The sequence below is a fragment of the Triplophysa dalaica genome, chromosome 10 (genome assembly GCF_015846415.1).
Source record: "Triplophysa dalaica isolate WHDGS20190420 chromosome 10, ASM1584641v1, whole genome shotgun sequence".
NCBI classification, from domain to species: Eukaryota; Metazoa; Chordata; class Actinopteri; order Cypriniformes; family Nemacheilidae; genus Triplophysa; species Triplophysa dalaica.
In genome coordinates this window covers 19,514,017-19,758,153 of record NC_079551.1, presented here as the reverse complement: position 1 = coordinate 19,758,153, position 244,137 = coordinate 19,514,017, and the positions used below count along the sequence as shown (strand labels likewise).

General features: G+C 37.1%; 7 protein-coding genes and 1 long non-coding RNA gene across 13 annotated transcripts; 4 read left to right on the top strand and 4 right to left on the bottom strand.

The window, feature by feature from the left end:
• The first annotated feature begins 7,852 nt into the window (after positions 1-7,852).
• slc6a6b (solute carrier family 6 member 6b) lies at positions 7,853-30,156 on the top strand. The gene is made up of 14 exons (XM_056759085.1): positions 7,853-8,023; positions 14,148-14,377; positions 14,760-14,894; positions 17,143-17,377; positions 18,251-18,383; positions 19,554-19,688; positions 20,072-20,175; positions 20,286-20,410; positions 21,744-21,856; positions 23,128-23,265; positions 23,981-24,083; positions 25,669-25,769; positions 26,474-26,644; positions 27,633-30,156. Exons 2-14 carry the CDS (start codon positions 14,149-14,151, stop codon positions 27,786-27,788), a joined length of 1,878 nt encoding a protein of 625 aa, XP_056615063.1. The 5' UTR covers positions 7,853-8,023; position 14,148; the 3' UTR covers positions 27,789-30,156.
• A 3,367-nt stretch (positions 30,157-33,523) lies between these two features.
• grip2b (glutamate receptor interacting protein 2b) lies at positions 33,524-129,367 on the bottom strand. Of its 6 annotated transcripts, none has more exons than XM_056759071.1 (24): positions 129,155-129,367; positions 65,118-65,198; positions 64,403-64,538; positions 63,279-63,424; positions 61,959-62,045; positions 61,756-61,831; positions 59,521-59,666; positions 59,095-59,242; positions 58,727-58,896; positions 53,034-53,174; positions 52,389-52,544; positions 51,807-51,996; positions 49,048-49,193; positions 48,828-48,908; positions 47,275-47,338; positions 46,591-46,736; positions 44,472-44,616; positions 44,065-44,204; positions 43,278-43,460; positions 42,741-42,894; positions 42,100-42,217; positions 40,869-41,096; positions 38,622-38,768; positions 33,524-38,366 (listed from the first exon to the last, which is right to left on the bottom strand). In XM_056759071.1, exons 1-24 carry the CDS (start codon positions 129,288-129,290, stop codon positions 38,169-38,171), a joined length of 3,363 nt encoding a protein of 1,120 aa, XP_056615049.1. In that variant the 5' UTR covers positions 129,291-129,367; the 3' UTR covers positions 33,524-38,168. The 6 variants fall into 6 exon arrangements, 5 of the variants coding, with proteins under 5 accessions (XP_056615049.1, XP_056615050.1, XP_056615051.1 ...); XM_056759072.1 differs by having other exon boundaries at positions 64,403-64,535; XM_056759073.1 differs by lacking the exon at positions 129,155-129,367 and adding an exon at positions 80,049-80,169.
• Positions 129,368-168,525: 39,158 nt separating this feature from the next.
• On the bottom strand, positions 168,526-174,025 carry sec13 (SEC13 homolog, nuclear pore and COPII coat complex component). Its single transcript, XM_056759089.1, has 9 exons — positions 173,889-174,025; positions 172,777-172,821; positions 172,474-172,589; positions 171,887-172,038; positions 171,614-171,747; positions 171,052-171,185; positions 169,972-170,092; positions 169,731-169,877; positions 168,526-168,974 (listed from the first exon to the last, which is right to left on the bottom strand). Exons 1-9 carry the CDS (start codon positions 173,889-173,891, stop codon positions 168,864-168,866), a joined length of 963 nt encoding a protein of 320 aa, XP_056615067.1. The 5' UTR covers positions 173,892-174,025; the 3' UTR covers positions 168,526-168,863.
• Positions 174,026-174,162: 137 nt separating this feature from the next.
• On the top strand, positions 174,163-183,336 carry cand2 (cullin-associated and neddylation-dissociated 2 (putative)). Its single transcript, XM_056759070.1, has 15 exons — positions 174,163-174,345; positions 174,925-175,068; positions 175,279-175,433; positions 175,639-175,762; positions 175,851-176,107; positions 176,246-176,351; positions 176,452-176,597; positions 176,677-176,963; positions 177,113-177,254; positions 178,426-179,925; positions 180,789-180,884; positions 181,105-181,274; positions 181,398-181,562; positions 181,694-181,801; positions 183,079-183,336. Exons 1-15 carry the CDS (start codon positions 174,278-174,280, stop codon positions 183,301-183,303), a joined length of 3,693 nt encoding a protein of 1,230 aa, XP_056615048.1. The 5' UTR covers positions 174,163-174,277; the 3' UTR covers positions 183,304-183,336.
• Positions 183,337-183,431: 95 nt separating this feature from the next.
• Positions 183,432-186,257, bottom strand: rpl32 (ribosomal protein L32). The gene is made up of 4 exons (XM_056759100.1): positions 186,140-186,257; positions 185,366-185,466; positions 184,037-184,218; positions 183,432-183,604 (listed from the first exon to the last, which is right to left on the bottom strand). Exons 2-4 carry the CDS (start codon positions 185,459-185,461, stop codon positions 183,475-183,477), a joined length of 408 nt encoding a protein of 135 aa, XP_056615078.1. The 5' UTR covers positions 185,462-185,466; positions 186,140-186,257; the 3' UTR covers positions 183,432-183,474.
• Positions 186,258-187,645: 1,388 nt separating this feature from the next.
• ssuh2.1 (ssu-2 homolog, tandem duplicate 1) lies at positions 187,646-193,486 on the top strand. Its single transcript, XM_056759088.1, has 12 exons — positions 187,646-187,693; positions 189,475-189,570; positions 189,943-190,027; positions 190,550-190,679; positions 190,800-190,860; positions 190,953-191,077; positions 191,596-191,658; positions 191,782-191,861; positions 191,942-192,034; positions 192,238-192,343; positions 192,563-192,670; positions 192,969-193,486. Exons 1-12 carry the CDS (start codon positions 187,672-187,674, stop codon positions 193,101-193,103), a joined length of 1,104 nt encoding a protein of 367 aa, XP_056615066.1. The 5' UTR covers positions 187,646-187,671; the 3' UTR covers positions 193,104-193,486.
• Positions 188,725-191,625, bottom strand: LOC130430125 (uncharacterized). Its single transcript, XR_008907734.1, has 3 exons — positions 191,352-191,625; positions 190,927-191,097; positions 188,725-188,960 (listed from the first exon to the last, which is right to left on the bottom strand). It is a non-coding gene; the product is annotated as an uncharacterized LOC130430125 (long non-coding RNA).
• A 1,111-nt stretch (positions 193,487-194,597) lies between the features above and the next one.
• si:dkey-49n23.1 (semaphorin-3D) lies at positions 194,598-242,789 on the top strand. The gene is made up of 18 exons (XM_056759083.1): positions 194,598-194,744; positions 210,016-210,210; positions 227,027-227,187; positions 228,764-228,826; positions 229,166-229,285; positions 229,697-229,790; positions 230,375-230,503; positions 231,783-231,925; positions 232,428-232,542; positions 232,706-232,775; positions 233,181-233,325; positions 234,863-235,085; positions 236,348-236,436; positions 237,314-237,355; positions 237,855-238,012; positions 238,831-238,895; positions 239,183-239,310; positions 239,698-242,789. Exons 2-18 carry the CDS (start codon positions 210,075-210,077, stop codon positions 240,106-240,108), a joined length of 2,292 nt encoding a protein of 763 aa, XP_056615061.1. The 5' UTR covers positions 194,598-194,744; positions 210,016-210,074; the 3' UTR covers positions 240,109-242,789.
• The last annotated feature ends 1,348 nt before the right edge of the window (positions 242,790-244,137 follow it).

Here is a 244,137-nt window from a genome sequence, read left to right as displayed (position 1 = left end):
CTGAAACACATTTGAAAATCTATACATCACTTTGGTGTTAACATGGTTGAGGAACGTGAAGTTGTTGAAAGGTGTTGGTGTCCTATAAGAACGACTGAGGTTTGCTCGCTGTGAGACCACTGCAGTGATACAGTAACGTGATTGTCTGTGTACAGTAGCGGAAAGCGAGAAATCCTTAACTGGATTTATCAGCCAAATATAGCACTCTCCCAGACTACGACAGTCTGTGAACTTTGAACTTTTAGTTAATTTCGAAGCACTAGCAGGGAGATAAAAATCAGCTGGTTTCCGGTACAATGTCAAACATCACAGTGCCACGTGAATGGAAGATTTTAAATGCAGCTTAACGTTAAATTGGAGTCAATCATTAATAGAGTAAGCTAACATGTGAATTGTGGATTGTGTATGTGATTTGATTTCTGTTTGATTTCTTGCGTCGAACCCGTCAAACTAAAACAATCGATAGCGGTTATTAAGAAATCTTTCTCATAATTCTTTGCAGTTTTACGCAATAGTTTCTTGGTTAAATTAAACAAAACGGTCATTTTAAACATGGTGCATTCAAGTCATGTTGATTGGATTGTATTTGCGAGACGAATGCACATGAATGTCACATAGTCGTAATGACAAATCTTTAAAACCAGAGTTTACGAGTTGGATGCGCGTCAGCAATTCAAAAAAGTCGAAATTCAAAACATTTGACTTTTTAAATGATTAAATACTGTGTCGTTAAAGTTGATAAGCACTTTTTAATACATTTCATCGGTTAGATATTTGCAAAACCCAGTGACAAACATAAATGGTGACTTATAATAATGATTTATGGCGAAGAATAAATTGTCAATGTCTTAGAAGGACAGCAGTGATATGTAATAAGATTACAGTGGGTTCATAAATTAATAAAAACATTAAAAAGCAAAAGACACATGATGCACATACTTCATTGTTCATTTTTTTATACGCAGTTGACAACTTTGCTGTATTTTTGCATAATTCATTAAAATTAGCTAAACTGCTGTTTTGCATTGACGAAAAAATGACGTTAGCAGCTAGCAACACATTATTGGTTGACTTTCTGTGATGGACTTTTGCTGGAAGTTGGTGGACCTTGTTGGAGACCTCTGGCCCACAGAAAGAGTCAAAATCCTTACGCACATCTTTCAAAGTCTTTTGTTAAGCATGGATAGTGTTGTTGTTGGTTAAAGAAATGGCTTGGGCAGATAATGACGTGACCATCATGATCCACAACAGAATTATGACAACGTTAGAAATGTCTCCAGTAGCCCGAGGCAATCCTTCACAAACAACGACATGGAAAGAACATGGAAAGATAGGTCAGCTAATACCACCGTTAAGACGCAAGACAGGGAAATGACTTAGGTGCTACACATTACATCCGATTCTAAAATCTAAACAAAGATACAGCCATAGAGGCACCACAAGAACACCTTGACGGAAGAAGCTAGCATGCTTGTTAAGTCACATGCCTTATTTGACTGCTAAATAATGTTCTCTGACTTGAGACTTGTTTATCATTTGCTTGCTCTTTTTTGACCCTAGTATGTTTGGGTGTGCTCGATTTAATCATACTGACAAAATACTGTAAAATTATTCCTACAGCAACGATAACAATGGTCACACAAATTGGATAACCTGCCAAAAACATGGTTACCACAATTCGTACTGTAAAAACTGTATTGATATGATATTTATTCATATTTTAAGAGTTTAATCTTTGGATCGAGGACAAGGTTTTTTTAAGTACCAAAATCTGATGATTAAGATGATTAATTCACATTATGTACTTGAGTTTCTGATGATTCAGACGTGCCCTATTTGAAGTACCTTCCACTGAGACCAACCGGAACAGAGAACAGATAGTCTGATACTGTTAGCATGTGAGCAGCAAAGAGGATTACATCCAAAAGCCTCAGAGCCCAGGCTTGCTGTACACCACGGCCCAGGGTCAAGGACTCTGTCAACTTATTCATTTGCATGTGGACTGGAAACAGTGTATGTTGCACGGCTCTGTATTATCTAGAAACCAAGTGTATGTGACTAGTGTATATCATTTATGTATGTGACTAGTGTATATCAAAGCACTCCTCTATGATCATGTACAAACAGTAAATCTGTTTTACCCATGACAGTAGCTACAGGGACAATTAAACCTAAAATAACTCCTCATGTTAGTCTGAACCTTTCGACTTTCTTTCATTCGTAGCAAAAGAAAACAGCGTGTTAAAGTTGAGCTCCAAAAATGACAAAAAGATGATGTAAATGTATAATCACATGTCTTCTAATGCCATACAATACAGATTTGCCCTCTGCCAAGTTCGGATAATCAATATCTCTTCTAGGTATTCTAGGTATCACAATTGACTGTGACATCACAAATTCAAATATGTTGAAATGCTTGCTAAGCTAGCATAGAATCAAATGAAGTTCCTATCTCTTCCTTGCTATCAGGTTTACGATCTAGCACAATGAGTACACGATGACAAATTATTCTTGAGCGAACTATTACAGGTGTACAGACCAAGGGTCAGCAAACTACACTCTTAAAAATAAAGGGGCCTCAAAGGGATGCCATTTGGGGCTTTCGGACCGCAGGAACGTTTACGTTGTTCTGGAACGACTTGACAGAAGTACCCGCCTGTTGCTGTTATCACACCGCAGGAACCCGACAGAATATTAGTTCGGGAGAACCTCTTTGGAGGAACAATTCAGCTCCTTCTCTGAGCCAGGGTCTAAACCAGCAGGATAGGAACCACCCGTGACTTAAGCAAACTGATTGGCCGAACTTCTGTTGCTTGGTGGTTTGTCGTTGTTCAACAGACGCGCTTAAATGACTGTCGGCCGGCTTAGGTCAATAAATATTTCCTTTTGTTAGACCCAATGCGATCGGAGAAATGGCCTGAGGGAAAACTTGGTTCACGAACATCAGCACTTTGTTCTGAACTAATCCGGTCCGAAAGCGACTATTGAAGAACCATTTTTGGTTCCACAAAGAACATTTCAATTCAATTCAATTCAATTCAAGTTTATTTATATAGCGCTTTTCACAATGTGTATTGTTTCAAAGCAGCTTTACAGGGGCAAACAGGAAAAACAGAAAAGTTAAAACACAGCACAGTGCATGGTATTTATACAACGAGTAAGTTCATTCTAATAAATAACATCTAATTTCTAAATAAATAAATGAATGAATGCAGTCTCCCGGTGAGCAGGCCAACACTGCCCTGCTGTGGCGAGGAACCCAAACTCCAATGATTGATTAATGGAGAAAAAAACCTCGGGAGAAACCAGGCTCAACCGGGAGGGCCAGATCCCCTCTGACGTGTCATAGCTGCACTCAGACTGGTGACATGTGATTTTAGTTTAGCATTTAATACCAAATATTGTAACTTCAGCATTAATAAGACAAATAGTCCGTCTTTGCTCTTGGTTGGGGATGTAGTGGTCTGAGCTGGGATGGTCCGATGGTCATATTTCTCTTGGCAGATGGTGGAATTGCCTTAGATGGAGCTGGGATGGTCAGTCAGTCTGCAGCTGTATCTGGTGTAATCTCAAATTGGGGATGGGCATCTGTCGGTCGTCTGGACATGGTGGAACTTCTTCCTACCTCGGGATGGGCATCTGTCGGTCGTCTGGACATGGTGGAACTTCTTCCTACCTCGGGATGGGCATCCCGAGGCAGAGGCGGAAAGAGAATAAAGAGAATAATTAGCGTAGCTGCTGTTCATTAACTATGCATTAAGTGAAAGCTTGGCTTTCAATTTCAAAGTCAAAGTCTTTTTAAGAACCCCTCCTTTCTTTCCTTTCGATAATCTGAAGAACCTTTTTCGGACGTTAAAGGTTCTTTATGGAATCATTAAGAAAAGGTTCATCTATGGCATCGTGAAGCATCTTTATTCTTGTGTAGTCATCCAAGGTTATCGGTAAAATAGTGATTCAATTTACGAAATACAAGGATGTCATGCTTTGTGGACATTCACTCAAGTCAAGCATTTCTCTGGTAAATAAAGGATTTGTCAGATGGATGACGGGTCAAGGATGTGGCAGTGATATGAGTCACATACACTAAATGGCGCACAGTCTTTAAAAAACGGAACGCTCTGACATGTGCCTTCAGCAAAACACAGTTATACTGTAGATCTGAGCCAACATCCGTATTTCTAGTGTGATTTCAGGTCACATAGACTTCCTCTTTTGGGTTTCGCTTTTAACCGATGACATCCATCTGTCAGTAAAGCCATTTAAAAATGGGCACGGCTATCCTGTATCTATGCTGACTGTATGTTTATTTAAGAGTCCACCTTCAAATCGATTTCATGCGAATCATTGCGTTGAACCTTTTGTAAAAATTTACAACATGTTGCACAGAAATCCGTTCTGCTCGTGAGTTGGGATCTTTCAATGTTACCATCTAAGGCCAAGTAAGACACCCCGAGACTTCCACAGACGGTGTAAAATGATTCTTCGTTGTCACACTTTTTGTTTGTTGCTGAATTCAAAATTGTTGTAGATATAGATAGCATAACTATTATCAGTCACAATAATGCGGTTAGACTTTAAACAATGCAACACGGAGTTTGAGACGTACTAGTATCAGAGTTTGAAACATTTCAATTACATAGATATGACTTGTGTTGCAAACAGACACTGTTGAGATCGTACAAGGAAACAAGTGTGTGCAACTGTTTTTTCTTCTATCACATGATGATTCAATCTTAATACAAAGGAACTGGAAAGGAAATGAAACTTTTTTTCGAAAAGGAAACGTTCACTTTGTTTTTGCTGCATTTCTTTTCTTTCTGTTCAAATAAATAGGAGACAGCTTGTTAATTTGGCGTGAAAGAATATTAACGTTCAAAAGATTCCTGATATCAAAAAAGGTAGAAAGCCCCTCGGCAAACCTATAAAATGACTTGTAAACAAGACTGGTGGCAGACTTTGACTTCCCCTTTTTAACTTCCTCTCTAGCTGCAAGTGGAAAAGTACTGACGGGCTAGTCATATTGACAAGCGTCAAAGTTTTGAGACACGATCCTCTTTCCGCATTTCGACTTGTTTGCTGTTATGATGTTCTTGAAGGAAATCTTGAATTTGGATTTATTCAGACACGAAATGTGATTTTATAAGATCTATATGACTCAGATATGTTTAGTTTGTCTCGGATCACATGGAATCTGATGTTTGCAAACTTGATGCAAACCACATTTAGATGTTTTGTCCTCAGAGCGGATATTTAAATAGTTTCTTAACCACTGTGGATGTGGTGCTGGTGTAACATTATACAACGCTGGTAATATTTCATTGGCTGTGTCCAATATTATACAATCAGATTTAAAAACTGGATTTGTGCGCAATGTGTCAACCATGATTTGTCTGGATTCAATATAATTCCCTGACTAATATACTGTTGATTTACTGCACTGTGGACAAAATCGTAAGAATACATCATTGCAACATGAATTAATTGTAAGCAGATGATTGACAGCCGTTGTACATTATGCTTTTGTTCAACAGTCAGAACCATACTGTAGCTGTAGCAGGGTTGTAAAAAAAGTGATCTTGTGATCAGATGGGAGAAGTAACAAACAACTCACAACGAGTGGAAAGTTACAGAATCTTTACACAGGCCAAAAGCTGTTTTGATATGCGGCCAATACAATACAATGTGTTGCTGCGTGCATAGGGGATTTAAATAGAAACTGCAGAGGACCTTGACACACTTGTTGACTTCGTTCGATGAATGAATGGGGCGGGGGCGTCTTAATTCAGTCAAGCTGATGTATATATGGGCCATAACCACAAAAGCATAGCTGAAGATGCACACGTTTTAGATTCACTGAATATAACGCTCCTCGGCGTGACAAAGCACACAATTGTTTACAGTCAACATGGGTTTCTTGAATGGAATGTCCCCCCAAAAATCTGTTCTGAGAACAGTATTTAAATCTGTCCATGACTGAGAATTTAAGTGCTCGTCTTGTGCATTTATGTCTTTTTAATGATTAGAATGTAGGGTACAATTCCAAAGTTTAAGCATTTCTTAAGTTATTACTTGATGTGTTCGTCAGTTGATAAAAAACAATATGCAGAATATAAGGTAATAAAAGAATTTGAATATGGGAAAAGAAAAGCAAATGAAAAACTGCTTAATGCAAAAATGAAGCTTCAGTTCAGTACTGCATGTACAACAGGGACGGACAGAACAGAACAGAATGTTTTTTTAGGTTGTAAAGATGTAGAAATTAGTAACAGCATTGATCTAAACCTAGAACTAAGAAACACACGACATGTAATAGTTAACAGCTGCATACAGAAGCTAAACACAATAAGTGTACAGATTAATGTATGATTATTAATCTCAAAAGGGAAATTCACGGTATCTCGATATACTAAGATTTATGAGAGTACTAAGATGCAAGTATATGAAATGTATTAGTTGTTTATGTTTAACTTTAATACGTTTTTCAGTGGTTTACAGATACCAATGTCCCAGTCATGTCCCAGACAGCCAACATCATAGGGATAGTTCACCCAAAACTGAAAATTCGGTCATGAATTATTCACTTTCTAGTTGTTCCAAACCTTATACATTTTTTTGTTTGGCTGAACGCAGAGAAAGATATTTGGACTAATGCCTGTAACCAAACGGTTCTTGGACACCATTGACTACCATAGGAAAAAGGACAACGGTAGTCAAAAGTGTCCCAGAACTGTTTGCTTTCCTACATTCTTCAAAATATCTTCTTTTGTGTTCAACAAAAAATATATATAATGTATTTTTTCCTACTATGGTAGTCATTGGGCTCCAAGAACTGTTTGGTTACAGGCCTTAATCAAAATATCTTTCTCAGTGTTCATCAGAACAAATAAATTTGTACAGATATGAAACAACTCGAACTTGAGTAAATTAGAGTAAAGGGTGAACTGTCCCTTTAAAGCCTTAAGACAGACTGCAAAAGGCTTTAAAATGATTTGACTGGTAACCCTAAACTATGTATTTCATATACAGTATATTCAAATGGCAAAGATTAATTGATGCATTTGCATGCATAATTTACATGAAACATAATGCATGCGTATGTGCTATTTTATCATAACATCCACCTCACTGTTTTTGTTTGTGCTGTGTGTTTTGGGTAAAGTAAATTGTGTGTGCTAAATGTCCCCACTGATACGAAAACACCATGAATATCCTGCATGGAAAATTATATTTTGAATAACAGTTATTGTTTCATCTCTAAAGGACAGTTTCCCGGACAGGGATTAGTTTAAGCCAAACTATTGAACAGTCTAGAAATAAAAATCTGTTGAATGTTCATACTGTTTGCCTAGTTTATTGAGCAGACTTTGACAAGGGGCATTTGGTCACACCTATTATAAAATATCTTATTAAAGACATTTAAAGACTGAAAATATAATTCACAACCAACTAAAAAAACACATTGTGACAACCTAAACAGATTGAAATCTATGAACAACTTTGTCCTGAGAACACTGCATACTCTTGCCCAAATAAATGCCAGTATGGTTAATTGTGTCTACTTATTTACCTAAGAGCTAAGACTATATTTGAAATTCTCTTTTTAAAGAACTGAAGCTTAAAAGCCCCTGTAATGACTTTTGTTGACACATCCAACTTTCTCGTGTGACAACTAGCCTCGTCCTCCTTTACACTGTGCGCTGTCTGCCGGTGTAATACATTTGTTGTCCTGCGGCGGCGCTGTTGTGCACGGACGCACGGCACCAGTGATGCACTCTACAGGCGCGCTTTTCTGAACGCAGGAAGCTGGCGCTTTAAGAAGACGCGCTGCTGCCGCGGACGGGAGGCAGGCCGGTGTTTTTCCACTAGTGATGTCTAATGGTCACCCATGTTGAGAGACAAAGGTCAGAAAAAAAAGCTCATAAACTAAATTTACCACCAGCTCTGTTATTCAGCACTCGGTCGCCGCACAATACAGAAGGGAAACGATCTTTTCAAAGGAATTAAAGGAAATAAACCGTAAAAGGTAACAAATGTTTTCTTCTATTTACCCTTTTATGTTCAATTTAATGCAACGATGCCAGAGCTCTGAAAACATTATAGCCTTCTTCATTTCTTAACATTTTAAGATTTTTTTCTCGATTTTTACTAATCATGCATTATTTGAATCAGCTGTCCTGGTTACCTTAGGTGTTTGACAAGAAATCGAGGAAGAAGTTTAAAAGTTTGTTTTAGAGATTTTATCTCATGTTATGAAAACATCATATGTTGAAGTCTACATTCATTTATAGTAGTTTAACAACAGTAGACGCATTTGTTACTGTCAGTCTTATATATGCGCGTGCTTTCCGTTTATCCTATTTTAAGGACCATGATCTGACAGAGCCTTTATTCATGATCACACCATCAAGACTTGTGATTTATATAAACTGCTTCTTTTTCATAGTCTGGATAAATAGATTTCTCTCAATGCTGCCACTGAGTTTCCATTCACTCTCGAGGCAAATATAACTGACAGATGCTGACTGCAAAGCGTTAAGAATAGACATGCGCTTAGATGCAAACAGCTTTTAGAATAGACGGGTTACTTTTTTATGTGTTCAGCCTTTACCGTCGTGCACCTATTGCAACATTTTTGCCATCACCGTTGACATTTACTGCATGCAAAGCATTAGGTGTCTATGCAACTTTGTCATGGTGTTGGTAGAGCCAAACCGTAACGATGCAACTTCAACCTGTTGGATGCAGGACGCATTTGCGTTCCATTGACACAGCTCGAACGCACTACCTTGAGTCTCGGAAAAATACAGCAATACATCGCAAGCGTGAAATGAACGCGCATTTTGTTGAAACGGATGTTGGCACGGGTGTTTCAGGCGCAGATCACGAGGACGCGCTGGTTAAAAACAGCAAAAGCGAAACTACACTTGCGAGGAAGACGCCGGACCCATGTTTACACATAGAACGCATTAAAAGCGCATGCAGACGCGTCTTCTGTCAACAGACCTTTACGCGACATGTCCGTCTTAAACGATCGCAATTTTACTTCATCCCGTTACTTTAAATCCGGGTTCGTGACAGCTTTGCGCTTTATGCAATATATAGATCCAGTTGTGCCTTATTGGTGTGAAATTCCAATGCGTTACAAGCCAGAAACGCACGAAAATAATATGATAACCCTATGTTCGTCCCGTGCGTAAAGAGGTCTCCATGTATTGGCGTCAATTCAGGCAAAGCAAGTGCACTTCATCTAGTGATAAAGGTTGCGCGGATGTCAGTCAGCTCGCTGGCAAGTCATCTGTAGTGTAGAGCCCTACTTAAACAAACCCAATCCAGGAAACAGAGTTTAGGTTTCTGCGCACTTGCCATAGCACTCTGATAATAAGGGTAACAACCAATATGCATTGGTGACCGATGCAATTATCTTTGTGAAGGGAAAAACAAGGAAACAGTAACTCCATGTGGTATCTGTATCTTGGGCATAAAAGGGTGAGCCTATCAGCTATCCATGTTTGAACTTTCTTAAATTGATGTAATTAAAATAAGTCCGACATGATTTCACAAAGGCAGTACTGTTCAGTGTTTACCGCTGTCAACAGACTACCCAGAAATTAGTTTTACGCTGTAGACTTTGAACTCCAGCATTCTAGCAAGTTTATTGTATTGCCCCCGTTCAATAAAAAAAGCTTTTTTGGTATAATTCAACAAGTATTTAAACAAGTGTAGCCCTCATTTACCACCACCGCCCCACAATATACAATATACAAATCTACAGTCTATTCCAGCTTCCTTTTCTGAGCATGTATTCGGAAACAGAACTTAAGAAGTGTTTTGGTTCGGTTATTCTACTTGAACAAACACGACATTTGTAAGGTTGTAAGTACACGCGGGTAAAAGTTCTTAGTGGACCCTTCCACAGAGAGTTACAGTATGTGAGAAATCTGATCTCTGACGTTTGAGACGCTCTTGGAATACACCTACAGTACAACTTGTGCTGATTGATGTCATTTATAGCATTAACCTCTTAAGCATCGTTTTCAAACCAGATGAAACGCAACATCCAGGATGAGCAAAATTTACAGTTGCAAGAGTTTTTTTTATATGTCAATCTGTAATGTTGTTTGTCTACGATCTAACTTGCCATGCATAGCCAGAGACATGAGAGTGCTGCTTGGGGAGCAAAGAGGCTTTAAGTATTAAACACAATTTTATGTTGTTCACATAAAATATTGCTCAATTAAATGATCCAGAAGTTTTCACCTTACCTACCTTATCCTTTTTTACAATATTTTAAACTATGCACAGTTAACCCTAAATCCACTGCATTGGATTTCAGGCAAAAAAATTGCATCAGGGTGTATTATTAACCAGAGTTCAAGCCCAATTTTCTATAGGACCTTTGGTTTTTGTAAAATCATTTAGATTACTCTTTGGGAAATTATTATATGGCTTCCGAAAGACCATGCTATTCATCTGATCCTCTGGCCTAGACCCAACAGGTTCGCTATTATAGATACTACTACTATGCATGGCACAAAGTTCCTGGTTGGACCTTAAATAAATGCAAGTGTCTTGATATCCAATGATATATCGAAAAAGGTTTGGTCATTTGCATCATTTACAATTCCATTATCGCACAGATAAGTGCTTCAAACTTTACACGGGTATTGCAAAGACAGGGCAGAGCATTAATGCTAAATAAAAGCATTAATGCTCTAAGTTTACCCTTAATGCACCATGCCATATATCATGCACACTGCTGTCAACAACTGACATTAAAGTTCATGACTTCATTTCCGTGCATCATTGCAAAGTACTGTATGTACCCCTGATGCTAACATGGTTTTAAAATAAGGACATTTTATAATGGGCTGAGCACCTCGTGCAGACTCCATGCCTAAAACCTAACTGGATAATCAGGACTTGACATTTCTGAGATGGCAAAGTTGACGGTTCATTTGGGTGTGGAGGTCGCCGACCAATAAAACGAATGGATTCTTATTAGGAAATTCTTGGAGGCTTCTTGGAACGTATAGGATGCTCTGCTGGTCCACTGCACATTTGGGCCTGAAGGGGGGGCTAGTAATTCTGAACAAAACTTCAAGTTGCCACTTAGGAATAAAACAGACATAGTCAATGACGTAATGATGTCACTATTTTTGCTAAAAGGCCTTAAAATGCCAAACAGATTCTTTGTTCTGGCTCCTGAACCAAAAGCCTCCTCTAAAAGGCATAGAAATGGTCCTGCAGGCACAAGTCGGCATTGTTCCTTATCAACCCTCTGCTGCCTGCTTCAAAAGGCTGAGGAAAACAAGTTGGTCCCTGACTTACAATGCGCTTTTGTCACTTGCCACATTTAGTCCATGCACATTCCCTTGGCCTTGTCTTCGCTACGCTGCTCACCATTTGTCAGTCAGTCAAATATCGTACTCTGTGTACAAACAAGCTTAGAAAAAGTACACATCTGCGGGCTGCATCCTGCATCCTGCAACCCCAACAAACACCAACATTTCAAACGTTCTGATGTTTGTTGTTGAATGTAAAGTTATAACTTGGGAAGCTGAGATGTTTACACTACCAACAAACCCAAACCCATCCAACCCAACATTGGAATACGGGGTTGTTGGCAGTGGCTTTAGAAAGCTAAATGCTAAGCAGATAAACATTCCATGTACGTGGTGAATTAAATTATATTTCCAAAAGTCCTATGACTGAGCATTCCATGTCAATGCGTCTTGTGAAATCCAAAGCTATTAATGGCAGAAAGCATGATAACAGCCGACAAGTCATCAGATGTTCACGAGAGACGCCACAGAGGTTTGGATTGCCGTCCACATGCTCTCGTTTGTCGCGTCCGGGGCTCGGGTTGCCAAAAGAGGACGCCGTGCATGCAAAGAAAAATAGTTTCGGATAGATCTCAGATGCTTCTGAAGAGTGGAAATTTACCATCGCGGGGGTTATCCTCTGCTTCAGAGCCGTGACCAATCTGATGATTGGTTTTAATTGTCTTAGCCTGGGGGCGGGTTTTGGTGTCACCTCGGCTTACACTTAGCTTCGGAGAGATTAGGGCCATGCAGTCAGAGGTATGGTGTCTGCTGAGGAAACAACACAGACCAATTGAATTCAGCCATGAAAGAAATGTAAGTGAAAGTGAGGGCATGAATGAACTTTGTTGCTATGTTACAGAGCCTGTGTCCCTTATATCGATTTTGTAAATTTGTTCTTGCATAGGGTGTTTGTGTCAATTTAAAAAAGTGTGCAAACGTGGTTTTAACGTTGTAAAGATGTAACTTTGTCAGTGTATTTAGTTATCACTTAATGATTCTTTGAGTCTAGCGAAGCTGTCGAAAAACGATATAAATATTGCATTTTTTTGCGCTAGAAATTCTGTTGGCAAATAATTCACCCGTGGTCAAAAACATTGTGAGCAATTTCAATTAATTAAACAAGGTTGTTGCTAGATGGGTCGAGTTTTCAATAGCTCGCATGCTTACTTTGACTTCTTGCCAGGACCCTTTGTGTCACCGCTGTGTTTTGAATGGAATAGGAAAGTGAAGATATGGATGTTGCTCTAGTTTTGAAACATTGGGCTTCCTAAACTCCTAAAATATACAGATTGAATTTATCTCAAGGGGATTAGCGAAATTTGTCGACCTCTTTAGACCTTTAAGTTGGGGTCTTTAAACTGTTGTGTAACAGTCTGGGGTGAATCACCAGTGAATGTTTTTCTGGGGGTCGAGATCATGTTTTGATTCACGTTGCCAGGTTGGATGCTAAGGAAGCTTTTATCTGGTATTTTAGTAGTCAACACATCTCACCTTAAATGTTTCCGATAAAAATTGCCATACAAAACATTACAATTATTAACTAAAGACAAACAAAGAGGCGTTCCAATGTTGTACAAATGTTATCTGAAGAACTGCTATAGCTTATAGTTTCAGCCCTGGCATGCATCCACACTCATAAATTAATGTTTTAAAGACGTTTTTATTAAGGAATTACCCTTAAAATTAAGGAAAAGGGAAAATACGCGTATTTATAAAGTGTCAAATGCAATAGGAATTTTTTTCCCTCTTCTACCGTCTCCTTGAGAGCAGGGCAAAAAGCAGACTTGTTTTTGAGAAAGCAGCCTCACAGTGTGGCTATAGTTTGTTCAATCGTTGCCAAGCAGTTTAAGAGGGAGGGATGTTGGAGCCGACTTTGGTATCTTACTCTCTGGGATTTCATCTCGGGGCTCCATGGCGAGTCTGGCTCGTGCTTTGAAACAGAAGACGCCAGGCCTGACATAATTACTCCATCCTTGAACAGATCCCTGACAGCGTAAACACTGTTAGTTAAAGGGACATGGGCTGGATAAACACATGGGCGATTCAGGACGCTCAAAGCTCCAGATGAATAAATCAAGGTGTCGTTTTTGATCAAATGCCTTGTAATTCATGTACTTTGATTAAATTTGAATTTACTTAAAAGCAGCATGTAGTAGTCGTCTCTATATGGCAGGTGGTTGGAGGGAAGGGGTTGAAATGAAATAAGATTATTGACTTCAGTCGGAAAACATAGTTGTTTCAGAAGCGGAGGATGTTCTCACATGATTATTAATGAAAGTTAAACCTTTTTTCTTTGAATTAACTTTTATTAATCGTTCAGAATAAGGCCAGCAGCGTGTCCTTACAAGTACACTTTTATTTTAAGTAAACTTTTAAGTTGAAATGAACTCAAAATTGGCCCCGTTTACTCATTTACACACTTTGTTAGTGCAACTTACTAGTTTTATGGTCCGAAATTAACACAACACAACTCTTATTCGTTATTACGTTTCATCTCGGAAATACTTTACAATACACAATTTTGTAACTTCAAGTTCACACAGACTTTAAACTAGCAGAGTCCCCATGTGCATGTTGTTTTTTCATGCTTTCCTGTGTTAAAACCACACACAGTAACTTTAACTGCCGTAGAAATGAGGTTAACTTTCGGTTTGGATATTTCTCATGTCTGGAAAGCTGCCGTTCCAAATTAACAACTTATTTTTGTTATTAATGCTTTAGATGTTTAAAACGTTATACAGTCTTTTTGTTCTCTGCACTTTCAAGGCCTTCGGGTTTCAATGAAAAATCTAATTTTGCCTGTTTTGTCCCCTTCTGCTTAAGCATGGCCCAAAAAGAGAAACTCCAGTGTCTGAAGGATTTCCACAAAGATATTCTGAAACCGTCCCCCGGAAAGAGCCCAGGCACAAGGCCGGAGGACGAAGCGGAGGGAAAACACCCCCAAAGGGAAAAATGGGCGAGCAAGCTTGACTTTCTTTTGTCAGTCGCCGGGGGCTTTGTAGGTTTAGGCAACGTTTGGCGTTTCCCGTACCTCTGCTACAAGAATGGTGGAGGCGAGTATATTTCTTGATAAGATTAAACCTTTAGTTAAATATTGTTAGTTTCAGGGCCATGTGGTCTCGGACCCAACATTTTTTGAGGAGTGGGAGTGAGTTGGTTATTAAAATAAAGGGCTATACATGGTCAACCATATCAGAAAGGCCAGATATCCACCATAGTTAGTATGGCCTTAAAAGGAACCGTTAGATTTTGGCTTACATTTTCACCTATGCATAACTGTCATCCCCCTTATTCACCCACTTCACAACGTCAGGAAGTATTAAAAAAGCATGCAAGCCAGTATAAGTTAACTCAAAGAGTCAAACACTAATCCAGCAGTTAGTCAAATCTAATTATTGACGGAATTAAGAGAATCTTCTCTTTATCTTCAACTAGGTGCATTTCTCATCCCGTACTTCATCTTTCTGTTCGGTGGAGGTTTGCCTGTGTTTTTCCTGGAGGTGGCGCTGGGCCAGTACACTTCACAGGGAGGAATCACCTGCTGGGAGAAACTTTGTCCCATTTTCACAGGTAAGTTTCACGCAGATGTATTTCTTGGAAAAGAACAGAACTTTAAGCAGTTTAATCCCTGAACTGATTAAAGCATAAAAAACATAAAAAATAATTTGTGGTAAGAACGTGAATTTAGAGGCGTGTCAGATGCTACCAGCTGTCTGAAAGTTTTGAAATATGGGTTGTTAGATAAGCGATGCGTTTCTCCATTAATGTCTGTTTTGTTTATCAGTTTATAATATTAGCAGTCAGGGTTATGTTAGGTGAGAGGTTAAGACATTTTTATATGGTGTTACGCATACACGTCACCTATCAAAGGAAAACATAATTTTTTCATGGTTTTATGTTGCTCTAAGCTCAATCGCAGTATACTGCTAGCATAGATATGCATATGTAGATACAGTCGACGGCTTCATCACATCAATCCGTCCACCATCTTTGGAACGGTCAACATCTCAATTTTTGTCATTACTTACACTAACTGTGTATTCAGACCGCCGCCATTGTGAGCGTCAAAATAGCTGGAAGTCAATCATTTTCAATGTGAGCCCGTGGCGAGCAGCGGCCTATCTTGCCCGTTGAGGGCGTCAAAGAAAGTTGAAATCAATTTAACTTTATGGTAATGAGCAATGACGCGGTTCGGCGGGAATCAATCGGAACGTAGAATTCCCATGCTTGAGGGGATTCCAAAGAACACAGCCCTGTAAAACTTTGGTTTGGAGAGGTCGATTATTGCTGTGGCAGGTTTCCCAATCATATACAATTTGCGTACAGGGACATAAATAAAAAATTGATGCGTGGACCATGGTGTCTAAGATTGTTTGTGTTCCTGGCGAGTTGCTGATTATGTGCATTAACGTTATACAGTTTCTGTAAATAAGTGGGAATTTCAAACTAACTTTAGCGCCAGAGCATGCTAAACAGTGTTACTGCTGCAAAATATTATTTCGTTAGCAAACGTGTAACTACAATGTTCATTCCACCAATCAATTTCTTGTGGTCAGTGTTCATAAGATCATCAAGTTTGTTTGCTTTGCGGCCCCTATAAATATAAGATAAGATTTTGATCTACACCAGAGCGTCAGCGCACCCAAGACTCTTTCTACAGTGTTGTTGGCAGGGCGGGCAGAGCGATTTTCGATGCTCTCGACGGCGATGGCCTGAACGCACAGTAAGAAAGAAATAATGAGTTTTCCAAGGCGCCACAACATTGCACATCTCTGTAAAAGCAGCTGTTAGCTTTACCTTTGTTTTGTTATATTTTGCTAGTTAAGAAATGACATGGTTTGGGTCTACACAACAGAAAGTAATGTTTGACATTTATAAATGAGTTAACAAAATTTACGGTTGCAGACACACAGTCAACTTGCTCTCGAGTCTTCAAATACTTTTCCAGTATGGGGGATGACGTACATATAGTGACCCATAGAAACAGCTGCTAATGATGCATCTCAGCAAATATATAAATATAACGGTCAAAGTGAATACAGAAATACATGTGAAAACAGAAATACATACTTATTGGCACCAGACCTTTGGCAGCTGTGAATTAGTTTGTTGGCTATAAAAAGGAGTTCCTTATAAAGTACCTTGCACAATTGGGTATGTCTTCTTTGACAAATAGTACGGTGTAGTCTCTAAATTTAAGGGCTAGAAAATGAAAGGTTACTGTCTCAGGTAACGCCAAGAGCAAGTAATGAGCTATTATCATTTTGGGGTGCACAGCTTTGAAAGACATTAAATAACTCCTGACGTGCTTGAAAAAGTTTAAATTCCCCCAAAGAATCTCTTTAATCCCTTATATAATAAAAACAAAATCAAACTTCCCAAAAATATTGCATGACCACATATGTATTACTTATTTGAACAAGAATCTAGCAGAGTGCAAACTGCTAATTTACGCTTATCCTTGTGCTAGCGAATTAAATGACAACATAATCTGTTTGCTTTCCAGTTAACGTGGCCAGCATTGATTTACACAGTTTAGACACTTACGCCAATTTCTTACATCATTTTCCTTCAGCTCAGACATGTTTTTTCCATGATTAAGCTGCAAGGATGAGAAGATTGTGAAGTATCTCTGAGAAGTTTATCATTTATTTATCTGCTGTCACGGTACACTGGAGTCCACTGATTCATTGAGCGGAGATGTCATTGCAATACTTACAGTAGTGAAATCGCAATACAACCATATCGTGACTCAAGCATTGTGATAATATCGTAAGGTGGGGCCTCTGGTGATTCTCAATACCTTCTCTTTGCGCAGGTATCGGCTACGCATCCATTGTGATCGTTTCTCTGCTGAACGTCTACTACATTGTGATCCTGGCCTGGGGCTTGTACTACTTGTTCCAGTGCTTTCAACCAGAGCTCCCCTGGGCAAGCTGCAACAACAAATGGAACACGGAGAACTGCGTGGAGGATACCCTCCGCAAGAATAAGACACTCTGGGCGGCTGCAAATGCCACTAACTTCACCTCTCCCGTCACTGAGTTCTGGGAGTAAGTCCTTCATGTATATTTGTTGGGTACACAGTTGGGTTGTAAAAGGCTTGAAAAGTCCAGCATGCTCAAGGAGTACCACTGTCCTGCAAAGTTACAACCCTAATAAAACAAATCCCAAACCAGGCAAAATTTGGCATTAGCTGCTTGAAACTAGTCTTGGAGAGTGGTAGGTAAAAGATGCCCTCCATTTAAAGGTGCAGTTTTTGATTTACAAAGTCCACTCGTGTTGTGTTATAGATCTGCAATGAATCACTCAGTCCAAACACGACGGTGGCCACCATAAAACAAAAATAAGTCGTTCTCATGTTGACGCAGGGAAGAGATCATGCGGGCATTAGAAAGACTGTAGAAAGAGCGATGTCTTATTTATTACATCAAATAAAAGGTCTGTGGATTTGAAGGATAAAAGTCAGGCAGGAGCTAGGACCTGCGTTAATATTATAAAGTCTTTCCAGCAGAGACACGTTAGGACCGGCAGTACTAAGGCTTTAAGCAGAGACAATCATAGATAACTATGGAGATACTTTCCAGCAGACTCGTTGGAGAGAAATATTGTCTTAAAATCACCCCAGAGGAGCATGTAGGGTCTTAAAATCACCCCAGAGGAGCATTTAGGGCCGCTCTGCATGTAGATATAAACAGCTTATTCTAAGGTATTAGAAAGATAACAGTTCATTTTGTATGGTCTTTATAGACCCTTGAAGAAAATCTTCTATATTATATTGCATTTCTGTCAATTGATCCTCCTAAAAACCCTTTATTGTTCCTTTAAATTCATAGCAGAATCTGTTTAATGTCTAAAGTCTAAGTTTCTCCTCGTACCACCTCAAACTGTTAAGTTCCTCACCAAAAACCTTACCTCCACCACAGGCGAAATGTTCTCAGCATCTCTGATGGTATCGAGGACATGGGTCACGTAAAATGGGACCTGGCTCTTTGTCTTTTCGCTATGTGGGTCATCTGCTTCTTCTGTATTTGGAAAGGTGTGAAGTCCACTGGGAAGGTGAGCTTACAATACATTCACATGAGTCAATTAACTGAAGAACTATTAATATTTTTCTGTAAGTCTTTACTGGGTCATCTGAGTCACTGTTTAACTAGGTAGGGGGATTTGAAGACAACCTTACCTGCCGTTTTACCTTAGCGATAGATGGCTAAACTTCTTTCACGATAAAGATGGCAAAGTCAATCTGTAAACGCGCTGTCTTGACCTAATTACACATTTCCCTTGAGCATGCAGTTGTAAATCTTATCAGTGCTCCTGCCAAGACACTGTCACATCGTATTTCTTTATAGTAATTTGAACATAGCTTATTTTAAGCCTTTCCCCTTGGCTTGCAGCCATTTCAATTTGTGTGAAATATTCTCTTTAACCTGCTTATTTTGGGTTATGTCAATTAAAGATCTTTGAGATCACAATTCGTTACTCTGGCATTAACTTTGGGACTCTGCATATTTGTCATGCCACAATGCAGTTAGAAACCTGTTTACAGATAATAGATGTTTTGACGTTTTTTGCCACATCGTGGTAGAATTTATGACTAACCAAAAGTTACAAGATGGAAGGATATAAAAAAAAAACAATTACTGACCACAAAGCAAACCTACTAAATCCAATATCAAACCGTCAGTGCAGTTAAGCTTTAAATGGCATGTTAGCCTTGGAAACTGTTTTGACAGAATGTTGTTTCGGAATGTTTGTGACGATTACGGGGCCATTCAGACAGAATGTGCTTTAGACGCAGAGATGCAGCGCTCAGATATGTTTTTTTAAAAGCGCAGCCTATAACGCCTCCTCAGTCATTTTGCTGGCAAATAAAACAGTTGTCATGCCAACTTGCTACTGTAAACAGAATCTCCCAACTTTCCCCCGCCTCCAAATTCTTCTGATTGGTTCACTGCTTTTGGAACAGACATTGATAAGCAGAGCTTTTTTTTTTTTACTTGACATGGTGTCTTAAAAACGAGGCGCTCGTGTGTGTGAGACACTTCAAAAGATAACAATGGGAAAGAACGCATTGGAAGGAAAAATCCATTCTGTCTGAATGGCCCCTGCGTCTTTTAAAGACCAAGTGAAACATCACTGAGTGAATTGTCATAACACTTACATTGCTTACAGTATGTATTTTTTTCACACAACTTCGAATTTGAGCATTCCCTGTTTTGTTTTTAGGTTGTGTATGTCACTGCAACATTCCCATTTGTAATGTTAATCGTCTTACTGGTACGGGGTGTAACTCTTCCTGGGGCAGCCGAGGGCATCAAATTTTATCTGTACCCGAATGTCACTCGCCTTGCAGATCCAGAGGTAAGATCTTATGGATATGTGCATATGTGCAACTTGAACTTTAGGTGGACATGATGTAAAATCCGAGATGTATACAACAGTCAACATAAATATATGCAACTTGAACTTTAGATGTACATGATGTAAAACCCGAGATTTATACAACAGTCGACATAAATAAAAAATTGATGGACTCTTGATGGAATGCTTCACAAATCTAAACATGACATCCAGTAGTCGTAACAATTTATATTAGTTCTTGATGGTATATACAGCTCTGGAGGACTTGCAAGAGGTGGAACGCACACAAATATTTGAGTTTGTCTCGCCGGATAATCAACAAAACAGCTAGCATTTCCAATCATGCTTTTCAGTCAACAAACAGTTTGGCGTCTTGTGTCTAGGTTTGGATTGATGCGGGGACGCAGATTTTCTTCTCTTATGCCATCTGTCTTGGGGCCATGACATCGCTGGGAAGCTACAACAAGTACAAATACAACTGCTACAGGTGGGTTTCTACGTCCCGGGGTGGGAGGGGGTTTTAGTCCAGTGCAGGCAATGGGACCGTAGGGTTCCTTTTTGTTAATTAACGAACTCCATGACATATGTGTGACATAGGGACTGTTTGCTGCTTGGAGGCCTGAACAGCGCTACCAGCTTTGTGTCTGGCTTCGCAATATTTTCCGTCCTGGGCTTCATGGCACAAGAGCAAGGGGTGGACATAGCCGATGTGGCAGAGTCAGGTACGAGGGTCAAGCAGCAGTGATGGTGGGCACTGCTGCTGCAAATAACATCAAAATCCTGTAGTTGAAAACAACAGCAAACATCGGCAACAGTAAACAATTGGGAACCAAATAGAACGATTTACGTCCAGGACTTATTTGTCGCTAGATTGGTTTGGATTCGTCAGACAAACTGACGTTTTGGAGCCTCTGGAAAAAATCTACTAAATCTACTAATGCACAGGTCAACTGTGGATTGCGACAACTTTGCATTTAGAATTGAGGGCTGTCAAGCAGGATTACACAGGTGACATGGTTGAGCCAAATCAAGATGCCTCTTGTGCCACCATCATGATAAAGGCCTTTTGGAGATTTTGGATTTAATTCCTCAACAGCTCTTAACACAATTAGAGGTTGCTAAGTCGGTTCCTACCGGTTCCTTCTTCTACCCTATAAACTATGTTGGACGGTTTTCAAGATGTCTCTTCAGGCTTCAATCCTTAGAATTGTTTCACTTTCTCCTGTGGGAAAGTCTACTCGACAGTCGAGTGTGCTGACATGATGGCTTTCTTGATTTTCAGAGTCCTTAATACTGATCATGTTTTTCCCCTCCTCAATGGAGACTCTGGTCTAAGTTTGTCTTTGTGCTCAGGTGCACAAAACACATCTTTATCACAAACCTAAACTGTACTTGAACTGCCTTGCATTGAATCCTTAACAGGGATTCTTTCTGTATGAATTGGTTGGATTCATTTTTCATGCCAAGACGTATTAAGTAGCTTGTTGGAAAGTAGCTGGAGTTGAACAATGTGGTTGTGGATTCAGCAAACGGACTCTGTGGAAAATGCTTTTTATTGTCATCGAACTTTGATGCTGTTACCTCAGTCATCGGTTTGGATTGTTTGAATTGGTTTTACTATACATGTGCAGATTTCGTCCATTGTGTTTTTAACCTCTTGTACAGGTTATCTCCACAACGTCAAAATGTTGCAGTTATGGTAGCAAGGCATGGTGTTTGTTTGTTGTCTCCTATCCTGTTGAGTCATACAAGGGAATTAGCCTTTACTCTCATGCAACATGCAGTGTCAGTTTCTAGATTCCAAAGTAGCCAAAGCTACAGTAACATCATGAGGGTAATTTCCAAAGAAGGCTGATGAAACAGTCTCTGGACGAACCATTGGCAGACATTTTGCCTGGCTTGTTCGCTTTGTCATGTAGACTCTCGCTACGTTTTTCTTTCATGTCTTCTTTTGGTCTGTGCCAACGACGGAAGCATGCCACAGCGGCATAGATCAAAGTGTGCAAATGACTAGCCTTGCTAATTATGCGCTCTCCACTGTTCTTTACCCAACAGGTCCTGGCTTAGCCTTCATTGCCTACCCTAAAGCTGTGACTATGATGCCACTGCCTACGTTTTGGGCCATTCTCTTCTTCATTATGCTTCTGCTGTTGGGCCTCGACAGTCAGGTGAGTGTCCAATGAAAAACTGGTATGCTAAACGCTCAGAGTACCGATAATTTGGTTGCTCGCACCTCCATAACGTTACTTGATAGAATTCCATGAAGCCTTTGCAATAGTTGAATCTATCGCATCAGAAATTATATGTGTAACAACATGAAAATATGTAAATATGACTGTAATATAGTAAAATGTGAATAAAGGCTTAATGGAATTTTCACAAATGGTACGACGTCAATTTTTCAGCCCATTTATTAATTGAAATTTGCAATTTATAACACTAAGGGCATTTTCACACCTGACTTGTGTGGACTGTCCTTTGTCTGGTTTGTTTAGGCATCAATGAACAATGTCATCCCTGTTTTTGAACAAAGCAAACGATCTACAAGTCTGAGAAACAAGTTAACAAGTAACAAGTTAAAGTCCACATAGTAACAGTAACACAGAAATGGACGTCCAAACTTTGGCATCTGAAGTCCTGTACTATCACATTTCTCGGCTCCAGTGAAATGAAACACTCTGCTGAATCAGTTACCACCCACATCAAGCATGGTGTTTTGTGGTACAATAAGTTAAGCTACATTGAGATTCGCTCAGCTGTGCTGAATCACAAGGGGTTCCTATGTACTGTTCTGCTTACTGTACTGGGATAATGGATTTATTTCACCAAAGCTTGTTACTCTTTAAAGCTCTCTTACACTGAGGATGGATTGTCTTTTTCGGGGTCGACAATAGCTTCTTAGTTAAAAGAACAGTTCATCTGTCTTCATTTACTCATCCTCATGTCGTTTTAAACCTGTATGACTTTCTTGCTTCTGCAGAAAAAAAAAAAGATATCTTGTGGAATATTGGTAGCCAAACAACTAAGTCAATTAAACCACATTGACTTCCATTTTATGGACAAAACCTCTGAGAATTCAATGGATGCCACCGTTTTGTGTTTGCCAACATTCTCACATATTAACAATTTTTATGCCATCATACCACACCTTTTCTCTATTTGCTGTCTTTCTGAAACCTCAGAAATCCTAATTTCATAAGCACTTTTTAATACTTTTAATGTATATTTGCAAAACCCAGTGACAAACATCAAGGGTGACCAACAATAATGATATATGGAGAAATAAAAACCAGAAAAATTGAGGTACACGGTTTATGCAGGACAGCAGCGATATGTTCCAGTTTATGTGGAATTTACGTAAACGGATGATATTGATGTTTTAGCTTTTTCATTCCTGACTTTTTTTTTACCAAACTGACAACGTTTTTTCTTTCCCCAGTTTGTTGAAGTGGAAGGGCAGATCACATCCTTAGTGGATCTGTATCCATCCTTCCTACGGAAGGGTTATCGGCGTGAAATCTTTATAGCTATAGTCTGTTTTTTGAGCTTCCTGTTGGGACTAACCATGGTCACCCAGGTAAGTTCGATAGTCTATGACCTCGATGAATTTTTTTACATTTTATTAAACACAACACTAATTCAAGACTTTACCACATATCACCCACCTACTGGACTAGTTTGTGATTCTTGCTAAATGAGGAGAGTATCAAATACAGCTTAGTTAAACGCTGGCACCATATGTTTTCCTTTTAGGATTTTAGCAACATTGTCATTTGATATTGTGTGGCGCTCAACTAAACTCTCAGTTCCTGTAATGAAGCAGTGTGCCATAGTCATGCCAAAACCTGGGCCAGAGCACTCTCCCATAAGAAAAAGCTTTCCACTCTCTCTGCCTTATCTTTTCAACTTCCATGTCTTTTTATGGGCATCCTGACCTGCTTAGAACAGTGACAAATCCACAGAGGAATGGCATAGCTATACTAGGAGATCCGTCCGGGTCTGACAAAGCAAGATTTCTCTGGCCCCGTCCATTTTGAAGCCCTGGAACAGCGATAAACCGGGAATGCTATTTTGTGGTTCGAGCCACACAGCTTCCCAATTTTTCCGTGACCTAATGTCTTATGATGCCCCTGAATGCATTGTGCAACAAATCATTTTGACACCCAAATAAAAGCAGTTAACTGTTTAGGCAGGTTCTGATCATATCCGTCTTATTGTCCCCTTAGTTTCAGTAGTTATGTCTATTGAAAATACAGAACTGACTTTTCTTACTTGTGTGTGTTTTGTTTCAGGGTGGCATGTATGTGTTTCAACTCTTTGACTACTATGCAGCCAGTGGCGTGTGCCTTTTATGGGTTGCATTCTTTGAATGTATTGCTGTAGCCTGGGTTTATGGTAAGTCCAATGACAAGTGCACAGAAAATGTAACGTCTCTATATGTCATTGATTACTTTCCATAACCAGGGTACAAATTGGGGTCCTGTTGTATGATTTACAGCAAAAATGTATAAATTGTTATGTTCTATAGAGGAAAAGTATATCAGCAACTTCAAAATTAGCATAGAATGAAAAGTAGCTTATTTTAATGTTCGCAAAGGCCTAAACATGCACACACATCAACGGTAGTGATCGTGTTACTCCCAACAGCTTCCGACAATTAGAACTTTGTGAAAATATAAATAAAAAATGTAATTGTAGTGACAAGAATTTGTTCATCCCTGTTTAAAAACAATTTCTTATTTACTGTATATGAACATAATATTCGTCCTATTTATGATAAATGTACGATTATAGACAACTATAATACAAAGTTAAATTTACTTTAATTTAAGCTAGATCTGCAACACTGAAACTTTCAAACTAGAATTTCATTAATGTTTATTTAAATGAGATGATAAAAGATTCAGTGTATGACATTTAGCGACATCTAGTTGTGAGTTTGCGAAATGCAACCAATGGCTCACTCCCCTCTCCCTTTTGAAGCACTATGGTGGCTGACACATAAATAAAATGTCATCACGTTTTTGCTTCTTAGCTGAAAGAGATACGTACTTACGAAATGCGCTCTGAAGAGCATTTTGTCCGTTTAAGGCTACTGTTGAAAAAACATGGTGAATTCCCTGCATGGGGACCCGTGGTATATGTAGATAGAAATAGCTCATTCTATGGTCATAAAAAAATATTATGTAAGGTCTTTGTAGACCTCTGACATTGCATTTCTGTCAACGGAGCTTCCTAAAAATTACACAGGGAACCTTTAGGCACTCCCCTTCACTGATCTGTTTAAAAAACATTCAATTGAATTCATGCTTTGAGCTACAACCTAGTTAAGAGAAAACATACAGAAGCTCATTGTTCCCTACTGTCATGACCTTGATTCAAAAATTGAAATGGGTCGTGAACAGGTTTGTATAACCTGCATGCGGGTAGATTCTGTCTAAACAACATTCATCATGATGGGGGGTTTATCCACACGATACAGAATTTCTTGTAGAGATAACACATCATGAGAGAACAGGTTTAGTCATTTTATCTCACCATAACGGGCACACCCATTGATCATCCGATATTGCCCAAAAAATCTTGTGAGCTTTCCCAAATCACAAGATCCTGTCAACGGAGTCATTTATTAAGGCATTAGACTGTTACGATTCTCAATACAATACTTGAATTTATTATAATTTACTTAAATGTTCAAGCTATTACAAGTTGGGTGTTCTTTGCACAGTAAGCTACAATGCAAACCAATATTATTAGCAATATACCCATAGGTCAGGATTGCCAACATTTACAGTTACAAACAGAAAATACAAGTCAATATTCCAATCATCTCAAAAAACAAATTTTCTGTACTGACTTGTAAATTGAAACCAATGCACCAACAGTATAAGAGTCCATGTGCAATGCATGGTAATGTAATATTGCCTTTACTTTTCAGGCTTAAGTTTTATTGTACACGTAACATGTGCTCTCTGTACAGGGGCGGATAATTTCTATGATGCGATTGAAGATATGATTGGTTACAGACCAAATCCCTGGATGAAATGGAGTTGGACTGTGGTCACACCTCTTCTGTGTGTGGTAAGTCTTCTTATCAGAAGAGTCTTTGAAAAGAGGCTTAAAAGTCCTTTACTTATGTTTCCAATATTATTGGAATTGCACTGTTTCCGTCCCAAGGCTATAGAATCGTGAAATTAGGAAATATGGGAATGAGTGCACACTATAACGGCACACTACCTACAATTACACGTGCAAATCCTATACTGTAAAAGACTAGTTCGTTTTGTGTCTGTAAATGACATCCCTTCCCCCAAAAGCTGCTTTTCCGCTTTGGATTTGGTGTAAAAATCTGAGTCGCAGCTCGTCGTTATAGAGTCCCAGATGGGACGACCATCTGCCCGGCTGACAGAATAAATGTGAGGAGCTGAGGATTAGGTTCCATGTGATTTTTCTCCGAATGCCATAGGACTATTAGAAAATAAGGAAATCCTTTCCCTGTTACAGTCATATAGCCTTTCTTGAGCTAGATGAGTTTTTATCTTCCTCTAAATTAAACAGCTTTTTTGCCAAGGGTTAACGTATTATGTTGAAAACTTGGTGGATTCTTTGCAATCCATAGGTTTCCTTTTTAAGAATTTAGATACGTTAAGTTGTTAGGCGTAGAACAATGACCACACAATTTCAATAAATGTGGATTGAAGGTACTTTTGTGATTAAATGTTCTGTTGTTGAAGAACTTGGATTGAGTTGCACTCTGGTGACCTCTAGTCTGTCTTTTACCCTAGGGATGCTTTGTCTTCTCATTGGTCAGGTATGCACCTCTGAGGTACAACAAAGTCTATGAGTACCCGGACTGGTCCATTGGAGTGGGGTGGACCTTGGCACTTGCGTCCATGATCTGCATACCAATGGTGGTTGTGATCAAAATCATTCAATCAGATGGGCCCCTTATTGAGGTAAGGGATTATTTTGAAATGAATGGACATGCCCATTTGTGAGCTGTTTGCGATCTACATTACGTCTTAATGCATTTTTACATTTATGCATTTGACAGATGCTTTTATCCAAAACGACTTGCATTGCATTATACTATACAGTACATTTGTTTCGGAGTATGTGCAATCCCTGGGTTCGAACCCATGACATTGGGGTTGCTAGCGCCATGCTCTAACCACTGAGCTACAGGAATATTGAACTTTATGATGATGATAGGGAATGTTTTGCATAGGAAGCAACACACACTATCTAAATAACGAATCTAAATAAGTGCTTTTAGATTTAAAGGTGCAATCCATAACAAATCGGTTATTGAGCAAGTACATAAAAATCTGTGTTCAAATTGTGTCCTTACCACGAATCAAATTTATAATAATGATTTATAATCTTGTTATATTATCTGGCACAATTTTGTGGGAAATATAAATTTGACGTTATTTAACTTAAACAAATTACATATTTAAAGTATCTTTACATGAGCTGATGTTTTAAACCGAGATGATGATAGAGAGGCAAAAGCTACGAATTGCAGCTTTAATTTAAGTAATTTAGCGCTGCACAATTTATTGAAATGGTGTAAATGGTCATATCGGTGTCGGTAACATTTTCTGTTTTTAAATATATATTAGATTAGACATTTATTTTATTTCGATTTATTTCAGATTATTGCTAAAACATCTTCTAATTTCTGTTCAGTTTATTTTTCAAATAATATATCGGCAGATTTTTTTACTTAACAAATGTTGTAATAGTTTTACTGAAGTATAAACCTTGGTTCAAATGAATTGATATGGTTTGTCACATTATTTAGGAAGTCATCGCATATCACATTTTTTCTTCTATGTCAAGCAATCCTACAGTAATTGAAAGTTCTGCTAAACATTTTCAGTCAACATTCTCCAGTCCTCAATGATCAAGCTAATACTGAAAATTTACGTTTCCCTACAGAGGATCAAAGCTGTGGCGGCTCCCGCGAGGGGAGGGGCTAGTTCATGCCCCAAAGAATACCGGCCCAAAAGCAACGAGCTGGCGCAGCCCCTCGACCCCAACTGGAACGGAGGCTCGACGAAGCCCACCCACACCATCGTAGAAACTATGATGTGAACGCTCTCTGTGAGAGGATTCAAATTATCTGCTTTTCCATGATATATATATATATATAAAATCTGTAACTTTTGACATAGTCGTAGGACCAGGTTTACATTGCTACGCATCTGCACTAGGAGTCCTTGTTTTATTTTCTACAGAGGAAGTTACATGTTTTCTGTCTGTATTTTTTAATATTTTTACCGTAATACTATTATATTACTATTATTGTCGCTGTTATTAGAGAGAGAACTGATCACATACAACAGTATCGTAAAAGTAGAACCATAACTGTTCTATTTTTGTCACTTTTATCTTGTACATATCGAAATTGAAGTGAGCAGTGCTTGTTTTTAGAGTTGAATTATGGGAAGAAAACAAAGGGCTCCGTAAACAGAAGAAAAAAAACGCAAGTTAACGTGACTGATAACATTGGTCTACCCAGGTAAAAAATCTTTTTTATGGAGGTGTCTTTCAATGGTAGTGTTAGACCTTACACGTTACTGTAGATCTTTAATGTTATAAAGCTAAGTGTGTCCCAACAAACTGTTTAGACTGGGGATGGTGACTGGTGCTGGCCAAAAGAATCAGGACTTTTAGCCCTGCTGATGCACTAATACAAAGGACACTACTTTCTCCCCTTTGATGCACTTTTTAAGTACATTAAGTCTAACTAGTTTGGATGCGTTTGTTTCCGACGTCATAGGATTTGGATCTCGCGAATGACCTCACAAGTGCATATCACACTAATTCTAGGCAACGTCTCAGTCCCCATTTGACATAATCATGAGATGTTAAGAATAGCATTAGTAGATACCAGTAACAGAGACTTGCCTGCTATAATGACGTACCGTTCAGAAGATGCAAGACGGAGGGCTTGGCCCTGATTTACGTACATACAAATTGTGTACTATAAACTGTAAAAAAACATGTCTCCACTGCAGAAAAACAAAGCCAAAGTGTCCCACAAATGGCCACTGACATATTGCGCCAAATATGTTGATGAAGTCTGTGCAGAATATCGGTGTGATAAAGTCAATAATTCAAATTATAAATGAGGAAAAATGCATTTGAAGTAATTCTCTTTTTTAACTTGTGCTCACGTCCCATTCTACATAGAGAGGGTGTGGTTTAACATCTAATCTGTGGCCAGCCACCAGGGGGCGATCAAAGCGTTTAGCCATACTTTTCAGGATAAGTAACGCACACTTGGTTTGTGCATGTGGCTATTGAAACACACAAAATACACCCACAAAGTGCACATTCAATGCGTTAGATTGCACAAAAAAATGTGTGCGCTATATTTGGGATCTTCGTTAATCAGGGCCTTAACATAGCAATAAAAAAAGTAATGGTCTCCGTTTCAGCACTCACTATTAGTCAACCTTGTTCAGTTAAAATACAAAAGTACCAAATCACGAAATTTGCCGACACCGAACGCGTTCTTATTTTGAGGATGTTGGAATGTAAAGCTGCCTGATTTTAAAACCACATAGATTCAGGGCTAGTTCGTTTTATTTTTATCAACTCTAAGCTGTTTTTTTTTCAATCACATTTGCCTTTTGTATTAGAAAGTCACTGTATTTGACTGCTATGTTTAACAATTACCAATAGATCTCATGTATAACTGTTAATCATCAAAGAAGCTTGCTATAAACTGTAATGTGCAATAATTGTAGAACAACATGCATTGTTACTTTCTTCACCTGTCTTGGAAAAAGTTGGTACTCGGAAGTGTGGAATTCTGTATACATTTAAGGTTCATGGCAGTAACAATGAACAGGGGCCAATATAAGCTACCATGTGCGGTATGCTAAACTAACACCAAAAAAAACTCAATGCAGTTCTACTCACTATGATTTATATTATTTCAACTTTAAATTAGATCGTAAATGTTAAACGTATGGGTTAGCATTGATGCCAATATATGGTTTAAATCAATTTATTTCAATAATGTTTTCTTGGCCAAGTTAAACTAGAACTGCAGCCAATTGAAAAGGGAGGTAACTTATGGATGCTTCATTGAAGTGTTAAAGAAATGATTAAACTTCATTGTAAATGATGAAAGAGGCACAATTTCTTAGCAATACATAAATTAATGTTCAGGCTCAGGGTGCGTTCCAGTATGAACTCATCTTTTTTTTTTTTTTTAAGAGACATGATTTCCCACTATTGTATGTGTCTTTAAACCCTTCCATTTTTGAAATAGAGCTGAGGGGCAGTGTTTATAAATAAAAGATATAACCTTTATAAAGTAATGATTAGAAATGTTTTATTTTTTTATTTCTGAGGATATGAAAGAAAGCGAGTGTATTAATAAGATTTTACAGTACCTGAAAAAGAAAAAACTTTTTATCTCTTAATAAACATTTATCTTTTAAAAACCCTTCAGAGTTTGGTGAGCATTCATTTTTTTAATGCTAATTATTATCTTACAAGCAGGCTATTAAAGAATACAGGAGAAGTGTATCATTTTTACGACCAATACTTTTTAACAAGAGGCCAAGAAAGCGGCATTGGATTGTGCGAGCTTGTTTTACTCAATGTAAAACTATTGACGCCTGTTGAAAAACTATTGTTTTTGTATAAAATACTTTAGGGTAGCTGTAATTCTGATGGTCTTGTGGTTCGTTGTGGGAGGTTAGGGTTATGCCTTTTGGAACACAGTGTTTTTAAATGGCCTACATCCAAAAGTGCAAGTGATCGGTATTTATGGGTATAATATTTAAAGATCAAGCAATGGTAAAATATACAAGTGTGACTACATGATCATTAATAAACACGCCACGTTTTATTCTTTACTTGTGCTTATACTAAATGAGATTTTCCGTTCCAAATATGAGCGTTCGGAGGTAATTCTCTGGGATTTGTCATAATTGTCAGAAAAACTGGCACTTTGTTAGGACAATATCAAATCTCTATTAAATAAATGCTTACTATGATAAAGAAAAAAAATAATGATTAGAAACCAAAGATAAGGATTATAAAATAAAGTGTAGTTGTACTGCAAAAATGTCTTACAAGTATGTTTGTCTTGTTTTATAGTACAAGTATCTTAAAAAAAAACTCCGATAGCACATGTACTGGAGATCTAGAAAACATCAGCTGTAAAAACACGATAAACATCAAAGAAAGCGCAGTTTTACATACTTTCTAAATCATAAACAATTTGCAGACATCTTCTAGATGTGAATATGACATCTGACGGCAGATGTCTCAGAGACGTATTACAGATGAACTAACAATAAAAATATGTCTTGCATATGCTGTGTGTGCTGGGCATTAACTTCATAAGGAAAGTGACACGAAATTTAGTCTTGGTGTATGAAATAAAATAAAAGAATTAAGAAAAGCCCATTGTCAGATTTTTTTTGCTTTTCTTTTTTCCAGTATGGTTAATTGTTTGCAGATTTTGGCCATAATTAATTACAAAGACCAGACATTTTTTCCACAAGTTAAAATTCTTGCTCTAAAAAATGAAACTATTAACAAAACTTGAAAAACTTATTCACAACTCAGCGTTTGTGCTACAGTCAATAATGGTGACTGATATCTAAAAATACCTTAGTCAAAACCCTAGCAACAACTCAAAGCCCCTTAGCAACTGCATGAAAACGCCTTGGACACCACACAGTACATCCTTGCTCCTAAGTGGTGAGTTTTGCACAGAAAAGCACAAAAAAATCTAGTCTTACCACTGTTATCATTCAACTTTAGTCTTCAGGGAGTGCTGGACTTCAGTCTGAATACCCCTATGGCAAATTTAGAGGGACATAATGTTTAGCTTGGCAGTCTCGCATTTGGAGTGTAAACAGTTGAAGTGTTGTTTTTCCCTGATCTAAGCATCCTTCACCACAGTAAATACTGCATTATTCGCAGCTCCCCGTGACCTACAAAAAAATCTAAAATAAATGCAACACATAAATGAAAAGGAATGTGAACATTGAGGAACGAAACACACAGGTCAGTTTGTTCTGTACATAACATCACAAATTATCTCGAGACACAACAAACACCTTTAGGATTGTTCGGATAAAATCATTTGAATTCATCTCATGATTATCTTCATCCCGCTTAAAATTTCTCTGTTTTATCTGCTTTACAGGATTACAGTAGGATCCTGTGGCAATCCTGATAAAATGCAATAAAAAAATCTGACACAACGATGGCGCTTAAACTAAATTTGGTAAAATGCTACAGGATGCTTGAAGCAAACATTCACCACAACCTCCACCACAGTCAGACACAATGATGTTTAGATGATGTTTTATCTGTTTTAGATTAATTTTACATCCAGAACTAACAATAAATTCCGCAAAAAAAGAACGTGGAATTTATATGAAGAACACACCTTTTAAAATAGTTACAAATTATTATGGCATTGTGTTTAAAATAATACTAAACGTTTGTAATACATTACATAAAATCACTTCAACAGCAAAAAAAAATGCAGAATTTAGAATGTCTATGTGTGTACTTCTTGTTGAACAGACGCTCACAGATTCAGTCATGCTGGACTGAAGAGGTAACCATAGCAACAGCTTTAGTGGTTTCAGCTGGGTCCTGTATCAGATACGAACTGAAGGATTGAGTACTAGATATATGATGCATTATAAACTCTTGAGGGACCAAATATACTGTCATTTGTTTTTCCAAACAACGTATATTAAGATGTAAATTGATCCAAAACAATCATTTATGTTCTGAACATTTTATATAAATAATATATAAAGAAAGAAGAATGGAATTATGGGTCAAAGGTCATCGATTATTAAGGTTTGGGTGTCACCTCAGAGCTCAAAGGTTTAAAAAACAAGTCTGTGCTTTTTGTGTCATGCATGTGTTGAAGCACCATAGACAACCTACTCTAAAAACAAATGCAACACAACAGTTGGGTTTGGTTCTTTTGGACTCAACGCTGTGTGGAAAATAACCAGCATTTATAGATTCAGCATAAACCTAAAGTGAAGAGTGCTTGGCAACACGCCTGCAAAATACTGTTACCATTAAATCATCCAGAGTAACTGTGAACCCACGCAAAACAGAGAGCCTGTTGTTCAACCAAACAAGACCCAGTGTATTAATGTAAGTTACCTCTGTCGTACTTGGACATGATACAAGAAGACTGCAATGTACAACGTGACGTCCCCATTATATGACAAGTGGAAATTTGGTTTCTATGTTGGGATATGAATTGTTTTTAGTCACAATGTTTTATTTTCTGACAAGAGATGCATCCATGAGCAATATGAGGTTAGATGCTTTGTAAGAACACGGTGTCGATCAAACAGATTGTGTTTCATTTACATGTAACTGGGTTACACCTACCTGGGTTTAAAATTGCAGTCCTTGTTTAGCAACCTGCTAAAGCCATGATAATGTCAAATGTTGGATGTCTAATTCAACACTGTAAAGATTTTTTGGATATATAACCGTAAATTATTAAAGATGTTAATTTAAACATATTTTTGATTAACTTAATTTATGGATTTCAAACAATTTACACAGAAATTTGTTATTTTAATGTTTAATGAAGGTCAAATGTGTGAACTTCAATTTATATTAAATTCTTTAAACAGATATTGCCTAAATTGGGACATTAAATGTGACTACGACACAAGAAACAAATTCGTCTGCTTGTGTTTTCATTCTTTGAAAGCTAAACGGAATAATTTTTTTTATTACTGTAATAAATTAAGTTACTGTTTTCTCAGGTTCCCAACTTTGCTTCTAGGAAATTCATTTTACATTACATAGGAAAACAGGGATCACACAGTCAATGGCTCACGTTTTAACCTCTTTTATTCCGACGTTTTTAGAAAAATTGTATCATCAGCACATTCCCCTGTTGATAAGGAATGGGTTTCAACAGAATAGACTTACTCAGTTCATTTTCAAAAGTCCTGTCTTCATCATTGTGCTTCAAATATGCTGCGGAAACAGCAAGTTTAGAGTTCATACAAAAATACTGTACAGAGAATTGAGCTTCCATATTACACATTCAAAAATACACGTTAGTATCAATGCATACATTAATCAGGAATTCAAAATGCATAGGGATGAACACGTTTGGAGCTTTATATAGCTTCTATGTAAAATCCTTTGAATCCTGTATGTGGCCCCAATATTGCACATGTAAAAGAAACTCTGTCGTCTTTTCTTCCTGGAATAGTGTGTGTGACATTTTAAAACACCAACACTGAACAATATTATGGTTAAATCACTCTGAAACAAAAGGAAAACATGACAATTGCTGCTCTTTTAGAGTAGAAACAAAGTATAGGGGAACCAAAACAAGACTTCAGTGGCGTTCGGCCTGCAGTGCGGAAACGTTTAGACAAAACGTGCGTACAATGCGGACTCAAATAAGTATCAACCTTATTTTTTTCCATGGACAGCTTTGGTAGAGTTATATAACAAAAAGAGAAAGGTAGTGGTGTTAGGGGGTGGTTAAAAGAAAACTTGTATGGGCCTAGTAGTGAGCCTTGGGTAGACTCCTAATGCCATGGGCCTGAACAGAGGCTCTGATTGTTCTAATCAGAATTCAACAGCATCATCTAGAACAATGAGTGCTTTCGGCTTTACTGCAAATAGATTTTACTTGTGCTTTCCAAAAGTAAAGACAGCAGAGTGAGGGAAAAAAAATCAACTTATCAATGGGTTATTGTAGCATTTGTATGGATGACCACGTTTCATGAAGTAAGACAAATAAAATCTATTGCCGATCACTTGTGGTTATTCGGTGAACCAAGTTAAAGTTTCTTAAGTTTGGAATGTCTAAAAAGGCAAAAAGAGAGCTCATCAGCGGAGCTACTTGTGGATCGTTTGATAGCGAATATAAAGAAAATTCTCATTATCTGTACCAAGTACTGTGTGGATGATCTATTACAACTAGGGATTTTAATACGATCGTCCAACTGCTGCAAAAAAGTAGGAAATTTACATACTGTTAACTGAACAAAGTATTAAAAAAGTCGAACCCCTAACCAGTCACAGCTTTGCTTGAATGTCCGTTTATTAAAAAAGTTCAAACACATCCGATCTCACGCGTATCAAGACCACAATAAAGAAATTAAAGACACACAAGTTTACTTTAACAACTACAGATTAAGTGGTCTTTGGACATGGACTGATTCTCATACTCAAACTGAATATCCCAAAAATCTAAACGTCCTCAGTTTTCCTCATTAATTGTGTCAAGATTTTGCCAAAGACTAATGTAGGTAAATGTTTAGTGGAGGTTAATAGGCATCGGCCTTTTGTCTGCGGAGACGTGACCTTTGTAACAATTAAACTTTATTAGTCATTTGGCAGACGGCTAGAGTTACCGCAGGTGCCAAACACGAGTAAACGATGTGATGGCTTTTAAAGGGAGGTTGTGTCCAAAATAGGCCGTAACGGAAACATTTGTAATATTTGGCCATCGGTGACCGATGACAGCTCGGCTATTGTGAAAGTACACGTTGTGTTCTTGAGGTGTGGACATTTGTGAGGACTGGTGTGAACGCTCCATTGTGGTAAGTTGTTTAAAGATAAGTATGCGATGGAAGAATGTTGGGGTACGACGGTACTTGACGAGAGTAAGCTTTCCATAAATGCAACAGGACATATGTCGGACCTAGAGTTTACTGTTGCACAATTATATATTTTCTTATTATTTTACACCCAACTTGAAAATTTGCTGTTCTATTTCCGTCATTTAACACTTTTTACGCATTTTCAAAATATGTGAAAATTTCTTTACAATAAAACAGCAAATATTCCTGCAAAAGTGCAGTTTTTTAACAGTGATGCGAGAATTTAAAGTGTCAACAATGTAAGCACCACAACTTCTTGTTTCTCACAATTGCTAGGGGAAGTTATGCTTTAAATGATAGTGTCATGAGAAAATGCTTATGATACTGTCAACCAAGAACAAAACACAAGGGCCGGTTGCACCAGCTGGATGTGAAAAAGTTGGACGTAAATCTTACGTCGGGCTTAACTCTGTCCAGACTTGTGATAAATATGTACACCTGTTGCACCATTTAAAACTATGAGCAGGTGCAGCAACACTCAGCTTAGACGATGCGCATTAGAGTGTCATTCTTACGGCCTCCATTGATTAAAAATGTTAAAGAGGAACAATAATTAGATCAAAGAAATTAAAAATTACAGTAAAAACAAGAGAAAACGCTTAAGAAACAAACAAAAAATTAAGAACATGCTAATGAAATAAGTGAAAAAAGAAGACTGTCAGAAGATATTCAGTCAATGAAGCAGCGCTCCATTCCCATTTGTTTCATGCAACTGCGGTTATGATTCATTGATTAATTCAAAAAAATCAATGCTGCTAAAACAAAACTTTTATGCAAGTTATCGGCAGGGCATAATGGTTTTTAATGTGTTAAATTGGACCGAGAGTATGGAAACTGAAACCATTAAAAATGAATTCTTTTTTTTAGAGTATACAGTATGAAATAAGATATTTTAGTTAGTTTCTTTTAATAAGAATAGAGTTTTAATTCGTCCAGGAGAAAAACAACTTTAACTTCAGCTTATTATCTATGTTTATGCTCCTCCATTACTTATATCTCCATTATTTCACCCTATTCTATTATATTTCACAATAAATAACATCCCTTAAAATTATATCTTTGCGAAATGCACTTAAGATCGGCTGGTAAAACCGGCCCAAGATGCTTGTGCTGTTTTAGTTTCGTTTCAATTTTTATGAGGTTTGTTATGTGATTTTCTTTTCTTTGTGACATGAATTATTTGAAAAAATTCTGACTGTAGGAATTGGTTATCTTCGAAAGAACATTAAAATTAAATGGGCATAAATGTAATATATATATATATATATATATATATATTAAAAAACTATTACTATTAATGATAATACAAATAATAATAATTATACAAACAAAATATGCCAGGATGTATAACAGAGTTTCACCGATTGCAAATTTTGTCTAAATTAAGTTAAGTTATTAAATTAAATTATGTCTCTCAGTAAGGGTAGCTAGTTAGGACAAAACGCCTGCTTGAAGATATCTCTAAACATATGGTTTCTATTAACTGAAGAAAATAAATTTGGTAACAGAGTTGAATGAAGTTTGGCGAATATAGTAAACACCACAATTTGTGTTAAAATATATATTTTTAGGATTAATTGTTGTTCTCATAATACTGTAAAGGGGTTTAAAATGTGTTACCTTTAGGGTCTCAAAAATGTAAAGAAATCATATTTCTAATGGGTACTAATGGGAAGCTCATGCTATAAAATCATAACAGTGGTTTAAAATGTAGGAATGACCATTTCTGTGTTTAAAATAAAACGCTTTTGCTGTTAATTTTGTCAGATTTTCTCTAATATATCTAATAGTCCTCACAACAAATGACCTCTAATGTTCTTAAAGGAGTCATGGGACAGCCTTATGCGCTTATATAAAATAAGGAAGAGGAATTGTGTCGCATCACATGGTGTTGACACAAGACGCTGTGAAGTTATTGTTGGTGATATCAAAGGTTCTTTTTAGAGCAGTGGGAGGTCAACTTGTGCATTGTTGTAGTGGCCCTCGTGGCCTGAAGTGTTTATGTGTGACTGAGAAATTAGCATTTGTTTGTTTGTGGAGAGAGAAGGGTGTATGTGTGTATGTGATACAAACAAAAGTGGTAATATTTCTGTTTATAGTAGTGGAGTGTGTGTGGGGGACGCAATGAAAGCTTACTTTGAATTCAGGGTCTGTTATGTGAGTTCTCATTTGGTAAAAACGCTTCATTTTAAAAACACAAAACAGAAATATAGATTTCCAAAAAAATTAAAATAATTGTGATGAGGATCCACTGAAAAAGAAGAGAGTCTTTTTCTTTTTTTGTAAACATATGAGCACAATATGCATTATACAAATTACAAATAAAGCAAAATCAAACAGGGTTCCAGGGTTGCCAGGTCCACGGTATCCCACGGTATTGGGCTACTTTTACTTTCACGGTAAGATAAAGTGAGTCATGATTTTTTTTAATTAAAGTGCTTATTACTTATATTTAATACATGACAGTAACTGCAAAATATGTATTTTAGGTATGGGAGTGACATATTTTGAGTCACAGCGCAGTTTTGGCAACCCTGCTACTCTAACAACCTTTTCCTTGTAAACATTTAGACGATACAGTTTTGTCTTCTAAAAAGATGAGGCGAAGTTCTTGTACAGTATGCATTGTATTAGTCCAAGTCCTCTATTTTATTTAGCTTTTCTTTGTCTGTTAAAAAAAACTGGCTCAGATCCTCTCCAGCACTGTGCGTCAAAACGGTGGCTCTTTTTTTTGCTGACAATTCCTTTACATAATCTTTTGAATTCTGGATATTGATGTTCATTAGAATAGAAATTAAATCATTGATTTGTTTTATGGCTGTCACAGGTCCAGCGTGCTGGTCTGGTGCTCGCGTGAATGGCCTACAGGATTGAAATTGGGGTGGCAGTCATGGGGCTGGACGACACCCGGCTGTGCTAAAGGGTTTCGGCTGATCACCAGCTCGAGTTTGTCTCCGGCTTCTGTGATGAGTGGCACGGCCAAGCAGCAGTCGAAATCTCTTGTCCGGACGTGGTTCACCTGGTGGGAAAAATGTAACGGTAATATCAGATATTCAATTATTTTCTCACTCAACAGATGCATTTTCCAAGACGGGACAGATACAGTTGAATTCTTTTTAAGTCGCCGTGTCAAAGGCTTAATGACGCTGTCATACCTCTCTCTCTCTTTGAGTAAGTTTATATTTAACCGAGCGGGGCAGATCGTGTAGCTGAGTGAGGGGTATCAGAGGCGTGGGGGGTAGAAGGTTCGAGTGGCGATCTGAGAAGAGGGCACCTGTAAGATCCTGTCGTAGGGTCTGAGTCCAGCGCGGTCCGCCGGTCCCTCGGGTCTGATCATGTTCACGTAAACACCCTTTTCCAAGAAACCGTCTGACACGCTGAACCCGAAGTCGTCGATCTCCGGGTCTTTCATCACCGTCACCTGATCAGCAGAAAATCATTTGAGCCATTTAACCAGAAGCTTGTTTCTTATGATTTAGATGATGCTGATTTCTTTTTGGTTTATGTAGTCATTGACAAAGAGTACTGTAGTCAATCATTCAATCTAAAAGAGACAGAAGAGTTATAAAAAAAATGACATGAAATGACTAAATGTTTTCGGGTAAACTGTTCTTTCAAAAAATCATTTACTTATTCTTCAAAGCAAGTCCTGGGATATGTCAGTTTTCAAGGAAGAAGACCACAGATACGCTGACTGGACAGATCTCTGTCAGAACGGATTTGTCTTTGTGTAATACATGCGTATGTATTAATTCCAGGAACAAAACACATCTTGATGTGAGCATCAGGAACAATAACATGTAGACAGAAAACATGTCTCCCTGCCTTCCCCTCGGGGTCTTTATTGAGAATGATGTTCTCGCACCAGTTGGAATTTATATGATGATTAATTTATCAATCAATGATGTGTAGATCTAAAGCAGTAAAAAATAAAGAGAATAATAAGTATGCTTGGTTCTGCATTGCTGTAAAATAATTACTCTTTATTCTAGTTACATTTTTTCTAATAAAATTAATATTTTTAATTCAATAAATGATGTCATTTGCTTGTAATAAACTCAATTTTGAGTACCTAATGGTAAAATTTTTTTTTAAAGAATATTCTACATTTTAATTTTTAACACATTATAGTGTCATCGGTTTGATTTTACTCAATTTAAAGTCCCTGTGAACCTAAAGTTGCGATCATTTTGACTTACGTATTCTGACGCATTTCCGAGTACAACAGAATATCGACAGAGAAAAATAGTGGGCGTGGCTTGTGTTGATATAGGGAATGGGAATGGGAAGCGGTGACCTGACAAGAGCTAAGAGGATAGAGCTGGATAAAGGACGCGACAACTTTGTTTTTCCTACAACATTTCAAATGCTATTAGATTGTTAATGATAATCTTAAATCCTTAATTTTTATATTTTTATCAAGCCTTGTTGTGCAAGCACTGTTGAGCTTGTGCAGAGGCAGCAGCTTTTGCCAGAGGGGAACTGGAATCCCCTGGTTGGGCCTGGGTTCCCCTGAGGTTTTTTTTCTCGATGCGAGTTTTGGGTTCCTCACCACCGTTTGCATATTGTTTTGCACTATCTGCCTGGCCGGGGGGGCTGCTTTAGAAGTCTCATGTACAGCTGCTTTGTAACAATGAAAATTGTAAAAAGCGCTATATAAATAAAGTTGAGTTGAGTTGAGTTGTGTTATCCAATGCGATTCGATTGGATGTTTAAAAAACAGGCGTTGCGTTTTGAAATGAAACTAGCAGCAGACTGACATTTTAAGGGGGTGGAGTTAACGTCAAACTGATGTCATCGGAGATGGATGGCCACTAGAGGGCGGAAGTGCATTTTCAGATTTTGATGAAACATTATGAGGGAACATGAATTTTAAAAAGTGAATGACCCATGCTGAAAAGCTGTTTAACAAACTGCACTATTTCATGAAAAATTTTGAATTGTTATTTTTAATTTTACCCCGCCTTTAAGACATGACAAGAAAAGTATTGTCTTCTACAATTGCAAGATAAAGTAAATGTGTTGTTCTAAAGGGACTATTCTGTCATTATTAATTCGTCCTATTTCTCCAAAAATCTGTGTATGACTCTTTCTTCTGTGGAACACAAAAGAAGATATTTTGAGAAATGTCTCTGTGGTTTTGTGTCCATAGAATGGAAGTCAATGTAGGTCAATGTTGTTTCATTACTAACATTCTTCAAAATATCTTATTTTGTGTTCTGCAGAAGAAAGAAAGTCAAGCAGTTTTGAAATGTGTAAATTCTTCACTATCTGGTGAACTATCTCTCAAAGAATGTTTTCCTGGAAAATAAAGACACCAGATACCAGAGATTTCTGTAGCGTGATGCTTGTAACCCTATAACTGTACAGTATGTTCAAATCCCAGTCTTGCCAAGAAGTGTGTGTATCACAGTGAGCTGATCTTGATTCCTCAGACAAACACATACGTTGGAAAAATGTTCAGAATTTTTAATAGATACAATGTGTTGTGTTTTTGCTGATGTTTCGGATAACTGCCCACCTTGTGTAGTTCTAAAGGTGTGGGTGACAGGATGTCCTGAATCTCTTCTTTAATCCTCCGTGATTCCCAGGTCTTCTCCGACATGCGGAGGGTGCTCTTGTTTTTAGACTCATTGTGCAGGTGCGGAGCCTTACGTAGAGGGCTGAGGTGTGGCATGCCGCCAGTTTCGGCGTGAGACTTTCCGCCGTCCACGCCCAGACTCAGAGCACTACCGCTCATTATTGAAGCCTAGGGGTGGCAATGACAACCAATGATTCCACCTCTGTTACCCCCCCCCCCCGAAAAATGGGTTATTCAGTTAATTTGAATGTAAGTTAATTGGAGAGATATCTACTGTACGTATTCTGATAAATTGGTGTGGGCCATATTAGGAGATTACTACATTTCACTCAAACATGTCAATAGTTGAAAAAGATCGCCTTGTTTTTTCCCTTCTTTGAGTCTATGTGTAATGCTGAAACAAAATACATTTAAGCCCTGAAGCAAGTCATGACACTATGTTCCTCCAGCGAGTTCTGCGTAATACTCATTAAGTATTCATCACATCAAATAAAACTATTAACCGGAGGCCATGAAGCTCATCTTCGTTTTCCTTTAATGAGCTTCAGTCTGATTTAGATCCAAAGATCTGCTACCGGATATTTCAGCTGTGTGCCCTTGGTGTTCATCGAGAGTTCACTCTAGGCATTTCTGTTTCCTTAATGCAATAATTCAATCGAATTTAACTTGAATCAAGACACGCAGGTTCATTACAGATCTACAGTCATGAAATGACTCTCGGATTCCTTAAACAGTGTGTCATTTTTTGGGAGGATATATTGACAGAAATGCAATAAAATATAAATAACTATGTCTTCAGAGGTGTATAAAGACTTAACATGATGAAGCGTCAAGATTTTTTTAATCTTAGGACGAGATGTGTCTATAACAACATACACCGCGGGTCCGCTTGCATGGAATTCACCATTCTGTTTCTACAGTAGTCCTAAACAGACAAACTGCTCTACAGAGCGTGTTTCGTAAATACGGTATCATCTTCGGCAAAGAAGCAACAAACGTGACCACATCTTAGTCCTGTGTCAGCCACCGTAGAGCTCAAAGGGAGGGGTGAGTGAGCCGTTGGATGCAATTCATAACGTCACCACTAGATGCCGCTAAATGTCATACACTGGACCTTTAATTAGCAGTCAGTTTATGAGAAATGGGAGATTAATTTAGAATTTTTAAGAACCTCAATCTCTCGCAGGAGCTCGGACTGCCCGCAAGTTTCCAGGTCTTCTAGGGCCTGGCACCAAAAGCTGTCCTCCTGCTCCAACAGAAGACCATCGGCATGCGGCTGGCCACCGTATCTACGACACAAGCAGACATAAGAGGCCAGAGGCAGTTAATCTGGCAAAAATATCCGGCACTCTGGCACCAGCCTTGGCATGTTAAGAAGGCCCTCGAGGCCCGGCAGTGAGGCGAAGAGTCTTGCCAATGGAACAGTAGGGCCAAATCCATGATCTGAACAGATTACTTTCACAAAAAAAATAATTCTGTTATCATTCACTCAACTGCACCTTGTTTATAACTTTCAAACTTTATTTCTTCTGTGGAACACAAAAGAAGATGTTTTGAGAAATGTATCAGTGGTTTTGTGTTTATATAATTGAAGTCAATATTAACCAACGTTCTTCAAAATATCTTCTTTTGTGTTCTGCAGAAGAAAGAAAGTCCTAAAGGTTGAGTACACGATGACAGGTTTTTGGCTCACCAGTCACTTTTTCATGTAAAAATTTACTTCAAAACTATACAAAGCTCTATATATGTTTTCACTCAATTTGTATACATTTATTAACATAAGGTGACAGAAATCTTGTGTGTTGGTCTTACTCTGCAGCTTTGTCCCAGTCATCTTCACTAAAGCCCCCGTCACTAAAGGGGTAGTTTTTGCGGCGGGTGGGAGGAGGGGTGTTGTTCCTCTGTTTGGTGCTACGCCACTCATGGGGGTGCAACGCAATGCCAGCGGCCTGATGGATATAGCCACCTTTGAGGGGTTGGATGGGGTTAGATCATGTCAAGCGTAAACATTGGTTATAATTACAGCTGTTAATAGATGGACTTTGGTCATGATAGACGTATATTGAACTCTTTCACCACCCTTGACGAGTTATCTCGTCCATTAAAAAAAAATAAACTTCCCCGCCAAAGACGAGTATTTACGGCAATCAGTGTTTGCACTGTTGCACAGCAGGTGGCACTATTGCACACCTTTGGGAAAAAGTACAGAATCCCAGAACCTAGAACGTACACTCGCAAACTCACCCCAAGACGTTTTATACCAGTAAAAATGTTTTCCCTATTTTTAGACACAGTCATCATGAAGACTGTATAATACATAAACATTAGTCAAAAGCAAGTCAAGCCCACCTTGGCTGCTATAACCAGCGTCAATACCCGATCCATCCCATGATTCCATGGCCGAGTCCACGCTGGGGATGGTGGTGGAGTAAATCTCTGAGAGCTTATTGGTCTTCTGCGAGTCGGTCATCTCGTCCTCGTTATCACTGAGCTCATTCTCCAAGTCGCTATCTTTCTTCTTATCATCGGGTGCTGAAATGAAATGTTTTTTGTCATTCAAATAGTGAAGCCACTAAAAAGTGATCACATCAGATCTGATATAAAAGAACGCAATAACTGTTATTATTGATAATTATATATACAGTAAATCATATTACAGATCAAGAATATTATATTATAGATCATATATAGTAGGATGTAGTATTGCACCTGTTTACCATTTTGTGTCAAAATATTTGCAAGCAAATAAGACTGGATTGAAAAGCATAACATTTATTTCACATTTGGCCCCTTTAACAATGAATAAAAAAAAACTTGATAAAACAATTTTTTTAAATAAAAATATAAGGTCAAACTTTTAAGACCATTAAGCTTTTTTTTCTAATGACAATGAAGACATTTTCACCCAAAATTATCAATATCACAATTTGTCTTTTTTTACTTTTAATTCTCATCACTGTTATACATTTTTTATATAATAAAAATAAATACTGTATTTTCCATATGAAAAACCTAACTTCCGATCTCCATCAATTTTGGGATGAAATATGACCTGACCAGAATTGTAAAATTCTTCCATTAACCCCTAAATAAACTCAAAATGTTTTGGAAATAAACAAAACTGCTTATGACTTACAGCCGGTCTGTTTCTTGATTTTGAGGGTGACGGTTTCTCCTGCCATCTGCAGCAGATGTATGGCTTCACTAAGGGGTTTACCCTTCAGACTCACATTGTTGATGGCCAAAATTCGATCTCCAACATGAATGGCTCCAGTCCTACAAGAACATAAACCCCAATGACAAACGTGTGAATGTTTCTTCAGCTATTGGCGTTTTTGACGTTTCAAAATCTTCAATCTACAATTTTAACCAACACATTTAAAATCCAGCTTTGGACCAGAAAGGAAACAAAATGCTACATGAGGAGAGCACCCACACAACCAGAAAAAAAGATCTTAGAGAGAAAGTGCAGAATGTGCTTCGCTGGCTGCAGGGCAGCTGAAGGGGGTTCAAGAGTCGCCCTGTCTGACCTGGTGGGCTCACCTCTCAGCAAGACCCCTTTTGGTCAGGCCTGAGATGATGATGGGGTCAAAGGGCTCCTCCGTGCCGGAGATGGTAATGCCCAGCGGGCCGCCGTACCGTTTTAGCTCCACTGTGTAGATAATGGAGCCTGTTGACTCCTGCTCATCTGGAGGGGGATGAGGAGAAGAAAATGATGTCGGGTTAACATCATGTTGGATCATTCATAAAATAGTCCTCAAAGCGCTTTATTGCCCTATTTGTTATTCACCATAAACAGCTGTTTAAAAGTCACTTAGGCAGCAATTCAAAATCCATGAATGAGTCATGAAAGAGTGATCTGAAATCATACCGGGAATTACACGCTACCCCTAAAGGCATGACATGCACTTACAGCACTTCTATCAAATATATGTTTCAGACAAGGGACTCCTGCCATATAAGTTGTCAAGAAAATTAAGTTTCATATAAGATGGGTTATCATGTGCGTGACTTTGCGATCACGCTTAAGTCAGATATTAATTTGGCAGATGATAAAATGTGTGACAAATTCCCTTAAATCCTAACTGACTTATATAAAGAAGTGATATGGACAAGAGTATTACAGACACTTGAAAATGGTCCTGTGCTCACTCAGGACCTTTAACAAGCACCTAGCAACGCCCCTAGCAACCAGCTCAGAACACATTAACCACGGTGATGAGTATTCCAAAAACCTGCTTCAAAGATCTTTGAAGATACTTTGAAGAGCATTCAATCATACTTTCATTCAAATCAGAACACTATTGATATCCAATGAATAATTCAACAAAACTAACACAAGAGGTGTTTATTTGCTTATGAAGCCGGAAATAGGTCACCACTGAGACCCGTCTGCACACTTTTACTTCAAAGGAAGGATAAGACGCAACCACAGAGTTGTTTGGTATTTTGACAACATATGTGTCGCTCCGCACACCAACAAAACGCTTTACTAGCCTGTTATCCAAACATAACAACTCGGAGTAGATCTGTAAATCTACCTTGTTATGGTTAAAATACATTACCGGCTGTCTCTTGTCTTTATTATATAAGCTTTTGATCTAAATGTATGTGCTTACAAGCTCGAAATTGCTTTAGTAAACAAATATAAATTGTGCCTACATACAGATTTACAAACAAAAAACACATTTTGAAAAACAGAAAAAAATAAAATAAAGAATGAGAAGGCGGATAGAAAATGTATTACTAGCAATACTGCAGCAGGCTTCCTCATCTTTCCATACTTGACTAGATCATTACAGGTCTTGGTTAGTAGTTCTATACTGACACCTGGTGGTCATATGTAGAACTGAGTTATTTTTTGAATGTATGGAATGCATTGGTACCTGTCAAAATCATAAAAAAAAACCTCAAACAAAATAAGTCAAAAATGACTATTTAAGTAATACATTAATAAGAAATTTCTAAGTTTTGAATAAAGTTTGAACGTTATGAATTAGTTTGAGAATACTTTATGAATCTCAATACTAATGCAAAATACTTCATGCATTAATGAGAAACACAATGATTTTATTATATAAATAGCACATAAATCGGACAAGCACATAAATATAAAAAAGGCCTTTTTGTGTATAGGGCCAACACAATATCAGATTTTCACCACATGGGTATCACGACAAAAATAATAATATTATCATGACATCTATTAACGTGTTTTGAAAAAAAGCATATCAGTGATGCTGGAGAGAGAGAGAGAGAGAGAGAGAGAGAGAGAAAAGAGAGTTTGTTTCCATTGTGGCTATTAAGGCCAAACTTTAAACAGGAGCTAAACTATTAATGATAAGTGTAGAATTAGCACAATATCGATAATCATTGTTTTTAATAGATAGGCGGATCTGGGGAGGACTTAACCCACAAGATTTTCCTGAGCCCCCCCCCCAAATATATATCCCGCCGTCAATTAAAATAATTACAAAATTGATCAGAAACATGTAAAATGCATGACATGAACTATGATTTGATACGCACCCTCAGTCTTAATATCACGGTTATTGTAAATACTGGTATATTGTGACACCCCTAATTGCGTAGTTCGAAAAGAAATGTCATTTCTTTAAAGCTCAAGACTGCAAGTGAACTGTAGCTCTAGACGAACACACACCTGAGTTGTCTTCGTCCTTGCGTATCTTGAGTTTGACCAGATCCTCACTCTGCTGCAGGATTTGAACAGCGTCCTCCATTGAGCAGTTCTCCAGACGTATGTTATCTATTGCTAACAGCTTGTCTCCTGGCTCCAGAGTTCCTGTTCTGCAGAAAACAACCATGAAATGGGCTTCAGTCCCACAAATACACACAAAACAAGACTCTGGCTGCAAAGTGTGTTCTTGTTTTTACGCAAATGTTAAGAAATGTTTCTTAAACAGAAACGTGTGACGTCATGAAGGCAATTTAATGCTTTTTTTCCAAGGAAGGGCATGAGAGTGAGCAAACAATCTTGTACATAAATGTTTGGGCGATCAAATCCTTTAAAAATCTATTAATTCTAATAGAAAATCGAATAATACATTATGTCTGCTTGTCTCCCTCGACTGGCAACACACATATTTTTTTTACCTATTTCTAAAAACTGCAACTTGGAACAGCCTGAATAAATGTTAATGATGACATCATTTTTATTTTGGGGTGAACTGTCCCTTTAAAAAAAGGATTACCCCTCCATCTGTCCGGACCTCAGAGAATGTCAGTATCAGACGTATAAAATGCATTTGACATTGGTGTCCACGTGAATATTCATTTGCAGTATGTGCTGTGGTTGTATGACTATGCACACACATGTGTGTATTACCTGTGGGCCATGCTGCCTTTTTTAATGTCAGAGATGATAAGCGGCTCTCCGGGTTTCTTACTGGCTGTTGAAAGAGAGGAAAACACAACAACACAGCAAAATTTCAGTATGCCTGGCACAGACGCACGGTTTCAAAGCAAAACGGAAAACTCTTATCTGACTCCAGCACACGCATAAGGCAAACGTTCACAGAGAATACTCTCGCACAGATGGAATGATACATACTGTATAATGTACCAGATTTCAAGCACAAGTGTAAAAATGATCAGCATCTATCAGCATGTTGTGTTTTTCAAATGGAATAAAAATATCATCACAGGTGAAGTAACCCTAAAATATGGGAGTGTACCACAATGATGGGAAGACATGGTAATAATACCAAGGTACTTCGAGAAAGAAAGAGGTATTTATTTGATGTTTAAAAAATACTTATCATCAGGATACATGTCCAAACTCCTTTTTGTAAGTAACACCAAAAATGTTGCGAATGTGATATGCCGTTGCACAGCATTTTCACATTCAGCACAGGAGTCCTTTGACTATTGGATCGAGTTCATAGCACACATGGAACAAGCTCTTATTTATCTGATCGAGCCGCACACAAGTTTAATGGCCAGTGATGCTCTAGTGTTTATCAGAGGAACGTCAGGTGGAAAGAAGCCAGACAGGCACATCGAGTAAACAACTCCTCCGAAAGACTAGACGAGGGTTCTTTAATAACAGCTCCTCAGTAAAGAAGTCTCAGCATGTACTATACCTCTGGACACTGGCAGAGAGACATGTCGTATATCGAGTGGTCTGGACTGGAACATGTTCCATTTGGAAAACAATACACAGATATGACCATGTGACAAATAGAGCGGATGTCCAAACAGTTTGTGTGTTTACGGATAACGTCTCAGTATACGTTGACAGGTTTGAGAAGTTAAAAGAAGAGCAGTAACTAGGTCAGGGGGGCGTTTGCGAAAATCTTTAAAAAGATCACGAGACTGGCATGATCAAATGTTTTCCTCTAAGAAGATTTGTCTGGAGAGCACACAGGAAAGGGGGTGGGAAAGATACCGTACAGTACAATTTTAGAGAGAAGATTTCAAGACAGTCAGCATGTTTTCATTTACAAGATAAATTTGAAAAAATGTGTGAAAACGCTTGAATTTGTCATTTTGACGCATCGATGTACGATTTTAAAACAGGTCAGGTTGGTTTACGAATAACAATGTGAATTCCTAGTAGCTCGACGTAATGCAAATAATAATCATATTCTTAACATGGGACTAAAAGAAAAACAATAAGACATAACATCAGTTTACAGCTGTTCAGTTTGTGGTTAGTATTGAAAGACTTCACAGTATTCTGACATGTTAAATCTCAAACAGTGACTGAATATCTCTACGTCTTCACATACTATAATACTACTATATGTACAATGTGTATGTAAATTGTATTTTATACATAGTATTTTTGATATTTTCCCCTAAAAATATCTCTATATTTTATATTATATAATTTCATTTCATTTTATTTGTTAAAAACAAGGAGTTGTCAGATCTTACCACTGATAGTGAGGCCTAGCTCTACTCCTCTCTTCCTCTGGAGTTTAACATGGAAAGTTCCACTGCTGGGCACAACTGACTCTGTATCAACAAAAACAGCATCAATTATTAAAATTTGAGTACATATAATTCTTTAAATATTAGTGTTATATTAAATTCAAAGCAGCTGTGACCAATCAAAGTCAATGAGCAGAAAGTGAAACAAACGTGCCTAACTAACCTGCCACATCAAACTCGATCTCCAGTGAGACCTTATTGGCCAGAGCGGCATCTCGAAGAAGCTGATTGGCCTCCTCCAGCGTTCCATCTTCTGTAGGAATTCCATTGATGGATAAAACTCGATCACCGACCTGCAGAAGCCCACACCTGATGGACAAAATGAGGTTTAAAATGGCCAAAATCTTTATTGGTGTAAGCATTAAAGAAAAATTATTCCTACTGATATACATTACATATTACAAGATTATTTATTATAAGATTACTGTATTAGATTATATATTATATAACAGCATCATCACAATCCGATGCATACTGCACTCAGAAATAACACGCGTTTGATAAGAAAGCTCTGATCTGATTGGCTGGCACACTTTAGAAGGCAGAATGGGCTAGTTTAAACAAAAACTGTGTGATGTCACCAGGGTGTTTCATTAAGAATTTTTAACCAAAACATCCTGTAGTTAGACGCATACATACTATATATACACAAATGTACACATTACACAACCTCTTCCTGTCTGTGGGAAGTTCTTAGTGATTTTTTTGCTGGTTTTATATTTAAGATTATTTTAATACATTAAGAGGAAAACAAGCCAAAAAAATGACAACACACATCAAACGTAGCTTTCTCAAACAGCTCTATTTAATTCAATGTTAAAAACCATGTGTATGGAAGAGAAGAGGTGACATCACGCAGCATGACTTCAAGCCCAAACACTGCAAATGTCACACATCGCCACAGCAAAACACAACTCAACAAGCATTACATCACTCGCTTCATGGTGAAATCTCACGATGAGTCATGCAAGGCGCAACAAAATGGAGAAAGACACTTATACATTTACTTGTCTATGAAGTGGTTTGTGTATGGTCATTTCTCTGATTGTGTGTTGTTCTTTCACAGGCATTTCAATGCCTAGTTTCCCATGTGTAAATAGTGCAAATCATGTACAAATTTCTTTTGACAGCCGCAATCTCACATTTGCTGATGCAGTCTAAATGCCTGTCGAGTCTTGACCCAGATTCTGAGGTAAAATCAACTCGCATCCAACTTGATACTTGCCATGGGCTTCTCTCTTACACTGTAATCTGATTTTCGACATTTGGATGTGTTTTCAATTTGAGTTTGGTCATAACACTTATTTTAACAATTATTCACAGATACCGTAGGTGCCTTTTTATTTTCCAGCGTGAACTAAAAGTAAGGGAAGTGAACTAAAGGAAGGTTTATTACTGTGCGCATTCAGAGTGACTTAACCCATGACATTGGTGTTTTTTAGCGCTACGTTCTACTATGCCAACTGAGCAACAGAAACTCAATACCAAAAGCAAGAGAAACTGTGTTTTCATGCAAAAACCAAGACAAAAGTCCATGATCAGTTAAAAAATTATATTTTGTGTGTTGAGCTAATTTGTGTTAAGAAACTCAAAAAAGTTGGTTGCTGAGACGGTGGTATAGGATTTACCGTAAATTTTACCATGTTTCTCTGTGGTTAGTAGGTTGCTCTGGATGGTTGCTAGGGCTTTGCTAAAAGGATCATTCACTGTCACCTGGGTTGATGTCAAGACAAAGCTTGCAAAGCCTGTAACCTTTATAGGGGTTCACACTAAACGAGAATTAAGCGATTTGCGCAAGCAAATGACATTTAGAGTCAATGCAAAGGCGCGAATAGGCGATGCGAATGAAGCAAATAATTGCCGCGAACGCGTGTCAATCTCCTCTTCCCTGCAGTGTTGCAAACTCTTTTCAATGGAAAGTAGCTAAAGCCTGCCGACAAAAGTCGCTAAATTTCGCCAGATGACATCACACGCTAATTTGCATATCAGCGACGTTATCACGTAGTATTCGACAAGCTAAGTGCTTCAGGTCTGATCTTGTCTCTACTCTCTGAGCTATCGTATGTAGTATTATAATGAAACAATTCACCCAAATGGACAATAAATAGGTTCTTAAGTTTTTTATACTCAATTATTTTTGTGTTTCTGTTGGCAGACAACAAAAACTATGTAATTGTGAGTGAACTTAACCTTCTAAAACTATCATGTCACTATCAGTCATGGCATTTCATCAAGAGTGTGGAATGTGTTAGCTTTAGCCTAGCTCTTAGCGCTCCGCGCTTCCTCCGCCTTTATTTAAGATCTCGACGCCGCCGGCGAGCACTTCTGCCCGGCCGTGTGGGGTGCGTAGCATCGGTTGTTTTGGCGATCTCAGGAACGAGTTGAATGTTGCTGATATAACTTCCGGGAATGCGCAAACCGATATCCAAAAGCTCATGCCGGGTGTACGATGTGAATGCACAACAGTTCTGAATGAACAGGCCCGAGATGAGCAAGAAAAACACTATATAATTGCTAAAACTGGAGAGACGCTGAGCCTTGCGACGTTCACGCGTCGCCATCCTACCCCATCCAATGGAATGTGGTCGTTCGCGTTTGGTGTGAACCCGGCATTAGCCAAAAAAGTATCACGCCTATTGCTACCGCTCTGGCTTCATAGGAGACCAGAGGCTGTTTTTTTAATGCATGTCAATAGCAAAAAGAAGCTTCACTACACTGAATAAACCGATACAAAGATCTGATGATGATAAAAATGTTATATGATGATGTCACTGCTATTATATGATTGGCTGAGGTGCCTTTCATGATCCACATTAGCCATTACACTTTCTCCAATTGTAAATTTTACAGATCCTTCCATCCCTTCTAAAATAATACAATCTCTGGCTAAGACGTGCGTATGGTTTATAGTGTAAGACCTACCTTTCAGCTGAGCTGTCGGGCTCTATGAAGCGAATGAGAGGAGGGGCGGAGAGGGTCTCCGTTGCGAAAATCCCCCCTTGTAGCTGAACGCCAAACCCATTAAGGGGGTCTCCTCTCAGAGTGATCTCACTGGACTCTGTGTGGACGATCTGACCGCCAGGGCCCACAGAACTTGAGGCTAAAGACACAGCTGAACACACACGAGTCATAAATACACGGCAAAGAAACAGAAAACGATGACAAGTATGCCTCCTAAGGGGGTATTTTGAGGGAAAATTGTACACCCTCTCTATATGAAGTCAATCCTAAAATGACAACAACCTGTACTGTATTTTAAAATGTTTTTAAATGCTTGGCCTGCTATGTTCCCAAAATATCAAAATGTCCGGTGAGGACAAAATGATGATGTAATGTATGAGGTCATAATGAATTCAGTACTGTACAACTCTCTAATGATATCATAATGGCACCAAAACGTTTAACCGAGGTCATGATGTTGATATTCATGGCTCTCTTATGAGTTTATAATGACACTGAGATGTACAGCAACAGATGATGTCATACAGTAAAACAGTCACCTACAAGAGCTCTTGTGCTCTTTTTTCCTCTGTCTCCTCTTCAGCATGGAGTTCCTTGGGCTCATGGGAGGGGCGGCACGGGGCAGCGTGTTTGAACCCTGACTGGTCATGCCTGATGTGGTGGTGGTTGAGCTCGGAGAGAAGTTAGTGCAGACTACCGCTGAGAGACACAGAGAGAGATAGAAAGTGTAACCACATAATAAAAGGAACGCAGGAAGCTGAGGACTTAAATGTAGGTTAAAAGTCAATTTTCTGGTCCCCAGCTGAATTTGGGGGTATAGAATCAGCTGGGACCTACATGTCCGGGTTAAGTACAGATCTCCGTATTAATGCATCATTAGGTGTTCTTCAGTTCAAACATATTGTAGGGCATTGCGAGAAACTCAAAACGAAAATATCACGAGAATTTTTTTGTTTGGTGTCCGTAGATTGGAAGTCAATGGGGGTAAATGTTGTTTGGCTACTGACGTTCCTCAAAATATCTTCTTTTGTGTTCGGCAGGTGAAAGAAAGTCATACATGTTTGGAATGACAGTCCGAATTAATGAAGAAATGTTCGATCCCTTCAAATGCAGAGTATCTAAAAAGCATGTTTCTTGTTTGTCAAATCATCTTGGAAATGCATTTTACAGAATGATGCAGGTAGTTACATTTACAGTAATCCTGAGAGCTGGATGGGTTACTGGAGCCAGAGGTCCACGTTCCTGTTTTACATTGACCGGGATGTTGAGAATGGCAGTAGTTCACGCAGGGGTCCCAACAGTGAGGGTGGTCACTTTTCTGGACTTTCACTACACAAAAAACAAACAAACACACACAAGTGGAAATGACATCATCTCAGTTATAGATGTTATTCAAATGAAAAAGCATTGTACCACTAGGGTACCACTATTTGTACCTCTGGGGGAAAATGATGTAATTCTTCATAGCTTTGTTGACACATCATTAGTCTTAATTGATTTACTAAAAGTCATGTTAAATAATTCAGTCCCACAGTGAACACTAAAGTAACAAAACGGTTTCCAGCTAAAGGAAAATTTCACCCCAAAATAAAGATTCTGCTATTATTTGTGCATAGAATGAAAAATGTAAATGTATTTATAAATCTTGATTTGAAACCTAGCTCCATGCAAACTTGAGTGTAACAGATTTGACCTCACAGGGTTGATTTACTGTACGTTTGTAGCACGTACTGTAACAATGTGGCATGGTCTTCTCGATATTGCTCTCATTAACACTCATTTGAACACAGAAATACTTTATTAGGAGTGTCGAAGTTCTGCCGAAGACGTTTTTGAGTGATTGTATTTGTCTGTGGTGCTGTTTGGGGAAAGTAATGGTGCAGGCGAAACAAGGAGGAAGCTCATTAGAAAGCAGGCTAATAGAGTTCTCTGTGCTACAGGCAGGACGTATAATTGAGTGCTTCTGTGTGAATGCATGCTGCTTCTAATTTGCTTTGCAGATACACGGCATCTCCAAGTGCTCATCTTGAACTGAGGCCAGTAGCTCTGGAATAAGTTTGAAAAAAGACCCTGTATTCTAATATTACAGAATTAATGACACTTGAAAGTTTGTGCTTTAATGTTCATGTCAAACAATTAAAATAATGGTAAAATAAAGTCATTTGAGTAATTTAGGCGTTAAATTAAAAATTTCTACAAACTTTTACAGTACTTGTATTCTGTTCTTTGTCTAGATTATCTTCTTGCACATTTGACAAATTATTGTATTTTGTTTTGATTTGATGTACAGATTGCGCATTCATCATTCACTCCAACGTTCCACAGTTGTGTCACTTACTGTCGTCAATTTTAAATAAAATGTACGTTAAAGGTACAGTTTGTACGAATTAAGCAGTAAAATATCCAAAAACCACTAGACCAATGTTATATATATTTTTCAGCTGAGTACTTACAATATCTCAAATGTTTCCAACTGCTTTTAAATCCTGAGAAAATTGCCATTCTAAACAGTGGACCGCGGTTTAGTCGCCTGTCAATGGTGTCATATCCGCGCTACCCTTTGTTACCGCCTTTACTGACGTAGCAACCGTGTGACAATGTTGTAGACAGATGCGGAAGTAGTTTGTACCGTCGGTCCGTCCAGCATTATTGCAAATGATGAGGGTACGTTCAAAATAACTTTTACTATGATGCATTTGAACACTTAAAGCTGCGCAGTGTTATCACACCATCAAATTGGACAATTACTGTAAATTCTATGACTAACAATTTAGTTTTAAACCTTACATTACTCACGTCTAATTCATTATAATGAAACAAAATGATTTCATCAAACGCAACATTTATAAAACTTTCTTACTTTACCTTTTCCGCTAACATGATTTTTCGTTCCCGTCTGATTGATGTATCAGCGGTACCATCACGGTGAAGTTGAAGAAAACATATCCCATCATTCCACGCTTCTACACAGTGTCATCAAGCTATGCGATTGTTGTTGTTTTGATCGTGAGCCCTCTAGAGGCGATTTCTACAAACTGTACCTTTAAGTAACATTTTGCGCTACATGGGCGTATAAAAAGTAAAAGTCAAATTGTGTATTAATGCAGTCTCTTTCACATTCACTTTAATTTTCACAATACTCGATATTCATGATATTCTGTTATATTTTCATAACAATTAAGTTGATAATATTGAATGTTCATATATCGCTCAGCCCTAGAGACCATGTTGTAGAGACCATCAAATAATTTTTTTATATTATGAAATTACTTTTTCTAGCAAGCACTAATCTGATCGCCTTACTTTAAGCATCTTCACACCATAAAACATTTTAAGTCATTTCAACTTAAAATTCAAAATTTTGGAATGTGTCGAGTTGCTGTCACTTGTAAAATAAATACAAAAATGTTATATTAATATTATAATAAAAATAATAATTAGATAAATTATACAATCGTTTAATATTAGTAACTTTATACACAAAATAATTATTTATAATTATAAAAATGTTTAGCATTTTTGATGAGTTAAAGCAAATAAATAAATAAATAAAAATAGTAATTCCTAAGAAAACTGTAAAAATGTCAAATTATTAGTACAAGTATTTTTTTTAAGCACAAATACATTAACTAATAGTACACAGATATTTATCACAATACTTTACTTTACAGTTTCTATGTTTCTTGTTATTTTACTGTGTTTTTTATAAAAATATGTAGTTTATAGTTTTAGTAAGTTAACAAGTTGAAACTAGTTGCATCAGAACTACCAAACTGGTATCAAACAAACACAACATCACAGAAGCAAATAAAACACAATTGATAACCCTGATTGTCAATTTAACTTGTTTAGAATAAAATACAACAAAATAATCACAGCATTTGAATTGTACAGCAATTTTAACCATTCTTAACAATCAGAAAAAAGTGCAATGGTAGAAAAGTCTCCTTGTATACTTAGATTTGATTAATTAATTTGCATATCAAAATTAAATGATTTAAAACTTTTGACTAACATACACAGAACTTAATAAGAATCTCTGCCACTACTTTATATTAAAGCTTTAACAGTACGTTTGACTCTGCCTTTAAAATAGAGGCGATCCTTATTATGTCGTCAAACTCTGTAACCAAGTAATGTGACATTCAGCAACGTAGCTTTACCCTCCACTGTCTCTGCATAAGAGGATTTATAAGACTGTGAAGTGTGTGTGTGTTCGGTTACACTATTTCAGTTTTAATGAAACCTACGCTACTTCATTTAATCTTTGCCACTCAACAGCCATCATATCCTGTATACACAACATTACTGAATTAACATTACATTAGCATCATATTTGTATTTGTGTCAAACCGACAGAGACGAGATTTTACAGAAATGCCACTTTTCTGAAATATTTTCAGAAGCCAGGTTAAATACGACTATCTGTTCGTCTGAGAGCCAATGAGGCGTCTTCTAATATTTAAGAGCCAAATCCCTCATCCTGGTGGCTTATGCTAAGCTCATCTGCTATGTCTTGAGGAAACACAACTCTGTCTCTTGATGTGGGAATTGGGAACACCAGGAATGATGACCGTAACGGTGGACTTTGGCGATGGAAGCTTAATGTGAGTAAGGAGATTAAAATATTACTGTTTTAAGGCCACGTCATTTGTCCAAACTGCACAAAACCAGCAGGTGACTAGCGCTAAGGTTATTAGCGGCTTCTTTGTAATTTAACATTCCATTCCATTCCATTTTCTACCGCTTATCCGAACTACCTCGGGTCACGGGGAGCCTGCGCCTATCTCAGGAGTCATCGGGCATCAAGGCAGGATACACCCTGGATGGAGTGCCAACCCATCGCAGGGCACACACACTCACTCATTCACTCATTCACTCACACACTCACACCCTACGGACAATTTTTTAATTTAACATTGAATTGTTTAAAAATTATAGCTAATAGATTTCATTTTCGATATAAACAATGAATGATCTCAAGTATTGGGATTTTGGCGTCGAAAGTGGGATGTGGGATAATCTTGATGTCTGTGACTTCTAACCATGCTGTACCAACTTGTTGGAATTACGTCATACATACATAACAGGCAAAACTAGAGTTGCAGATTTCCTGTATGTCTTCTGCAGAATATTTAAAGAATGTTTGTTACCAAACTACATTGGCCCTATTGACTTCCATTGTATGAACACAAACTGGTAGAGACATTTCTCAAAATATCTTATTTTTTGTTCCACAGAAGAAGAAGTAATATACAAGATTTCACCAACATAAAGGTGAATAAATGATATATTTTTGGTTGAACTATCCCTTTAAGCTAACATAATAAAATGATGTGCAGTCGCCACTTAATGCTTTCACAAGTACTGGGCAAGAATTGGACTTGATTGAAATCAATGGAGGGTCATCTAAGGTCGTGGATGATTGCATGATGCATTTTCGTAGCAGACGTAGATGCAAATGAGAGCTTCAGCCACAATGGCTTCCATCTTTGCAGTAGCCAAATTGCCTCGTACATGCATGAATCTGTGCCATCACAAAATACGTTTATGTACTCAGCGATAACGTGCTATTGATTAGATTATCAAAGAACAGCTCGAAACCTCATGAAGACTATAATAGCAAGCACAAATTCAGGGATCGAAAGCAATGCAGTTTGCACCATTAGACATCTGTTCATCTCTCGGATTTGCATACAAACGGGTTGAAAATAACTAATCTAGGTCTGCGGCCGTTGTCTGTGGGTTTTCCGGGGGTGAGCGGGACCGTGATTACATCCGTCCTGCCTTCTAAAGCTTGTGAGGCAACATCAAGCACAACGAGAAGCTAATTAAATGAGATGACAGAGCGGTCTCGGGCATCCAGTGTTTCCCATCCTCATTTGTACAACGGTTGGGCGCTCCATAGAGGACACATGTGAAGTTTGTATCTCCATAATTAGCGGGAGATTATTATGACCTCCTTTTGAGCACACAGAAAAACAAAAAGACAAAAATACTGTGGCAGTACGATGATGTATGGTCGTGAATAATAACCTTAATCATAGACCATAGTATAATCAAGGTATTATAAAGCAATTCGAATCAATGTGGGAATCAATGTTCTTAGGGTTCCTATACCAACCATTAGCTCATCCCAAAATTAGACATACTAAAAGTAAAACAAATGTCAAATGAATGTAAAAATGTCTCTACCAAATTTAACAAAATTTGAGCACAAATAAATTGTGCTACTCGCTTGAAGTTGGACGCTTGAACATTTTGAGTTTACTCACTTCATTCTCGAGTGAAATTCGCATCAATAGCACGGGAAATTCATTTCACAACAGACGCGAATTCGCATCATGGGAGGGTCTTCTGTCAGGTGGCTTCAGTCTATATATATATATATATATATATAGATCGTAAAGAGCATTTTTTACAACTTACCAGATTGTATGACCTCCTCATTCACTTCCTTCAAAGTAAGATTTGTTTTATTCCTGTTTTGATAACAGTAAGATAAGATCTCCAGGTATCCTCATACAGATCGATGATTTTGTCCTCCATTGTTATTTCGGATTTCTGCCTCCGCTCGCTACGTCATTATCACGTAACTGATAGAGCAAGCTCCTGATAGGTTAAGGTGGCACACATTTTTGCAGAAGTTCAGATTTTTCAACTTGCGCGAATCATGCGCTAAGCACGTCAAATGACCGAAATGCTCAATTCGCTCCAGGATATTCGCGCCGCCTAATTCACGAAAATTGCGCCATAGGGTGTTCTATTGCATCTTTGCATTGACTTGACATGTAAATCATTCGCGCTTAACGCTTCATTCACTTTTGGTCGGAACACAACATAAGACTAATCCATGTCTGAAAAAACTCTGAGTCTCTCACCAGTGTCCTGGGGTTTTCCGGACAGGCGGGTTTGGTGAGCGGGCAGGATCTCTAGTTTGGTCTGATCAGAGGTGCTGGCCAGCAGCTGTGTCGCCTCCAGAACTGAACAGTGCTCTGTGCTGGTCCCATCTATAGACAGGATATGATCACCCACGTGTAACGCTCCTGACCTGAGGTGCACAGAGACAACTGCTAGAACTGTCATAAATGTGTGATATGTTAAAGACAACAAGACAAGTCAAAGCAACGTGTACCCGGTCTTTGCATGACAATAACTATTTCAAGCAAAGAATGGTCGTATGATATATCCAATAAACACAAAAAACATTTTGCTCATGTTTACTGAATAAGGTCTGTGGAGTATGTACCTGTCAACTACACTGCCCGCTTTTATCTTATCAATGATGATGGCCTGCTTGTTTCTGTGCAAGGCAGCGGTCAGAGTGATACCCAGACTCGCTCCGGGTGATTTGGCGATCTCCACTAGCAGAGGACCAGAAGCGTTTGTGACAGAGTCTGATAGGAAAGGGATAAGGAGAGAGGTTATAGTTACACTGTAGTTACTCGGTTCCCACTCTGCATCTGATAGACAGAATTTCGCTTTGTTATATTGACCTTTACCTTTTAATGGAAATGCATGTATTGTTACATGGAACTTTTATTTTGTAAAAGTAGTAGAAAGCAGTAAAATTACCTACCAGTCATTGCATTACCTACAGCACACAACATATCATAACTGAAGGACTTCGATTCTTAAGATTCACTTTACATTCTGGCACGGCTGCCAGACTCACCCATGATGGAGACATCATACTCGATCTGATACAGGGCTTCTTGGCCACACTGGGTCAGCACGGTGAGGGCGTCGCTGTGACTAGCATTGTGTAAGGACACACCATCCACACTCAGGATCCGATCGCCCACTTTTAGCGTCCCTTCCCTACACAAAACACATGCGAACATGAACAGTAAACACAAAGGATTTGGTAGGTAAACCTCTTCTTAACCTCTGCCATCCCCCTGGGCCCACCTGTGCGTCCAATATTTAATCATCAAATGTCCATGAGCACCAACTAGACATATTTGACCCTGGACTATAAAACTTTTTGGAAAACATGCTCGATTTTGACATCAAGATTTCAAAAGCTTGTGGCTTGAAAGGGCTTAAAGATAGATTTATAAATATATTTAAACGTTAGTTTTATGAGTGGATGCAGCAAAATTGCTAATGGCGGGAAACAGGTCTACAAACATCGCTCGCTTGCGCCCGCTCTTTAAGAATTACCCACTCAAGTTTGGTATCTATGTAAAGCTTAGAATTTCAGCTTTTAGGTTCATCTAGTCTCCACAACATAATTACAGCGGTAAGCCAATAGAGAGCGTTAAAACAAACAAAAAATATAACAGTAGAAAGTTTTATATTCAGATTTCAGATGATGGAAAAATCTAAATTTAAATAAAATTAACCCTAAACCCTCAAAGCGCCAAAGTCGTAGAATTGCAACAAGACGTCATATTAATAAAATAGGCTCTGGATCTTAATATGATGTAATATCTCATTTGTATCCCATTCAAATGAAAAAAAACAAATATACTCGTACAACTTAAGACTGGTTTTGTGGTCCAGGGTCACATATATGGTCTCTATTGAAAGCTTAGAACCTACCCTTCCCATCAATTTTGAATTTATGTTACATAAATGACCAAAATAAGGTTGGAATTCATCTTCCCAAACAATATTCAATAAAATACCTAGTAAAATATTTTGGAGCTTGAGATTAACTGGAAAAATGTTTAATCATTATGAAATGGCCAAATAATACGGAATATCTTGGTTTTTATTTTTTTAAATGTATTGCAATGCTCATTTTGTCACATTTTAAAATATTAGACATCTTTTACACATTTGTGTGGTATGCATAGTGGGTAACACCGCTAATGGCCACGCCCCCCCCCCCCCAATTGAGAACCACTTCTCTAAATATCTCATAGTTTTAAACAAACTGTTGCTCCTTTTTGTCTACATACAAAACCATAAAAATGTGCGCACAGCATGCAAAGAAGTCCACCATCTCTTGCAAAAGTATGGAAAAATCGATGAGGAAAATATTTCATTCTCAAAACATTTTTATTTTGTCTCAATACTTCTATTCTGTACTTCTCTCTCTCCTTCGCTTCCTCTCTCTCCTCTTTCTTTTACAAACTTGATGTCCCTATTTTTAAAGAAAATCCTTTTAATAACACTCCTGACACCACCCCTAACCCATGACAACACATATGTAGACAGTAAGTAGTCTTAAATGTGTTTTTCACATTACACAGGATTAACACTGTGTCTACACCGGACTTTACTCAAAGGACATTACAAACGCAGAACTTTACATTTTGTCCGGATGTGGCAAACTTTGTGTCGTGTTGCGTCCAGTGTAGACACGGATTTAGAGACACGTAATATGTACAATGCATATTGTACTTGACTTTACAGCATACATATCATCAAATAAATATTATTTATATAAACAAAGAAAATATATTTCTAATATTTATGGTCTCAGAGTCTTCCGACACTGCACAGATGATTAACACTGCATGTAAAGAAAGACTTGTATAAGATATTTTCCTCATGAAATATCCGAGGGCCTTCATGATCTCACATGTCAATCATAGCAGCAGGGGCATCTTTGCCTCCGACAACAAAGGAGTCTCAAGATCTTCCATCTCTAGAGAAGTATGAGGAATTCATTTTACTCTCACTGAAGGATTTTCCATGATGCTAATGTTGTATGTAGGGAAAAATGTTTTGAGAAAGAAAATAAAAGCAAGCTGTTGCTCTCTCGGACCCAGTTTTAGAAAATAAATGTATGTTTGAGACGTGACACTTCAAACATGAAACCGATACTTAAATATGGGAAATAAGTGTTTATGAATTATGATTTTGTGTGAAAAAATCAATTCAATTCAATAGTTTCAAAATATCCACAAATCCTAACAAAGCAAGTTTTATTTCTGTGAAGGGTCTTGTTATTTACCTGTCGGCGGGTCCTCCGGGTCGGACATGCGTCACCACCAAAGGTCTAGATTTGTGCCAGTCCTCGTGAGAGCCCCCTGTGTTATAAATACACACCAAAAACTATAATTTAATAACGGCCACAACACAAAATCTTATAAAATATTACAAGATTCAATATATAACAGCAAATGGTCCTCCAAACGCGATAAAATCCAGTCCCACCTCTCATAACGAAGCCGAAGCTGTTGCCTTCTCTCTGCAAACAGATGTCGATTGTCTTGGAGATAACACCTGAGGTACTGTCTGGTGCTACGGGGTAAACACAGGAGAGAGGAGATAGTGTCTTTAGATCAACGACTTTTACAGGGCGCTGGCAAAATAATAATAGAAATAATCCTAACAAACAGAAGGTCAGGCAGAAACGCAGAGCTCATAAATAGACGAATTGTCTGCCATGCACATGATAAACTGACCAAGGATGAGTTTATATGAGCACGCATGCCAAACTGGCCAATGAGAAACAGTTATGTCAACAGGTGAATGATGAATCTGCATGTGTTTGTGTTTTAATATTGAAGCTTTATTTATTTAACTGTCTGATAACTGTAACCCCAAAACGTTTTGCCACTGTTCTATCATTTTCATTGCATTTGATGTGTGACGCTAAAACATGAAAGTCAAATATAAATCTGTTTCCTTCAAGTATAAAGGGTGTCATAACAGATGGATTGTAGATGTTAAGCTAGTGTCCAAAAATGTTCTAACAAACACTATTTGCGTTGTACGTTGTAGAGTATATTATTTGCTCAATAACTTCAAACCTGACAAATGAGTTTGTGCGAAACTTTCTGCTACAAAAGTGCATATGATACTTGAATTTAAATATATACCTCTTTGTTTATGATGTTTTGATATCGAATGCAATGATGTTCCAAATAATATCAGTACTTTGTATGTTTGTCTTGATTTCCAATATAAATAAATAACAGTTCTTAAACCAAAATACATTACATTTATTTACCTGAGATGCAAAACAACCTAGGATATTAAACGGGGAAAAAAACTAAAAAAATTAAGAAGAATCAAATAAATAAAAAAATACATATATAACAATTTAATGATGACATAAATTCTTAAATTAGAATTACATCAGGATTGTCATGTTTTTTTGCAAAGATGTACTGTAAATCAGAACATTTTCCACTCGAGTACATCAACACAAGACAGAAAGATGCCCTTATCAAACCATTTCATGGGTTTTTAAGATGTGAACGGGTTTTCTTGAAGTAGCATTTAAACTGAAATGCAATATAACCTTGTCACCTTCTATTTTCTCATGCTTTCACTCGCTTTATTTTGCTATATATACATGCTACCATGCACATGCATTGTGTCAATGTGTTCACTGCGGCTCTGTCCTTCAGGAAAAACACTTGTGATGACAATGGCTCATGAATGGATGCGAGGGATCATTTCAGACTGGGTTTCCATTGGCAGGAACATGCCACAAACAGGCAAAAGTCAGAATACTCAACTTCCTACCAGCTGACGGGAGTTCATACTCCACTTCCAGCACGACACGCTCTCCGACGTTTTTCAACAGACTGATGATCTCATCGTGGCGGAGTTTGGTCAGATTGATGCCATTGACCGACTTGATGTAGTCGCCAACGTTGAGCTGATCGCTCCTGAAGAATACAATTTGCGTTGAAGACATAATAAAATCGGAATAAAAATGTCTAATTCAACCATACAGATTTACATTTTCTCTTTTACCACTACCAATTGAGTATTTGCATTGTAACAAAAGCATTGAAAAGCATAGCATTTTTAGCTTATTAGCATTTTTAAACACTCTCTGCATTAAACATGGACAAATGAATCAATCAACTTCTGATGGTCCGGACAAGCTGCCCGTCAACGGTGGAACTCAAAAACATAATTATCTTTTCAATGGAACGTAAAGGCAAAGCGAGAACTCTTTATCTGTAGCAAACACTCCACAGGCAGTATAAAAACGCTCATTTAGATGCTAATTAGACAAATGAGTGCTAGTCATTCTCTTTGTCCTCTAGGCCAACATGAGTTAGCACAATGATGCCTCACAAAAAATCTGTCACAAGCCCAGAAGTTTTCCAAAACAACATCATACCAGCCGCAAGGAAACATAAACAAAAGATGGAAACACTTTCACTTTTGTCATTTTTTTATTTGAAGACATGACTCTAAACTGAAGTTAACAGAAATTAGGATATGATAAATGATCTTAAAATGACACAATATCATACAAATCTAAGGACAATTTATCAAATTCCAGTTTTCATAAACATAAATGTTGCGTTTAGCTTGATTTAACTCCAAAATGTTTAGCAAATTATGACTCTATTATGTGTTGCTATAGAGCCCATTCGGGTAAAAGTTGTCACCTACAATCTACAGTTTTTCAGCTAACAATCATCCATATTTTATGACTCGTCAGATCAATATCTGTGAATGTCAGGTGATTATGTAGCTGCCCTGTGATTGGCCGATTTAAATCTGGCTGTCGTACAAGCCTTAGGTCAGTGACAAATGCAACAATATTGCTGAGAGTTTGTGTGTGTTTTATGTTTAACTCTTGGATGAATATGTCAGGGTTTATCTTTGGTGTCAGGTCGAGCCCTCACCTAGCCGCAAGCCCACCCGGTCGTAGGTTGGAGACTCGGGGTTTGCCGTCCTTGTCCGTTCCGCCCGAGATCGTGAGACCCAGAGTGCTTCCTTCCTTCTTAATCAACTCAACAAGCGTAACCCCGCGCAGCTCTTCTGCCCGAAAACACAACAGCCGAACACACAACCACACACACACGTACAGGAGAAAGAAGTCAGCATGGAAGGCCACGTATCATGGATCATTCTGTGATTGGCTGCCCTCATATCACATGGTTGATGATTTTAAAATGAGTATGCAAAAGTTAAAGGGTTAACCCTTCATTTTACAATTCACGGATCACAATGTTTAACTTCTGACAGTAGAAAGCGAAATGACGTGATTTATTTAATACACTTTTACTTCCAGTTGACTAAGCTAATCCAATTAGTTTTAAAGAAGAAAGAAGTCTCGGATCAGCAGTGCTTCTAGCAAGCAGTGTGATTCAGATGCTTTTCAAGAACCGCAGGAACATCTGGAGAACACTGTTAGCAACAGCCTCGAACCCCAATCTCAAACACCCATCTGAGTCAATGTGGCAAGAAGAACTCAAATATCCCCGATGGGAAAAGACAGAAACACAATCCCGACATTAAAAGAACTACAGTATATGCTGCGGATAGGATGACTCGCCCTACGGTGGGCATGAGGATTGGTGTGGGTACAAACAGAAGAAGAGATGGAATTGGGTGTACCTGGGATGCTTTGTCTTCTGGATATGAGTGAGTTGTCAGGCCCTGTTGAGTCCTTGTTCCCTTTGGAGTACGGGCCATCATCTGTTGGATAAGAGTCCGTTATTATTGTACAAAACCATAGAGAAAAGCCACCCATTTTAAGACGAAGTGTGAAAAATATTATTCTGTAATTATTATTTTTTTTCATTTGGGATATAACTTTCCTTTGTGCAAGATATAAAAACAATATAATAAAGCGTTTTCACTATTGTAAGTCTCTCTTCACTTCAAGAGAATGAATTTCGCACTTAGTATTTTGTCTTGTCTTCCAGTATAAACAATAAACAAAGTACAAAGTTTATTCGCAAACAGACGACTCAATTCAAAAATCATGTTTTTTATTATGTTATCATGTTTTTAAAGTGTTCTATTGTGTAACACAGCTGTTTTTTTAACTTATTATTACTTAATCAAAACAACCCAACTGCTTGATATTATTGAAATGCACAATAACAACATGATTTTTGAGTGGACTAGGATTAGGCCTTAGTTAAATTGTCATTTCTGAAAACATACTTTACAAAAAAAACATTACTGTGTGCATTTCTTGAGACAAAACAATCTCACTGTTATATTTATGATGTGTTTGTGCAAGTTGATTTCGATCTAGACACCTCTAACATTTTAGTCGGGACTTGGTTTAAGCCCATGTTTGGGAAACCACCCCTTCATTAACTTTACCATCAAGATACATCGTTTGTTTTCTGAAAGTAAACAAACAAACAATCATTTAAAATTAAGTTAGTTGTTATTTAGCACAAGAAAAAATATTTGCCATTGGGGAAAGAAAACAAATCATATTTTCCCTTTGAAATAGGTTGATTTTTTATCCCATTGACAAATATTTGGAGTTTTAAGCAAACTCGCTTTAATTTTTGTATTTTCAGGAAACAAGACTGTATTCAGAATGTATTCATTTCATCTTATTATTTTCAAGCTTAGTATTCAAATAAACAAGTGTACTGTACTTCATTTAATGCTGAAGGAATATTCAGAGAAACCAAATCAGTCTTTACAAAAAACATTTGAGTGACAGACACGTTGCAGGATTTTTTTCCCACTAAGCCGAATGGTTGAGTTTCCTCGTTTTACTTTGAACAGATGAAACATTCATGAGCCCCACAGTCTTAATTTCTTCAAACTTTTTTTACATAAATCTAAAATTTCTGTTGTGTTTGGAGTTCCTCCGCACTAAACCTCTCTGATGTTTTCATGCGTTTGGAACGGTTCAGTTCAATCTTTCACAAAAACAAACAATGAAATCCAAAATAATGTAAAACTCACAGCTGCGAGTATTACATTTACGATATGTTTGTCAGCGGTCTGTTAGTGACTTCAGGGGACAGTTAACCATAAAATCAAATTCTATCATTGTTCACTCCCTCTCATGTCATTCCAACTTCTGTAAAACCAACTTGTTTGATGGAAAGAAGTATGAACATTCTTTCAAAGAAAGTTTCAAACTGTGAGAGACCACAAAAATGAGGACATAAAATCCTAGATTTATTCGTCTTGCTCCTATGATGTGTGATGCGCCGTGATGTGCCGAAGAAAGCAAACAACACACAAAGAGATTTTCAAACACAGGCCTGACTGTGAACACAGGAAATCTTGCAAATTCTCTTTGAGAATACGTTTTTTATTGACTGTACGCTTTGTTTATTATATATGTTTTCAATATAAACAAATGCGTACATATAACCTGTTATGTAATTTTATTGTAGAGAAGTCGCATCTGAATAAAAAGCATTTGAGGTGGCACAGCACTAGATACAATTTTACTCTAACTCAATATTGTTGTATTTATGTCTTCACAGTAATTAAAAAAGAACGTTAATACAGTTTTGTAAAAATAGCTGCTGACATTATCACCTGACGGAGTTTACAGGCTCCACCATTTTTTCTGTTCCACCTTAAAGCATCTGCACACTTGACTCCAACCACTACCGTCACTTGCACACAGCCTATTTTTTATTGAAATAATTGCTAATTGCAATGATAGTGTTTGTATACTTTTGACAGAAAATTGACAGAAGAAAGAAAAGGGTTTTTTGAAGTGATAACTTTTATACTTATTTCAGATGGGCTTATTGGGTCTAATTGGGTATTGTTGGAGAAAAAGAGTTCTTGTGCGTTTGTCCTCGGGGTTTCCCCCGCAGATCAGGATTTCTGATTCGCGATCAGGCCGGCTCCGATTTTCTTCCGATCAGGTTCATTCACTCTTAACACACATCACACCACAGGGAAATCTGATAAGATAATCATTAGAGCCATTTAAGATCATGGGGAAATTACCCAGGATTATCGGAAGTGGAAAAATCGGCCCCATTATCTTGCGGGAGGCCCCGGCATTAGTGCCACATTTGAACAAATTTGGACTTTAAGATTATACTAACACGTGGTTGAGCAAACAACACCAAAAACTAAAATGTCCAGCCATCTTGTGCCATTTTGGCTTTTTTCCTCAGAACTGAACGCCTCACAACACATTCTCATTTGTGCGGTCCGCAACGCAGCAATGCATTTAAGCTGCTATAATCACGAATTCCCTGATGTGACTTGTTGCTTGACCGTGTGACTATATAAAAATGAGATACAAATCCCATGGAGCCCTCACCGACTGACAGAATAAGTCCAGAAACACACTAGACGGTCTGCAGGGAGCAATCTAAAGTGTTTATTGTAGTATTTGTGAAAAGTTATTACTGACAGATATAAACGTTGGGATTAGCCTCCAGTGCTAACCATCACCAAACATACAGCATGACTCCCTCATCTCGACATGCTGAAAACTTCATCGTATCACCATTCACAGTGAGCGGCATTCGGCTAATCTTCTTGCACGCTCAGGGGTTTTGGAAAGCTTCCTACGTCAATCTATCAAACAAGGTGCTTTAGCTGTGATGGGAACCTCACTCACAAGAGACAGAGTCACGCGTGTTTGTCACTAAAGTGGCATTTTATAATTTTAATGTTTGCATTTAAACATTTTCGTTCGGCCTAGCTAACAGATTGAGGGGCTACAGAGAAACATAAATGTTGTACACAAGAAGGTGAGACTCGATTCAAATTAAGACCAATAATAATGTTTATGGTGTTGAATTTGCAAGATGCTTCTGAACAAAAATATATCTAAATCATTTCTACTGCACACAGCTTAACAGAAACAATAAAGCTAATAAAGCTTAAGTACATTAAAGCTACAATCTGTAACTTTTGTCCCTCTATCGCCATCTCTGTTTGAAATTGCAGGTTACTTTACATACTGTATATTTATTTTTAGATGTGTAAAATCGGATCTGAAAAGCTTTTGAACATTTATGTTAGTCAAGGACCAGTCTTAGAACAACCCCTATTTGTTAATGCACTTGCTTAAAAGTTTTTCGGGTTTTATGCATAAAAAAGTTACGGATCGCAGCTATCTAGATTTTTAGATCAATAAGATGAGAAGTTCTTGTTACACTTGAGTGTTCTGGGATGTTGCTAGCGTGTTGCAGGTGGTTGCTAGCTGGTTGCCATAAGATTTCAGTGAAATGGACCTTCCTAAGGCCAAAAAGGGGAACCACGCGACAATAAATCCCACCACACAGTCAATCAAAACAGTAGTTCTCTGTCCACGCAGCTGAAGAGTGTGCACATACAGATGTGCATTCTATCTATTCTCATACCTCACCAGACGCTATGCTAATTGCTATAATTTTGGATTTATAAACTTATATATTTAGTCTCTTCTCATCCATGTTTGATAATTAATATTCGTGAGGTACAGAACTTCCAGCAAATGAGATCGCTGTTTGGGCGGAGCTGTCATCCATGAAGTTGCAGAAACAAAACAATAACAAAAAAGAATTTAAATAAATTAATCACTGTCGAGGCTTAGTGGTTAGCACGTTCGCCTCACACCTCCAGGGTTGGGGATTACCGCTTCCGACTTGTGTGTGTGGAGTTTGCATGTTCTCCCCGTGCCTCGGGGGTTTCCTCCGGGTACTCCGGTTTCCTCCCCTGGTCCAAAGACATGCATGGTAGGTTGATTGGCATCTCTGGAAAAAATTGTCCGTAGGGTGTGAGTGCGTGAGTGAATGAGTGAGTGTGTGTGCCCTGCGATGGGTTGGCACTCCATCCAGGGTGTATCCTGCCTTGATGCCCGATGACTCCTGAGATAGGCACAGGCTCCCCGTGACCCGAGGTAGCTCGGATAAGCGGTAGAAAATGGAATGGAATGGAAATCACTGTCTATAAGACAATATATGAAAATATAATGCTTGCATTAGACATTAACAATTTTCGATTAAAGAACGTTATAAGCACAACACCATAACATCGTACAACACAAACGGCTGTATTTAAAACCTATATATTCAGTTCATAAGGTACGAATACCTTTTAGTGAGCACTCTACACTAATTTGGTTTTAAAGCAAAGCCCTCAACTGAATGGCTCTAATTAACCTTAAGATACTGTAGCTGTAATCTGGTAGAGCTCGAGTCTCTTTGTTTAAACTCTACATGTCGTACCGTAATTACGGCACATTATCAGCACCACACAGCTTGAAGCTTCGTCCAGAAAAGAAACCTGCATCTCAGGTGATATGTGCTTGACGCGTAGATTGCAAACAAACCCAGAGCAACATCTTGGAGCAAAACACAGAGACGTGGAAAATTACCAAATAAAAACCTTCCAAAAAACACTAACAAACTAAAGCACATTGTATTTCACATGTTCCATATCACAAACAATGGTACCCAACTCTGCAAGCTCAACATGCACTGCACCCATGCACAAATTTACATACAAAGGATGTTAAATATGGAAACAATCCATCTCAGGTGATCACATGACCACACTTCCATACATGAACAATGCAAGGCAACTATAACGGCTGTGATGTATGGCACTCTGGAACTAGTGTCCATTGAGAATAGTATGTTTTAAATTAGGGGAGGGGGATATGAACACAAAGTCATATTTTCCCACAGTAACAATTTATATATCCAGACAATGGGCCTCATTCATGAAACACGAGCAGAAGGATTTTTTGTGTAAATCGTTGTGTAAAAATGTACGCCTGCTCCCTACCACGTGTAAATGTCGCGTAAAATATTAAAACGTTCAGTATTTCTTAAAAAAACTGATGACATTGCATTTTGATGCTTTTTTCATTTTTTACTCTTTAATTTTGGGTAAAACACAGAGCTCGCCACTGTCCTTTTTGCACAGCTGTCCAACCACAGTAGAAAAGAGGCGGGAAAAACACTACATTGACCAACCATCATTCACAACAAAGGAGAAATTAATATGGCTGGTTACTGGATTTTTATAACGGTTTATTCAGTAATATTATTTAAAATAAGACACTATAGTAACATATAACTGTCGTGTGTATTCCAAATCACAGCAGCGTCTCTGGAAAAACGTACAATGCTTCCAAAGCGCTCTCAAGCTCCACCAGCTGGTCATTTTCAGAAGAGGTATTATTACAGCTGGCTGAAAACGCTTTGGATGACACACTTTAATTTATTGGTAAGCATACAGCCTATTATGCATTTATGCAATAATGTTGCCAAACCAGAGAATGAATTCCAGAGGATTCCAGCATTCTAGATACGTAATTTGCGTAGCTGTAGTGCAGAGACGGAGATTATGCAAATTGGGATTGGCATTGATTAACATATTAACAAACACTATCAAATCTGACGTTTACGAAAGTTTTCGGGAAGAGTTATAAACATCAATAACAAATAATATTACAAGCAAAAGTTTTGGCAGTGTTTTTAAACCATGGGGCTTTTGTGACCCATTCAAATTGAGGTCTTGGTTTGCACCATTTTCAGACCTTGAATTAAAATCAGAAGGAGTTTAACAATATACTTTAAAACCCGAAAAAGGAAAATTTGACTGTTTGACAACTATGAGACGGAAGCACCCTCTGGTTTAACCCTATTGAAAATCTTTCAAACAGCTGTTAGCCGTCATCATTCAGAAGCTCTCGATGTGGGCGCATGTTTTGCCTCTTGACACAAGGCTTAACCGCCCCTCCGCCTGTGAGCCTAAAATTAACGCTCCTGGAAAACGCACTGAGGTGAGATGGGAACCAGCATTTTAAATCAAAGCACGTCCGTATAACACCCCGGTGCAGGGTTGCCTGCCAACAGCGTTATGCCACGTTATCATTATAAGTGTCCCCACTAAAGGGATTGTGAGTAAAAAACGATGTGTCAAAGGAGTGTTGTATGGTTGCTGGGCAAGAGCGAACTAGTACAGGGAGTTTTCTGGCCCAGATTGGGTTTTAAGGAGTGGGGTTATTTAAAGTTCAGCATTCCTGAGAGATGTACCTTGAATAAAATATTTCAGTAATGAGCGGTCCGCCTCAAGCGGGTAATGGTCCAAACCATGTTATTATGGAGGGTTTCTTTTTCTTATAATTACAGCAAACATACAGCACACAAGGACACTTTTTAAAGACCGAAACTGGGATAGAACGATACCTGGTAGAAGATAAAAAAAGCAAAAAAGATAAATCTGTGCTTTTTAACAACTATTGTGTTGTTTTTTTGTTCCTTGTAATGCAATAGTGACTTGCTGACATGAACCCCCAAAAAAAACTTCAGACTACACCATTAAATGTCACGGTTCCAAATTACTACCTGTACTTTGTACACAGATGTTACCTTAAAATATGCATTGGATGAGGTTGCCATTCCACAAATATACATTTTAAAAGCAAACATACAGATTAGAATTGCATTGGAGTGTTGGAGAATTAGTGCAAGTTGCCTACCGAGACAGCATTTTAGACATCAAGCACACTCACTATACCACCTATTTAGTGTCTAGATTCACTTAAAGGGATAGTTTGCCTAACAAAGAAATTTGGTTGTCATTTCCTTACCTTCATGTTGTTCAAAACCTGTATATGACATATAATACAAACAAAATTATGACATTTTTTGTGTTAATACATTGGAAATCAATATAGGCCAATGTTGTTAAGTTACAAACATTCTTCAAAATATATTATTTTGTCCTCTGCAGAAGAAACGCAGGTCACGCAGGTTTGGAATGACATGAGGGTGAATAAATGATGAAAGCATTTTCCTTTTTGTCATCATCTCCAATTAATATCAAAGTTGCCATATGTGTCCCATATCCTAAGAATCACTGGGACATGTTTAATGAGTCTAGCCAGGGAAAATGTTGAAAATGTCTTAGTGTTGAAAGTGGTGTTGAAAAAATATGTGATGCTCGGCAGATTGTGCTTTTTGTCTAACAAAGAAGTACAAGAGGTTTAACATAGAACAAATTTCATCACGTTAACTGCCGGCCTCTACTCCTGGCTGTCTGCTGCTCATGGCAGGAGATGTTATGTGTACCGACCCCTTGCCACTTGACCGTAATTCACAGCTATTTTAAATGGAGAGAGTAATAACCTGACAACAGGACAATGCAGAGGCCAAACATGTTTAGACCAATCGAGCAATTGATGCCCAGAGCCATAAAAGGCAGTCTGAAAAGATTGTGGACGAATCAATTTTCACGAGTGGTCGATTGTTTAATTTAACAAAACAATTAACACGTTAGGCCACATACAATGAGATGCTGTTAAACATGTATGTAATTGTTTTGAAACCGTCCGATGGATTTTTAACAAAGTGGAGAAATTAAGCCTCTGCCTCACAAAATGAATGCAGATTGTAATTTACATGGAACGATTCTGTAATCATCCACATCCAACCATCTGCTGCTGCAAGTTCTGAATGAAAAACCCAGGAATCGAAACCTATGAATTTATCTACATAGATGCCTCATTAACTTGGGTTTCTATGGATCGCTGTCCCAAGGTTGTCCACCATACTGGGACAGTTCAAGCCAATCTATGAACCAGTGTTGCCAGGTGTGCAATTTTGAATTGGGATACTTTTAAACAACTGCTGCCAGTTTTTTGTGGGTTAGAAGGCAATAGGATTTTATTCCTCAGCTGCCCATCGGTAAGATGATTTAGATAAAAGTCAAGTTTCGGTATTTTGGCACGGATTGTTTGGCTAGTTAGCAGTTGGGCTAGTTTTGTCGTGCATATCTGGCAACACAGTCAAGCAGGTGCTCGTGAACACTCAAGAGTGTTGTCTGTGCTAATCTGTAACTGCAGTTATACTCACGAATGAATACTTAATGTTGCATGCTATTGTGTAGACCGCTATGATCGCTAAACTAACATTATAAAACGAGATGAATGCTGTCGATAACACAAGATTCAAAAGTAACCGGTTTAAAAAAACTGCAATATTGAGTTAATACATATTGTCGCTGCCCTTCTGAAACCTCGTCTGTCCAAATTTGCTGTTTTTAATACTTTTTATTGGTTAGATGTTTGCAAAACCCAGTGAAAGAACATAAAGGGTGACTAGTAATAATGATTTATGACAAAAATACAAATCACGAAATATAGAGATACAAGGTTCTAGAAGGATAGCAGCGGTAGAAAAAACAACACATACTAACCCAGGGGTGGGCAAACTTTTACCGTCGAGGGCCACATCAAGTTTTTGATTCCTTGTTAAGGGCCACATATTATTTGCACATTAATTTTTTTTTTTTTATTCAAAACTGAAATTTGAAAGCTACTGTAGTGTTTGAACATGCAGTTCCTTCTACCCTGTGTTTTATAAGTACTTCTTTATATTGAAAAAAAAGCAAAACATTTGCGAACTGTCATAAGACACAATTTTATAATAATTTACAGTTTATATTATTTTTCATTCTTGACATTTTCAAATATTCCTATAATTCAGTGGTGTGTAATTAATCCCAATGGGCCACATGAGAAATATGGAGGGCTGAACCAAATGGATTAATTTAATTCTGCTTATTGCTTAATTTATGGATTTTTAAATAAATATCTAAACTGATCTCTAACTCTTTTTTATTTAAAAAAGAAAAAACACCACCACTAATACTTTTCTGCACCTCTACCCTTTTTGTATATCACTGGTTATACATGTACTAATGTGAAATCAGATGTGTTATATACATGTCTAAAAAAAATTTAATTTATATCCATTGTGAGCCATATTTACAATTCTGGTTCTCGAATCTGATTGGTTGAGAGCTACGCCATATTCACCAGTATCACTTCGGGAATTATATGTAGAGTTTGGTTCCGTTTTTTTTTTAATTCAAAAATCATGTTTTTTATTATGTTATCGTGGTTTTTTGTTTGTTTTATTGCGTTAGTTAGCTATAGTTTTTGAGTAATTGTGGCTTGAACCTCTGTTCTAACCTGTGAAGGTAATTCGGTTTTCAGTAAGTTAATTTTAAATTTACAACCAGAAGATGCAAAATGTTGTTGCAGAATTATTTTTTACACTAAGTGGCGGCGCATCTTTGTCTTAAGCGTTCCAACACAATCTCATGACCATTGACTATTGACAATAAAAGCCTGACTATTTTACAAGATGGCAAATTTTTACTAATTTTAGTATGATTTACTTTTGCAGCAGTGACAATAGGTTTAGGGGCGGGGTTAGGGGTGGGTCTTCAGGAAAGGGCTGGGCGACTAATCGGAAAGTAATCGAAACCGACATTAAGACGTTTTTTCAATTACTACTATGTCGACGCGTACCGCTATTCCTCACTTTTGTATGAGAGCAAAAGATACTTTTTTATCATAAACATATATGTAAGACATTATAAGAAACTGTAAGTTGTCTACTTTTACGTGTGTACGCTTACAATAACATCAAAGCGTTGTTATTTTGTGAAATAAAGAAAATAAACGGTGCGGATGAACCACTCAGGTCACATTTCTGAAATGTGTCAGTGATCCAAAACTCTGCAAATACTAATCACATAAACATGAAACGTAAGTCTAAAGAAAGGTTAAACTGCCTACTTTAAATGACCCGATTCAAAAGGAAATCAAATATTCTGTGTTTATGTAATTTGCGTGAAAGATAGGTACAGTTAATACGTGACATTCTTCCAGGTCTGTTCCCGTTTAGACGACAAGACTTTTAGTCCCAAAAAGTGCATATTGTTAGAAATACAGATATACTGAAACACGTTTACTTTATATTTCTTTAGACCGACTGATGAGTTTTAAGCTCCGTTCAACTCATAAAAACTTTGTTAAACTCCGTCTGTTTCTTTCACATGACAGCTCTTATGACAGCAGGACTGGTGTCTCCATGCAGGGTCCTAAAGTACACCCGATTTCTCACGACACATGCCGACAGATGATTTGCTGATTCAAAAATAACACAAATATGTCTTTTATTCGAAATGTTCAATAAATAACCATAAATACTTGTATTTTCTTTGATGATCTAAAAATAACATGAGATAAGAAATGTTTCATTAGAAAAGATACCCCACCTTTAGTTGGGCATATTTACAATACAAACCTTGTCAGTGATCTACGCGGGCAAAAAACTAAGAAAAATAAACAAAAACAAAATAATCGTTCAATAATTGTAATCGAGAGAATTAATCGAAATATTGATTTTGCAGCCCTACATTACTTCTGTAACGCTTTTATTCTAGTAGTCATTTGTTTTTGTCTGAATCACAGAGTACGAATTCATATAATTTTTAAATAACAAAAAATAGTTCACGTGAGATCAGGTTGAACAGAACCCAACATTCCACACGCAAACAGTGAATGACAGACATTTAATTCCCCCAAAATTACAGAGCTTTTGTAATATGCAGCATTGCACTCTTGGCACAGAGCTAGTTACATATTAACTGTGAGCTGCTCATTAAAAAAAATACTAAAGAAAGACAGAATTATGGATCTGTCTCACTGAGAAAACAAGTGAGACAAAAGCATCTTATTCAGGCCACTACCCAATACATCACACTGCTACAATCCACAATCGTGAAGCAATTCACAGCGCTACAAATGCGCGATGATTGCGTCCATTATTATTTAAAAAGATATACTTTGAAAATGTATAATTACACGCAGTCCACCTTCTTTCGCTGCAACTTTCTCTTGCAAAACTCAACACAACAGGCAACGTGGCATCTGGATAAACAAGGCACAATTAGTCTAATGAGCGGTTTCAAAATGCCAGCGATGTAAATGGGAGATTAGTCACGGAAAACACGGCGACGGAGGACGATCTGATCTTCTACATTATAAGCTGTGTCAAAGCGTTCAGCGTGGGCGGCAGAGAGGCGGCTGCCGGCATCATCGTTGTTGTTCGAGTTGACAGAGATGCCTAAAGGTACACCATTCAAATGCAATTATCAATGTTATTTTCAGTGGCGTGGGGCTGAATCAAACGCTGGACTTCTGAAAGTGGGAAACAAATCAATGATCCAAATCCTTTGCTTTAAGTTACAATTATTTTCTGTAATCGTAGTTTCATCTGCAGTAGGAAATGAGAATAGTATATTAAGGTACTAAGTATAATACAAGGATGCTGAGCATCCAGACCTAGCCAGTAGAGCAAAATTGGCTTAATCGATGGCAAATGTTGGGGCGGGACTATATGTTTGTCCAGCCAATCACAGAAGGACAGAAGGAAATTTGTTTAGGAAACGTTTCATTATTTTGGTGAATACGTTTAGAGATACATGTGATGCAGAAATATTTAACCAATATTTTGTGCAGTTGATATAATATATATAAATATAACATTACAAGCTTTAATTATGAAAAAAAAACAATAAAAATATAACAAAATACAAATTAATTTAAAATAATATAAGAAAATGAACAATGCAAATTGAGATGATTACTATCACATTCAACTGCAGTAGTTTACTAATAGTTTATGTTAGGACAATATTTTCTATACCGCCCTTAATATACAATTGGAACATCATCTCCTTGAATATTGCCACTGCACTGCAAAAAAACAAACTTCTTACTAAGCTGCTTTTTGCTAGCATCACACAAATCACACAGAATAAATAAAAATAAGCAATTTGAATATGCTTATATGACATCCGTTTCTTAGCATCCAAGATTTTTTAGGGGATTGTACTTGATTATGAGGAAGAAACCTGGCATGCGCGTGTTTGAACCTGTATGGCATTTGTGTCAGCTCAGGTAATACAGAAATGGCAGAGCTTGCTTCTGATGAATAAGATAAGACCTCTCTATCTATCGCCTGCTCACATGTAAGTGTATGAGCATCATTACAAGCACACACACACACACAGACTCTCTGCTCGTGTGTGGCTCCCGCTGGGAGAACATTAGACCGAGCTCTGTAGCGTGACCATTTCCTCTGCTTCTTTTCATTAGATCATCGTCCCTTGACTCGCTCAGCAGAGCCCATAAACATAAGCTTCACCTCCCAATGCAGCCTCACTCATGAGAGATTACACTGACAAATCGACATACATGTGACGGTGATGTTAGTTTATACACATGAAACGGGAATAACGACGTATACACAGACTCTTTATTGCCAGAATAACGAGGGCTTTACAAAGATGTTTTTAGTGTGGCAGTTTTACTGTGGCGGTACCGTGACGGCATCATGTTGGAATATATTGATGTAATGTACACCTATGGTACCGGATAATTACATAGTACAAAAGGATAGTACTTTAATGAGTTTTTTTAAGAATACCATTAAGTTGCCATGTTGGGTAAAATAAACCGATGTTCTCATGGTAGTGTTACTATGACATCGCCAGCCCCACTCTTGAACCAGTGATCGGCCAGCCAACTGCCTGAGCCCAATGCAAATGGAAAAACCTGAGCCCGCAGCGACGCATGTGCCAGCCTGCGAACCTGCGACTGAGCCTGTCATCGCCCTGGAGCCTGAGCCTCAAGACGCGTCTGACCAGGTGCGTGAGCCGACAATACCGTTCATCGCCGTGGGAGTTCTCATGGAGATCGAGGGCCAAGAGGGAAGCCCTGCCCACACTCCCGCTGCTGAGGATGAGCTGTTACTGGACTCTGCGATTGTTGACTGGGCAAATGAAGTGGAAATATGGCTCTAACCCTACCTGCTGGTCCGGTCCAGCTCTCCTTCAGCTAGCACCTCCTCTCCAGACTCCAAGAAGGTCCCGCCCAGCCTACCATTCCCGTCTCCTCTGTCTCTGCCAACCAGTCCATCAACCCTTGATCCGTGTGCACCTGAAGACTCCTCAGCATCCCAGCGCCTTTGGTGCAGATGAGCTTTGGGATCTCCAGCTACCACGGGGTTAGCCTCCAGCCTCCGAGAACCGAACTCCACCTCGGCGCTCCGACCAATCACACCAACTCCACCAGGCTCCCTCCGGCTCCGCCTTGGTCAGTCTTCGACTATTCGCTGCCTCGGGACTCCAATCCTTCCCTCTGGCTCCACCATCATCCGCGGTCGCTCTGGCAGTCTTCTGGATCCCCACCTTTGCCTCGATTGCCTGTGCCGTCCACCTGGTGTCGCCTCTCCCATCTCCACCATGGCTCTTCCCACCGGCGACTCCACAGTGGGCCACTGTTCTGGCTGGTCTCTGGACCTCCACCAGGCACCTGCTGCCCCGGACTCCTTCCTGGCTCCTCTCATCATCATCACCACCCTGGCTCCATGAACTGTTCCATTTGCCTGTCCCCTGCCTGCCCCTTGTTCACCTCCTGACCCCCCTCCCTTCTCTGTTGGACTTTTTCAGAGCGGAGACGCGCCTTTCCGGGAGGGGGGAATAAAGTCACGGTCATGTTACGTTTTGTCTTGGTTTAGTTCTTTGTTTCCGTTTAAACTGTGTACCCTCATTTGTTTCCATAGTTATTAATTTGTTCACTGTCTGTTTACACTGATTACGTTTGCCATTGTGTATATAAGCCCTGTGTTTTTCCCGTTTGGTTGTCCAGTTTTGTTTTATGTTAACGTGTGTTTGGCTCCTGAGTTTTCTGTTATTCGTTGTGGATTAATTAAAACAACTACTCTTTGGAATACTTATCCTTCTCGTGTGCATTGTGTACCCACTAAACGTGACAGGCTTTTTCTTTAAATTCTCATTAGTATACAGCATTTTGCCCATTTATTGTATTACACTACCGCAAACTACCGCAATACAACTTTTTAGTCACTTTTTTAATAGTACAGTGATGAATGCATATTGGGTATCACTTTAGATTGCGGTCCAATTCTAATTAGCATGCTTATTGGCTGTTTATTAGCGCTAATAAAGCACGCTATAATGCCTTTTTCTACTTGACCTTCTCCTAAATCCATTAATCCTGTCCAAAACCCTACAACTACCTTAAACAATAATTAATAGTTTACTTAGGCAAACGTCATATCGAGTATTGAGAATTGGACACTTATCCAAAGTGTGACCGGAAATTGATCCATTTAAGTATATACATTTTTTTGCATTACACATCTGTGACATATAATATGTGACATATATGTTATATAATAGTGATTTACACAAATCAGGACAATTGCAAGGACTTTTATCACGATACACTATATTGTCTTAATATAACATTTTATTTCATATTCAGATATATTCACTTTCATCAATGGCTACACTTTCCATATGTAGCTGGTGCTATGTGTAAAGCTACCTGTGATCTTTCAAAGTGTCATCAGAAATAAAATAAAACATAGAAAAAGAATCTTTAAAATAGACATTTTAGCATAAGATATACCAATGTTAACAGACATCATTAAAAATACATAATTAGTCCTCTCACAACAGTCAATAACTTATTGAAATGTGATGTCACTATCCATTCACCACTTCATAAGAACCAACACAATCCGACTTAGAAGATCCAAAAAAAAATACATGTTCAAACAGAGAAAAACTTCATCTCCACTAACCTCATCTCAACAGATTTCAGATATCCTAACAGACATCTCTTATAAACTCATGAACGCACCTGCAGTTTACAGTCACCGATCTCTTTAAATCACAGTGATTAAGACACTAAAGTGCAATTCTCACCAAAGCTGTTCTTCACATCCCGTCGTAAACCACAAAGCATGTTGGCGTGCTCGATTCAACACACACGCAGTTGTGCGTCTGGTCACACGGTACAGCCCAGCGTGTGTAGTGTCTCTCTTACACACTCTCTCTCTCTTTCACCTCCGTAACACTACACAGGCTTTCTTTCAGCCGAGTGAGGCTGTACCATCCCCTCCTCCCCTGCAGATTTTTGGTTCCTCCTTTGATTCGCTTCACGCGGCTGTAAATCTTGGAGCATAAAGAAAGGAATTTTTTCGCTGGACGTAAGAGATGCTAAAGTGCTGTTTGCTTTTGCAAAAGAGTAACCAGCAGATGTCTTTGCTTGTTACCTTAAGGCTGTTGTTTCAGGGTCATTCTTGGAAAAAGGTGCCGATTGAGATCTTTCGAAGTCTTGATTGATAAAAATTTGATATTATTTGAAAAGATTACTAGAGACCTTGGAGGTAGTTTCTCAGTCAAACTACTGCTGCCGAGTTACTGTATCAACATTTCTAGATGTATTGTGGCCATTCCAGTCCACTGTTTGCTAAATTCCAACAAATCAAACCTCAGGAGTGACACAAATTCATCCAGCAGCAATGTGTCAGCATGACAAGACACATGAAAACTGTGATATCAGGTTATCACATGGAAAAATAATTGAACTTTTCCTAAATATATGTACAATTATAACTATTGTATTGCTCAAAAGTGAATATGAGCTTGTTTTCTTTCCCCATTTTGAGGTCTGAAAAAATAAAGAGAGTATTCTGCGCTTCGAACGCCAGTCTATGGATGGAGTCAGAAAGCTCCCGGACCTCTTTAAAACTTCTTAATTTTTTCTGAAGATGAATTTTGATTCATCGCCGGAGTATCCCTTTAATAACACAGCTTCTAAATTCAGCATGTGGGTATTTCAAATGAAATGATCTGTTAAACTGACTCATTTCATTTTAATTTTAAGTATCAAATACGGTTTAAACTGAGCATAATAAAAATGGCATACTGGATCGCTTATCCAACATAAAAAATGAATGAGTGGATGAGAGAAAGTGGGCGTTCTCCTCTTTCTGCCCTCATCTCAGGTCCCTCCCGGGAGCCATTTTAACGAATACCAGCGATGACAGAGCAACTCCAAACCAAACCACTCAAAGCCCCCCTTCTCCTGCCTCCCAGAGCAACTCTATAACCCTGAATCAGGCATGATCTGCCCCGTTTTCCTCCCAGCTCCCTGTGACCCATCATGCCCCTCTGACAGGAGGCATGACTAAAAACCTTCCAACAGCTCCAACAGAGTCTGTTTCCCATCTGCCTCTGTATCTCACTATCTGTCTCACTGTGCCGTGCCAAACCCTGATCGGAGAAGTCAGATAAGATCAGCACTGCAAAACAGGCTTTGTTTTACACTTGTTATCCTTATTGTTGTTTGTTATGACCGCAAATGCTTTAAAGATACAAATCATTCCAAAATACAATTTCTGTCATCATTTATAAACCCTCGTTTCATTCCAGTCCTCTATGAATTTCTTTCTTCTGCAGAACACAAAAGAAGATATTTTGAAGAATTTTGATAAACAAACAACACTGGCCCCCATTGACTTTCATTGTGTGAACCCAAAAAACCCTGGGACATTTCTCAAAATATCTTCTTTTGTGTTCAACAGAGTCATGTGCAGGTTTTGAATGAGATAAATGAACTGTAGAATTGCTATTTTTGGGTGAACCCTTAGGTATTGTAGGGAACTGCTTTGCAACCACAATCCCCTCATGCTTCAATATACACCAATTAAAACTCCAGAAGAGGCAGTGCAAATCTTTAAAAGACTCTCAAAGAATTTCATATTAAGAACGTCCCGTCTTACATCACCCGCCATCAACATCATATAGCAAATAGCTAGGTATGCAACGATACAAAATTTCTCCACCGATACTGACAGCCGATTATTGATTACAAGGTTCATATAATAAACCTATTATACAATTTATATAATTAATCTGTATTAGTAATTCATATAATGACTATTAATATGGAACAAACTGGTGCTGATTGTCGATAGTTTAAAAAAATGCCTTTATCGTCAGATAGCTTTTGAATAAGAAAAAAAATCATTTTTGCTCTATAGAAATCTTAGAAAAGTGAAAGCATTTCATTGGATCTTTAAAATAGTCTTATGTGTAAACCCATAAATGACTTAACAGCACAACAGAAGACACAACAAGCACAAACAAGTGTCTTTATCAGTATAGATGTATTATTAAACTCCACCCCTCTTCCGTCCTGGCGATCCATTATTAAACTCAATGTCTAGACGGTAGACTAAACCTGAAATAATCTGAACTTTCTCATTTGCAGAAACGGTTACACAACACAGCTCTAATTCTGCTTTATTTGCAAGGCTGAGTTTGATTTATGTCTGCAGCAGACCCACGTTTTTTTATCAAGCATCTTTTCCACTGCAATCCCCCCTTCCTCAACCAAAGCGTTTGAAGAGTCTGAGGATTATTCATTACATGATTTGCTAGTCAGCCATCCATCACACAATGCAGTTTAAAAGCAAAGGTGCGAGGATATGGATACGCTTCCACTCAACGTTATTATATCACGCTCTTAAACATGTCACGAGACGACTTAGCCTCTTTAAATGATTTGTAATGGCACATCGAGTGAATTCACATAATCTACTGTACAATTACTCAGTAGCTTTCATTCGTTTTATGTGTGTTATATAATATTGTCGAGAGCGTTTTTGAAACGTTTAAAGGATGTTACACCAGGGACGCGTTTGATATCAGAACATCTTTTCGCAAATGAAATAGCTGACAAACTAGCAGACTATTAAATGAATTACCACATTACACATCACAGATAATGAGTCGTATGTGAGGCTCTTTGATGATGTAAACGATAATTAATAGCCAATTATTATAGAGAAAATTTTATAATAGAAAAGCTTTGAAGTGCTGAAACCATCGATTCGGTGCCCTGCGGGGAAACGACGAACAGCGTCAACCTTTGCACTTTAGGCTAGATTAGATTAGTGTGATGCAATGGAAATGATGCGGTTGTTGACCTGAGATCGCTAGGCAATATAATGACATTTTAAAGCCGCAATCTGTCACTTTTGGGTTGAAAATAAAAACAGTTATTGACCAAATACTTAAAAATTGGTAAAAAAAAAAACTGTACGTAAAATAACGTGCAATTTTATGTTTCAAACAGAGATGGCGAAAAAGAGGCAAATGTTGCGGACTGCATCTTTAACAGACTGTTGCTGCGTCCCAATTTGCATACTATCCGTCCTTAATAGTATTCAAAAATAGAATAAGTATGTCCCACATCACAGTATGCTGTAATTAGTATTCCCAAAGTACCCAGATGGTCTACTGTTTCCGGTGTCCAAGGACACTTAACGTCACTTAACGTCATATTGCCCACAACTCACAGCGAATAGGAGGAGTTTAGTGACGATACACTACATTAATACAATTAAATAAAAGATGCTTCGCTAAATTAATAAATGTATCCATACAGTAAACCATACATACAAAATAATGAATGAATAACTACTTAAATGCAAGGACGATCTGTATTTTGATGTTTGTGACAGTTAAGGATCACAGTGTCATTTAGGCAACAACAGCCACTTCCGTTTTGCGTTGGTATATCGCAGCGCGTCCATACAATTTTGCTAAGCACTAAAATGTATATACTTTTCCATAACAAAACAGTACAAACTTAAGGGGATCGTATACGTAGGCGAATTGGGACGAAACATCTGACTCTGCCAATAGTCAACAATATAAAAACTCAAATTCAGAATATTTGATTCAAAAGTTGTACAGTATGTATTCATACAAATTTTTATACATTAGAATCAAAAAAAGGACCAACGCATCATGGTATATTTAGGAGTACCAGCGGTTCTCCAGCCAGCTGGTTACTGTGATTTTAAACCTGCACTTAAAATGCAAATGGACGCCCAAAAAGCCCCTCTCTTGCTTTTCATTTCTCCTCCATTCCCTGAAATTAAAGCTGTTGTTGGATCTCTCGGCCCTGCTCAGATAACATGCAACAACCTGACACATTGAGGACAAATAACAGCGCGTACGTCTCAGCAGCTTTAGGTATTTTTCTCCATATTTTGCGGCACTTTTTTGTGCGTGGAAGCAAACGAAAGCCTTCTTGACGTGCCGGTGTAATCTGGATTGCTGGTGAGGAGAGAATAGCTCAGATAGATTAGGCTTTAACTGAACCTTGTTGCTCTGCAGTTTTAGCTTGAGGGCTGTCAAAGGAGCCGTTTCGTCTTCTTTAAGAGAAATGCGGTGTACGGCTGGTTCATGAGGCCAACAGGAGGTCGCAAAATGATTCGCAGAAAATAAGGTGCCAATTCATAAACAGTGTAGGAAGCATGCGTTGGAGAAATACTACAGCCAAAAATGAACATTTTATCATGTCACTCTTAATGGGGTAACACATGTTTATACAAGGTACATTTTTTGCATAATCTGACTAAAAGCACCATAAAAGTATCATAAATGTGTGCTAACTTCTTTCAATAAGACTTATCTTTTCAAGTCCACATCATGACTCACAGAAAGGATGTAAAGACTGAGGTGCCTTGAAGATTTGATAAATGAACGATTTCTGATTTTTAGTACATTAAGAAAAGCAGGATGGAACATTATGTTGTTCAGACTGAGGTTTCACTTTAGATGTGCAGTTTATACATGTAAATGATCTCAAAGACACCAAATTTTTCTGTCATCATTTATTTAAACTCTTGTCATTCAACGCCTGTATATGGCTCTTTAACCTGTGGAACACAAAAGAAGATATTTTGAGAAATGTTGTTTTACTGTGGAAGTCAATGGGGGTCAATGTTGTTTGGTAACCAACTTTCTTCAAAATATCTTCTTCTGTGTTCTGCAGCAGAACGAAGCTCATGGCATTGAGTACTCATGCCTTGCTAAACCACAATCGAGTCCCAAATTCACTCAAACAGTGTATCAGTTTGTCCAAAAGATTGAGTTGAAAATAATTTGCTTTCCTGAAATGCTTGAAGTTGAAAATGGTTTTCACCTCACTGCAGATCTTCCGGCTTGCAAGAACAATCTTTTATAAAAATTTAATTAATCTCCTGTGGAAATTGGCAAAGAATATAATTGGCGCTGTACTGTTCCTAGTGCATAAAGGAAGTGGAAATACTATATATATATCAGATATTCTTTACAGGATTTAAAACTGTGGCCAAAAGGAGGAAACTGCCTTTTCATGAATTATTATCAGTTAATGATGTGTGACCTGATTACGGTACTTATCAGTGTGATAATGTTTTTCTAATTGCTTTAAAATTTTCTGGCAGTATGAATGGTCTAAGTGAAAACTTTTTATGAATGAGAAACTATTTAGTTTGACTAAACATCTGACAGATAAACAGCCCATTTACACTTCACTGTTATAAAAAAATTGGAGTTGTAAATCAAGAAAAATGTCCCTTTTTAAGTGGTGACTGGAAAAATATGTACATTAAAAGACTTTGCATATAATTCCGAAATTTTCGTATGCGTTTTACTTTTTTCGTTTTTGGCTCTTGTTTGTATGGTGTCTCGAATTGTTAGGCCTTGTTAGGCCATTGTAACTTCTTGACAGTTTAAAAATATAGAAGATCGAACCCCGTCCGAATTTTTTATGACGGACAAAAATATCGGAGGCAGTGTGTAAATGTGATTGACACAACGTGAGGTCGTTTTTATTTTTTAACGTGCAGAAATTTCGGACGCAAATGTGAAATGGGCTTTATGAATTATTTAAATTATTATCTACAGTAGCTACATTTGGGAAGTATTAAAACAGTTTAAAGCTTTGAAAAAAATGTTAGGTTAATAACAAGACGAAACGGTAATGAAATCAAATTTCACTGATGAAACCTGGCTCATGCTGTGCGCAAGCTATTATTAATCTCTCAAATGTGCCAATGTTTTCAGGTGTGTGTCGACAGATCAACAGTTGCATACATCTGGGCCATTTCTACATGTCTTAATTAGGTTTAAAGACAGACATCACCCCTGAAGTCATTTAAGTACCAGGTACAGACTCTGAATACACTATAAGATTAGTTGTAGAGCTTTTTATCCAGTAACTCCAATAAAATTACTCCATTCAATTACCTTTTCTGCGGGTTACACTATCAAGGCCTGTTCACACCATAAACAATAGCTGTGTTTTCATTACCCTTCAAGATACGCAAATTAAAATAGCGCATTGAAAATACGGCCAATGGAAACACGTTATTAACACATCTTACATTACATGATGGGCCAAATGCAGGAAACGAGTGAGTGCAGTGTGAAGGTTTATAAGAAGTGAATAATATGAAAATATATCATAAAAAGAAATACTGAAATACTGATTCAATGGATCGATGATTCATTAAAATCAATTGTTCTTTATTAGAATCTGCAGGTTAACCAATCTACAGATAATTTTTTTCGAATAACAAGCTTTTTTGTTCACAGCTTGTCATAGTTTGTTCAGTTCAGTTCATTTCATCCCATTCCAAATCTCATTCAGACTCAAAACACTGATGACCAATTGATAAAATGACATTTATGACTATTTACTCCAGGGCCAGTTGAGTTTGTCCAAATCTCTTGTTGATGTTTCTCAGATGTTGTTTGATGTTTCATTAGCTATTCCTTCTGAAGCATTCATGATCACCTACACAGAGCAAAAACCCTTCAGATGGAAGCTCACTCTATCTGTCTTTTTAGCTTCTCATTTCCGACTCACTGTAGCTTGGAAGGAATCCTACATAAAGGATGAGGGACCTACTGTTGCACACACATACGCGCACACACAGTGAATCTCACAGTACCTATAGCGCATCATTCTCCAGTGAACCTCACGGAACATCAGGAAACAACTTAATATCTGCAAAAATATTAATTTTGGGCAATTTTTAAGATCACTAAGCACATATGCTCATAAATTCTCATAACCGTTATGCATCCAGTTTTTTATGCATTTCATTTTTTCGATGATTCATGTTGATTTCTCATTAGATTCTCACTATTGCAATATTTTATTTAATTAAAAAAATTATCATAAATTAAGGCTACTATGATGACCGTTATTTTTATTCACATAACACAAAGGAGATTTTAATAAGCTTTGAATATTTTTTTATTATATAAAAAATTAAATACAATTTCTTTCTTATGATTGGGCCTCAAAGCTGCATGATATTTACACAAATTCTTTAGAAATATCACAATGATGCTGTTGTATGGTCAGTTTATTTCAACAATAAATGAACAATAAGTTTTATATTGCTTTCATAGACCAATATCCGACTATTTTGTTTATTTTGCACCATACTATTACACTGATGCAAAACACACTTAAACTAGTGAAACATTTTAGTGCTGTTAAATCACACTTCTTACATGACAGGAATTGTTTGATAATTGCAAAATGTGTATTTTAGATCCACTACATTACTTCACTGTCTGGGCAATTCCAGTGTTATGGACGTGTCATTTTGCATTATGGATCTGACATAAAAATGCTCAGGGAATGAATTTGTTACGATTATATTGAACCATCTGTTTATATTTACGGAATCCTTGTTGATAGATTCTAAGCAAAAAAATATCAGTCTATGAAAAAAATATGTTAAAAAAAAGGAAATAAGCATGATTAACTTTGTAGGATTTCTGTAAAACACATGCACAATCCTGAAGCAGTAATACCCAATGAATGGAGAAGGGATGCCTCTTTTTAGAACATTAAATACTTACTTTATACTAATTTTCATGTGACCATTTATCAGGAATATGAAGTGTTATGGATGTGACAATCCTGAACATGGCACTTACCTGACTATGAAAAATCATGCACTAAAAATAAAACAAATGCTTTACATATGTGAAGAGAGATCTTACATGGGTATTTGATACACCAAATGTTCAAATCTGTGCTGTTACCATAGTCAAAACCGCTAGTAAACACTAATTTTTTTCGTGGTAAGTTCATAGCCCATCTCATAAATGTCTTGCTGGACCAAAAACCTCCCTAGATCCCCAAAATAGATCAAAATAAAAAAGAAGTTTAAGAAACTACATTCAGAACATAATTGATCAATGTCCAGGTCACTCTAATCCAAAAACACTTTAATAGAAAAGGCAACAGTGTCCTGGGAATTCTGTCCTGTGGGTGTTTACCAGATCAATACCCTTTTCTCCAGTTTAATGTGTCTAAGGGACAATTTTAACCCAGAGCGTGTCTCTGTTTTATAACAGAACCTCTTTTTAAATTAATATAGCCACAACCTAAAGCTTTCATGATCAAAGCCAGCACTTCGTCAGACAACTCCACTCCTTTAACAAAACAAGCGCGTTTTCACCAAAGCTCAAAACACAGTTACTAATAAAGCAATTAATTTATTAAAATACTAACCAAGAGCACACAAAGACCATCTGTCTTCTTGACACATTGTTTTACCTTTTAGGATTAAAGCCAGAAAAACACACAATGCAGATACGTTTAATGCACAATCCTATACATACAGTACATAATGTACAAAAACGTTCTTGGATTATTGTGCTGAGCGGGCGGTCAGGTTACCTTCAGATGAATGTGCCATTATATAAAAAGCAATATTATTCAGGAAGCTAGCTATAAATATGTTGAGACAGAGTTACTAATTTGTTTTTAAGGTTCTCTTTAATCTACCTCTTTGCAATGCTACCGTATGTACAGCTTTCCGTACAGCTTTCCTGTAGCTCAGTGGTAAGAGCATTGCGTTAACAACGCAAGGTTGTGGGTTCGATCCCAGGGGATTACAAATACCTATGTAAAATGTATAGGATAAAGCAATGTAAGTCGCTTTGGATAAAAGCGTCTGCCAAATGACTAAATGTAAACGTAATGTAAAGTAGGTGTATAAATCTTGTAAAGTACTGTATGTTTTAAGGCAAATTTTTAACACTAGAGTTATTCTTTATTAAAAGGTGTTTGCTGGTGTTATAATTTTGGTTTTGGAGCTACATGGCCACAGAAACTGTTTAATGATGTGAGAAGAGAAATCTAATGGAAGTTGTTTCTCAGCAAACCAAATAATGAAAAAGTAAGTCATTAAAACTGAACAGCCCAAGGGGGAAACAAGTCACCATAATCACATGACAAATTAGGCCGTGTAGCAGGTTGTAATGACTAAACTTGGGAAACAAGTCCATGTAACAGATTTAAAAAAAAGAAGGTTAAAAAACACATAAAGAGAAAACAAGGAAATGCAAGAAAATATAAAGTGCATAAAATAATGGGTTTTTAGTAGAATCATTTATTTTATTTGTAAAATGTTTAAGAATGTGACATCATAATGTGACTAGATTCTCACAAAAGGTCTCTGTATAAAAAACTGTCAAACTATTACTATTATTCTCATTAAATCTAATACAAGCAATACTAACATATTTGATCATTTTAATAACATACAGTGTCTGTCAAAAGTTTGGAAAAACCAAGCCTTGTCGCTTTTATCCAATCAAATATATAAACGTACAAATATTAATACAAAAGTATGATAAACAGTTAAACTTTTTTTGCATGGAAAAATACCTCCATTAAACACTCTTTTAGACATCCGGACAGTTTCTCCAGATGTTCTGATAAAAAAGGGTCATAGATGGATTTTTCTTTCTGATTTTAAAATATATCCCATAGCAGGAATTTGTTAGATGCTTTGAATGAAAGCAAAACAAAGCCCCATGTAATTCACATGCAAGTTTCATTTTAAAAGCTATATCAATGGAAGAAAGAGAAAGAAATGTTGCCTCAGCATAAACAACTACAAAAATGATATCTGCATACCAACCAAATGTAGTAGTTGGCCATTAACCACAAAATGATGTATTCCGCTGTGAAATATTCTAGTAGTCTGAGGCGGCAGAATATCTGCAAGTGCTCGACTACAGTATTTCCTAAAAATGAAGCATTACTATGCTTACTTTGCTTGTGATAGGTAAGAGCAGCACGGAATCAATTGCAAATAAAACTATTTGGAATCCGTGCACTTCAAAAAAGAGCAAGAAAATCTATTGTCTTTATAGACAAATGAAACAGAGCAGCAGTTCAACAAAGCAAGCGCACGTTGCCCTCTTGCAGCTGTTTGACAAAATGCGCAGGTGCCATGGAGTATCTGTGCAAATAAAAGCAGGATGCAGCCACACACGCGTGATAACAACAAACAAATGTGTGAGGGGAATCCGAGACATCTGGAGCTTGTACATAAGGAAGATAAGGACAGAGAGCATTACTCATTCTGTATCTTATTGTGTCACACAAACAACAAGCTGAACCAAGCTGAAGTAGGCTACAAAGCTATCTGTCTATCTATCTATCTATCTATCTATCTATCTATCTATCTATCTATCTATCTATCTATCAGACTTTTTGATTATTATAATTAATAATATTATTGGTACCTTAGCTATACACTTTGAAAGACATCTTTGGCTTTATGTTCCTCACCAACAGGTGGCAGACTTATCTCCTAATATGAAAAATCACGCACCTTTTAAAGATGTTATGAGATTCACACATATTTCATGCGTAAGAAGTAAGCGACGATGTGTGACGTAAAACGGAACAATAACGCCAACAAGCATATCCAAATCATTAACTGCAATTCTCCATATTGAATGAAATAAAAATGTTTGTTATATTTATAAGATATGAAACGGATGCGTAAGGCATTTGTCGGATTTTAACCTAGATTTTCAAAATCATATTGAAAAACATCAATTACGCGCACTGCACTCCAGTCACTCCACAGTGCTTAATCCACACCACAAAAATCCCACGAGAGAAACATGCAGTCTATTCGACAACCATATTGTAATATCATACATTGATAATCACATTTTCAACATCAATGACAAACACTGTCACAAAGCACAATTAAAACAGCAGGAGTGGACGCGCGCTTGTGCGTAAAACTCACCCAAATGACCCAAACTTTACGCGTCAAATATAACTACTGCGAAAGCTTCCAAAAGCGCGTGTAAATCACCATGCAATGCCCAAAGCGATCAATAGATGGTGATGAAAGAAAGCCTTTGATCGCAATTAAGACTTGTAAAGAAATTCGGGTACCTTTGAATATCCTTTTCCTCAGGATAGCCTGTAGGAAGAGCATAGTCCTTTCCTTCTCCTCGGCTCCGCAAATATTCCCTGTTTGATCTGAATCTAGCACGCAATCTTCCTAACGTCTCTCTTTACACTTTTTTTAACTGTCAATCAATGTCAAAATCAAACTACTTCAGATGCGCGTCGCCAAGGCAACTGCGCAACAATATCGCAACGCAAGACGCTTCGACCTATGCCGTATTAAATCACTCATGTGGGCAGTAATCATTAGTCCCTATTAAACATAAATGTATGCGCAGTCACCATCTCCTCCTCTCTCTCCACTCGCTTTCTGTGATAAATAAATGCAAAATGTATGCTCAAAGCCTTCGGGACTTTGATGCCCTAGTTTTCCCTTTCTTTTTTTCGCTCTCCCTGCCCTCAAACTACTTCCTTTCAAAATAAACTTGACGATAAGGGGGTTTGCACAAATGTTTGTATTTTTCCCTTCTTAAGCACCTACGCGCGCAGAGATCACTGACAGGGCATCAGATACGCGTGGCCAAAATAGTTTGATGGGTTTGTGTAAAGATGTTGCGTCAGTGATGATGCGTAAAGCCATATCAAATAATTTACGTATTCATGCCGTTACTCTTTCAAGTTGATATGGATACACGTTAGTATTACCAAAACATCAATGTTGTTTTTTTTCTAATGTGAGATGCTTTTATGATGATATAGCGTTTGTTAATATTGATAATTAAAGTGACTGGTAAAGTCATTTGCAACCAAAAGAGAACAAGACAAGTTGGAAAGGTGTCTAAACACGTTTCAGAGGCCACTGATGATATATTGGAAGTTGGAACTGAAATCAATTTCACAGTGTCGCCTCAAATCTGCAATTTGATTTTACAAACTGTGCATTGTGAAGAGATAAAGGTACAAAACAAGACGGGACAACCATAAATGGGGATGTAAAAGATTGTATTTTGGCACCTACAGTCGTGGACTTATGTTTACATTTTTGTATTTGGAGGAAGTTCTCAGTGGTTTTGGAAAGTCAATGTTGTTTGGTTATCAAAATATATTCTTTTGTGTTCTGCAGAAGATAGAAAATCATACAGGTTTGAAATAACATGATCCCTTAAAGCACTATGACACCTCAGCAGTTCAGAGAATCACCCACTGAACGTTTACAAACAAACAAGTCGATGCTCTGTACACTATTCAATCTAAACTCCTATGTAACCTCAAAATCATGTGAAACAATGCCTGTAAGGTAATTACTCCCACAACAATACATTCATTATATTGCATTACATACAAAAGAGCTGACAAGCTTTGTCTGGACCGGAAGCTACAGTCTAAAAGAGGCCGATTCAGTTTAAAAGTGAAGTTACAATGTCAGCATTTCAAGATGCGGAGCGGATCTGTTCATTATTTAAAAAAGGTACAATGGATCATGGGGCATGGGGAGTGTGTGTTTCAATGCTGCTCTCTTCCTGAAATCTAAATGTACTTTTCATTTCTATTTACTGTCGGCACTGTATGCAGATTAAATGCACGTCCAACCACTTTTAGCTTATGTCGTCAATCAGCAAAAAAAATCAAGGTTTGTTTACAGTATTTATAGCATGAGTTAAAATAATTTCACAATCTTCTACCTGTAACTACAGTCAATGCAGGGATTCCACATACAGCATTCAATATATTTTTATTTTTTATCAAGAACATTGATCCTATATAGATTGACAGACAGACACTTGTGATAGTTATTGCATATGTATAATGAAACACTGAACTCTATTATCATACGAGGTTAACCGTCACATATCCTGCCATGGCAGGTGTCAGGATATGTAAATTTTCTTCTTTCCCCGTGGCTAAAACACGGGCCATGTCACCGTAAAGCTGAAAGCTTTTGACACAAGCATTGAGTGGTTGTTATGGCATATCTGTGTGGTTGCTGTGGTGCTCTGGGTGGTTGTTAGGGCATTGCTGTGTGGTTGCTAGGGTGCTCTGGGTGGTTGTTAGGGCCTTGCTGTGTGGTTGCTAGGGTGCTCTGGGTGGTTGATAGGGCATTGCTGTGTGGTTGCTAGGGTGCTCTGTGTGGTTGTTAGGGCCTTGCTGTGTGGTTGCCAGGATGCTCTGGGTGGCTGTTAGGGCATTGCTGTGTGGTTGCTAGGGAGCTCTGGGTGGTTGACAGGGCATTGCTGTGTGGTTGCTAGGGTGCTCTTGGTGGTTGTTAAGGGCATTGCTGTGTGGTTGCTAGGGTGCTCTGGGTGGTTGTTAGGGCCTTCCTGTGAGGTTGCCAGGGTGCTCTGGGTGCTTGTTACGGCATTTCTACTGTAAGTGGTGGTTAGGGTTCTTTGGGTGGGAGTCTCTTGGCCCAAGTCAAGAGAGACCCCTGAATCTGCGATGTTCCAGCCCCTATTTCAATCAGTCCTTTAAAATAAATGAACATTTGACCAGTTTATTCAGCCATATGTTTTCTTTTCACTACACGTTGAGCCCCTGGGGGTCTTGAAGCTCATCTGACACAGCATGCGGGTGCTGTGAAGGAGCTGTAAGCGGCTTTGGATGAAAGTGTGTGACTAATGCAGGAATGTAAATATAAGAACAGCACCTTTTTATAGAACACTGCTATATTTATTACTACATGTAATACTTTCCTGTCTATTTCTATATAGTTATTTTGATCATTATTTTTCTTAATATCATCCTTTTATGCTACAATAATAGTATGATAACAATTCAGCACTTGTTATGGCTTAATATTTACTAAAATGATTAATTGGCCCTAAAGAAGACAAATGGCAATGGACCTACTTATTTTTAACTAAAAGTTCAAAAGATATTGATATACTACTATTGTTATCATAAATTCTTCTGACAATAATCATAGAAAAGATGTTATATTGTGACAGCCCTTCACTAGGATATCAGTACTAGGTAATGTGGAGATAAAGGAATGACATTTTTTCACACATTATGTAACAGTTCCCCAATAAATGACTTTGATCCTCAGATCCAGTTTGTATTAAATGTTGACATATATTATATCCAGTGTGGATGATGTAGTGAGATATTTAATAGACATTAAAGTGTCAGCATGATACAGCGACTTCATACAAAGACAGTAATGACCATGATGCAGCGCAGCATCATCATAAAGCCTCAGTCAGGACCCCTGCAGCAGCGGGAGTGATAGTTTGTGTCAAGTGGGCTTTCACTTATTTGGAATTCCATCAGGCTTTTGTGTGTGAAGAATTAGGAGACAAAGCTATTCATTTAACTCACAGCACTGAGTCAGAAAGACACCACAGGGTGGAGATGTTTGTAAAGATGAAGGAGAGTGTCACAGCACCCGTTCAATAGCGAGTGCGCCACTAGAGTCCCTGCAATTTTCTTGAAGGTCTGGTTCATCATTTTTAACATCAGATTAAAAAAAAAACTGACACTTGAATTAGCTGTAAAATATAGGGTTATTTAGTGCTATTTAAAACATGACTATATATACACTTTATTAAGGTGGTTGCAATGGTGGTTTTAATATGACGACTTTATTATCTGCATTTTATTATTTTCAGATTTAAATCGCACGTACAACATACAGTGAGCAGAAGTGCATTCTTGGACTGATTATATCATAAAAATGTGGTCCGGTTAAGACACTTTTGCATTTGAGGTGTGTGGTTTCTGATGTCTGAAGGAAGCTCCAAATAACCCAATGAGAGCGCACAGTGATTTCCAGCTTAATGCATCTGTCAATCAATGTCAATGCATAAAGGTTACCTGTCCAAAAGTGACACCACAAATTTAACCCTTAGGGCAAGATGACAAGTGCTTCTTAAATTATCAATGTCAATGCATTATTGAAGTGTAAGGGATAAAACTAAGAAGAAGAATGGACTATTCTGGGAATGACCACAATGTTATTATTTTTAGCTCAACCCCAAATACCTCATGTTTGCCCAAACAAAGCACCATACCAGCTAGCGGTGGGAGCACTATGAGGCTGCTTTTCTGTCTCGGGCCCTCGTTAGCCCCTGGCAAGACCATCTGTCATAAAAAATGAGGTTGAACCTTAAATCAACCTTGAAACAAGACAATGACCTGAGAAACAGGCGGTAATGCTCTTAAGCTTTTTGTATGTCTGAAGCAATGAACCAGGCACCATGAAGGTCCTGCAGTATCAAGTAGATAGGCTGACATTTTATTAAATCATACGGCTTTGTTAATGACGTGCAGCAATTTTTGACTGGTGGACAGTTGCAGAATAAGAAAACATTAAAGAGACCTCAGCTATCGAGTAAAAATAGTTTATGGCCTTGTTTATCATACTCTAGGGGTGCATTTTTTTTACTTAGGCCATTAAGCTACTCCCCCGCCTTACCACCCATCTAGCAATGCCCTAGCAACCAATTAGAGCACACTAACTGCATATCATGACGAAAACCACTTCTATGGTCAAAGCAACCACATAACACCTTGCATGCATCCCGATAGCAAACATACATCTTGGAGAAGACTATTTGCTGATGCGTTAACATATATAAGACAGATTATTCTTTTGATTGTTCGCTCATCTGCAATACATGTCTGAGATGTCTTCTGTCAGATTTCATAAAGACATCTTGAAGATTTAAAGTGAAACTGTAAAACTGCTTTTTCTAAGATGTTTTTACACAGCAGATCTTCTGATATTAAGCAGACATCTTACAGAGGTACATATGCTCTGTAACACAAGTTTGTACTTGCTTCTTACCCAGACATGACCTCTGAACCCTCAGAGTCATGGTTTACTGGTCTACTTGTTTAAGAGCCAGTGTCCTCTGGCCCAAGCTAAAAGCTCTCTCAAGGGAACAGCGTGGAGAGAATTAAATTGGTCTGATCCATCCTGGGGATATTGTGCTTTAAAGGCTGTAACCCTGCAATTCTGATGAGAGAGCAGAAGAGACTGCGGCGGGGAAACTGCATCTGCCGGGATTCTCAAATGAGTGGCTTATATTTGGGGGTAATAGAGGTCCATTGAAAGACCATTGTGTTCCCATTTATAGATGCTCTGTTAAATCGCTGTACTGTGCATTCATTGGTGAATGGGTCAATTAATTTACTGTAAGCCATTCATGGGTTGACTTGAAAACATTGTGGATAACTGGATGTTGCTTAATTTTTATATCTCAATCAAGGATGTGACTTGGAGAAGTTGCCACTCTGTTGGAAGATGGAAGATGGAAGATGGGGTAAAGTAGTTTGGGGCGGTGGAGATTTTCCACAGTAAATTCTATAGATTTCATGAAATTGTATTCCTGAGAAGAACTATGTTTTACCCTCGAATGGGTTAACAACTGTCATGCTGCTATTCATTGCATTGACTTAAAGCTACAAGATACCTTCCGGGTTTAAAATCCTCATTTAGCCTTGACTTGGTGATGTACTATAGTGCATAGATGACGGGTCGGTGTCTCATTATTATTCATGAGACTGTGTTTTCTTGACCAATGAAAAGACATTTCTCCAAAATTATTCATGACAGCGCCTTGTGATCGGAGCGGCCGTCTCACATGCCGGAACCTTCGCTGGTTTTTGAAGGCCCTTTACTCACAGCGTTCACGCCCATTTTAATTGCATTTTTCAAGAAATGACAGTGAGGTAGGTTTCGTGACGCTTTGTCTTGTCTTTTATTATTTATAGGAATGTTGCATGAGAAAAAGAAAAGTGCCCAAGTCAAGTCTGTCAAAGCTTATGCTCCAACCACAACACCACAGCCCTGAGCTTAAGCATGAATGACTTCTTAATGACATCATTTATCTTTTTCACTAGTTTGTAGGAAAAATATCCCAAACTTTGCCAAACAAAATGTATTTATAGGGGAAGCAACACATGCCTATTTAGATTTCCTGTTGACATATTGTGGTGAAGCTACGTTCCCTCTAGGAGAATCACCTTCAGCACCATGGAGAGCAACACCAGGGAAGGCCACAAGGGAGGCTGTTCAGGACCAAGGACAGCTCCAGGAAAGGCAGGTGTAACCACTCTCCCCTCTGATGAGGAGTCACAGGTGCGGACTGTCAGACAATCAGACAGAGCATAAAAGAGAACAAAGAAAACACAGAAGTGTGTGTGTGGCTGGGGACAGAATAAGCCAGAGTGGACGGTCTGTTCAAGGAAGGGATTGACCAATATAAAACCCAAGAACACGGAGCGACTAACAAGGGACGGAGTCGTGAGTCATCTGTACTCTCCAACTGATTCCTCTCTTCGGATTCCCTTCCAGATCTAACGTGAGGATACAAGAATCCCTAAGAGGAGGAACACACTTAAGTTACAGTTTTTCCCCACTAGCACCCCACCCTTCTCCTTATATGAAATAAAGACTTTGTTTGTCAGGACCTGACAATATATTACATTTTTTTAATATATTCCTTGAAAATGTTTATAAAAATCTGTTTTCCGGTCACTTTTTCTTGTTTTAAGGATATTTTTGACTGGGAATCTGAATCTTTAAAGCGACAGTGCACCCAAAAACTTTAATTATTCATTGAAAATGTATTCACTCAATGTCATTTCAAACCTTGACTTATGCCATGTGTTTAAAATTTGACTAGGACTAACTTCCATTTTTACTATCAATTTTGAAGATCGTTGGTAACCAAACAACATCGAACACCATTGACTTCCATTGTATGAACACAAAACCACTGAGACATTACTCAAAACTTCTTCTTTTGTGTTCTGCAGAAGAAAGAAAGTCCTACAGGTTGAGTACATGAAGAGAGAATTGTCATTTTGAGCTGAACGGTCACTTCTGTTCTACAGAAGAAATAAAGTTTGAAAGGTTACAAGAGTCACATACAGAATTTGAACTACATGAGGGTAAATAAAAAATGTAAGGATTTTTGGGTGAACTGTCCCTTCAAAAGCAGGACCTGCGGTGCATGTTCAGATCAGAAGTCTATTGTAATTCCCAAACTGAGTCTGATGGCACAGATGTCATCAATAAACAAACATGTGCTCTCCTGCCGACTTTCTCTCCTCTTGTTCCGCTTTAAAAAAAGAGAAAATAATAGTGTGGTTGCCAGACATACAGCAGAAATTCATGGGCTGCTCCAAACTGTGTTGCTGCTCTTTTGGTTTGCGCTAGATGTGTCAAAAGCAACCCGGATGAGATCAAATATTCATCAGTCTACGCTTGTGTCATCACAAGTCAACAAGACGGCGGCGGCAAAAAGACTTTGATCAGAGCCTCTCTCGAGTGCCTCCTTGTTTCTGCAACATCCTGATGCTCCTGTACACCGAGACTCGAGCGTATCGCTTTCACTAAATAGAAAACCTGAGCTCTGTTTAGCTTGATACATCATAGTATGAATTTTATGTAGAATAATCTGGATTTGGGTAAATTTGATGAGAAAGGTTTGAGGTCATATTGAGATCTTCAATAATATTGACTTGTAGACTTTACAAATCTGAGCTCAGTTTGAGACGTTGAGATCTCTTCTGAAACATCTGTGACTTTTCTACCTTTATCTGGAGAAACAATTGAGATACAACACTTAAGCAGAGGTTTTATCCATTTGCTTTCCTTTTAATGTTATTGATTTCTAGGGGAAATACTACAATATTAAAGAGATCTCAAACTAGAAATATTATTACAGCACCACATGAGAAGCCAAAACCAGTGATCTGTTTGGAAGTGATGTTACATAATGGAAATGCAAAATCGATTCTGTTCTGGCAAAGTCCATCAGAAACCTCTCTAGATATCGTCTGCACCGCAAGAGCAGGACGCCGCAGTAATAAACGGATGTTTATTAATATCAGCCTTGCATGATGGCAATAATGCATCAGTTAGAGAAGAGGACACTCACAAGTGCACAGATTTTTCCGGACTGTTTTTTATTTACTCCCTGTTTACCCTGAGCTTTAGCCTCTGATATTGTTTGTTCACCGATCCGTAGCAAGTTTAACCCGCTGTGTCTGTCACTGCCAGGTTTGTGCTCCAGAAGCCATAAAATATAGTAGAGAACTTTCATTTACCCTCTAAGCAGTCAGGAAAGACTTTTGCAAGCTAAGCAGTTTCAAATCTTCTCAGTATAAAGAGGTGAAAACAGATAAGATCCTTAGATAGCAAAGAGATGTTTAGTGATCTAGAGTCTCTTATAGAGTTTAAAGAGAGAACTGAATTAAGTCTGCTTTTGGAATTACAAAAATGTTACGAAAGGCTATTCAAAGTTTATACATATCGATATGAACACAGTCTAAAGTCTTGAATAATGATATTCACATTCATTTTATAGCTTTATACTCTACTGTATATCAATAACTGTCTCTTATCTACAATGTATATCATTTAAAGGAGCAATGTGGAGATTTTAGCGGCATCTAGTGGTGAGGTTGCCAATTGCAACCAACGGCTCACTCCACCCCTCTCCATCTATTTCGTAGCAGACACAGGATTAAGATGTCGTCAAGTTTTCACTTCTTTGCCGAAGTGGATAACATATTTGGAAAACGCTCTCTGTAGAGCAGTTTGTCTGTTTAGGGCTACTGTAGAAACAATTCCATCTAAGGGGACACGCGGTGTAGTAGATAAAAATAGCTCATTCTAAGGTATTGAAGTGTTATGTTTTTATTATGTAAGGTCTTTATACACCACTGAACACATAGTTATGTATATTATATTGTATTTCTGTCAGTAGATCCTCCAAAATGTCACACACAGCACCTTAAAATCTGATTAGTTTTTTTGCCATTTCCAGTAAAAAAGCTAAAAAATGTAAAGATTTTGTTTTGAAAACAATATAAGCAACACTGATTATATGTTTATTACCAGCAAATTAGTTAAAAAATTCTGTCAGCCATGGTACAGTCACAACACCGTAGTAAGACTCCATAAGGGGCGATTCACATTTGGCGTCCAAAACTGTGTGGAAAACACTATTTTGATGCCTAGAAAAATTTGCATGACTGCATTGCTCCCTATATGCGCAGTTGACGGGATCTACAAGTAAAATAACGAAACTTGCGCATGCAAAAGACGCAAAATGTGAATCTCCCCTAAAACCAGATTTGTAAGTGTGTAATTGGCATGGATACTAAATAGATATGTCATAACTACAGATAAACATCGCATCAACTGTTTAAACCTATCCTTTTTATTTAACTCAACTCAACTCAACTTTATTTATATAGCGCTTTTTACAATTTTCATTGTTACAAAGCAGCTGTACATGAGACACATTTAATACAAGTATGAATTCTAAAGCAGCCCCCCCGGCCAGGCAGATAGTGCAAAACAATATGCAAACGGTGGTGAGGAACCCAAAACTCCCATCGAGAAAAAAAACCTCAGGGGAACCCAGGCCCAACCAGGGGATTCCAGTTCCCCTCTGGCAAAAGCTGCTGCCTCTGCACAAGCTCATCAGTGCTTGCACAACAAGGCTTAATAAAAATATAAAAATTAAAGATTATCATTAACAATCTAATAGCATTTGAAATGTTGTAGAAAAAAACAAAGTTGTCGCGTCCTTTATCCAGCTCTATCCTCTTAGCACTTGTCAGGTCACCGCTTCCCATTCTCAGCTCTGCCATCAGGTCTGGGCATGAACTGCATCCTGCGGTAACCTTGGAACAAAGAGACAAGACTGGCTGAGAGTAAAGTACTGTTCTGCACTCTTTGATGCAACAAGTACATCATTTGTTGTTGGATGTGTTCCTGGTTCCGGTTGATCTAAATAATGCAGCCTAAATCCTCTGAGGATTAATATTATGGAGGTGTAGTGTATGCAAGATTAAAAAGATGAGTCTTTAGTCTAGATTTAAACTGACAGAGTGTGTCTGCCTCCCGGACCGTGCAGGGAAGAATATTCCAAAGTTTAGGCGCTAGATAAGAAAAGGATCTACGACCTGCACTTGATTTTGAAATTCTAGGTATTACCAACTGACAGGACCCCTTAGAGCGTTAATATTTATTATATAAAACAATGTTAAAACTAAACGACATCTACAAAACAACATCTCTAATGCATAAACAGATGTTATTCCACCTATACAAGTAGTCCCGCCACAAAGAGAATAATTCATACAATTTTATAGCTAAAATAATGACTATACTGAATAATTCATGTAAATGCAATAAACAAAATTGCAAGCTTTACATTTTCCAAAATGAATGTCTGTTGTTATCAACACTATGCCTAAAAAGCTGTGAATGGAGTATAACTACAACAGCGGTAGATAAAAGTGATGTAAATGTATAAATGCTCTTCTCCTGAGATCTGAAAGAGCAACATTTGTGTAATAAAATGCTCCAGTGGGAGAACAAGCAGAGAATGCACGACACAAATGATTATTTGCGCTTAGATTCTGTTCGTTGTCATATCAGTAAAACAAGTGTATACTGTAAAGGCAACATGAAATTTACAGCACCGATTCTTTCCTAATCTGATTATAGGTTTCTAAATAATATTCTTTTTATTTTGAGACTATCCAGTACCAGAGGGGCAAACTCTTTAAAAGAGATAGTCCACCCAAAAATGTAAATTCTTTCATGAATGACTTATCCTCAAGTTCTCTGTTCTGATGAACACAAGGAAAGATATGTGGATGTATGTTAGCAAATGACATTTCTGGGACACCTTTGACTACCACATAGGAGAACATTTTGTATATTCAAGGAATTTAGAAACAGTTCTTGGGCACCTTTGACTTCCCAGAAATCTCAGTTGCTGTTCCTTCTAAATATCTTTCTTTGTGTTCAACAGAACAAAGACATTTATACAGGTCTGGAACCACTTGAGGGTGAGTAAATTATAACAGAAATATCCCTTTAAAGTAAGGACCATAAATATTATGTGACAGGTATTAATCAGTAGAGGGCAGTAGGAGTGCAAACATGTCAGAAATATCCCAGCTAAACTCACAGGATTATGAATAAAATGACATTTAGCATAGCATCAAATACACAGTGATGGTTCCACTTGAGCTAAGGTGGAAGTATTGAACAGGTCAAAGTCATATATTAAGGGAATATGAACTGAACTTTGTGGTTGTGAATACTACTGAATCTGAAGAAATTGTGTGTCAGTAGACCACAAAATGAAGTACGTCACTAATATTCTACCGAAGGAATAGAGAACACATGTTATCTTCGAGTAGACCCACATAGCCAGTACATCCAAATTTTCTGTAGGGAAATATTGGTTTCACATATCCTATATTACTGAACAGCACTGGGTATTGCGACCAATTTGGCAATTCGATTCAATTTGATTGACATGGTTCCAATACCATACTGATTAGTTGTCAATGTTTCATTCCTAATATTTAATATAAATGCTAGTTAATTAAGCACTCCAACTAAACAGTACTCTTTCCCCTGATGGTCTATTATAACAAAGTTAATCGTTAGTTGAAATTAAAACTAAATGCAAAGTTTTGTAAATATCCATGTGCTTTAGAAACTCAGTTAAAGATTCTGCTCCTGGTCATTTTAATTCGCAAACCTCATCAATTTATTCCCTTCACATCGGATCGGCAGGTGCTCAACTATTCCGCCAAATCCCATTCGCTTCCCTGCTTCTCGAATCGAGCCAAATAAAGCCAGATCAATACAGATCCGCCCCAGGATGCAACTGTGTTCTCTGCAAAACATCAAACAAGCCACAAGAGCGAGTGGGAGGTCTGATAGCCATCAGAACATGCTGAGGTTTGGCACACTCTCGCTTCATATCAGTACCTGCTCTCTGGCACTCTCTCGACTGCTGGAGCTCAAATCAGCGCAGTAGATGCACACCGCCAGCCTCTCTGTATTCAGTGCCACCCCGGCGGCCCAGAAACACGTCTGATTAACCGAACGCAACACAAAGGGCCTCTCGGGAACACACGAGGAGGACGGTATGGGTGAAGAAAATGAGAATGAAGAAATGAATTGATTGCATGGTGGGTCTTTTTAAATGAGGAACGTGGAGATGTCTGAGGGGAGTCAATTGTGAAAGGCTGACAAATAATGGGATTGTTTAAAAGGAAAGTAGGACGACATGGCGGTGACTCGGGTTGTTTGCAAAGGACGCAGACCAAAGGATCTTCATTATAAACTAACTAATATTTATAAGTTTAAAGATTTCTTAATTCTTTAAAGGAAGATACTGAAATGTTAAACATTAAAAATGGTCACATAATTCACTAACCATAATATCATCCCAATGTAGTGTATATGACTTTATTTATATTTTATACAAACATCATAAACTTGAAATACCCAAATTAAAACATAAGCTAGGTGTCTTCTACTCCATGCTGAGACGTGCAAACTGGCTTCCGCACACCCCGAGAACGAACTGCTCTGGTAAAGGCTCTCAAAACGTGTGGTGAGACCGGCCCGCTTGCGCCAACACACCCGCTGACTCGACCCTTGCTAATGACAGCCTGCTGCGTGTTATCGTTGTTCTGGGCTTGCGATTCAGTCTCAAGTTCACACTGGAACCAGATATTGGGCACATTAAAAAGAATTGCGTGAACAGCCGAACTCAATAATCAAAAGCATAAAAACTGAATTGAGCATTTAGGCTTGCAGTGTGAACGTTGCTCTGTACAGTCTCTTCCTCCAAGCAGTCAGTCTTCTAAACTCATGAGCCCTTTATCATACCATGGTCTATCATACATAAAATTACTGCTAGAGCTCACTACCATCGGACAGTATGCAGGGCTGAACTTTTTTGCACATAGCACTGATGCTACAGAGGTTTAAAGTTTAGTAGCACAGGAACAAAAATTGTAGCACAAGTATAAAACCTCTGTTATCATCTTGAAAACAATCTTTCCCCCAAACAATGTTAATATATTTGTACAAAAATAAGGTTTCTATTAAAGCAAATTGTATACTAAAAAAGTATACAACAGTGTTTACAACAGCTTATCAATTTACTACACCTAAATACCATAATTTTCTGTAGAAAATACTATAGTACACTACAGTATTTTTTCATCTTAGTGTTCAGTTTGCCTGGACTTGTATTTTGCGAGGTCTCCACAAAAACATTTAAGTTTCAGTGTTTGTCTGACAGAGCCTTTTCTCAAAAAGCGTAATAATGTTATATTCTTGTGTTTAAACACTGTACGTATGTCTTTTGTATAACTATGTCTCAAGAGAAGTCTATTTATTCTCCTCACACTGTCACCATTGCTATGTTATTGGGAATGTAAAATTTTAAATTGACAATTTCAAAAAGTGGAATCCTCTCTCAAAGTTAAATTCTTCAAACCTCACAAAAATGCTTAAGTCATGATTTAATCATAGTATTATAAAAACTTTTGTATTTTAATGGTAACCTCTTTTTATTGAAGACGTGGGCTGTCAGCTATTTGCTTCTTACCACAGATTTCCGTTCTATTTCTATATTATCACAATAATTTGTGGACATTTAGATTCATCATCTGAACTCTTGCTGAAAAACTTTTATTTCTTTAAATCTTTCATGTTCTAAAGTTAGACAAGATACCCTTGTTCCAAGAGCTTAACAGGCATTGAGGCCATGTGACACCACACAACCAATCAGAAAATATTTGCTGCTTACTGCGAGCAGAGCTAGACAGAAATATTGATCTCTTACCATTCTATTGACCAGTTCTATAAGAGATTTTAAAAAAGACCTGCCAATCAGATGTCAGCAAACTCCCACAGGAAGAGAGGCATACAGGAGGGTGGTTTTCCTAAATGTATGGTTACAGTAGGTTGATTTTGTGATCGAGTTTTCAGTGCTGACATGTGATATTTAAATGCTTTTTGAAATTGAACATGCTTTGTCAGTATGTAATATGGTGGAATTTTACTTCTCCCCAAAATAAGCCCCTTCCTATTCTTTGTTATGCCTCGCCCTGAGCCAACACTGTGCCATACACTAACAAAATAAATAGAAAAACAGTGGCTGCAAACACACTATTCAGTGCTTAATACATTGTCAGTGCTAAATCATTTACTTCTGATAAGCACATAAAATAGCCAAAAGGAAAACATATCTACAACTCCAATTTGCAAATTAATAAAACAACCATCTTGCTGTTGTTTGGGAAAGTGAGAAGGTCTGGGTCACGATTCAATCTACTGAAGCGTATTCAGATAGACGCAGAACAACAAAATCTAAGAGATCATTTCAATAGTGACTCTTTGGGACTTCAAGCAATTAATTCTGCATGGAAAGCTTTCTGTTACACTTTTGACAAAACAACAAGAGAGTCCAGGAACTTGCTTTCCAACTTTCTAAGGAACTTTCAACGAGTCGATTTAAAAAGCCAACGCATTACTCTGTGATGAATAAAAACAATAACATCTTCAAACAATGCAACTGTTTCTATATTCCCTCAGTATGAAAACCTAAAAGAGCTGGTGTTGTGAGAAAGTGAGCGGAGCCAGGCCCCTAAAGCATTCGCAGGTTGTCAAATATGTATGTGTGAGAGAGCATTAAATCACCTCTATCTGGCAATTTTCTCTACACCGTCGACTTGTGACACAGATCAAAAGGAAGAGCTTTTGTTCACACTCATTAGCCGGTGCTTTGTACATTTGTTTATATTTTTTTGTTGGTAAATACCTGTGAATGGATGTACAGAGCGCCGCCTCTTGCGGGTCGCGTGGAAATGAACGTCTCCACACATTGTCACCTAAACCTTTCATCTCCTTGCTTTAATCTTTCTCTCATTACCTCTTCAAACAGCTGCTTTACAGGATTCCAAGGTTAAGAACGTAGCCAAGCAAATCTTACAATTTCCATCTTTAAAAGTAATTTCCTCCTCCATACTCGTATTGTTGGGACAGAGAGGTCGGATCCTTGAGATGCAGATGACAATCATGCTTTTTATTCTGGATGTCTTAGAGAGCACCATCATACTTTACTTATAGCAAATATAATATGAAGGCAAAAATTTGGTGGAAGTACAGTATAGGAATGATCTTAAAGTCACAATATGTCGAATTTTTCCATTAAAGTATACAAAAACAACTAGCAGTGTTACATATTTTGTTCACTTATGTATTTACGTTATCCCAAAAGTTTCTAACCATGTTTGAATGCAGGGAGATTCACAATTTCAACAAGTGTAACGTCCCTCATTGCGTGAAAAAGGATGCCTGGTAATGGTGTCATGTCTAAGTTATCCTCCGTTTTTTGCTTTCTGTTTGATGGTAAAACATTTAGTGACATAAAAAGACAAAAAAGTAGTTGTAGCGTTCTATCAAGCAGCTTACGTTAAAACATAGCGGCTATAACACTTTCTTCCGGCCATGAACGTGATTTGTCAACTCAGTAAAACTGATTTGCAGGTGAAGACGACACGTTTGACAACTCCCATCATTCAGTGCTCCTTCAGCGTCTTTAAGCTTTGCTTTTGTTATTTTTTTTGCGACCTCTCAAAAATTTGCCAAAAATTGCATATTGTCCCTTTAAGTGGATAGAAACCTTCAATCATCAGATTAAACATAATCAGTTCATGAATAATAATTAGGTGCACTTCAAATATAATTATGTAAAATCAATGTCATTCAATCCCTTGTTAGTAAATAAATAAGTAGTTGACAAAAAAAGGCGTACATGTGTCCTATGGTGTGACAGCAAAAATTTTGATAAAAAACTAACAATGAAAATCAATCTCTCTTATGCTATCTTATATTATAAATATTAATCATGTAAAATAATATAATATTTAAAGATTGTTTACTAATGTTTTGCTATGTCACACCATCGGACACATGTATGGTGTATTTGTCAACTATCCATATATTAGTTAAGTTAGATGCATTTATTAGAGAAGGAAAAAAACTTTCTTGAATTGAATACATTTTTCGTTTTTTGTATTTTCTTTTTTGTTTGGTTTGAGTATAAACCAAATAAATTGTAACAAGCATAAAATTCCAGTGAGCCAAAAAACATCATTCAACATAGATCCCCCCCAAAAAATTGGGGTTTAGTGATGAGGCTAAATCAGGACTCTAAAAATGTAGTTTTGACAAACATGCCTCATAAAAAATATATATATATTGTGTCTAGGACTAGTCTTAAACCCAGCCCTTAATCCTACAACTATCTGAAACAATGTGAACAGTTTATCACAAAGTAAAGCAAATAAGAAGTAACTGCGAAGGAACAGCCTGCTGCTTTTGGTTAGTATCTTGGCTCCATAGTTCAATTGAGCAAGAAGTTGATTTTCAGCAAATTTTCTAGCAGAGCCAGCATAGTTAAGCATTCTTCTCAAGCTTGTCCAGAGTTCACCTCTCCATACATAAATCCAATAAAACTGTCACATTTAATCAATCCTTTCAGATTAAACTTCATTTTGTCTGGATGAAGTCTTCAGAAAGCTAGCATATCTAGCCACGTAAAATGTGTAATATTCTACTGTATAATTAATACATCCAATGGTTTGTCTTCAAATAAGCTTAAAAACAAATATATAAAAGAAAAAAGGAATAAAATAAGGAATATGGGTTCTGCTATTGCCAGTCTCGTGAGGACCAGACCCCAAGCCTTCGTGATTACCAATCCGTGAAATTTCCTCCATCAATCATTCCTCCACCTGGACACTGCAGACAGGTAGATATTGGCTCATTGTAAAGACTTTCCCTACATTTGTTACTGTCACAATGTTAATAACATGATGACATCACTCACAATAGAGCGTATTTCCAAACTGTCCAAATCAATTGGCCTCTATGTGGTTGGATGGTTATGTGTGGTGAAGGCTATTGTTTTGGCTAGATGCATTCTGGATGTGATATATTCACATCGAAAAAAGAGATCTCTAAATGCATTCAGATTATGCAAATCACGAATGGATAAAATTGGGAAGCTTAAGGCGCAGGGAAAAACAGGAACCCCAGAGAAACCTCCTGCGCCCACCTCCTACTGTACATGAACATAATATCTTGAACTTCAGCCAAGAAGCAGCACACAAATACTAATCTACTTCTCCTCAAACCATGGCATGTACGGTTGATGTAACATCTAAAGTCTTGAACTTTCGTAGGCTTGGCTTTACACGGCTTTATTGATTTCTTGCAAACTCGCTCAAGGCAATAGATCCCGTACGCATAAAAACTAGCTCTTCCAAACTGTTGGCTCAGAAGTGTCAAAGTTATGTGCTTAATATCTACCAGAGCCTGTTAAATGTACGACCAGAACGCAGAGCGGTTTATTCGTTTTGGAGTACTAGACAGCTACCAACAAATAGTGTTTTGAATGGAATGCAGAATGCTGCTCAAATTAAAGGAATTGTTCACCTTAAATAAATGTTGTTATTTATTCACCCTCATGTCATTCAAAACCTGTAAATGACTCTATCTGTAAAACACAAAAGAAGATATTTTAAGAAATGTCTCAGTGGTTTTGTGTCCATACAATGTTAGTCAATCGGGCTCAATTTGGTTGTCAACTTTCTTCAAAATATCTTCTTTTGTGTTCACACACATAAAGGTTTGTAATGACACAAGGGTGAATAAATGACCCAATTTACAAACAAGTGTGAAGGCCTTTCAATTGAAATATCACTCCCTGTTGAATGTAAATGAAAAAGCCCTCTTGGCGTTGAGAACATAAATTCTTCACAGAAATAAAACATAATGAATACAAAATAACCAATCCGTTAAAAAATAAGAAATGGACTAGAAGATTTGTTTCACAACAGCAGTCACACAAGAAGCACTTTCGTGCCTGAACTATGAACTATCCCCGGCTTTCAAAAGAACACTGAAAGTTAACAGTGCTTCTTGATTGGCTTCCCCGATTTATTTATTTCTATAAAACATAAACTCCCCACACCAGCCGGATCTTTTTTTTACATCAGTTTCCGTCCCCAAACCAAGATCAACAAATCAGTAAACAAGATCTTACACACAGCACGCTAATCCTTAAACTAGTGCCCTCTCTCCACATGTTGAAAGATTCAGACCCCCCTCCCAAAATACAATGTTAAAGTGATGCATTGCACATTACCCTTGATTCTCCGTCTGATGACCCCCAGCCGGCACTTGAGCGAAACGGAAAACATATCCTCCTCTAGCCGCCTCTTTCCTCTTCGGCGAAGGGAAAAAAAAGAGGGAGAGGGGGAAAATAGCTCCAAAGCGTTGTAGAAGTAGTCACATGGCACTCTCAGGAGCAATCCGCCGCTTCACAAAGGCAGGGAGACGAAAGGAATGGCAATTGTTCATTCTCAACCTCTCTAACGTGTTACATCCCCAACCTGGCTGAGGAAAGTTGTGCCGCTCAGAGGAGAGGCGGCTTCTGTCAGAATGACAGAGCGAGTGAGAGAGAGAAAGAAAAAGCCGGGGAACAAACGAGCCTAGCTAAAGAACACCTCAGCATCTGCTTGTCATGTCTTTGGATCGGTACAAGAATTGTGATCAATATTTATAAAGTTGCATCTTCTCCGACATGTCTCCTCCTTTTTGGTCCTTTTGTTCTTCTTTCCGCGACTCGTTCTGACACTTGCCCTTGGTCTTTTTTGCACTCTTGATCATTCATTTTCTGCCTCTGTCTGTTTCCTTCTCTAGCATGCACACACATTGCAGGAAAATCTTTTGGGAATTGGAATAAAATTACTCTCCTCTCTTTTCCCATATCGGAAAATCCGCTCGCAGGACGGTGTAATTAATCACGGCGGCTAGAAGTTGATCGTGCTCAGTAATAAAGTCCTTGTTAGGGGATGATCGCAATACTCCACACAATTCATCAACTTCACAAGTCACCTAATAAGTAAAGAAGTACAACGCAGATGTATAGGACAGAAAGAAATATCACTTTGCATGTACAATACAAAAGTCTACTTGTTACATAGTGCTTTGTGTACATTAGGTGGATAAAAAGGACAACTGTTGTGAAGCAAAACAGCTAGAGAATCTTTTTCGTAAACATGAAAGTATTTCTGCCAGCATATTACATTTAAAAAAATATTATTTAAAATGGATGGACTTTTAATCATGATTGCGGGCAGTTCCCTGGGCTCTGTACTTGGCCCAATTAAATTCTGCAGCATGATGATGCATATGAGGGATTTTTCATAGATTACACACCGGACATACTTTGTGAACGGCAATTTTTAAGGAGGCATGAATTAAAATCAGAATTTGAAACCAAGCTTTTGAAATATCATATAAATATATGAATGGTATTCATGCGAACATCATGTTAGTGTCAGAACTGAAAACGCCCTTGTAACTTAGATTACATCTGTCATTGACACCAGGCCCAGTGAATGCCAGGTTCTGGAATGCACAGATCTATGATGACATTGATAGGGTGGAACAACGCCTCCACAGAAAAATATCAATGACGACTTCTCTAGCCCCACCCACTGGGTCGCGCATGACAGAACCAATGGCGCGGAACAAGATAGAGCCAGCAAACAATAAACAAACATGCCGTTAAAGATAGCTAAATATTGTGCCACCCCTGGTTGTGGAAGAACACAGTCGCTGCTAACCTTCCTAATAGGAATGCGGGGTTAAAGTTTATTTTTAAAGTCGTTTCTAGCTCATGTGGGAAAAACATGGAGCATTTGTTCGTTTCATTTCTCAGAGGATTCCTTTGTGAACAAGGCAGAGATCCACACTGGATTTGTGGAGAGATTAAAATTAAAGCACTGCTGTGTCGTGAATATTGGATCCGATAGAAATGGCGCAGCAATCTTTTGTGAGTAAAACATTTTTGTACTTTGCGTCACTATTGCTTTGTTAGAGATCGCTTGATGTGCCCTGAACACTATTCGCAAGAGATTAGTATTACCTGGGGACCTCTAGTCATTTTTATTAATTGCAGTGGTTGTCTCTGATCTTAAGCCCGTGCGAATCGTCATCTCTGTGATTTGGCGGGCTCATATATAATTTTCAAGGTTTTATCCACCATTTGTGAATAATGGAGGCTGTTTTGAAGTGTTTTGGTATTATTTCGGGTGCTGGGTGATATCCATAAGTTACCGGGAGTCTCCCAATTGTTTATTTATCATGGAAATTCTCGTTAAATTTGACACCCGCGATTGCGGTGATCTTTTTTCCGGCTCGCGATCACGTGTCTCAAATGCTGACAGGTACGGTCATATATCATTAAACACCATACAACTATAGGCTATACAAACTTTACGCAAAGCCTTGCCATCACATCCGGGAAATAAGTCAGTCAATTTGAGTAAAATCATCCCGTGCGATTGCGTCACATGAAATACTGATGTGGGGAGGTCATTTATAAATCACAGGAGGTCTCCAGATAACAACATACCTTTATTTTATTTTTGTGTGTGTGATTTTTTTGCAATAATCACCTACTTTTCTTTTTTCAAACAAGTCCAAACATAAATCTGTATCCCAAAGAATTCATGAGTTACCACCATTTTAGTTCCAACATGATTTCTCATGAAAGGGCTCGAAAAGGACTCCGACAGTTAAGCCCAGTTCATCACAACTTTAATGTAATAAACAAGTAAAGCAGGTGCAATATGAACTAAAAAATAATGTCGTATAAATTCCTTGATTTAAACGATTTATTTAAGTGTTTTATCAAGGCAAACAAGGGAACCTTGTTCTGACCCTCTATTTCCATAATTTTACTGCCATGCTTTTTCTTGCGATCACATACTGTATTCCATAAAATGTACATACAATTATTTTCATAATTAAATATCCTTAAAATGAATAAATAGGTTTTATATTTAAACATTATTGAATATTAATGAAACTCACTATTCGACCAGATTATACAGTTAAGCTTACAATTCCAGATAATATGCATTTTAACGTAGAATATCAAAGTTCATGTGCAATTCATATGTATGCATAACATAAATCAATAACTACCAAGAAAGCTTTAAAATAATATTTTATACCATCTCATAAGATCAGATGTAAATTTTTATTGCTGAATTACAATATAATTTTGGTTTGCATGTTGGGATGTTAGGATGAATCAATAAATAAAGGGAAGATGGCAGTTGATATTATTCAACATTTTCAGAATTATCCTCAGTGCACTCTTAATGATATGCATTATGCTTATCCAAATGCTTTGAAGTAGGCCTACCACAATTCTTTTGAGAATTCATTGACTAAAAACAAACCTCACTCAGAAAAGGTTCAGTTCAGTTCATCAAAATGCATGGTCACAGAATAGCGCTGAATGAGACGTCGGTGGCCGATCCATTAACGTGAGCCTTGACCATTTCAAATGGACCTACATTAGGGTTGCCAGCCAAAAAAGACCACATCCATTACCTCAACAGACGCTAAGAATTCCTAAATACCACATTATCAAGAATCCCGGATGTCCACTGGTCCATTTACATGCTTCTGGGAGTTTAAATCGTGGTTTATAATGTTTCCCCGGTCAATTAAAAACCATCAGGCCAGAAACACATTCAACATAAATGAGAATGGTCAGTTTGTGCGTTGCATGTACATACATAGGGTGTGCATACTTGATTTGCGTGTTTACATACAGCTGCCATTAATGTGCCAGCCATACATACAGGAACATTTTTAGTAATAGACAAAAATACCTTGTATGCGTCAAAATGATCTATTTCTCTTTTGCCAAAAATCATTAGGATATTAAGTTAAGATCACGTTCAATGAGGATATTTTGTCAATTAAAATTTTTGTGAATAATATGCTACGCTAAGGACTTCATTTGGACAAAAGCAAAGGCGATTTTCACAGTCTTTGGATTTTATGCACCCTCAGATTCCAGATTTTTAAATAGTTGTCTAAGCAAAATATTGTCCTATGTCCTATCAACTTTCAGATGATTTAAAAATCTCAATTTCAAAAAAATTGACCCTTAAGACTGGTTTTGTTGGCCAGGGTAACATTTTGGGAAATATATGCAGAGTAACCCTTTCCTGAATCTCTCATTTTTTAATTCATGTTTGCTCTAAAAGCATGACTGACTTTAAAATGTTTTCCTTTTTAATACACTCACTTCTCATATACTAATAAAAATATATTCATATAGCTTAATAAAAAAAAATCTTTGCCTCATCCCCTCATTTCTTTTTAACAAAAACACATATTATTATTAACTTTCATTGAATATGCACAGTGTAAACTCCTAAAATAATTACTTGAAACATGGATGTATTTCACAGAAGAGAAAATGTGACATATTCTTATGAACAATTATGTATTTTTGTTGTCAATGTGTCAGGTAATGCATCACTGAACCCACACAGAACCTCAGATAACACATTTTAAAGAGCCAAAAAGGCTGCTCAGATGTTTCATATCCATTTAATTGCTATGGGGATGATAAGGACTTTTATCTTGGAATATAAGAAATGCCATTCTCATTACATGACCTGCCCTTAGCAGGTTATTGCCACATGTTAAACAAATCAGTCGCACTATAGTTTCAATTGAACCTCACAAATTGCTTTTGTAATAATATGTCCTAATTGCATGTTACCACAAATATGAGATAAGTATGAAATAAGCTGTCACAACGAAAATGTGATTAAAGTAGTAAACACAATGGGGTGTATGCATACGGAGCGATGACTTATGTCCGCAAAATTTTAGCCAGCTCTGTTACATCCGACGCAGCTAGTGTCTAACAATGCCGGTTCGCTGCAATTTGAACGTTTCCTTCAGCACAATGAAAGCGTGAGTGGCTTAGCTGGCTGAAATTTTGTGGAAGTACGTCTTCGCCCGTATGCATATACGATCAACAATCAAACAAAGTGCATGCAATAATATTTTTTGGCCGACCAATAAATATTAAGTGACATTAAATTTTCACATTTAAAAGCAATTGCCCTTTTTTAAAACTCATGACCTTACATTTAGGATAAAAAGATATATATTCTCATTTAAAACAAGGTTTGAATCCAACATACTGAATATTATAATAATAAATTATTATTATATAATAATAATATATAAAAAATTTAGTGAAAACATTTTAGTTGCTGGGAAGAAGCCTTTTTGGTATCTCCCTCTAGTCTCCTACCAATTATTACAATTCTTACATAATAACTTGGAAAAGAGTTATTTCACAGAGAAATAAATATATATTTCATCATGAACTGCGTCAGGTATTGCATCACATTTATATTCACTATGCCGAGTTCACTATTATGCTGTGCTTGCCAGGTAAAAAACGAGTTACATACCCCGGTTTCCCATGCTGGATGTTTTTCATTAAACTTGACAGCCTTCCATTCCAATAGAAAGCTTCACATGAATTTTACGAAACAACTCTTGTTTAATAGAATATACTTCTAAACTTTTTTTATTAGGTACCACTGCATTCAAGTTTCTACAGTCTGCAGCAGAACCGTTTCCCCTTAAAATGGAAAGATCCAGGCTTTCTCTTCGTTTTCTCAAAGAAAATACAGCTTTATTTTGATCTCTGGGCCTGCTGTGTGATTTACTTGTAAACTCTGATTGAAATGCACGCATGCCGCCCACTCCAGAAAAAAAACAGACCAAAAACTAGGCCGTTTCAAGAATAGCAACCTATTTTGTGCCATCTAATACAGTTGCCAAATGCAAAATGAATACGGCATTAATAAAAAAACATGTACGCTTTTCTGTTGCATCCGTCTTTCTCTCCATAACTCCTTCCTTTCCATTTCCCTCTTTGTATTTCTAACAAACCCAATTTCCCACATGTTTTCAATTGTGTACGTGTATGAAAGGATCATGTTTTACAAAGTAACAGAAAACAGTAGTTTAATGTACTGAAACAGTTTTGAAACTAGATGCTGCATCATTCTGGTAATGAGAATGTCCATTTGGGCCATGTCGCCGCAGTCGGCGCGCAGCAGTAGGTTCAGCACTGTGCTGCTATACTCTCTGTCACATTGCTGAGGCTATCGGCTGTCACATCTAATGGAGAAAGTCTGTTCGATCATGACACGGCAGAGCCGAGATGGGTGTCAGTGATGCCCTGGAAGGCACCCTGATATCGATCTCTGATTGGCTGAGGCTGATCTTGGGGGAAGTTAGGTAATGTAGAAGTTTATTTTCAGTTCGGTCACTGTGAACAGGGTGCAACTGCACATTTTCTGAGGGGTATGCGAGATCAGTATTAGATCCCCCCATTGGCCCCCCCCAATATAGAAAACACAAAACAAATAAAAAATCTGCAGACTAGTTGTATATTACATTTGGAGTCATTCTAGTTATATTTAACATGATGTGAAGGTGACAATCAAATTTGCATCTATAACAGAAGCATAAAGGTTTCCTTTTACAGAAACACTTTTCCAACTGCTTTAAAGTGAAACAGATACACAATTCTGAAAAGACAAATAACAATCTGTAAAGTAATGAAACAAAGGAGCAAAAAGTAATGAAATGTTTAGACATAAACAATTAATTAGTGCTTAAATTAACGATTATTTCAATATTTTTTTGATAAATCGGATAAGAGGCTAAACAATTTTTTACTTGATATTTCGCTTATAATAACTAAATAAAAAAACAAATAAGGCTATTTTTTGAAAAGTGAGTTTCACTTATGAAGTCTAGAATTTTTGACATTTAATACCTTTAACAAAAAAGCTTGTCCAGCTTTAAACAATAAAACTTCTTTAAATATCCCAAATATAAAAAAACAATCATGTTGTAGCCCATAAGAGATGCGCTGGTGAGGAAATAAACTTATTTTGATTTTCAATGTAAGACATTTTGATAATTCCCCTTCCTTCAACAAAAAGTATTATGAACATTATTTATTATTATCAGAATAGGAAGTATCACTCGACATACTCGCGTTGTATAACGCAAATAAACAAACAGTATTTGTTTTTTCCCATTTGGTCATTTGACTGCCAAAGAGTGATTGGTTGACATAATAACTTGATTAAATAAAATATATATTTATTGAACTCGTTTAAAGTGGTAGAAAGTGGTTCGTTATTCTTTATTCTTTATAACGTTTTATTAATACAAAAATTAAAAAATAAATTGGCACAATGCACCTGTTGAGAGAAAGTGTTTTTTTTAAACCAATTCCGCATTGCACAAGGTGCAAACAACCTTAGTCTTGTCGATGTTTCTATTGGGAAGCTTCTTAAAAATGAATATTCCCTGAAGCAAACCCGGCGGCTTCATAGCTGCATCCATGTTAGCACGTCACGTTTGATGCGGTAATTTCACAGTAACGTTATGTTGTGTTCAGACCAAACATGAATGGCGTGTCAAGCGCGAGTGATTTATATGTTAATGCAAAGAGCCAATAGACCTACTTGCTGCACGAATCGCGCGAATGAAGCCCTGGTTATGAGATGATGAGGCGGCTTCTGCTTCCGCGAATGACGCGAATCACGCGAGTTGAAAAATCTCGTTCTCGCCCCGTACAGTGCAGTTAAGCTGGTATACATCCGCGCTAAAATATCAAGGTGAAAGTCATCATAGCTTGCGTAGTATAGACCCAGCTCCCAACACAACTTTGAGAATAGATTAACGGCGACATTTTTTTTAACGCGCGATAAGAGTCTCACTGCGTTTACGCCGTTAACGCCGTTAACGGCCCACCACTAGTCAAAATGAAGCGTTTATTTGCGACAACAGATAACTGCATTATACGTGCTATCAAGTTTTAATTGTGTTTTACCGTGTTGTATTTTTTTACTTTTTTACTTTTTTTAAACAATCCAGCAACAGTTTGATTGATATTTCTTTGAAGGCACAATTAAAAACATGATAATTGACATAAAAACTCTGACTTTTCTGTTTATGCAATTAACTCTTCAAATATTACTAAAGAGTTTTGCATTTGTGGAGGCTTTAATATGCTGTTACGTGGATAATTAAAACTATTAAATAACAAAAAACAATTAAATAAAAGAAATAAACATATTTGGCTAGTTTGACTTGATGATTATGGCAAAAAAAAAGAAAAAAAATTAACTATCTCCTTATCTCGATTCGCAATGGTAAACTTACTGTATGATAATGATTAATTATTTGAGCTGTCAGGTAATAATAATAAAAAAACTTTAATATAATTCTCGACCCCAGGGGATTGCAAATACCTATGTAAAATGTATAGGATAAAGCAATGTAAGTCGCTTTGGATAAAAGTGTCTGCCAAATGCCTAAATGTAAATGTAAATTTACCCTGAGTCTGATCCAAAATGTACAGCTTAGATATCAATTACGTACAAAAATATTTTAACTAAAATTTAAAATGTGATTTAAATATATTTTGTTGCATTATTAAAAATGAGCTCAGGGGTTCTTAACCTTTTTTGAGTCACATTGTATTCTACAACATTGAAAAGTCCACTTCCCACTCACAAAAACCTTTATTGAGACATTTATTCATTTTAAAATGGCTAAATAATAAGAAATATCTTGTTTTAGTATTTCAGTGCTCATTTAGTTTCATTTTAAAATGTTGGTCATCTTCAGGCCCTCTTGGAAGTCAGCTGGGACCCCCTTGTGGGCCACGGCCCCCTGTTGAGAACCACTCAATAGATCTCCCAATTTTATGTAAATATTCTATCACTCTGTCATTAAATTATTTCAAATATCACCATTGTTTCGGCCATCAGTCACCACACTCTATACTGTACATACAGTTATCAGCATTTCTATATTAACTTGTCAACTCTCACTTTCATTCATGCACACGCAGTTTTAGATATACCAATCCCCACCCTAAATGCTCTCTCCAGCCCTTGAGGTCCTTCTCAAATCCACACTTTGGGGATGTAAAGCTACAAAGACTGTCGGGTGGTGATCAGCTGTGAATTCCACATCAGTACGTGCCTGGCAAAAGTTCGCTCATGACCACGTTTTTGAATCACAAGACAAAACTGACACCCTGCAGACTTCATTTGGTGGCACAACCTCCATCTATCTCTTCATTTAACTCGCAGACTGCATTTGCGATCCCATTTCTTCTAACTCCTACAAGCGCTGCTCTCTGATCAGACCTCTTGCTCTGACGCAACACCACGCAAGAGCAATTTAACGCAAATCTGTTGCTTCTCTTCAGCTTACCCATCAGCCCTCTGGAAATCTGAGAATTATTGATACGTTCTGAACTACCGTCATTCGCAATTACATACGATGACTCCAGAAGATTAAACCAACAAAAGGATGGGAGAGATGAGAAGACAGAAAAAGCAGTCTCAACCACCCCCACTCCGACGTCACATAATACCCATTCAAACCTCTGCTGTCACTCGAAATGGCTGTGAGAAATGTCACACATCAATGTGAAAGATTTGTAAGAGCCGAATGGCTCTTATTGAGATGAATCATTGGTTTTTTGATCCCACCTTCTGGCTATTCATGTCACGCAACCGCATTAAAGTGTCTCGCAGGATTCTGGGATTGCAAAAAAGCACATGGAAATTTGATTGCTGGCACTTTGTCGAAAGGCTGAAATGTAGATGGCATAGAATTCAAAGAATTTGAGCATAAAGTTTGCCCAAAACATCAGCGATGTTGTTGATTTTCATTGTAAGAATGAAGATGTTTGTGGCACACGGCTGTAAAAGCTTTGAACAATACGTCTTATAAAAGTAACTCTGAGATCACAAAACGTTGACACAGCTAGTTGAAGAAACATAAAACAAGTGTTCAGATGCATTGTAGAGAAGGTTTCTCAGACTTTTTGACACAATAATATCCATCTGCACAGCCAGACGTCACAGCTGTTTTAGACCAGCGAGTACGGTCATAAATTAGGGCGAGTGTGGAAATATGAATACACCATGCGCCGAGGTCAACAATCACTGTGGGAAAACTACAAAGTTAGTGAGAATGTAAAAAATATGCGCCAGTGGAGCTTTATCAAGAGCACTGTACACCGCTGGCCTACGTGGGTGACTAGAACCAAACAAGCCGTTACACCGAAGGGAAACCGCGAGGAAGACTGAGCTTCTTAGCCAAAATTCAAAACAATAACTTCAGCGCTGCCCACACAAATCTCAAAAACACAGTGAACGCGCCTGCAGCGTATGGTGGCGTTAACATCATGCTGTGAGCCTTTTCATCAGTGGGAACTGGGCAAAATATACTGTGGGGAAACAGTGAAAGAGAAATTGGAACGGATTCATCTTGAATTGAAACACAAAGCAACACTGTGCCAGTCCTGTAATGGCCCAGCTAATGTGGTGCACAAACATCACCAAAGCTAGAATTAATCTATTATTAATTAATTATTTCTTAATGAAATATGTAAATCATGATATCATTTTTTTCCGATGAAAACTAGCACAATATTAGATTTTCACTACATGATAATTTAGCAATAACAATTGTATCGCGATATCTATTAGGTTAGGCCAAAGAACACAATCGGGCAAATTTGCCCTTAATATTGTTTTTATGCCGTCTTTCTTTTTGACAAATGAAATACCATCAAAATACCATGAATGAAAAGAGGAGAGAGCGACTGTAAACTGTGACTCTTGACGATTTACAATAATTGTAGCGGCATTGATAATAACCGTGACATCATAACCCACGATTATTGATATCGTGTCAATTCTACAGATATGATTCTGCATATACTGAATATAATTGCATGTAACATTGTAATTTTGCAGCCATTTAAAGTTCTACATTAAAGGGGTCATATAGCGCAAACACGTGTTTTTATGTGTCTTTGGTGTGTTATAAGTTGCCCATGCTTGTATTAGACACATAAAATTGTCGGAACAAAAAATGCATTCTATCTAAAAGCGAATTCTCACCTGCCTGAAACGCCTTGTGTAACCACACCCCCACAAATCTACGCCAGTTCATGCTATGGGTTGACTAAGACCGCCCAAATGTATATGCAAGTAAGGTGGACGTACCTGTCAGTACAATTGCATTGAAATCTGATGTTCCAAATATGGTAAGAGGCGTTACATTTCTGTCACACGCTTGCAGTATTCGACCAATCATTACGCACTGGTTAACTGGCAAATCATAGCATACCTCGCTTTTCAGAGCGATGAGCTTTGTCAAAAATCTGCATGTTTCAGAGAGGCGAGGCAAAGAGGAGATACAGGAAATATAGCATTTTTTAACCTTAAATCGTGTGTACACATTGCATTTCATCTAAAACAAACGTAATATTCATTTTAGCCATGTCATATAACCCTTTAAGAGCCAAAATGGTTGAAAACTCTTCTTCCTCCCCACACTATTATTAGTGTGATTCAATTAAAAATAGAGAAAACACAAAATAAACTAAATTTAGAAATGAATTTGACCGCTAGCATTATTACATTTTAATATATATATATATATATCACGATAATACCGCCATCATTCTTTTAATATCATGACAGCAATATCACAGTTGTTGTTAATACCTGTATATTGAGACACCCCTAAAAACACCCGATATTAAAGCTAAAACGATAACAATGACATAAATCTTTTTGGATCTGTACATTTCGCAGGCATCATATAATAACTGAAGACTTGGAGATGGTCCACTCCAGTGCTGCTTTAATCAAACTCTCCTATAATATCCCTCAGAGATGTTACTGTCGGATATAAAGGGGCTTATCTCTAGATTTAAAGCTCTTATCTATTATATTACATCGGAAGTGCATAGGACGAATAAGGTCATGCAGTTGCTCCCAGAACAAAACGCATACTGATGAGTCCATCAAAACGCCTTTCAACATTTCAAACCCTTAAAAGATGTAATTAAGCAAATCAGATACGCAACATGCCACTTCATTTGATTTTGACATTTCTCGCGTCGCCTTTATATGCAATCCTGTGTGATTGTGTTTGAATATTTGTGCTACTTCATGAAGAGATGACAGGGGGATTTTATTTTTACTGGCAGGATCCAGAAATCCTGTCAATGTCGTCTCGCACATCCTGCGACTCGCAGTTATCGCTTAGGGAACGAGCTGTGAGTGAAGGGACGTAACTGTTCTGTGATAAAACCAACAAACTTTGAAGTTAACTAAAAAGAGTTCTCATAACAAGCTTTTTTATGTTTTCCTTTGATAAAATGAAAACCACTAATGTACAATGTGAGGAAAATCAAGACGAATAAGAACTGACATTTTGTTTTTAGCGAAATTCCAAAATGCGCATCCAAATTTCAAGAAATAATACATTTTACCTTATACTATAGTTACGTACGTACAATATCAGATGAAATGGCTAAATTAAAGACTGAGACCAAGAGCATCAACAATATTAACTTAAGAGACCGCAAAAGACATTTCTCTTTTTTTTTCAAGCAAGTTTCCCAAACATACCCAGTTTTCCATTGGTCGAACCAAAGATTAGTCATCCCCAGTCTCACACTAATGTCTCTGGTTGCGATATAAAAAAAATGTAAGTGTTTTAGCACTGCATGGCACTGAAAAAGGTGTCAAATTTATGTTTGTTAAACAAACCTGATTTTTATATGGAGAACTTTCAGATATTGATAAAATTCTCATATTTAGTAAGTGTGACCAAAATATTCGTTCACAAGACATTCAATTGCAGTTATAAATGTGACCTACCACAACTTAAGCACCTAACCACAAAACTTAAACAAAACAAACTCTTCTTAATTTCCGAGATAAGTGATCTTTAAAGGGATAGTTCACCCAAAAAAGAACAATTCTGTCAACATTTACTCGGCAATACAATTATATTTGGAAGTATTCTTATAACAAAACAGTTCTAGGACCCCATTGACTACAATAGAAGGAAATTTTGTTTTTTTGTTAGAAGATACTTTGAAGAATATTACAGCAAACATTTCTGGGGCACTTTTAACTAACCAATGTAGTTTTTCCTAATATAGGAGTCAATGGGGTCCGAAAACTGTTTGGTTACAAGCATTCGTCCAAATATCTTTCTATGTGTTTAACCAAACAAAGAAATCTAACCGGTTTGGAATAACTAGAGAGTGAGTGAATCATGACAGAATTTCCATTTTTTTTGGGCAAACTATCTTCTTTGTCTAAAAACATAAAAAAACACCTAAATGAAAAAATTCACTTGTATTTGCTCAAGCAATGCATGTTTGGAACTGAAAATCCTCAACTAGTTTGAAACTAGTTTTCCAAACATTGTCCAATAAAAGCAAAAATGTTGTAGTTTGCTTCTCACATTATTTCAAAATGTCAGCTGCCATACCGCTGTATGTAAAATAAAACACCATTTACTGTATTAGACTAGAGTATAGACTAGAGTCTGATATGAGGATATGAGTTTAAGAAAAAAATATGTGTTTTAAACATTTCAAAGTAAAACTTCTTCTATAAAGTTTGAGAATTTAAAACAGGATGACTCTGATTCTAAGGTCGACACAATTTTAGTTCACTGTTCCGCAGCACCAATCTTGTCCCCAAACTTTGCCTCAGACAAATCACTGTACAGCTTCCGAAAAAAGTTTAGATTTCATGGCCAAGCAATGTCAAAAGTGCCAGGGGCGTGAAGAATTCTGCAGACTATAAATATTCAAGCTAAACTTAATGAAATACGGTAAGCATTTCATTACCGTACTTATGAAGATTACATCTAGTCGCTGATGCATTCACCCCATCAAATGCAGACCTCAAGGCCACAAATATACAAAACAACTGTTGAAATGAGCGAATCAAAGAAGGAGAGAAGAGATGATGTGCTCTGACCTAATTTCACTTCACACAAGCTGGCTATGACTGTCAGGATAGAATTAAGTCAAGTGCTTGCAAATGAAGCCGTGTTCACGGCTGGTACCAGATGACACATAGCTGCCATATTTATTCACCGTTCCTGGACACATTTTGGGTTTTTTGAGCTTAGAGAATAGTGAGCTGGCAAAATTCTCAAGATGTGTCTTCATGCCATGCTTCACAAAACAACGATTCTGTCATCATTTATTCACCCTCATGTCATTCAAAACCTTTCTTCTGTTTACGCACAAAAGAAGATATTTTTTTAAATGTGGTTTTGCGTCCATACAATAGAGAGTCAATGTTCTTTGCTTATGAAAATTCTTAAAAATATCTTCTTTTGTGCTCTGTAAAATAAATAAAATCATACAGGCTTGAAATTACATGAGGGAGAATGAATGATCAAAGAATTTTGGGTGAACTTTCCCTAGTCTTTTCAGCTAGAAAACACCAACTTCTGACTGACTGGACCACAAATCTTTTCAGAGTGCTCCAAGGGGATGAATTTCAAGGAGAAAGATCTTACCTCACCCTAAATCTGATCAAACCCTTCTTACCTGTGACACAAATCAAATATAGTGCAGAGCCATGTAAAAGAGGATTACTTATTTTCTGTGGTTCCAAATTCCAGCCAGCATTCATCATTTCATATTTGCCATGAAATCAAATTTGTTCGGCTTCAGTCCCACAATCTTACGGACGCCTTCGCCTATCCTGTGATGCATCAGAAACCTGCTGGTTCCTTCTCTATACTTCTTTTAAAGCAAAAAGTGAACGTTCACCGTTAGATAAATAAGATGACATATCTGAAAGGATGAGAAACAGCAGGCGACAGAAGGAATCTGCAGCAGATAGCTGTTGTTTTCTCCGTTATCTTGCATTCATAAAATATTCAGCATCCGTTGCTGGGTTTATTACTATTGTAAGTTTTTCTGACTTGTGAAATAAAAAACACAGCTTTGCCCATCAACTTCAACGGAACAAGACTGGAGTGCAACAGACTAAACAGTTCTCAATGTGAGAAAACTTCAAAGGTCAGAAGGCAGATTGGTGTCATATCGGTCTTCAGCCTCCCGAGAGATTCTGGGCTCATATTGTTTTCTTCACTGCCTGAATTCACAGGACTGTTGACCTGAAGAACAAGAGAAATGTACTGCTGGGATTGTGAACAAAAGGATACAAAACCTTTGCAGTGAATGTACAAAATCGGGTTTGTGGTGAAATAAAATTGTACTGTAAGACTACTTCTGTTAACATTGTATACATTTTTATATAATTGTAGATTTTTACATAATTGACTTATATTTATATTGATTTACAACGAATCTATCCTAATTTATTAATGTATTATTATGAAAAAATATGTATTGATTCATTTATTTTATTGAATAGTGCACAATTAATTAATTGCAAAATAAATGTTTGTGTTGTTAATGTGTATTAAGTTTACATAGTGTATAAATATATATACATATAAATGTATATTACTCATATTTCCTAAATATATAAATGTATGTTTGTATATTTGTATATTTAAATATTTAAATATACAAGTCACATTAAGCGGAGGCTTATTTTGCAATAACAGCCGGCTGCTTGTACATTATCCTGCTCATTACACAGCTACTTGGGACATGTGAAAAAACTGGACATGAAATGTTAATTTGAAATATTTTATTAGCTAATTTTTACTGAATGCACTTTGGTTTAATCATTTGTAAATGTAATGTCATATATGTTATTTAAAGACATGTTTATGTCATGATTCTGCCTCATCATGTCATGTCTTTCTTGATCTAGTGGCCTGATCATGACAGAGCCTCATGTTTTGTGTGGAGAGAGACATGTTATTGTTGGTTCTTAAGTAACATGCGCTCTCTCTGGTCCTCATTATTGATTGTATATGATTTCATAGCCCGCACCTGTTCCCCTCTTGATTTTCTTATGCCCTTTGGTTTTCCGTTCTAGGCGAGTTCGTTTTGTTTCATATTTTGTTTCATATTTTGTTCCGTGTCTGTTTTAATTTCACGTCCTGTTCCTGCCCCCCGTTTTTAAGAGTATCGTCTAGTCTAGTCAGTGTTAGTAATGTCAAGTTTTGTTTTAGTTAGTTCAGTGAGTAAGTTGTTCCTGTCTACGATTTATTCCGTTTGTCATTGTTGTTTTCCCCCTCGTGGGTTTTTGTTGTGTTTTATTTAAATAAATAATTATTTAGTGTCAAGAAGCTTGCGCTTGGGTTCTCTCCGTGTCCAATCCATGACATGTATATTTAATTTGTAAAATAAACCTGTGAAAATGCTTTTGCTGCATCTGGGTTACTGTGTGTTATTAGTTTTGAGAGGTTGTTACAGTATATCGGAATAACAAACCTGCAAATGTCTCGACTGGCCTATCAGAATCAACCATTCCAACGAGCCGTGTAATAAATGTTAGTGAACATAAATAGATTTATATAAATTATTATAATTAGGTAGTTTATATACAGTAAATATGTTTAAAATGATTAAAGTCTACTTTGTAACTATTTTACAATATGTTTTATTCATATGAAATCATACGATGTGAATCATGCAAATTTGATTATTAGAAAGCAGATTGTATTAAAATGTAAACAAAACTGTACAAATTTACAGATATTAGCCACCTCGTAAAATAGTAACGGATTGCACTGATGAGATTGATTTCTGGGGCGTTTTGTACGAATGAATGCTTCAAAAGCTGGAGTCTTAAAAGAAGGGATCCATGATATGCATTATTGTCGGCCATACCGGCATCGGCCGATTAATTATCATTTTTAATGTTATGTATTGTATTGCCAGTGAGTTTCAGGCTCAGAAAAATGTATTTTGACATTTAGAGACTGTGTATCGGCCAATATATTGGTTATCGGCTTCCAACAATTAAGAATTAACAGTTATCATTAATGGCCAAAACTTATATATTGGAGCATTGTTCGGTCACATTTTGAAACTCATATCAACAAGTATTTTTGTAGTAAGGATGCATATGCCAATTCAGAAATCTACTTTAAAATTACTCACTAGTGACATCTAGCCCCTGCTCCCCGTTTATAAGTCAATTTCATAGACTTAAGTGACAGGATTCCAGCATAGAAACAAAACACGGCTGGTGATTCTGCTTTAGGGACTTTCTCCTGCTCCTGCAGATGTTTTTCTGTGAGGTTAAAAGAACAGATCCCAGGGCCGAAGTGTGCTGAAGACTGGATAGAAGAGGTATATTTAGCGCCCTGCTAAGCTTATCATTCTTTCTGTTCTTTCATGTCACGCTGACTCCATCCAAGTTACAAGAAACCGAGTGAGTCTGCGACCATATGTAGACCACGCTTTGATCTATTTTAACACAGTTCAATTCAATCGACTCTGACTGGCATGCTTGTGTTGTGTCACAGCTAGGAACCGAACGGTAACTGTAAGTTTGGTGGCATGGAGATCCCATGATAATAGCATCAAAAGGAACCTGAACTTATGTTGAAATGTGTTTGATGACCGATTCCTGTCGCTAGAGTGTAATTTTGCTATTTCAGGACATTGTGTTTCATCAAGAATACAACAGTGATGCCTAATTACAGTGTTGCTGGTAATTACGGTTCTTGTACGGATGCAGGGTGACCTCTCTCTCGAGTATAAACGTGAGAAGCTTCATTAAAGAGAGACGGCCCTCTTGCCAATACATCTGCGAATACATGCTACCATGCTTTAAATAATACATCAGATGTAAAGCGATGTAATCTTCTTGGAGAGATTGAGGGATGAAATATTTAAGATGTGACTGAGACTTATTGACTGTCATGGATATAGTTGAGAAGAGGCTGGCGCAATTGGGATTACTAGAACTGAAATATTTTTAAATAAAATGCGAGTGATGCTTGCCCATGCAGATGATATGTGTGTTGCTATGCGCAGCGGAAAGGTCTCATGATCCCATACGTTTCATTCAACCGTCATGAGCGACCGTAGGTGATCAGTGACGCAACGAAGAGGAGAAACATTTAACTTTATGCAAATGTAGAGTGGCTTTAGGGAGCGACAGCCAATAGGAGAGAAGATAAGTGGTCATGTGACCCCCCTCAGCTCCTGCAGTGACGGAAACCAGTTTTGGAAATGGCCACTAGCAACACAATCTGCTACACGTAGCAACATGCAACGACAGAGTCTTTGGTAATGTGAACACTGCATTAGTCTTCTCTTGCCTTGGTATCTGGTACGGTGTTCTGAGTGGTTGCTAAGCCCAGATTTCAGTCTCTATAATATTTGTGACTCTGGACAACAAAACGTATGGGTTAATTTTTCATTTTTACATAATCTGAATATATAAGATTTCCATTGATGTATGAGTTGTTAGAATAGGACAATATCTGGCTGAGATACAACCGTTTAAAACTCAGGAATCCAAGAGTGAAAAAATGGAAATTTAAGGTAGGAAATATACAAAACATCTTAATGGAACATGATCTTTACTTAATATCCTAACGATTTTTGGCATAAATGAAAATCGATTTTTTGGACACATACAATGTATGTTTGTCCCGCTCTACTTAAGACTGGTTTTGTGATCCAGGGTCACATTTGGTCTTGGGTCCCTCCGTCTATTCATTCCAAGTAAAATTTCTGTCTGATTGCTTATGAAAGTAATAGCAACTCTCTTCGACACAGAGGATGATTTGAGAGTAACACAAATAGTGCAGGACGATATATGTCTCAAAGTTAAATGCATTGTGACAGTCGATGTTATTCTTTTCTGGGCAATTTTTCTCTCTGTGCTGAGTCTACAAATGTGGAACGCTACATAACAAAAGTGCAGCATTAAAGTAACAGTTCACCAGACACGATTTGAATCATTCTGAAAGATGTTCTGGCTCTTTCAGCACAGTTTGTTGAAAACGTATCATATGGATTAGTTTTATGACAGATATATGTGCTGTTTGGAGCTTCAAAAAAAATGAGGCGCTCTCCAATGCCATGACCAACATGGGAAGAATCTTTCAAAATTACACAAATTGAGTCCGGCTGAAGAAAGTCATATACAACCTTTATCCAGTAACATTTTTTGGTGTACTATTTCTTTAAAGCCACAAACATTTCCCTGTATAGCACCATCTCTGTTTGAAATATTAAATCGCAAGTCGGTAGTATTTTCTTTAAGTGGGTTGGGGTCAAATTGGATTAAACCAGAAGCGCAAATTATAAATTGCTCCAAAAATCTTTGCATTTTGCTTAGTGGACAGTTGTGTGAACATTTGTTCAATGTATGTTCCTAAAAGATTTCTGTTTATTTTTACCTCAAAAAGTTATAGATTGCAGTTTTAAAAGGAATGTTGCAGTACATTGTGTACGTTCAGGTACCTGACATTGTGTATTTTAAAGAGCTGATTCAGAAGCCTGGATGAGATGGAGCAATGCTGTACAGCTCCAGTTAAGTATGATAGATAGGGTAATCCATTTTCCACAAGCTCGGCCTGCAAGCTAAGGAACTGCCCCATGTGAATTGCATTCAGCAATAATTTTATGACTGCGTTTGAGCATTATCTAATATCAGCAGTCTTTAAAATTCGTTCATATTCAAACAAAAAAACAACTGCAAAACAATCCCTCATCTAGAGAACTCACAACACCAGTTCAGAGGTTTGATTTACATTCACATTAAAACTATAACAAGAATGCTGGGAAAGTTAGTTTTCCAATAAACACATGCCAAATACAGTATGTGTAAATATACATACTACCATTTTGGAAAGTCGTATCTCATTCTATTGCCTACCAGCACATATAGAAAACTAAACTAAACGTGTGAGAAACTTAAGTGTCTTCAAACTTTATATCTTATAATATTGTGCTAGTAAATTACCGCTGGGACTTGTGTTAAAAGAGTCATTACTTAATGCTGTCATAAACTGACCGAGCCCTCAATTAATATTTGTAAAGCATCACTGATCTTTGAAGACTTCACTGTGTCAAAGACTGAAAATAAAACCAACAGTTTAAAAAAAAAAGTGCCCTGTTGACATAATAAATAACGGCGAGAATTAAAAACGCACCTCACCGGAAACATCCATTCCATCAAATATTAAAACCGCTAATGGAAAATCAATTAAGTAGAAACAACATTCGGAAAGAGACACATCCTCCGCAATAAATTCACAAGTGTCAACGTTAATTCAGCCCCTATCCCATAATAACTGACACGGCAGAAAGAAAGAAAAGCTTAAGTTTTCCCCCTCCGTGTACGCCACGGACCACCACGGGTCAAAGTTATTATCGAACCCACAAAGCTGTAATGAAAAAGGGATTAGAGGGGGTGGAGGGAGAGGAGGTGAGGGAGCGCGGAGAGAAAGTTTTGCCGGGGGTGGTCTTACCGCTGATGCACAGGCTGAGTGAGCACAGACTCTCTTCGCAGGTCTCCGGACTCTCCGCCTCCCAGTGCGCCCCTCGCTCCCTTTTCCTGGGGGACATCTGCCTCACGATGTTCAGCACGCGGGTGACCCTGTCCATCCTTCAAGAACGAATGTCCTACGTTTCCACCACGCCGTGTCACATCAGACGCGCTGCCGAACCTTCAGCACGCGAGTGTGTACGACTGCTCGTGTTTGCAGAACGCGCTCTTTTGCAGCGAGCCAAGAGATGTGAGGAAAGGGGGGTAATAAACAGAAATATATGCCAGTTTTCCTCTCGCGCTGTGAAGCTTCCCCGCGCAACAAGGAGCGAGTTGATCTTTTTTTTACCACCCTCCCTCTGATCGGCATGCTCTCTCTATGGCTCACCTCTCTCTCCCCAGCTTTCATCTTCATCATGAGGGTCTTTTTTAATTAGCTTATAATACCTTGTTTAAACTGAGACGGGGAGGAAGGGTTGACCTCACGGCTGTCGGTCGGTCCCTTCAAAGCAAGGTTTTTGTTAAGCTTGAAAGCCTGTCTAAATAGAAAAGAAGGTCTTTGAGGCCATTTGTAACGGCTTGACGGCACACAAGTGAATTTCACAAAAGCCATTTTATTGGCATGTTATCTCACGTGTACCATTAAAACATATTTATTGTATTGGTTTGGCAAGTTAAAGTCGTATTCGCTTCATCAATAGAAAAAGAGATTTTCTAAAAAATTTGTTAACTGGACCCCGTTCACTTGCATTGGTTTTGTGTCCATCGAATAGAAGTGAATGGGGTCCGGTGATGTTCTGTTACCAACTTCTTCAAAACATCTTCTTCTGTGTTCTGCAGAAGAAAGAGAGTCAAGTAGGTTTGAAATGACACAAGAGGGTGAGTAAATGACGACAGAATTTTCATTTTGGGGTGAACTATCACTTTAAGTAGCAAATTCCCGACCAACAGACATCAACTGTAGCGTAAATGTTGTTTCCTAAGCTAAAATTGAACAAAAAACGTATTTAGGTCGCTTCAGCTACTGCGGATGGCATGCAACTCTATATGGCCGCTCTAAAGAGGGAGTCCTGGGGCGGGGCTCTATAGACGATTTCAAGGGACGACATGAACAGCGTTACTGCGAATGCGCACATTCCTAGACTGCCCTTAACTTCCGGTAAACAATCGCAAAAACTAGAGTGCCTATTGATTATTTCTGTTAACAAGCAAAAGAAACAGAGAAGAAACGTTACTTAGCTAAACTTGCCTCTCCAGTATTTTTAATTTAGACTGCGATACCAAGCTCAACCACTAGATGTCAATGTACCATACGGTTTCTTTAAATGCGATCAAACTACATGACCATTCAACAAATTGCTTATTTAATAAAATTAACATACAACAAAATTCAACAAATCGTTTAATTAATGCAATCGTTATACAATAAAATAGTAATATAAATATAAACAAAATATATATTTAATAATACATAAATATTAGACACTAGCCAGACCGATAAACAAACACAGACCGGAAGTCTATACAGACTATACAGAGTATTGTGAGAAGCTTGCCAACCTGTGCGACTGTGCAGTAGCTAAAGCAAACACGACAAATGTGTTTTTTATCGAAAGAAAATGAAGTTTAATTGTTTAATTGTGATTTTTGTCAGCGATTTAAAAAAATCGCTGCCGTTTCACATTTAAGCAGATTGGACTGTGGTCTTGCTGTGACTGAAATAGCTGTCCAGAGAAATTACAAATACACTTTCTTACAAGGACTTTGGATTGGTTTATGACTCAGAATTCTTTATTGAGCATGTTTTGAAATCACTATAGGAATATGAAAAATTTAAAACAAAAAAGACATTCTCGGCTCAGAATTATCTGATTGGTCAACTGTTGTGAATCTTACGCAGCATCTTTATAAAAACTATGAATACTTGGATTTCGACAAAAAGATGTTGCATCTGGTGCATGTGTTCATACACATTTATGCATTTGGCAAACTTTTATCCAAAGCGACTAACAGTTCATTGAAGGTCTGTTGTTTTTCTATTGAGCTATAGGAACAACGGCCAACAAAAGAGGATGAAGGAGCCTAGCATTGTAACGACAAATTTACCCATAATTTTCGCAGCGTAAGATTGCTCTTTTGAGGTAGTCTAACAAAAAACACAATAAAAAGTTTGTTTCCCAATGTCGCCTCTAGTTCCCTTTTATCGAGGCTAGTTTGGAGAGAAATACAGCTCTAAAAGAAGTGCCACTATAGTGGCATTAATTCATTTACAGCCACATCACGAGTTTCTTTACACGGCTGTACGCTCGGCATCCCTCCCACACAGAAGAAAAACGAAGGGGGAACGGCTGCAAGTGACAGGAAGAAAAAAAGCCTTTTTAAATTAAGTATCAACATCATTATGTTCTCTTGAGGACGTGGAAACGCCCACAGGACACTGCATTAATCTGACAAAGTGCCAGCACATGCATGCAAACACTTTATTACTGACTCACTTTAAAACGATTTAAAAAATAACAACCCAACAGCACTAACCTAGTTAGCCAGTCAATCTTTCTGTTGAAGAGCTTGAAAATCAGGCAGGTGCAATAAAAAACTGATAAATTACATAGAGGTTGATTTGAAAGGCAGGATTACATCTGAGAAGATCAAAGAGAATCCAGAAATCTGTTTCGGAGACGCACATGAGCTACAGCACTTACAGGGCCCCTCAAAAAGTTACACAGAAAGCCCAAAACTGAAAAAGCAGATATTGTATGTAAACTTTATTTTAACCAGACCTAACTATCCTAACTATTTCATGAGGTGATTTCGTATGAATTTGCACAATGCGAATAGTAACGTAACATGTAAAGCGACCAATCATAGTGTGTCATTATTTCCTGGTGGACCGGTAACGTAACACGTGTATCCCGAAAACCCTGTAGCATTCAACTAGAACAATTTACTTTGTTTCCAATTTTGGGTGAACCAATAAAAATCGTCAAGTCTGATTTTATTTTTAAAGACATTAAGTAGATCTTAACTAGTCATTTTGGCATTGACGTGGTCACTAGTTATAATATAATCAAGTTTATTTTAAAGTGATAGTTCACCCCAAAATGAAAATTCTGTCATCATTTACTTGTCATTTCAAACCTTTATGACTTTCTTCCACAGAACACAAAAGACAATATTTTGAAGAAATTCGGTAACTGAACAGCGCTGGACTCACAAAACCAGTGAAAGTGAATGGGGTCCATTTAACATCATTTTTCAAAATATCTTCTTTTGTGTTCTGCGTTAGAAAGAAATGTTTGAAATGACAAGAGGGTGAGTGAATGATGAAATAATATTTTTGGGTGAACCATCAGTCTTTATTCTTCTTCAGAGAAAAACAACTTTTCCACAGCACCTATAGACTATAATCACTTATGATGGTTCACTGCATTGTTAGACAGAGAATAAAAACCTCTGTCTCCACTTACACAGCTGTAGCTATACACACACACACATACAGTAAAAACATGCTATCATGGGTTGCGGAAATGCATTGATGTTTTCAATGGTTGTTCTTGCTTTTGTATCTTTAAAGAAAATTATCTTTATACAACTTGTAGATCTCTGTTCTAACGATGACAGAATAAACTGTAAAAACTTATCTGAAATAGAACTTTTGCTAAATCAAAGTAGCTACTTGAGTTATGAGTCATTTACGACAGACGCTTTTGTTAAAAACAGTTCAGAGCATTCCATCTATACATTTTTCAACTGATTCTGATTCACAGAACTATACGCTTCACTCATATTGGTCCTATGTATCAATTATTGCAAAGTCTGTTCCCTCAACATCAGTTATTTGAACTCAAGAGACTCTAAAAATCCTACAGAACAGGAAAAATGAAAGACCATGACTGCGTATAAGAAATATTACATATCGCATTATTTTATCCATGTTACAATACATTTCGGTACATCACAAATGGACATTGTTTAAAACTTGAGAAGATAATCATAGTGATTATGAAGGAAATCTAAAAGTATGCAATACTGTGAAAAATTCATCAAATATATAAATATGTTATAAATTTTCCCAGCCTGAGGATCTTCCTATCATAAGAGTCTCATTCAACTTTCCTTCCATAGTTAATACTTTAAGGAACGTTGGGTTACAAGTCATAAGATTTGGATGAATTATTCACAACGAAGAATCTTTGTTGAGATTAATTTTCATCACCGCATTAAACTTGCTTCTCTAATACAGTATGCAATAGTTTAACGTACTTTTGTTGTGCATTTCACGTCCATCCACTTTCTTTGTTAAACTTTCTTTGAAAAAGAGCGGTTAACTTAGATATGCTGCATAACATCTCCCTGGGTGTTCCAGAAAAAAAGAAAATTAATGAGGAGAAAATGTTAAAATATAGTTTCCGGTTGATGTATTATTTTAAGTGACTTCTCTCAGTGTCCTGAGGCTAATTACACAAGCGCTAACATTGACGTCTTTACACGAGTGCAAAACCCGGCAGTCGAAAATCTCCTGAAAAGCAGAAATACTGATTTAACACTTTAAAATCACTTTTTATACCATTTCTGCTGATCTGTCGTTTCTTTTGAGTTCACCTGTCTCAGGTTTTTCCTGGAACAGCAGGACTGATCTAGAAATCTAGGACATGAGCTACGGAATGGATCAGATGAAGCAGTTTCACACAGGAATAAAGAGCCAATTAATCGTCTGTGCATTTAATATCACTTGGGGAACCTAAATAACTAGAAATTACAGTAATTAATGCTGTTTCGGTTGCGAACAAATCTGTTATAAATGAGATTTTTAAATAACGTTTTTAAATGAACAAATCTAAAAAAATTATTTTATTTAAAAACGGCCCTTTTTGTTCTCCAGAGACCCCAATTCTATGTAAAATACACATTCAGAAAGTTCAACATATGTTAAAACCACAAGAGGAAATTTCTCAATATTTTTTTTTTTAAAATGTCATGTTTTGAAACACATGCTAAAGTCCTGTTATTATATTAGTGAAGAACATGAACAATCTGCGTAGTATTTTGTGACTAAAAACTCCAAAATCCAACTTTAAAAACTGTAGATCTGTTAACATCACTAAAAAGCACATAATAGATCGCTGGTGTCCTTTTGAAAACTTGTATCTCCATGTTTGATTTCTTTCTTTTTTTGACAATAATTATTTTTTATAAGTCACCTTTCATGTTTTGCACTGGATTTTGCAAATACCGAAGAAATGAAAAGTATTAAAAGTGCTTGTCAGCTTTGACAACAGAGCATTTAATCATTTAAAAAGTACAGTGTTTTTCCAATTCCTGAACATTGAATTTGGACAACTGAGGTTTCGGAAGGACTGAGGCTACATTTAAACATGCAAATGAGCAACAAACAGCAATATTTCCATTGAATATGATCTTCAATTTCAATCTTTTCTTTACACAGAGCAATTATACAGCTTTCTTAAGAATTTCAGTGCATTTTTGTACTTCCTTGGAAAAATGCAGCGTGAACATGTCTTCTGGGCTCCATTAAAACTAGTCATTCTGGTTTGGAACAACATGGAGGTATGTAAAATATTCAGTTTCTTCGTCAAGCTTAAATGCAAAGTAAACCGTTCATCCTCGAACCAATCCTTGGAAATCTTTCTGATATCTGTCATTTCAGTCACAAACCGCCTTTAAATAGTTACAGCGTTCCCGTGGAGTTCCCATTCGCTCGCTGAAGTCAGGAGAGAAATGGAGTTTGCTAGTTTTGGTAAATTGTCATACTTTCAGAGTTTTAACTGGGTCAGCTGTGTGCTGAGGAAAGATAATGCGGGGTCTTTTCATCCTTGACAGAGCGAGATAGAGAAACGGTGGAAGACAGGAGGAGAGAGAGCGTGTGTGTGTGCGTGGACAAAATGGGATCAGTCGCCTGTGTGTGTGTTTGTGCATCTATGTTCAAAAGATTCTCAAGACCATCTCTGACACAGATCTATACCTCCTACAGATATGAAACATTTTCTGAAAGAAAAAACAACATGTTTGTGGGTTGGTAAAATGACGTCTGACAAATTGATGTTTTATGTATGTTCAAAATCAGATTTTTGTTATAATATCGTTCAAAAAACGGCCCTCACTTAAGCAGCACATTTAATCTGTAAAAAATAAATGGAGGATCTGTGTGTTTTTATTGGTCAACCCAAAAACAAAGGCGTACAAGGTACCAGAGATGGCTGTGTTAGCTTTAGTATTGCTTGCTTATGTACTATACTGTCAGTTTCACAATTACTCGTCTCTTGATGTCACATAAAAACAACAAACGGTTTATGTCGGCCTAATGGTTTCTCTCTGTCGTTACATCTTAACCTCGAGACACAAAATGTCTGATGCCCTACCATCGATTTGAAATACAACCAACATGTAGTCTCTAAGATCTGACCCACTAAGTTATCAGCTCGATCTTCTATTGACCAAAAGTGGAGAAGTTCTTCTAATGAAGATGCATTTCAGCATCTTCTGTCTTTTGGTCGAAGGTAACAACATCAATATTGCAACAATGCCCATTGGAGTTTAATTGTGGAAATAAAACAAACTACATAAAATCATGACAATTCAAATTAAAGTATTTCTTTTATATTTTCAGCATAAGGCTTGTTGGCTTTTTTGTATCGCACTTGGTGAAGTATGCTTGTACGGTAAACAATAGTCCCAAATATCCGAAAGTTATGACAAAACCAAGCACTTTAAAAATGAAGTTAAACACAGACCACAGAGTTTTTGTGCAATCTGTTTATCAAACTAATCCGCTGTTACCACTGCACCACATCTACTCTCTGCATATTCATTTATATGTAAATACTGACCTCTGATTATTCCAGACAAATTACATGTCCATGCATATCATCTGCATCTGATCAAAACTAATGCTGTACATTGAAAGCTTTTTCCTGGTGTATTAACAAATGTCTGGCGAGTGACCAAGCAAGAGCTGCATTTAAAGTAAATCAATATAAAAAATATTTAGGCTTTATGCACATACATTCCTGTCTCATATTCGTTACTTGATAAATGTCTTTATTTACTTTCGGGGAAATTGCTCAAGCAAGCATCACTATATAATTACAGCTCATTTTTGAATAATCCAAATGGATCTTTAGTATTAAAGTTCAGCATAATATTATTTCTGTGCCATCTGAACTATACAACTAAAAACAACTACTAAGATTTACTTTTTTTTCTTATTTGCGAAAGTTTTTAGTGCGTTTTTTCTGTTTAGACATGACTGATAGCACACATCTCAACAATTCACACAATTTAAGTTATTACTTTCCAATTAATCAGATATTACGTTAATATGATGATATTGTAATTGTTTCTTGCAAAAGATCTATCTTTCAAGAACACAGCAAATGTAAAAATTCCACATGAAATTGAAATTAAATTGACCTTTGTTTAAAATAAATATGTTTGTTTAATGAATATCAATAAAATGGTATGCTCCGAATCTAAATTTGCATTTAGTAGATATCTCTAGCATGCTCCCAGAAAAATCTACAATTTTGATGACATCACTCTACATTTTAGTTTCTCTGTCCAATAAATGCTCTTTCGAATCTGACATCCCACCTTATAAAAGACAGCAAGAAAGAAGTCAGATTTTCATACATTTACTGCTTCCTGTATTGGTACAAAGTATACTATATAGGGGTTAGGGAACAATGCTAACAGTTTAAATATGCTGCCCATTGAGTCAGTTTCACGCAATGGGCTTCAGTGCTGCTCAGTGTGATCCGGGCCAGAGACACAACGCCACAGAGCGGACCAAACCTATAGATATTATTATACTTTATTTCAATGGGGTTAAGATTGACTGCTTCAAGTTGTAAACAAAACAAATGCGTATATATATAAAGCACTAGAGGCTAAAATGGCACGCTTTTAGGAAAATGCAGTATCAGTTCTTTTCCACATCAATAAATAAATTAATTCATAAAACATCATCCTTCTCTTTTCGTCTCATTTCTCCTTTTATTGTCTGGGTGCATTTTCACATGCTGAAAAATGACTTCCCGTTTTTCTCGTTCGGCTACAAATTGTAATAGCAGCGGATTAATAATTAATCTATGCAGATGACAGAAGATTTCATTTGCCGTGCCTCCTGGGTAGGATGTCAAGAATTATAAGACCGTGTCCCTCTGCGTGCATGGATCATGGATGACTTTTGTTTGGACGGCACAATTTTTACGCAACCCGCGACTCCCTAAAATGTCACTTAACCATGTGTCAAAGTGACACTTCCACTCAAAGGTGTTGATACAGACCTTGAACTACATATTTGGTAAAAAAGAAGATACTAAAGTTTGTATGCGAAAAATTCAATTGCGAAAGTTGTTTAACGTCAATGGTTACATCAGCACAACACTTCATCAAACCCAGAGGCACTTTCACTTGCGTCAAGTCTACATATTTTCCTCTTCAAACCATCGCACCTACAGCACTTACTCGTCTGTCCTCAAATCTTCATTTCGACTTTAATTTAGTGCACTTGGGAGGGAAGTTACTAGATATCTGAGGCCGCGAGTATTGCTCATTCCATGTTAGCACAGTGCGAGGGTGCTCGGAGCTTCAGTACCTCGACGCTGCTGGGATTCTCTGATCCAGCGCTCTTTGATGTTCCTCCAGCTGGCTCCTGTTAGCCTCCTTTGGTAATTGCAGAGAGGGGCACTCATCTTCGCTCGAGTCCTTGCTGAGGAATCGGGCATCGGTTTAAACAGCTGCTCTACAGAGACGCGGCCGCCGACTCTGACACACTTCAACTGGGGATGCGAGAAGAGTTAAAAGTGGTACCATGATCTGCTGTGTAGTTTTGTGATACAAGAATTGCATAGGACGACTCTGAATGGCGTCATGTAAAGGTTTGCAGAAGAAAGTTATATAGATTTGAAATAGCATGAGGTTGAGTAGGTTACATGATTAATGAATTTCTGGGTGAACTATTCCTTGAATGTGTTCAAAGCTCGGTCATGTGGATTAAAGAACATAAGGGTCAACTTTTTCGTCTTTAACTGCAGTCACTGCTGTATTCTCAGCATTCCCCCAAATACTCCAAAAGGAACGCTGTAGCCAAGAATAGGATGGGAACATGATGGACCATAAAATGCAGCTGGCATCATAAAAGCTTGGCATTATTTGACCATGATGAGTATTGTGATGTGTTAAAGGTTTGCGTGATTTTTACCTAAAAAAAACGTTCAGCCAAGAAGCAGATCTAATCGACACCGCCTAATCACCAATTTAAAGATTAAATTTAGACCTAGACTAAACTATGGCCATTATCCCGTAAACACATTTTCATCTGTTTTTCGGGAAGCTGGCCCAGTTCTTTAAAGCGTGCCTGATATGCACCACATTAAAAACATCCCCCATTACTCTAGACGACAGCAATTCTGCTGCAGCTGTAATCCATATTTTCTATAACCTCAAAATATCGGCAAACAAATCACCATACAACAAATAAACAGCTAGGACACGTAACATTCATAAACGGATGACAAAATCGATAATACGTGATGTACAGCCATTTACCATTGACATTTACATTCATTTTCTTAAAAGTGCCATATTTATAACTATATCACATCAGGTCCTAAACTCATAAAAGAGCCAGATCGCCCTGTCAAACATCACATGAATTACACCGTTTAACACATGGGCACAAGAACATTGATTTTAGACAGAGGAGAGTTAATCTTCTGAAAGCCACACACAGTTGAACAATCTGTCATGAATCATTCTTGCCTTCTGCAGCAAGAAAACTAAGTCTATACCTTCGACAGCGAGCAATAACCTATAATACAACAAAAACCAGAAGTGATTTTAACTAGTAACATTTGACCTGGTAATTTAAATGCCAAGATGTGTCAATATCAAACACAGATTGATTGTGTAACTATCAAATTTGTAATGTATTTTGATTCATCTTAAAATGTATGTGGTAGCCTATGCATAAAGGCTGCACCATTGTGAGAAAAATCATAATTTCCTGTAGCTCATGGGTAAGAGCATTGTGTTTAACAATGCAAGGTTGTGGGTTCGATCCCAGGGGATTGTAAATATCTATGTAAGATGTATAGGATAAAGCAATGTGAGTCGCTTTGGAAAAAGGCGTCTGCCAAATGCATAAATTTAAAAATGTAAACAATTTTCAATTATTCACCTTGATATTGTATTGCGATTATAATTTTCGATTAAAATTTTTTCTATTGAAGCTTTGAAATGTTTTTTTATAACTTTCTGTGAGGCAGCTGCATTCCATATTCAATCTATAAACACCCAAAATTAAATAATATAGTATAAAAAATGAAGGTGTTATGTTAAAAAAACTAAAGACATTTAATTAAGGTCTCTGTTTCGCAAATCCACTAATGAAACGCACAAAATGAAGGCAAATGAACAGTTGTAATTGAGGCTTTTGCTGATTATTTAATTTTACCCATAATTGTAATCCCGATTTGTTTTTCAATGAATTGTGCAGCACTAGCATAAACATAAACAAACGTTGAAGGACCAATCCTAACTTCCGGTAAACCTCTGCAAAGAATACATAACTATTGAGTAGTTTTAATTTAATTTAATTAAATACATGTATTATCCATTAGAATATTAATTTTAATTGATATTAATATAAATGAAATATAAAATACATTTTTATATTACTCGCCACTAGCCAGATCGATAATCAAAAAACGGACCGGAAGTTAACCTTGGGCCACTTAGGGTGGTCCAGAAGAGCCGACATTTTCAGTAAACAAATGTAATAACAAAATACAATCACAGACAATTTGTAATAATAAAGATGAAAATACAACCAACAATGTAAAAATTTAGGATAAAATTATATGTGTACGATATGACAAAAATGAAACCGGAAATCCTCCTGTATATGGGCATACAAGTCTTCAAGTTTTCAAAACATGTTTAAGGTAAACATATAAGTACTTTTAAGGATAGACATTACGGAATGTTCGTTGTAGCTGTTAGGATTTGGCAACATGACAATATGTCAATATTTATATGACTTTTAAAGGTTTTATTGACCTGTGTTCCCGGTCATTAGTGTTTAAAGGCGAAGGCTTGCGGCGTCGTATCACGTGATGACGTCGTCTCATCATGCTTAAAGCCGTAAGTCCCTCTGCTGGTCGTTTTTCTAACTTCTAACTAAACTAGTTTTTTATGTTTACATTTGTATTTTAAAAATGATTTTATTCGATAAAAAACAGCAATAATACATATATTGAATTAATTAAGCTTCTAATTGTTGAATTTTAAAATCCAATTGTTTAAGCTCACATTGGACCAGACCACAAAAATGTTTTTTATTATGTTTTAAACCCTTTTAATGGTATATAAGTATGGTATATAGTCACTCATATAAAAAGATGTGTCATAAACATCTATAAGCATCTATTAGATTGTGACAAGCAAAACGGGACATAACCAGCGTCAGCTGCGCGTTCCACCGGTCTCGCATCTCTCACGGAGGAGCGACAGTAGTGAAGGACGAGAGAGAATTAGTTCAGATGAATACATTTCATCATAGAAAGCATCTTTCTTTGTTGACAGCTATTCATAAGGAGCCACATATTCAAAAGGGAATCAATGCATTTCAATGTATATTAGGCTACCATACAAATCTGAATTATTATATGATATGGCAAACTAATTAAAAGAAAATCCAGCATTTTAATGAGACCATTAATTCTTGAAGTAACACCATAATTTAATTTAATTCAGAATCATAGAAGAGATGTATTCAAGCAATTCTCTAAATTAATTGCTTTTTAATAATACATTAATAGATGTGAACACGTAAAAAATAATAAAACAGCATTGATGTATAATAAATCAACTTGAAACTGACTGTTTAAATCTGAATATGTGCACATTACAAACGACTTAAAAAAAATATATCCCTCTAAACTTTTATTAATAAATTTTTCTGTGACAGTGGTCCAATGGGCTGTGCGCTGACATGTTGAGCAATACGGTCAGATTACGAAACACAAACTTCGAGCCAAATTCCAGTCACGCTTTCAGATGCACAACACGGTTTTGAAAAGCAACCTAAAAATACAGATGTTTCATGAGAGAAATCCCAGCAAACCTCTCTCCCGTAGTTCTTTTTTGATGATGCTCATTATTATTGAAAAGAGCCTTTTTTGTGCTAAAGAGTAAAACCCAGGAGATGAACTGTGTAGGCTGAGAAGATTTTAATTAACCTCCCAGTCAACACACACACACAAACACACACACACAAACAGATACATGAGAGAGATGTTTATGAACTGTGTAAGTAGATGTTCACTGTCATTAAATCACAGACCAAGTCGATTCCCAAACCAGAGACTGTGTCATAAAGCACAAGTTTGAAAGAACATGTTCAGATTTCCTTAATATCATCATCAAAACTAAGACTGAAAAGACACCCTCTTAAGGTTCTCCAGACTGTTTTGATGTATAGAAATAGTATATCTCAAAGTGCATACACATATGTGGTTTATGAATCTTTGTAAAATCCCTCCCCCTGTAAGACTGAGTTTGTGAGAGTACCATTAAAGTTTAATTTGTTTCTGAACCACACAAACACAAGTGTTTATGTTCTCAGCATTCAGCAAACGCTCTGGCTGCTCCCGTGGGCTTCAGTGAATTGTGGGGGTGTTCTGGTCAGAATGTAAAGCAATGCTTTTGGGACTTTAGTGACCCACAACAATACAGTATGTGCTTCAATGGATAAATGCAGACAGAGGTGAGCAATTTTATCATTATTGGCACACGCTCATGTGGTTTCTGTTGTTTTGTCCATGCAACATAAAACCCTACAAAAATGACAAAATGCTCTATAAAACTATAAAATGACTGTGTGACCTGTGTCCAATCCTCTGCTTTGTGTGAGGAAGGAAGGGACGGAAATGTAATAATGTGCACCTAAACTTAAATCAAACAGGGTGAATATAGTGAAGGTTGGTGTTTTCTCAGCCACTTGACTTCAATAGACTTACAGAGCAGATAGCATGTCATATACTTTTACTAAACAGTATGTTAAAAGGGCATTTTTGTCCTCCTTCTTTATTTGTCATGCTCATTTTGGCTTCAAGGAGATTGCATCAAATTGCAGCCAATGCTAACAAATACATTCCTCACTGTTTTTGAATTTTGTTGACTGCAGAAAGTGTGGACACAATGTCCCCCCCCCAAAATGTATGAGATTTCTTTACTATCTAAATTATTTTTTAGTCCCAGATATTTTCCATGAGAAGGATTTTTACATGAATTCAAGCATTTCTCATCAAATGTATCCAAATCTAGATTATGTTACTTATAAGTCTTTATTCGTTTTGTCCAAAATCATCATGTATTTTAACATTTATCTTATTTTGTTTCTATTTTGAATCTCCGTTTGCAATTTTGGGAGGAACATCTAAGACAAAAGTTAGTTCTCAGTTCTCAGGCACTTTTTTCCTACTAAGGCAAAGGGTTTTCAGATCTTTTTGGTTATGTGACAGAATAATATATTTGATGTTTTTTTCCGCACGGTGGCTTAGTGGTTAGCACGTTCGCCTCACACCTCCAGGGTTGGGGGTTCGATTCCCGCTTCCGACTTGTGTGTGTGGAGTTTGCATGTTCTCCCCGTGCCTCGGGGGTTTCCTCCGGGTACTCCGGTTTCCTCCCCTGGTCCAAAGACATGCATGGTAGGTTGATTGGCATCTCTGGAAAAATTGTCCGTAGGGTGTGAGTGCGTGAGTGAATGAGTGAGTGTGTGTGCCCTGCGATGGGTTGGCACTCCATCCAGGGTGTATCCTGCCTTGATGCCCGATGACTCCTGAGATAGTCGCAGGCTCCCCGTGACCCGAGGTAGTTCGGATAAGCAGTAGAAAATGGATGGATGGATGGATGGATGGATGTTTTTTTCCCTGTCAGGGAAACATAACTGAGAACTCAAATATCAAATATGAGATATGAAAGAGCAAACCCTTTGAGCAATAACATATTCCTCTTATGGTGATTAAACACCATATTCATTTTAGTTTAACAATAATGTAATGGGTTCATGTGACAACGTATGTAGTCTTGTTTGAAATGAATTTTTATGTATAATGGTTTAGATATTTAGAAGAGGAAGCAGGAAACAGCAAAGAGTATTTCATTCTGAACATACCCAGAGGTAAATAAATAAAAAAGAGAAATGACATGAGCCGAAATTGAACCTGTGTCACCTATGTGTGGGAGCACATGCACTTTACCCGCAGGCTTAAATCATTTCAGATGCAGTGTGTGTTGAACCGTCGTCTGTTTGGAACTGTGTGTTTCCCTTGACCTCCATCAGGCACAAAATTCCCTTGCTTGACTAGACATTCATAAATTAATCATTGCATTTATTTAGTGATATCCTAGACAGGGACAGTGCCACAGATTCAACCTTATCTACAGGAGAGTTGATTATTAACATGAGTCTGGTGTACCCTGTATCACACTCAAGCCATTTAGACATGACCTATAGATGCAGATGAACCAGAAACTGATAATGCATCAGACGACCGCCCGGCAAATGGCTCATTTTATTAATGCAATAACAGTCTCTGCAATAGGTTGTACTAACAGTTCCAAACAAATTAGTGGGAAATCTGTGCAAACAGCGTGACCAGAGTATATTTAAATAGATTTGAGCATGCAATGGTCCAACATGTCTAAAGAGTGACGCTTATAGAAAAGCCACATTTTCTTGGATGGTTGCTGGGGTGTTGCTATGCTGAAACAGACGCTCTGAATGGTTTTTAATGTGTTGCCAGGCTTTTGCTAGAATGCCCTTGGTGGATGTTATAATAAACCAATAGCGTTTGAAGTTCTGTAGATAAGATTTGGGTCATTCCATCAATGTAAGTCTACAAAAAATGAAAAAATCTACTTCTTTAGAAAAACTCAATGCCCCATAAATCGAATGAAAAAGCTTTATAGTCCTCAAGCAATCTCTGATTTGTGGATGGCACACATCGAATATCAACTTTTTTATCGAGAATGCAAGAGAGGTTCAGCAAGGAGACATTTCATTGAATATGGAGATTTAGATAAATGTGGAAGATGTTTAAAACAGGATGATATTGGATATTGAGGTGAAGATATCTGCTCTATTGAAGGGAAGCCCCAGGATTTCTTATATTCGTAAAGCATCAGAAAATAAAACTTGTAAAATATTGTGAAAATGTTGATTTAGCAAATATATTGAAATAAATAAATAAATGTATTTAGTTATAAATTAATAAAATAAGCACTATATTTGACTATTTGTATAGCACTATACTTTTAATAAATAAAACCTATGTTTCTTTTCAATGGTGTTTTCCACATAAATAAGATTAAGTCTCAATTTTCAATACCTCCTGGTAAACGTCTGACAGAACCTCAGTTTGACCCATTTCTATTCATATTCAACTATGATTGCAATATTGAAGGTTAAACGAAAACATCCTCTCACAGATCTTCTTCTATCGAAAAAACATTTGACATGCAGTTTTTATAAAGATTTTATGCAAAGATTACAAAACCTTTTTAAGAAACAAATTCCTAAAATTCTGCTATTGTAGTCGATCGACTGCTGTAGCTTTCCAAGTAATTGTGTCAAAGATATTTGACAGGCTCTTAATGGCAATTGAGAGAACAGAAACTACTGAAGCATTAAATGAGAGGGCATTAAAAAGAAAATTGGAAGGCACATGTGTCTAGTTAATGGAAGACAGCACCACCTTGTGGTGAATATCCCCAGGTGCACTGCCTCCTGTGGCAAATATACTCTCCTAAAACACAGATTTTACAATCTCACCAGTTTAAATTGCCCAATTACGAGACCCGGCTGTCTATAAACCCACACAGAAAAGGATAAAATAAAACCCCTGCAATATAAAAGTGGCTTATTCCAACTTTATTCAGTTACATGTTTCATTCTTCACACATGTTCTGACCCATAGAAGATCAGAGGACATCACCTCTACATCGCAATAAACCCAAAGTCAGCATGTAAAGCAGATGAATGGGCCCGATGTATTCAGTCGACTGTAACAAATGATGCATGTTTTAGAAAACTTAACTCTATGTACCCAGAATGCAACAGAAGGACATAAAAGCAGCAAGCCAAATTGATTTTTCATTTCAATTTGACATTTTCAAGCTTAGCACCGTATGTATCTTGTATGTACCAGGTTCCAACTCAATGTCATTGTTTTGTATCAAAATAAATCACGATTTGACTTTCTTTATTATGGGGAACACAAAAGAAGATATGTTGAGAAATGTCTCTGTGGTTTTGTGTCCATGCAGGAGAAAGAAAGTCATACAGGTTTGGAATGACATGAGGGTGAACAATTGAATTATCCTCTTTCATTTTCTGGCGAACTCTTGCATTAAATCACACACTACACCTTCATCCTAAGAGTAAAGAGTAAATCAAACAGTACTGACTTGATGTTAGCCGATCTGAGCAGGTGGTGGGAACACAGCAGTCATTCAAGGACATCGAGAGCGGTGAAGTGTGCATTGTGTGTTTCTCTCTCTCCTAGGAAGGATCTCATCAAAGTGAACATTAGCAGCATGGACCTGATTATTTTGGGTGCTGTAATATAATGGTTCAAAGGTGCCATTAATCTTCGTGCTCAGATGCACATCTCATTTGGAGGAGTCGCCTTGATTCGCTCACAAAGGATGAATTCAGCAATTGTTAAATTGCTTTTTGCACCATGTGCATCAAAACAGACTAATCTAAGAAGTAACCTTCTTCTAACCTTCCATGTGTTTATTAGACCCACAACTTAATGAATACATTTTTGTATTATCTGTGAAATGTATGCAAACAGAGAGAGAGAGAGAGAGAGAGAGAGTGAGACCCCTATGCAATGTAATATCTGACATATGAGCTCCCCCTATGGGTTACTGGTAGAGGTGCAGTTGAGTGACAGGGTGTCACAAAACACGTCCCACAATGAACCCACAACTTAAAAAATTAAGGGACCATTGCATTTCATTTAGTTTTTATGACTATTTATAGGTATGAGTTTAGGTAAACTGATCATTTTTGTTTCATTCTGTGAACAAATAACAATATTTCTCCCAAATGTCAAATAAAAACATTCTTTCTATTTGCATTTATTCGCAAAAAATGAAACTGGAGAAACAGGTCAAAATAACAGAAAAGATGCTCTGTATTTTTCCAGACATCAAATACTGCAAAGAAATATATATTCACTTTTAAGCAATTCAAACAGTCATATTTTGAATATGTGTTCTGTCCGTTCCACTTAACATTTCCACTGTTGTTAAATTCCAGCGCGACGCCAGAACGGGAGTTTTTCTTCTTCTCCTTGTTTGTTGCAAGAAGGATGTTATGATACACTGCTTTGCGAAAAGGCAGAAGTTAAGTTACGTCATTGTGAAAAGGGCGTATTCAACAGACACTGAAACGAAATGGACACAACGCATAGAAATGCGGATTAAATGAACATTTTGAATGGTCTTTTTATTTCTTCCACTGTTGTATATTTACATGAATGTTAATGCAAGTCTATTAGACTAGACCCACAACTATTGGCCGAGTATCAAAAATATGAACACCACACAAGTGTTAAGCACATTACTAAATGTCTCTAAATATTCTTTTTTATTTCAAAATCAAGGCAAAAGTTACACACATTAGCTATAGCAGTGATTTACTGTATCTGCTGGTGACCGGCGCATTACAACACAGACATTCCAGCTAATAACCATGCAAATCCCTACATGCTAAATTTCTACTATATAAAAAAATCTCCATTGAAATATCCCACGCTCGCCCACTTCCCCACCGTGGAAAATGAGTGCTTAAAAAACAGAAATTGTGCCCGAGCACCAGGCTTCTGCAAGGTATTGTTGGGATAATCCTGAAGGCAGAATCCATTACACTTGGTGTGAAGCAGTGCGTGTGTGCGATAAGCTTTTGCATGCCACCTCAAAGACACATGATTGAATGCAGCAACAGAAGCCCGGCTGCAGGGTGAAGAGTATTAGCGTTCCTACAAAAGACACATTTTATGAAAGAAAAAGGAGCACTTTTCGTTATTTTGGTAGTGAAAGGAGTCTGTGAACCAGGTGACTGCTTACAGAGATAAACAGAGCAATTAAAGGAGGTGTAACATGTAATGTCTTGCATTCTGACTTCTTTTAACGTGCTGGCTTCTAATGCTCATAAAAAACAAGTTGGACGTATGACATAGTATTTCTGTGCTTGATACACTCCCCCTGCACTCCAACTTGTTTTGGAAAGTTTTTTATAAGTCTGGATCCCTGTTTCGTAACAGGGATCCAATTCCTTTAATTGGGCAACTCTCTCCGAAAAGCACGCCCACGGCAAGGCGAAAGAAATAGCCTGCCCACGCGCCAACAAACAATGTGATAGGATGACACAGTTATCAAGATTGGCTGCGCTGTGTCAAGATTGGCTGCGCTGTGAGCCTGTAGGTCGTTACTCTAGCAATAGTGAGAGAAGTTTACATGTGTTTGTTTGTTCACGGCATTTCAATGATGGATGTTATATAAACGGTGCATTTAACGCTGTATTTGGAGATTGTTTGAAACTGATAGATAGCGCGTTCAAGATGCCGGACATTAACTGCATTCAAACTAACTCATAGGTCTATGATTTGTTGGCAATCGACACGTACGTGCATAATAAGGCTTAATGCGATGATGTATTGTGTATCTCTCTTTTATAAATTTGATCAAATTAAATACTCTTCAAAAATACGACATATGCAATACTACAGTGTGGTACTCAAGATTTATATGAGATTGGCAGAAAGTGCATGAGTTATCCCATCTTTAAATATTTAGTTTGGGGATATGTGATCATTTTACCTTCTAAACAGGTTTACAAACAGCAATACAATGGCTAAAGGTTGCTCGGCGGGGTCAGATTTTTTCTTACTAGCCAATTCTTTAAAAGCATTGTCCTTAGTAAGACTTCAAAGAAAATGTTTGGTAGTTTTAGTATATGTATGTAAGTATTTCTAAAAGATGACAAAACAAACCTTTATCTAACATATATTTACATATAACCTGTAAATATGATAAGGAAATTCATGTCCATGAGCACGAATCAATATATATCCTTCTGTATCCCGAATTCCTGTGAGACTATGTTGCAATGCAATTTGTAACGTAATACCTATATTACATGGTAACTATACATGAGTCATGTTTGTAGGCCTTAAAGTAATATGTTTGTTTTTGCACAACAGACACTGATATCTATTAAATTTGATAACATATTCATTAAACTGTGCAGAAAATGTGTTTCAGGCTAGTCTTTGTTTCCTAGCTGACCTGACATAACTTCTTGTCCAACCACTTTAATTTCTTCTTCAACAAGGTGGATTCTGACAATAACAGTGAGAAGTGAGAAGACCTCATGAAACATGAAAGTGCTGTAAAAACCTTTACAAGACATTAAATGAAACAAAGTAAACACAATGAATTCAAGTCAAACTTGTAATATTTATTCTGGGTTCATGTGACTATACAGTATCTGCTCATATTCATCCCAGAGGGAAAGTTGTTTTAATTTTAATGACAGTAGGCCCTGCTGTACTATAAAATTCGATTTATGGTAGACATTGTCCCCGCTTGAACAATTCTACATAGAGCAGCATTTTATTTAGCAAACTGCAGAAGGACTGCGGGGATTACCCAGTCATCCTCTCAGTGGTCGCAAATAGCAGTCTAAATCTGTAAACGGGAAGAGATTGAGAAAGGTTCAGGCAAATGTGAGGAGCTGGACTAAACCTTCTTATGTCCAGGCACGTACATTATACAAATGAACTGAAAATGTCCAGTTATCTAAGCCTATTCAAATGAAACTTGGGGTCAACATTGACTGTTGTTGACTTCTGTGGTTTGGCATTTTAACAATTGCTTGGTAATAACATAAGTCTCTCTTTTTATTTATTGTAGCATTACTGTAAGAACATGACCACAAAGACTAGACACACTAGACTGAAGATGCAGACTAATGCCAGACTTAACACTAGATACAGACCAGACTAAAAGCACAGACTAAGGTACAGACACAGACTAGACTAAAGACAGACAAAAAAATAGGCTAAATTAAAAACGCAGACTAAAGATTTAACACAAACTAAACAAAAAACACAGAATAGACACAAACTAGACAAACAAACAGCCTAGACTAAAAATGCAGACTAAATACTAAACACAAACTAAACTAAAAAACACAGATTGAAGTATATACACAAACTAGATAAATATACAGCCTTGACTAAAGACACAGACCAAAGACTAGGTACAAAGCAGACTAAAGACAGACAAAACACAAACTTGACTAAACAAACAGATTTAAGACAGACTACAATAAATACGAGAGACCATCTAGACTGAAGACAGATTAGATTTAAAACACAGATTAAAATATAGACACAGACTAGACTAAAGGGACAGACTAAACAATAAACTAAAGACACAGACTAGCTCAAAAAAACATACTAATGTCTAGACACAGAGTAGATTCACACACACACACATACAGACATTGCCCTGTCCCGATCTCACACCTCCGTCCCTTTGAACCGCCAGCCTGACAAGCGGGTCTGTGAGCGGCGCCGTAATGGCACTGGACCGGATGGCTGCTTGCCGGAGCTGGATTATTTTACCCTGTTGCAAATCTTGTCTATGGTGTATTATGTGTATCTGTTTTTCTCACCAATTTCCTTATGTTATGCTGTATTTTTCTTCTTAAATCCGTTCGTATATGTGTAATGACAATAAATTGAATCCAAACCAAAGAGACTGAATAAACACAGTTTAGATTTAAGACAAAGACTACAGACATATTAGACTAAAGACATAGACTAAAAACAGATTAGACTGAAGACACAGACTAAAGACACAGATTTAAGTATAGACACAGAGCAGACTAAAGACACAGGCTAGACTAAAGACAAAAACTAATGACTAGAAACATAATACTAAAGGCACATGTTATGCACTGGAAGCTTTAAATAAAAGTTGTTATGTTTTACGTAGCAAAAAATAATGGCATATGTATTTGGAACACCAAGAGGATAAATAATAAAGAACATTTGTTTTTGAGTCAAGTATTATATTAGGCCAAGCAGGGTAGCTAAAATGATAAAAGTTTTCACCTTGTTTAGAAAAAAAGAAGACGTACCTAACAGTCTCCAATATAACAGCCTGTGTGACATGGTGCTAGGAAACTGTCATTGATTATAGCATTCAAGAAACAAAAGACAGTGAAAAGGACTTCTGGATTGCTTTGACTGATTTAAGGCTGATGGGAAATTGAATCTCCTCTTGTTACATTCTCAAGGAGAATGACAGCTACTCTAGGACATCCACATTCACAATCGAAGACACCCAGGCTCATGTAATCTATGTGAATGACCTGAGTTGAGTTCTTTACTCAAATCAACCTTAAACGTTTCAAACCTGAGAAAAAATATGCTTTACACTCTGTGTAAAATTATAAATTATAAATGAACTGTACATATTCTATGAAAAGATATATCTGACATCAGGAGTTTATTAAAAGCAAACTGAATCTTTCAATTGATGAACCACAGCCTCATTTATGATCACACCTTTCACTCTTAATTGATTAAAATAGTTTTAGTCTGGTTCGGAGATCACTTGTGAGAAAGATCAATGCTTGTCTGATTAGCATATCGCTCTGATTTGAAGCTTTAATAATCCATACATTATGAAAGTTTTATATTATTTTAATAACTTAAAATGTTATGCTTGTTATATTTTAAGAGGTTAGGAATTAGCAAGTATAAAATGATGAACAGGCACAGCTTGTTTATGTTTTGTAAAACAAAAGGGTTGCCAGATCCTCATAACAAAACCAGTCCAAAGGCTTATCAAAACTATTTCTGTGACCCAAAGCCAAATATCAAAACCTAAAATATTTCACTCCCATAGGCCACCTAAAATACATATGTTAAAATCATTATTATGCATTAAATACAATTTCTACTTGAAACTCACTGTATCGATGTAATCATAGGTACACTTTTTACTTTTTATCTTTTCATACGAATAACAGCAGATGAACAACATCCAATATATTTCATTGTACTGGTATTTCCGGCTTTATTTAACGCACCCCCAAAAATATCTTAAACGCTGCACTTATTTGTGCTGTTCACGGTAGATTGCGTTGGTCATTATGGGAATAAGATCTGTTTTTTAATGTGAGATTTAATCCCCCCGCAAAGAAATTTCCGTTTTTGTTTTCTGCACTATTATGCCCTGTTTCGTAAATCTGACCCTTTGTATCTAATTTAGTGATTTCGAAAAAATAGTACAAGATGGTGAAAGAGTTTATTTTATATAAAATATATGTGTACTGCTCAGTGTTGGGTGCAATTTAATTACTTTCCCCTTGAAAAAAAGTAAGGGATTACTTTTGATGTAATTAAACTAAATACTTTGTGTAATATATGTGTGAGCAAGAATTGATATCAAAATTTTAAGTATTTAATTTATATTTCTCACATTTGTAATATTTTGGTCTGTTAATAAGAGTACTTAATGTAGTTTAATATTATTTATTTGAATGAATTCAATAAGCCGTTTCATGTCTATCCTTGAATCACTTAACTAATCAAAATGGGTATAAGATATAGAAAGTAATTAGTAATAAGTAATTAATTACATTTTTGGAGAGAGTAATTTGTACAGTAATCTAATTACTCTATTGAATATGTAATTATTAACTAGAAATTCATTACTTTTTCAGAGTAATTTACCCAACACTGGTACTACTGTTAGTAAAGCAAGATGCTAATCTCAAACTCTGTGAATGAATTCTCATACATGGTTCCCATGTGCTTTTTATGAGATTTATATGGCTCATGGATTGCTGCCCATAGAGAACATTCCAAATATGATGTTTTCATTTCAGTTCGATGCTTAGAAGAAAACTACCTATAGAAAGTAGAGTCATGGCGACTTAATAGTGGTCAAAATAGATTCATAATTCAGCCAACAATAGTAAATGTAGTCTGTACGGTACAGTATTTCAAATATCACGTACATAAATGTCCTGAAGTTGTTCAACTGTAGGGTCACCGGCTTCATGACTCTAAGCTCTCCTGTCAGGAAAGGAAACATAATGCATTTGCAGGAAAAGATTAGGTTGCGCTCAGGGGCTGTTGGGCACAGGTCAGTGATGTGAAACAGGGATGCTCAGCAACATTCATATGCATTTGCCTTAATATAAGACTTTGTATAATTGTATCAAAACCCGTGCAAGGCTATCTGTAATGCAAAAATAATGTTTGTTGGGATTTATCCTTTATTTGATATTTTTAACATGTAAAAAGGAAACCACATTAGGTTGTGGTTAGGATTTATGTGTACGTGACTAGAGTTTTTCTGTCAAATTTATGCAAACAAAAATTACTAAAAGCTCTGCTAAAAGCCTTACTCATATGAAATAAGCCACGCTCCTTAAATATGCACACATTTCGGCTCCCAAAATGGATAATGTTGAATCTGACTGCCGAGCGTAAATCACAGCTGGGATGGGAAAGAGAAAATTGCTTTTAATGCCTTTCCAAATCATGCAAACGATTAACGGAATAAAATAATTGCGAGGCTCAACAAACTGGTAAATAGATATCTGGCTGTTGTTCAGATAACAAAAAACATGAGGAGGGTAAAATAATAATAGAAAGTAAAGCTGGTACCCACTGTGAGGAAGACATCCCAAAATATGTTGATCTGTTCACATTGAATCAGCAAGGATTAATAGAGAAACAAAATAAGAGAATAAACACTTACATTTTTACACAGATATTCACACTGACAGCAGAGTTATTATCATTTTGATTTTAGTTTTATTTAGTTTTATCAATATTTAAAATTAGCTTTTATTTTTAGAATTTTCATATTTATGTTGATTTTATTTAAAGTTTTATCAATTTTGGTATACGCTTTTCTCATTTAATAATTTTATCTGTTTATTAATTTATATTAATATATTTTTATTTCAGTTTTTGTAAACTTCTTTCAGTTTATTTTTGAGGCAACATTTCAATTTTCCCTTTGGTTAAGTTTTTCCCAAGAATTTTTAGGTCAATATTTTATTTGACTTCAATGAACAGAGCCGTTTATAAAGTTCTAATTTGAGTAAATTTAAATAACCTTGAATTTTAGAGTTAACCAATGATAATTGATATAAATAAACTACGAATCAAAGCAAACAGATAGCAATCTGAATATTAATGCCATAAGGTGTGTAAAAAATCAGCCCAAACTTGCGAGCTGATATAAAGGGGGGAAAGAAATTTCACACTTGCCGCTTGATTTCATTGTATCTATTTTTTCACAGTGAGGAGGCAAATAATCAGCTTGGTTTAGCGTCTCTAAAAAAATATGAGGAACAAATCAGCCAGACTTGCCAGGAGCATCAATTTAAAAAAAACGTTAGTATATATACGAGACAGAATACAGCCATTTCAAAAGGTCAAACTTCTTTTAAACAAAGTTCTGGCTGCAGAGTACAGTTAATCTTACGGATCGGATAGGGATAAAGTCATATTTTTATTCACTGCAGGATTATTATTGACTACACAAACTGGAACAAATAACATGTTTCAAACCAGATAATGTGAAAACAACTTATGGCAACTAAAATAAAATAAAAAAATGTAAACTTTAGTTACATGTAGTATTTAAGGCTTAACTTTATTAAGTGGATTTGTATCCACTAGAAGTCTGTTCCCCTCAAGTTCACACAGGTGTCACATAGAGTAAGCACAGATCACATTAAACTACTGACAACCAAAACATTTAAAAAATATTTTCATTGTCTTCATTTATCATGTTTTAACATTTAAATCCAATTATTTTGCTTGAAAATAGTGCTTGTTAAATTTTGCCTTTATATTGATTCTCTGTTTAAAACCTAAAAATTGTTTATTTCCTCGTTGTTGTTATGAAATAACCGTAAAATGGGACCGGAAGGTTTAAATGATAAATCTTAAGCTGACCAATGTGAATTGTGGTAGCCAACACGTATTGTGTACAGTATGCATGTCAATAACTGATTTTTGTTCATTTTTAACCAAACGAAAAGTTATTTATTGTAGCTTTTAATGTGTGTAGGATCTATTGACAAAAATGCAAGATAATATACATAAATATGTCTTTAGAGATTATTATTACATAATGAAGTGTTCTTTTTTTTAAGTAAATGAGCTATTTTTATCTATCACCATGTTGTTTCTACAGTAGCCCAAAATGGACTAAATGCTCTAGACTGCATCTCGTAAATACATTATCTTCTTCGGAAAAGAATTGAAAATGTAACTATGTCCTGTGTCAGCCAACATAGTGCTTTCAACGGGAGGGGTGGAGTGAGCCATTGTTTGCAATTCACAACCTCACCGCTAGATGCCGCTAAATTTCAAACATTGGACATTCAAGTGTCTGAAAGTGGCCAAATACATCTTGGAGCCATATACTGAACAAAGACCTAAAGGTCTGTATTTGGTTTACCTATATATGTATTGTTAAAAGAATAACTAATAATAAAAGGCTAACAATTCCAAAAACAACATCTTCGATCAAAAACTTGACAAATTTAGCATCCCTTTCCAAAAATAAACCCAAACTGCTCTCCTTTCTGTTCTTGTGGAACTGTATTATTTAACATTATAAGATATTTTTCAATATAATATAACACCCACACAGAGAAGTGTTACGTTAGCAGATGGCTTTCACACTATCAAGAGGCTCACAGCCGTTCAGTGTAGTACAAAAAAACAGCTTTATTTTTCACCCGACATCTTGAAGTTTCATTAACACCTCATAGAAAGAGCACTTTATCTCAGCTGGGTTCCCACATTGAATGTTTGATGTTTAAAAACTAGCATAGCCTACAGTTCTTTGAATTCGGCATGGGATCTGTTTCTTCTCTATGAGGACTTGACAACATAGCATTCGTTGAGACATCTTTCTGAACATTTTGTCAATGAAAAAGAATCATAGTGTCCGCGTAGCTCAACTGGTAAAGAAGGGCAAAGATTGAGGGTTGGAATCTCAATTTTTGCACAATTGTAGCATATACACTGTTGGCCTGCAGATCTGGCCAAATGTCCCCCCAGCATTGTCAATCAGGACTCCGGCAAACCCTCTGACATGTGCACTAAAATCTGTTCCACTCACAGACAGTAATGTCTAGTTTCTCAGAAAGTAACGTGTTAAGTTGCCCATCAAACCTGCAGGGCATAATTTGTTGTAACAGGCCCGATCCGGCACCTCCGGAAACAGATGCGAAACCTATTTCAGTCCCTGCTTTACTTCATTCACCTTTGAAAGAAACGTGAGCTTATTTAAACATGAACATGTAACAGCATCTCGAACGACTTAATGGCTCTGGGTATGCAAAATATCTGCCATGCTTTATTATTTTAAACCAGTATGACATTTTCTTCTACAGAACACAAAAGAAGATATTTTGAAGAACGTTGGTAAAGGTCGACCCCCATTGACTTCCATTGTATGGACACAAAACCACTTCCACATAAGAGTCACATATAGGTTATGAATGACATGATGGTAAACAAATGATGACAGAATTAAGATTTCTGGGTGCGCTATCTCTTTAAACAAATTATAGATGTTCCGTGTCCTTCCCCAACACAACCTGTCAAATATCTCATTGCTACGTGTTCCGCGACAGCACAATTTACAAATTACACACCGCCTGGAAGAGCAGACAGAAGAGGAGGATCTATGAAGCTCTGATTTACTATGCTAGCTGTGATCATCAGTGGTCTGAGCAGTTATGGGTACAGCCTTTACAGCATCGGTCGTGCGTGTTTGGGCAGCTGGGAGCCAGTGGGGTTGACATGGGCACCACTGTCGTTGGATTGCTGGGATGCTTGGGAATAACCAGGTATGGTCCCGAATGACTGGATGATTTGGAAATAAATTGGTGTACTCTTAACCCCAACTATGTCAGAGCCATGGCCAGGTGGTTGATAATTTAGTGCCAAAAATAACTTGATTAATATGTTTAATGTTTTAAATATGACATTATACACAACTTTTGGCACCCATACTCATAAAAACCAAACACTACAAACATTTCGAAAAATGTACTTAACAGACTTTCTACAAGCTATAAAACACATTATCAACAGCATGGTGACCCACTGTGAAATTTTCCCCACAAAGGATTTATTGGCATTCACGTGGAGCTGAAAATGTCGTAAGCAACGAGCTGGGAACGGCAATATGGAGAATATCACAAATAAGCCCCGAAGAGATTCTGTTCCCCTGAAGTAGCTTTTGTTGGTTAAAAAAAGGCCAAACTAAAAACTGTGAATAAATATCGTTCATGAAGGCCTTACAAACAGTCTCAACATCGAGAGAAAATTGCTTTTGTAGAGAAACTTCCCTGACTGGGGAGAATTCAGAGAGCGTTGTGATGTCTGATCGATGTGACGGTGCGAGTAAATTGATTCTTCAGACAAGCTCTATTGATCACATAAAGAGCTGAAGGTTTCAGACCAATCCTCTGTCATCTTCTGTTCGTCTGATAATCTGCCATGCTGAGAGATGACTCTGTAATCACGGGAATTATGGGAAGGATATTGTGTGACTGTATGAATGAAGGTTACAATTTCATCTTTTTTGCTATGGGGTTTCTCTAACAGAGCGAAATCACACTTCATGACTGCCTTAAAATAAGTCGTTTTTACAAAACGCTTTTTTTTCATTGGTCACGGATCCACAATATTTTTTATATAGTGGTGAGTGCATATTATAAATACTTAAAAGTGTTACATTCGCTTAAATGTTTCTTACTTTCTTTATAAACCGCATTTTGCATTTTTTAATATATATTTTTTTATCATTGAGTATTTTAAATTTAGCCGCATCTAGTGGTGAGGTTGCCAATTGCAACCAATGCCTTACTCCACCCCTCCCCCTCTCTTTTGAAACACTACGGTGGCTTACACGGGACTAAAGGGTTGTCACGTTTTTGTTTCTTTGCTGAAGAATTTTCGTATTTCCGGAAAATGCTCTGTAGAGCAGTCTGTTCATTAAGGGCTACTGTAGAAACAACATGGTGAATTACATGTGAGAGGATCCGCAGTGTATGTAGATAAAAATAGCTCATTCTAAGGTTAATAAAAATAACGCTTCATTATGTAAGGTCCTCATACACCTCTGAAGACATAGAAGTGTATAATTTATTGCATTTCTGTCAATACATCCTTACAAAAAATTACACAGCACCATACAATAAATCCTTTTATTTAGCGAATTTAAGTTGGGATTTACAACACCCCTTGTGGCCACACTGAGAATATGTATTTGTGTGGATTTATATACTCCAGTCTAACCAATTTTCTGAAAGCAATAATGCACACATTATGTGCATTAAAAAAAATTAAAAAAAAATTATGTAGAAATGTTTTCTTTACTTTTCTTTACAATAAGTGTTTTTATATATTACATTTGTACCCTTACTGTGATATTATTTTCAAGGTTAGGGTTTTATCCATTCTTAAAACATTCTCCATCCCTATATCTCTATCCCCAAATGTTGTTTCACCTTTCTCCAACGGACAATGCGACCCCCGTGCGCGTTTCAGCAAAGCTAAGAAGCCACATAGCCAGAAACATTGCTTTCGTTGCAGTTTTCGTGGCCTCCTGCCAGTTGCAGTGAATGGGGTTTGACGCTTGCAGTCTTAACACGAGCTTTCATCTTGGATTATATTCTTCATCTCGACGAGCACACAGTCTGCTAGTCCTGCCCGAGAGCTCTCTTTAGCATCCACCCACCGACACGTGAAAAAAGAGAAAAGGCTCAGACATCTCTCTCGTGCATCATCACGCCGATAATTCACATTCCTCATATTACACTCGTGTGGCATAGGGGGGGAATCGGGAAGCCGTGAGCGCACGCGTGGGACAAATCTGCCAGTTTGAGTCAAAGGTTGAGAAAATAAAGATGTTTTCGCACTCCGTTGGGCCGCACAGATGCATGGCACAGATCGTGAACTGTTAAATTCAACAGAGCTATGATTCCAGAGCATATACCTTTGTTGTCTTGAAGTCTTTTTCGAATTGTTTCCTGACTAATCGTGTGATGAGTTTCACATCACAGATGTGAAATGGAGCAATTAGCTACAAGTTACACAAAGTATTGTATTTGTCACAAAGTGTTTGTACAATGTTTTGCAACATTTACTATGGTATTACCATGTTTTTGTGGACATAATTTGTTTATTCCATAACATACTTTGGAGTATAGTCATTTAAGTCCATTGTATTACCATCTGATACCATGATGCCTTTGTTACCACCACTGTTCTTTTGAGTGTAATAGTTAAAATTGTACACATTTGTCAAAGTTTTGTCAACGTATAATTTCATTTGACTCACAGAACAGAAGGACACGTACTGTATGAGACTTACCATTGTACGTTAGCTAAAGGTTTATGCTGAAGAGATGCAAATACATAGGATGTTCTTTTAAATGATACGCTGACCTTAAACGCAGAGTGACAGAAGCCCTACAGCCAGAATGACAAAGCGATGCTTCATCTTTATCTCTTATCATGGATGCGCAGAATCAACTCAGCCAGAAAGACAGAATTGAACTTACAATGAATACCGAAACGGGAAAAAATCCACCACCAAAAACTGCCAGAAACTACATTTGTATGAAATAAAATCTAAACATATCAGTATCTACACTTATAAAGATAAGCCATGGTTTTACTACAAATAAAAAAAACATGGGAAAACATGGTAATCATAAAACTAGTGATACAAATGGAAATCAATTTGACGAAAACAATGGTTAGTACACTTTTTCAATAGTAAAACTATGGTTCATTTTTGTACAGATACACATTCACATTGTTTGTGAATGTGTACCGGAAGTTAAGGGCAGTCAACGAAAGCGCACATGCACAGTAATGTTTGTTCGTGTTGCTGCTTTGAAACCATCTATATTTCATTTGATAGGTTTGACATTAAACTGTATGAAAAACAAGATTATTGTATTAACTAAAGATCTAATGTCATGCGTTAATTTTAGAAGCCGTGTTTCTGATGGAAATTACTTTCAGTTTTGTCAGCTGAAAGATTGAGAACTTTGATACATGTACAAATTCTACATCATTTTACAATTTCTTTCATAATACTATAAGTGTCTTATACATAAACATATATGTTTGTCACAATTTTTGTGGGATCTTTAATGACAGGAGTGGTACAGGCTGAAGCTTTCACTGCTTGAAATAAGTCCTGTAATAAAATACACAGTATGATATTGTATACTAAAATGCTTTATGCAACACGGTTCCCACATTATGCAATGAATGGATGCAGACAAGAAATGTAAGAATAAAAACAGAGTATTAGAAAGAAATCTGAATAACATAAGAGTGAGAGAAAAACACTTCATTTATAAAATTAAGAAGAAGAGAATTGAATAATCTGAGGAATTTACCAACGCAAACAAAATCAAGATAAATAGGAAATATGTCAATTAGTATATTGGTATATTATTTTATAATAGATATTCAATGGTTCACAATGAGACATGTGACAGCAAAAACAATGCAAACCAGCAATATGACTATATAGACCACTTCACCTAAATGAAATTTTTTAATCTCACATATTTAATTAAATCTTAACTATATTTGTTTAACATTTTGGTCGTATTTTGTTCAAACGTTTGTGAAGTTTTAAAAAAACTGAAACAGGAAATTCTTCTGCGTTGAACCAGTTGTCATCCAAAGTGATGCATAACATGATAAAAGATGCAGAACTTTGCAGACATTGATGGGTTTAATGAACCAGAGTTTGATTCAAATCGATCCAAATCAATAATTGTAAAACAATAACAGCATCTGTGAACATACAGCAAAAGAGACCAAATGATTGTGATAAAGATGTGGAATAATTGAATGGCGGTCACAAGTGTTTAGCACAGATAAACTGAAACCGCTCTCTCTAACCGCCGAAAGCACAATCTCACAGTGTTGTCCTGCTTAATGGCCATCTGCCGCATTTCTAACATTCAAAAGAGTCTGAAACATCTCACAGGTGGAAGCAATCACGCAGGTGACCGTTTTTCAACAGCGATCAGACTGATGAGCTATTACTGAATTGTGAGCGTGTTTACATCCGACAACAGGGCTCCAAGAAATTCGTAAGATTGTAGATTGTTTGTAAAAATAAATCAATGCTATGATATGTACATGTGTTTTTCAAAAAATGGCACAACAGCTAAACAGCTTGTTACTGTTGCCGAGCCAGAATATAACATGTGGTCACAGATTGTAGTTTGAAATTGTAGTTTAGACTTTAGACTAAAGGTAGAGTTTGTTGGAAATAACTGAAAATGTAGTTGAGAAGCGAGAAGAGATAACAAGGAAAACCAATAGCAGGCCTGAGGTAAAGATAGGCTGTCTATAAATTTTGTTTGAAAGACATGTATTATCTGTTCCTGACACTCTCTGTCATTGGATTTGGTTGTTGAGGACATTCACCCAGTTCTTTCATTTATCTACACAGATAAATGAACTGAGGAAAATTTATTGAGCCATAGAACTTGTCGAGCTGTAGTATCTGTGTTGATCTTTTATCGTGTCCAGACCAGACTGGACAAGTTTTAAAGCTTTAGTCTCTGATGTTTTTTTTTGGAATAGCATACGCAATATTTTTTTTCTTGTTGTCTTTTCAGACAGATATCTAAACATTCTAAATGTTACAGTTATTTACATTTACGTTTCAAAAATAAAATATACACGATTGGAGTTTAACTTAATTCTGTAAACCCAATGTTTTTTTTTCTTTCATAAACTTTCTACATTTTTTAGAAAACAACACTTAATATCTCACCTCTCAAGTAAATGCATCTCGAATTAAGATTTTTTTCTAGGTAGAAATTACTAGGTAGGAAATTTCCTCAAAAATCTGTGGGCTGGTCTACACAGTTAAAAAATCTGAAAAAAACCTGAAACTTTCTGTAAATGGAGAAACAGAATTATACCCTGTAAAATTACAAGATATAAAGATATGTCAAATTCTATCCCCCGTTTATCTTGATATTTGTTGTCCTTTTCTGTAATTTTACCATTTTACGTGGAAAATCGGTAAAAAAATAACAGAAAAATTACGGAGGATACTGTGTACAGTTTTCTGTCAGTCAGAAAGGCTTTCTGCGTTTAAATCATTATGCACATTTGAGGTTTTTTAAAGATTTGGGTTGGCAAAATATAAAATGAAAGAAGAAGAATTTCGTTATTATATAAAAATGCATAAAATTGGGCTGTTCAACGATCAATCACGATTAATCGCATCCAGAATAGAAGTTTGTGTTTACAATAATATACGTCTGTGCAATTTATATATTTATTTGGTATTTATAAACACATACATATATTCATATTTATTCATTGGAAAATAACCATGTATATTAAAATATAATTTTAATTATTTATAAATATTTATACATACATTATGTAAAAACAAACTTCTATTCTGGAAGCGATTAATCATGATTACTCAGTGAATAGCCTAATAAAAAAAAATCTGATCAAATAAATGAGTGCATCTGGTTTTCACTTTGACAGTATTACATCGAGGAATCATTTCCTCTTGTAAAAGCAACCAATCATAAGTGAGTACACGTAAAGGTCAGATGATGTGGCCCAAACGCAACTCAACATAAAAGGGAGCAGATGTCACAGTTAAAGAGCACGGCAGTATGTTTGTGAACAAGCTGAACTCCGTATCTCTGACTAAGTGTGGATCCCCAGACCGACTTTTCACAGGAACCTCCCCATGGCCGTCTGCATTTACAGGCCACTGCATCTCAGAGCATCCCGGCAGGCTTTGCTGCACACAACCAAGCAAGCTAGATAAACGAGAGTACGAAGACGCTGTTGCTCACCCATCGCTTTTGCTCGTCTTAATGTCGTGTCCGAGCGGCATGAGTCACGGTGAGAAACATTCGCTGTCATAAACAAACAGAGCACCACACTGAATCTCATGGTGAAAGAAATAGGAATGTTTGCAACAAACAAAGTGCTGTCGCATCCTTCTTAACACATGAGGCGTTCTCAGACGAGGAGCAAAGACTATACTGTTTTATCTGCTTTGGTGAGTCATCAAATCCCATCACCCACAATTCCAACGAGTGACCTAGATGAAGATTCGCCAACGCTCCTGGCACGCATGTCACTTAATATGGTTTCGCGCAAGCGGCGTTCAACCGGCGCCTTCTGTTTTGAGGAGAGGTGTGCAGCCCCCTCACATCCCATAATCCACTGAAACAAGCATGAATGTATGGATTACAGGAAGCCAAATGAATTGCTCAGAATCAGGTTTGCTTAATGATGCTGACTGTTATCTGTTTGAAAAGCGTGCGAGCGGCAGCTAAGCCTGTAGGACAATCTGGCACGACGTGGGGCTGGGAAAAAAACAGTCAAGCAATTAAACACTTGGCCACATGCTGAAACAAACTAATGATCAGCAAGATCTTAGCCAACATCAATGTGAATTTGGTGGTTAAGGACAAAAAGTCGAAGAAAAACATTATATAATTTCATATATATATTTTTGTCAATTTTAAAATAAGTTGGAGAATATTTCTGGTTTACAAGAATGACAGCATTATTTTTATTAAATCAAATGTATTAATTTATTAAATAAACCTGTAAATATAATAAACATATAACATAACGTAATCAATTAAATAATAAATGATATAATATAACACATATATAACATATGTGTTTTTAAAATCTTTTTGGTAGAAAAATCCGATTTTGTCCAAGTACCTAAAACGTTTCCTTACCTTGCTTACTCTGATTCATGGCGGTAAGCTTACATTAAAAAAATTATATGTTCAAATCAAGCGTTGGGTCTAAAAGGGACAAACTCAACCTATGGTGTAATTTAAACTATGCTGTTTTTTCAACCCAAATTGCTTGGTTGTTAACTTATTGATGGGTCAAATATAAACCAATTGCTTGGTTCATTTAACCCGAGTGTTGTGTGTGTCCCTGTTTGACCCGATGCTGGGTTCATTTTTGTACAATGATTATGCGCTGTCACGCACAATGCACTGTATGCATGCCATCTCCGTTTTACACGGACTTCCGGTATAGCATTGTCTCATTGCAAAACAAGGTCCTAGCGTGGTCTTTGAATGTTATATTCACATATTTTGATTAAATAGCGATTTCTATTAATTATACTATATTATATACAGTATATATTAACTTGTTGAATGCCTGTTTTTTTATTTTATCAATAGATCATTGAAGTAATGAGTTCAAGAAGCTTTTAATACCTTCGTCGTGACGGTGCGACGTCTCAATACTGTTGTGTCCTCAGCAGCTCATTAAAACGTTAGGCAAGCATTGGTTCTAAGCACGCATTGGTAAGCAAGCCGGGAGCTAGATAACAACTGAATCTAAAAGTGGCCGTGCATAGATTGAATTTCGTGGGAAATGTCATTTGTCTACAACCTACGTATTGATACACTTTAAAACATGTTGGGTTATGTTCAACCCAATGTCAAAGAGGAACGCACCCAACTGTTGGGTTATAAAAGAACCCATGCCAGAGTTGTTTTAACCTATTGTTGGGTCAATATATTAAACTGTTAGGTTTATCCCTTTTTGAGCAAACGCTGGATTTAAAATGACCCAGCATTTTTTAGAACAGAGGTGGTGATACAGGGACAAAAGTTGTGGATTACAACTGAAAATGCACAAATAATGTGACTGAAACTGGCTATTGTTCAAGAAGTTCATTTTAGAAATTCTAATTGAAAAATTAATATGTATTCACTCTAAAAAATTATGGGTTATTTTCAACCAAGCGTCGGGTCAATAAAGGGACCAACCCAACAGATAAAATGTAACCAAAAATGTTTCCATTAAACCCAACAATGACTTAAAACAACCCACGTTTTGAGTTGTAACAACAGAATGGGTTATTTTACAACCCAGTAGTTGAGTTCGTCCCCTTTTGACCCAACGCTCCATGGTTTAAAAATGAATAACCCAGCATTTTTTAGAGTGTATACAAAAAAAAGACTAGCTGAAGAGCACAAAAAATTGTTTTTGAGATGAATAATGGTTCTTTTTTACTGGGGCTAGCCTCCATGGAATAACATCACACAAAATCCATTGGTGTGCTTAACTATTCTCTGCATGATATAAACTTCAGTCTTTGGGGAGTGTTTTATCAAAAGCCATCGCTTCTAAGCATCTCCCGAGGACCTTGTTTCCTCGCCCATTTTCATTCATAAGATAACACGCGACATCTCTTCATTACAGCTTTTTCTTGCATCAGAGGCGCCCCACAGTCATCAACATTCCCACAGAGTAATGACGTACCTCTAATTATTATTCTAATGGAACACGAAGCGTTCCGGAGATGAGAGCTGAAGAGACATTCGGGGTTCGTCACGCCACGATGCGTGGGGAGATCTAAACAGCTTGCCCATTAGGGAAAAAAAGGTTGAATCTCTGAGGGTCGGTGCGTGAGCATACGGGGTTTCAGGTTGAGAGCAGACGCTGATGTGATGAAGACAGCTAGTGTGTGTTTTTTTTGTTGAGAGGAACGGGTTATTAGCGAGATCTGCCACAGGATTTGTAAAGAGCAGCACCGGAGTAGATTATGCAAATTGGACACGTTATCTTGATCAGTTGTGGTAATGGATGAAAGTGCTGAAAGATGAACTTAAAGCACACTTGAGTGACATTTTGGGGGGGTTGAGTGGGCGGATGATCCAAATGCTTCCACATTTTAATTTCACGGAATATTCATAAGCACAGACAACCGATATCTGAATTAGTTCTTCGTGTAATTATATTAAATACAAAAGACCCTGTTTCTCATGAAGGAGATCTCGCATGCGTCTCCTCTACAGTTTCAAACTTTGGAAACTTTGGTTTCTTGGCAAACTCAACATAGTTTAATATAAATATGTTTCATCAATGATTATCAATTATGTTAGAGCACTTTGAATGATAAAAATGAATGAACGTGTCCAATTTTGTAGGAACTTTTTAACTCACTATTCAAGAAACCTGTCGTCTTTTGTTTGACATAAATAAAGTGGACTTCAGCAACAGGGCAAGTTTGCCATGACAGGACTTCAGCAACGGGGCACAAGCTGTGATATTTTGTACAGTAAGTCTGTGATTTCATTCTATAAATAGGAGGAAAATGATGGCTGTGATGGATGGAATATGAACATTCTGCTGTCTGGACTCGTCCTGCTCCAAGACACATGGCAGAGAAACTGCCATTTCAAATGGACCTCATTCTTGAATCACAAGTGGAACGTATAAATCGTTTGTAAAAACATTTCTAAAGGAAAAATGAGTTTCCACACCGACTGAGAGATGATAACTTGCCTGAGGAAACTGACAATTTCAATTCGTCCACTTGAATAGGAAATCATATTGTGTTTATATAAAGTTATGTTATGTCGTGAGTTCTGTCTTTATGGTTCTCCTGGGCCTTTTCTTATAATCCATATGGTCACTTGCTCTACCTAAATGGAAATATTCTTGAAAAACTTGAATAGGACAAAGAAAATAAGGAATTATCATAAATATTGATGTATATTCTTGCCTCATAAAATTTAACCACAATTTGTATACTATAATACAAATCAATTTGAGAGGAGGTGCATTATAAAATCGATACTTTTCGTGAACAAACAGACCGATGCCTCTTAAAAAAGCGCAACAGTAAAATGATCATAACTAGAAACAATTTTGGAAGCAAATAGGTAAAAACCACAGTGCAGAAATGGAGCTGAGGGCTAAAGCAGTCAATGCATTTAAGATCAATTCTGCTGGAACAAACCATGGGACTCTGTCCAGATATATAAGAACCGCTGCAGCCACTCCAAGATATGATCAACCTGCTCTCTATCAGACCTACAGCTTCCTATTAATGCACACGCATACACAACAGACATCTGCAAACTGCAAATTCATCCTCACTCTTTTTATTTAACACGGGTCTTATGATAAATGAGAGCCTATATCAGAGCTCAAATGCTGATAAGGAAAAGAGCTCTTTTTTTGATGAAAGATGTGAATAAAAAACAGAATTGGATTGTTGTCCTTATTATGCTGATTTATTCAAATAGCAGAATATCAGAGAGTTTAAGTAACTCCATATCTCTCCCCTGGGCAAAGAATATTTGACCCTTCAGACTCAATTCATAAACCATCAGTTGTTATTCGTAATTCATAAATACCAACATACTGTCTCTTGTATATCACTATCAATCAGGGATAAAGGAGACACTCATGGCTATGTGTTTGGGCCCGGATCACTTCTGTTGAGACCTTTTGAACTGATCATTCTCATTTTTTTCATTTTGTCAGATTGGATGCCACGATTCCGAGTGGTACAAACTAACTAATATCATAAAACTAAATATATTAAACCCATTGCTGATGTTCGTGCCGTTGTGTTCTCAACAAAACATGATGTCCCTTCCTATAGGTGACGATGTCATTTAGTAGGCTTTTGTTAGGTGTAAGTTTATTTAAAACATGATGGAAAGTGATGGTAAGGACAAAATCAGATTACCAACTAAAAATAAATACATATATTATCCTTAAGAAAACATGTTTTGTTTAAAACATTTAGAGCAAAGAAAACAAAATCATGGTAATACTATTTCAAATTCAATGTGCAATTGTGTTAAAAGAAACCAACTAATATGATATCATTATATGTAGATAATGGATTTGAATGGGCCACAACTCAGTTTGCCTAGAACAAAATTCCAAACACTATACATTTCAATACAGACATTATACTGAAGCAAAGCAAATGGAGTGAAACAAGCCACTTCGTTAACACGTGGTTTTACATTGCCAAACGCAGTCACTTGTGATAAATCCATCGCACTGCAAGAAGCTCTCTATTACGCACACCACAGACATTTACTTGGACATCTTTGCGCATCTATTTTCAACACATAATCGAATATGCACACAGTTGTCAATGACAAATCGCATTTCTTACCTTCGTCGTGCATTTTCTGCAGACAGAAAGTCAGGTTTCTCCTCCAGCTTGGCATGTCAGATAACTAAGAGTAATGCGTTACGCGGAGACTGTCAGATGGTGATGGATACGCAGCAGGACGAGGTCTTCTGTTGATCAGGTGTATCGTGAACAGATCCTGTAGTGTTCATGCAGTGGTCCATGAGCGAGCATCAGCTGTCACTCCGGGTCCAGATGAGGACGCGCACATGCACCGCGCCGCGGAGACCGGAGCGCAAATGACGCACGGAGTGTCACCGCCTTCATCAAACTGTGTGACAGTCGGATTCATGCAATATGCTAAACCCGACTGTTTAACCCTTGGATTGGGTCTGGGATCAGACATTTACAAAAGTGTACAGAGTATATAACTAGTGCACTTAAATAAGGAGAAGAGGGGCTAGTTGTCACATGGGGAATTTGTACGAGCTATGCGACATTAAGTCGATATAAGTTTGGAGTCAAAACTCCTAATACACAAATGCTTGATTTCTATAGTATGGTGATTGGGATATAATATACAGCCCAATTGCCTTTGTTTGTGTTGAGTCATGTCATTAATGTTTCAGTCATGTAAGCACTAAAATCATGTGTAACTCAAGTGCCCATTTCAGAAAGAAATAAAGCAACACATTAATCTAAGTGACACTTGCGCTTGTTAGAAACTGGCACATGTAGTTTATTTCATCATCCAGATGCAAATTCATGACTAGAGGCCAGTAGAGAACATTGGCAGGCCCTCGTGTTGACCTCTCGAACCCTTCAGCAACAGTGCCAAGTCTTGTTCTGAGGGATAATTTCACATGACAGCATTGGAAACAACTGCCACGGTGCGTTCATGCTTGAAGTTGAGCTGTTTGAGAAGGATGCATGCAGGTGATGCCGTCTGCTTCAGTCCAGGTGTAGTTTTATGACGTGAAATCTGTCAAGAGCCATTATTATATGAAGCTTGAAACATTTTCAGGCTAAACTGTCTTAACATTCAGAAAGAAAAGTCATACAGGAGTGCGATAAATAAGGATTTGTGATGTAAATAAATTGATTTTTAGAGGCAGAGAGTGTTATTACATTTGATTATAAAAACAAACATGTTGATGAATTAAACACAATTAATAAGACAAACAAGTGCAAGAGTAATAATGGGACAAAACTATAAAAAGTAAATGTATAGGAAACAGGTGAATATTATAGAAAACTTTATTCTTCAATAGGTTTGCAGATCTTGAAAAATCTCCACGGTTGCCAGATTATTTGGACATTTAGTCTAAATTCATTAAATACCCGCACATCTCACTTACATGACTCATTTCTTAACATACATTTTAAGCGTTATTTTTACAGACTATACAAAACATCCTGTTTGAAAACAAACCAAAAATCGACAACCAGAAATTCATATTGGTTTTGCAACCTGGAGATTAGCGGGCGAGAGATGCGATTAAACGTTTTAAGAATGTCTTTGAGGGATCATCTGAGGTCCAATATCCTACACGTTTGGAGATTGGAGGAAATGAGCTTCATTGCTCGTTCTGTTGGTTGTCTGTGATAGAGGAAGCGGCCCCCTGGCCTTTGTTGACGTCACTGATACAAGCCCACTGGCCGTCCACCGACTCTTTCCAGAGGGTCACCTGCGGGCAGAAGTTAATAGAAAAACTCAATCAGGTCACCAGGAGGACTTTTAAATAAAGTTTCACAGACAGCATCTTTCATAAAAGAACATTTACCCTAATAATGAATTCATCCATATTTGTTCATCAAAACTACACATAGTAAATGTATAATTTTAATAAGTCTTGAATAGAACATTTACAAGGAAGTCAAAATAATGCCTGCATTTTTTAAAAAGACTGCATTTTACCTGATCTTATTAATAAACCTTTTAGCATTCTTAATCTGACAGAATGCAGGTGGTTTATAAATGCATTGGGTAATAGTGCGTTCATCTGTACAAAACCGCCCCCATCATTGTGAATAATTAGAAGGTGCGGTATCTCACGAAAAGCACAAGGAACCGAGTCGTCGTTTATATAAGCGGTGATGCAAAGAACGGATTCTCTACCGCCAGGGCAACTGTGAGGTGAAATAAACCTGAAACTTGAAAGTGCTTTGAACCTGAGCTCTGTAAAATAAGTAATGGAGTGGGTAAATAGCTACTTTTTCAGTAATCTCACAGGATGAGAGCCAAAGCGTGTCAACATAAGTTTCATGGTAAGTAGTCAATGAATCGCAATGGATTTGTCGAAAAATATTTAAGGCCTGTTTTGAATTTGAAAGAGGTCATCACTTTCTCTAACTTCAATGTCAATGTTGTGGAACTACATGAGGGTGAATAAAGAATTTTTAGGTGTTCATAAAACCAACTGTTCCTGGAAAGTTGCACATACTTTGTTGTCCCCGCCTGACACAGCTAGGATGTTTCCAGTGATGGACCAGCTCACGTGCCACACCACGTCGTTGAATTTGTGGAGGAGTTTGGCCGTCCAGGCGTTACCCGACGGGTCATCGCACGTCCAGATAAACACACGGCCATCCTGTAAGGTTTTTAAAAAGAGTTAAACGTGTTTCTGGAAAGTAAAAAAGGATTTCGTAGTTAGAGCATATAGTGTACAGTTTGACTGACATTACCTGAGAGCAGCTGGCAATTGTGCTGGTCGGTAGTCCAATGGATGGAGCCCATCCGACATCTCTCACCCAATCACTGTGTGCTTCCAACTTCTGGTCCTCTTTCCATTGGCCATCTTCCTCTCTGACAAAAGAATATGAATATTCATATCAACCATTTTGATGATATGACATTTTTTGAATATATGATCATATATTATTAATAATACATATACATTTATTTTTCCTCATTTGTATGATTTGTTTTGGTCTTCTTATGGGTATAAATCCAAAGATGTTAAATTCATGCTTAAAACAAAAACAAACCTGCTTTTTTAATATAACAAACAAATAACACATTTAATAACAAAATGATGATTTAAGACTGAAAAAATAAATATTATGAATCGGTAAATACAGCCGTGACCATTTTTTGTATTTATAGACATGCATTTGGGTGAATTTATATTTTTAGTTTTATTTCTTTGAACTACCAACAATATTTCTTCCACATTTCAAATATAATAACAAAAATATTGTTTCTATTTGAAAACTGGAGAAACAGGTCAAAATAACAAAAAAGGATGCCCTGTATTTTTTCAGACCTCAAGCCATGAAAGAAATTTCATATTCACTTTTGAGCAATACAACAGTTATATTATTAGTACATGTATTTAGAATTAAAAATGTCATAATCTGGATTTTTATCACAGTTTTTCTGTGTCATGTAATTTTGTCAGTCTTTCAAATTTCTGTTGGATGACTTCGTGTCACCCCTAAAGTTTGATTTTATTGAAATTTAACATACACTGGACTGGAATGGCCACAATACATCTAGAAATGCTGATTAAATGAGAATTGGAAATGGTCTCTTATTTTTTTTTAAGCTGTATAAATATTGTGTGATTTTTTTTTAAGAAATACAACGCCAAGCAACTATTATTGCTGCATTACTTGTTGTATAGTACCTACATTAACATACAAGGATAAAAACTTTGTGTTACAAGGCTACAAAATAGAGTGCATTAAAATTAAGTGATGCGGTTTAAGCTGACAGCAGGTGACCGAAGCCACCGCATGCAGTAAAATAAGTTCTGAGCTTACTTCCACAGCTTGACCAGATTGTCACAGCCTCCAGACACGAATCTCTTGATGTAGTTGGGCTTCTGTCCTGATGGCTGCTCTATAAGACTCCCGGGGACGACAGCTGGGGCCCAGCTCACTGCGTTACAGCCAATCTGCCGGAGACAAAAGACAGCATGTAACACACGAGACTAGATTTAACATGTTCTGAATAAACTGTGAGTGATGGGACACTAAAACGCTCCAAGGGTTTTGCAGGGTGCCACTATGCAGTTGCTAGGGTGATAGTCTCAGCCTCAGGTCCATGCAGCACCCTCAATCTGTTCGACAAATTACCTGAAGCATATTGTATATAAACTTGAAATGACTTTTTCAACTTAAGCACCTAATGGAATGGCTGATTTTATACACTTTATACATTTTATTAGATCAATGACAATTGTTCACACCATTATTTTTCTCAAGATGTATATTATTTGTTTTTAAATCCATTCCCTAAATGACACGAAAAAAAACAACAACTGTGTGATTGGTTGTTTCCCAAATCAGTCATGTCATGTGCTGTGCTTTCTGGAATACTCACTGTGTGTGCATTGTTGATCTTTCTAATATCCCAATGGCCATCACCTGAACATGTTAATACTGAAATGGCGCCATCAGAGCTACCGCAAGCCAGAATTAAGCCAAAGTCATACGGTCCCCAGCAAACCGAATTCACTGCAAGAAAACGAAACACATTTACAACTTACATTACAATTACATTTGTGCATTCTGGGTAAATGCTTCATCAGTACATTCTCTGGGACTTGATCCCACAAGCCTGTTGTTGCAAGTGTGAGTGCATGAGTAATGTTACCTGAGGAGTCATGGCCTGTGTACTCATACATCTTATCCCAGGTGCCGTTCTCCTCTTTCCAGATGATCACCTTTCTGTCGTAGGAGCAGGACGCCAGGAGGTTGCCATACATGGGGTGAGCCCAGGCCACCTGCCACACTGGACCCTCATGACTGCCAAGAATGACACAAATCAGTATGTTTACCCTAGCAACTGCACGTGAGGTGGTATTCAGATTTTTTGTGGATTATAACAAGCAAAGCGACCAAAAAGCAGGTAAAAATAGGTATGTTATACTTTTCGGTTGACTAATAGACAACTTGATCAGATATCAGCTTGATCTTGATCAGGATAATGTGTCATCTGATGCCGTTTAATTAATTCGTCATTTCGGGATGTTTACTCAGAAATGCACCCGTTCAAACTTCGCAAAGGTTTCAAACTACTGATATAATATCCAAGTTTAAACCCACAAGCATTAAAACCGAAGAGACAAAAGAAAACTAACAGAACTGACGGAACCCTACTGTGCATGTGCAGAAGAAGTATCACTGTATGAGAAAATTGAGTGTGTTACAAAAGCTTAATATCAGCACTATATCATTTACCCCCTGAGATCGGCCACAAGGATCTGTCCTCCGTTCTTGACATCAAAGATCTTGACGGAGCGATCAGAAGAGCAGGTGGCTAGTCTGGTGCCGTAGTAATCCATCTGAGCATCATGCTAAAGACAGGATAAAGAGTCACAGTTAAGATGGAGGTAAGATGAATGTCCGCTAGATGATGTATTATTATTAGATGGTAATGTGGATCTGTAATTCAGAGGAAGGTGTACATATTATGTGATCTTATGGCATCTATAAGTGAACTGAACTGTTATTGCTACAGTGTATGAATGAGAGAATACTCACGATCATGTCCTCATGTGAGGTGTCCACTGTATTAATCACAGACACCTGAAAGATACAAGACCACAGACATGCTGAATGTCACTTTCTCAAAACTTTGTGAGATTACCGTACCTTTGATTGAAATAACCAGACCAATAACCTTAAACCTTAACTTTAATAACCATAGTTTTTTTGGTTTCATTTGTAGTAAAACTATAGTATTCACTTATAGAGTATCAGCCAAAAGTTTGGAAACACTTTCTCGTTCTTTATTTAGATTTCTCCAGATTTTATAATAATAGTAAACTCATCAAAAGTGTATTGAAAAGAGTATTGAAGGAGTCCCCAAATTATTGTAGGTTCTTATTGGCTAATTTTCCTTCGTATACTTTTATCGTTTTGAAGCACAATTTCTGTTTTCTAATGAAATGGCACAACCATATTTTGTCTACACAAGTCATTTCAAACATTTAAGCATACCGAATATAAGATAATTACAAGCATTTTTGTCAAGTGTGTGCAAAAATGTAAACAGTCAGAGCAGAATGACCACATTTGAACCAAACTATTTGAAGTAAACTGTGGTAATACAAATATAAATGGTCATTAATCTGACACAAAAAACAAGGTTGCAGATTTTTACCATAAAAAACACCTCTTCGTTTTCCTAAGGGACCACATACCACGAATGGTTAAATACTGAAGGCTCATATTTTCATATAAGTTATCATAGTGTGTTAATACTGTAGTACGGTATTACAATGGTACCTGTCCGAGAAAAATTCGTGTATATTACATTTACATTCACACATGATAATATCCATCATTTTACCACAATACAATGAACAATAATGAACAGTTCAACACTCATTTCATTGCGTTTTGTAAAGGCCTTCCTAGCATAAAATCTATAAAAAAGAGCTGATTATAAATGGTATTATCGAGAACTCACTAGCTGTTTTAATAAAAAAAATATCTGACATGTTACAACAGCAGTCTATTCTGTCAAAAGCCTTTATTTTAAAACTACAGAATGAAGATTGTTCTGCTTTCCAGTCAAACCGCTCAGGAAACAAATGTTTAAAACCATAAACTGCTATTAATGAATAAACAGGAAATCACGAGACACTCACCATTTTTGTAAATTACTCCAAACACCTTTTTTTTAAAAGTTATCCTATAAATATGTCTATTTTGCTCCGCTTATCTTTATTGCTGTAGTTTTTTCAGACGTGGCAGACTGACCGCCGGTCCGGACTGCGTTTCCGTTCTCAAACCCTCCGGTCGGAAACTCGGAACGTCAAAAAGGTTCCGCTGTTGCGTCAAACACATCCTGCAATTCACGTGCATTCCAACAGATGGATACAAAGTGCATAATATCGCTCCTCTCTATATATAACTGCGCGCAAGTGTCAGATTTCCCAGCTTGTCCCGACGGGAGCTATGATCTCCAACTTTTTATATTAAATTGACTTTGTCTCGTTATTCTCGGTCTTGGTTCGCTGTACTTTTATAAGTCAAGATGTCGAATGTCACCTTTTACATTTCCAACCTGTTGGAAAAAATGACATCTACTGATAAAGACTTTCGGTAAGCTGCGTGTGTGTTATAGACGCATGTTTTAGACACGACTGAGGTTTATAAAAATAGCGCAATGACAAAGCAAGTGGCTGTCTTGTTTATGTATAGCTGAAATAAAGCTTTGAAGATCGTGTCAGTGTTTTAAACACGCCATAAAGAGTAATATTAACTTTATAAGTAAATCACAGAATGTATTTCATAGATTTAAGCCCTTAAGGATAATAACAGACCACCTTAGGCTGGTTTGCTGGTCTTAGCTGGTCTCGCAGACTCTCCAAGCTGGTGCTAAAAACAGTAAATGAACTGAATAATAGACAAATATATATATAGAAAAAAACATTACAGAAATTCAAATGGTTTTAATGGTTATAAAAGGGATTTTGTTGGTTAAACAGAAACTGTTATGGTCACTATAATGGTCTGAATGCTTATGTCAGACCAGCTGATTCCATCAAGACTTCACATAACAATCTCAATGTGATACTATGTTGCATCGATTATACCAGAACAGTCTTTTTTCTGAACAATGTTGAGATTTTATTGAAGTAATGTAGATCAGAACTGATGAAACAGATGTTTGCTGTAAAGGTTTATGGCCGCAAATGACCTGATGATGGAGCTTCAGAAAGACTCGATTAAACTGGACGAGGAGAGCGAGAGGAAGATCGTTGCCATGCTGCTCAAACTCCTGGAGGATAAAAACGGAGAGGTTCAGAATCTGGCTGTCAAATGGTAACAAAATAAAATAAAAATAAGATAATTTGTTAAGGTTTCTTTTTGTTATTTTACAGACTATATTAACTTTTCTGTAGCCTGTTTGAATAAACTCTTAACCCTAAATGTATTAATCTTGTGCTATTCAATTTCTAAGTGATCAGACTGAAAAGCATCTCTTTTTCTGTCGTATGGTTTGTGACTGATGATTGTTACTGGTTTGTGTAGTCTTGGTCCTCTGGTGGGAAAGGTAAAGGAATGTCAGGTGGAAACGATGGTGGACACGCTTTGTTCCAACATGGTGTCCAATAAAGAGCAGCTGAGAGACATTTCCAGCATGGGCCTGAAAACTGTCATCGCCGAACTGCCACCAGCACCTACAGGTAACCATGGTAACGCAGATTATGTTCTCCATAATTTTCCATAATGTCAACTCAAATCACATATATTCATCGAGATGATTGAAATGAATAGAAATGAATGACTTCTCATTGGTTTGAACCACTGGGAATCAAACACGAGACCACTCGAGCTTCAGGAACCGCTTAGTCAATGATGTCACTGATGGTTAATGTCATTTTGTTCAAGGTTCGAATCTTACGGTCAACATCTGTAAGAAGATCACATCTCAGCTGATCGGAGCCCTGGGAATGCAGGACGATGTGTCTGTACAGCTGGAGGCTTTGGATATTCTCTCTGACATGCTAGGCAGGTCAGTCAGTACGGCTTCCAATGGCGTACATAAACAAACTGTAGTTCTTACCTGCTAAAAAACACAAAATAATGCTTCATTTGTGTAGGTTGAGCGCTGCTCTCACGAGCTTCCATCAGTCGATTCTCAGCAGCCTCCTCGCCCAGTTCATAAGCCCTCGTATGGCTGTAAGAAAACGCTCCATCATCGCCCTGGGTCACCTGGTGCCCAGTTGTAGCTCCGCCCTCTTTACCCAACTTACGGAACATCTGATGAGCGAGCTGTCCCGCGGACCGCCCACCGCCAACGTCCGGACCTACATCCAGTGCTTGGCTACGGTCAGCAGACGAGGAGGACACAGGATCGGTGAGGGTGAACTGTATGCAGTACTGGTCTAGTACCAACAGAGGGCCGGTGTTTGTTAATATAGCATAAACGCATTAGTTGACATTTTGTTGAATAATTTAAAATAATACAAGAAATTAAATATTGAGTCTTGTGAAGGTGAACACTTGGAGAGGATTGTGCCCATGGTGGTGAAGTTTTGTAATGTGGAGGATGATGAGCTACGTGAGTTCTGCTTTCAGGCCTTTGAAGCTTTTGTTAGCAGGTAAACGCATTTACATGTTTTTAAATGTAGTTTTATTGACTTTATTTCAAATGATTACATTATCTTATACATTTAAATTATTGTATGACTTTTTGGAAAGATGTCCAAAGGAAATGTCCTCTCACATCCAAACGATTATCAAGTTGTGTCTGAAATACATCACCTATGACCCCAATTACAACTACGACGCTTACGATGACCAAGACGATGGGATGGACGTTGAGGACAGGGATGGTGAAGATCAGGGTAACGTTTGTCTCCATCATCGATTCATCTCTGGTTGCCGTGGTCAATACATCGTTCTCTTCCGCAATCTTCTCTACAGAGTCAGATGATGAATATAGCGATGATGACGACATGAGCTGGAAGGTGCGGCGTTCCTCTGTCAAATGTCTGGAGGCCATCATCAGCAGCCGCAGGGACCTTCTGGTAGAGCTTTACGGGTCTGTAGGTCCAACCCTGGTGTCCCGCTTCAAAGAACGAGAGGAGAATGTCAAGACTGATATTTTCTTAGCTTTCGTGGCATTGCTGAAACAGACGAGAGACCCTCACAGTCCTTCTCTGGACACAGGGGCTAAAGAGGAACCAGCTGTCACTCTGTTGAAGAATCAGGTATGTTAGTAATGTTTATTTACAATGTTGAAACCTATGTGTCACATGAAAAGCATTGAATTCAAATGAATTTCTGTTTCTTTACATTCATTTTGAATTTGTTTCAGTTAAATTTTTGTCTTTTTTCTAATTTTTTATTGTTCTTGCAGGTGCCGACAATAGTAAAGGCGTTACACAGACAGCTGAAGGAGAAAAGCATGAGATGTAGACAAGGCTGTTTTAGTCTCCTGACAGAGATGGCCAATGTGCTGCCGGGTCAACTTGGAGAGCACATACCAGCCCTCATTCCAGGTTAAATGACAAAGTCTTGATGTTTATAAAATAAATATGTGCACAAATAAACATGACATAAATCTTTAATATATAGCTACTGGGCATCAAGTCTTGACTTATATCTGGGAAAGATTTGTTATGGATTCTCTGATAGATGTCCAAATTTGATGTGTGACTTTCTTCTATGAGAGAAAAAGTTAGATTTGTTTGGATGTATAACAGACCGTTGCACTTTGAAATGAAACTGGGAGCAGGGAGGAGTTAATAAAATGCTCCGCCCATGCAGTCTAACAAACGTTATCTAAGATGGATGGTCATTACAAGACGGAAGTGCATGTTCAGACTTTAACGGAAGATTGTGAGGGCACACGATTTATAAAAGAGAATAACCCACATTGATAAACTACTTTTATTTATATATATTTAATTTTTTTTATCACTTTTAAATTACGATACATTTAGTTGAGAAGCAAAATGACCTTAGTCATGCTTTCTGGGGAAAAAAATAAAATACTGTATGTACCCTAAAAAAATTATCTGCTAATGTAGTAAGAATATAAAGCAAATATAAACATAAATACAAATAAAATAAACATAAACTTGAATTCAATTTACTAAATCACCTTGAAACTTGAATTCAATTATTTGTTCTTGCCCATTGGCAGTATTTTGTTTTCAGCATAAACAAACTTCGGTTTCATCGGGATGCACTGGCCCGAAGTTAACTTCCGGTCTGTGTTTGGTTATGATATAACAATTTATTTAATATTCAACTATTTTAATATTTTATTGTATATTATTTGTATTAAATTAAATAAAACTCAACAGTTTATGATTCTTTGTGGATGTCTACCGGAAGTTAAGTTTGGGCCATATAACATTTGTATATGCTGTTGCCGCTGAAACGGTCTGTATTTTAAATTATGTATAATATGTAATTATATGATTTTATATAAGTCTTAATAACCATATCATAGCTTTATGGAATAAAATAGTATTTGGGTTATTCACTGAAAATCCATCAAAGGTGTCAAACCTTACCTACATTTTTTATTTTGACACCTCATGCTACATTTTTAGGTGAACTTTACCCTTAGCAGGAATAAGCTTGGTTGTCTCCTGCCTTATCATTGGAAGTCTGCGTAATTGCAATTTAATTAAAAACTTTTATTTTAATTTTTAATTTTAGGTATTGTTTACTCCTTGACCGACAAGTCATCCTCTTCAAATATGAAGATCGATGCTCTTTTATTCCTCTATGTCCTTCTAAGTACCCATAACCCAGAGGTCTTCCACCCACACATCAAGGTCATCTTACCTCCAGTAATCCAGTGCATCGAAGATCCCTTTTATAAAATCACATCTGAGGCCCTCCAAGTCACCCAACAGATAGTGAAGATCATCCGACCGCTGGATAAACCCAGCTCATTCGACATCAAGCCTTACGTGATGAATGTGTTCACTTGTACGCTAAAGAGGTTGACTGCGGCTGATATAGACCAAGAGGTCAAAGAGAGGGCCATCTTCTGCATGGGTCACATTTTGAGTCATCTTGGTGACCAGCTTGGAGCCGACCTGCAGCCCACCTTGCAGATATTTCTGGAGAGGCTTAAAAATGAAATCACAAGACTTATAGCGATAAAGACGTTGACGCTCGTTGCGTCATCACCACTTAAAATCGATCTAAAACCAATTTTAACAGATGGCATCCCAATACTCGGATCCTTCTTGCGGAAGAACCAGCGTGCCCTTAAGTTAAACACGATAACAGCCTTAAACGTCATTGTTGCCAACTATAGCAACAACTTCAAGCCCCCGATGATCGAATCTATTTTGATGGAGGTGCCTGGATTGATTCAGGAGAGTGATATGCATATCTCGCAGGTGGCCATCACGCTTATCACCTGCATGGCCAAAGTGTGTCCAAATTGCCTGAGCAAGATCGGGGGCACCATCTTGCCTGAAGTGCTCAACTTAGTCCATTCCCCGTTGCTACAAGGAGGTGCCCTAAATTCAATTCTCGACTTCTTGCAGGTCCTCGTGGTAACCAAGGCCAACAATATGAGCTACAATGACCTTCTAAAAGCCTTAAAAGGACCGTTTTACGAAGCCAAGTCGTTCGACACATCCGCACATAAACAGCCCTACTACTCGGTGGCCAAGTGTATTGCGGCGTTGTCGGCCGCCTGTCCCAAAGAAGCCTCCGGAGTGGTCACGAACTTCATCCAAGAGGTCAAGAACCCAAAATCATTGGAGTCGGTGAGAATTCTAGGGCTGCTGAGTCTTGGGGAAATTGGACGCTTTATGAACTTCGAAGGACAGAAGGAGCTTAAGGGGGTCATAATGGATGCTTTCGGATCCCCGAATGAGGAAGTTAAGTCTGCCGCATCCTTCACGCTGGGAAACATCTGCGTCGGAAATTTAGGAGAGTACCTGCCGTTCATGCTGAAGGAGATCGGAAGTCAACCGAAGAGACAGTATTTGCTTCTGCACTCGCTGAAGGAGATGATCAGCGCATTATCCGCAGAGAGTCTCAAACCTCATGTGGAGAACATCTGGGCACTTTTGTTCAAACACTGTGAGTGTGAAGAGGAGGGCACGCGCAATATCGTTGCCGAATGTTTGGGGAAACTCACTCTGGTTAATCCGTCTGAGCTTCTGCCAAGGCTAAAGAAACAGCTCACTTCAGGTAATAAAAGATGAAACGTTGGCTTGACTATCATCTGTAGATCATGGGCTGGTTTTTGTAAACAAATACATTAAAGTAACACTTTAGAGCTTTTGCTCACGGGTTCCCCATGTGGTTGATAAGCTGAATTGTGTGTTACCAGTGTTGAAAATAATGTCGCTGTATAAACTTATCCGTGGGCAGCGAAATAGTTGGTTGATAGTTGTTCTACCACTGAATTAAACATTATCTTAAGGTCAAAAAACTACAAAGTGTTGCTTTAACTTTTCATTTAGGTGTCTAACAGATGCTTTTAAAGTGTTTTTCAGCATGCTTTGTATAATAATGTCAGTAGTATACGAAATGAACAGTAATTATTCTTCTCTTTTCTCCATTTGTATAGAAAAATGAATGTTTATTTTGTCCATTTGTATGATCCAGCAGCTTTTTGCTGAAAAAATTTAATTTGTTTATTTACATAATATATTGCTATAAAACATGCTGTAAATTGGTGAAGTTACACTGACATATGTATAAATGTGAGTAAAAAAGAAAGAAATTCATCCTAGGAGGCCAAAGTATGAGAAGTGCCATGATACAACATGCATTAAATGTTGAACTACAATCAGATTTGCTGAAGTCATTTCAACTTACTATTAAAACTTTTTAAAATGTTTTTACATTAGTCCAACTCATCTAAATAAGTTAAGCAATTTCAACAAGTAACAATTAACTCACCACAGGGCAAATTCATTATTATATAACATTATAATCTAGTTTCTTGTATTTTTTTTGTTTAAATGCTTTTCATATATTTTTTTATGTATTTTAATTCAGCTGCTCAAACATACACATCAGGAGCATTTTATTTTTGTTGGTTCCAGGTTCTCCACTTTCCCGCAGTACAGTTGTAACTGCAGTGAAGTTCACCATAGTGGATCATCCCATGCCCATAGACTCACTTTTAAAAGGATGCATTGGTAAATGTAAACTTTGTGACACTGACTGTGAATCCTTTTTTATAGTATGTTTTACAGTAAAACTATTTTTTGCATGAAAAGTGATTATATTATAGAAAATAGAAATAATTTATAATAATAGAAAAATGAAATGTTTTTTGATGAACAGTGTATAAATCTTGAATGTTTGCTATATTTGACATAACGTAACTAAATATCCTTTTTGTAATTCTCCTATTAGGTGACTTCTTGAAAACTCTTCAGGACCCTGATCTCAATGTTCGGCGGGTGGCTTTGGTCATGTTCAATTCGGCAGCCCACAACAAACCCTCTCTGATTCGTGGGCTTCTAAGCTCACTTCTCCCACATCTGTACAATGAGACCCACATCAGGAAAGACCTGGTTCGAGAGGTACAATTTATAAACTCGCTACAGCTTCATAAACATCCATGAAACTTTGTTGTTTATACAGAATTTATTTTTGCTTACTGATTTTAATAAAGTTTATTTGTGCATGTTTAAATCATTTGTCAGGTGGAGATGGGTCCCTTCAAGCACACAGTAGATGATGGGTTGGACATCCGAAAGGCGGCATTTGAATGCATGTACACTCTTCTTGACAGCTGTCTTGACTGTCTGGATATCTTTGAGTTTCTGAATCATGTGGAAGAAGGTCTGAAAGATCACTATGACATTAAAGTAAGTGTATTCTGGATTATTTCACTTTATCCATGCCATAATATGTAATCGTCACAATTAAACAGATGATTATGTGCCATTTACTCCTAATATAAACTATAAACTAAATGATATATTTTTTGGTTCTTTAGATGCTGACCTTCATTATGCTTGCCAGACTCTCTAAACTCTGTCCAGGTGCTGTTGTACAAAGATTGGACCGATTAGTTGAACCACTTAAAGCTACGTGCACTACAAAGGCAAGTTCTATGATTTTAAAGAAATTGCGTAAGAGATCCAAAAACTTTTCATGGCTATAATAAAATTAAATGAAAAGGTACAAGGAATATGTATGATCTGAGAGATGTCTGTACAGTGTTATGCAAAAGTTTGGGCCCCCTTCTGAGGCACTGTAATAAGTTGCCTTGTTCATAAGAAAATTTTGTAGTCGTATAGTATTTAGTTTCTAGATACTATTCAGTCTCTATAGAACGCTGGATACATGATGTTCTCAGACAAAGATTCTTAGTGTATCTGGGTTTAGATTTATGAAATAAAATCAAGGGTAAAAAAAGGTTGTGCAAAAGTGTGGGCACCCTTTCAGTTAGGTTGATCTGAATACCTGTATTCACTTATTTGCAAGCACGAATAGATTTGATCAGGTCAATAAATCCATACGTGGCGAACACAGTTGCTACTAATAATGTAATGTAATGGATATGTAAGGTAGCTGATTTGTAATTTCTTCTTTATTCTCTGCTGGAAGCAAGCAAGATGTAACCTCAATACAGCTTGGCCTAAAAAGTAAGATTATTAGTATGAGTTATTGAAAAAGTCCAAGGTCTCCATCACCACAAAAATGATCAGTCTTTGTGGAAGGCCAAGAGTATTTGGAAGGTAAAGTTCAAAGACAAACTGCGGACCTCCTCAGAAGAGTTCCAAGAACATCTTGGTGTTGATGGCGTCACTGCAAGAGGAAAGACTTGATGGATAGTTAAAAGGCAGGAAAACCTTGTACTGCCAACAAGCAGTTTGAGATATACGAGGGCTTATCGGGACAAATCAGATTTAGTTTGGAAGGATGTGCTGTGGACTGATGAAAATAAAGTCATTCTACCATGCAAAGCCACTGAACACCGTTCTAGGAAAACCCTTCTCCCTGCTTACATTGTAAACCTTGTCAAAGTTCAGTGTCGAATGAATCTAACCTTGTACCAAATTCTTAACCCAATAACAGAATCTTAAAATTAACATTTTAGCATCAGAGGTCAGTGTCACAAAGGTTTAAGCTGCTAAAGACAACGAAGGGTCTTAAACACCTGCAGTTTTAATAGACATTTTACTAAATTTGTTCTGAATAATTATTTGAAAACTGAAGTTTCCTTTCAATGAGGTGTAAATTTAATCCAAATAAAGTTGCAACTTCAGTTTCAGATCAACTAAGTTTTATGGTTCCCAAAACTTACATTCTGAATAGTTTGTTTTGTCTGTCATATTTACTCTTATACAAATGAATCTCTTCTTTGTGCATTCAAAGGTTAAAGCCGGCTCTGTCAAGCAAGAATTCGAGAAACAGGAAGAGCTGAGACGTTCCGCCATGCGTGCTGTCGCTGCCCTGCTGTCCATCAGCGAAGTGGAGAAGAGCCCCGTAATGGCAGACTTTGCCAATCAAATCAGAAGCAATACCGAAATGGCAACCATTTTCGAGAGCCTGCAAGGAGACCCCTTAACAGGGGCTGTAGAATCTATGGACACTTCTTAGGGTTCCATTAAACACTTGTGATTATGAAAACTGCAGTTCTTTATAGTTTTGTGGACAAATCAAAACCTTTAGTTTTATAGTCATCAAATGTATACTAAAATGTGCATAATAGAAAAACTTGACAATTGTGTTTTTTCTGTTTTTCCACTTTATTGAGACAAGAGAAGCAGATTATTCGTTTTCCTCGCTGCGGAGTCTGGCGTTGGGGTTTGTGACCTTAATGGCCAGCTGAGCTGCCCTCTCCACAATAATCTTCCTGTTCTTGGAGGACACATTGTGGGCAATTTCGGCACAATAGCTCCTGCAAAAAAAATTAAGGTTACCACAAACCCAGACTCCCGTCATTGTAATTTAAAAGCAATGCCAAAACGCAATCAAAATGAAAAGCAATAATGTCAAAACTCATTCAAAATGAATGAAACTTGCTGTCAGAAACTCAAGTAAAACACCCCTATTTTCAGAAAGAGGCCCAAGACAAGTGCTAGCCACTTGTTGCAGATTATCTTCCACCTACTGGCTATGAAGAGAGCTAGTGGTGGAATGGGCATTTCCTCTGCCACACTCTCTCTCAAAATTCAACACCTGACAGAACATGACCAATTCAGCAGGTATGATCTTAGAGACATGCAGGTGGTCTAGCTTCTGTTTCTGACCAAATAAAATCAAATTGATCATTTTGGAAAGTCAAGTTAACACCCACACAAACAGTTAGCAACACAATTTAAACGCTTACTTGTTGCTCATCATAAGGACTTCAAGTTCCTTGATGTTGTTGACCAGGAACTTCCTGAACCCAGAGGGCAGCATGTGTTTGGTCTTCTTGCTGCTTCCATAACCGATGCTGGGCATCAACATCTGACCCTTGAAGCGTCGCCTCACTCTGTTGTCAATACCTCTGGGCTTCCTCCAGTTTTTCTACACAGAACATAGAAGAAAGATGTCAAGTTGGACTCTACGGAGTTTGGTTGATTAGGACCTACTAGAATTCATATTACAATTAGGGATGCACCGATGCTACTTTTTCCTTGCCGATCTGTTTCCGATACCTGAATTCTTCGAATCGGCCGATACCGATCCTGATTCGATACTAGCACTGTTTTTCTTGATCAAAGTAGAGTTCCATATTTTAACTTTAATTGCCAGAGGTGGATAGTTCTTAAGCACATTTACTTTCAAGTACAATATCTGTACCTCAGAGTACTTTGGACAAAAAATACTTCCCTACAGTATGAGGCACATCATACTTACTCCACTACAGTCCATAAACAAATGTAAACTTTTAATCCATAAGTACATTTAAATCTACCACTTTCCTTTACTTAAAAGTATGATTTTTAAAATGTAATTAAGTGCTGTATTAAACTTAAAAAAACATAAAACCAAAATGTGGTCTCAAAGCAAAGATACTTACAAAATGTTTAACAAGTAAATCTCTGTTTATTACCCCGAACTATCACAGTCTCCAAACTCGCTCATGCACATCCTGGACATAAAATGATGCGCTTAATACACCCGCTTCTACGTTATTTAATGTCATGCGCATTAGACGCATAATGACACGCTTAATGCAACCGCTTCACTCACGAGTGAATGTGGTAACAGTGAAAAAATGCATGTAGAATATTGAAAACATTGGAACGAGTAACGTCCTGACTGTTCCCGGACACACGCATGCTGGATGGAGATTGACAGATTACCGCACCAGCGGAGGTCAGAGTTTTTTTATTATGATATATTGGTTGATTTCTCACATAAAGCTTTCAAATACATGGCATCGAATACAGTGCATGACAAATTTTGTCATTTCCTGATAGTTAGTGCTTTTTGAAGCTTTAGAGTAACATTCATGGGTATCGCAACGGATCGGATTGAAGGGAACCCGTCAGTCCGATACCTTATCCTGCAAAAAAGACCCGTATCGGCCCCAATTCCGATCCAGAGTATTTGAATCGGTGCATCCCTCATAACAATAACTATAAAATGGAGAAAACATTTCAATCATATTCTAGGTTGAGCGCATGCAAGTTCATTTATTCCCGGATTAAGGTATGATGTCTCTTACACTGATCTTGACATAACGGTCCGACTGATGTCTGATGAACTTCTTGGTCCTTTTCTTTACGATCTTAGGTTTGGTGAGAGGTCTGAGGGCTGGCATGGTGCCTGAAATAAACACAAGCAACAAGAAAAATTGATGTCAAGAAAAAATAAAGCCGCTATAAGTAATCAGTTTTGGTAATATCTCATTCGTGCTGCCCAGATTTTTATGCACATCTTTTATACGTCATATATGACACACATTGAGCACACTCTAAATGTTGGCAAACATTGCTAATGCACTATATGAATATAAAATGTCAAGACTCACATGTGAAAAACAAATAGTAAATGCAGTCCCTAAACAAAAGGCCTTTTAATAAAAATACAATACAATTATAAACTCGCTAGTCGCTACCATGTTCGTAAACAGCTAATGCATGTTAGCAGTGCAGGAAAACAACACGCTAACGTGAAGTGCCAGTATAGCTTAACGCGAAATTGAAAGATTAACGCCCTTGCGAAACTATTTATAGAAATTAAACAACTTTCTGTAACGTTTAGTAGCACATTTTATGAATTTGTTCGCTAGCTTCGCTAATTCACATGCACCGAATCAATGGCCGCCATGTACGGACCTTGTGTGCTTAATTTTATTAATATCTAAACTTCTATCACTCTGTGGTCCACGATATTGCCGCATTTAAATGTAGCGAAGAACAACACAACAGCAACTACTGATGATGTGTGATTTTAATAAAACTACTGAAGGATGAATTAAGATTTCGCTTGTGCTCACCGTTCGGTCTGTCTCGCTCGAAGACAGTACAGAAGAAAAGAAGGAAGTGACGCAGGGAAGGCCCGGAAATAAAATCAGGCAGCGGAAGTTGGTACCGCTCTCAAATGTTACCGTCCGCTATTGCTGACCATTTTGAATTGTAATGTACTTTTTATGCCTTTAATGACATTTATTTTTAATTTACTTATTTGTGTATTCTTGTGTTTTATACTTGTGTTTTTTTTTGTGCAAAATGATCGATGTCTCGATTTGTTTTTACCGGGCTGTATCTTTTATGTAAATTGAATAATGTAACGTTGCAGTAAAAAACACCAAGGTAGTTGCAAAGGTTTCACCTGTCTTACTGTTCATTTAATGTTCATTTAATGTAGTCTCGACTGGAACATTATTTATTTTCAATTAGCACATTAAGTTGTATATGATTAGAATAACATTAAGCTGTTTTGACTCTGTTTTGAATTTTATTTCAAGGATTTTTTTGTGTTTCAACCTCTTTTAAACCTTGAACTACCACAAGTTTTTTTTTTACCGAACCAACAAACTTAACCATAGTTAATCTCTAGTTTTATTTATTTATTATTTGTATTGCTACATGGTCTTACCAAATAACCATAGTTTATTTGTAGTTAAACTAACAAATGGTTATCTGTAAAAAACAGGTAGGTCTGTTGATGAATTCTCAGTGGTATTTAATAATTTGATAAATCCGTTTTTACAGATGCTGCGGTGCCAAAATGCACTTTTAGTCAAATAAATGTTTCTGACAGGCTTTGAGCAAATTTCACTTGTATTTAATAAGATGCAGTATATAGGCCTAGTTTTCTGTCAAATTTGCAGAAATATGAACATTTAAACACTTAGATACAGTATTTTATGGTAGAGAGGATTATGACTGCAAGCCATTACATAACTTTACAATTGTGACCCTGTCTGTGGAATCCATGCAAAAGTCTCTACATGTAATAAAAAAATTGATTTGAATTGTTATTAATTTCCATATAAACATATTTTATTTTATAAGCATTTCGTCTCCTGCCTGCTGTTCTTCCCACTTCGTATCATGTGCATCTGTTTGAACCAGCAGTATAGTGAAAGCTTTGAAGGCTATAGTGTCTTTGGTGTAATCTATATAAATAACAAAATCAGACAGATGAGGATTGTTCACTGAAAAAACGTAGGGCTGGAATTACTGATTCCATTATACATCGGTTCCATATGATTTAATTATGTTTTTCTATCTTTTCTTGTAATTAAAAAAATTAATACAACTTAATTAAACCGTGTGGAACTGATGTACTTGATTAAATTGAGTGATTCCAACAACCCCCTTTTTTCATTGTCTAATGTTTTTGTGCAATTTTCATTTTTCCACATTCTGAGTTGTACCATATATCACTCAGAATCCTTTAAAAAGAGTCAGGCTGAGGGAACACTATTGTGGGCGTGTCTTTATTTGTGGACAATTTAAGTTTAAAGTTTCACTTGGTGGAGAAGCTCTCAGCGAAGGTGGCGCACTGCATTTCGTGTATGTTATGGATTATGAAGACGACGTAGGTGGGTACATGATGCTTAATCAATTTTAGTAAATGCTTTTACTTGTCTTCTGCTCTGCTCTCACTTTCATTCACACTTCTCATGTTCAGTGTATGCTGTGAATAGTTTGCATGAAATATTTAAAGGGTTCACATATGTAGTGTAAGCATTTTTTTTACATTTGGCTATGCATGTAGCATAAACTTTAACTCATCATATTTTTTGTTTTAAAAGGCTTAAATATGAATTTTGATAGATTGCCTTTAACCATGTGGAGAGTGATTAGTATCACATGGTTGGCTGCTCATAAACATGTGCATTTTAATACTAAAATGCTTGAATACTAAAATATGTATTCCTTCATATTGCCAAATATGTAAGCTTAAGTTCAGATCCACTCTTTTTTTTCAAGGATCAAATTGATATTTTTTATTTTCACAACTGACAGAGATGACTACTGTAAATTTATGGTTTCAGATCCTTGGGCCATATTATTAAATGAGAATCTTTTTTCAATACATTTGCAAAATGTGGATTTCCAATGGGTCTCCGCAGATATCAGTTTCTATGCAATTTTTTTAATTTATACACAGTAAAATAACATATAGGGATCTTCTGCGTAAAGAAGTACAGCAAATAATGGTTATGGAAAGAACAAGAAACAGGACAAGTGAGTGACAGTCATCAACATCCCATAGTCATTTAACTAAAAGTCATGTGACATTCGGAGGTTTGGCTCGCCATCTATCTGTCCTAATGCTAAAGTCAAAATTCTAGCTTTTTGTAACAATTTTCACTAGGCTACAAAACCTCTTAAAAAACATAACTTGCTCTAAATGATTTTACAACTTTAATTTATCCCAAAAAACAAATGAACATTCTTAACTGTTATATAAATGTTACTTAAATGTCTATGCCACATAAACAATCAGCATTAAAAATATGTCGTTAAAAATGAAATAAGACACATTAAAGCAACAATGACCTACATAATTCATTGTAGACAAAAGGAGCAATTTACATATAATTAACCTTTTTATATTTACTGTGTTACTACAAGACACCTACACTCAATGACACCATCATTATTATTATATTATATTAAAAGATTATCACAGAGTTTAAGTGTACTTTTCCTTTTTTTATATAGAAGCGTTTTTTTTTACTGTTCAGATCACTGTCCTTAATATTCAGCTACTAAGTTTTAAATGTTAATTAACAGAATGTTAACAGGCCTAATGTCTGTAGATTTCCATGAGTTGATGGTAGAATATCAGTAGTTGCTGACCTGAAAGAAAGCAAATAATAAAGTTTTTATAGCTACAGATAAACGTTTGATGGATGTGCGTTGCTAAGTAAACGTTTCAATAGTATCACAGATTACCTGCTCCTCCCTTCATTCACTGGTATATTTTGAGGTCATTGTTTACACAAAATCTTAAGTACGATCTCCGCTAAAGGAAACCCACTCGAGTTGATATTTATATCCACTTGTTAGCAACATTGTTTATGAACATTACCAAGCTGATTGTGAGAAGTATATATATAACTCCAAACACAGATGCTTACGTACCAAATACCATCTGGCAAAAACTGATTGTGAAAAACATGATATTTGTACTTTGTTGTTTTGTAATGCAACATTAACATTTCGTGGGAGAGAGTTTATGATGTTGTTTTTTCAATAGAGCTGTTCATGACGACAGTTTGTAGCCCAACACAAAAGTCAATTCTCAATGGTTTCCTTCGGGAATTTTGAACAGTTTAAAGAAGTGTCACAGTTCCTCTCTTTCTTGCCATAGACACATTTGACCCCAGCATTCCTGAGGAGGGTCCGTCTGCTCCGCCCCCTGGCTGGCTGGACAATGTGACAGGTTATGAGGAGCACAAAGGTGGAGGTTAGAAAACCTGATGTATACATTGCACACAGAAATATTAGTACAGACCCAACAAGTGAAACGTGAAGACCTTCAAGAAAACTTCATGATGTACTGTTTATTTTTGTGTAAATATTTATTAACTAGAAATATATTTGAATGTTTTAAAATAATGATTAGGATGTGAATACTCACATGTATTTACATTATATCAAATATGATACATATCTTCTATTTACTCTTTTACAATTTAGTTTAAAAAAATTCCCGTTGTCGAAAAAAAGGAAAAATACTTTTACTATTTCATTTTCATGAACATCAGTTTTTAATGCCAAGATGTATTTATTAGAAGTTGCTTTCTCTTTTGTTTTCTCTGATTTTTTTCTTTTGCAGAGTGCACGGATCAAATTTGTCCCCCTCCACCAGACTTTGTCCCTCAGCCTGAAACTGAAAAGAATGCTTTCGTTTCAAATGTTATGTGGGTAAAATATGTTGGGTTGAGAACCAGAGAGGAGTAAATGACATTTCATCAAGTTTACAGAAGAGTCAGACCAAAATAATACCATAGTTTGATCTGACTTTGTGTATTGATTTGAATCTTTAATAATAAAGATGTTACACATATGGAGAACATTGTACTTATTAAACCATTTTTAAACATTTTAATAAAAGAATTTCAAATACGCCTTTTGACTCCAATGTTTCAGCCATTTTGAGTCATCTGCTGTCCACAGGCTTTTCTCCACTATATGGACAGTTATGCCCTCTTGGCACCAACTGGTTTAGTATGTTCAGTGATGCGTTTGGGCTTCTAACTCCAAATTGATTAAGATTTCACTTGTGTCATTTTGGCAGGAGAAAGAGCTCATTGAGGGCTTTAAATTGATATATCTCCATTTCACCAAAAATATCACTTACGCCCCTCTGGTTCTCACCCCTTGTAGCATGCCCATACACTTTATTCATATTTATTTATGAAAAAGTTGTTCTGATACTTTAGGCTGCCCAGTGTCTCAGAAGATGCAGCCAGAGATGCTTTACTGCAGTTTGTGGGTAAAAAGTGGACATATAGCAGCAAGCCTGCCAAAAATCTGATCATTAAAGACATGAAACCTTTTACAGTTTACCGTGTAAGTACCGCCACAATATCAGCACTTTTGAATTGAAACCTTCTCTGATATTGTAAGAAAGTCTAGTTTAAAATGCTTTGTTTTAAGTTTATAAAAGTAATTTGTCCTGTCTCTTTTCAGTACCGTTTGGAAACATTTACAGAGTCCAGATCAAGTGTTTGGGAATCAGAGCCACACACAGGTGCCTATTATGTCATCAAGTGAATACATGAGAATAAATATGATTTAAGAGTTTCACCTCTCTTACATTTTAACAAAATAATGTCTGCTCAGGTCAGTGTGTGGATGGGCCTGAGAATGGAGCGAGTCCTCCACCGTGGCAGGTCCAGGTGTCCTATCCACCCAAATTCACTGATGTTCTTCAGAAAGTCAGGGTGCCACACTCCTCTTTTGTTAAGGTATTGCAGTCCATTTGTTTCTATAAACAAAAAATTAAAATAAAGTTATTTTTCGATGTAAGTTCTCCAGTTTTCTTCACTCATCAACTTTAAGGTGTTTTATATATGAGAAGATAATTGACCGCACCAGTTTCAAACACCTCGCCTTTAAGTAGGAAAAAGTGGAGAAAACGCTTAAAATCGGAGTTGCAGTGCGTCATTTTGGTGTCACAGCACATGTGATGATAAATAAATAAATATTTACCCCAAACGGTGAACAAAGCTTTACACTGACCTTCAGGTATGTTTCCAAAGTAATGATACCAAAACACAGTTCTCACACGACAAGCCAACAACTGCTGAAGTCTTAGCTTCCGGTTTACCATATATGGGCTGCGTGCGTCTCTTATGACACGTTCAAAACTCTTTGATGATGATGCTTTGACCTTTTCATAATTGTATGTTGTCATTTTCTCCTCATAACACCAAAAAATCACATTCAAAGTCATCATTTTCCGTATTTTATTGTGTGGTTTCAGCCTTGTTACCGCTGTCAAGGTAACGGCCGAGTCAGGTGCACTCACTGCCGTGGTAAAGGATGGGTGGGTCGATGTGTCATTTTAAATCTTTATAATCTTTTATAATGTCTAGCAGTGCATGTTTATAAACTTGCAATGAATGTTCACTTGAGTTACACTGATTTGTTTGTCTTTTTTGTGTATCAGACTCGTTGTATGTTTTGTCACGGCTCTGGTCACGGTCGCCACCGACGGTGCAGGAACTGTCACGGTGGAGGAAGAAAAAGGTATTTTTTGTGCCATTTGTTGTTGTTGTTGTTACCTCGAATGTGACTTGAATACAAATTGTGCTTATTCACTTTTTCAGGTGTGTCTCTTGTCACAGAAAGGGTCACAAAATCTGTGTAACGTGTACTGGCCACAGAAACCTCGTGCATTTCATACGACTCACTGTCACATGGTAAACGTGCTGATGAAATCAAATCCTTTCATTCTGATTTACATAAAGTCATCTTTAATTGATTACAGATAATTAACATAACACTTGGGAGAGTTACTATGGTATATGTATATTTTTAGTTTCTTCATATTCTGTGTTTGTTTTAGTTTTGTATGCACAAAAAAGATGTTCAGTATAATGTCCGGTCCCACTGTGTTTCTTAGGAAAAACCAGGTGTCTGAGTTCATACCTGACCGTGTGCCTGAATTCCCACTAAAGAAGTTTGACAAGGGGTCTGGGGAAGCGTTCTTTGTAGATGATAACCTCCTGGTATATATATATTTCTTCTTTTCTAAGCATACAGTGATATTTTATATAACATTTTGTAACAATAATCTCTTTATAATGTTTTGATCTTATACATTAATCCAAAACTAATCACTATTGTATATAACATAACCAACGTAAAATGTGTGCAGTGTTGCACAAAGCTAGGAGGATTTATTTTAGCCAAGAAGAATATTTTTTAGGGAAAATGCTTGCATTTAGGTCTATCCGGTAGATGGGTTCCCCGACCAGGACATCTGTGAGGCTTCAAAAAGGACAATTCAGAGTCACCTTCTCAAATATTCTGCTGTTAGCCGCATCTTGCAGCAGGTAGGCAGAATATATTTAAAGCAAACATTGCATAATAATGTAATTGTACCAGTTCTTGGAATTATTAGAAATTAATATAATTTTTCAAGTAAATTAGTATATGTACGTAAATAAAAGTAATAGTGACTTTTGCTCTGCGAGCACAAGCATGTAATGTTCAAGAGTGTGCAACTAAACACTTGACCACTAGAAGGAAGCAGGGATTTAAACAATTTGGGTTTTGTAAAGAAAGGACAGATTTGACCAAATCTATTATATTTTCTTTTTAACTGAGGAAGAGACTTTTATTTTCTTTCAGCGACAAACAATTGAGCTGGTTCCTCTCACTCACGTTTTCTACACGTACAATGGGAAAGACTACGATTACTTTGTTTTTGGTAGAGAAAACAAGGTTCACACCACCAAATATCCCTCATCCTGCAGTATTTTGTAGTCTTCTTCTGGTGACCAAACGCATAATGCATAATGGGCTACCAGCAGCACTTTTTTTTCTCTTGTCTGAGTGTGCATCTACATCTTTATTGGCAAAATATGTTTTATAATTTGTTTCACTATTTTTGCTCATGAAATGTGAACATAGCAAGTCAGTAAAATCCGTTGTAGGATGATTTCAACAGATTTTTAGGAGTGTGGGGTTATATATGTACAGTACCACATTATATTTTTCATATATATACTTCATGAAGTTTAAAATAGTCATTATATATGTCATATACAGCAGCGGAAAAAAATAAGAGACCGCTCTCAAATTTATTTTGAGTTTGTTTTATTTACTACAGGTATGTGTTTATGTAAAATGACCATTTTTGTTTCATTCTGTAAACTGCTAACAATATTTATAACCAAATTTCAAATAAAAATATTCTTTCTATATGCATTTATTTGCAGAAAATGAAAACCGGAGAAACCGGTCAAAATGCATTATTTCACACCTCATGCTGCAAAGAAAACAAGTTTAGATTCACTTTAGGCAAATACAACAGTAATATTTACATATGTATTTAGGAAAAGTTCTCAGATATTTTTTATGTGAAATTTATGTGAAAATTATTTTTCATGTGTCTTGTCATGATGTCAGTCTTGCTGTTGGAAGACTTTTGTGTCACTCCATGATTTTCTTTCAAATTCAACAGACACTGAACTGGAATGACCACAATACAACTAGAGATACTGATCAATTGAAAATTGGTATTTGGAATATGTATATTTTATATGTAAATATGTTAATATTTTGATTCTGAATCATTATGAGTTGTGACAAATTGGCAGTAACGTCATTGATCCACTAGGTGTCGTAAGGTGACTATTTTTCCCTGAATGTACAGCCTGAATTTTATTAAGTCCTATTCAATTTGATACTTTTCCCCAAGACGAAACTGTAACTATGTTCTGTTAACTTATCTGTCCTATTACATTGACATTGAGAAGTATGTTTTGGTCGTTTGAAGAGACTCCCAATGAAATGGCCTGAAGTGCTTTGTTGATGTGTGTCATTCAGAAGTGTTAACACATCAACCTACAGTGATCCTAAAAAGGAATTTGGCCACTTGAGGCACTTAAAGTGTCACAATGTTATTTATTGCTTATTAGATATACATGCACAGCTATTATCCAGATTTTTAATTACTTTCAGCCACGTGCTTCGAATGTGATGTACAAACCCAGTTCAAGGTGTCACGTTCCAATTACGTTCCTGAATATTATATAACTTAATATTTATCAGTAACAAAGACGCACCTACTTTCCAAAAGAGAACACTTCATGTTTCCATCAAGCTGAAACACGTTGTACATTTTTTAAACTATTGCTGTGGCCTGTTGCTGACGGATGAACTACACAAGACTCTCATACTGAGCGCGTCTGATAGGATATGACTGATGTGCAGAATCAGGAGGGGGCGTGGCTCTCCAGCGCATCACGCACGCTGCGCGTTTGTTTATAGTGAGTGAAGGAGGTGCGGACAGCACACAAGTCTCTCTGCGCATCTTTACGCTTAAGTCCCATCTGTCCACATAACAGAAAAGTGGAATAACAATCTCAAGAACGAAGAAAGGGGAGAGGGACATTACATTCGGTAGGTGTTTAAATGTTGTTTTGAATTATACTGTCATGTGTCATATTTAACCATTTTTGTCAAATTTAATGACTGTATTGAAATGTGTTGATGTCAATTGGTTAGGCAATGATACTTTGGTTTATTCTGATTGATATATTTATAACAAAATGTATGTTTTATTTATGGTGTTTGTTAGTGAAGTTTAATTGAATTAATGTGAGTGAATGTATGACTTACTTAATAATAATGTTTTCATTCCCTGTGTAGCAAAATATAAATCTTTTTTTATATCAAATCTTGATGCGTATTACAGTTGTAGGCTTAGAGTAAACCTGTGCCTGATTTATTCATTGAAGTTCATAATTTATGCCTTGGCTTGAAATGCCTACTTTTGACAAATGAAACTTTATTAACTGTGAAATGAGCTATAAACTGCTAACAGTTATTAGTAAAATCCATTAGGTTTTAAATGTGGAGTATTGTTTTTAACCTAATAAAATGAGCATGGGGGTCTCTCAGACCCCAAGAAGAAAACGGGGGTTAGTTCATAAAAATAATCAATTCAAGTCATTTTGACTATAAGTGTTAAGCACTTTACACTGTAACCTTACACAACCTCACATGCTTGGAGATGCGGCAGGATGTACATTACATGCATTTCATTTTTTTGGACGTCAGTGGTGTTCATCCCCTGATTCTTTCCTTTTCCTGTTTGGTGCTCTACATATTGTGTGTGTTCCTTTGATTTGTTTGTTTCCGTCTTTGCACACACTGTACATTTCCTCCCATATATAGTAAATGTCTAAAACGGTCCAGGGATCAGACTTATTACACGCCTGCTTACCATATGTCTATTTTCGATTTGAAGCCTGATGGATTGTGCTGTGGAGATTGTGAAACCTCTGATCTGATAATGGGTGGATGTTCATGTCACAGGGAGTTTATGTTTCACACTCCTTCCTAACACGCGGACAGATGTGTGTGTGTGTGTGTGCATGCTCTTGTTTTGGGAGGGGTCCTCACGTAGAGCCCACATGAGAAAAGGCAGGCGGTGATTGTGAGACCCTTATCTGTGCTGACCAGCACTCCAGTCCCAAAGCTTTTGTTGTTTTATCAGGAGTACGCTTTGTTCTGCTGGTAACAATAGCTCGAGTCAATGGGAACAGTTATACACTTTGAACTGTCCAATACTAGTGTACTTGAAGTGCCAGAATCAGTGTCAAAGCCAATTCTTTATTATAACATTAGAAATGTATTTTTTAACCATTTAAGGTTAAAATTTCTTTCTGTGGAAATCAAAGCATTTGTAGTGTTGTGCTTGAATATTACATTAATGTTGCATTTATATATTTAAGTAATGTCTACAATTGGTGTTGTGATTAAAGTTTTGTGGTTGGATATAAGTTGTCACACCATTCTTGCGGCCAGATGGGTTTTTGATAGAAACAGCATTACTCTGGTTCACAACCTCATGTCAAATATCGTAACAAAAGGAGAAGAAGGGATCAAGGTTCTGGTTTGGTGATATTCATCTTACCACCTGAAGTTTGTGTTCAGGGTATCAGATGATATTTTATGGAGCTTTATGGATGACTCTCTGTGGAGAAGCACATCAATGCCGTTCACCTTTTCCCCTTGAGAGCACAAGAATGATTTCACTTCTTGGCTCTGGAAAATCAGATACATCAACATTCTTTGTTCTTGCTATGCATATATCTACAGCTTGCTCTGTGTTCCAGTCTTTGCTGTGGTATATGGCTTGATTTATAAATGCAGATCTGTTTTCGATTATCGAAAGGTCTGCGTCTGGTTAACGTACATTAGTTTCTTTTATCTAAACTGATCTGCCAAGTCTTTGGTGTAAACTCATTTGCAAGATCATTTAGAGTTTTTTTTTGTAATTTATAGATGTTGTAGTCATTAACAATAGGTCTCAGGAGGTATATGGCATTTAAAGATGCTCTTTATGTGAGTTCAGTTTTATTTCGAAGGGTTTAGTGAAGTTAAGTTAAACTTATTGCATTAGTCTAAATGCCTCTTTAACTCTTTGAACTGTCAAAAATGTGTCTTTTTATGCACCCTGTGATCTAAAAAACCTTTTGATCCAACGGCTTATGCTTTAATGCTTTGCCAAAATAAATGTGACATAGTTATTGAAAACATGAATTTCTTTACAAAATGGTTGTTTTGATGTTTTTACTATTATTGTAAAGCGTAGAAAGTAATTGTAATAAGTCATTTTCTTAAAGGACAAAATGAAAGAAAAGAGATAACTGCAATAGACCACCCAAAGATCTGTCGTCTCTAACATTCATCATGGGTTAACACAATCTATAACAGAACCACCCTGCATATTTTTGTGCAATGTGGAAAATATTCACTCGGTCACTTGAAAGAAATCCTTTTCTCTCAGAAATAGCTCATTTGCTTCTCTTGATATGGAAAAGAGGAATCGGATGCCATGTCTCAGAAGAGTCTGTTGCAGTGTCAGTTGGGATTCATTCATGAGCACTTTCATGGGTTTGCATAGCCTGTGTAATGATGAGGTGATGTGCTAAAGTTATGACAGGTGTCTCATCTATTATTATACTGAATGTAATTGTTTCTCAGACTGCACATCTGGATGAAAATTAAGGACCATAAATAATGTGGAGTGAATGTGTCTGCAAGCTTTGGTCAGACTATTTTGTTGAATATGAGTTTAAAGTTCATATATCTCCATTAAAAATGATTCTGTTAGAAATGAGGTGTTCGGTGATGACTGTCACTGTTTTGACCCAACGTTTGGGAAGACTGATGGAAATTCAATCTCCAATTTCACAGGTATTATCAACCGCATATTGATGTCATATTTTTGAAGAGTAGGCTAAATATAACTCCATTAATCTTTTTTTGTTTTGTTTTGTTAAGTTGAAATCTTTTTAAACTCCAAACTATAAATGATTACACATTTTATGTCAAAATCTTGCTCTGGTTACACAAAGACATTTTTCAGGTAGCCTATATACATCAAACTTTTTTTGATCTAAATAGATTTGATTATTTTTCCTGAAGTAAAAGTGTCTCTTGTATGTGTAAAAGTTGCCCCCATAATATTCTGTTTAGGGTCCCTCCTTCAAAGTATATTAAAGGGCCTTGCACTGAACTGAGCAGGTGGATTTTGGGCAGTCGTCCAAAGGTGCAGATAAACTGTCATTGTACTTGGCTGCTTTTAGAAGAATTGGCGTAGATGGCTCACCAGCCATGTGCGTGTGTTGGCAAGAGGTCAAACAACATCCTGAGCGAATGACTCAATGACCCATTGTGGTGCCTCTCTATTATCTTAATTAATTGGCCCCTCTCTCCATCAGCTCAACAATAACAGCGTTCTGGCAAACACTGTACTTCCTTCCCACAATGCATCTGTTGTAACCTGCTGTCTGGCGCCAAGCGCAGGAAGATCAGAGCTAGGCTGGAAATGGCTCCATGTGGGAGAGTCAGGACGGAAGGTCTGTCTAAACACACAACCAGCTGTTTCGACAAATAATAGTAACGTGTACTGTTGTGTCATTAACTACATCATCATTTAGCCGAACTAAATACCGTGTTAGAGTTTCAGAAAGCCCCAAACATACATGGTCATCATCGTTCTTATGAGTTCTGGGGAGAGATTTTGTCTGTCGTGATTCATGCTTTTCTTCGACTTCTGTGTTGGAGCGACTGTAGTATTGTAAAGCTGTCTACTTTTCTTGGTTCATGTGGTGAAGACTTTATAAGAATTGAAACACCTTTGTCTATTCCGGGGTTTTATAATAAAAGACAGACAAAAACCCTAATACTTTGATTTTGGTGTCTGGGCGAAACGTAAATTATTCTCTCTGCACATAAGAAGCAGTTTGTGACTGGGAATATAGCGCTAGCAAAAACATCCCATGTATAAGAAACTTGAAACAACCCAGCTGTGCTTTGATCACGAATGAGGTTAAATTGGAAGTACCAAGAAAATTTGCATTGCCTTTCTAGGAGATCACACATACAATTTTTGCCTGAAGGATGTTAAAATATGAAAAATATCTTACACTCTTTGAAGGGATGCGTTATTATTAACACATTGTTTGTTATGCTATTTAAAACAATTTGTGTTGACTTTGTGTGAAATAAATGAAAGGGACAAAAGTTAAAAATAACAAAATGTGTTGTCCTTAACTGAACACAACACATGCACATTTTAAGAGTGTATTAAAATGACAGTAACCGAAATACGTTTTCTTTTATTTACATTTATTTATTTGGTGGATGCTTTTATCCAAAGCGACATACATTGTGTCTAATGTATACATTTATTGTTTTTTTATCAAGAACAAAATACAATTGAACACACATCAAAATCACCTACATAAAAACAATAAAAAGTGAATAATTAAACCAAATTCAAAGGTTCTACTACCTTTTTATTATCTTAAGAACCTCCTTTATGGACCATTAAGCCAAAAATGTTTCTTCTATGACATTGTGAACCACTTTTTTAAGTCTTTGTTAAACCACCTTATATTTTAATTCAAATGAAATTCATACCTTCGAGTGTGCCTTATGTGTCCATATACTTTTTTTGACCACTGTTTATCATCCTAGCTTCTTGTCTGACACATACCAACGCTCTTGATACTTATACCAGACCGTTGTACTCCTTCACACCATCAAATAAAAAGCCCCACCTGGAGCAGAGATACAACTAGCACCAAACCGCTCCCCCCTTTCTATTCTTCTCAATGTTTGGTTGGATGACCCGTTGAGGTCTTGGCATGTCAGTGAGCTCCACGGGGAAGCTTACCTCCCGGTATGGGGCTCTTACTCAGTTTTCTCATCCTTTCAAACTAACAGCACTGGAATTCTTCAGGGCCAAGAAGCCAAAGATAAATCATATGGAGATTGTAGGTGACTGCGCATCGGCAGATTTTCTGAGCGTAGATAACAAACGCTATCGTCATGGGGTTTCCTATAGTATCATTCCTTGATTTAGCTTCCTCTTTGTGTTTTCCTACAAGCCAGAACGGATGATGTCGTAGAGGAATAAAAAAGGTACGACGGCCAAGTAGGACCAGCTAAAAGATTAAAGACGTCCCATGATTTAGCAACATAGTCACTGTTTCACATTAGGTGTAAATCATTTACAAGTTACTGCTAAGCCAACACCCGCCGAGCGGCACACTGCAAAGATGTACGCTCTTTTAAGTGAGCGGGTCGACCCCTGCTGTTTCATCTACTGTTTGAACAGAGGAGTCCTTAGAAGAAGGATCTGCAAATCGCTCTCAAAGGCTTAGAAGAGAGGAAATCTGTAATTGGGCCCCGATTTTAATGCATATCCTCTCAGGTCTAATGTCATGTGAGCGAAAACAGCTCTCCGACTGAATAGCATTCACAGACAGCAACAAGTACAGTTCTCGCTTTGTCGCTGCTGTAAATACATCCCGTCAAATGCCATGAGAACATTTTTGTATAAAAGAGTCTCTCTGGAAATAGTTTGCTTAATTCAAATGGAGTACTTTTTCTTAATTAGACCCAGATAGGCTTTTCTCTGTTGTGTACGCGGAGATTTTGGTCGAATGTCTGTGGGATGGATGGTAAAAGTGCAAAATGTTTGCATTTTTCCAACGTTAAAAACCAGCCATCCACTTGTATGTGACTCTCTCTTCTGTGAAACACAAAAGAAGATATTTTGAGAAATATCTCAGTGGTTTTGTGTTCACAATAAAAGTCCATGGGGGTCAATGTTGATTGGTTATCGACATACTTCAAAATATCTTCTTTTGTGTTCTGTAGAAGACAGAAAGTCATACAGTATTAAAATGACAAGAGCGTATGTAAATGATAAAATATTTGTAATTTTTGAGCAAGGAATCCCTTTTAAAGATCATTGGTATATATGAACGTTTGTTTTGCATCAAGGTTTAATGAGAAAATTACCCATCTTTTGTGGGTACATGGGTCTGCTTAAAATTAAGCCCCTTTAGAAAGAATGGAAAATATTTTTGTTTTAATGTAAAAACTGCACACATGCTTTGATTGGAAACCACACATAATATTTGGACTGGTACACAAACCCAGCACACAAAAAAGAATGAAAAAAGGTTGGCCTTCAGTTTAAAGAAAAATGTTCCCTAAGAGGAATAAGCTAAAAAAAACATGCACATCATTTTAAACAAACGGATGGTCAAAGTTAGACTCTAATCTGCTGTCTTAATGTCAAAATTCTGGAGGTCGGTAAACGGGGAAGTGTCTGGAATGAGGTCACTCGGACCACCGGGGATGAAAACGCATACGTCTGTAACGTCTGTTGAGCAGAAGTTCGTTGACGTTGTCAGCTCGGTCAGAAATGTAGGGAACCTCGCACGTGAATCCAAATAATTGTTGTTGATTATATGAAAATGATCTCATTTAAGGAATGAAGCATTCTTCAAAATATCTTCTTTTATGTCCTGCAGAAGAAAGGAAGTCCTACATGTTTGGTGAACTATGACTTTAAAGATTCTAGCTGAGTTTTTAACTGCATACTTTTTAATAATTATATCTCATGTGACCCAAGCAATATTTGCATGTTTGCTTAATGCAATTGTGATTTACGAAACTATCCCTTTATATTTAAAATCCATTACAATAACTTTAATGATCTTTTTACAATGTGTAGATAAAGATAAATGTGCATTGTTTGTTCTGACACTGAAACCAACCGGCTTTAAGTCTAGCAGGTTTTGATTGGCATTCTCTCATCTTAGACTAAACAAAAACCCAAAGCAACATGATGCGTCTAGACAGTGATGTGAACAAGCTGTAGTAAAAGTCCCAATATATAGAAAAGAAATAAGCTTCAATGTAGTGCAACAGTTACCGCCCACTTTTTTGGCAACCTTGGTTCTGGAAATAAATCTCTTTTCTATTCATTTCCTCCATAGACATTTATATATAAACAGTTCAACAGCCTTGAACCAAATCAAACACCTTTGACATAAATCACAACATTACCCCATTTAATTTAAAGCACCAGTAATGTTAGAAAATAATAAAACTTGAGTGAAGTAAAGAGTGTTCTTTGATTGGTCAGTATCAGGAAAGAAGATACTTTGAGAAATGTCGGAGTGGTTTTGTGTTCGTACAATGGAAGTCAATGGGGATCAATGTTGTTTGTTATCATTAACATTGTTCAAAATATCTTCTTTTGTGTTCTGCAAAAGAAACAAAATCATAGAGGATTGAACTGACTTTTAGGGTGAAATATCTCTTTTAAAGATTTCTTATTTTCAGAACCCGACTATCATCTAGTTTGGTGAAGTGTATCGTAGTCGAGTGTAAGACATGATTTCAGAACCTAAGGGGAGTTTACTGTAAAGTCTTGAGAGGAAATCTAAGCTAATAAGAAAATTGTCCCCATCCTTTGCCTGGGAGCTTCATGCTGTGTTTTAAAGAGTTTGAAGAAGTATCTTAGGTCAGGGACCTGCTATGTATATTGTTCATTAGGTGTTTACACAATTGCCAGCAGCAATGGCTTGTGAATTCTTGGAAACGGGCAAAAATTGTGCACATTGTTTTTCCGCTTTCCACCAGTTTCCTGCTCAGTTGCCATCGGCAATGGCAGATTGCATAAGGGTTAGGGTATGGAGAACAATTTCTCTTGGGACCTTAAAGAAGTATCTACAGTTGTTTTAACAGTTTTGACGGATGTGCAATATGTATTTTTCACTCCCTTTCTGTTTTGTAACAATATCTGCTGTCTGGAAACTCTACCACAACATTCCTTCAGGATTCTTCAGCTGGGATAACTCCCCCAGTTCCCAAACTTTGTCTGTAACTGTATTTTCAAACATGTCACATGTTGGATATTTCCCCAGTTTTAAAATGTACAGACCGGTGGCTGTTTATTTTAGTGTGACAAGCCGTAATGGGTCCTGACGGTCACTTGGACTAAATGTTGATTTAAAAGCTCCAGTAGTAAACGCAAGTTGAAAGGTAACTAATTGTTGGTTCATTCACGACTTTTCCCATTCGGGATACGTTTCCGACACAGACACTTGCAGGTGCTGACTGAGAAAAGAGAGGAGAAGTAAACGTCTCTTTTTTTAGATCCTCTGTGATGAGGTTGAATGTCATTGAGGAAGTGGGAATTAAGGCGTCTCGTTGAATTACACTGAATTTCGCTCCTACGACAATCGTACAATTTACAGTTTATGGATGAGGTGGGGGATGGGGTTGTAAAAAAGCAGTCACTTTGAGAGAAAGATAGGAAATAAATCTTCTTTGACACTGTGAACAGTTTAACAATGTATTACCAAAGATGTTAATTTTAACAAGATGCACCATTGACGGGCAGGGAATGCAACGCTCAATTTGGCCGCTGAAGCAACGGAAGTCCCGCCTTCCAGTAAAACGAGCCAATCATTAATCAGTAAAGACTGACGATTCTCTGGGGCGGGTCTCTTGAGAGGTGCTTGTCAGTCTGTGTGCAGGCGCAGTAGATGAGGCGACCTCCAAAAGGTGATTTTTAGCGCAATTTAACCTTGGCAAACCAAAGTTATGATTCAGCTCATGTCATGTTTAAGTATTGAAATATGGAAATATGCTGTTTATTTGTACGATTTTAGAAATGTTGGCCTTCCCCCATTCAAGTAGATAGGACTGTGGACTTACTATGTTGAAAATAGCTGCCCAGAGGTGTTTCAAACATGGCCGCCGAGTGGCATGACTTCAGTAAACGTACTTTGGTATTACTCATACAGTTGAGCAACAGCTCAGTTTTGGGTTGTGAATTAATAATAAGTTATTTTGGTAACACTTTGCAATAAGGTTGTATTTCATAACATGAACTGACATTTTTTAGCACATTTTTAAAAATCAAAAGTTGCATCTGTTAACATTTGTAGATGCGCCATGAACGAACATTGGAGGAAAAGATCACCCAAAAATTAAAATTCTATCATCATTTACTTGCCCTCAAGTTGCTGTTCCAAATATTGTTCTGATGAACACAGAGAAAGATATTTAGAAGAATGCGTTTAACCAAACAGTTCTGGGGCACCATTGACCTATATAGTAGGAAAAATATCTTATATATACCAAATATCTTTCTCTGCGGTCAGTTCAACAGAACTCGAGGGTGAGTAAACAATGACAGTTATGTGCAGTAATGACTGTATTTTTTTTCCTTTTAAAAAGATTTATGAATTCTAATGCAGCTTTACATCTAATGATAAGAAATACAACATTATTGTAGAGTGTTATCTATTTTAATACATGTGTTTCTAATTTATAAAGGAAGTTTGAGTTATAGGATTTTATCTGACGTTTATTTTACCCATTTTCACAATTCATAGTCATAATAATCTGTTACAATAAATGTTTGCCGATCTATTGTTATCTTTCTCTCACATGAGCACATACACCATACAAAACTAATAATACACATCCTGAGAAGGAAGGCATGATTTTTTTCTCATTGTTTCATGCTCGTTACTTTTTAAAGTAAATAAATGCATGATGAATAACTAGAATAAAGTCATAAAAAAATCAACAATAAAAGAAAACTTGAATTGTTTATCATTGCTGATCCTTTGAAAACCCAGAATGCTGGTCAAGAAAAAGTAAACTTTATATCTTCGTAGCACTAACGTGGCCAAACAGAGTGACATTAACAATCTGTGCCATTTGTTACCAAAACGCTCCAACAAGAAGAGCATTGTTTAAAATTTCCAGAGCTTAGTGCCACGTTTGCATCTTATAGAGAAATTGGTCTACAAATACATGGCTTAATCTTGTCTCTACATATTAAGTTTAGACTTTTAACACAGATAAATTACACACTTGACTTCTGAATATGATTTGATCTTTTATTATATTTAAACCAGCCCATCAAATCTCCTTTCAAAGTAGAGGAGACCTGGATCCTGTCAAACTGCAAACAAAGTGGAGAGCAAATCTGTCTCTCTTCATTGTGCACTTCACCTTGCCAGAGGTGAGGATAGCAGAGCTCAGCTGCTGGTATGTGAAGGAGACGTGATCTTCCTGCTCTACTGATTCCAGACTTCAGTAGAGAATGGTAAGGTGCAGATTGTTATTGAGATGTTCAGAGTCACTGGGGTGTGATAAATCTCTGATGCAAGGACTTAACCACTGAGGCTTCACATGAACTACATGACAAAGTTGTGTTTGGTTATTTGGTTATGAAGCGAAGCAGAGTTTCCAAGCCTGTCCTGGAGGTCTGTCTTTTGAGAGATTGGGAGGGTTTGTTTAGATGAATGTTGGACAAGTACCACTTTTTTGTTCAACCATTTTTAATTTTATTTAAACGTTGGCTGTGAGGTTACAAGGCACTTTTACATCTACTCTTTTCATGATAAAGCACAGTTAAAACATTTTAAACATTTTGCTTGAGTCCTTCACATTTATATTTATTCATTTAGCTTTTGGCAGATGCTTTTCTCCCAAAGTGACTTATAAATGAAGGAGCATTCAATATTTTGTGTGTTTATTTGGTTATGAATGAGAAAAACATTGGAAAACTGCCCAAAACACACAAAAAATGTATTGGTTATATTGGGGATTGTATTGGTTTTAATGGAAACTAAAATGTTGTCTACTGGTATGTGATGGATTTGTTATCTGGCAGATTAATACTATTTGAATAGTGCTGAAAAAACTGACGGTTCATAATGAATTATGGAATTATTCATAATGATTTTAATGGATAACATTTCGATGAGGGTTTCTATTGTTGTATTAAGCAGGGTGTTTTCATGGCACCATGTATGCAACACACCTTTTTATCCAAAAAAATCATAAAAATACGTGCCAACTACAGGCCTGACATGCATATCACAGCACTTTTTGTCATTTTCGTGAAACTGCGTTCATGGGCATCGTTTTGACAACGTTGACAAAACATTTAAAAAACACACTTTTACATTTACTACACTGTTGTCATGTAAATGTACCTTTGGCCACACTTGTAGAAAATGTGCTGTTCCTGATAAACTTGCAATGACTTTTAAAAATACTTTATGAAGTATTTTTGCGTGCATGAGCTTTGTAATGTCCATTGACTGACGGCACTCCTTCACTACTGAAGAAAACATGACACCTCCTCATTTTTAAGTTCTCCTTTGCGTACAAACTCATTACTTTCCCGACCTCCGGCACCTGAGGCATTTGTTACTCACTTGTTAATTATTATGTTGCAGAGAAACCATAATCCTTCATGAAGTCTTCCTAATGGCCTCAACAAACTGGTTGTTGTAGTCTACCAAGACGTATTCATGTAAATTCCTCCATTCTAAACGTCTTGAGCCGCTGGCATTGTATTTGTGTTGTCAAAACCTAAACACTAGTGAAACATGGCATTACCCATGGGATTCATATGACACCTGGACCCACGCCCTTGAGATGCCCGTGTTTAGGAAATCAAACCACAAGCAAACCTTTTCACCTCATTTCTTAAAAGCTTCTAGAAACTTCTAGGAGTTTTGCATTATAATAAGGCCGGTTTTATTGTAAAAGTTCCTTGCCTGAGGAAAAATTCTGCGTTTTTGACATGAATGGCGGTGGTTTAGAAAGAATAGGGCTGAATTAGAATGCGTTTTGTTGTAAAGCGCCCATGGATACATGTCCCGCCATGTTAAGCCGGTGCCTTTGTGCATGTTTAAATGGGCGACTATGTTGCTTGTTTTTCGGCTGGTTGAGCCCAGTGTTGTTTGTTCACTCGGTACTAGATCTTTTCACGGCTCAGAGCAGATCTTAACGCGCGGACCCGCCTTTTCATTCACAGCGAGACTCTCAATGAATACGTAATTTACATTTCTCTTTGAACGACTGTGTTTCTGTTTCTCATTTTTAATCCAGTTACAATTTTAAACAGTTTAATTTACAAAGCCAATTTTCTGGGCGGTATATATCACGGTATAAATGTTTCACCCGTGAAAATCTTTTCATTTTTCTAATCTGTTCAGGCCGATTGTTGTTCTGGTTTTAATGGTACTTCTCCGGAGAGAAGCGAATAAGTCTGTAGGCCAATGATCTGGATAGAGATCATTGGAGCAGAATAGTGAAAAGCTCCCGCCGTTCCCAGAATTCTCTCTGGTCACAGAGCCGACAGGAAGTGAGAGTTTTCATCCGTTACCTTGACAAAGTCCCATACAATGTGAAGCCCTGCAGGGATAATTGTTTTCCTGTCCGCTGCTTGGGGTGTTTGTAGGATTTCCATCATCCTTGACTTTTTGTACTGGAAGTGTCGCAGCATGCTTCTTAACTCGTAAGGTACAAACGTACCGTTGTTTCACCATCTTGTGATTTTTGCTCCGGACCCCCAAATCGGACCCCATCAGTCTGTGGTTTAAAGTGTCTGTTTTTGGGTTGTTAAAGATGCCAAGGAAGCAGGCTCCGGAATGAGATGCCATTTTTCACGTTGTGTGGTTTTGTCAACTGGAAGTGAGTTAATATGAACAACTTCCTCTTCCCTCGGCTTGATGGCTTTCCCACAATTACAGTTTGTTTGTTTTCTTTCCTCATATTGAAAAAGTTGATGACCAGGTGTTGTACAGCCAACGTTTGTCTGATTTTCTGCCTGTCTTTATGATTTTTTGTCATACCAATTAGTTTGGCCCAGTGCTGCACAACTTCCAGGTGTCTGGGTTTAGATGAGGTCTATCAGGATATGAGATTTTCACAATTATCGAGGCCAAAATAATTCCCAATGCCGATCAAATTGTGGTATCTGTATAAATAAAAAAAGTTTGTCAAATTGCTGCTACTCAAATTAATCTTATTTTTTTATTTATTAAAATAATTGAATTGAATTGAATTTCATCGTATTGAATTTCATTTAATTTGTTAATACGAGGAAAATATAAAAATATTTTAGTAAGTATATCAATATCTGCCAGTACATCAACCATTATTTATGTTATGTAATCCATTTTTGTTGACTCTATAACACAACACAATGCCATTCCCACTTCAAAGTGCAGGCTGTAAATTAATATTTTATAGTTTATATCAGTCCACAATTTATTATGCTACATTATGTGTTCTTTATCACTACTTGTTACTTTTACATTTACATGAATGCATTAGATGCTTTTATCTAAAGTGACTTACATTGTATCACCATATGAAATTCCTAGGATTGAACCCATGACCTTGGTGTTGCTAGCACTATGTTATAACCACTGAGCTAAAGGAAAGCTACATTTATATGGACAGTAACTCTAATCATAAAGTCTCTATATTGAGTTCTGCACATTTGTTCAACGAGACAGCTTTGAACTTGAGTTTTTCTTATTATTGTGGCATCATCGAATTCAGACCCTAGATGTCTGTTACACAGCCTCTTCCTCACTAAATATGTCGTTTTGCTGCTGGAAAAGTAGATCAGTCTCCATGCCAATCATTAGAAGTCTGGCTTACTTAGGGCTATAACTATTCAGACTCTAAGTTGTCAGCACAAACTGTCTCAGGATGCTACATGCCTCCACAGAGTCATTAAATATGATTGAAACCATATCTCACCTCACTCAATAATCAAGATCATAGAAGGAAATTCTTGTTAAAACACTAATTCAAAACTTTCATGCTTTGCCAGTCATATTCATTCACTGCTAAAAGCGACATGATATATTACATGAATAATCTTAAAAAATATGCCATATTAGTATATGCCAGATCATCACCACCTGGCACAACTCATGCGTAGTTGCTGTTGAGTCAAGAATGATGTGCTTACTTTCTCAAGAAGATTCATAGGTTTGAGTCGGTTAAGCTAATAAGCTTCTCCGGTCGGTCCTCGAGCACCTGTGCTGCTGCCAACGCAATAAATCCAGCTTCTTACCCTGGTAAGATATCACGAGCGCAAGGTGTAAATCACCCCTGGGGGCGTAATATGCTGTCAAGTCAAGGCCATAAGAATATCCAATTTCTTTGCATCTGTTAACCTTGAGTATTTAAATCAAACTGAAATATATATCCTCAGTATCGAGTGTCTGATAAACGCAGGTATTTACCCGCAGAAATTTACCCAAAAGTCATTTCACCAAACAAGACGCACATCAGTTGGGAGCCATTGGTTTCCGTCTCACTTGAGTTTTTATGTCTTAGTAATGGTGAATGAGCTTTGAATCGATGAATGGAGCATAAGAGAAAGCCTATCTTCATTTTGCATTTGTTTGAGGCCTTGCCCATTTTTCTCGGTTCGTGACCGTCCCCGGGGGTCCCCTAAGTGGCGCTCTGTGGTCTAACATACAATACCCTCATCATGGGAAAATAGTTCCCCTGAGTGCCAGCACAAAAAGTGCAGAACTTTCAATGAGATCCTATTCTTGGATTTTCAACACAGTACATCATACGCAAGTTGGCCGAAATCCATCTTATCGAAGATGCTAACAGTCCATGTCCATCGACGGTCGGAGGAATTCACGGGAGGAACTGTTGAAGTGTTTCTAAGTTGCGCATTGGACTTGTTTACGTACGGTGACCTCTTGAAGGAAAGAACATAAAGATCGGGGCGGCTGATAAGGCATGGGAACTTTTCTGGAAACAATGCCTCGATTTCCCTCTTTGCGTGAGCCTCATTGTCGCACCGTGGCAAACCCGAGGTGTCGCTCGCACGCTCAGAGGTGTTGGATTTTCAGTCAGCCCGAGTAATATCAATAATCCTTAAAGAATTTGTCGCTTTTGTCATCTGTTGGTTTGACCAAACGGTTTGGATCTGAGGAGGCCGTCAGTGACACACGGCCGGTGCTTGCGTGCTTCTTCCTGGTAGGTGGAATCCCTGAGGCAGGGGGTTGTGATCTGTTTTCTGTTTAGATAACATGACATACGAAGGATTCGTGTCATTGTAAAAGAATGTCTTTGGGAATCTTTACCATCCTGAGGCAAAGCATTTTTTGTTTGATGTGGGGTAAACAGTCTGGTAGACACATGTAACGTTTGTTGTTTACAAAAGCGTATTTTCTGTCTATAAATTGGAGTCTAATGCTCATAGTTATTTTTCAATACCTTGGATTAAATCTTGGGAAAAATTTTGGTTTTGGTGTTTAAGTTTTGTTTGCATTATTAAGATTCAAAAATCATATTTTATATATTATATAAAAAATATAAATGGGTTTAAAATCAACAACAAATTAAAGAACGCCTAGCTTCTCTTGTTTTATTGTAACCAATTCCTTTATAGAATCAATTCCTGAAGTTGCGAGCAATATTTTATGTTGACTCTATCTATAACAGTTCTGTATTTAATCAAACATACAATTTTGACATCTGTTTATTTCTCCAGAGCTTCAAAAGTGATGTGACAGAAGACACGCTGTACTGACAGACTAGAGGAAGCTGGAGATGAGGATTGTGGGATTGTGGAGGACTGGGCGATACAGTCCACTGCTGGTCACTCTGCTCCAGTTGGTGTTGCCTCTTGTGTGGTCCGATAATTCAGAAGGTCAAAATATACCACGACTACAGCTCTCTCATACAGGTCAGAACTCGATCTCTCTCTCTCCTTTACAAACATGTACAGATACTTGAACATATTTTTACAATCAGTGACCTCCATAAAAATGACCAATGCCACTGCTTACATTGCGAGCTCCCTTTTAAGGCATCAGCCTCACAAAGATAAAACCTCACACTCAAAGTTAAAAAACTATATGGGCACACATCTGTTTTGAATTTATTTAAGGAGACTAGTCTATCATGCAAATATCTTTGCGTAAGCGCATGTTATTGTGTTGTGGTGGCCAAAGAAAAAAAGTCACATTGTTACTGTAATACTTTAATAATGAAATCATTCGATTTCAGTCGACAGTATTAATGGTAACATTGTCCAAGCCTCTTTGCTGTGGCAGTCTGCAGATCCTCACATTAAACATCTCTGCAAAGTCTTTAATAAGAGCACCATTAGTGAAAGATCAATCTGCCGTGTCTTATTTCCGTTTAGCTGCGTTAGATCTGTAAGGTCGTTGTACTTAATAAGATACAAAGCAACGGGGGAGACGTTCCTTAGTTGTCTCCAGTTGTGTCTTGTTAGCCCGTGTTATGTTTGCCAAGTCAAGTATATTCAAGTTGAAGCATTTTGTTAATATGTTTGACTCCAAATAAACATTTTATTTTTATTTAAATGTATTTAAAAAATAATAGCGTTAGGCCTACCTAGCATCATACAATTTACAGAAACTTACATTTAATTTCCGAACCCCATTTTTAAAACTACGTTAGCTCTGAAGAAATAACCTTTGCATTTTTGCGATCGCGCTAGCCACCCAACATTACGTCACTACATCTTTCTCCGTCTGTCTGGACACCACCGCCACGGAGTCGCTCATCTCCCAAGGCCTCTCCCATTATAAGCGTCATAGTTGACCTGTCTACTGACCCCTCAGAACTTTCAGGAACTTGAGAGACTGAGCCAGCTTCCTGACAGGAAGATTCTGTATACGGCGGCGTCGGACACTATATTGTTCCTCCAATGTAAATGTGCTTCCCATTATCTCCCGAGCTGTTAATGGAAGGTACTGACGTATACATCATCTTTGCGGCGCCTGGGTTTACAAGCGGAGACTGAAAACTCAGACGTTATTTATTAGAAGTGAGAAACGACTTGTTTGTCTTGCAGGTATCTCAATCAGGTTTAAAAGGTAAGCTAGAGATGGAAAAAGGAATACAAAGGTGGCTTTTCGGGTGGATTGGTTTGAATATCCAAAATTGCCAATCTTATTCTTTATGGTTTACAATACCTCTTCTGTTGAGGAGGGGTTGATGTAATGTAAGAACTTTGAGTTTGCCCTAAGGTTCATCATGAAAAATTAAGTTTTATCCCTTCACTCATCTTCAATAGTTGTATAAATAATCCACCTACAATACTCACTCCTGATACTTTTGTTGAAGGTTATTTTAACCTTTTCAACTTAAAACGAAATCATTGTGTTTGACCTCAGTCAACTTCCCTGCTTGCTGCTTGTTTAACCTCTGAAGCTGAATCTCTACTGGCAGACAGACATACAATTGATATTCCAATGAACTGTGACTTTCCCGCTGGCCAGTGAAACTCCCTGTAATTTTGAGGATCGTCTTGCTGGCAGATGGGTGGATTAAAACCAAAAGAAACATTCCTGGCACTCGAGAATGACTAAATGTCTTGATTTCTCCAAGTCGGCAAGAATTTTTGGCTTCACACCCAACTGTCTGCTTTTGACAGCTGCGTTTCATAGTCTGTGTGGAGTGAAGATAGCAGACGTTCAGTGGAATCTGACTTCATCCCAAAAAACACAGTGTAGGGCAAATTAAAGATGGGATGTTTTAAGGGTCTGCTTCTGGTCAGATTTGACTTTCAAATAAAGCTTTTGTAAAACAAGTCATTGAAGCACTTATTTAGAAAGATGTTATAAGTGTGAAAATAAAAAGGGCCATTTCAAACAAGTTGCACTTGCAAATACTTCCATTTGAGAAGGAACATATGTCAGGCCCATAGACTGTATACAAGATGGACAGCGTGATACCTTCCATTTAATGAATTGATTGATGGTAGCTGACATGATACGCCAAAACTTCAGTTTGGAGCCTGGGCATTTCAGTAGAGCCAAAGTCTGTGCAATGGGGAGTACGAAGTGCAACACAGTATCGTGGTCCTGCCCATATTCCCTGTTGACTCAATCGTAAACAAAGAAATGTCACCTGTCCTTTTTTAATGAAATCTTCATTACAACCAAAATTATTTAAAAATGAACACTTGAAGATATATTAAGATTTTCATGACATTTAAATTTATGCATTTGTCAGACGCTTTTATCCAAAGCAACTTACATTGCAATACATTTGTTTCTAAGTTTGTGCAATCCCCTGGGATCGAACCCATGACCTCTGCATTGTTAATTGTTTTACCATTGATGGTAAAAATGACTTGCCTTAAGCTTGAAAGACTGGTTGTGGCTGAATAAGAAAATGTCACCAGCAAGCATCTTCTTAAATCTTACCAGGAGATCAGTCCTAAAACTCCTACTAAGACCAAACAATAGTTACCTAAGAGATCACCTTTTAAATAATCCATGATGATGATGAGAATGAGCCCTGTTACTACTCAGGCAAGTGTGAGCAAGAGAGTGATGGTGAAGGAGAGCCCAGTTTGTTTTTAACCTTGTGATATTGTGTAGTACGGTACCTTTATTTTTTAGAGTGAAGTAGTCTTCAAGATCAACATGAAGTGGTAATCACAACTTATTTTGCATCCGCGATGTTGTTTAGTTGCAAAACAGAACATACATTTGTATAGTCTTTTTAAAAATATGTAGAGACATTCTGAATTGATTGAACGGTCAAAAAGTTATTCGTTATTCGACAGGTGGTTGGAAAATAAAAGTGCTTGGTGATGTCAGCTGAATAGGAAAGTTGTTTCAAATGAGCAAGATGGATATAATTAGGATACAAGCATCTGCCAAATATAAAAACCAAAATGTGAGAAGTAAGTAGGATCAATTTAAGTAAAAAGGAGTCAAATTGGCTTCAAACAAATAAACAAATCTCATCTTTACCAGTAGTTATCAATGAGAAATCTCAGGGTAAGTTAAAAGAAGGCCAGAAATCATGACATTAAGATTTCCTTTGTCGTTCACAGTGCCATTTTTAAAACAGAGGCGTGAAATTCAGTGAGCTTTTTCATACCACCCCTCAGAGTTTTAGTCAAAGTGAGACTGTAAAACATTTTTATTATGTTCTCTCTCATGACAGAAATACAGCTTTGACGGCATATAGAATGTGACCTGTGGGATGTATTTTTTAATCGCTTACACAAAACTGTGTCACTGTGATGACCCCTGACTCTGCACCCCTCTGTATCTATGGAAACAAAGTGCAGAAGATAAGCACGGCAGATGACTCGGGGTCCCGGGGTCTTAGAGGGGTCTAATTACTCTGTCGGGGTGTTTTTATTGGACAGGCACAACTAGAAGAACGCTGCTTATTTGAGGCTAAGACAATTAAAGTAATTCAAAAAGCACAAAATGAAAATGAAGGTTATGATCTGAAAGATGAATGCAAGGGCTTTTACAGACAAACAAAAGTTGCACGACATGTTTATTGTTTATCTCCATCAATTGAGGGACACATAAAATTGGTCTCTGCGGAGATCAAAAAGATGTCACGGATTGTCTTGTTTTACATGGAAATATTCCTTTAATGTCTGATTTTAACATTCCTTAATGATCTTCATTTAATAATCAAGACCTTTTCCCTAAGCACAAACATTAAACTTTAAACCTTATGCTTTTTTCAATCGACCCTTGCACTGAAACACAGCATGCCTTGTGACCATCGGCGATAAAGACGAAAGCCATTTCACTCATCCTCAGCAGATAAGACCTTCAGAACTATGGTAGATGATGAGACTTGAGCGAAGCAACAGGGGCACCGCTATGGGTCGGGTCATAGGATCTGGGTTGCCTCACTTGGTTGAAGTATCTCTCACACACTGCACTTAAGCGGCACACGACTGTGTGTTCTTGTGTTTGCCAGCACAGTTTCAGCTCCTACAGTTTGGCACTGAAGCAATTAAACATGCACCCCGCGGCCCCTGAGGGAGATGACGTGTTACAGAACGTAATAAAAAAAACAGCTCTGAAGTCGGAGGTGATGTACTGGAGGCCTCTCATCAGAGCTGTGGGTCTGTAGGACCACGTCAAACCCCAGAGAGAAGCGTTTAGTCCAAAAAACGTGGAGGTCACGACCACAAAGAGTTGCATGTGCCGGTCCTCAGAAAGTAATTTTTCTTAGACCCCTCTAGGGTCCTTCCAGCATATTATGAATGTTGTCCATGTCGGTAACTCAATAGAGCAGTAAATGTCCTTTTACTTGAAAACATTTGAAGGAACAGTACACCATAAACTAATATGTTGTTTCAAACATGTATTTTGTAAATAGAAGACTCTTTCACTTTCATGAAAGACAAAAAACTGTTTGACCGAAAATTGAGTTTAACATACCACACTACATACTGTATGGAGTAAAAAGACTTTGATATAGAATACAGGTTTGATATGACACAGCTTGATCGCACAAGAAACTTAACTGTTTTATGTAAAGCCTAATTCGTACGAATTTTTACAAAGTAAATCTTAGAAAAAATACAATTTACAATATACAAAAATTAAAAAGATGGTTTACCCCAAAACTTTACCATCCCTGATGCGAAAGCAGATTGTACAAAAATACACAAATATTTTTTAAATCAAGATTAAATAACTTAACAAGGAAACGTATATTTAGTTATGTTGTATGAAAGAAAATATCATGAACGTATTAAAAAAGTTTGTTAAAAACAAGAAAAATCAGCCAATCGGGCTTATGAATTACGATTCGATTTACGAATTGCTATAAGATTGTAAACAATGAGAGAATTAACCTTTTTATTAACTCTTCCTTAAAAACATAAGTGCATTGCGATTGTTGCACAAACTAATGTTAATTCTCAGTGCGTGATGGTTGTTGCAGACAGGAATTGTGAAAGTTCAGTGATCATAAGTTTGACAAGTTTGAAGAAGTACAACAACTTCCTAACTTTGGCCGTAAAGTTAAGAAAAGTCTTTTAAAAACAAACACCAGAGTACACAAGTGAGAATACCATTGGGAAATGAATTGACATTAGTGCCATTAATGGTTTATGGAGCGGTTTGCAGTAGTTCAATGGTTTATGAGGCAGGCCGTGAGGATGACCTCCAACTGTCAGAGAGATGCCATTACAACCATAATAACTAAATGGACGCCGTATCCCACTGAACATGTGGCTAGGTTTTATTTTTTAATCTTTTTAGATGGGATGGGGGTTTGTGGGATGTGTGTGCGGCTTTGGTGTTGGCAGCTTTGGGTTCAATCGATGGATTCCAAACTTCTTGATAGATTATAGACTTTTTTTGACACCGTTAAAATTAATCATGTTGGAGCATGAAGTGGATTTATCCTTGGAGGAATCAGTTCTCACAAAATAAATCATGTTCTGTTAACATTTTTAGATGGATTAAAAAACCATTTTTTTAAACTCCCTTCAAGCATTTATGCATAAACTATTATATTAAAACAATTCTGTCTGTTATCGAATCTCTTTACTCAGTTTTTCTTTCTTATGATTTTTGACAAAGGGACAGATTTGTAGAGTTCTGTAAACACATGCACCAGTATATATTTACACTTTTAGATTTATTGCTGAGATTCAGTGAACTAATACGCATCTCTAACCTTTACTTTCTAGCCATAAAGAAATGTTCCTGACATCAAAATGAATGATGTGACATTTTTTTAAATACAATCGTGAGCATTTTGATTCGCCATGAAAAAAGGATTTAATTTAACATGCAGTCCAAACCTTCCACTACATTCATTAATTCCCATCTGAACGAACTGGAGGTTGATAAATGAAACCGAATGCATTTAGTTTTTCTTTTCCCTATTCGCCCTGGTTCTGCTCATGCTGGTGACCCAGAACGCCATTTGCAACCGAGGCTTGTGAGTAATTAGATTGACATGATGCCATTGACCCATAGAGAAACCCAAAGTCGGTTCAGATGGAGTCAGCCAATGTGCTCCATCACTGCAGAAAGCCTTTCTAGACAGTATGAAAAAGACAAATGGTGGAGGACAGGAAAATTAATGACTTTGAGGGATGAATGAGGAAAGACTACAGTTAACAGCCCATCCTCAGCTCTTAGAGAGACAATCATCTGGTGTATGTTTCACGAATCACAAGCAAATACAAAGATCTGTTTTTCTTGAAAGGCTTCTGAAAATGAGTCCTATGTCGGTGGAAATATGAGTATTTTTCTGTGGAACACAAGAAAACACAAGAAGAAGCACAAGAAGAAGTTTTGAGTTTTGAGAAATGTTGGTTTTGTGTTCATGCAATGGAAGTCAATGGAGGTCAATGTGGTTTATTTACCAACATTCTTCCAAATATCTTCTTTTGTGTACTGCAGAAGAAAGAAGGTCATAAAGGTTTGGAATAACATTGGGGTCAAAACAAGATGAACACGTTTTCATATTCAGTTGAACCATCCCTTTAATTTCAAACATTTGAGATATCAGGGATGTTTTAGAAGCTTCTCAATAGTACTGTTTAACTTGGGAGCAGATCAACAGCACATACTAAAGCCCCGAAGCCAGTTCCTTTTAGACCTGTTCTCACAGGAGGAAACCCGATCAAGCAACATTTGCACCTTGAACGTTCCCCGCGATCCCTCTGAACAAACAGCTGGAAATGGCCTGGCAGGGAGACTTTGATGCGTCTTGGCATTGAAAAACAGTAGAAGGATGTCGCCCGGCCACCCGATACAAAGACAAAACAAACACGACTGGTGTTCTCACAGTTCACGTTGTACACGCTCTGAATCGACCTCCCACTGACTTCTGTTGTTCTGTTAAGTAAATGATAATCGTTACGTTTTGGATAACGCTGAAATTCAACACCTTATGGGAATCAGTTTGGAAACATTACTTGGCTCATTTTCTTAAGTAACAGCAACCATCATATATTTTAAAAGTTGTTACTATATACTGTATGCGGTAGGTTGGCATTTGCAAGTGTGGAGAGTAAACACGCTCATAAAAGTTATAATCCTTACTGTCTCTTAAGAGTCAGAATTGTCTTCTGTGAGAGAAGCTCTTGGGAAACGCGTAATGTTTTATTGGTTGCCATTAAGTGCCAGCCTGAAGCATTCTTGCTAATTCTGTTTTATTGCAAACACTTGGCAGATCCACTCCTATTCAGACCAGATTCATTAAATCCAAATGTATTCTTATTCAGACACTTTCAGTGAGAATAAAACCTCAATGTTGTGCTACGACCACAAGATACATGCTTTTATTGCCCCATGGATTTCAGAAACCACAATCGTATATTATTCAATTTTGTAATGCTGTTACGCTTGTGTGAGTTGTTATTAAACTAGAAACAAGATAAGGCGAAAAGTATCACGGTTCGTCAAAGAAAGATCACATTTCTTTTGTAAATCAGATTACAACAGCATCTGATCTATGTTTTTGACTTTGTGGTTAAACTATCGACCGCAGTGTTACAGGAGGGTCAGTCAGAGTTCGTAATGTTTTCGTGGATGATTTGATTCTGGTCTCCTTTTCTTCCTCATCAAGTTGGAGAAAATCTTATCTTTAGATCTCTTGCTGGGTAGTGGGTATCATTATTTGCTATGTACGGTAGATCGCTTACACACCATATGTTTATTCTAAAATTGAATTATCGTAACTTGAATTGTTATACTATTTTCTTAACGTTTATTCCCTTCAAATCAAATCTATCTGCACTTTGTGTACGCACAAATCCTCTAATCGCAGCTATTAGTCAAATACATGTTTGGGGACATTTTTGCATTACAGCTCATTTCTGCTTTTCTGGAAAATTGCAAAAATGATGGTATGCACATAATGGTTGGTGTGTGCGGAATTGAGATTGCTGGAGTTATACGTAAGTCTGGTCCAAACGACAGCGAGGGCAGCTTTCCTGAAACCACAGATTCCAGATGTTACGCGAAAGACATTTCAGCACATATTTCACAGGTCAGGGATGGTTCAGTCTCAACACACTCTGAAGCTCGGTTAAAAAACAATCGAGCCGACTTGCTGTCTATTTTTTTACATAGGCAGCTGCCTTTAAAGGTGTCATTGTTTGAGAAGACTTTTTGTGCACGTAAAGTAGAAAGAAGAGGTCTTAACTGTACCAACAACTGATTCCAATAGAGTTTGACACGCTAGAAAGCTAACAATGACGTCTTATAATAAGCATACACTGTAACAAATGATTTTACAGAATTTTCATGTATTTTTGAAATGCGGATAAAAACAGTCAATTTACAGAAAACATTAAATAACAACTATAAAACAACAAAATAATTTACCTAAAATTTTTCACTTTTTTCTGGCACCCAAGCTACTGGAATATAACAGTTTTAAATGGTTATTTTTTGCAGTAATAAAACTAAAATTTGGTAAAAATTCTATTTAATCAAAGAAAAGTTGACATATAGTATAATAAGTATTTTTCAATTGAAATACATTGTAAACACTGTAAAAAATCCTGTAAAAGAATCCTGTAAAAACTGTCAACAGATGGTGTACTAGGACAAAACCCATAAAATACGATTTTTTTAAAGTAAAATGACAAGTTTTTCACGTAACTTTACATTTTATTTGTGGATTGCATTCGCAGTGTTATGCCTTTGATGCCATTTCAGAGTTTTGCCCAAAGATATTTTAAAGGGTAGCATAATCCTTCTTTCTGGATGTTGGATCAAGCCCTTGCATTGGGAGCGCACACACTTACCTACCTTAAAATCCTGCCAGGGTTACAGTAGGAAGCTCACTTTTGTTGTTGAGTGTTTCTACACTACAGAGTAATTAAGTTGTTATCATTAGTCCATGAGTCATGCTTCATTTACTTTATATGCAACTCTTGAGCCATTACAGATGTGCCAAAAGCACTTAGAGCCGTCTTAAAAAAAGAACAACAACAGGAATAAAGGAGTTATATTCAGTGTATAGAAAACATAAGACCTCGGAGAAGAAAATGTATAAAATACATGCGTCACTTGAATTTTCCATTCTCAAAAGGAAAGCCTGGCACATTTACATTTATTCATCTAGCAGAAAAAAAGAGTTGGCTATTTAACATTTGGCAGCTGGTTTTTACACTCTAACCTGGCTTTCAAGTCTCCAAACCTGGTCTTGAAAGTCTTTCAGACAGCAGATTTGCAATTCGTCCAAGTAGGTTTATCTTTGATCCAAGATGATCTACCAGCTTGTAATAAAATCACGGTTTTAAATTTTCCAATATAGTCTATTTTCATCATGTTCAAGCTACCATCTTAACTTTCGAGCAGATTTGAGGGGTCTGCCTGAAAGTTTGGAACAGCGGGCCAACAGATGCAAACCTCTATGTTGACACGCATCCCTTGCTACAGCAGATGGGACAGATCTACACAACCAGATCCACCTACATGTTGATGTTGATACCGCACAGCCGTTTGCTTATTCAAGCTGTGGGACACAGATGTACATGAAGACAGGGAGATATTTTCTTGATCAAGATATCTTCCTTATATGCCCCTGTCACTCAAGCTTTACGCCCAGTTGCTTGATGAAATGTGAGTTAATGAGAAGAACGGACTCCCCACTGCTTGATGAGAGATTGAATCTGTCAATGACCTCTGAAGGGTCTGTTATACAACTAATCTCCACTATAATCCACTAACTATCTATCTATCTATCTATCTATCTATCTATCTATCTATCTATCTATCTATCTATCTATCTATCTATCTATCTATCTATCTATCTATCTATCTATCTATCTATCTATCTATCTATCTATCTATCTATCTATCTATCTATCTATCTATCTATCTATCTATCTCTATCTATCTATCTATCTATCTATCTATCTATCTATCTATCTATCTATCTATCTATCTATCTATCTATCTATCTATCTATCCACCCACACTAAAAAAGTAAAGAAAAATATTCTGTAATATTCTTGCATCTGGGGCACATTTAGATAACATTTACATATAATTATTTTTTATAAAAACGTTTTTTATGCTATTTTACCACTAAGATGTAAATTTGCAGTCTATTTCTATAATTTGGCTTTTTTACCATATTTAAAAATATGTCGAAAATTCTGTAAAATAAAAAAGTATTTTTACAGTCCATAAAAAGACTTTTCATAAAAAGACAGTCCACCCATCTTACCCAGACCTATGAATTTATTTAATATTTCTAAATAAATATTTGAATTAATTTATTTGTTAAAAATGTCAGGGTTGTGTTACAGTCCTGTGCTCATAACAAAGGATAAACACCTGATTTAAAGTAAATGAAATAGGAAGTCATATTACACAACTAAATCTTGTTTTATTGCATCCATAAAGAACAGTTGCAACAAAAAAATATATAATGATTATAATAATAGCAATGACATAAATAATAGGTCATAACAAATATTAATAATAATATTTTGTTTATATGACAATACTATATTATAAGTAATAATAATATTATAAACAAAGTGCATAATACATATTCATATTTAGGTTTAATTTAAATAGGTTTAAAGACTACGTTATCTAGTAATAGTTCAAATAATAGCTAGAAAAACTGTTTTAAAGTTAAGAAACTTTTTTTATACCTTAATACATTTTTTAGTTCGTTTTCAAGGCTTAAATACGAAATCATTTCATAATGAAGACCTCCGTGGACTCTTATGACACTAAATCTGACAGTGCTCTTGCTGCCCCTAACAGGCCTAACTATTTTAATAGTATGTGATAAATATGACATTTCCAGGTTAAGTTCAGGTTCCCCTGTGACCATGTGTTTTAAACTAGATTCATGTTAAGATCTTGTAAACTGTTGGTCACTGACATAGAGATCTGTAATCTGAATAGACTGATTAAAACCATTCATGCGCGCAATAGCCCCACAGCCAATCAGTCGTGACGTTATTGGGCTGTCACAAACAAGCCGCGTCTATGCTTCATTAGAGACACGCCCCTTCATTTCCCAGTGTTTACTGTGAGTTGTACCCGTCTCTCTTCATTTCCATTGGCCTCTGACCTTGTGCGATAAGCACGAGATTGTTACAGGTGTTTGGCGAAGCTCCAGCGGAGATCACGAACGTCTGGAGTCACACACCACAGCTCTCGTGTTTACGATCTCTCAACGCTGTGAACTCACCGGCGGTCAACTTCAAGCGCGCTAGGAGGAAAACAACTCTGGACTTGATTTTCAGGATTTAGTCTGAATAATATCGGATTTGGGAAGACACTTCATTACAGAGGGCAGAGATGTTTGGAAATAAAAGCTCAGCGATAAATAGAGTGCTGGGTGGCCTAATCCGTTTCAGAGCCTAATCCACGTGTTTCGGTTCACAATTAAGACGTAAACTCTGACCCCTTAAATCTTTCGGCAACTTGGATTTTGAAACACTTAATACTTATAGTGAATGAAAGACCCCCTTCCTGGCAAATCAATGGTCACATAGTTAATGAATTGAACATCTTTTGAAATGTTGCATCGGATGAAAAACGATCCAAATAGTGTCTGGCAGGGTAAGAAATAGGAGTCCCGCATGGCTGTATTTAAAGACCCCCATCAAATCTGTGTAAATCCCCCCTAAACTGGTGACTATTGCTTGCGTATCACGATTGGATGGATGCGATCCTGTAATCCAATTATTATTTCTGAAGTTGCCTTATAAATCCTGTTTTGTACCATTTGCATGAAACGTTGCATCTTTGTGGCAGCCACGTTCTACATGTCCAAACCATTTTGATACAATACAAAAGATTGTTAATAATTAAATGTCAATACAAGTTTATTTTAAGTTAAACACATTCTTGGAAAAAACAAACAATATTTTGTGCAATTATAAACATTTCTTGGTTTTTATGTATTTGTTGATGCAATACCCCTGGAAACAAATTGCTAAACAACTCACAATCTTATTAAACAATCGACAAATTATCATGAACATTATTATATTGTATTATTGTTCATGATGGTTGAATTCAAAATGACTTCGAAGATTTATTAAATGGAACGTGTACAAGATGTATGCGAGCTCTCCGTATGCGATTGATAAGCTTTGATTGATTCCAGCTGTATCGTGTCGACCAGATGTTTCACGTCTGTCTCGATCAGAGCAGCGTTGTGTTGAAGGTCTCGTGGCTGAACGACGTACCCCCATTAAGTTTCATCAATCATAGAGGCGGTGCATTAGCATGTTGCTAGTAAGCAGCAGGAAATGCGTAATTCTGATTGGTCAGTTTTGGCATTTTGTATCGTCATTGACAACTTACTTCTGTGTCACTCTTACACAATAAGTATTTGAACTGTAATTGAAGCGTCCATTTTTGATAATATATAGTCAGCTAGTCATTATCGCAAAATAAGCATTGAAAGAGTTTACTTTGTGATAATGAACGGTACATTATCACTTACTTAACTGTTTAATTCATTAAATTATGGGCAAATGTCATTGGCTCCAGTACAACGCTTGGATCTTGTACTGCTGGGACACATTAAATCAAATCATTTCCTCTAGGACTCTGTGCAATACCACTCGTAAAGTCAACACAATTTAAGACCTTAGATAATCTATTAGGTTTTGTAAAACCATAACATTTGATATAAACCTGCATACAATGGCACGGCACCTTAACGTTATAACTGCCAGGAACAGTCCGTCCCATTACATTGATAAGAGGACCCGATGGACAGGGTGGAGTAAGAACCAGATGTGTCTTTGCAAGATGTGAGGAAAGGAACCTTCTGTGGCCATGCTTGTTTTTATACCCTGGTAATGAGAATGTATAGTATGTGTTTAGGAAGTGGGTGGGGGATTTTTCTTCCGAAATCCAGATAAATAAGACAGTGTGGGAAACGTTTGCGATCCAACGCATGACACACGAGCAACACAAGCTAGACTCTCAATGGCCATGATCTCATTGAAATGTTGTTTCCTTTGGCGATCTTGAAAATGGTGAACGTCTGGCCAGATCGTGTTACACAAACTGAAATGCTTTTTAGGGTGTTTTACAGATCTGAAAATGATTTGCAGGAATTTTGGCTCAGGTGTGAATGATGATCTATATGATGGTAAAGAATGAACTCAGATCCACTTGAAGGAGAGCATAATATTTGTCGGTGTCCTAAGTTAAGTCTGAGGTACACTCATTACTAGCATTGTGATTGCAAATACTGTGAATAAATAGATATTATTATCATTATGTTTATATAAGTTTCCTTTGATCCTGTTGTCAAAACAGTGGTGAGAATGGTAAGTTAGACCCAAACTTTGTTTAAGTGTACTAAAATAAGATTCACTGCACTTTAGAGACTATATAATGAGTTTGTTTCCGAAATGAAATAGTTTTTATTTTGAATTCCAATTAATATCAATCAAACTGTAATTGGTTTGTTTTGCAGCAATAATTGTTATTTAAGCAATAATGACTAAAACATACAGCTAATAACACAATAAAACACAATAAATACATGATAACATAATAAGAAAACATGATTTTGAATTTCCTTTTAAATTGAAATATCTTATTATCATATATAGGCCAACAGTAAGTGAATGCGAAGAAATGTATATTTTTTTTGTTTAATAATTTATTGGGATTTGAACGAATGACTTGGGCATCGCTATTGAAACATATTTAGACAACTGTAACAAATTGCACAATTATTTTATTTGATTTCTGATCCAAATTCTCTGAAGCTCTTTACGTCACAGTCTCGTTTGTCCCCAAGCCTGTTTCTCCTGTGTTTCCCTCAAGGACTTCCCATCATACCCATGCTCCCGCATCTGTCCCTGTGTTATCCATCGCACCTGCCCGTAATTATCCATCGACGCTCAACCGAGCCGGGGCTTCAAGACTCACCCATGCCAGCATCTCCAGCAACCATATCACCCTGTAGCCTAAGACCTGTTACCCACTGAAGTTAAGCAGGATGGAGCCTAGTCAGTACCTGGATGGGAGACCTCCTGGGAAAGCTAAAACGTTTTTAGCGTTGCCAGCTTGAGCGCTCACCCTGTGGTCTGTGTTGGTCCAAATGCCCCAGTATAGTGATGGGGACACTATACTGTAAAAAAGCGCCGTCCTTCGGATGAGACGTTAAACCGAGGTTCTTATTCCCTGTGGTCATTAAAATACCATTGCACTTCTTGTAAAAAGTAGGGGTGTAACCCCGATGTCCTGGCCCACTGAAACGCCAGGTCCCCCATGGCCTGCATGATTCCCCAGGTTGGGAGCACCGTCCTGGATGCTTCCTGTCCCTGCGCTAGCCTTCAGGAAACTCCCCTCCCTAATTGTTTAGTCAATGCGCGTCCGTCCCCACGCCTCTTTCCCCCAAGGTCTCCATTTCCAATCATGCAATACGCTCCCACACCTGTTCAGGGTATGTAATAAACACACCTGCCCGTAATCATCCTTCATCACCCGGACTCTTTATATACCTACTCAGTCTTCACATTGCATTCATTCTCTATTCTCTGTTGTGATCAGCTGTTGTTATACCCTGTTGTAAATATATTGCTTAGTCAGATCTTTGTTTGCTCTTGTCTGTGGGGTTCCGTGACACTATAAAGCTCGAAGCTGTAATGCAATGGATTCCAGCAGGTGCCGTGACTTGTTTATTGGTATTGCTAAATGAGTTTCATGATGGATAGCATCAACATGCCCCAATTATGAGATTTGTTTTGTCGGAAATTGCCTTTTGTAATGTAGAGAATTCTTTTAATGTTGAGTCATGCAATGTAGAGCTTTAATGGACTATGGAAGTTCAGGCGCATTGAAACAGGGAAAGATGTGAAATGCAATACGGGAATGAGCTTGTGTAACATTAATCACTGATCCTAATTGCATTCATTTTAGTTTCATACAAAGGGTTCAGTAATTAACTCATGTAATGTTATGAATCACGTTTTAGGCGTTTTTTCTTTATAATGAATGAAGCCAACATTTAATGCATTCCCCCTATGGGCTTGACCCTAGTAGAAAGATCAACTTGTGCTTTTTTTCTTTAGAGAAGAAAGCGGCAGGTGCGAGAGACAGAAAAACAATAACAGATGGATTAATTCCAAGGCAGTAAATCACCCAGCAAATGACAATTTTATGAGAAAATAATGAAGTATTATTATTTATACACCGTTTTAATATTTCAAATCTAATTTCCTTTTAGAAATTAAAAACACAGAATTTGTTTTATAATTCTGATCATTATTATATTCAGATATATATTTATTAATCATAATGGTAATTAAGAAAGAAAGAATAACAATTGTTTGTTTTGGCTTTTTTGACTCTCAATAAAGGATTAGTTAAAGAATAACGTATTTGTGTGTTTTGTTTGTGTGATGAAATTTTAACACATTATATGTAGAGATGCAACGTTATATACATTTTGGCCGATAACGAAAACCGATAATTCTCTAACATTGGAAGCCAATAGGGATATATTTTCCAACATACATTTATTTGCTGTGATATATCGGCCTAAATTGTATTATCAGCCGATACCGATAACCTAAAAACTCAACATTTATCGGCCGATAACAATATTTTATGGTGCATACCTAATTAGATGTTTTTAACATATTTTGCGTCATTTTGTGTTGATCTTGTGTAAAAGAAATAAAATAAACTTAAGATTGAGTGAAAAGCAGCACAACATTTGTTGTGATGTGTTCAGTTGAGGACAGATTGTGTTGTTTAAACACGATAAAATATGCATAAATCTTATTTTATGAAAAATAATTTGTAATTATTTTTTTAAGTATTAAAGTGATAACTTGTAACAAAGTCTACGGTTACATTAAATTCTATAGTAAAAATAAATATATAAACTATAAAATAAAATATACATTATTACAATTTATTATAAATATATTATAAAACAAAAAAATAACAAATTAAATGTTGTTGTTTACATTCTTTTTGTTACAATGCAAAAAATTATCCATATTTTGCTTGCTTTTAATAATTTGTTTTATTTTATTAATTAATTTACCTAGTTTACTTTCTTTAAGCAATCAATAAATCTGACAGAATTTTGCTGCACAATGAGAAGCAGTAAGCGACATCCAGGTGTAACTTGTAAACATCACCTGGACATGACCAGCTGGAGACTTCATGAGACAAGAATGCATTTTCTACTCCTTCAACTATTTCCTCTGCAGTTCACTTTCGTCAATACCAGGGCAAGGCGTGAGTCAAAGAAAACATCTGTCAGAGCTTATTACCGCAATACCTCCCACACCGCAACCCAACATCCCCGACACCTCCGAAAGTTGGTAGTTGTGGCGTTTAAATTGCTTTTCGATGTGTAATCGCACAAACTTTCTGCTTTGCCTCCAAATGTGCCTGTCAGAGAGCTGTCCCATTGGAATTGTGGGTAGCAGTTGAGTGCAGCTGTCAAGCAACAGCGTTCAGGGTTAATTGGCTCTAATTGGAAAGCTTATATTGCTTTCATAGACCCCAACGGTGAACTTTTGTGAATGTCCATGAATGTTGATTTTGTGCGACTTCTGTATAAGATTGTACCTCCATGTGGCAATGTAAATATTTATGATCTGATAAATGCAAGTGTGCTGAAGTCATTTTTGTGTATGATTGACATATTTATTTTACATATCACCGATCAGATTAGACCCACATGGCGTTGTGTGTTTCTACGTATGTGTCATTGCAATGCTAAAAGCTGTTTTGTTAAAGTTACCTGTTCTTCTTTGGTAGATCTCAGGTCGAAGAACAGCTCTGCCGTGTTTTGGGACGGAGCAGAAGGTGGAGCGTACCAGGCTTTACTGCTGGATGAAGATCGCGGATGGCTGCTGGTCGGGGGCCGAGACCACATTTACATGTTGAACTCTGACAGCCTCGCCCAACCGGCACGCAAGGTCAGATAACTAGGCACCCCCTTTAAACTGTCAACACAATATGAGCGGACATCCACTGTTGGGCCTTACTGAGGTCAAAGACGCAATTCACGTTAATGGATTCTATTGAATGTATATGTGGTTTGCTGCCGATAACCCCTGTTAGAAAAAACGACCACTTGATCTTTCATTTGCAAAGAGGAACTTTTAAGAATTTCCTCTGTAAGTGTAATGTACTGTATTTACAATGTATGCTTAGCATGCAAACTGGCAAAAACACACAGTAATATGGATTTGGAGTGAGCTTTGATCTTTCAACTTTATACAAATCTACAGCTCGAGTAAGAAAACGTGTCCATCTTGACGGCTATTTTTGCAGGAGCACATATGTGTGTAGTATGTTCCTTGTGATGCTGTCAAATAAGCAAATATAAATTATCTTTTGTTGAATTGGATTCATTTTAATACAACTTTTAATTCGCATCATTTTAATTAGTGAAATACATCAAGATGCCTTTAGGAAATGATGAGGTCACATGTGAGGTCATGTCACAATCACATGTGCGTGATCTTTAATAAGAACTCAAGCACGTCGGATTGTTCACATCACAATTATGTTGTTCTGCTGATGATCAGGTCAATATCTGCACACGGCCATGTGGAAATCATCACAATTTGGCATGAAGTCGGTTGATTAATTATGAATGGACGTACTCCAAAAACACATTGAACAGATGAGTTTGTGACTTATTGTGCATACTGTTACAAGAACATGAAAGTAATCATATAAAAATGATCAAATGAGTCAAGTTATTCAGTTCAGTGGATTTATAGTTTCAGCAATGATTTACAGTAGTTATGTTGATTATATTGAATAATAACTAAGGAACAGTTTGCCAAAATGAAAGTTTGCCATTATTGATTCGCATTACTTAGTCTAATTTAGTAATTTACACATACCTTTTTTCATACATTGTACAACAAAAGTTAATAGTAACTAAATAGTAGAAGTAGTTCACATGCTACAGTTCAAGTCTTTTGAAGCCATTGGTCTTGTTATTCTGCAAAGCTTCCTTTTTAGATGATTAGATTAGATTAGATTCAACTTTATTGTCATTACACATATACAGGTACAGTGTAACGAAATGTAGTTTAGGTCTAACCAGAAGTGCAATTAGCAAGTGCAGATATACAGTGTGAATAAATACAGAATACAATATTAGGAAAATAATTTACGATGGGCATGTACTATGAAAATGTGACAATCGGTATGTACTATGAACAATATATTTTAGTGAACAGAGTTTGTAAAGCTCCAAATTGTCAAAATGAAAAAGATGGATTATGATTCTTTAAAAACGTATTCCACTGTAAACAAATAACAAGCAGTTGGGTTTGTAAATATGACACATGGATACGTTTGGCATAATATTTGTTTTAGTGCAAACTATTCCTTTCATTATTTCTCTGCAGACGAGCATTCAAGCACACAGTTTTCCCCTCTTTAGAAATGACACTGATATCCAAATGAACTAAGTTATTATGTTATGCAATGTTGTTTTTTGTTCTTTGGGAAAACCGCTTCTTTTATTTTTAGATCCACTGGCCAGCTGCGCAGGAACACATCGAACGCTGCAAATACGCTGGAAAGAATCTGACGGTAAGTCGAGAGACCTTTTAAGGGTACAAAGGTGAATCTGGGTAGAGAGAAAAGCTTTCAAGAACCCATCTGCTTGTACGTAGATGAATTTTCATAAGTTTTCTCAGAGTTCGAGATAAGAATAAAGCATGAACATTTATATGTGGCCCCATGGGGAGATAATTCAACTGGAAAGTCTTGAGGGAGGTGAAATCTGTGTCTCTTTGCTTGTTTTTTATATTATTCCCTCCTGCATAGCATCAGTTACATTACTGAGTAATTTATAATGTTGTGCATTTATTCTCTCCAGTACTTTAATACAAATCGCAATTTTAATCACATACCGCATGCATCTCACAGACAGACTGTGCCAATTACGTCAGACTCCTACAGCCTTTCAACAAAACCCATGTGTTTGTGTGCGGGACCGGCGCTTTTCACCCACAATGCACTTATGTTGACCTCGGACACAATCTTGAGGTAAGCAGTCATGACTATTACTTTAATGGACAGTTCACCCAAAAATGAAAATTCCATCGTCATTTACTCACCCACAGATTGTTCCAAACGGCTAAACACAAAGGAAGATATTTGGAAGAATGTCAGTAACCAAACAGATCACATCCCACTCCCATAGTATTTATTTTCCCTACTATGGCAGTTAATGGGGGATGAGATCTGTTAGGTTAATGACATTCTACCGAATATCTTCCTTTGTGTTTAGCGGAAAAAAAAGACCTCCATACAGGTTTGGAACAATCTGTGGGTGAGTAAATGATGACGTGAACATGCCTACAGGAGTAAATGGGAGTGTTGTTGACTGTAAAGCTAAACTAACAATGAGGGTTAATGGTGCAAAACGTGTGACAGTCTTGTCTCTCTGTGTCCTAGAAACCCACGTTCCGCCTCCTTAGCCACGCTGTAGAATCCGGGCGAGGAAAATGTCCCTTCAGTCCGCAAGAACCATTTACCGCCCGACTAACAGGTGAGTTTGTGACCCTACTGTAGACTTCCCAAACCCATCATTCCCCGGTGCCGCCCTTGAAAATTACCCATAAGGCCAACTCAGGAAGAAAGATTGATCAAACATGCACAAATGTCCCATTTATGTGTTTCATACTCCCTTTTACTGTAAATCTCTGCTAAATGAAACGGTAAAACCCACAGCCAGATGTTAGTTTCAAATGGGGCAATTTGAAAGTTCCCCATATTAATCAGTTTCTACAGGACACAAATTATACAGTTACAGTTAATGAATGTAAAAAAATTACAATGTGCTCAGGAAATGAAACCCAGCCGCAAAACGTTTTTTAGAAAGCATATACACCCCAGAGGGCCACACTGCACGGACCGTATGCTTCTCAATTTAAGGCTATTACAGCAAAGACCTTTTTATGATTTAATAATCTCCTGTGTATCTGAAATTATTGACATTTTATATTCACACATGCTGCTGTATAAACAGAGTTTTGAGCTTTGGAGTCAAAGGGTAGATTTAGTAAATGAGCTAGAAAACATCAGTCATATTAAGTTATTCTGGATGTGTTTGGCTCTTGACTTTCGCTTCAGATGGAGATCTGTACGCCGGGACATCGGTGGACTTCATGGGAACGAACGCCGCCATTTTTCGCACATCTGTGCATAGCGACAATCAACATTATATTCGTACCGAAGCTTACCAGGACAACTGGCTAAACGGTGAGGTCAAGTAATACGTTTGTTATCTTATTTGTAATGTTTTTCATTATTGTTAAAGGATCATTCCCCATGCCCAAATCTGGGTACGCAAATTATGTCATACATGTCAGGTATTTTACAAATAAATTTGACATTAAATGTATCACTGATAGATCAAAGGAGCCAAATATATTCAAATATATTCAATTATGAATGAAGTTCAAATGGTACAAATTATTGTATTGTGTTGAGAGAAGTGTTATTATGGATTCCGTATGCGATACATATAAATTATTGTGCGTGAAACAGCTTTTTTTGCATCAGTGTATTAACTGTAAGTAAATTAAGTAAATTAATATCAGAATATATTTCATGTTAATGTAGGTATAATAGTTTAAATAAAATCAATATATACATACACAATCCAGAAATTAAATAATAAATGTCAACAAACATTTGTAAGTCCTGTTTATTTTTATATGTGTGCATGCAAACACAAACAATGCATTATGTTTCTAATTGCATTATGTGCATTTTAAAGCAGTCCTTTTTTGACTATGTTCAAAATCTTTATGATGTTTATAATGTGCTAAACCAGTGGTTCTCCAACGTATTTGTTGTAAGGCCCCCTTTCTTAATGGTTCATCGCTTTGTGGCCCCCCAAATAAAGACTCATGATCTTAAACTTAAAATTTTAATAAACCAAAAAGTATTCAATGCTGGAACATCAATTCTTTTGGTTGCTGGTCTTATTTTTCTGTTGTTTGATTGGAGAAAATTAATAAATTTTGATATTTCATAAGATTCTACAAAAATGGTGGCCCCTACATCCATCTAGGTGCCCACCGGTTTGAGAACCACTTTGCTAAAGAATAGGTTTTGATTTTTAAAAAATGGCTTAAATATAATACATTTCACCAGTGTTTTACACCATCTTCTCAATTCTCAAAAAAAAGTTTGTTGAGTTCCTAGTTTTAGGAAGTCCCTCCTCACAGAACGCTCTGATTGGTCAAGCTGAGAGTGTGTGTGTTCACATGTGTTTGTTACCATATCCATGTTCTAGGTGCCAGGGTTAATGTAAATTTTGGGATTTGTGATGTCGCTAACCCAGTTAGTCATAGTCCCAACCAGCCGTCATTGTAGTTGTTAAAAAGTGATTTCTGTTTAAGAAAATATCGTCCTTTTTTTGTGAACGTTGAGCGCTGCGACTTAAGAGTTGCTCAAATAGCTATACTTCTTTACTAATTTATAGTTGTAAAATTCCATCAGACCTCCCCTTTAATGCAATTTTATTTCACAGAGCCGGAGTTTATTGGATCATATTCTATCCCTGACACGCACAGCTTGGACGATGACAAGGTCTACTTCTTTTTTAAAGAGACCGCTGTGGAGTCTAACCAACTTGACAAGCGGGTCTACAGCCGAGTTGCCCGCGTCTGCAAGGTGAATGCCAAGTCACGTCTCGTAATGAGCCAATTAAAACATGAAAATGCACCCGAAAGAGCTTTCGTCTTGTGTCCTGAAACAAAGCGTCTTTTGTTTGCGCTAATGAATTGATGTGTAAGCCCCTATGTCATCCAGAAACATCATGTATCTAATGATGAATGAATGAAGCTTTGTTTGAGAGACTTGGAAACTAAACTACTGTCAACAGATCCTACACAGTTTATTTAATGAAAGACGGTAAAAACTGCAAATTTACAAGAATAACATGTAATTTTACATGATACAACTGTAATGTTATGGTATTTTACAGAAAATTACAGTCTTTTTTTAGTGTCTGCCAAATGCGAAAATGTACTTTTTATTAAATTATCTTGAACATTATACTTTGTGTTCCTGGAAATATTTATAGTGGTTTATATTACACAGTTTTTTTAGTTGGACGTAGATACTGTGATGTCATCTAAAGTAATATCTTGCCTGTTCTTGTTGTGTTTATCAGAATGACATCGGGGGAAAGAGAAGTTTAATAAATCGCTGGAGCACCTTCCTAAAAGCCAGACTGGTGTGTTCAGTACCAGGTCCTGGAGGCATGGACACACACTTTGATGAACTGCGTACGTCCACACAATCCAATCACAAACCGCATCCTTCTTCAATAATCTATTAACATAAATCACTTAATAGACTTTAGTCTATTCAATGTTGCCCTTGAAAGAATGATGATGATGTCATCAAGTCCTACTGTATCATCCTTTTTCCTATCCTTTTTTTACTTAGAGGACATTTTCATCCTGGAGACCAAAGATCCACAAAATCCAGCCATCTATGGTGTCTTTTCCACTTCCAGGTAGGAACATTACCCACAATCCCATTCGGACCACATTCCCCGTCAATGTCATATTTGTTTACCTCATAATTCCTGCTTCATCACCGTCTCCTTCCAAATTTACCCATCAGTCACACTCATTCAAGCGTAACCGACCCTTCCAGGTTCTCAGACCTCATTGTTTGTTACAACAACCAAAATCCGATTATCTTAGTTTACCCAACGCTATCAAACGCCCCTAATATCAACAGTCTGCTCTCCTCCCCACCCGATCCATCTAGAACGATCCGTCTTGGTTCTCCCTCTCAAGGAATGGATAGCTTGAGGCCATTCAGAAGGTTCAAAGGTCACCAGGCGTGAGAGACTCTGTTATTCTAACCCGACATCAGACTAATACACGATTCCTTGCGTCTCTATCTTCAACAGTTCTGTGTTTAGAGGCTCGGCTGTGTGTGTCTACTCCATGGCCTCCATCAGAGCCGCCTTCAACGGGCCTTTCGCACACAAGGAGGGGCCAGATTATCGATGGATGGAGTACAAGGGGAAAATCCCTTATCCCCGACCAGGGACGGTGAGTTTTCAACACTTTTTTTTTCTGCTACACGATATCTGGCTGAATTTGGGGGAGGGGATGACATCCGCAGGTGATCTCCGGACCCTGGAGCGATCCTTCTCTCTTGGGTTCTTGGTTCTGGTTTGCACATGTGGTGTCACAGCATTGAAGCCATTGAAACTGGCTGCACTGTCTCAAGGGGGCTGTAAAACTGTCGTCAGGCGCTCAGGGGGTCATGCGTCAGGGTGAAGTGGCTAAAGTGCGGGCTTTTAGTGTTGAGTTCTTCAGTGAAGCAGGTCAATCATCAGGTCTGTGAGGTTTGCTCCATTAGCCCTCGAGGTCACAACCACAGAGTTGTCCTAAATGAAAGATAAAAGCTTTGAAATGATAGAGTTTGGTGACTTAGTGGGCAGTAAGAGCTTAGATGATGCAATAAAATAATATTAAACAGAAAGAGGAACTAATAGAAATAGATTTTCTTTGTAGATAAAGCAAGAGTTTACCCGGAATTAAAGTTGGGCTGCAACATCTTATAGAAAAATGTAATGGGAAAATATATTTTAAATTATGTGTTCAGACACTATAAGGCCTTAACTTTGTAATTTATTATAAAAAAATATTATTTTAAAATAATTATTGCCAAAAATTATATGACCAACATACAGATTTCACACTTATTCTCGGAAATAAAAGCATCATCACATTTCTGAAAGTGAATAACTGTGTTTTACTGTTGAAATACATAAAAAAACTGACAATGTTTATTGGTGATATGCACATTTGCGGTAATTGTGATTCAAAGTGACCCTTCACAAAACATATATTTTCCAATTTATAAAATGTTAATATGCTAAACAATTTAATATATATTTGACAATATAAATACAAAATAAATGATATTTGAAAAATATTTTTATAAAATAATACTTTGTTAATATATTTATAATATATATAAATACATATATATAATTAAAAATATTACAATATACTGAAAAGTATATAATACATTTCAGCATTTTATGTATTGAAAAATATAAGCACTTTATTCAAAAACAATATATTATTTCATATAGTTATTATTTCAAAAAAATATTTTTTTATGGTGCATTCCAAGTTATATCAATAAATTGTTTTGATTAAGTAATATTAAATTTAAGAGCTAACTAACGCAGTTAAACACAATCAAAATATGATAACACAATAAAAACAGGATTTAAAAAAAACTCTTCGTATTGCATTATATTTTCTAGTGTAATACATAACCATATATTTTGTTTTATAAAGGTACTTACCGTATTCAGTCAAAAAATACCAGAACCTGTCACGGTCCAGAAACAAATCTATGTCTTTAAAAGACTTGAAATGCTTTATTTTTACTTCTGAATTTCCCAATAGGAAGAACACATGAATTATGATGCTTACACAGTGGCCAAAACCCACATCTGTACAACTGATTTGGACTATTTTTACTTTCTTTGGGATGGTTGCGGTATAAAAACAAATTCTGTGTTACTCTCTGATCGAATGCGTCTCATTTTTCTGCTTTTCCTTTCAGTGTCCTAGCGAGACCTATGACCCTTTGCACAAGTCCACCCGGGATTTCCCAGATGATGTTATGAGCTTCATGAGGTCTCATCAGCTAATGTGGGACCTGGTGGTACCCATCCACAGACGACCCGTCTTCACACAGATCAACACACCATACAGGCTGCAGAAAATTGTGGTTGACAGGGTGGATGCAGAGGATGGACAATATGATGTCTTGCACCTGGGAACAGGTAATTTTCATATATTACATATTGTATAAGCATTACATCCAAAATGCACTGCCAAGTTTGACATCACATAAATATGAGACCTACCCACATCATTTTAACCAGCATTCTTCTTCTAGTAAACATCTACACAATAATGTAATTTGTTAAATCTAAATATAACAAAATTCACTGTGGTTTATCCTAAAACAAACAAAACTGTTTGTCAATGTTGTAGGGAAAACAAATAATAAGATAATTAATAATAATATAAATATTAATAATATTATTCTCTAAATATAAACTAAAATGTAAACAAATCAAGTTTTTTTTTTTCATTTTGTCCATTTTAATGTAAATGTTCGCAGATCGTTTAGATATTTTAAATGGAAAAAGAAACAAAAATGCTGTCTGAAAATATTTTTTTATTTACACGTATGCACAGTAACAGCGAAACTTATACTTCAACTGCTTTTTACTTTGAGTACTTCAAGATTTACATTTTATCATTTTTGTTGTCTGGGAATCGAACCTGATCTTCAATTCTCTGCCAATTGAACAATTTTTGCAATCTACTAACTTTCCTAACGCTTCCATATTCTAATACCTTTGAGCTATACAGTTTGTTCTAGTATTGCTAGGTGAACACTAGGACACGTTGTTGATGTGGAATGAGTAAACTCTATCAAACACGACCTCTGTTCCCACGCTGGTCACTGGTCCTGTTGCCTGGGATCATCCTGACATTCCAACAATCTAGTGTTTCTTTTCCTGTCCAACATTTGCCCTTCCGGAGATGTGTGGAGTTCTACCATTGTGCCACTTTTAAGTGAATCATTTAAGTCAAACAGACGCTCTGTTCGGCACAAATATGCTTAACCTGTGTGCACAGAGAGCATGCTTGCATTCGTATTGTGTCAAGTAGTAAAACACTGTAACAGCTGGATAAAGCCCCAAGGCACGCTGTGGTAACTAAGTGGTACTGGTAACCATGGTAACTGAGATGTTTGTGCATTATGCGATGTGTTTGCCACAAGCACAACTAAATAAAATTGCAATTGCAAGTTTGTTTGAGGGGTCCGGCTGGTTTGGGGTGGGGCTACCTGTTTGTTCGACCAATGAAAGACAGTGAGAGGGTTTGATCCCAGATCCATCCTAAACTTTGTTTCTCAAGGTTTAAATACAAAAATGTAGCTTTTGACCCTTAGAATCACATATAGAAGTTTAAATAACCTTATACAATTTTGTGGATTAATACAAATTTACACATATTTCTGTGTCTCCAGATGATGGTAAGGTGCTGAAGGTGGTCTCCATACCTAAAGAGAATTGGGAGACTGAAGAAATCGTTTTAGAGGAGCTCAAAGTTTTCAAGGTAATTGAATGTTATCTATGTCTTCTTCCTCCTCTGCTGGTTTGTCATACCAATCTACAGGACTCTCTCGTGACCTTTGACCCCAGGCTCCTATTGGTTGTTGTTACCATGTCAAGCACTTCCCAAACAGAAATAACTGCTAAAGAGGAAAAACAGATACTGTCAGATTTCCAAAGGTGCTAGAGACCAAACCCAGAGACGGGACATGAAAAGTAATGTTCATTGAAAAGAGAAGATCATTTATTTGAAGCATCAAACATTGATTTTTCATAATACTAAAGGAAAAAGTGATGTTTTGTAAATATAGCCCTCACTTTCAAAAAATGTTCAAGTAGGTATGGATTTTGCATACAGTATATAACAATGTCACATTTTTGTATATACAGTAAACAGTATTAAAAAAACTACAAAATTAGTTAAATAGTGTGTATGACACATAAACCTATTTATACATATACTGGATTGAAAACCCATGTTCTGCGCTTTATGTTTTTGTATGTTTAGGAAAAATAGTGGATTTACAAAAGTATACAAAAATGTCCATATGAACCAAAATGAAATGGTGTACATGGCCAAATATCAAATTTCTGTATGGGCTCTTAAGCCAGCAGGTGACATATGATAGCAGCCATCGTCCACTGGCGTCCCACAGCACTTTGGAGAAAGCGGGTGGTTTTAGGAGTCAAGGCCCATTTGCTGTCAGTATTATAGAGACGAAATGAACCAGTGAAGCAGAACGCTTTAAAACCTCCTCAAGGGTCTGTTATGATGATCTGCCCTCATTCAGAGCCAACAATGCGTATCTTTTTCTTCTTTGTTCTCGTGATGATTCATTTTATGCGTTGACACGTTTTTTCCTGTCTCTCTCTTTCTTTAGTCTCAGACCCCGGTTGTGAACATGGAGCTCTCCACCAAAAGAGTAAGTGGACATGTTGGGTGGGTGGCTAACAGGAGACTTTCCATTTGAGAAATTGAAGGATAGGGCAAGCGTTTGAGAAAAGAAGTGTATAGCCTGATATTTTTGTACACTATTTATGATTCATTTGCTTCTTAAAAGAACAGTTCACCCAAAATGAAATTCTGTCATCATTTACTTATCCTCATGTCCTTTCAAACCACAAAAGAAGATATTTTCAAGAACGTTGGTAACCGAAGAACAGCGGCTCCTGTTCACTTCTTCTTCATGGACACAAAACCAATGGAAGTCAATGGACACCGCTGTTGTTTGGTTACCGTCATTCTTAAAAATATCTTCTTTTGCTTTACGCCGAAGAAAGAAAGTCATACAGGTTTAAAAATGAAAGGAAGGTGAGGAAAAGAGGACATCATTTTCATTTTCGGCTTAGTTATCCCTTTAATGTTGGACTGTTCATACTGCATCTCATTTTTATGTCATGTTTTCTTATTTTTTCCTGCAGCAAGTGTTGTTTGTGAGCAGCGATGAAGGCGTCGTCCAGCTGCCCGTTCAGAGATGTGATCTGTACGGTAAAGCGTGTGTAGACTGCTGTCTAGCTCGAGATCCATACTGCGCTTGGGACGGCTCCTCGTGCACCAACTACTTCCCCAGCAACAAAAGGTAGAATCTCTTTTCTATTGCATATAGCACACATTATATTATATACACACATATTTTATTCTCATATTGTCTGTATTTGTTAATAATACATATATGTGGACTTGTCTCTTATTTCATAAAAAACTCACTTACACTGCTGATGTATCAAAGACAGTGGAAATATCTTGGAAGCTGTTTTAATGTTTTTAAAAGAACACAATCATGTATTAAAAATCCTGTTATTAAAAAGCAATGGGTCAGTGAAATTTAGAAAAATGACATAAGCGGTGCGGTCTATTGGAAATGATCTCATTTTTCATCTGTTGAGTTTTAATATTTAAAGACAATAGATAAATTGTAAGCTTAGTGTTCTGTCATCATTTGTTGAATTACAATTGATTCACTGCTGAAACCTTCTGAGCCATATTTGTTTGGAGAGCAGTTTTGTTGATTCCCCAAAAATGAAACTTCTATCATAATAACTATTGCCCTATTGTCATCTAAAACCAAGAGCTATTTGCAATTCTTTATTCCGTAGAACACAAAAGAAGATATTTTAAAGAATGTTGATAATCGAACAGCAAAAACATTAAACAACATTAAAACAACATTAAACATAGCAAAAACACAAAACCAATGCAAGTGAATGGATACCACCAATGTTCGGTTACCAACATCTTTCATAAACTCATACATACGTAAATGATGACAGAATTTTCATTTGTAGGTGAACTATCACTTTAACCCTGAATATCCCAGTACAACACAGAGAAAAGCTGTCAAATAATAAATCTGAGGGTGGGTCCTACACATGGGTAACATCCTCTCTTGGTCCGCAGGCGCGCCCGGAGACAGGATGTGAGGTACGGAGACCCCTGGAGCCAGTGTCAGGACATGAGAGATGGTAATTAATGACTTGCCCTTCACCTTCCTACACTTTTCCCTTTGGTCCGATCATGATCAACACTGGAAAAAATAACATACTACTCCCTCTAGTGTTCGAAACACTTATGTACACTTCAACATTTTGAAATTTGAAAATGTTGCTTTCATCACGTGACTTTTAACCTTAAAAAATGTAGCCTTTCCATTTGCCACACATGTCTATTAGTTCACTTCACCCACTTCATCTTTATTGGATTTTTGAAAGATGCTGTTTCTAATAATGCTGTTTCTCTTCTACATGTTCAGATCAGGCCGAGCTGAAAAACATTTACGGGGTGGAGGGAAACTCAACTTTCCTGGAATGTATCCCAAAGTCACCGCAGGCATCTATCAAGTGGATAATGCAGCCAACCCACAGTCAATACAGTAAAGAGGTGCGTTTGCATCCCTTTTATAAACTTTAATTGAGCGATCATAAATGTATAATATACAAGTCAACCTTGACAAATCAGAATTAAGGATACCAGTTACTAGAGATGCACTGATATATCGGCCAATAATCGGTATTGAACAATAAAAGCGATGAGGGCCGATATATCCTGTCAACCAAAAGAGGACCAGTTGAAATATCACCAGTTTGATGTTCAATAATAATAGTCATCACATGAATTAATACCAATCAGAAAGTTAAGAAATTTCAATCTTCAGAAACGGTATTGGCAGATATCACACTTAATAATCGGCTATTGAGAAATTTAGTATCGGTTCATCTTCACCATTTAGCCTGATAAAGTCTAACGCAAACTTCTTTCTGTCTTTAGTTGGTTGCAGGTGAGGAAAACCTTATCCACATGCAACGTGGGCTGCTCCTCCAGCGTTTATCCTCTGTCAACGCTGGGCTGTACATGTGCGTAGCCTACGAACATTCGTTCTCCCGCACGTTAGCCCGCCACGAGCTCCACGTAATTCCCCAGAACCACATGTCAAGATCGCAAAATGCTCGACCCTCCGAATCGAAACCTGATGGGAATTATGCGGCCTTGCCCCGGAGCTTCAAAGAACTCCATTTGATGGGAGTCAGCGGGTTAACGGCGGACGAGTACTGCGAACAGCTCTGGTACCGCGAAAAACGCAGACAACAAAAACTACGTACGTTGAAGTGGAACCAAGAGGCAGAAAATCGTAAAGCGAGAGTTAGGAGGCAAAATCCCTCCTACGAACCTTTTGAATGAGGTGAAACTTCAGACCTTTTATAAGGAAAAAGAAAGTTTGACTATTTGGACGAGAAATTGCTTGCTTGTAGCTTAATCTCTAAAGCTACAACCATCAACAGCTACTGTTAGCATGACATCAAAGGGCTACAGACAAGAAAAACTCTGATATAATTTTTATTTCTGTTGAGTCCTCTCAAATGTTTTAGAAAAGTTTTATTTTGTAGCTTTAAAGCTCTTGGCAGTAATATCAATGCCTGCATGTGATTTAACAATTACGAACTGTAACATTAGCACAAAAAAGACCTATCGCTCAGCCTGTAGCTGTGCAGCTGGAATGGATTTACGCTGTCTGTAGCTGTAACAGATGCTGCATACTTCACTTTGTGTTATTCTCAATCTGTTTCTTTTGTTTATTGATTCTGTCTTTAAGTCCTCCTTGAAATTTAGTTTTACGAGTTTGGAAACCCTTATTACAACGTGACGACCCTGATAGCACACATACAACTGAGACGTTTATCTGATGTCTGCATTTACATCTGGACGACATATTTTTTGATTACATGCTCATCTGCAATACATCTCTGAGACGTCTACAGTCAGATGTCATATAGGCATCTAGAAGATGTCTGTAAGATGTTCACGATCGAATGTATGTAAAACTGGCCTTTCTAAGACGTTTATCAGATGTTTTTAAACAGCAGATGTTTTCGAGATCTTTAGCAGACATCTTACAAAAGTGCCTGTGCTATTATCTGGGGAGCTATACGTTGTTTAAATTTCAATAAAATGAATGGTAAATATAAATAATACAATTAAAAACAAAAACAAAAAATCACATTTGCATACCAGTTTATGTGCTGCCCCAGAGAATGATGGGAAATGTAGTTTTCTCAAACAAGACCTTTAACCAATATCGATTTTGAAAATGTACAATGTAAACTGGATGCTCACATTGTAAATATAATCTCTCCATCCACACTTGAAGACATCTATTGTGACTCTTTCTTCATCAAATCTTTTGACAAGACAAGCACCTATTCTAAAGGATTGCTTGGAAAGCTAATAGTATAGAAAGACAACCAACCGGACTGCCATAAACAAACCTCTCCACAACCATAAACTGACTTCTTTTTCCTTCACTAAGATTTATTAGTCCTTGTGTCTTTTTTATGATTTCATGAGAATTTAGAAGTATTTTACATAAGGGTTAATTCATAGAAACATGTTTGAATTGTCATATGATTGTGTTGGGACTCTTGTCTCAATGTTCTCAATGTTATTTACTGACTGTACCCAAGTGTACAAATCTGACAATGGCAAGTGCCTTCATGTTGTGAGGAAGTTTGCTTATACTTTCTTACACAACCCAGGACGTGCCCTTCATATGTTTCCTTCCTCACCATGACCAATCTCTTTGGCTCTTTCCTGAAAACATCCCTGAGTAAATATTTTGTTGTTTTTATGACTCTTTGCATGTTAGTCTCTAAAGACAAGCACATATCTCTAAAACACATCAAGTCACAACAATTCAACCCAACTGAATACAGTGACTCTGTGTGTGTCTTGGATATATTCATGTGTTGAGACATCTGGGATAGATAAGTTAAAGAGATGGCCCCATAGATCCAGCAGTGAGCTTTTAAAATGATCTTCACTGGCCATTAAAACCACGTCCAGGATTCTTGTGTCTTTGTTCTTCTCTGTGGCTGTCGAATGGAAAATTGTGTTCATGCCTCCTGGTAAAATCCCAGGTTGTTTCATAGTTGGTTCAGATTGTGTGTCAAAAAGATATATAAAGTGAATGTTTGTTGTAAAATAAATACACATTTAGGTATTAAGCATCAAAAATGTATTTTTAGCATGTCATTTCAGAAGTCGGAATTTAACAAAACTTGTCAAGTTCAAGTTGTGGAAGGAAAGGAAAATATAAAAAATCTGTATAAAGAGGATGCTTATTTTAGGACATTTAGGCTCATTTAGGCTCTTTTTCATTCAACATTTTTTTCATGACAATAAACACATTTTCTTCAAATAATCTCATTACTGTTGAGAACATACAATATAAAAATATGTAGTTATTTAAGATTTTTATGGTAATATTTCTACTGTCTTTAATCAGCGCTGACTATAATTTTTTAAATAATTGTATCACAGTTTACCGTACAGTACAGCAACCCTTTAGTACAGTCATATGCAATGAGAATTATTATTAATGCAAATGCATAACTTTAATGATGAACATTATGAAAAATAATGAAAGACAAAATAACTTTTATCTCTGGATTTTATCGTACTTACAAAATATATTGTTTTTAGATAATAAAATGAATACATTATAACAGGTTTGTGAACTCAACTGTATATTTTACAATGTCAATGAAGTACTTTTAAGCTAAAGAAACATTTGATCAAAACACATTTTACTTGGTATTAGTTATTTATCGGATTGTATAATTATTTTTTTAAACTAAGCTTCAAAATTTGTATTCCAGAGTTGTAAGATCAACAGTCGTTTTTAAGTTGTGTGTTTAAATGTTAGATTATGTGCTTGTCACACATATTGACTTTGTCTCTCTTTTAACATAATTACACATGCATTTACAACCTTTCTGCCATAACAGTAAAAAAAATATGTTTCCTTAATGTACAAGGAGTTTATCATTTGTTTTACTGTCCAAGGTTTGTTGATTTATTGTATAGGCTCTTCTTTGTGTGTGTGTGTGTGTGTGTGTGTGTGTGTATATGTGTAAGGTAATAAAAAGTGTAAAAAGTGAATAAAATCAATTATTCATCACATTATTATCGTGTGAGTTTTGTATAAAATGTAACGCTAAACTTTGCTGTGGGAATTTAACTTTAGTGACGCCCCCTAATGGACTACTTGCGCTAACACTTCTGTGTGTGCAGTACTGTATGTCCCATTTTATATTTGTTGAAGTGAAAAAACTCTCTAAGTTAAAAAGTGATAACAATAATCATTAAAGTCAAATACACATCTTCATTGTCTTTTTTGGGTGTTTACTGAGATGCTTAAATTTAATATGTATTTAAAAATGAATATTTAGTATGGTGCATAGCATGAAATAAGATTCTCCCCTTAAATCATGGTTAGGCCTTTGTGCAGCAGAGGGCAGGAGTGAGTACTGTGCTACAAAAAAAAAGACATTTTAATTAAATGTATGTAATAACTAATCATTAAATTAACTAAATTAAATATTCCAAATAAGTTGTAACTATTATTATATTTATGTTTTATCTCAAGTTAACATTCCATTTTTTTTCTACCGCTTTTATCCGAACTACCTCGGGTCACGGGGAGCCTGTGCCTATCTCAGGAGTCTCAAGTTAACATTAATGCATTCTATTTATGAATGACATATTAGACGCATTGCTTTAAGGAATACACTGTATTTCAGATTTTTTAGAGTAGACCTCATTCTATGTCATACTGAGTACACTATTAAAAATAAAGGTGCTTAAAAGGTTATTTCAGTCAAAGGTTCTTTAAAGAACCATCACTTTCTTACGTTTTTATAATCTGCATACACATCTAATATTTTGTGAAACAAAAGGGTTCTTCAGATGTTAAAGGTTCTTTATGGAACCAAAAGGTTCTTCTATGGCATTGAATTTGACATTTGACTTTTACATACACACTTTTTACTGTCACAAGGTAATTATAAATATAAAAACAAAAAGTACTTGAAAAAATAAAGTGATTAAGAGAAGGTGGCTTCACTTCTGCTTTTGCACACTAACTTTTCAGTGTGGTTTTTGTGTGGAGGCTTTTGTCTAAAGCTTGGTAGTGTTTCCACTCAGAGGAAGAGATGTTTTCTGGGTCACAGTATAGAAAGAAATGTTATATCTTAATTATAAGCTGTAGTTTCTACAACTTTTGTATGTTTCTGACATTTAAAAGTTTTTTTTATGTTTTGGTTCCTTTGATATCTGTTTATTAATATGCTTCTACTCTTTCTCTAACATATCTCAACATAATATATGAAGCCACTGATACTTTAAATAAACACAGGCTACCAGTTATTTGGA

Excerpts from the sequence above, each read along its gene's own strand:
- ssuh2.1 (XM_056759088.1), top strand. The coding sequence starts at position 187,672 with ATGGATTATGAAGACGACGTAG. Across the intron at positions 191,862-191,941 it reads CACGGTGGAGGAAGAAAAAG|GTGTGTCTCTTGTCACAGAA; the intron begins GTATTTTTTGTG and ends TCACTTTTTCAG. Across the intron at positions 192,344-192,562 it reads TTGTAGATGATAACCTCCTG|GTCTATCCGGTAGATGGGTT; the intron begins GTATATATATAT and ends GCTTGCATTTAG.
- sec13 (XM_056759089.1), bottom strand. Across the intron at positions 172,039-172,473 it reads CTTGTGGCCGATCTCAGGGG|TCATGAGGGTCCAGTGTGGC; the intron begins GTAAATGATATA and ends CATTCTTGGCAG. Across the intron at positions 171,186-171,613 it reads AGATCAACAATGCACACACA|ATTGGCTGTAACGCAGTGAG; the intron begins GTGAGTATTCCA and ends TGTCTCCGGCAG.
- slc6a6b (XM_056759085.1), top strand. The coding sequence starts at position 14,149 with ATGGCCCAAAAAGAGAAACTCCAGTGTCTGAAGGATTTCCACAAAGAT. Across the intron at positions 25,770-26,473 it reads TCACACCTCTTCTGTGTGTG|GGATGCTTTGTCTTCTCATT; the intron begins GTAAGTCTTCTT and ends CTTTTACCCTAG. Across the intron at positions 26,645-27,632 it reads CAGATGGGCCCCTTATTGAG|AGGATCAAAGCTGTGGCGGC; the intron begins GTAAGGGATTAT and ends GTTTCCCTACAG.
- cand2 (XM_056759070.1), top strand. The coding sequence starts at position 174,278 with ATGTCGAATGTCACCTTTTACATTTCCAACCTGTTGGAAAAAATGACA. Across the intron at positions 176,964-177,112 it reads TCACTCTGTTGAAGAATCAG|GTGCCGACAATAGTAAAGGC; the intron begins GTATGTTAGTAA and ends TTGTTCTTGCAG. Across the intron at positions 181,275-181,397 it reads GGAAAGACCTGGTTCGAGAG|GTGGAGATGGGTCCCTTCAA; the intron begins GTACAATTTATA and ends ATCATTTGTCAG.
- si:dkey-49n23.1 (XM_056759083.1), top strand. The coding sequence starts at position 210,075 with ATGAGGATTGTGGGATTGTGGAGGACTGGGCGATACAGTCCACTGCTG. Across the intron at positions 210,211-227,026 it reads ACTACAGCTCTCTCATACAG|ATCTCAGGTCGAAGAACAGC; the intron begins GTCAGAACTCGA and ends CTTCTTTGGTAG. Across the intron at positions 227,188-228,763 it reads TCGCCCAACCGGCACGCAAG|ATCCACTGGCCAGCTGCGCA; the intron begins GTCAGATAACTA and ends TTTTATTTTTAG.
- grip2b (XM_056759071.1), bottom strand. The coding sequence starts at position 129,290 with ATGGACAGGGTCACCCGCGTGCTGAACATCGTGAGGCAGATGTCCCCC. Across the intron at positions 62,046-63,278 it reads GTATGAACTCCCGTCAGCTG|CACCAGACAGTACCTCAGGT; the intron begins GTAGGAAGTTGA and ends TTTACCCCGTAG. Across the intron at positions 44,617-46,590 it reads CAAGGACGAAGACAACTCAG|ATGAGCAGGAGTCAACAGGC; the intron begins GTGTGTGTTCGT and ends ATCCCCCTCCAG.
- rpl32 (XM_056759100.1), bottom strand. The coding sequence starts at position 185,461 with ATGCCAGCCCTCAGACCTCTCACCAAACCTAAGATCGTAAAGAAAAGG. Across the intron at positions 184,219-185,365 it reads ACCGTTATGTCAAGATCAGT|AAAAACTGGAGGAAGCCCAG; the intron begins GTAAGAGACATC and ends TGTTCTGTGTAG. Across the intron at positions 183,605-184,036 it reads GTCCTTATGATGAGCAACAA|GAGCTATTGTGCCGAAATTG; the intron begins GTAAGCGTTTAA and ends TTTTTTTTGCAG.